This window comes from Embiotoca jacksoni, unplaced genomic scaffold (assembly GCF_022577435.1).
Source record: "Embiotoca jacksoni isolate LCO1_2020_lvr unplaced genomic scaffold, fEmbJac1.0.p SCAF_31, whole genome shotgun sequence".
NCBI classification, from domain to species: domain Eukaryota; kingdom Metazoa; phylum Chordata; class Actinopteri; family Embiotocidae; genus Embiotoca; species Embiotoca jacksoni.
In genome coordinates, this window is record NW_027185383.1 from 4,909,506 (window position 1) to 5,191,380 (window position 281,875).

Genomic DNA, 281,875 nt, shown 5'->3' on the forward strand with positions numbered 1-281,875 from the left:
CTTTCACCAGCTGTTCAGAAAAATGCCAAATACATAACAACCTGTAACAATTATTTGCAAAAATATTTTCATATTTTAATTAATGGCTGGCTTAATTGCTTTAGCAAATTTTTACAACATTTGTATTAATAACTCAGCTCATTTCTACTTGGTGCAATAATGATAAGAGTAATTATTGTAAATCAATGTGTCCTGCCTTATGGCTTTATTTGAATGACTACACAGTATTGTTGGCCAGCTTGTGGATTATTCACATCGACAGACCAGGAAGCAGCTCTTTTAGAGTCACATATTATTGTCAGTATTTATCACATATTATAGTCACTGTAATGAGTAACATCCTAGAGAGTGTAAGATCAGATTTTTTTTTACAAAGAAACTCATGTTTCTGACAGTGCTCCATTCATTTGTTCATTCCCTCGTGTTCAATTCAATTCAATTCAATTCAATTCAATTCAATTCAATTCAATTCAATTCAATTCAATTCAATTCAATTCAATTCAATTCAATTCAATTCAATTCAATTCAATTCAATTCAATTTCATTTATATAGCACCAAAGGTTATTTCATGGCACTTAACACATCAAAGTCCTTACAGAAGAACTTTACAATATTATACAGAGAAACCCAACAATTCAACAATTCCCACATAAGCTAGGAGGGGGAAAAAAACTCCTCTTTAAGGGAGAAAAACCTCCAACAGAGGGAAGGAAAAACTCCCTCTTAACAGGAAGAAACCTCTGACAGAACCAGGCTCAGAGGTGGGCGGAGCCATCTGCCTCGACCGGTTGGGGTGAGAGGAGAGCAGAGAGAGAAAAGGACAGCATAGAGATACAAGAGAAGAACTGTTGGTGGAGACGACAAGTGCAGAGCAGCGACATGCAGCTCCATGACAGGACATCTGGAAAAGAAAGAACAGAAACTATGCGAGCGAGGGAACTGAATGGAGACAACAAATAATAAGAAGAAACTATGGGAGAAAAAGATGGTGAGGTATGAGTCAGTTAAAGAGTAGGAGGAAAGAAAAGAAGCTCAGCGTGTAACGAGGTCCCCCAGCAGCCTCGGCCTATAACAGCAGAACTAAGGGTCGGTTCAGGTCTACCCGAGCCAGCTCTAACTAAATGCTTTATCAAAAAGGAACGTTTTGAGTCTAATCTTAAAGCTAGAGAGGGTTTCTGCCCCTCGAACACAAACTGGGAGCTAGTTGGTTCCACAGGAGAGGAGCCTGAAAACTGAAGGCTCTGCCTCCCATTCTACTTCTGTAAACTCTAGGAACCACAAGTAGACCAGCGTACTGAGAGAGAAGTGCTCTGCGAGGATTATATGGTTCCATAAGATCTCTAAGATATGATGGAGCCTGGTCCAGGCCTACAGTTGCTTTCAGGGCTGCTGTGCTTAACATCACATCAGTGATGGTGGCAGGAAGGGTCGGCCCGATTCTCTCCCTAATAGTGAGAATTTTATTGGTAAAGAAGATAATGAAGTTATTACTGCTGAAGGAATAAAGGGCTCAACAGAACTGTGACTCTTTGTCAGCCTGGCGACAGTGCTGAAAAGAAACCTGAGGTTGTTCTTGTTTTCCTCTATTAATGATGTGTAATATAAAGTCCCGGCCTTACGAAGAGCTTTCTTATATAATATTAGACTATCTTTCCAGGCCAGGTGAAATTCTTCTAAATTAGTAGAACGCCATTTCTTTTCCTGCTTTCTAGTCGCCTGCCCAGCAGAGCGTAATTGTGAGTTGTACCACAGAGACAACTTCCTCTGGTTCATTACTCTCTTCTTCAGAGGGGCGACATCATCTCGAGTTGTAGCAGAGATACTGGAGTGTTTTCTACCAGATGATATACTTGTGTGGGACTAAGATCAACGTAGATGCCTTTCACTGCTTTAACACACGGCATCGAAGAGGATAAGCATGGAACTGCTTCCTTAAACTTGGCCACGGCATCATCTGTCAGACATCTACTGTAGTGGGATTTATTCCCACATGTTGTGTAGTCCATTATTGTAACTTCAAATGTTAATAAGAAGTGGTCCAACAAAACGGGGTTTTGAGGAAATACAATTCAATTTTCAGTTTCCATGCCATACGACAGAACCAGATGGAGGGTGTGGTTACCACGGTGAGTGAGTTTATTTATATTCTGAGAAAAGCCTATAGAATCTAATAATGAGCTGAAAGCAGAACTAAGGCTGTCGTTGTCCGTGTCAACATGAATGTTAAAGTCTCCCACCATCATCACTTTATCTGAACTTGGCACTAAATCAGATAAAAAGTCAGAGAATTCATTCCTCTATTCATTCCTCCCATCTTCTTCTCCACTTGTGTTCATCTTATTAGCCTTTTCTCACACTAATTGATAGAAAATATAACATTTTGGCTAAAGTTTGGTCAAATTTGGTGACTTCAGTTGAGGTTAAAATGTTCACATTCATTACAAAGGCATGAATTGTACACTTACTCATATTGTCCACTAGGGGGAGACAGTGGATTTTGTGTCCCTCTCCTATGGTGATGAAGCTGATTAGTTCATCAGAGGTTTTCAAGAGAAGCTCAGCATCATCTCATCCCTGGTGATGGTTGAAAAACAAAGGCAGATGGCACTGGGCACTGAACATGCTAAAAGTTTCTTCATTATGAATTGCAGATGGAGGCGTAAGAGAAGCAAAATATGAGGTCATTAGAATTTTTAAAAGTGCTCTAAATGCAACCATTGGCCATCAGCCAACCTATTGTTGTGTGCTGTTATTAACTTAAATTACAGCGCAGAAAAGGGGTTTTGTTTCTGTAAAGAAAGCATTAAAATCTTAATGCCAATGATAATAGCAATGGCTGCGTTCCATTAAGGTACCAGCCAGCCGGTATGTTTATTAGCAAAGCCCTGAAATTGCCCAGAACATTTATTATATTAGTTGCATCTGTGTCATAATAAACCACATTTGCACATGTGTGTTTCAGTGTTTTTTTCCGAGAAGAGCTACAAACAAAACACAAAAAAGTGCACTGGCTTCTCAAATAACATCATTTAGGTGTACTTCTTTCCTAGAATTGTCATAGGGTATTTTTCTCTTTATAAAGGCTCAAATAGAGGAAGGAAAAATCAAGCCTAGCTTAAAAGTCTCTGTAAAGCTCACTAATTAATACAGTAAATATAGACTTTAGATAAAGCTATATAAGCTACACCTCCAAGCGCAGTCTACCATATAAATAACTGTAAAAACACAACTTGCAGTTTTTACACTTTGATTTTTGTATGCATAAAAAAAAAAAAAACAGGTGTAATGTCTTTCTGTATCAGTGAAGTTTAAAGGTGCTGCTGTCTTGGCAAGAAAGCAAATATGTGTAAAAACTAATCTTGAAATGTTTCCAAGAATTATTTTCAACATTGGCAGGTGTGTTAGTAGGAGAGACAGACCAGCAGGCCCAGGTCAGTGAGCGCCCCTCACCGAGGAGATACAGCGTTCACTGTGGCCAATCTCCGAGGCCAGCTCAGTGTGGGAATGACGCTATCCTTAGGATCACAGAAACACCATTATCAGTGAGCAGTGACATCACTCAGCCCTCCACAGCAGCAACGCAGCACCCGTCCACGTCCCCCTCCACACACACACACCACCGCCCGCCTTCTGCAGCACAGTCATTGTGTTCATCGGGCAGCCCATTGTCTGCGTTGGGACACGGTGGACAATGTCGCCAATCTCTGTCCAAGCCATGATCCAACACCAGCTATTGTAAACCCGTCTCTTTCCCACTTTACCAGACAAGATGGTGTTCCTGTGTGATGAGAGGAGGGGGGCGGGTGTCTGTTCTGCCTGGCACTGGGGAAGGGCATGTAAAGAGGGCACAGATTATTGATCGGTGGCACTAGTACAGTCGCCGATGAAGGCTTGGCGAAAAGACATGTGCACCAGCTACGTAAACATCATCATTACTTTTCCACTCCCCGTGAGGTTAACACTGTGGGAGTCCCTGCTTCCCTGATGTTCTGCCTCCAGTAGGGATGCTTCAGTTTTATCCCTGAAACCAACTTCAGCAGATGAAACATGCTGGAAGTTTTTCCTTCAAGATGGATTATTTTTAGTTAAAATGGACATAATCTGTTCTTCAGAATGACACAACAAAACCAAACAACTGTGGGATCTTCTAAACTAACTTTTGTAATACCAAAGTTGTCAGATGGGATGCAGATGGATGGACAGCAACGCAAGATACGAATTTCGAGCACAAAGTGAGTAAGCGTTTTCACAGATGTTGAGATGAAGGACAGGATGTTTCTCTTGTGGCCTAGTTGTGGGGAATAGAGTTAATTTTTAAAGTCTGATTCCTGTTTTAGTGTTCTGCACAATCTTTTCAGCTGTCAGCCTTCTTTTGGGCTGAATGAGCTGTGACCTGCCATGCCTGAGATGCAGACCTTCTACCACACGATGCATCGGCCCCCAAGCTTCTACCTGGACCCCATCCTCATGCAGCGCCGTGTCCTGGAAGATCAAGTGGAGCTGTGGTGGTTCAGAGACCCCCGGCGCTCCTTATTGTGCTACTGTGCCTCAGTTGCCCTCATACTGGGGTTGGGCCTCGGCGGCGTGGGCCTCCTCTCCACTACTACCAGCCTGTCCGGAGAGTGGCGTCTCGGGGTGGGCACCACCCTCTGCCTCCTGGCCCTCGCCGTCCTGCTCAAGCAGCTCTTCAGCTCCGCCATCCAGGACATGAACTGTGTGCATAGCTGGCGTCGGATCGACCAGCTGAAGAGCGGCGGGAGGGCTGACCCGGCGTTGATTTTAGCCGTGGGGCTGGCAGTGACGCTGTGCGGGACGGTGCTGCTCTGTGTGGCCACAATCGGCAGCCGAAGTCACGACAGCAGGGAGATGCTGGTGTCCGGTCTGGTGCTGATGGCTGCCGGGGCGGGCATGGCTCTGGCTGTGGTGGGCTACAGTGTGCTGGTGTACCTCAAAAGGAGAAAGGAGCAGAGGATAAGGAGGAGGAGGATGAGACTGATCACAGCGAGAAGAAGGCTGGGCAGTCAGGCTGTCCGTGTGTTCAGTGTCTCAGGGGGACAGATGAGTCAGGCTAGGAGAGAGACGTCCTCCAGCAGAACAAGCCTTATCTGAAAGGACTAAATGGGCAAAATTACTCGAAGAAGAAAAGCTTGCGAGTAGAATAATAGGATGAAATGTTTTTGAGCGGATATATGAGTTAAAGGAAAACAAAGAAGAGATAACCAAAGGGAGGACTTTTGGAGATTGTCGGTTGCTATTGTCATAAAACCGACTGGAGCTGAACATCATTAAAACAACACATTTGCATTATTTGTACCAGAAGAAAAGACTGCTGTCAACACTTAGTCTATGATTTGTTATGTGAACACTTCCCCCTCTCCACTGTTTGAATGCACAATTCTTTAAAATCTGTCTGGGTAGTTATGGTTTTAAATAAAGACTCAGTAAGTGGCCCATCAAATCAGAACATTATTGTGTTTTGTGAGCTCTGTTTCTGATTCAAAACCAAACACTGACAAAGTGTATTTCAGACGGAATGAATAAAGAATTTCAAAAGAAGGAATTTATTTATGAAGTGCATGTTCAAAAAAATCCTTTCACAAACATTTCTACTATGACAACTCTTTGTTGTTCATTCACAGCCTAAAACGAATCAACCAACCTTGTAAATAAAGGTGAACACATTACGTAATCAAGTGATTGGCATGTGCTATCACATTTTATAATACAGGCACCAAATTCAACCTCAGTAAATGTGCCATTTTTGTGTTTTGTTGTCCTTTACATATAGTCGGACACAATATATTCATTTTAAAAATATTATACATTTCAGCAGTGAATGGCGCAATTTCTACATGGCATAAAGGGAAAAAGTGAAGATTCTGACATCGACGATGTTTGATCAAATATAAAGCTACATAATATACATATACTTTTCCCTTAATCATGTTAGCCATTTGTCTAATGAAGACTTTGAATGGTCAAAATGTTTCCTGTCTAAATCCAGTGTGCAGATAAACTCCACTTTTCCTCCACTCAGTTTATCTACCATGTTCTTTCAGTTCTCCTTTTTATCAAACACTTACTGCACCATTTCAGCAGTTCCCAAGCTAAGGGTTGGGATCCCTCCAAGGGGTCACAAGATAAATCTTAGTGGTAATGAAATGAATATTTAGAACAGGAAAAAAAATACAAAAGTTTCATACTTTTCATGTAAATTTGATCTTTTGTTTAAAGTTCTGCATTTCATTTTAAGGGGTGACAAGCCAGAAAAGTTTGGAATCGCTGCTTTCCTGTCTCAAAATCTTCTTGTGAGGGTTTTTCTTTTTTGTTTGTTTACATTTTAATTGTAAACCAGCTATTTTTGATTAATTGTCCCTTTATCTAATCACGCTATGGTAAACTGAAGATCATCATCACTGTCTTCCACCACCTTCTCCTCCTCTTCCTCCCTTTCTCTATCTACCCTGTCCTTCTCGCTGGTCTGGATATAGTTATCCTCGATGAAGCCGTCATCGTCTTCGTCCAGCCCGCTCAGCGTCCCTCCTACCACTCCCATTCGACCTGGCACGTTGTTAGGGAAAGATATGTTCTCTTGGCCGTACTGGCTGACCCCGTCAGACTCCTGGAGCAGGGAGTGTCTGTAGCTGGCCAGAAAGCGATGGAAAAGGCGAAACTTGACGGTCATCACGATGAGGAGTGAGATGGTGAGGACTGTGCCCAGTGCCGCCGCCAGATAAGACCATTCCAGAGACTTTGGGGTGTCGTCTGGTGTGACTGTCTCTGACAAACAGCAGCAACACAGGACAGTTTTTAAATGTAGCTATAACAACAGAGAGGTCAACACCAGTACATTCAGAAGGTTTCCTGTAAATTAAGTGTCGTACAAAGTTCATCAAACACACCTGGTTGTAAAGAGTTAGTAAAAATTCCAGCTGCGTGTTTGTTTTGTCACTTACTGTCAATGTTCGTAATGTTGCCGAAATCTTCGTCCTCCATCAGAAGATGTCTCTGGGAGACTTCGTGTCCCTCAACATCAGCTATAGTCGCAGTGCGTGCATCTCTGATAAAAACTTCACAGAGTAAAAACACCACAAAGAAGCTGCAGCTCCTGTGACTCATCTCTCCGTCGACAAACTAAAGAAATAAAATGATGATGTGATTACATTTATAGAGATTCACGAAAAGAACATAATATCCTTCCAACCCTGCTCAGCGAGGAAAGACCATTCAGAGAATCACAGAGGGAAAGTTTTACTCAAGAACCAATTACTGTTGAATGTACCCTGAATATGATTTGATGTAATTGACTCAAAGCTTCAGAAGGTAGTTTTTTATAAGGCTATAAGGGATTTAGTTGTCTTGTTTTATTGCTATCTAAATTCGGAAGGGATGATCCAATTGCACCCAATTGGTTTTCACTATGAGATTGTCCATGTTGCTTTAGGACAAACTTTATATGAAAATATACGATCTAATCTTTAAAAGTATTGCTGATGAGATATCCTGAGACATGTAGTACAATGAGGTTGACATACTTCACATTTTTTATGCTCAAATACACTGTTAAACTCTTTAAAATGAAATAGAATATCAGAGGTTTAACATCTTAAAGATTAAAACATGTTAAGATACATGAAAATATAAAGTGAACAACTTTATCCAATATACATACAAAGTGTGTAGTACCTTTAATTTAATTAACACAGTTTAACAGAGGTTAGGGTAAAGTAGATAATGATCACCATTGTCATGCTCATCAACAATCCATTTATTCAGGGAGATTCAGGGATGATAAATATCACAGACAGTCCTTCTCTAACCAAAACTGTAAGGTCTCTCATTTCAAGTTACAAGTGTAAAAGTTAAAACATCTAATGGATCTGTAATTGATGAGTAAATAGGGGCCTTTATCACCTTTATCCACTCAATAAACATCTCTCTTGTAGCGTTGAGAAAGGAAATATTAACAAAGATTTGATGTAAATCACAAAACTATAACACAAACTGTGAAGTTCCTTCAGACACTGTCATATGACTTCAGGGAGTTGATCTGCCAAGTCTCGAGCAATGTTCACTGCCATAATCCTGAATTGCTTACTAATTAACTTTAAACTGACCACACATATGTTATATAGTTTATTACCTTTAATCCAATAGAACAAATGCATGTATATTCTGTTGTATGCTGTACATTGTCACTGTAGTTTATTCTTTCGAAATATAAAATGCGTTTATTTGTTGATGCAGGCCAGCGCACACCAGCTGTTTCACAGTACGCCACTGAAGTCATATGACTACAACATACTCAATGCTGTCACTCAGTAGTGTCACTTACACTGCCCAGGCACTGAGAATAACCATCTTTTCATATTACAGAAACTACAAACACACACACACACAAACAAAATATCTAAAAAGGCTTACCTGTACAAAATAGGAGCAGTGACGGAGGTGTATGTCTCCCAGTCCCGACTTGTATTTTTGTCTTCCTCTTCCGCACCTTTTGACAAAAGTAAAGACACTGCTGGGCAAGGGTTGCAGGACGTGCCATAGAGTCACTCCTCCTGCACCATGCCCTTAAGACAGACGTTAATCAGTAACGGCTAGGTTTGTCATTTGTCTTACATTTGTCAGGTCTTTGTAACTTTTCAGCCAGAAAATAAAATAAAAATATTTTTCATTTCAAATCTGAAATAATTTTTTTAATTCACTCTTTAAAAAAAGCAGCTGCCGTTAGAAGTATTTAGGAATTTTCTGACCATAAACAAAGAGAGCAAATGAGTAACCAGAACTGATGCATCTGTGCTGTCAGGCCAGATAGTGGCACTGTAATCACATACTGAAACAAAAGCCCTCCACGGTCATGCTCTGAGTGGAGGAGAGCATCCCTCATTTCACAGTCATTTCAATAAAAATATCTAATTTCAAGAAACGTTCTGCATTGAAAATATACTGAAAATATATTTTCACCCAGAACATAGACACTCTGAATGCTATAAAATATTAGTGGGTTATTACTACTGATGAATTATTTTGAAGGCAGCATTTTACTGCTGCAACTGGTTGAGTTGGAGCCAGTTGAAATTATGTCATATTTTCTGTTTCTGTTATGTAATTTAAAAGAGGGCATCATTATGTTGTATGTCCAATCTTAATCTACAAGTATATGGCCTGAATTGTTGTAAAGCACAAGAGTAAAGATCTACACACAGACTGTCAGGGGACCATCGGGGGTGGTCTGGTGGTGTGGTGGATTGTCAGGTCTCTAATTGGTGGTGCTGAGGGAAGGGCCCATTGAAAAGTAACTTGAAATGAGATGTCATTTATTAAGAAAGTATATTCAATGAGAGCTTTACACGCATGGGGGCAAGCAATGTGGTTTCAGAAGAAATTAAAATGTCTCTCTGGACACTTGATCATGAGATTAATTGGTCATCTCATTATAAATTGTCTATTTTTGATTACCAAGAGAAGCTCAGAGTGGTAAGAGATGACCAGAAACATCTTGAACAGGGACCTGGAGGTGTGAGCCTTTAGACTTTAAAAAAAATGTCAGCTTTGATACATATTCATACACAATTACCATGCTATCCTTTGAAAATATATATAAATGATTCACAGGCTAGAACAAACTCAACCGCAAAGAAGAAACACCAACTTCAAAGTGACAGATTCAAAGCAGTAATCTCTTAAATTGGCACTTTCTTACATGAGCTTTGATTGGGAAGTGCTTGCATGTCATTTGAATAGTTGGGGTGAATTTCTTTATTTCTTTATTTCTTCTTAGTCAGCTCCCTCCAACATTTTCCACTTTCATTTAGGTAGTCTATGAAACTCACTCTAGTGGAGATGGTGCATATATTATAAATTGTAGTTCAAGACAGTCTCAAACATGTTGAATATTTTATTTGGATCCTACACTTGGCTTAGAAAATTCCTAAAATCTCCTCCCCTTGACATTTCAAAATATAGATCTCAAAATAACTAAAGAAGAAAAAAATTAAAACATTAACAATGTATAATGTAAATTAAACTTTAATATGTGCATGGAACAATTACTTTTAAAACAGCCACCAATGAGCTTATGAAAATTAAAACTAGAAATTTGCCCATTTACAGCAAGCATGACATGAGGATAACCTTACAGTGTAATACAGGCTAACAAGAGAGCACAGGCTTATTTAAAAAAAAAAAAAAAAAAATAGATTTACTATATCCTAATTGAAAAATACAAATATGAAAGCAACACAGTTTTACCTGGGGCCCTTAAAAGAGGCTCTACCCAAAAGAAAGGCTAATAAAAACAAACTGTTATTACATGTGGCAGATCTAACATAATGAGACACCAGGGAAACATAAACTGACTGATCAGACCAATACACACACAAAGGGGAAGATTAAATAGAACCATAACCAAAACTTAATCCCCCCCAAGACCGAACATTTGGTCTTGTTTTAGGCTCCTAATTGGGTTCCACAGTTCACAGTCTTCTTTGTCAAACTAGGACTTGGCACACAGACATGTTAAATCAAAGACAAAGGAAAATAAAATTTTATGCAAAATTCATGTAATTCAACAAGCCAATAATGACAAAAAAAATTAAATAAATAGAGCTCACTTCATTTAAAATACACTGTGGTGCTAAAAATGTGTTAGTAAACAAATTCTGAACCAGAAAAGCCATGATTGGGTGTTATGTAACTGAAGTCATGACTGCAAAGAACATAACTAAACATGTAGTAATGATGTCGGCGAGAGTGCCAAACAATTAAAAATAAAAAAAAAATAAAAAAAATGTTGAGTTGGGTGATACCGGATGAATATTGTCATATACTCCTATTTGTGTGTTTCTCCTTTAGAGACTAAATGTATTGCTATTTTGAAAATAATAATAATAATAATCCCTGAAACAGAGACAGCATGGTTGTTATTGTTATCCCAAAAGGCCAGCTGGGAACACAAGAACCATCATTTGTAATAATTTGACTCTTTTCTCGTTTAATTAGCCTTGCAAGGGAAGTGTATAATTTACAAAAAAGTTGTTTATTCCCCAGTTTTCTATTTATGTAATAAGAATGATTGGACAATGAAGGCCATGATATCAATGCTTCTTCATTTGTGTATAACGTATGAATTATTTTTGCGACTACCCATCAAATTTAATCAATTCTTTATCAAATTAAAAGTCGAATTGATTTGCCGTGGCCAATTCTGCCGTGGTCCTCATAGTTCAACGCACTATAATTTAAGATTATAATTAATGCCTCGTAGTTGTTACAGTAACAGTTTACATCCATATCTGTCCAAACTATTTACAGTATAGTGAAAATGTTGGAAGAATCCTTACACATGTTCACATGTTTGGCCAAAAGAGTTCATTGACAGTAGACAATGCTTTCAAATATGGAAGCTGCTGCAGAGAAGTTATAAATTCTAAAACATGAATGATTCACATTTATCGTCAATCTGACAGCACAGAAGATCTACACAATCACCGTAGTTTAAAGGTGGACACTCAACATTAGTGTCACCAATTCAGCATCCAACTATGTGACTATAACTAATGTGAATCATGGTCACAATCTCGCCTTTCCGTTCTTGAGTTACGGTGTTAAATAATGGAAAGAAGAGAATTTTTGCATAACATTTTGATGTCACAGTGAAGTTGACCATTGAAAATATAATGTTATTAGAAATTTGAGTTAAAAAAAAAATAATAATTAGCGTATGAATTCTTGAGTTATGACTCACAGTAGATTCACAGTGACCTTTGACCATAAAACTCGAATCAGTTTATTCTTGAGTCCAAATGAATGTTTGTGCAACAAAGGTTTTTCTAACGTCATTACATTCACAGTAGGGGATTGATGTGAGATCACAGTGACATTTAAATTCTTAGCAGTTCCTCTTGTACGCAAACATAACATTTGTGCCAAATTCCCTCAGGGCGTTCATAAGACATCGCATTCATGAGAATGGGACAGACGGATTGGTTGGACAAAAGGTCAAAGAATCCTTGACCTCTGACCTTTGACCACTAACATCTTTTTCTGTTCATCCTTGGGGCCAAATGAACGTTTGTGCCAAATTGGAAGACCTTCCCTCAAGGTGTTCATTTGATATAGTGTTTACAAGAATGGTTAGACATTGAGGTCACAATGACCTTTGACCACCAGGTCTTATGGGGACCAAGTGAACATTTGTGCCAAATGTAAAGAAATTCCATCAAGGCGTTCTTGAGATATCACATTTGCAAGAATGGGACAGACGGATGAACAAATTATCCAAAAACACCGGCAATAGGACAACACACAAGCAGAGTAATAAAACATCTTTATACTTTGACAAATGTGCATCCCTTAGATGCAAGAAACCATTACTTATGCATGTATATTTTGTCTTCCTTTTATCCATGGACATTGGGTGGGCATCCCACTCCAAGTTATGATTCACAAATATAAAAAACTTAATCCAGAAAAAAATACACAGAGTACATTTTGTTCTCATCTATTCCCATTTAACAGTTAGTTCTCATCATCCTCTCTAACACATCGGCAGTGCTTATTAATAAATATCTGGGTGCTCTGAAAGAAGCAGATGCTAACACTCGACAAGTCAAGTTGTTCCCCATTTCTAGGAATACATTTCTCATCCGATGTGCAGATTATTGATGCCGTTGGACTGAGAAAGAAGAGCAAATTCCAACTCATTACATTCTTTCTCATTATGCTTGTTGCCAGAGCTGAGATAAATGTACATGGTGCTTATAAAATGATAATATGCTAAAACCATCATCGAGGGCTGTTGGATGATTTTGAATCTGAATTAAATCTCTTATGTGTGACCACAAAAAAAAGGCATTGAATAAGTCTGTCTCTTACAGCTATAAAATGATCAAAGCGGGTTTGTTTTCACTGTCTTCCCTCTCACTGAATCCTACTTCCATGTACATTTTCAGGGCTGCTCCTGCACGCTTTCCAAGACTGCGCAAAGAACAGATTAAGAACCCAAAGACAGTAACAAATCTCAACTGTCTAAGAGAGACCCTAAGTCTCATTGACCCATCTGATCTTTTTCTCTTAAGCTCTTAAACTGGCATTGTGGCTTTAAACATATGAAGAGAGCCAGAGAAAGGCTTCCTGGTCAGAGTTGCTCGGCTGGATGTGTTTAACACAACAAGCATCAGTTCGGCAGTGGACTTTCATTGCTATTATCAGTTTCCATGTGGAAATTCTTCTGTAGACAACGTCAAAAACCTTTTTACAGTGTAAATGATCTGAGCTGTGACTTCTTTGTTGCTTTTCCAGAACATGGCATCGGCACAGCGCAGTTCATTATTGGCAACATGACTGCATAATAATCAGGCTGTGGCTTTTGATTTAGATTTTATTGATGCTCTTTCAAGAACTGTGTGAATAAATCACAGTGTACATTCATGGAATGCATTTGAAAAACAGTGTCCTGAAACATATACAGACAACATATAAAAAATGTATTAAACCATTCATCTTGTTTTCCTCGTTCACCCTTTGAAATGTACATAAATGATCGATAACGGAGCTCATAAATGCTTTCAAGCAAAGAACACAATCTTTCTGACCTCTTTTGTTTGGACATTTACCTAAAAAGAACTGAAGTGTTAAACGTGTGTAAAACACACAGACAGCATAACAGAAACTTACAAACATTTAACAGCTATGCCAGCAACTGATTGATTGCAAAATTTCAAAAGGTAACTTCTACACACAAACATTATACATATTGTTAAACGTGGCCCTTTCTGTTGTAGTTCAGTGTTCATCTTTGGCAACATGTTGACTGAGACGAACTGACTGGAAAAAGAAATGCCACAGAATTAGAAACTGACAACAGTTTCCATAAATACACACAAGCAAAATTCAATCACAAACGCGTCATTTTGCATGAATTTAGAAATATTTATGCTACCATTCAGTTACAAAAAAGAAGGGCACTTGAAAGTACTGACTTTCCAGCAGAGAAAGAGTATATTGTGTTAGTGGGTCCACAGACATTTTTCTAAATGATGTAAATGAGATACAGTAATAGGAACTCTTCAGACAAAAGCTGGAAGGCTGTCATTCAGTGTCTATGCTATGTATTTAGAGATGGAATAATCTTGATCAAAATGTACTGTGTTTGTTGTTTTTCCTCCAGATACGTCGGGTCCCACCTTCCAAAGACATGGATGTTAGGTTAATTGGTGTGAATGTAAGCATGAATGGTTGTCTGTTTCTGTCTGTCTGTGTTGGTCCTGGTGACCTGTCCAGTGCGTACCCCGTCTTCACTTAAATTCAGCAGTTGCAAACTTAAGCAAACCACCGATGTGATCGTTTTTGGGTAGACAGTCTCCTCAGTCAAGCTTTTCATCCCAGGGAAACGGCTTTGTCAAAGCCGTTAGCATCAAAGAGATACACACAATGTGCCCTTTGCCTCAATGCTGTGACCAATCATTTTAAATAAGGAAGTCAGATGGCAGAGGGAAAAGTGACTATGGCTGTTCGGACTGCAGGCAAATTGGATTTATCTCTCAAATCAGATCTTTAGAACAGACTGTCCACAATGTTATTTGCAAGTGAGTGGATTAGATTTAGTGCATCCATACGTCACCAGCCTATCTGTATTGGTTACTGTGGTAATGAGTACATGTAGTTACGCTGGTGTTGTGGATTTCCAAAGTGGAAGCAAAGTGGCAATTTATTTAGGCGTCTGTCTGACTGTTGTTGTCGTTGTCCTCCATAGTGCCAAAATCGAGCCTCTCTGACAGCACTCTGCTCGTGGTAGAATAGACTCTGCTCACTGTGTCGCTCTGAATAAGACATTGTCACTGTGACTTGCATTGCAAGTGATGCCTGAAATCCAATCCAGGCTACCAGAGGGTCCGGACTGAGCATCTGTAGAAATCCAATTGGACCCAAAAAGCAAAAATCGCTCTACATGTTTTTTTGCTAAATAAAATCTAGATATGACAAAAAAAAACCTGATTTGGGCTGTCAGTCTGAACAAGTATAAAATCTGTGTTGGTAGAAGGTAACTGATGACTGGATGGATCAAACACACAACTTACACGTCCAACATGTACCATTCTGTGAGAAAGCAAAAGTCAATGTGGACTTAATTCAAAGTAAATACAGTCACATAAAGTATTAAATTTAGCGAGCATGTATTAAATTTAGTGGGCATGTATTAGCTGACTTGTATCAGCTGTTTGATTCACGCTTCACAATCATTGGCTCATTTACTAGGCTGTCAACATCCAGTGATTTTCACTCAGGTGCACAGCAACACCATTGTAACCTCCTCTGTTCCAGCTCCCACACCAACCTCCTTGGTGGTAATGGGTGTTATACCGCAGTTAGGAGGGGGTTGGGTCTTCAGCAGAATCCTCATTGGTCAAGCTTAGAGAAAAGTTGTGTTCATGGTTATAAGAAACCATCGTTGGCTGCTGGTTAGAGACAAAACGCAAACCACAATTGCCGGTGTCGGAGGAAAACACGGTCCAACCTAGCTTCCAGTCATCCTTTGGACGTTCAAACGAGGTTGCTTGTCAGGGAAATATAAATACAAGTCATTTTAATCATTTTGAAGAAATGTCACATGATGTATTTTTTTTTTTTTTTTGGTAAGGGAAGTCTCGTTACATTGTTGGTCCCTCCCAGGAATCCTTCAGTCCCTGAGTAAAATATAGCAGACACCTACAAACATCAGCTCTCAACTTCACAAGGGTGTGTCCCGACTTTACATGCCCAAAGCAGATTCTGTTGTTGTCTTTTCTCGCCACAAGCCACATCTTCAGCATCAATGCACATAAAACTGTACATCATGAATGTAAACTAGAACACCAGACTTGGCCCGCTGTAGCATGTGCCTTCATGATTCAGCAGTTTTTACTGATTGTTTGGCTCTCGTAAAGCCAATTATATGCGTTCACTTCCAAGATGATGGAGAAGAATTGGTTCCCATCTTGAGAAGGCCATGAAGAGTAGAGAAATTCAGTCCACGAAAAAACTCACAGTCAAGACATTTCATGTGGGCTTTGTAAGAGCAGTCGACAGCTCTCAGATGTATTTTTCCACCAGTCTTCAGTCTGACTTTATATTTATTCTACTCAGCCACAACAGCTCTACTGCACACCACATTATTCCAGTCACTGTTGCTCCTCCCACTCACAGCTGTCCACTGGCTGCCTTCAGACTCATTTGCCTTCTTGACCTGTGCACCGCAGGTCCTTTTTTTTTCGGCAATCATTTTCAAGTGGCTTACGAGGGACTTTCCACTTTGACGCCAGTGACCGCAGCTGTGAAACACCTCTGGAAAAGGCGCTCGGGGTCTGGCGGCTGATTATCGCAATCCAGCTTCCTGCTCATGAAGTGTTTTCTGAATCCCTGCGGACCAGACGCACAGGTCACTCTCACATCGCTGGGTCCCTCGCCGGCTTCTCCTGCTGAAAAGCACAGAGACAATTCGAGAAAATTTTAAAGAAAAGTTCAAAGAAAATGACCTACCATTACTTTACATCGCAAGAGATGATGTGTTTTCACTTTGTTTGTTAGAAAGATTACGGAAAAACTAGCAGCCCGAATTTCATGGTGTGTAACGCGATCCAAGGAAGGACCAATTCAATTTTGGAGCGGATTTGAATCACAACGCAGATCCACGATTTTGGCAATATAAATGCCATACACCTTGAAATCCAATAGACAATATCAACGTTCAACAGTGACAAAATATAGGCCATCCTCGATATCTGATGACTTCGTATCACAATCCACAGTTACAGGTACCAGTAATCATCTGGGACAGGAATGTACCTTCTCAAGCAGTTCTTATGGAGCACTCAGAGACAGTGGTTTCATAAGGGAGAACCAGAAGCCTGTGCAAATGTTAGATCACCACAACTGTAGTAATCAATACATTATTTTTGTTTTAACTTATTTACTATAGCATGAGTATGGAAAAGTGAACTCACACATATCATACATACTAATTATACTCTCTCATACATAAAAATATGAAGTGTTGGTATCTGTAGTTGACATCTAGCCCTATCTAATAGTTTTGAAAATATATCTACATATATTGTGGTTGTAGCTGTACATTTACATATCAGAGAAGAGTGCGAGATTTTCTCAGAAGTTAAAGGCTTTCAGAAATACAGTAAAACTAAATCATAGTCTCACCTGTATTTAGGAGAGCCTACACACACAAACACACACACACACACACACACACACACACACACACACACACACACACACACACACACACACACACACACACCAACCTGGAGCTCTGAGAGGTAGGCCGTTGTCAAGACGACTGGGTTTAGTGGCGATGAAGAGGTAGCAGAGGACACATACAGTGATGAGGAAGGCAAGGAGGACGACTGCTGCAATTGAGAGACCGATGAGAGCACCGATGCTGAAAGGAAAGGAAAGGAAAGGAAAGGAAAGGAAAGGAAAGGAAAGGAAAGGAAAGGAAAGGAAAGGAAAGGAAAGGAAAGGAAAATAAAGATGTTGCATGGAATTCTACAAGGAACTCCAGCAGCAGATTATTATTAAATTCGCTTTTTAAAATATCTTGTGGCCGTGCAAAATATAACAAGTGTGTAAAGTTCCGCTTTAATTTTTGAATAGTAGAATTAAGGCTGCAAAAAAAAAAAAAAAAAAAAAAAAAAAGAAAACTGCAGAAATATTTAACAGTAATTAGCCCATCTGATTATTCATAAATCACATAAAACACTTTCGCAACTTTAAATAAGTGACAAACATCAAAACTGAAATGGTGCTTACCTCAGCCACCACATGTATCTATACTCATAGGGGAAAAAACTGTTGGGATCATCACAGCAATACTTCACATCATTAAATCCGCAGCAGTAGACGGCAGCGGCAGCGTTTCCCGGTTTGGGGCAAGAGAAGTCGTTCACAAACACGCCGTCCGCGCTGTAGTAGCTGCCACATTCAGCGCTCATAATGCGGCGTGAAACACAAGGAGCAAGACGGAAACACACTTTTGATGAGTGGCTTAACGTGGAGATGAAGGTCCCCGCGCGAGAAGGGGTTTGCGCTCCGGTGTTAGACCAGTGGTGGAGTGCGTTTCTTCATCAGCTGCGTGTTTCCCGGTGAGTGAACACGTAAAGAGACTGAGGTGGACAACTTTGTCTGAAGAAATCTGCAGCGCTCTCTCTCTCTCTCTCTCTCTCTCTTTCTCTCTCTTTCTCTCTCTTTTTCTCTCTCTTTTCTCTCTCTCTCTCTCGTTCTCTCTCTCTCTCTCTTTTTCTCTTTCTCTCTCTCTCTCTCTCTCTCTCTCTCTCTCTCTCTCTCTCTCTCTTTTTCTCTTTCTCTCTCTCTCTCTCTCTCTCTCTCTCTCTTTCTCTCTTTTTCTCTCTCTTTTTCTCTCTCTCTCTTTCTCTCTCTCTCTCGCTCTTTCTCTCTCTCTCTCTCTCTCTTTCTCTCTCTCTCTCTCTTTTTCTCTCTCTTTCTCTCTCTCGCTCTCTTTTTCTCTCTCTCTCTTTCTCTCTCTCTCTCTCTCTTTTTCTCTCTCTCTCTTTCTCTCTCTCTCTCTTTCTCTCTCTCTCTCTTTTTCTCTCTCTTTCTCTCTCTCTCTCTCTTTTTTTCTTTCTCTCTCTTTTTCTCTCGCTTTCTCTCTCTCTCGCTTTCTCTCTTTCTCTCTCTTTTTCTCTCTCTTTTTCTCTCTCTCTCGTTCTCTCTCTCTCTCTCTTTTTCCTCTTTCTCTCTCTCTCTCTCTCTCTCTCTCTCTTTCTCTCTTTTTCTCTCTCTTTCTCTCTCTCTCTCGCTCTTTCTCTCTCTCTCTCTCTCTCTTTCTCTCTCTCTCTCTCTTTTTCTCTCTCTTTCTCTCTCTCGCTCTCTTTTTCTCTCTCTCTCTTTCTCTCTCTCTCTCTCTTTTTCTCTCTCTCTCTTTCTCTCTCTCTCTCTCTTTTCTCTCTCTCTCTCTCTCTCTCTCGCTCTCTCTCTCTCTCTGTTTTGCGCACACACGCAAGCGCGCACTTTACAATCTGTAGGTTACAACGGTGCATTGGCGCTGAGACGCAAGGCTGCACAGTGCATGACAAAACTCGATGTATGTATCTATGTTATATATTTATAGTCACGTTTTGACCGTTTTTATAGTGTTTCAACATGTAGTGTTAAATTAATTCACGTTTAAATGCTTCCTTCATGACAGCACAATAATATCTGTGTTACAGTCCACTGTGACCCAGTAGTGCTGCTCCTATTACAGTCAGCTACACGTGACTCATTTTTCCAAGTAGTGTTATTGTCCAGATCCTATTGATTCTACACTGTGGTAAACTGGACCTTGGGTGAAATAATAGTAATTATATTTAGTTAACATTGGAATAAAGGGAAGCAATTCACCCTCTAAACTGAAAATAAAGTATCTACATGGAGCCACTAGATCCCTCTGCAGCGGTGCAGGAACAAGCCGGTACAGAATATCAGCTCCCAGCTTTTAGTGAGCGTGAGGACAAATTATCACCAGTGCCGTGCCTGCATATGTCATATAATTTGTTGTTACATGTAACATGACTGTAAAGAAGTTATACAGGGAACTCTTACATGATCTCTGACATTTGGCTGACATGTCTGAGCGTACTTCTACAGATAATACTTCAACACTTTACAATACACTGAAATAAAATTGCATTTCAAACATTCTCCCTGCTCGTAAAACCATCTTGCTGTTGTCACTTTTGGGTAGTTAGACCTCTTCACAGGATTGCGTGTGTCTTGACATCAAAATATAGAAGAACAGCTGTACACGTATCAGCACAATACAGTGATGAATCATAGGAGAACTTCTCTAACAGATTGACTTTCCCATTCTCATCAATGCGATATCTCAGGGACGCCTCGAATTTCTTCAAATGTGGCACAAATGTTCACTTAAGAATTAACTGATTAGATTTAAAAATGGTAAAAGGTCTGTCAGGTCACAAAACACTCATGTGGCTATAACTCAAGAATTGATTCAGTAATTATGACAAAATTTCACTCTAAGTGTCAAATAGGATAACGATGAAAATGATGACATTTTATCAAAAGGTCAAAGGTCAACTTCACTGTGACATCAAAGTGTACTGCAAAACAATCATCTTCTTATTAGGTTGGAAATGTATTTCTGGAATAGAAAACAACTTAATTTGTCATTAGCATCTGCTTGTTTCAGAGCACCCAGAGATGTATTAATTGACACTGTTCATGTACTGAAGGGGGTGATGAGAACTTACTGTTAAATAGACAAGAACAATCTGGACAATGTTTGTCTGCATTAAGCAGTTGTTTGTCATAATGGCAGGAGTGGGAGGAGACCAATCAACTTTAATTCAAGCTTGCACCAAATGAGGTTGAGAGCAACTATCATGGATAAGAGGCAGGCAAAATATACATGCATAAGTACCGTTTTCTGTATTTGCAACTAAACGGCTGCACATCTGTCAAACTGGTGAAGGCATATTCTAACTTGTGTCAGCAACAGCCAATGCTGAAGCCATTGTGTTTTTAAGTGGTGATTTATCGTGAACATGATATATGTAAAAAACCTTGAGGGAACTTCTTCAAACTTTGAATGCGACATCACAAGAACGCCTTGAGGGATTTATTTTATTTTTTTTTTTTCAGATGTGGCATAAACATTCACTTTGATTCAAGGATGAACTGATTAGATTTTGATGGTCAAAAGTCACTGTGACCTCACAAAACACGTTTGTGGCTATGAATCAAGAATTTATATGCTAATTATGACGTAATGTCACACAAATGTATAATAGCTAAACACGGTCAGGTGAGGATACTTTATATCTAAAAGGTCAAACGTGAATTTCACTGTGACACCATAAGGTTCCGCAAAAGTCACTTCTGTCCATTATTCAACACTATATTTAGGAACAGAGGGGTAAAATGTGACAATATTTCACATTTGCTCAAACACTGAGATGGTGACACAAATCTTGGGGTCCACCTTAAAACCGTTGTCACTGTAGGCTCTAGATTTTTGCCATCGGATTGAGGATGAACGTGAAGCACCTTCTTTTCAGAATTTGCAGCTTCTTTGCAGGAACGTCCATATTTGAAGCATTGTCTACTGTTAATGAGCTTCTTTGGGCAAGCATGTGAGCACATACTGTATATCTCATATGAGCAAGGACAGACATGGATGTAAACTACAATGTCACTGGTTGGTGGAGGCATACAACCGCGAGGTGGTCCTTAAAAATTCTATCAGAATTAGTGAATGAGTGCACTAAGGAAGGGTTTTGTACAATCACCAATCGTTTGGTGACGTCATGTAATTTGCATCATAGCTCTATCAAACTACAACCTGAGCAGAGGTTTAATCAAGAGGGAGAAATTAATGGAGAGATCTGTGTAAGTGAGCAGCAGCATTGCCTTAAGAGATCGGAAGTTAAGTGACCTGAGTCACTGATGGTAGAAGAAGTACATTTTCATTTTCAGTCGGGTTTGCCTAATTTGCCACATAGCTGAATCACAAATTAGCTTAAAAATGGCATCAGCTAAAACTATATTAAGTGACCATGCACAGGCTACTTGTAGGCTTAAAGGCACTTTAAAAATGATGAGTAAATTATTCTCTTTCCAGGAATGAACTCGGTGCTGCCAAGAGAGTGTGAGTCTGGTGGTAGCACTCAATCCAACAAGCCTGTTACGAAAGATGGACACCTGCTCAGACAAACATCTGGCCGGTTTGACCAACAGCTCATGTTTAAAACACTCATGACCTCTGCCTGCTCATTGTGAGAACATTAAAATGACCTCTACAGGGACTGCTGCACCACTGTAGCACAAAAACCATGTGAGAGCGCAGCCTTGTTGAAGGTTATTCATAATCAGGTTTTATAACTGAGTTATAACTATTTACTATATCTCAGTTCCCTGTGATTTAGAGTCAAATTGTGAATCACTTAAAGCCCTGACATAGTAATGCATTTCTGTCATTTCCCATCTTCTATAATTGCCAGTTTCTGAAATCTAACTGGTAGTCACATCAAAATAAGTGGAAACTGGAAAAATTTAAAAGCTCCTATATATTTTCTACAATGGCCAGCACCTAATAACAGAGTGGAAAGCTCCAGCCAGAGAACATCATACAATGTAATTAAGCTCAGACTTTATGGAATATTGCTATATTATGAATTCATAATATATTTAATATTCCCTCAACAAACTCTGCTCTCATACAAACACCTTTAGAATCTTCTCCATCGATCCCATTAAATACTAATGTGTTGTTACACATCCATGTAGGTGACTTTGAATTTTTGTATCCATGAACAGACCACATGTCCCTGACACTCCTGTTGTACTCTGTTGTACCATTAAGGGGGGAACTTTTTGCTTCTTTATCTTTCCCGTTGGTGCAGGGAGTTTCAACTTGAACTTTGAAAAAGGTCTATGTCTTCAAATAATGAGAAATGCCTGATTGTTTTGTATTGATCAGTATTTTTTATATCAACGACAAAGAACTATTGTGAAAGGTACGTTGGCCCAGAGGGTCCAAACACAACAACAATTCACAAAACGCAACATTTTACAAAATGCAAAAATGTGGAGACACATTGAGTAACATGGAAAAGTGGCTAATGGTATGCTACTTCAGGTGCAGCTGTATACCAGGATGGAGGCCATCGTAGTACGACATGTTGGATTTACAAGTGAACACAAACCCGCATTACATCAGATTAAATGTTTTAGAATTTTGTGAAATGTCCGTTTGTTTTGACCCTCAGGGCCACCGTAGAAGGGGTTCCTCAACGAGACAGTTATCACCCAACTCTGCACTCCCCTTGGGTACCCTGTTGGCTTTTAGTGGATTTCAGGTCATTGCTTTAGTTTGTCCAGCACCACCAAACAGCAGGCAGGCAGAGTGTGACGAGCTGGGGAAGAACGTGGACAACTATAAACTGCTAAATGGACAAATATTTACTCCAGGATTTGGAGCAAAACAGAGCTAACATTGGACTTCCAGTTATTAGGCGGACAGAAACAAAACCCTAAAATGATGCTCAGTTGATTGCAGCAGTTACAGAGCTAACGCAAAGGGACAACATGCGAGTGCTCAGTTGATTTAGCTTTGATAAATAGCACTTGGGTAATTTTTTTTAAATGATCTTTAATGCAAACTGTGAATTCATCGATGTATTTGCCACAACCAGCCACCACTAGTGCTCTGTTGGCATGTCACCTAGATTAAATATATAGATTAAAAAAATCTGATCAAAGGTTTTTGGTCACCATGGTAATTTCTTTGAATATTTTAAGCTAACATTGTGGACCGTGTGGCAGAAAAAGACTGACAGGTTACAGAGCTTTAAACTCCTACTTCATGTAAAGATTGCTCAGATATGGCGGTTGCTTAGAAACTTGATGAGTAAGTCTACCACTCCCCCCCCGCTTTGCACATTCTCCTTACTGGCACGGCACCATATCACCCATACGTGAGGACCTGGATTTGTCTTGTTACACAAATGGTTATGGAGCCTTGACTTGACTCATTAAGTTGTGTTTCTCATCTACTTACTGTTATATGTTACGATTGTGTTAACATTATAAAAGACATTTGCACTTTTGACTTTTTTTTGTCATAAATTGTTTGGCAGTCCTCTCTTTAGTTTCTCTACAACTGGGTTCTCGCTTTTGTTTCCAGTCAGATATCTTTTTAATACATCAGGTCACAGTAAAATTGAAACCTGGAAATTAATTATCTTTTCAACAAAAAAAAAGGACTGGTCCCTGCTGATGGTTCTCATACTTTAGTGGATTCTGTTCAATGTCTCCGTGACGTCGAACAGACATAAAAGCTCCATGTAGTTGTCTTCTCTTATTCAGTTGACCCTCAAGCTCAGTATGACTCATTCACTCACTCAGTTTGAAATAGGTCTAACAGGGACTAATATAGGCGCATTCTTATTAAGCCTATTTTATGGCATTTATTTTCCATTTGAGAGGCCTGCATGAAGAGAAACTGTTAAATTTGTTGATCGTGTCTGACTATATGGTGAAGCCAGAGAGCAGAGCATCTGTGTGAATACATAAAATGACTCTCAGGGAAAAGAAATGTGTTTGTTATCGCACAAGCCACATAAGTTAGACATATGTGTATCTGGGACTTGAATGTAATATTCCTCAATTACTATCAGATCTGATAATGAATGAACAAAAACCTTGCCAGAATTTCCAGTTACTCGCTACTCGCACCTGCCAGCCTGGCTGTAAAAAGGTCAACAGAAACACTACGCCCACATAAAAAGTCTCATTGTTGCTCTGTTTTTGCTCGTATCTACCTAAACATAATATTTTTTTAATGAGACCTCTGGACTCCAGGATCAGTGACTTCGATGAGAGTGACAGGGCACAGGGGAACATGCTCTGGTGAGAGGAGTCCACACATGAAAGTTTGTATTTTCAGCCATCAGTTTGAGGAGGCAGAGGACCTCTCCAATCAATGTTTTATTGGTTGTGAGCATCAATCTCTCACGTACATCATTAGGCATCAGAGCATCAGAGATTTCCAACTTCCAAAAGGTTGGAAAGTGTGGAATTTAATTGAACTCTGATAGATTCAAAGGCTGAAATGAACACATACTACAAACAATTTTGCATGGAATAAATGAAAAAGAGGAGAATGCATTGATTAGGTCTGTTTTGAACAGGAACACCACCCTGATCCAGTTTCTCTCTTTCTGGCTTTGCTCATTGTGTCCTCTCACTGAGCCAATAAAAACAATCCGAGCGTCACAAAGCGGGCGTCAGAGGGAAAAGATGGATGTCACCAATATTATGAGCAAAACGAGCAAATAGTGAGCCAGAGGTTGTCAACCAGAATAATCTCCCACCAACAGACAGTGTTTTCCATCACAACATATCAAAACATAATAATACTGGAATAATCTGGATTTCTGAACATCAACAGGAAAAAGTGTCAGAGGGGCAGAGAAAGACCATTTGTAGGGGAAAAGATGGAGGTCAGATTATTGGACCCTTTCAATCAGTCGCTCCATTGCAGCAGCCACATTCGTTCTTGCTCTCGATTTAGCGAGCAAAGCGCCCGAATCTGCAAAATTTCGCCCTGAGATGATATGTAATGGAATATGCTCTGGCACACAGCGGATGACCTGTGGATGTTGAACACGTCTGCCTCGTCTAAATGAATGAGTAGCGCACCATCCCTGACTGCTCGTTCTAATCCCAGATTATCCCTGCCAGACCAATCCAGAAACAGGGAAAATTGGCAGAAGAAAGGGGATTATTTGATTTTGTGTGTGTGTGTGTGTGTGTGTGTGTGTGTGTGTGTGTGTGTGTGTGTGTGTGTGTGTGTGTGTGTGTGTGTGTGTCACGGACGCTCAGACACAAATAAAGATGCACATATTACAGTCACGAACACACATCTTCAGTGGAGTGTGTGTTTCAAATGGAAATCCATCCTCTCATTATTTGTTCATTTGTGAAAGGCAAGCGATCAGAGCGGTGCAATGACCCCAACCACCGACACCCCACCCCTCAATCCGACCTGCTCTCCATCCGCTTCCTCCTCCCCCTTCTGCTTCTCCCTCCCATCCATCTGCCCACCCCCCATTAGCCCCGCTGAAAACCATCGGTAAACATCCTCCATCACTGCACCCTGCCACATGACAGATTACTCTGACCACCTCTGTGGGCTGCATAGCAACAACCATCACCACAACAATGCAAGCATGAGCTGGAGCTTTGGCTCTAATTGGTGTTTTAGGTATGCCATTGCTTGCACTGTACAAAACTGTGGAATTTAACAACAGGATTTGCTCCTTTGGATGTAATGTACCTTAATACAATGTGTCAGCATTCACCTTGATGACAATCCCAGAGCTCGACCTTTCCTCCAAAAGCCTAAATTAGTCCAAGATATAATAACACCTCGACTGGTAGGAGTATGGTGGATAACAGTGTCTGAATACTAGCAGAAAATACCAGATGGGCAGAGTTAAAAAAAAAGAAGAAAGAGCTGCGTTTTAACAATCTCACAGCAACAGAGAGGAGACCGAACCAAAGAATCACCAGTCTGTGACATCCTGACATTTTCTATTCTGCATATTACATTCAGTACCCGACGGCAACATCAGTGAACGTGTTTCACTTGAAAAAATACAATTTCACACTTACTCCATTTCATACATTATACATTTATTCTTGTTGTTATTGTTTTACTGAAGCATGTTCAGTTTATACATCTGATTTAACACACTACAAATGTAAAAATAAAGACGCTATCTCCAAATCTTTGTCAAGCTCAACTCAGTTTCACACCATTTGAACTCGAGAAATCCCTTTCTTTTCAAACTGAACAGACTACTGAAAAGCTAGTTGAATTTGCAAAAAAATAAAGTCACCAAGCTGAAATTTAGACTGTCATTCTTAGCTTTTGAAAAGTTGCTTTGGAGATACAACATCAGACAGCCAACAGTCATTGATTTGGTTTCATAGACTTTGTACGGTGCTGGTAATTACTAAGAGCAGAGGATCCTACTGTATACTTGTACATGTGTTACTATGTTCCAGACCCAATTTTCCAAGTGACGTCACATCATGCGACATGGCTAAGCACAGGCAACATTTGTCTCTGAAATAATACAATTATTTCCAACAAATCTTCTCATAATTGCAATCTTATGTGTCGATGTAAAAACTATTGTCTGTAACAAATTAGAATTAACTTGGGCGAATTGGAGTGCAATTGTTTAATGCCTTTCAGCGTAAAAGTAACATTTATGAAATTACTGACTTAGAGTTTTGAAAATACTCATTTTTAATCAGAGATGAATGCCAGGAAAATATAAACTGCTTGTCTATTTCCCAGCACTTTTTTTTTTCTTTTTTTTCATTGTATTAACTACAGATTCTATATGTGTAGTTATTACAGAGATCACAAGAATTTTCACACATGTGGTCTTACATTTCTGGACAGTGTAATATAGTCTTTCTGCTGAGCTAAGCTGAAGGGGATCTTTTGGCAGATATAGAATATGATACTCAAAACAAGGTTTTCAATAGTGTGTGCAAGAGTAGCTCAAAAAGTTCGGAGACTGCTTCTGTTGTGCACCGTGATGTGGTTGTCAGTAAGTTGGCCAATTTAAAATGTCATTGCTTGATCAAAATCAGTCCAGGAGTTGCACAAATTTTGGTGAGCACCAGTCGGTGTGCATGGCAGTTTTCCATGCACCTAAAATTTGAGCAGAGAGCCTACATCACGCTTTAAGTCAATTTTTTGGGGAGGAACTGAAAGAAGTGGCAGAGAGTCACATTCGGTGAGTAGGAGAGGTGGAGAGAGACGATTGTGTTTTTGCATCTAAGAAATGTGCCCATTTTAAAACCTTCTGTGAGCAGGCACGTTGTCATGTTGGGGAACCCAACTGCCATGGCACCATAGTTTAGGTTGTTCCCACCGAATGTTTTCCAGCAGACGCCTGAAAACGTCACAGTTAAATTCTGTGTTGACAGTCTGACTCTGGTGGACAAATTTGCGGTGCACAACCTCGCGAATGTCAAAGAAAATCCACCCGGTCATACCCCTGACCTGATGCGCCTTTTTAAATGTTCACATTTTGGGCAGTGACTTTCTGCCCCTCTTGAAAGACGAATGTCGCTCATTGCTTCACTGCTGTGGGCTTTATGAAGCATTGAAGAAGTCTCCTATGTCAATTTTCAGAGTTTGACAGAAAAAGCGATGTGCGCTCTCTGCTCATGTCCGTAGAGAAATCACAGCGCGCACGCACCACGCTCACAAAAACGGGATTAACTCGGTTGCTGATTTTGATCAAGTGCCGAAACTAGCTATAAAGCAGACCGGCTTATTTTCCAATATGTTAAGCTATTTCTGTAAATAAAGATTTTAGTTTGAAGTGTCTTGCCTCTCTTTGGTTTGAAAAAATATGCAGTCCATGGGATTTTAAAATAAAGATATAAACATTTACGCATTCAAGGTGGATTTGTATTTGCTATAACAATGGCAAAGACCGAGCAGAGCATAGAATAAGACAATAAGGAGAAATGTTTTTTTTAACTGAGGTTCTCTCTGACAGGAATCTAAAAGATAACAAATGGGAAATCATTCAAATTCACCCATCAATATCCACCTCACTACCCTTTGTGCTTATTTGTGCCTTGCAAACGTGTCCATTTTGATTTTGCATGAGGTCCCCATGTCCCTTGGCTCATCACAGACTGATAAGAAAACTGTTGAAAAGTGTCTGCTGAAGTGACTTTATTTTCCACAGTCCTTTTCCAGCCTTTTTTCTGATTTATGACTAAAGTGGGCTGTGTAATATATTTTCTAAATGATGTTCTGTGCAGCCTTAGTGATGAACAGATTCTTCATGGAGGTGCCTGCTCACATCTGAGTCCGCATATTTGGCTGCAGTCAACGGCACATCCCAGAGCCCCATACAGTCACGGATTACACAGCAGCCTCACAACAGATGTGGCATCTGGGATTACAATTAGAGTAATATCACCCATAATGTGAAAGCTTGTTATGTTAACATAAAAGACCAGCCTTCAGTTTTCTCCATGTGGCACACGTGTGGTACTGTTAATAATAGAAATGAAACAAACTATTTGAATGGTGCAGGACTACAGTGTGATCAGGGTGATGGAGATCTGAACTCTTTGGTGGTGAAATCAATGAAACCAGTTTGCAGCTCTTTTGCTGCTTTTATTACATCCTGGAGAATCTTTTTTTTTTTTCTTGTCTTCAACAATATATTTCACAAGAGTAAAGGTTAATATCTGTAAAAAAAAAATAAAAAATAAAAAAAAGGTTTTAAATTCTCCACAGAAATAATTGAAATGTGTGATTGTATTGTTCTAGATCCACGCACTCGATTGCAAGGTGCCTGCATAGCTGTCATAAAACTCTAAATAAGAAGCCTGCTTTTGTCTTCCTCTTTCTGAGTCATCGCTTAGTCATTGCATAAACCACCCCTTTGAGAATGGAGTGATGAATCTACCACCATCACTTTAATGTACATGTAGCTCAGCAAATGGCCAATTGCAGGCAAGTCTGTGTTATAGAAAGCTTTTATCAGAGAAAAAAAACAGTAAACCACAAAACCACAGGTGTATTTAAAAGCCTTCATTCGTGTGAGCACAAAACAAAACACATAGTCAAGCGGGGAACAGCAGGTGTTCACTTTCTGAGAGACCAACATATATTTATTCTCCCTTTTTTCAGTTAGGTTTGCTGTGGGTTTTGCATGTGGAAGACTTCAAGTTCCTTAATCATTAACTCTGTATTACACTAAAGTGTATTACACCAAAGTGTGTTAGTGTCACGGTTTGCTACGGCAAACCACGTATGGTGCCTTAGATTTAGGCCACAAAAACCACGTGGTTAGGTTCAGGAAAACAGTGAGTTTGGGTTAAAATTTGTAATTTACTTATTTAGTTACTCAGCATATGTTACGCAAGTTAAATACGTTAAAGGGCGTAGATTTACTCTCAACATTGGTAGGGACACAGCATCAATGTTTGAAGGACAATGTTGCAGTGATATAAAAAAAAAATATGGGGATACCTCATTATAACATAAATATGTACCTCTGCACCCTCTGAATCCAAAGAAAAACATTTTAAATTTTGTTGAAAGTTCATGGATGGATGGAATTGCCGATAGCTAGTTTTCACCTCAGTAAAGCTAACCAGCATCATGACGTCATCAGGTTAGTTTTACTTTATTACCGTTTAACGTAGCGAGACCGCACGTAGCTTTTTGTCACATGATGTCTGAATGTAGAATAGTATTGTAGTATAATTAGTATTGAACTACAAACAGTCAGACACTTAAAACTTAAAAAAAAAACATTGACTTGCTTTCTTACTGACCCTAACCGGTGTCTCTGAGGTAAATATCCCGTGTCTATTTCATCCAACCAGCTCAACGTCCGTACAATGCAGACTTTGTTGCGCTCTGTACTTGTCACATGACCTTCTTCTTATGCCTCAGTCGTCACCACGCTGATGCTAAAGAGTACCTTTTGCACATCTGTGACGCCAACAGCTTTGACAACATGGGTTTTATTTGATGCCCTAAGAATAAGAAGAGGACGGTCATAAATGCGTGTACTTTTCGGGCCAAGGTGTGACAAAACGTGACACTGACAGGGTATTCCCTAGTGAACGATTGTATTACAGTCTTTGGAGTGAGACCAAGTTGTAAAAGTGACTTTATCTTCTAATCTTGTAACACAATTTGTGTATACACATTAAACAGAGCTATTAAATGCTATATAATAATAATTTGGCTGTTCACGAACAGTATAATAGATGCATCTGTCTTGGTAGGGAACAATCATTTTGCTTTTTATTCAGTCACTGACTCATTAGAGATTGAAAATGCACAACAAAGAGAACAGACATTGGTATTCAAAGCAGGATTTTCCGAATGAACAAAGAGGGGAAAAAAATCAAGGCAAAATAATGTATTATCTCCAGAAATACAAAACAGGAGAAAAGCAAAGAGAGAATTTCACCGAGCCATACCAAAGATTAAATCCTGTCTGACAGTGATTTGTATATTCATTAACTACAGCTGACACTGTCCTGCACTCGCAGAAGAACGCATATGAAGGTTGGTGTGTTCATCTGTATAATAGACCTCATCTGATCCAGTAACACAACGTAACTGTTATTCTCGGGTGCAATTTTGTATTCGCATGCTGTGTTCGTCTCCTTATTCCAAGAGGACTCCTCGGCAGGTTGAATAATTTCTTTGGTTGTGAATGAGGTCAAAGGGTTGTGAGCAGGTTGGTCTGAGGAATGCAGCCAATTAAAGGTAGAAGGGGGTGCAGCTGGTTCCTGGACTGTATCATCCCATCTCTCAATACAGCAGAACATGCTCTGCCAAATCCATGACCAACTTAGCTTTTTATAGGAATGCATTATTCATACAATTTATAGCAATGCAATTGCTTTTTGTGAATAGACGATCAATGAAATTGATGCAATGAGAAATCTAGCAATTACATCACAGAAATCCCTTTGACTTCAGCATTTTGGTGTCAGATTGTTTGCTGTGTTACTGGAAATTAATAAGTGGCTGATATCAGTTTTTTTTTTTTTTTTAACTAGAGCTAAATTAGCTACTGATCATTTATTTAAGTTAAGTGCCCATCAACAGCCTTCTATATAGAAAGGTGGTAAATAAACTGCAAACATCCTTCAGAACTAATTAGCTATTCACTGTTGGTTTATGCTAGCCAACCTAGGCTAGCAGCACTCAGTGGTGTTGCACTTTAATGCTTTTCTGCACTGGCCTCACTTTTGAGACCCAGAATCTACATCCACTTTTCCATACAGAGCATGCTTTAACTCCAGAGTTTGCACTGCACCTCATCTTCATTTATGTTTTGCAGGAGCGCCGCAGAACTTTTTGATGGCTGTAGTCGTCTTTATATGTTTCTCCTGTTCACGCCGTAGCTTCACATTTCACAACGCCACAAAGTTATACAGTGATCTTCTTCTCCCTGTGTTGTTTAATATCAGCTGGTGGACAAAATCCCCACCTTCTAGTGGGAGTAATGCAAAACAACTAGGCGCTGGTAAAAACAGGGGGAATAAGGAAGGACGAAAGTCGCATACATTAATCAATTGTTTATATTTGACTATTCGAAATTAAAAAATCATGACCTATCCCATGTTGCTTCATTATGATCACCATGGATACTTATTTCGTGTCAATCTAATATACACTGTCCCTCTGCGATGAAAACTCACTGGTGTGGCCAAATTAGCACTTGAAAAAACAATTCTCTAACAAAAGCACTATTTACCAGTTTTACTAACATTATCCAGCCGTATTATCCTTTTTTTTTTTTTTTTTTTATGTAAGTATACGAACTTAACCAGATCAGATCTTCAGCAGGAACAAAAGGTCCAGAAACAGACCTAGGCAGTTTTGATTCTTTCATAGGATTATCAAAAGTATACGATTGCCAGTCTTATCCTTGAAACATAAATTCACATTAGTAATACCAAAGTGATGGAGAAGAGGCTGATTATATCACTGATGCTGAATGTGCTGTCACTGTGATCACAGGTCTGTAGTCGCACAACTTTAAATTTCATCGTTACATCACTTCAGTACACTCAACTTGCAGCACTGAGGTTGTAATGTACTGCCGCCCACACAGTTTATACCAGCTGTAATGACCTCTGACAAAACTGTCTGCGAATGTTCTGATTTCTGTTGTTACACATGTACATCTCCTTGTCGTCACTATGTTCAATTATCGGTGCCATACCTCTGTGAAAGAGAAACACAGGACGACAACTGACCGTGGCTGTAAGGTCCTGATGTTGTTTTGCACGGCTCTTTACCTCATATCACTTGTGCAATTTGTACGTGTATTTTTTTTCTTCTTTTCTTTTTGGTGGCCTGGAACAATCCGCTGTCCAATTGTTCAGAGAGGTCTCTAATCCAGCCTTAGATCTGAGTTGTGCAGTGCAGCCTAATGGGATCGTAGTATTAACCCTGATGACAATACCACCAGCTGTCGCAGAGCCCCCTGTTGGCCACCAGTGGGAATGAGTCTGCAGGGGGAGAAGGAGGGTGGGGTGAGAGGGCGGAGGGGTTGACTGACAGGAAAAAGAGACAGACGCAGATTGACAGAGATAGTGAGTGTGTCTATGATGCTCTTAGTCTAATGTGAAACAACGAAGGAAGCAGGTCGGAGGAGAAACGCAGAAACTCCTGAAGTGCTTTATTTTTGGACGACTACCTCTTTAATTTTAATTAATTTTGCTTTTAATCTGCCATTAACCAAATCGCTTTTTTTAACTTTTTACTTTCTCAGTTGTTTTTTTGTCCAACAAGCCCTCCTTCTCTGTCATCAGTCTGTGTCCATTTATTTCACCCCACCTGCTGCATCCACACTCTGATATTTGCTCCTGTGTGGTGGCAGCTGCTGGATCTGCATTGGCTCTATATGGCTGAATAAGAGGTGGAAAGGGTGGGGGTTTGCTCTGGTGGTTTTATCTGAGGGGGTTGCGAAGTTGCAGTCAGGACCCGGACAAACAGGAGGAGGCGGCGGTGGAGGAGGATGGCGGTGGCACTGGATGAAGTGTGGGGACGGGTGAAGAACGTCTGCAAGCAGAACGGACTTCTCATCCTGTCTGTGCTGGCCGTGGTAATCGGCTGCCTGCTGGGCTTCTTCCTCAGAGGCAAGCAGCTCTCCGAGCAGGTCAGTTGATGGTTCTAATTGTGACCACCTGCCCCCCTCCCCCACTTCTAACACACACACTGCCCATTTGCCCTCCTGCCTCATCTTACCCCTCAGTGTGCCTCAGCGTGACCCCATGTGGATTCAAACACATAGAGATTACCCCACTCCCTGTTACCAGATCAACCTTTTTATCTCCGTGTGCTACACACCAACACACACACACGACTAACTTCATGACGGCACTGACTTAAATTCAGTCCCCTGGAGGCTTAGCCATATCCGCTTCATGCCGAACTCCAACCTTTGCTCTAAGCTGGCCATAATTCTAACTTCAATTTTAAAATCTCCAAATTAATTGTTAACTGTGTGGGGACTCGATTTTTTTTTTTTTCGTCCCCAGATGGCAGATAAGTCCCCAAAATGGGATAAATAAACAGAAAACACTCAACCACAAACAAATAGTCTGACCTTATAAATCAACGTCTATGTGCCCATCTTCCACCAAAACATAGGATTCATCACCACAGTCGGTCACATCAGAGCCATCAAGGTTAAAGAGATCCAATGCAATGAATACTGAATGTGCTTCAGACAGATGGATTGTGGGAAAATGACTGAAACACTGCAAAAGACAGCTAAAAAAAAGACAGCATCAGAAAGGATCCAGGGTTGGCTATTTTTGATGACGATGAGAATCATTAAAAAATCATTATCAGTCTGCTATAGCGGGCACATTGTGGTAAAAGACAACCCAAACAGCAGGGGAATAGGTTTTTTTCTGCCTTTTTGAATGCAAAACCATATCTCATTAGTGACTCAGATTGCCTATGGCCTGAGTGAATCCACAGGAAGGGATTGCTGGTGGAGAGATTAGTTGTCAATCAGTCATAGACACAGCTAGTCAACAGCATACCATTTGAGCTCACTTATGTAATTCTCAGAAGACTGAATGGAAAGTAAACACAAGCCAAACTGTTGTAAACTAACCTGAACCGGAAAGGTATCATCATAAAGGTCATAATGGGCCTTGCATAAAAAACGGAAATGTTATAAAATTGGATGATGAGGAGGTGGGTGTGTGTTTGCTTTTGTCATGATGATGTAAGTTGCTTGCCGTCGTTTGGGGATGCATGTGCGGTCAAACAAAGTTCTAGCGGGAGCCGGGGTAACTTCATTTGTGTGGTTTCCTGGTGATTTTTCTTCTCATCCATGTGTACGATAAACGCCAACCCTGCTCTTTAACGACAATAGCAGTCATCTATTTCATATTGAGCGAATGTGTCCTTTAAGAGGAGTCGATTTGTTGATCTTATCATTTGTCATTAGTATGATCTCAGGTTTGGTGTAAAAGCAAATTATGTCAGCTGATCTACATGCAGAGTTTAGGACCCTTAATTTGAAACAAATAGAAAAAATTAGACTCACACTGACATCAAGAGGGGTAGTTGATGAGCTAGATGATAGGTTTGTGTGGGGGGGGGGGAAATCACATAGGAACAGCATTAGTGTCTGGATGTATACTCATTGTGAAGCTATAGAAATTATATATGCTGACACTTTCTGATGTAAAAATAAACCGACAAAGAACCTGTTCAAGAAAAATAAAGAGAGGTCCATAAGCGAGGAAACGCCTACTTCACTCCTAAAATTGAAAAATCCCAATGTTTGAGTTCATCAGCAACTTACAGTGAAATGCTGGTGCAGTGAATTGCAAGCAAAATGGCTTTCATCCTCCCACAATCTGGTGAACATACTGTGAGCATGTATGTTCTCTTGGAGTCCAAGTGGAAATGTATTTTCTATACCTGCTACCTGACTGAAGTCGCAGCAGCCAATGGACTGGATCATCAAAGCGAACTGCCAAGATGTGTTATTACCCACAGTTCCCAGTTGCTGTTTTGTAGCTATAGGTGAGTGCAAGAGCAAGCTGTTGTGGGTGACATCAGCACAGAGAGGAGTGAACAGTGTAGAAGGTAGCAGAGGTTTGCAGCGATCACGACAAGAGCATTTAAAACTAGAAGATTACTTTTATGAAAATGGACAACACGTTAGTTATAATGGCAAGGAGGATTTATTTTGTTTTTGTAGTGTTCACAAAATAAATGTGGCTTTACCTACTCGAAATCTGAAAGAGTTCCGTGTCTTGTAGCAAATGGAATGTTTTTTGAATATGGAAAGCACAATAGTTTTTTTAAAGACATTTAAAGAGCAGCTCACTGAGATTACTGTTGGTTGCAGGTTTACAATGGTTATTTGTTCTTTACAATGCAATACTTCAGGCTTTTGTATGACATACGTTCAGTGGTTCCAAAAACCCCTGAATGTGGGTTATGACAATTTCAATATAATTTAAACAAAGGTAAAATAAAAACTAATGCTATTTTGGAGCCAGCCTGATTATTCTGACCTTGGATCTGTCCTTAAAATGATCTAATCACATCTCTGCTGTCCTCTCCTGAGAGAGTCACTGCTGCCCTTCACAACCACAAGCTCTGTAGTTAGAGGCCATTGCAGTCAATCTGACTATACTAGAACTATGGCACAGAATTACAGGGACTGAATTACAACTCTGTTTTAGGCTTTTAAATGTCATTGACGTACAATAATTCTCGAGTCTTTGTACAATTATTTTGTTTCCAACCTGAAGTCCTTGGAACAGGTGCTAGCTCAGAGGCCATTTTGTGACTTCAGCTCTCTGTACAGCTTGTTGTGCTGATCACAAATAGCTTATTAATCCTCAAACAAATAAACACCCAGCGCACTAAGTTCATCTCTCACCTCAATGAAAACACCTGATAACAACAGTCTAAGGTCATGCTATATAAGGCTGTCCTTAGCCACAGTAGATAAAAAGCAAAATGCTAACTGATGTTTATCTGGTAGCCTATAATCATTACCATGTTAGTTTATTTTAGCATGTCACCCATTGACATATATATGTCTATGCATGGTGACATGTCACTATGCTATCATTGTTTTCTTTTTGCATTAAAAAGCAAAACACAAATGGGACTTGTGTGTAAAACTGCTATTAAACAAGTAATTGGCTGTAAACCAAAGTAGTGGACAAATGTGATTTCAATATTATTATGCCAGATAAAGAGTCAAGGGATAATCAATCAACAGGCTTCATCCTCTGACAAAATTTCTTGACATGGACTTAAGCTGACAGTCGAGCTGACAGTGCCACACTTTCTATCAGGGATAAAAACAAATCCTGATCATATCTTTGACCAATTCAATGAATAAATAAACCAAAGGCTCCAACAGAAATAAAGCCGAGCCTGCGCACCAGTTCATGTACTCACTCTCCACACCATCCACCAAACACATCCTTCCAATTTGGCTGTTTATTTCCCATCTCACTTTGTGGTGCACCACAGTATTGCATCCTGCTAAGCCCATTGAGCCCCACCACCCCCCACCTGTTGAACCCTACTTGAGAAGAACATAATATTCATTCATCCCAACATCTATGAGCAAATGGAGACTAGTCTGCGAGGCGAGATGAGGTCAGAGCCTTTATTCCAAGGCCTACACATTCAAAACTGAAAAGCATAAAAAGTTACAAAATTGTGGTGAATTTATAGTGCAGATTAAAGGTTACAGAAAAGCAGTGACATTTAAATATTAATTTGAATTGGAGGTAATGGCCAAAAGAAAATTAAATTAAAATGTTGTCATTGAAAAGCAGGTCTGCACCTCATGCACCGACAGTATCAAACAGTGTAAGAGAAGTCAGAGGAGGATTGCTTCTTAAATGGCACAAATAATATTTTGTATTCACTTTCTAGCCTTGATGGATGTAAGTAAAAACAGGGTTCATTAATTGATAGTCTAATTATAAAAAAAAAAAAAATGACATGCCAGCTCCTGGATTTTATGTGTTTGCGCGCGCGCGCGTGTGTGTGTGTGTGTGTGTGTGTGTGTGTGTGTGTGTGTGTGTGTGTGTGTGTGTGTGTGTTTGTGTTTGTGTGTGTGTGTGTGTGTGTGTGTGCCAGCAGATGTCAGGGCTCAATGACAGCTGTGTCTGTCCTTTAAACACACAACACAAACTCTGTCTACTGTCTCCATACACTGTCCAACACCCCACCACCACCACCACCCACCCACCCACCCACCCGACCATACTACTACTACTACTACTACTACCACCCCCCCCCCCCACACACACACACACACACACACACACACATACACACACGCACACACACTCAGCCATTAGGCCTAAAAGCTCTCCCACTCCAAAACAAAAGCAAAAAGCTTTTATTACTCCATCCACTGCACAGATGTGTACTTAAATTTCCTTCATTTATTTCTAATTCGTCACCTCTGTCCTGTTGTGCTGTGAGCTTTTTTCCCATCATGTCTCACTGTCATCCATTTGACTGACTTGATTAGGTACTGTAGTCAGCTAACTGCTGCCATTGCTTAGAAAACCCTTGTTACACCTGATTGCTTTGATATCTTAAGAACTCAACACATTATCACCTTTAAAGTTGTCAAAGAAAGTTGCCTATTTACTCATACAGCAGAAAATTGTGATATATAACAAATGAAAAATATAGTTTTCCACTCCTATTATCTGTTTTGGTGTCCACCCAGTCCTGGGCAAATATCTGTCCACTATCTTAACAGTTAATTATCAACTTTGTCTGTCTGTTTTTTGTTGTAACGTATATCAAAGATTTTGCGCAAAAAACATTGCAACTTTGCTGCAAATAATGTTGACAACAGGGAACCGAACCGAATTGGGTTGGAGAAGGAAGACCGTTATAAAAAAAGCTAAAGAGTAGCCAAGGATAACTGCAGAGACAAGGGGTAATTATCTGCAGGGTCACTATGAACAACACTGTTCAAATTAAACACAGTCCTTTGATCCACTGGTAACATAAAAATATTACAGCTTTAAGTGGAGTTTGTGAAGTGAAGTAAGTGAAGTTTGCCTTGAAGGGATTGCTCCATGACATAGCTATAAATGTAACAAAGATCTGGAGTCAAGTTCAAGTAATCTTTTCTTGTAGCAACATATTTTTTTGTTGCCATACTTTGCTTTATTCCAATATTTTTCTGTGTCCATGGCACAGTTTTCAAACTAGATTACTTTCAGGTTTCCACCCATTTGATTTTGACTGGTATGCCTTCACATGTTAGTCTGAAAAGAAAAAATCCTGATCACTTGCATCAGGATCGCAAGCTCCTACCAGGTCTTTTTTATTCTTACTTTACTGAACCTTTTTTTTTTTTAGAGCTTGCTTATGAAAACATGGCATTAAAAAATTGGAAACATCATTTTCAGTATTGACAGTATGGATATAGTATAGTAACAACTTTCAGCTCATGATTGAACTCATGTAATTAAAAGGTAACAGATGTGACCAAACGAACAGAAGACTTGCTAATCAAACATTTAGGTTTAATGGCTTAAAACCCAAATTTTGTTGAAGAATTACTTGAAGAGAAAACAAAACTGACAACACTTTGCATCAATTCAATGCCCAATTGTTTCAGTGTTATTTATTCCTTGTATAAGAGCCAAAGAATCCACTGCCCCTTTGCTCCCTTTTTCTTTTCCTGTGACAACCTTCAGTGCAGCATTCAGACCTGCAACGCAATGTTTGAAGTCCATTAAAGTTTTCTATTCTGTAAGTTGCTAACAAAGGCAGTGGTCTCTCAAGGTCTGGTTTTGAAAAAAAACAAAACTTATTTTTGCAATATTTTCAATTTGTCTGGTAAAAATATTCATCATGATAATGTGAAAAAAAAAAAACATGTTTTTCTCTGCCGCTTGCAGGAGGTGAAATACTTCCAGTTTCCCGGAGAACTGCTAATGAGGATGCTGAAAATGTTAATTTTGCCCCTCGTCGTATCCAGGTAGGAGTAACACAACTCTGCACCACAACAACAAACAAAACACACACACGCCATGTGTACCGAAAGTTGACCTGGATAGAAGAGTCAATTTATTATTTGTGAGGCTCTTGGTGTTCAGTGCTGGAGAGTTTCCAACAAAGAATTAAAAAGGAGCTGCAGAAAACAAAGAGGTGTGCACTACAGTTTCATACCAAATACTACACAATATCGTGCTCAGATGAACTGCAGCAAATTAAACTGAAAAGTAAACAGAGGGAATATGCAGTTCTCCAGGCAAGTATCCTTGTCACTGCTTCATGTCCTTCTGACTCCAGAAATATAAAGTGGGTTTTTCTGTCATGTGCTGACAAATTATTTTACTTGGAGCGTCCTGTTGCCTCTGGCAGTGGCTAAGATTACTATGAAAATGTACCTCGCTAGTCTCACCTTGTTTTCTTAATAGATGAAATATAAAATCTGAAAATCCTCGGAGAAATTTGGATGTTCTGCTCAGAACGTTGGGACTGTATCAGAATGAGGCGTTTGATTTTTAGCTTGTAGTAACTACAGTGTTTGATTGCCTCTATGAGATTTTTCCTGCACCCAGTTACCTTTGTCAATATCAAGGATTAAAGAGTCATGTTCGTATAAGTAAAGCTGGTGATCTGTTATAGCTTCAGATGCATTCTTAGTGGGGCACCGCCTGCCAGGTTCTCCAGTTTGATTATTTTAGTCCCAAAGCTCTTAGTTGCCTGCATGAGGTCAGTGTTGTCCCCAATACACACACACACACACACACACACACACACACACACACAAACACAAACAAACACTCACACACACACACAAAAAACCTCCCAAAACAAATCATGCAAACGCACCGGTTACATGCAGGCTGCTTTGTGCAATAAGCTACTTACAATCTATGCAACAGCAAAGACTGGATGAGAAGTTAATCCTTCCTCTCTCTGTCTCTCTCTGTCTGTCTCGCTCTCTGTCTTTATCTCTGTCAGCGTTTATGTGCTCTTCTCTTGAATATTTTCTCCCTCTGTTTTTATTTTCTATGCTTTTTAAGGCAAAGGGCAGTGAGGTTATGTGTTATTTATATATGGTCATAATCGGTTCTCCCAGTTTCACCGATTCAAAACAGAGGATCACTCGAGTTCGCTGCCAAACCTGAGGCACGTGAGGCCGAGAGACGTTACCTACAACTAATCTGAAACGGTGCCCGCAGGCATGTGGCCAAACGCAGCCAAGTCCCACACGTCCACTTCGGCACACAGGAATACGTAACAGCTATCAGGGCAAATATCCACCACTCGAAGCATAGTCTCAGTCTGCTGGAGCTCCTGTTGAGTCTGCAGCGCCGCTGATTGTTCTCGGTGCCTGCTTGTGACTTGATGGAGGCCATGATGGATAATGAAGGTGGTATACATGGCATGCTGTTTCACAGCTGTTGGTCTTCGACTAATCATCATTGACCCACTCCCAGCCACTTAGATGTGATTTGCAGGCTATCTCCATGTCTTTACAACACCTTTGCTGACATGCATGGCAATCCAGCCACAGATGCAAATGCAGTCCTGGTGGGTGTCCTGCTTTTGGCTCTCCTCCTGCTCCTCTGCCATGCCCACTGACAGCAGCACAGAGAATCTAGACTGGGATGCAGAGACCGGCTGCTTGACACGGTGAATAGTACAGTACGGCTTATCTGGGGTTGAATATCCTCCCCAGCCCTATAGCCAGTCTGTCCCCATTTTTTCTCCTCCCAGCGCCATCTGCGCACCAGCCAAAGCGGAAACCAGATTATCCCATGAACGCGTCATGCAGAATCAATGGCCACCACCCTTACTGCCTCCTAATCTCCCATGTTTCTTTAATTTTGGAAAGGTCGTCATCCAAATCTTGTTGTAATAGAAACCAATTTTGACAAAATAAAGATAAAAATAAGTTTTGATTTGACTTATCCAAAGAGAGCATTTGCAGTTTAATAAAAGGCCAGGAAGCTTTGAGTAACCAAAGCTCAGGCTGAAAAAACTGAATCACATATAACCTGGAGGAATTTTTATTTTTTAAATGTGATGCTACTGTGGGTGTGTTATTGTCTGAAAATGTTTGTACAGTGCGTTGATATGGTAATTTAGCAGTGGGTGTGCTTCTCAGGCATTTTTTTTATTTTTATTTTTTTTGCATGCATGCATGCATGCATGCATTTTGGCATCAAGCTTTTATGCTATTCATATTATTTTTTTTTTTTTTTTTTTTAAGTGTATCTGAAAGATTTAGATCTATTTGGTTTTTCGTGGAGCACGGTGTATTTTTTCCAGTTTTGTTATTTTATTTCTGTATCCTGCTATGATTTATTTCATCCCTGGTTATTAGTTTTCAAACTGAAACTACCCAGCGTGTTAGGAAAAGGCTGTTTTAGTCATGTTTATTACAGTATGTGTGAATCAATATCTGGCCGTCACAGCATTCCTATCACAGCCTGATTTCAGTCCTCACACAGATTTGGTCAATTTCCCACTCCAGCTCGGTAGACAGATGTTCCCTGTGAATTTGTAATCTACAATTGGATGAGTGAAAAGAAATTTGATTGTAGCTTCAGAATCAAGTCTTTGCACCTTTTTCCTTCATTTTCAGAGTTACTCAGTGAATCACATTGTGATAATTACTGCAGACATCAGGCTGCGAAAATGATTTCATACGCTGACACTGCAAGGACACCAGAGGAGTTCATTTATAATCTTTCTTACTCATTTCTTTGAGTACTCTCTCTACACGACTGTTGAGGAACAATGTCTTATCATCTACTGAATGTCGGTGAGACCACTGTTATGAACTTCATTACAGAGTATTCAACACCGAAAAGCAAACATTTGAATCTTCTTAAAAGACAGGCTAATGCGCTAAACGATGTTTCCGATGCATAAATTTATGCATTTAGCTCTTCACTGCTAGGACAACATGTTGTTGAAGTGTGTATTCTCTTGAGAGTAAATGGCTGTCTGAAGCCTGGTTTGCACCAATTAAAACTGTGCAATTTCACAACCAATTTAATTCATTCTAATTGAATGGATGGGTTTTTAGAATTTGCAAGCAAGAGATAAGTAACTTTGAATCACAATTAAGCTCCAGTGAACTTTGACCTGCAAATTTAACCAACATCAGGTCATCTTAATGACAACAGATCTCTAAGGGACTGAAGGAAAGTCCAAAATGGAGGAAGCATGGAGCTTATTTGCTGCATTGCATCGCTTTTATTTATTCTCCTTATTGTCCTGATTGACAAAAGAGCAGTAGGGTGCAGACAGCAATCAGCAGTTCATTATGTCTTCTGAATAGAAATGCGTTTCCTTAGTGACTGAGACAAGATAACGTGTACAATAGAATATATTCTGCTATAGGGGGAAAAAATGCTCTCACAAGTTTGTATTTCTTTAACCCAACCACAACCATCTTGGGCAGCCCTAAATCAGGGGGTAGCATTGGCACCTTTGCAAAATAGTAAAGGTTTAGTGTGTCAGCAGCCGTAGCCCTATACAAAAACACTGCGTAATTTGTTTTTGAGTTTTCTTTGTTAAACATCCATTCTTGATCAAAATATTGTCACAACAGCTGATACCGTCTTGTTTTTTCGGCCTCATCCGCTCACTAATGTTATTAGACTTAGATGTTATTAGAGTTTTGTAGCGGTGCACTGAAAACAATTTGGAGTGACTTTTCCTTAGAAAAAGCTCGGTAACAATTTCCACACAGAAATCCTTTGTAATTTTTACTCAGTTAATACTCCAGTAAAATTTACTTACTATTAATATTTGTAAAATCAAAAGTCGTCAAATAGATTTTACTAGCAATTATCTTCCTTAGACTCAAATTTGACTCTCCCTTTGCGAGTAAATTTCACTCAGATTACCTTTGTATGTAATTACAAAACCTGAATAAAAAATACTTGGTCTTTCAGGTTCAAATAAGTATCTGTTCTTTACTTTATTTCAACAAGCTTAAGTAATATTTACATAATATTTCATCCACTCACTACTCTACAGCATTACTATAATATGGATTTGTTGCATTTTAAACATAGGTTACTTTTCACTCAATCAAATTATCATAACATAAGGCTTCTGAAAAATATTAAATAAAACATGTTTTTTAACAATAGCACCTTTATTATGCTTTACCCAACACTGGTGAAAGAGGTCGTTTCCCACAGTAGTCCAACAAATACAGTCAAGTTAAGTGCTGTCAATGCTCATTTAATAACTTTCATTAAAACATTTAGTCTGATTTAAAAACATTTTCAAAATGGACATGTGACATCTGTGGTGCATATGATGTCTAAAAGAGATAGTTTGAATTATTTTATGTGGGGTTGTATGACATACATATCAACAGTCAGAGTAGTAGCTGCAGTAGATGGCTGTAAATATTTGAAAGTTAGTGGGCCATTGACAGCTGTAGGATCCACTTTCATCCAATGAGGAAACAGGACCGGGTTGTGAGATCCAGATGAGTGACATTAGCCGGTACTGAGGATTCAACATCTGATACTTCAGCAGAACCCAGAGTTTGGAAAAGTGGAGAGTCATTACAAGCCTGAGTGTTGCCTTTTCTTGTACTTCAATGTAACTCAATGTGAAAAACTATCCAAGAAAAATATCCATGTCTTCATGTGACTGCCATCATCTCAAAATGATGCGAAGCTTTGCGGGGATACCCATCTCAACAGGAAGAAGCAACGTCTGAAATACAGAAATGAATCAGCTTGAAATAGATCCTTGTCACCAATAAGTGAAATATATTTATGTTACTAAGTACAACAGACCAAGATCATGCTTTCCATTCAAAACAACAAATCAACTGCAGATAAATATTAGACAGGAACCCTCATGCAAATAAGAGTGTGCTGGATATTTGTTAATCTGAAACAAATGACCCACGCCACATAATTTAGCCACTACATTTATCAGCAGCAAAGTATGCTGCAAAGAAGTCAAGTAAGGCATTTTGGCTAGCAGAAGATGCAAACAGCATGAATCTAACTCTTACCAGTTCTGTAAAATCAACACATCCTCTTCTGCAACCGAAAACCTGGTCACAAACGTAAGCAGCGCGTGTCTCGAAGCCACAGACTGCAGAGAAAAGATGGAAGCACTTATGCCAGCAAGATGACTAGCTAACTAGCAAACTAACCTGATAAACTTGTGCTGATGTGAAATATCAACTACTGAAACATGGACTTTAACTAACTGGCAAAGAACAATAAAAAGTAAAAAGAAAATTAATCACATAATTTACCCCCACGGCGCCACATTCATTAAATTTCTCCTCAAAGGAGCATAAAACCGTTGACGGTGGAAGTCTGCAGTCCTGCCAGGGTCCGGCTCATGTCTGTGAGGGAAAAGAGCGCCAACTCTCCCATGACATGACCGGCTGGGCACGCGCCGGATTCACTTGCTTTGCTTGAGTAAGCTTCACTTTCTTGTGTCAGGTTTTGCAGACAATGTGGGAGTTAAGTAAATATTGCCTTGTGTGAATAATTCAATTTACTTATGAAAAGGAGGATACATAACTACAAACAAACACCAAGTAACAGATTGAATAAAAGGTGACATTATGAAGTAAAAAGCACTTAAATAGTGATTTGTTATAGAATTGAGTTAGTTGAGGTAATAATTACAGGGCCAAAATAAATTTCAGTCAGTAACTTTTGTGCAAATGAACATTAATCAATCTGTCTTGCTCTTTCACTAGAAGTATGTGCTGCATAATAATTATGATTTGCCCCCATGCTTTTATAAGCACTCGGCTCTTCACATGTCCCAGCATGACTTCTTCCTGAGAATTGTTTGAGACTAAAGAAACCAAATTAAGAAGGTGTAAGTGTTTGGTAGAAATTATATTTGTTTTTAATAAGACATGCAGTTTTGGAACATTTCAATAAAGACAAATTAAGATAACCTACATAAAATTGATTGTGACATAAAAAACAACTGTCCAAGGTGGGAAGGTGGTATATATACATCTGTCCAAATCATTTAAATTGTGTGACGTAAAATAAAACAATCATTTCAAAACTGGAACAGTTTATGTGCCTGGTAGACCTGTCTTGAGATTAAATATGAGGCCTTGACTGCTTTGGCCCCAGTTGCTCCGGGGAAGGTAAAATCACGGCACACGTCAGACCGAGTGAACCGAGATGTAACAGATAACCTGTCAGCGGGCGGGTGGTTTTCATTACTCCTGCTGACACCACTGGTGGTGGTGCGAACTTGTTTTAGTCGAACATTTACATGTGGGGAGGTGAACCCTGGGAAGATTCCTGCAAAGGACCAATCAGAACTGAGGAGTCCTGCATTGTTGTATGATTCAAATCTTCATTAAAACTTGCTATTTTTACCATCTTGGTTCCTGGCTCAGAAGATGTTATTCTTGCTTCCCGTTGCCATGGAGATTTTAAAAATGCCACCATGCAGATACAGGTGGGGCAGGACAATGTTGCTTGAAATAGTCGACCAGTTGCAGGTTTATGAGTCAGCTTAGATAAAATACCAGAAGGAAGTCAACAGCTCAGCAGAGAGAAAATAGAGAGCTACTCAAGGATTTTGTGACTGACTCGTGCCACTCGCAAAGCTTTTGAAATCTAACAAATAATCAATCTGACACTGCCTCTTTCTGCTGTGACCAGGCCATGGCCCTGATCCGTGGAGAAAAGTAGATCCACAGATATAACCTCAAATGTATGCTGCATGGTGTTATTGGTTTGCCCAGCAGGTCAGGCAGTGGAGTCAGATGAACAAGAGATTTATAGACAATTGGTTTTCTTAATCTCAGCATACAGAGAGGCAGATAAACAACAGTGTCAAAGCAGAGCGATGAGGATTTCTCTTCCTGACTCACCCTGATTGCCATAAAAGAGTGAAATCAGGGAAACAAATGATTAAATCAGTGGTTTATTAAGTTCAATAGTTTCCACTGAGTTGCCCTGGCTTCACCTTGACTGGTGTTTCCTTCATACTTGTATCAACTTTCATTCAGTATGAGCGTCCGCAGGCTGACAAGCATGTTATTGAGAACTGAATAATGGGAGTCTTGATTAGATTTAACTTGACACAATTTATTGACACAACTTGACAGAAAGTGGATTTTCTTTTTCTATATGATTACTCAGTGAGCTGGTAAACCCTGTGACTATCTTCTCAAGGATGCTCTAATTCATGGACTGAAGGAATTGATGAGAAAAAAGACGTCAAAGTAAAAACCTTGAGGGAGACGTTATTATCGAGTTTACATAATTCATCTGTTGTGGCAGCTTGGTGGGAATGAATTTGATTTTGTACGAGCTGTTGAGAGCTGAATCTGTCATCAGTGTGTTCAGTAACGATCAGAGTTGCTGAAGCAAAGGCCGCCATGTCACAACTACATGCCGTGGATAACTCGTTTCCAAGGAGCCTCGGCCTTCTCTCTTTCATCTGGATGTGGGATTAGTGTAATGCTCTTGCTCAGCAAAGGTGGAGCGGGGAGGACCGTAAGCCCCATATGGTCCAAAAATCGTGTCGCAGATCTGCCGTACGTGTGCCGGAAACAAGGCGGCTACACATGGCAGGCGGCGCGCTGTAATCCCACCTTGCCTCAGATATCAGAGATGTTATATCAGATACTCGTGGTCGGTATCAAAAGTCCCATTAGACACAGCTCGCGTCCACGGGAAGTATTTTTCCTCTGATATCTCAAGGTTTTCGGCGCTCACCAGAAGAAAAAAAATAAGAAGAAATGCAGGGATGTGGTTTTATCTTATCTTGACTCCCTGTTTTTGTGGCTTTAATTTATTAAAACCATTCCCACTCCAAAAACCCCATTCAGTACATGATATGCTCTACATATTGCTGTTTACAGGCTGGTTTAGACTTGCACACAGTGACTGGTTTCCAACATAGGGATCAAGACCTACCAGCAGGTTTCAACAAAACCTCTAAGGGGTCCCATTAAAGGTGACTTCACTTTGATTTTGAATTTACTGGCTTTGACCTGTTATGCAGATACACTAGTAGACATGACTTGATTAAAAATGGCTGCTATAAATATCTTATTAAAATATCAATATCCATTTATAAATGAAATACATGAATATGTGTAAGAAGAAGGTGTAACACCTTGGTAATGAGACACCTTTTTATAGGCCATCAGTTGTGACTGAACCAGCTGATATTAATTAGGACTGACAAGGGGCCAGATTGCTTTCTAATTACTGATAGATTTCAGCTGTTGGCTTGGCTTGGCTTTCCATGCCATTTTGCACCTCCCTTTCTTCACGTGTTCAATACTTTTTCCCCCTGTGTCATTTCACATTATTACACAACTTAATTTCTGAACTTATTTGTTGTGGTTTCTTTGTAAATATGGATTATTTGGGTTGTTACCAACATCTGGTGAACATTTCATGTCAATAGCACCTCTGGAAATATAGTTACTGAGAAAAATGGTGACGTGTTCAATACTTATTTTACCCGCTGTATGTATCAAAAGAGAAAATAACAAACTGTTTTCCACCACCTTAGTTTGACATTCAACTCATGACGTGTTGATTTTTCTGGAGATCATTTAAACCCCCCGAGCAGCTCAGGGCGAACCCTTTGGTCATCACTTGCTGCACTTGCATTTGTTGTCAGATACAGCGCCGGCTACAAGGTTTATTCACAACAGCTGTGCAGCATTCTGCGATTGTGATTCCAGTCACATCATGACACTCCATTGAAAAACAGACAAAAGTGGATCACCTTCACGGTGAATTTCAAGAGCTGTTCTGTTTAACTAGTGCGGCTGGAACAACTCGCGTGTCAGTCCATTTGCTGCAGAATATACAGTACGTGGTGAGAATTCATATCGCGATGGCTGGATAATAAATTACATTTACTTTGGTTTCACAGTAACCGGCTCCATCATTATCTCATTTGCACCCGTTAACGCTGTGCATTCAGTCAAAGTCTTTTACCACACATGCAGCAATTTATTACTATAATTGCATTCGAATTGCATGTTGGTCTGAAGAGAAATTATGAAAAATAAATTATAAATGTTTGATTTACCTTTAAACAACATTTGTCTCCATTTGTTTCTGTCAAAAACACTAGAAATACCAGCATGAAGAAGATAAATTGGTACTTTTAAAATCTGCAAGTAAAATATGCGTATTGATACAGAAAAACAGTCTTCCTGGGAAGCCTTTGGGATTGTAAAGATCTGATTTTAAAGCAACAAATACAGATAGGTTCCTCACTCAGTTTAAAATTACAGATTTTAAATTGTGAAATGCATGAGCCAACATGCATAGGCAAGAAATCTGGGAAATCTGGGAAAATCAAAAGCCTCGTAGCAATAAAAAAGAAAGCCACAGGGGTTGTGAACCTCACTGTTTGCAGAGTACTGAGAGCAGGGTCAGCTGCATATCAGCATCTTTGCAGCAGGGAGCCATTCAGTGGGTCAGATACCTCCCAGCATCAGGCTTCACTTTATTTTTCATGTGTGGGAGTTAGCAATTATAGTAGTAGGCTGGAAAACCTGTGGTAAAATAAAAAAATATCCCTATGTAACAAATCACAAGTTACTGTTGTAAAAGACTGAACATTTTACAGAGCTGAATATCTTACTAGATAAATATAAAAAGGCTGGAAAAGGTTTGTTTTTGCAAGTTATTATTTACTTGTTTACTCACAGGCAGAGGAATAGCCGGTTTGTAGTGTCGGATAAATGGTGACACATTCAGAGCTATCCAGACAAGCTGCAGTCAGCAGCAGCTGTTAAGCAGCTTCAATGCTAAGTAACTGCACTTAAAGGAATAGTTCAACATTTTGAAACTACGCTTATAAACTTCCCTACTAATAAATGAGAAGATTTTGAAAAGAAACATATCAGTTGGTCATTTTTTTTAATTTTTTTTTATTTTGCCTATTAATTAATCATTTGGTAAATAGATGCTTAAATATTTACTCATTTTCAGGCAGCATTTGCCATTATCCTGCCAGCAAGATGTGTTAAGGTTCACAAGGAGAACCCAAATGCACATCAATGAGGCAGGAAGTTAAGGAAAAGAGAGAGATTTTACCCAAGAGGTGAGGCGGTCCAGTGGAAACACAGGATGAAAGCTGGAGCCAAAATCTCCTAAAAGACAAATAAAAATAACCAGTGGGGTAAAGAACAAGTCATGTATACTCAAACACAACTACCTGATGGGGAAACTTAAATATTTATTCATTTTACAGAAACTAAAGGCTCAATTATTTGTATCTAAACCACAGTAATGGGACTCATCTCTGGCACCTGATGTACCTCTACCATCATGCGTGTTCTCAACAGTATGTGGGCGTTGTCTAAGAGAGGCCATATTAAGAGGGGCCAGAGCCTAACAAGCAGGATTTTTAAGTTCACCAGGATGTTCTCTATTGATATACAGGATTCATGCTCAGTATTATTTGACATATTTTAAAAGACATGTCATATATGGCACTATCAATTCACTTTAAAAAAGAAAAAAAAGTTGCTCTAGAAGTAAGGTGGTCAGTTGCCTTTCAAGTGTTTCATAAAAGGTCTAATGTCATAGTGCCCAGAGCCAACTATTTAAGCAGAGCATTTGTATCAACGATACCATTTTCTTTGGTTATGGAAATATGATCAAATCATCAGCTGAATATGCTGCTGGAGAACACAAATCATAAACAGGCCAGGTTTCACCATCAGCTTTTTTATTCACTTGTCTGTGGACTAAGAACAAGAAATAACAAGTGTGAAAACAGCTAGCATGGCTTCTTTGTTCAAAGGGAAAACTATTCAGCCACAAGCACCTCAGTTGTCAGCAGCAGTAACTTCCTGGCTTTCTTATTGAGAATATAAATGAGAATGGGGGGTGGGGGGGGGGGGGGAGGTAATCACAGTGGGCATGTTTTCTAAATGTCAGACTCTTCTTCATTGCTAGACTGTGTTGTTTTCTTTTCCTCTTACAAATTTAAAGTTACAAACTGTTAGAAAAATTACTCAGAGGCTGGATTCAAAATCAAACACATCGGACATTCATTCTTGCAAGAAGGAGCAAATACATGTCCACTCAAAGAAGGATGTCCAGCATTGCTCAATGTCTCTCCTCCGTAGGGCAGCTTTTATACAGTGTGACAAACAGTTGGCAGTCACCCCCACTCCCTCTGTACATCTGTTTTTGTAGATCACAGATAGTACTGAGTGAGGTCGTAGGTCACAAGATCAGGACATATGGACGTCGTAAAATAAGGACATATGGACGTCGTAAATTAGACCATGCTGTGCACAGATAAATGGGTCCTTCCTGAGACAATAGGAACATGTTGTGCAACAGATAGACAAACATTCGACAAGTATGATGAGTTCATTATGTTTCCATCACAAACACACCTCCACTTGGTTCAATACGCTCAGGTGGTGTGGCTGCTAAACAGTCCAGTGTGACCAGCAGTTTACAGCAGCTAACGTTAGCTTATGTCAAACTTTATATTGCTGACTTTTCGTTACTTGTGATGACTTTTTACACCATGGTATTGCGTTTGCCATTATCCTCTAAGAGCCATATGTGTTGAGATTCATAAGAAGAAATGCACATCACTGAATCACTGAAGCAGGAAGTCCAGGAAAACAGAGCTTTACTCACAAGCCCTGGTTCACTAGAAATAAGGCAGTCCAGTGGAAACACGGGATGAAGGCTCCAGCCTAACAAAGTGTCCAAACAACAGAAATAACCAGGGGGACAAAGAACAAGTCATGTAGACTCTTGCGAACACCATCAAGCAACTGAGAGGTGAACAGGCAGGGCTGTATATACAGACACCTGGTGGACAAACAAGACACAGGTGGGGACACAGGTGGGAACAGAAATTGGCAGATAACTAAACAATGGCAGGAAATAAAGGACAAATGGACACGAAGGGTGGAGGATTCCAAAATAATACAGGAAGTGATGACACAGAGTCGAAAGGAGTAGAAACAAATTGTTGTCACATGTCAGCAAAAAGTGCACCGTCTTACTTTTATTTAGATTCACTCATCAATCAAAGGCTCTATTGCCAAGTCCATGTTTGTTTGGATGGTCTGAAAATATAAACCAGTGACTGTTTTGTGTTACGTTTGAAAAGTCGAGGCACATTTGAAAAGTGCCTCGATTACAATCCAACTCATTTAATTGCAAACTTGGCACCAATTCTATTATCACAGCTGAGTTTGAGCAATTCATTGTCAGTCCAAACCAAATGTGGCTTTTATTCTTATGCGAGTGTGTCAGTACTTTTGTATCTGTGAAAATATTTAATCCTTTGCTTTAATTAGGATATTTTTTTTTTTTTTTTTTTTTTTTTAATGAAATCATGCAGCAATTACAGTCAGAAAAGACCAATTTGAAGTCAACGACTGGGAAAATCAAAAGCTTTCCGATGAGTCAGCACACTCACTTCCTGATAAGTGGACGCTGCTGTCATACACACACACACACACACACACACACACACACACACACACACACACACACACACACACACACAAACAAACACACACACACACACACACACACACTACTTCACATTCTTGCAATCCCACTATTTTGTAAGAGTAGTCACAGACTGGCTGACAAAGTAGATTATATACTTCTCAAAGATGTAAACATTTACCTTGATAATCCCCTCCAGAAACTCACAGGAGATGTCGTACATGTAAGGAAAAGGAAGGGTGACAGTTTGAGTATCAGCACAGACAGTGACAAATCCAACCAGATTACACTTTGAGCACCATCTCTCCTCCTCTTCCTCCTGGCTTCATCCTCCACATGGTCCACCACTTCTCAGAAATGACTCCCATTTGAGACCAAACCAGATGTGATCAAGTGTACATTTTTATACACACTGAGCTGAATGACGGCTTGTCTTTTTTCTTTTCTTTTTAAATGCACCACAAAAGTCACCCTGTCAGTGCAGTGAAAATGAATTTCTGAACAGGAGGGCCATTCAAAGCTGCCCATTTAAATGCAAATTACTCTCTTCTGCTCATGATGTAAAGTTGTTTATCCGCCATCCTTCAAGATTTCTAACACAGAGAGGGGTTCAAAGCTTTGAAAGGTTAAAGTGGGATTATTTAGGTTTAATAGAAGTGAAAGAAGAGATCTAAAGATTGGAGAAAGATTTCCCTTTTCTCATGTCATATACAACACAGGTTGCAATATTTAACATTGCAGAGGCAGTAGCTTCTTTTCTGGGGGGGGGTTCTCTCATTCGAAACACGCTCGTTGAAGTTGGTGAATTTAAGCAATCGTTTCAAAGCTGTGCGATCAGACACTCTGTTGAATTTTTGATGAAAGTTTTGCTTGTACACGCACGTACAATATGTATTCAGGATGAATATTTTAGGGTTATTCTGTTGAATCTCAAAATCTTATTTTTCTCATAATAAACCTCTGAGGAAGTAATATTGTTTTATATATTTGGAAAGTGATTTTATTTCCAATATTGATGAAGATAAGAATTTTTAAAATTGCCTCCAACCTCTTATAATATAATAACCAAGTATCCTCTCTGAACCCGAGCCCCTCTCATTTTCTAACATTATCTTCAACCTCTCTGTCCCTTTGTGTGCCTCCCCATGCCTCCCTGTGCTTTCAGTTTGATGTCCGGTCTGGCCGCCCTTGACGCCAAGTGCTCCAGTCGCCTGGGCATCATGACCATTTCCTACTACCTCTGGACCACCTTCGTTGCCGTGGTAGTGGGCATCGTCATGGTGTACATCATCCACCCGGGCGGAGCCGCTCAGAAGGAGGACTCTGACGAAAGCAAGAAGCCAATGACCAGCTCTGCTGACGCTCTGCTGGATCTCATCCGGTAAGAGAGGCGGTCACATCTCCTCTGTTACATCCTCAGTGTTTGTCCGATCAAACTGCATCATCCTCATATGAAAGGACGGATCATTCACATGCAGCAATAGCTTTCCACACACAGATACAGGCATGCACATGACTTCTGTAACATGAACCGTGTTCTTATATCAGTATTTTAAAATATGAAATATGTTCAAATGTGCAGTTATTCCAGCTCTATGACTGAAAATAGTGTATATATTTTTCTTCGATAAATTCTACAACATTAAATTATTATGGTGCAATTTTAGCTGGATATAGTGTACATGTGTGGATGCTGTGTGAAAAGTGATGCAAAATTGAGGTAGAAGTGTGAAGAAAAAAATTCACCTTTAAGGGATAAAAACATTTTGGGAACCATTGTTATACTGTGTATGATATGATATCTTCATTTTTTTTGGGTTATAGTAAAAGTAATTTCATCTCAAATGTGTTGGAGATGTACAAAAAAAGAAAAACACATCATTGTTGAATGGCAGTGGTGCCCAAAAAATGCTGCAAGAAAAAATGGAGGAGTTGTAAAATGACTAATAAGAAAGAAAATTTGTTCAGCTGCTCAAAATTTTGTTAAGCGTTCAGATTTTTCTCAGGTTTTGTCTTTTTGTAAGATTCTTGACATCATTAGGACTCTAGAAACTGTTAAAAAATGTACCATCTGTTCAAGACTGATGTACAACTTCACATCAGCAGGTTAGACTTTCAATAAAGTCATATCAAATCAATTCAATAAAAAGAACAATCTAGAAAATAATCTATTATAAAATGGATTTACTTCAGAACCAATCCTTTTTAAATTGTTGCTAACGTGTTCGCTTTGGATTTCGCGGCTTTGCAAATGGAGAAAACAAAAACAAATACAGAGTATAGCACTAATGACTAATGACTGCTGAGCGTGCTGGTGAAGACTGAAGCAGTGGAAATGCCGCAGGTCCGAGTGTCAAGCCTAAAACCTTATGTGCCAATGGGTTATTGTACTAAGCTTATTAGTGGTGCTGAAGGATGCAGTCGTCACATTACAGGTAAACCAGGGTCAGGCCTGCAGTCAGAAACATGGCGGCGAGTCACGTTATCAGGTCAGTGGACTAAAGTGAGACCGGAGCTGCCGAGGTGTTGAGTCCATCACCAACGTATTTTTAATCTATGATGTTATTTAATCCAAAGAACTTGTCTAAAAACTACTAATTGTGTATTTTAATAGAAAAATAATTAACATTCAGCCATTTAAAAGTTAATTGTGTTTTCATCCCCTGTTGATTTTAGTATTGTTTTTATCAAACTCAAAATACATTAAACTGGGAAGAAACTTTCAATCAGACTGTAAAAAATTGTTTTTAATAAACTGGCCAAGCCCATGAAATCCAACTATGTACTGATCATGTGCAGTGGTGAAGCTCTGTCGTGCAGCCTCTCAGTGTGTGTGTGTGTGTGTGTGTGTGTGTGTGTGCGTGTGCGTGTGCGTGTGCGTGTGTGTGTGTGTTTTACAGAGCACAGCTGTGCTTTGGATTTATCTCGCAAAGCTTCTTTACAGCCTTTATCTATCATGCAGGCATACTATATCGGTACACCCACAAATGGGTCCCAACTGTCTGCGGCCATGTGTGTGTTTGTGCGCGTGATAAGTATGTATAATGAGCACACTCTGTATGGATATGTGCATACTTGGATTTATTAGGAGACCCCAGGGGTCAAAGGGCGTAAAGGACACGGGATAGACTGCTGAATGGCTAAGTGGTCAAATCCGTGCAGAACACTTGCTACAGTCGCGCTGTATTGTCCCTGGATATCTTTGCCATATGTTTGCAACGTCCCTCCCTTTAATGCACGAGCTGTAAAATACAATATGCCTTTTAATTTCTCTGCATCTCAGATGAACTTGTTTGACTTCTGATTGTGATTTGAGCTCTTTGTTGACGTGGGATTTACAACCAACGCTGCTGTTAATTCAATGTAGATTTTTTTTCATTCCAACAGTTTAAATCTCTTAACGTAAACTCAGTGGTTTGTACGGAGAGATATTGAAGCAACCAGAGGTGTGTATAGCGTGCACCTATTTACGCAACAGCATGACAACCAAAAGTGGGTTCCTGAACTGTTTAGTGTGATTTTTCGACAGTGGTGTATCTGTTTCCCTACCCTATCCATAACGGCATGTGCCATGTATGTGCTTATTTATTAATTATTTATTAACCCCAAGCACGTGTTTTTGCAAAGACTTCCTTTATATCACATGGCTCAAAGCATGCAGTAGTTTTTTTTGGTGTATTTCTGTGAGATCAGCCTTAAACTTCAAATATCATTTCAGTTTTAAAAAACTTACATCTCCAATCAGTCTACCCTGGTTTATAATAATAATGCTCCCATTTAATACGAGAATCATTGGACTGTGATCATTAAATTACAGTGATTATAGTCATTAAATTCATACAGATTATAGTGTGTGTCTCCACCCATCAAAAAATAAATGTATCCATTATGCTTAGTGGCAAGGGCTGCATGTGGTTGGAGCGTATCCCGTGTTACACTGGGTGAAGGTGATATATGCACTGTAGTCAAGCCTGTTACAGAACTGACATGAATAGACAAAATGCACATTCACACCTATGGGACAATCTATTAGTGGTAAAGCTTGGATGTGAATGAATTGTGGGAGGAAAGAAAAACTCCACATGAAACTGTAAAAACAAAAAACAAAACAGGGTTTATATATCTTTTACCTAATATATGGCATTTTATCTTACATCCTTTGAAACTAGCTTTCATCTTTACTTTTGTCTATAAACCTTTTCTCTGCAATCATTTCTACTCCAGATTCATTTCTCCGCCCTCTCCACTTATCGCTCTGCTTCCCTTATTCTTGCTCCTTTGTCCTCAGATTTCATCCTTCCCAGCTCCTCTGTAGCTGAGCACCGGAGTCCTCTCTGATGCAGTCATCCATGACTGCCATAGCTCTTATGCTTGTGCTCAGCTGAGAGTAGGCTTTTTAGTGTGTTTATCAAAGCATGTCACAGAATCTGGACAGCTTTTAAAGAGGGAAATAATTGTGAGGATTGTTTTTGATCGAGGCAGAGAAATATATTCACTAAAAACGCGGTAACAGAAAAAGAGTGTTTTCACAAAGAACACCAAGGAGAGTCCAGAATCTAGATAGAAGCAGTCATCCTTTGACTTTCAGAGATTGAATCAATACCAATAACACAAGGACGCGATGTACATGAAGAGAATCAAAACGGAAGAAGGGATTTTATTTTTTATAGATGCTAATATGGCTCCTTGCTGTATAATATTTAGCAAATACTGCTTCTATCATGTAGTTTTAAAACTAAGAAATACAGAGTAAAGTATCTTTCATTACATTGGATGATGTGTTAAATCAAGGTATTTAGTATCAGTTGTCTTCTTGTGACCTTGCACTAAATATATTTCTGTTTTTTTTGTTTTTTTAATGTATATAGCAGTGTTTTGACCGAGTTTTACTTTGAATATGCATATCTATATATTATTTTTACATCACATTGTATGGTCACATCTGCTATTCACTGAAGGAAATTAACAAATTCCCTTTAAATTCTCTACCACAGCAACATGTTTCCAGCCAACTTGGTTCAAGCCACGTTTCAACAGGTGAGCTGAAATGCTGAAGGCAAAGAGACATTGAAAAGTAAAGTATAGGAAACAATAATAAACAAATTTGGTTAAGATCAATACCGCTTCCATGTGCAGACAGGGTATCAGTTTCCACATCTAAATCCAATCTCACTGTTGAGGCAGCAGTATTTTTTTTGATGCTCTCTTTTACTTAGAAATTTCTGTTTCAGATTAATATCAAAATGATACATTCACACATATGAAAGTATATGTGTGGACTGTACCATCTATGTCGCGTTATCTTTTATTTTAATTGGAAAATAGTGCAGAAACAGATTTTAAAATGATTCGCAGTCTCACACGTTATCATACAACAATCTGCTACTTTGAACATCTTTGTTGGTGTCATAATATGCTTCATTTGTTGTTCAGTATCGAACCCAGAGAGTCGCAGAGCTCATCCCCAAACCCACGGTGGCTCAGCTCCTGGATGAGACCACCACGCGCAGGGTCTACATCTATGGCATCCAGGACGACAACGGCACCGACATGCAGAACTTCTCCCTGGATCTCACGCCGCCTCCTGACGTCATCGTGAAAACATCCCCTGGTACCAGCGAAGGCATGAACGTGCTGGGGATCGTCATCTTCTCTGCCACCATGGGTGAGTGTTTGGCCTGGATCCAGCACACTGCAACATGCACAATACCCATACATAAATACATATAATGGCATAATTTATGTCTTGGCACACCCATGTTTCTGCATTATTCAGTGTAAAATGTGTTGAACTCCCAAGAAATGAGCTGAGGACAAAGAAACGATTTCATTTCTTATAATTTGACACTGTTGAGAACATCATTGTATGGATGACAATTAAAATATTCATCCATATATGCATGAGGCATAATTGTTGTCTTTTTCCAGGAATAATGCTGGGAAGGATGGGACCCAATGGAAGCGCTTTGGTCAACTTCTGCCAGAGCCTGAATGAGGCAGTTCTGAAGATTGTCGCTATTGTCATTTGGTAAGAGCAGTAATGTTGAAAGTACACGGCACCAAAATAAAAGGAACCAAATGTGTGAGCGGTTTATATCATACTAGCAGGCTAACAATTGGTTGCCATGAAATTCTGGATGCACATTTGTGGTCTAAGGACGATGAATTCTCATTACTTTGGTGATCCCATGACTTTTCCTCTTGCGTCAGCTTGAGATTGACGTTTTGGGATTCAATGAAACATCTCAAAAACTCTTGAATAGATTATGAGGTAATTCGGTACAGCCATTAATGTTCCCCAGCTTTTCATTTAGTGGTAAAAAAATGTGTATGTCCATTGCTTTGTTTTATGGCCAAATACATACAAAACGAATGACATTCCCATCAGCGTCCACTGTACTTTGGGTTTTGGTGCTACATGGCGACTGTTAGTATGCAAACACACAACATTAAGATGATGAATGTGGTAAATACACCTGACAAAAAATTTAAAAAAATAGGCATCTTAAAATTGACATTGTGGGCATGTCAGCATGTTGACATTGGCACATAGTTCAAAGCACCACTGGACTCGACAACAAAGAGAGAAATGACATCTTTACAAAAGCTTAAGTTGTGGCTGTCATTCCCTGAACATTTATACTTACTTTCCTCCCCTCCTGCCTTCCATCGTTTGCAGGTATTTTCCTTTTGGCATTGTGTTCCTGGTTGCCGGGAAGATCTTAGAAATGGACGACCCGTCAGCCATGGGGAAGAAGCTGGGCTTTTATGCCATCACGGTGGTAATGGGCTTGGTGCTGCATGGTCTGTTCATCCTTCCAGCCATGTACTTCTTCATCACAAAGAAAAGCCCCATTGTTTACATCCGAGGCATTCTGCAGGCCCTGCTCATTTCTTTGGCCACCTCCTCCAGGTAAGTGGAAGATTGAAACGAATTGAAATGTCCACGGAAACACTACCTTGGATTTATGTTTATATATATTTATATTCATTCATAAAGGCATGGACTATGACGAATCAATCCACTTAATCAAGTTCCCCAAACAGTTATTATACACAGTCCTTACAGTGTCTCTGACGAAGCACATAAGTGAAATATAATGGTGATTTTCATCGATGAAAAGTTTCCATCAAGATGTTTACCGGAACGACGGCAGCAATCACTTGATGATAAAAAACTTCAATTTATGGTTCAACAAAAACAACGAGCAGCTAAGAGAGAGAGTCAAGGTCGGAGTAGAGTAGTGCTTTTAAGCTCTATTAAGTGTGTAAACAGAGCAGTTCGCGGAATTCATCTTGAGGGAAATGGATGTTTGTGGGGTTTCACTCTGACCTCAATGTTGATTTCTGTGTCAAGGCGAACTTTTATATTATCATTGCCAACATTTGGGCCTTTTTAAGGAATGCGCCTTGAACCTTCTGGGTGTGTTTACTCCTAATTTACAATCAGCATCTTAGTCCTGACCTTCTTGACCTTCTAGATTCCCTTTAAATGCTCAACTACTAATGAGAAATATTTACAGGATTTCCTCTGTGCAGCCTCAAAGGATGTTGTAACTATAAAACAAGTCAGTGTGTGTTACTAAAGAACGGAAAATGATCTTGTTTGTTGCATTCACCCTACCTAAATCTTTCTTATCAACATTATTGAGACATAAAAAGATTTTTATCATGTCAAAACTTCTGCACATATTTACATACATACCGGCTCCTGTGCAACTGTTTCATGGACTTTATATGAGTGTGTGCAGTTTAATATACTCATACATATTCTTATATGTGTCAATGAACCCTATACTGGCCCTTATATATGTCAATTCTTATATAAGAACTGACATATTGACAACGTCCACTTGTATACGTCAACAAAATCCAGACTGGTCTTTATCTCACCTAAAAATACAAACTATTTGTGTTTACAACTAGAATTACAAGTGAAAAACACAGCAGTCGCTTTTTGTTTTGATCCCAATATTATCAACTTTGACTTAATTTTTCACCAGAAAATAGCTGCTTGGAATAATTTACTGGCAGGTTTTAAAAAAGCACCTTTGTTGTTTGGTTGTAAACACATCTATCATTCACATGATTAGAGTTCTTGTATGAAGCGATTCCTGATATTACTACAATTGATTGCGCTGCTTGTCCGGGTGGAGGCTCACGACCTGTTTATATTTATCTTTCACCTTTTTGCTGCAGCTCTGCCACTCTGCCTATCACCTTTAAGTGCCTCCTCGAGAACAACCACATCGACAGACGCATCATCCGCTTCGTGCTGCCGGTCGGCGCCACCATCAACATGGACGGGACCGCGCTTTACGAGGCAGTGGCAGCCATCTTCATCGCCCAAGTTAATAATTATGAGCTTGACTTTGGGCAGATCATCACCATCAGGTAAGAAGCAAGCTCATAAAAAATGTACTTTTGATGGAATATTTGATGAACTAAAATGTCATGAGGTGAGGAAAGGTTTTAAAAAAACAGATATTAGCAGAGTCATGAAATCCTTGAGGCTCCTTAATCAAATATGAGTTGGGAGGGAAAACTGCTAAACCTTTTTTAATAGCAGTTTCTGTAATTTTATGGATTTTCTTGGATGACATGAATAAATGTAGGGCAGTAAAATTCTACACTTGAAGTTAAGGATGAATTATTCAGCCTGTGAAATTAGTTAAAGGCTGTAATGCCTTCTGTGGATCCAGAGAAGTTTTCTAAAGCCTTTAGCTTGTGTTTAGCGGAACATATTTTTAGCAGAAAGTCACGATACAAACAAGGGAGTTTAGTTTTCCCTTTTCTTGAGACAAAAGTTCAGGATCCTCTGCTGCACAGATTTTTAACATCCTCACCTTTAGGGAGGTATACTAAATCACTGGAATACCCAAGGCATAAATTAGCACTTATGGGCAATCACTTTCTTGCCAAGAGAACACTTTTTTATATATATATAGTTCATTTGCAGAAATTGCTGTGATAAAAATCTGTCTAGAGAGCTGTCAGAGATGCTCATTTTTAAAGAACAGTTAAACTTTTTAGAAACTACAAGGCCCACGAAAGTGTTAAATTTTGTTGGTTTAAAAAACCAAAGTGAGACAACTACACCATTTTACTCTGGTTTAGTTTGTAAACAGAGGAAATCTTTGCAAAATTGGATTCCTATTTATTGCCTCGCTGAGGGTCAGAGGTTACACCGTTGCCGCTCTCATGCTTGAACAGGGTGCAGTGAATTGCTTAGGTTAGCAGAAAAAGCAGAAAAAGCAGAAAAACAGTGCCTTGTCTAAAGTTACAAAAAAAATACATCTAAAGTTCTTATTTGTTTTAGCTTTATGGGGAATTATGGTGCTTTTTCAAGATCCTATTATTTGGTCCCAGTCTTAACATGAATCAAGCTAACTGGCTGTGATTTCCTTTAAAACCCAATACATCCATTAAGACTCAAATGTTACACTATTTCTTTAAAAAAAAATGATATTCACTTCAACAACTCTTTAGAGAGATATTTATCTCTCTAATATTACAAATCGGGGAAAAACACTCCAAAGTGTGACAATAATAGCAAATGGCTAGCAAAGAAATGGTCCCGCAGGCTCCCTCGTGGTGCTTTGAGTCCAACATGTGAATTAATCTAACGTCACACATTTAGTTTAATTCTGAATTAAGAAAAATATTATGGGATTTACTAGATACACATATATGTAAATGTCACACAGATTATGCCTCCTATGAGCTTCTTAGTGTGATCTGATTTCTGCTAAATCAGTCTGGAAGCCCCGGGGAAAGACAGACAGACAGACAGACAGACAGACAGACAGACAGACAGACAGACAGACAGAAGGACGGACAAAAATAACCTATAACTCCCCCCCCCCCCCCCCCCAAGAACTCATCATCATTTTCAACCACGGGTAAACTCAACCCTCTCCCCCTCTTCAGGTTGAGGAAAAACTCCTGCCCCTCCTTTGATTTGATGACATCTCACTTTGTAATAACATTAAGAGCAGACCTCTCGTCATGGCTGCAGTCTGTGCACATTTGCTCATAATCCCTTGGCGGTAAAACCCATATGACCTGTATTACTCATCTCCCTTGTCACGCCAGAATTATAATAATTTCTCCCTCTCTGCGCCCTGTTCCCGTGCCGTTTGGCTTCTGACCATGAAGCTGCCCCATCTGCACGCCAACCTCCCCGCGCAGCCCCGCAGAGAAAAAAAAACATGTCAGTTAAACATCGACTCGGTCATTCTCCCCGAATAACTAATTCTTCCCGGACGGTGCATCCTGGGGAAACTCAGTCATCCTCCATCATCTCCTGGACCTGGAGAGACTTCCGTTGGAAAAACTAGATCTGCTTTTTTTTTTTTTATCACCGTGAAACAGAAGCGTTAACACGTTGGCTCTCGGCTATGCTACTGGGGGGAATCTGGCTAGAAAAGAGTCCACTTAAGGGCCAGCGGGGTTTACTTCAATTCTTTCATTTTCCTTGCCACTCCTTGTCATCCCCATAGGATGGAAGAGAAGTGACAAAAGGTTTTATAAAATAATCCACCTATCTGGGGATGTTTTTAATTAGTGCGCCATGAGCAAAAGAAAACCTGTCAATCAGGTGGATTGTCGAGACTCTTGTGATTTTTTTTTTTTCATAAATTCATACCTACACAACTCTTTAAAAGACCCCCCCCCCCTCCCCCCAACAAAAATCTAATAATCAAATAAGATCACCTGTCTGCCAAGTAACCAGTTCAAGGCCTTGGTTGTGTGTTTTGTATATAAAATGTTAATTTGTGAAAGCTGTACCAACAATGCCACAGTAGATCAGCACTCTGAAATAGAGTGGGATAAAAGGATAGATATATAAATAGAGTGGGATAAAAGGATAGATATATAAATAGAGTGGGATAAAAGGATAGAGCACCATAAATGCTCTAAAGTATGAATACTTCATAACTGAATTTTCCACCACAGTCCCCACACTCAATTTATTCTTTCACCTCACAATTTCTACACCTCACCAATTGGCACTTTGAGTCCAGGGAGCTCATTTACACCTTTGCTCCCGTACGTCATGTGAAGATAAATGTTTGCTGCTCGTTTGTCTGTTCTCTCTCAGCATCACTGCCACCGCCGCCAGCATCGGTGCAGCAGGGATCCCACAGGCTGGACTTGTTACCATGGTGATCGTGCTGACCTCTGTGGGCCTACCCACCGATGACATCACTCTAATCATCGCTGTTGATTGGGCGTTGTAAGTAAACGTTCATCTAAACGCTGAAGGCGAAGTCAAAGACAACGGACCGGGAAATCATTGTGACATTTAGCTAGCTTCTCATTTACTCTAATTAACTGGTTGCCAGTCAAATAAACAGCAATACACGTAGAGCTAACTTCATGTCATTTCGATGCTCTTTGCACGAATCCCAGTGAGTCAAATAGCCTCCAACTCTGTGAAGGTTTTATGAATATGCAGTGATTGTGGACTTTTTTTTTTCCTCGAGCTTCGTCAACACTGTGGATGACGTTTGACTTTGTCATGCAGGGACCGATTCAGGACCATGGTGAACGTGATGGGTGACGCCCTGGCCACGGGGATCATGGCTCATATCTGCAGAAAAGATTTTGTCAAAGAGGGAGAGCAGGTGAGAGAAGTCCTATCACCGGACTCTGATGTTACAAAGCATGTATTTGTTGCCTTTTTAAGGTTTATCTAACCTGAATAGAGTGACATTCATCTTCAATCGAAAAAAGAAAGATAGAAAGGGGTATATGGATGAAAACCGACGGAAGATTTACTCCTTTTATGTATAGGTTAATCCTATAGGCTGTACAGCAGATTTAAAGGAACAGTTTGACATTTTAGGAAATAGCCTTATTTGCATTTTGCTGAGAAAACTGGCGGTCTCGTGTTTCTACATCAAGCTCGAGCCTTGAGGTAGCTTAATGTTACATTTAAAAAAAAAAATAAGACAGAGTGAGTGAGCTTAGATCTTAGGATCCCTCTGATCATGACGTTATCTCAACATATAGAGTGGAAGCAGCGGGAAACAGCTTCAATATCTTGGGCTCCTTGTGAAACCACAATAAACATGTGCATCTTATTCATTTTTAGTGGACTAGCCGTCAACACCTCCCTGTAGTCCTTCTGCTCATACAGGCTCACTGAATCCCTGTTCTTGCTCCATAATGCACAACCATGAGAGAGGAATGACTTCTCTCACCTAATTATTAGCACCGCAGTAGATAAGACATATTTCCTAAAATGTCATCATTTTTCTTTGATATGTCATATTTTTGAGTTCATTATAAATAGACTATCGTGAACATTACAGTTTAGCATAATAACGGGCCATTATATTACATCCACCTTAGATTTCGCTAATTGGATATGAGGCGTAGAATTATTCTGACAATGATGAGCACCAAAACAAGTGGCAGGACACTATTAATCTTCAGAGCGATTCATGTGTCATTGTGCAACTCGCTGTCACCCAAAAGCGTGTAATACACCCATCTGTCCAGTGGGCAATACCTCCATTCGTGTGAAAGTCATTTGTTTTCTTCATCCAACCACACGATACCTGGTACTTATTTGGACTCTTTGCAATTCGTTACGTGACCTCCTTTTTTGGAGGGGCAGCGGGGCAAAACGTGAAACTGACACGGTATCCTCTAGTGGACTGATGGGTGTATTACACACTTTATCGCGATAACAAGCTGCGTTGTGCAATTTTTATCACCTTTATCAATGTCACAGCTGTATTTAAGTGTATTTCCATGTGCCATAATTTAATCGCAGCACATATTTGCGATTTTAAAATCCGTTTCATGACACCCGCCTGAATAAGTGATTCTGAGTTACTTTTTTCTTTCGTGTGTCCCATTAGGTGCCTCTGATATGCGAGACTAAACCCATGATAAGCATCCAGCAGATGATGACCTATCAGAACCAGAAGAACGGCTGCTACCAGCCGCCTCCACCGGGCAGCAAGCAGGGCCACCTCTCCCCGGACGTGGCTCGCCTGATCCAGCTAGAGGAGGGGATTCGGCCGATAGAGAGGAAGAAGCACGCTCATCATCACAAGAGAGAGCACAGGGACAAGGAACACTGTTCCATTGACATGAACGGCCTGGAGACTAATGTATAGGAGCAGCCGCTCTGCCAGCAGCGACTGGTGCATCATCAGCTGCAGAGCCAGCAGGAGAGGAAGTGACTAAGTTCACACGCTTTCCCCCTCCGAGAAGGAGAGCGGTCCAGAGCCGATATACGCAGGAAAAAAAAGAAAAAAAAGAAAAAAGACTGTTTTCTACATAACCTAAATGATGACCCACATTTGATTGTGTATGTTTGTGTGTGTACATATTTATCAGAGATATATCATTTGCAAGCAGCAGTGACAGTGTGCTGCTCTGAGCGACGACCTAAAGCGAGAATGGATCGTGTGTGAGGATTCACTGACATCAGATCTGTGAGTCAGCCCATCTCAAAGGAGTGCAAATGGAGAACACAGTGTAATATCTGATATAACTAAAGGCACGTTCCTCTATGGACTGCAGACAAAACAACAAATATCAACTCATATATCTTTTTACTCATAACGATCTGATATGTTTGAAGCATTATTGGTTGGGGTTTTTGTATATTTCTTTTTTTTTTTTTTTTTTTGTCATTGTGTTCTTTATGATGAACCTCAGGCAAAAAAAAAAGTTGCCTGTTTGGAACATTTTTACAACAGATTCACCAACTCAATAAAGCACACAAACAAAGGGACAAAGTTGGATGAAGCAAATCAACAAATCACCCTTATTTCTATGCCCATATGCAACCGTTTAGATCACATTTAGGAAACTACTGATTTTGAGGTGAAGAAAAAAAGTAATTAGTTACAATTTCCCACATTTTATCAGCAACACCTTTCCTTACATTTGTCTTCTCTGCCTTGTATGTCCCGAGCCTAAGTGGGCCTCTCACCTGCAGTGCTGCATGGTCAAGGCAAAATGATGACCAAGGTCACAGTAAAAACAAAGACGAGGGTTTGCCCCCGTCTTGAAGTCATGACAAGTTGTCTTTGCACCCCTGCTGTATTTCCTCTTTGCCTTAAACGACCAAAGGAGAAGCATTCGGGGGCCCGACGCGTCACTTACGACCAACAGAGACATGACAACGCCAGCCGACAATCACAGGTCATACTCTGAACTCTGTCCATGTATATGTGAAATATGCTGTACATGTATGTATTTCCAAAAGTAAAAAAAAAAAAAGAAGAAAAATGTAGATTTTACAACCATGTCAGTATGTTTCAAGAGCTGCCATTCTGTATTTGTTTAAAGAAACATTTCAACAGTCCAAAATGTATTTAAAAAAAAAATTTACCAACTCTGTAAAATGAAAAAAAAAAAAAAGGAATGAAAAATATACAAATACTCAACACTGTTGGAGTTATTTGTGCAGTTTGGGGACGTGAGATTAGAATTGCACAAGTGAGAGGATTTAACACTTTCAGGAATCTGATAAGCTGCATCATTATGGGGGTTTATCACTGCCATAAGTCAGGAGCATGCTCTTCCAGTTTGAGCGTGATTTCTTGCTTTCACAATCAATTATTGTAATATTCCCTCTCAAAAGTCTCTCCTTTGGTCTGTTCTCTTTCAAAACTGTACGCTTGCACCCAGATGTCCTCTGCTCCAGTTAAACCCTCCTCCTTGTACACAGACTGCTTCCGTGCGCTCGCAAGACTTCTGCTCTTGAATCTCATTTTGCGCTCTCTGATTTTTGTGAAACAACCCTGCCAAATGTCCCCAAATAAGAGAAGGTCAGGAATGACATTAATCAATGATATAGTCACTGCTTCCTTGTAGGTGTGCTTGCTTTAAGTCTTACAGCGTCCCTTGTGGGCGGGTACTGTTAAGTGGATTCATCAATCCCGCCCTCGAGCGCCTTATAAATTAACCCTGCTTGTTTTCTTGTAGGACTTTTAGAGTTGATAGATGTAGCCGTGTTCGTATTTTTACTTTTAATATCTATATATAAGAGTAGCTTGATAGCAGATTGGCTTCCCATCAAGTTGCCAGAGGAGAAAATAACTTAAATAGGCCAACTCTTGAAGTGCTTTTCTTCTTTTTTTTCCAATGATAGGTTAGGATTATTACTCTAAGTTATGTTTTGGTTCACTAAAAACATTTGTTTTATCGCTTTGTTCGAAGCCACGAGACTCGAACTCCCGTGTTCAACAAGTCAAAAGGACTGTTTTTTTAAATGGAGTCTGGCGGCTTTTAACAGAGCAATACTACAGCTGTTTCTGATGAAATAAAAAGTTCTACCATTGTAGGAATCCTTTCCATAAAGTTGGCAGAAATATAATTACCCTCTGACCATGTCAACGGCAAAACAAGCAATTTTAATGGCGGACTTTTAGCGGGCGCTGTACCTTAGCTCTGAGTCTATAAAGTCTCATTGTACAGTGGTACCATTCCCCTGAAATGTCGGCTTTTATTACCTTATATAGTAAGCTGTTACCTGGTCAGGTAACTGTTACTTGCTGTCTAAAAGAAGACTCTTATGTCCTGCTGCCGGTCCCCTTTCTCTTATTATGAGACGTGACCTCCGTCTGTTCAGAGCTGGCTCGCTAACAGCGTAGCTCGGGCACAACCAAGTTTGCAATTGGGAGGGAAGAGTTAACAGGAGACAGATGAAAGGGGCCACAAAAGGAGAATATATTTAACTTATTTTCTACTGTCTATTGGGAAAGGGGCGGCAGATTAGTATTTTATAAAGAGGCCGTGGCCAGGGACAGGTAATCGCCCGTAAGGGACGCTGTAAGACTTGAAGCGAGCGCACCTGAAAAGTATTGACATTTAATTGTTGACGTCATATCTGGCATTTGCAAGCGAGCGGCAACTATTTGAGTCAGAGGGGAGACTTTTGAAAGAGATTACAATAATTGATTGTGGAAAGAAGAAATCCCGCTCTCAAACTGAGAGAGCACGCTCTTGACTTATGGCAGTGATATAGTCCCACATATCATCTCTCCTAAAACCACGGACAAACAAATGTCCTGTAGACAGCAGACATTTCAAAAGCAATTACTGGAGTTTTATGAGTTCCAGAGGTGTGACACTGATTGAGAATAGATCTCAAGGCTTCTCTTTCTGCTAATTATCTGGTAAAAAAAAATAATAATCACCGTTTTCATTAATCAGAGGTGCAAACAAACACCATCAAGTGTTTTATTTGCAATCACTTGTTGTCAGTGTGACACCAAATTCTCCTCATTGATTCGTATTATATTGACGCATGTCATCTGCCAACAGCAGAATTTTTTTTATTTTTTTTCTATTTTGGACGTTTTCCTATTACTTTGTCTGTATTTATGTATTATTATATGACATGATAATATAATGGTTCTATTACTTATTTCCTAACTTAAACTATATATTTCTTGCGTTATAGTATACCGCTGATAAACTTTAAGGATTTAAAAAAAGCAAAAAAAAGTACTATATGGCAGATGTAATGTCAACCTATATCTCTGATTGGCGATTCCTTTGCTGACCATATTGAGCTTCACTGGTGAATGTTACTTTGAACAATTGGTAAAAGTGGGAGTAAGTTACTTGATGTTTTGTTGCTCTCACTCACAAGACTACTTTCTAAAGTTTAATTCTTAGAAGTCTGATAAACGCTGGCCCAGGCTCAATGCAAGTAATGTGCACTTTTGGGCCAGGTCTGGCTTATTTAAATTCAGGTAAAATCACCATATTGACATGCACTAAGCAACCAAGGTTCACACTAAATAGGATTATATGCAACAGAAGGATTTATTGGGCTTTAGTGCACCTAAACTCTATCCTCTTCTGTCAAACTAAAAACCCACAAAAAACTATATTTATGATAATTTGTCTTCATGCTGCACCATTTTCATTCATGACAGTGTTTAAATGGGAGGAATTATTGTATGTCTAGTTGTCATGGCTGGATGAAGAACATACAGAGCATAGGATTTTCCTCACATATTATGAGGTGTATTTATTGTGCAGATGACATGTAATTTAAATCTTATTCAGTTGTATCTTGTATCTTGCAATAGGTTTTAGTGAATTTTTAACCATAAAACGTTGCTGCATTCAATGTAAAAGAAAAACTAACCACATGTTTATCGGCAAAGGACAACCTGTCTTTATTCTACCCAGTGCCGGTTCCAATAACACCACGTTACATAAAATTGAAGGTTACAAGCCTGTAGAATAGGTTTGTGAAGGTCTTGAAGCGTGCTCAAAGATGTAATTCCACTCAGTGCTCTGCTGATTTAAAGCAAAGACTCTGAGCAGGCGCACTAGGAGCAGCCTAGGAGCAAGAATGGGTGATAAGTCTAACGGAAACATCATCACCAAGGTTAACCTTGGAGAACAAATTAAAGGAATTCTGTGCAATTGTCAACCCGCTGACCGAGAAGTAACCGCCTGAAAGGCGCAGAGTGCAGAAGTACATAATAGAAAGCTTAACCTCCATTACGCTGTACAAAGGTGACCATGGCTACATAAAATACCACCGAGGTACGATATTCAACTTGAGAGAGAATCGATTTGTTTTTTTGGTAAATGAATTGTCAGTGAAGTGGGACTGTGTAGATACAGTCTTGTTCCACAACGTCGTGTATCACTATTGGAACACAGTGTGCAGGGCAGTAACCTCAGGACTCACAATATCATGAGAAAACTGAATAAATCTTAGTCCTTAAGAAATAATAATGTATGTGGCTTCTGACCAGGTGAGGGGTGCATGTTAATTTATGCAGAATGGCCATTTATTACATTAAAGGGACAGCTTTACTTGGCTTTGAATGTACATCAGCTAATGTCAGCATACGTGACCAAGGTTGGGTACACATACTACAATGTGTAGCGAGATTCATCACCGTGTCCGTTTGTGGACTTCATAACTGTCAGGTGATTATACACTAATAAAAACATTAGGAATATAATATTCAGTTTCTGCTAATAAATCCCTCTAAATCCTCCACACTGAACATTTCAAGAAAAGATTCAATTCAAGGTAGCCTTTGGAAATGAAGGGAAATTGACCGGGCTATTACCTTGGAATTGAATAGTGATCATTTATAAGATAATGCACATCTTCCATAGGACGGTCTAGCATTTTGTTCTCCAGAAGCTGCCATGTTCACTGCACTACAGCTTGATAAATTGCCCCTCCATTTAAAAAAGGACATTCTTTGGTCTTGCTCTGGTGGTACAATTGCTCGTAAAAATAAAAGGTCCGTCAATTTTCTTTAAAGGTTGCGAGTCAGAAAAATCAGCACTATACATACGTCCTCAATCGCTGTGCATAGTTATGGTTCTGTTAGATGTTTAGTGCAATTGTCTTTTTTATTGTATAAAAATGCTGTTCCACGCAGTCCACCTGTATAAGTGCTGTACAGTACTGATGGTCTGAAACAGTTATGGGCGGGTGGTGAGCTTTGGAGAGGAAGTTTTACACTGCATGCAGAGGATTGTTTTACTGAACGACCACCAGACCTTTGCATAATGAATGTGCCTCACTCAAACACCAATACAGTCCGTCCAATACAAACTTTACTTTCACTTTCTAGGAAAACTTTGAATCAAGGTTGTTTATTTTATTATTTGAGCTAAGCTTTCACAGATGACTTTCACAGCCTGATCAGCGCGATCAGCCCAGCACTTAACCTCAGCCCACCCCTCCACACTGCACCACACAGTACATCTCCTAAAGACCCATTAGCCCACTGCTTCTGGTCAGTCAGACAGGCCAGCTATGCCATTTGGCCTGCCAGCCACCTGGCAGAGGGACAGAACGGGGGGGGGGGGGGGGGGGGGGGGGGGCAATTAGGGATCGAGGACAGGGTCTGGCAGAAGGCACACAGGGGTGGGCGGAGGTTGGGGAGGCCCACAGGGAGAGGTCTGGATCAACTCTAAAATAAAGTGGACAAATGGAGGGAAATAAAGAGGGAAATAGGCTGAAAAAACAAGGACAGAAATAGAGAACAGTATGAATGTGTGGATAACTACAGTGTTTTCTGTAGGATGTGTGGTTAGGTTTTAGGCAAACAAAATTAGGACAGCCTTCTTTCAAACAATTTAATTTTTTTTTAGAGTCTCTAAATGTCAAATCAGAAGCCAACAATTTAGTTTGTTCTTTAACATGCACAGAAACACGAGAGTACTCACACAGCTTTGGACTTTTATTTAGGTATTTAATTGAAATAAATCTAGATTTTTGATTACACTGTTTTACTAAGAATATGATGGCATACAAAAAGTCTTTATTATTGGCTCTAGTACTTTCGTAGTATTTTATAAAAAAAAATGCTGAGTACAGAAAAATATATAGACACACAGCTCTGGAAAAAATTAAGAGACCAGTCCAAATGTTTCCTAAATCAGCATCTCTACGTGTATGGCAGCCGTTCCATTCCAGTGTCTGTTGATATATAGATATATATATCTCTATATATCTATATATCTCTATCTCTATATATCTATATCTCTCTCTATATATATATAGAGAGAGAGAGAGAGAGAGAGAGATGTATATATAGATATAGATATATATAGATATAGATATATATCTATATATATATCTACATATATATAGATATATATCTATCTATCTCTCTCTCTATATATATCTATATATAGATATATAGATATATATAGATATATATAGATATATAAATTTATATATATGTATATATATAGATATATATGTATATCTATATCTATATAGATGTGTGTGTGTGTGTGTGTGTATATATATATATATATATATATGTGTGTGTATATATATCTATATCTATATATATAGATATAGATATACATATATGTGTGTATATGTATGTAAAATTAAATGTTTCATTCATGTAGACATGAGTAGTGTGAACCACATTATTTTGATAATAAAATGGTTTCACAATGATAAAAAAGGAAATAGTCTTAGAGTTATTGACATTACTGGGCTATTTTTAAGGAAGAAAAACTCGGAGGTTGTTACTGTGAGTAAAGATTTTATTTAGAAAATTAGATTCTATTCAAAGTTAACTGGCAAAATGTTTAAAGTCAAAAAGATCTTAATTTCATAAACAAACAAGAGGCATATAGAGTTCTCTGATTAGATGATTAATAAAATGGTGCCGGATATTTTAAATTAGCCCCTCTAAAATCTAATTTCAGAATTCATAAGAGGCTGACGGAAACAGCAGCATTAATACAGAAGCGAGAAGTGCGCTTTGATATAAACGAAGCATCTGGCATTGAAACTGAAGGGATTGTCTCTCAACAACGAAGATATTATCAAAGTACTCAATGAACTCGTTGATTAGCAAATTCAATAGGCAACATTTTCTTTCTATAAACTTTAAACAAAGTTTGAACGAAGCAAAAAGCTACTTGAAGGTGTCACAGCTTGGCTTTGCCTGGTGAAATCTGGAGGTTCTGCAGCTTCATAGCCATCCCCATGTTCCCATTGATCTTCAGCTTCCCTTGGAAGAACGCCTGATGGGACAAGAGGTAAGAAAACATTTTTTATTTTTTTTTTAAGTCATTTTAACTTCATCAAATTTCACTTTTAACAATATTTTTGTCACTAAAAGATGCATCTCTGATCAACTGAAACAGAAAGTTAATGAAATATTTTTCTCTCAAACTTATTTTTATTTTCACGAAAACACTGAAATATTCATGACTTCATCCAAATTCAACGTCTTATCACTTGTTCATTTATTTGCCGTTTTACCCCTGCAGTGACTGTGTGCTTTTCTCCATATACACAGGTACTCGCAGAAATGCACTGCATGACAATGCTTATAATGAGGCCAGCACAATCTCTACAGTATATAACAGAAGTCAGTACAGTCCTGGGCAATATTACGTCAATGTCAATGTCAAATGATACAGTAGTGGCATTATCCGAAGTTAAACAGTAGGATATTTGCTTTTATATAAAATTAAAAACTAACAGTTTAGATTAACGATATTAAACCCACAAGCACCATAGCAGGAATTCCGTGCACATTTCATGACTGAGATTACTTTTTTTTTTTATGATTCGTGTCACCTTTTTGTCCACCTTTTTTTCTGATGGCAGACTGAACCCTCCTCATATTGAAGGATACCACCGTTTCCTGGAGAGAGGTTCTGCCACTCTTCAATAAGGCTTGTCAGCTACTCTTTGCCGGAGGGGCGGAGTTGCTCTAACTTTTTTTCTTTAAAATTCCCCAAAGATTTTCTGTTGGATTGAAGTCAGGCACCAGACTTGGCTGGGTCATATTCTTCACTTTTTTTTTGGCAGTGTACTTTGGATGATTATCATGCAGCCGAGCGTCTGGCGACTGGAAGTTATCTTGTCAGAGGGTATTTTGATATATCCACAGGCATTAATGGTACTTCCACAGATTTCATCTCCCCTGCATCTTTTGTACTCCTGCAATCCCATCATTACACGCCCACGTCTGTGCTTCACTGTCTGGGCTGCGCTTTCACTGTGGTCGACCTGACCAGGTTCAGGTCAAGCAAGATGGGCTTCAGCTGTCTGAGCCAAACAAATTTATTTTGGTCACATCTGACCAAATGCTACCAATTTCATCGTGTTTCTTTTCATGTCATTTAGTGAAGTTTAATTTTGCAGTTTCTCAGCAAAGGTTTCTGTGTTGTCCTCTTGTCCTTTGCACAGTCTGAACAGTCACAGAAACAGTTCAGCCTCTGGGCAATACATTAACACAACCCGTAGGTGGACGCTCTGGTGTTCAATGCCGTAACGCTGATTGGAAATCACAGGTGTACTCACTTTCCTTTTGTTTGAATGATCACAAGTTTTCTAATTTGTGTCAGTGGTCACAGGTATATATTTAATTTTGTTGCATTGAGTTTCTACTTTAAGGCCTATATTTTGAAAATATTCTTTCTAAAGTATTTGTTTTTGATTGTATAAAAGAAGAAATTCTCCACTTGTCAACTATAAAGAGTTGATTCAAGTTGGAATCGTTTTACATTTAAGTGATATTGCAGTATTACTCATGTGGACTGGCAGTCTGTTGCTTTAAGACAGGGGTCTCCAGCCCGTCGCTCGTGGGCTACCAGTTGCTCGTTACCCATTTCTGAGTAACTCGTTGAGGGTTCCAACAATATGCAGTGTTTCCAACACGTAGGCTTTATTTAGGCAAGGCGCCCAGATGTATTTACGGCTTTCCAAGTATATTTGGTGATCGATTTCAGCATTTTTATTTATTTTTTTTATTTATTTTTTTGAACCTGTCCGTGACAACGACGCTATCAACGTGATCGATTAACAAGTGGACAGTCTCCCTTTGCTCTCCTTCCACCTGTGTCTACTCTGCACCGTGTCAGTGCAGCAGAGGTTGAGCTCCGCCCTCAATGAAACACAAGAGCTCAGAGGACAGAAACGCGACCTGCGACACGCCTGTGAAATGCAGCAGAGACTCCCACACCGAGTTGAAAAGAAACGGCACAGCGAGGGCGCCAGGGCTGTAAAGCGAGTCTCACTGAGTGGGCGAGAGATCAAAGTTACACCGCTGATCAGCTGAATACTGCGACTTTTCAAATTAAAAGCATTCAGGAAAAAGTTTCCACATGCTGTTTATTTTAAGCTGCTTTAATATAAAATGTCTGTTGAGTGTCAATTTGTTGTTGTTTACATAAAAGAAGCGTAAGAGCTGGTTTGGGTGAAGCTCAGCTTTGTGAATAAATGTTACTGAACATGAGTAGATATTGGATACTTTCATTTTGGCAAAGTAGCTCCCAGAGGAAAAAAGGTTGGAGACCCCTGCTTTAAGAATAACTGTGAACGACACCTTGAAACAGTGCAAATTAATTCAAGACCATAAAAACAGATGGTAATCAGCCTGTTACAGGCAACAGACAACAAACAAGTCTTTTGTGTGCTAAACAACTAGACCTAGACCACCACAAAGAGAATCTTGAGCTGCTTCCAAATGCACTCAAACAGCAGTGCAGTCAAACAACAAATAGGAAAGCAACCTTAATGGCATTTAGGAGGAAATACATTTGCCCTGATGTTACAGAAAAAAAACTACAAGGACAGTGTTACTATGCTTTACAGTAAATATAGGAAATATTTGCCATTGATTTTCTGTTACATTTTGTTCATATGTAAAACAGTGACACAAATGAAATAAATTACACTTACCGTTTGAGGGTTCAACTTTCCTGTCATCAAATCCCGAAGATTCTCGTCACTCATGGACAATGTGCAGTCTGCCTTTTTCCCTTATAGAAAATATTGAAGATAAACTTATTCATTATGGCCAACAACAACAGAATCTCAAATCCATCACAACTAAAAATCGGACAAAAAACAACTGATGTTTGCTTAAATGAGAAGAAAACCAAATGTTACTTTTATATCGTTGCACATTGGAGAAATATTTTAACAATTATGACGAAGCTTGAAAAAGAAAACACTCCAGAATTCCCTCGGCTAATGCTGCATGCAGCACAGAAGGTCAATGCGTTTTCTTTCATTGACGTAACAATTCAGAGAGCTTTATGACTCATGCCGTTTATATTTTGAAATAAAATTGTCCCTGCTGTGTTCTGTTGCTTTTAAAGACAAACGTCTAAATGCTACCATCAGTCTGGTAAAAGGTTTCATATTTTAGACTTTGTTTTGTATTTGCAGTCTCTTGCATATTTGTGAGATTTTAAAGTACCAAAACCCATCTCAATATAGATTTACACCTCCTCCTTAAGCTTCTCTGGAGATCTACCAAAGACAGCCTGTTTTGTGTCCGTGGCTTTAAGAAGCATTGATTTTAATGAACCTCTCTCCTGATTGGCTGACTTCTTTCGAAGTGACACACGCCCGGGCCAACCAAAGCTTTTCTTCGGTCATGTAATTTGCTAGCTCCACGACAAAATAACCATTTGGTGTTTTCTTTCTGATGAAAGGTTGGGGTCATTGAGGGCGGACATATGACATGTTCATTATTTTGTGATAAACCTACGGAAGTCCAAACATATTATTCATAGGTACTGGGCTGTGCGCATTTCTCCGTGGACTGAGCGTTGCACTTTCACTGTATTTATATCAAATCTAACGCTGCTTTATAATCAAAAAAAGAAATGGAAATCTAAATTTATACAATAAGGGACCTTTAAAGCAGAATACAAAGGTTGCAGTCATTATAAAAACAGTTACAGTTCACCCAGAAAGTATTCACAGCACTTCACTTTTTTCCACATTTTGTTATGTTACAGCCTTATTCCAAAATGGATTAAATTCTTTTTTTTCCCTCAAAATTCTACACATAACATAACAAAATGTGGAAAAAGTGAAGTGCTGTGAATACTTTCCGGATGCACTGAACATTGTACTGTACAATAATACTGGAACAACAAGTTTGAGAATCATATGGTAAAAAAAAAAAGATCAGTTAAACATATTTATGCGTGTTGTGTTTTTCTTAGAGGCTTTAAAAGTCAACTGCAAAGTTACAGACTGAACTTTTCACTGTAAAAACTGTCTGGAGATTTCTGTTTGGTAACGCTCCACCGAGGAAATCCATTTTCCTTCCATAAGTGTCAGACACTGTTAAAAATTTGCAATACTACGGCCACTGTTGCCATGTTGCTCACAATTATTAGTCAGCTGCTTTAAAGATGTTTTTTTTTTTTAGCTAAATGAGAGCGAGAAGGTTCAGTGTGTTTACTTCTTGTTTTATGTGTATCGTGATCATCTATAGCATGCTAACATGAACGGTAACATTAGCACAAGAGGAGATGAGTCACATGATCAGAAACCTGACTTGGTAGTGGCAGGTGCACAGTAAGTACCATTAGCTCATAACAGACCAGTTTAGTCTCATTTTCCAAAGCACAAATGTAGTGCTGTGGTACCATAAAGGCAAAACAACAGCACCACGGATGCATTTAGAAAGCCATTTTAAGGTTTTAAACCTTAATGCTTTCCTTTCTTAGGATGTCCCTGAACATTCAGTGAGATGGAGAGGCAGCAGTGATTCAGAAATAATGACTTAGATGCAGCGAACATCACAGGAAACAGTGAGGTGACTCTAAATGTATGCATGTACGTTTGAGTGACGCAATCCGCTTCAATGCAGCTCTGAAATACAAAATCAGGCAGCCAAAGCAGTATCTTAACATCTGAACCAAAAAAAACTCATCTATCTGAGGGGATTCAACGTATTTCTCTTCTGAGCTTCCAAGAAAAAGAGAAAATCAAAAAAGTTGTTCTCTTACAGTTTGTACAGTCTGTTCAGAACATGGTTTACTTCCACAATACAGAGTACAAGATGCGTATCAGTAAGGAATGTGATACGCAGATGTGTGTTCAGTCTATTCCAGAGAGAAAAGCCACGTGAAATATTTTCTACAGTAAACATTCATACAATAAAAAGGCTTGTGTGGCTGAGAGTTGTGGAAATGGGCTGAGAGACTTATTGTGTGAAAATGAACTTCTATTTGTGTCTGGCTTTATTGGTCTGGGTTAAAAGCAGATTTCTGAGAATCCTGTATCTTGGTGAGTCCTGAGAACTTGAACAGAATATGTCACCAATAAAGCAAGATGCAGAAAAACAAGGCCATGGATGATCATTTAAAATGTAGTTTATAATCACATTGCTGACAGCAAAATATCAAACAAATATTTGCAGAGTTAAATAGCTCCGCTAAGATACATACCTGCGTCATTACTGACAGAGCCGCTGCCATTTTTCACATCCACAACCCAAGTCATCTCTTTCCCATCTGGGCCATCCTTCACTTTAAAAGCAAACACTCCACCAATCTTTTTGACAAGTTGCTCTCCTTCCTGCAAGGAGCCGACAGGGTATTTGAGTTAGTTTCCATGAAATAATTCTTGCCACGCAGCGGTTGTAGACAGGCAGTACCTGTCCACACTGCAAAATACATTCTAAAGCCATCCATTGTTTGGTGAGCAGCCTGACAACAACAATTTAAAATCAAAGTTTTGCAGTTGAAACTCACTCGCAGTACTAGAAGGATTCAAGAGGCAGCTGTGTTGTTACTAATATTAAAGTATGTATTCTTCATTATATAACTGCACAAACTAATACCGCAAGCTATACTATAAGGTGTAATTATACGTTGAGACCTATGGGCAGGCTAGCCACGCAGTTTATGTGTAAAACCGCAGACTGTAGATAAAAGTGGATCGAGGGTGCAAGTCTGATAAACGAGGCCAATGTGGAAGTGCCTGAAACTGCAGTAAAAAAAGGCTCCGACTCCGTACACTCCCGTTCAACTTCTCTCATGAAGTACAAAATCTGTAAATTATTTTGATGTCATTTGCGAAAATCCTTCCTTCTTATTAGTTTTCTGGCGGTCCATCTTAAAATAATTCCATCATTAATTTGATTTTGGACCTCAAAAAGTGGTATGTTGGGGTGGAGCGTATCTGTTTGATTGACAGGCCTGTGGTGCAGTCAGGTTTCTGCTATAGGTGGGCGGGCCAAGTGTCCTCGAAGATGGAGTCAGATTCACCTCTCACTCTTCCACAACTCGTCCAACTATGGTCACTTCTGGCTTCAGAAGCGAAGTTCACAAACCAGTAGGTGATGTCACGGTTGATGGCTAGTTGGTAGCAACTCCTCATTTTTTTTTTTTTTTTTTTAACCAGTTGCATTTCACCCCCTAAAAGTCGGTCTTATGGCATCTCAGTTCTGCTCGTGTTCACAAGCAGTAAAGTTAATATAAAGCTAACTATCATCTTCCCCAAACAAACCGAACCATCCTGATCAATAACTAACAGATACACCCTGTGGTGTCTCCTCAATATGCCTCTCTTGAGCGGGTGGGCGGGCGGACGGATAGATAGATAGATAGATAATTAATTAATTAATAATAATTAATCCCTCAGAGGGAAATTTCTACATTACAGCAGCATATACAGGGCAAAGCAATAAAAATGACAATAAAAAATTGAGGTAGTAAAAATATAAAATGTAATTTTTGTAAATGCACATTCTATGCAATAAAAACAGAATAATATTAAATTAAATAAACTAAACTAAACTAAACATTCAGGACTGAACAGAAACCAAATCAATAAGAATATATACATCATGTACATAATCCCACCATATTGCTTTAACAGACCACTCCAACACGCGTCATTACTGTGAGCTGGCTCTCCCCTGCAATAAGAACCGAGGTTTTAGCTCACAGATCAATGACTCAAAAGCACAAATGGCTTCAACGTGGTCTCTCTCAATAAATACTGATAGGTTCTTTTGAATTGAGCAGTGCATTGAACGACTGGCTGTCAGACATACAATACTGGGATATAGTCTGACGCAGTCAGGGAGACTGGGCGTAGTGCCTACCTTTCAAGAACTGTTTTAACACAAACCATGTCCACAGCTAACAGCCACAGTAATGTGCACAAATTGCAGTTACCACACAGTCTTTGCTGTTGCGTCAAAGACCCAATTATCAGCCTTGAACACAGCATACTTTCTGACAGACATCAGACCACAGGACCGATGATATTTTCAGCAACAGGTAGGAAACATTCAATTACATACTGTACAACAGATGTGCACGGTTACTGTGGAGGCTTCATTTTATTTCTTTAGGGCTGCCAATCCACCTCCAAACCATAGTATGTGTCATACCTGCCCTTCAAATCATGTTTACATCATTGTTACCATTTTGTTGTCCTAGTACATACTATGCCTTCATAAAACAACACTTTTCACAACAGTGTGTCCTTATACATATATATATATATATATATGAGTGTCAGTATGACTATACTGCTTTAGAAAAATGAAGACAGACCCCACTTATAAAATACATTTCAAAAGCTTAAGGTTACGCTTAAATTAACTAAACAGAAGAAAAGGGAACTGCATGCAAACTTTCTGCTTTCATAAGATCAAACACGACAGAGCCCCATTTAAGTGTGAGGGCATATTTATTCGTGACGGCATGCTGTTTTACCTGCTGTAGATGTTTCTCGATCTCTTTGAAGACAGGGTAAGCTTTAAAACCTTCCACACCGCTACCTGAGCTGGTGGAGACTGCATGTAGGTGGGAGCTGTAAGAAGCGGAGAAAAAAAAACAGTGTGATACAAAGCAACACAGTCTGAGAACAGAATTATTTTAGCTACCTGAGGTTCAGCTTGGAGTGAGGTACATGCATGAGTCTAAATGTATCACAAGGTGCATGTAATGTGACAAATGGGAACAGTGACAGAACACTGGAACGTATCAACAACATAAGGCCAAATAATGAAGAGAAAGAAAATCAACAATATTCAACTGTGGGTAACATAGGACACATAGCAATGTGGGTTTTAAAACAAGAGGACTGACAATGCTGCTTTGAGTTGTGTACAAACTGCAAATAATGCAAAGAATTCTCTGACTTTTTTCTAACTTGTTTTACAAGGATACAAAACAAGTATCCCTTCAGCACAAAGGACAGACCGACCAATTCAATAATGCACCTTATTACTCCTGTTTATTACTCAACTGCTTTTTGAGCCTGCTAACAGATTTCTTGTCAAATATAATACCACAGTAGAAAAGTAAAATCAAGTCTAAATGTATCTAAATCAGGGATCTCCAACTCACAAACTATCAGTAGCCTATGACCCGGTTCTGAGTAGATCACAGAGGGTTCAAACAATATACAGGGTTTCTCCACACATAGACTTTACTTGTGCAGGTATATTGACCAAGTTTGGCAATCAATTCCAGCATTAATTAATAATGTATTTCTCGATTAACCTGTCCAACAGAACGGTGGTATCAAAGAAATTGATTAACGAGTGAACAATCTCTCCTCTGCAAGGTGTCGGTGCAGCAGAGGTTGAACTCCGTCCTGAGTGAAACACAGAGATCAGAGGACAGAAACTGCAACCGGCACGTGCCCGCAAAACACAGCAGAGACTTCCATACTGAACAGGAGAGAAATGAATGCTCCTAAATTAGGTAAATAACACAAAAACAATATTTGTAGCTCCACCGCAACAGAGGGGCCGGAGCTGTAAAGTCTGTCACTGACTGAGTGATAGTTACACCGCAGTTCGGCCGAATGCAGCGACTTTTCTAGTTAAAATACCTCCCGTTTCACCATAGCCATATATTAGGTTTTGACCTAGACGTGCGTTTCTTTTAAGAGGGACAAGGGATCCCAATCGAAGGGGAAACACAGGATTTCCCTCTTAAATCTTATACTAGAAGACTTTATTTGACAATTTTCAAAGCAGTTTGGCCACACGAGGTTGCGTGCACCGCAGTGCATTTAGGGAACATCTGTGGAAGAGAAAACATTGAAGAAACACACACAGAAACAAGCACGCTCATACTGTTGAATTTAAGCTGTTGTGATACAAAATGTGTGTCGAGTATCAGTTTGCTATTGTTCACATAAAAGAAGCTTATTCAGCTGGTTTAGGTGGAGCTCAGCTATGTGAATCAATATGACTAAACATCAGATCTCGGACACTTAAAATTCTGTCAAAGTGGCTCTCGGAGGAAAAAAGGTTGGAGACCCCCGTCCTAAATGAACTCGCAACAAATCATCTGGAACTGTCTGGTCACCTTGCATCCTGTGGGAAACCCATCTTGTACAGTGCGACAACAACAGCTCCTCCTAAGCCAATATTGTGCTGCAAGGCCACCTTTGCCCCGGGGACCTGCCTCCTGCCAGCCTGCCCTCGGAGCTGCCAGCACAGCTCGGCACACTGGGCCAGACCTGCGAGAGCATAAGCGGGGAGAAACGGACAGAAGGTGAGGGTGACGCCGGTCACTGATTATGTGGGGTAGTCGCGTGGATATGCGAATCATGACTATATAAAACAAGTGGAAAAATGGACACGGCTGTTGTTATCATCGGGCTTTCCTTCTGTAAGCTCTGAATGATTGCGTTTTAACAGGAGGACTGATTCAGACTTTGAAATTCAGAGAAAAAAGCATCCACATTTTGAAAGGTATTAAACAGAGGAAAGATGCATTAGTCTAAAGTTTTGTCTTACACTTACCACAAAGAACAACAAGCATCGCAATTTTTTTTCGATTTGTAAGACACAGTTCTTTACGTATTAATTGAGCCTGCATCCACTGTTTCTTTGGCAGCTGTAAACATGACACTGACATGTTATTGTCTTTTGAGTTGATATGGTAACGTTGTCAGAAAAACATCTGGATTCCTGTTTCCAACCACCTGATAAAGTAGTCTTTTTCTGCGGCTTTCGACTGCATCGCTCTCCCTTCGTTAATGAAAATAATTCAACCATGAGATACGTTGGAAAACTGTGGAAAAGCTAGAAAGTGAACCTTGAGTTTAGAATATTTGATCACAACTGTTGGAAATACAATATGTTGCAAGGATTTGAATCCAGGATGTTACGGTTAACAGATGATACAAGAATATGATCTGTATTAATTATTAACTAATTAAAAAAAAACATGGAGGAGGGAGTCTTTGATTGAGTTGCCTTTGTGAATATCTCTGATGTAGTGTTGATGACTTGGAACAGATGTACTGAGTGAACTGTGAGGAATGTGTGTGTGGGATTGTTTGACTCTGATGGAAACTGATAGTTATGTGGTCGATATGCTTCAATATTATTCCCTTTTTTTTTTAACTCAATAAGCCAAGGTAATAATGAAGAACATCTTTCCTAACTCTAACATCTTAATGAACAAATATGCTAGACTTTTGAGGTAATCCATTTCTTTTCTAATGGACATTGATTTCCTATTTCTGTGTTTCATCAAAGTATATTTGTGCTGCTTTTGTTGAAAATTTGTTTTGTTTGCATGAACATACAGATATATTTAAAAAGTATTCAATATAAGAATAAGTATGGGTTACTTTTCGTGAAAAATAGCCATTAATGTGATACCTATCATTAATTAAAAGGTACTTAGATAACTGAATGCTAACAGAAAACTCCTCCTAAAAGCAATTTACAAAATATCATACGTTTGTTTGAAACAGTCCTCTGACAAAGTAGCTACATCTTGTTGCTGTAATTAAAGAAATATCTACAAAGAAATCAGGAGGGAACATTTAGTCCAGGCTGTTGTCTGCCCTGCATCTGGTTGAGATCAATACCTCTTTCTTTCTAATACAAGTGGGAATGATGTCTCTGATTATGGCTGCAGTCCAGACACCAGAGCATTTTGCAAAGGTGCAACACGATATTCAAACTGAGAGGGGTGACAAGATGACTCCTAATCTGACAACTCACCAGGGGCAGCGCCTACGCCAACGTTATAGCTGAGCATTTCATCCCATCTGCTTAATGAGCTTTTGTATTTTTCCATTATCCCAACAAGCTAAGGGACTTAAGGGTAAATACCTCTACATGGTGCATCTTTCCCATTCTGCAGCACTCTCCTAATCTTTTCTGTTGGGACTAGTTTGTGTGAGTGCAATTTTGTCTGAATGCCAATTGGAAAGTTTATTGCAGCATCCACGAGGCAGTTCATCAAATCAAAAGAGGGCATGTCACTTCACATGTATTATTTACCTGCAATGTAAAGGACCACTTGCCAACCGTAAATTCTTCAGAAGATTTCAAATGCTCTTTCACCGTTACAAAGGGTGATCCCAAGCCTCCGTAGCCTTTTAATTTCTGAATGATAAAGCCATGCACCGCTTCACTAAATACATCAAGCTATGAGTTGGTGACGTCACAGGGGTCCTCGATGTGATGTAAATACATTAAAAAAAAAAATAAGGCAATTGGTTTTCAATATCTGCTCTCAGGGTTTCTTGGGGGGAAGAGGTCAGAGCTTTTCAAGCACGATTAGGAGCAACACCAGAGATCAGATAGAGTTTAGCTGAGAGAGTGACCCAGGAGACAGAAGGAGCATTGATGGCATGAATTGGGAAAGTTAATGAAAAAAATAATCAGGGAGAGGAAGTGATGAGACTGGGACGTAAGAAGCAAGAAAGGCAGAGAGAGAGAAAAATAAATAAAGACAATAACAATAAAAAAAACTAAACTTTTACCAAATAAAGAAGAAAAATAGCTCAGTTTCCCCTTGTTATGTCTCGTTAGCGACTAAGCAGACATGACTATGAATATGTACATGTGCATGGAGAATATGATGCAGAGGCTGGGCGAGCCAGCTGCACTGTTTGCTCAGTGTCATCTCTCAACGGTTTAAAATGTGGACAGATTACAGGGGAGGCTTGCCAAAGTCACAGCAGGCTGCCTCCTTACATGCAGGCTTAGGATCACTTTTACAATCCAGCTGCCCATCAATATGAGACACATGCCACCTAGTGGCCCCTGTGGAAAGTGTTTGGAAAAGTTTTCATCCTTAAGAAGGTGGAGTTAGTGATATGTTTTTGTGTTTGTTCACTCTGCGTTGAGGGAAACCTTGTTTCCAGCTTCAGAAACAGAGATTGCTGCAACTTTGTGTCAGTTACTATGGTAACTTACTCTGTGCGGCTGCTTGCTGGTAGGATTTCCTCAACAAACCTAATAATTGTTTTGTTTTGTTAATTCCCAATGCAGAATAAAATCTTTACAAACTGTCAGCGTGTCAATCAGTTACAGTTAGAACTGTGAATAACTATTGCTCATGTTGTGATTGGCTGCAACAATGGAACATTTGTATCATGGTTATTATGTCTTATGGGAGTTTAGATAAACATTTCTGACAAAATTAAAGTGGTGAGGTAGTAAAAAAACGTTAAGATTTTAAAAATGGATTAAATACAATTTAAAAGTAAGCTTAGTCTTGAGTTCTTTTAAGAGCTATGTTTACATTTCCTACAAGGTGACATGCAGTCATTAACAGACACTTTTTCAACAGCAAATCAGCAAAATCATCTTTACTTGGTCAGACTATGTGGTGACAATTACATGTGTATAAATAAACGTATGTCTTTGAGCTTTACTTTTATACTCCGTTGCTGCCACTTGTGTTTTGTCATTGTCAGGTTACTGTTGAATAAATGTAGTTTAATATTTCCTGGATGACAGCACTTTACATCCAGTTAAGGAAATACGAGTCTGCTAAATGATGAATGAGTAGACGACACTGAATAAATGGAAGTGTAAACATATTGGCACTTTTATCCACTAACACTCTCTTTCACTGCTGCAGCAACGCTTTTTATAGATAAATATGCTTTGTCGCAGATTCATATTTCTACCGCCATTGGATTAAAATGGTAAATAAAGAGCCATTATTTAGCAGTTCTGGAAAGAGTTCTGTCTACCCAGAGGCTCCAGGGCATCTCTCTTAATATGAGCATACATTTTCATCTTGTATAATATATATTAACCCCCATTAATCTACTACATCAAAAAAACATTCACAGAAAAGGTTTTTGACCCTGATGTGACATTTTCACTCCAGCACTGCCAAGCGATTTGCATCCAGAGTTGGAGGTTCTGCGTACCTGTGGCCCCGAGAGGATGTCCTTTGGAGATGAGACCACCACTCGGGTTAACCACAAACTTGCCTCCATATGTGTTGTCGCCTCTGTCAATCAGCTCTCCAGCTTTACCTGCAGAGATAGAACAGAGTACACAGTGAAATGTATGGTACTTTAATGTACAATACTTTATTGTATAAAGCTGATCAAACATTATGAAAGACTTGTATTGTGGATATCAGAGATCTTGGGTTGAGACTTCACTTAATTTTTAGTAGATGTCATTTTGGATCTATGTGAATGATGTTTTTAGCCTCACACCCAAATAGCCTCGTAAATCAATTTTTTTTTAAAAACTGCACGTTCACAGAAAGAGAAAATCATATCCAAAAAAAGCAAATACATATGGTTAGTCTGAAGCACAAATTGATTTTGTTTTGAGTATGGACAGTAAACACAACATTGTCACACACGGTCCAGTCAGCTTAGTGGCCTGCCACTGATAACTCATTTCAGGGGAAACACAAATCTGAAGAGAGGACATTTCTAATTTAGGCCAAATTTGATGTCAAAGTATTTTCCTAAAAGTAGAAACCTACTGTTCAGGTAAGAGAAGGATGGTGGAGCCCATATCCATTCCTACTCTAAGGTTAGGTTTCATTCATACATTTTAAACACCAGTCCCAATACCTTGACTTTGACAGCGGTTTCTGAGTGATACATTTTTCTGCGACAATTTTATTATATCCATTTTAACAGAAAGAAAATTATATTGTACAAATCCAATCTTTAGTTTCCATGCAGTTTAAAGGTGGAGAGTTTAAGCCAGGTTTTTTTTTTCTGGAACTGCTATTTACAAATGTCTCCTAAAAGCCCCACATGCAGGCTTTTAGTGCGGATGTTGCCTAGGCATCAAATCTGTCAACAAGTGACAAGCCATTTTTCCGATACTTGGTGGTATTGAAGCATTTCAGTCGCTGCCATGAAGAAGTATCAAAGTTTGGTACCCAGCTCTATCCTGCTCTAATCCCCCAACAGCTTTAAAAGTTTTAAAATATCTGAAGAATGAAATAGGGTTTCAGGAGCTCCGGTCTCACCCTCTGAACACAACCCCAAGGCTTCATAAGTGATGAGCTCATTGGCCGAGAAGCAGTCGTGCAGCTCGACCACATCAACGTCACTTGGCCTCAGACCCGCAGCCTCAAAGACCTTTTTAGCCGCCAACCGAGACATGTCAAATCCCACCTGGATGGAAAAAGGGTTTTAATCCATGGCTGCTGTCAAATCATCAATTCAACTGTTACGACATGTATGAGCTCTGTGAATTTTCGGAAAAAAACATTTCCCTTTTTTTGTTTTTACCATCTTAATGCAGCTGTTTTCTTCAAATGTGGAGGCGAGGTCAGTCACCATCTGTTGGGCCACAATCTCCACTGCCTGGTTCTCCAGATGGTGTTCCCTAACAAAGGCCTCGCTGGCCAAAACAGCAGCTCCAGCACCATCTGATGTCGGGCTGATGAGACGAAGAGCAAGACAAACAGACATGGTTATGTCAGAATCTGGTGACTCAGAATCTGCACTACGACCAAGTAGAAATTAGTACTTGCAATCCTCTGCCCTGACATAGTTATATTCAAGACTTGATTAATTATCTCAAAAAGAAAAGACTCCATTTATTGATTCTTACCAGCACTGCAGAAGAGTGAGAAAGTCAAACACCTTCCTGGAGTTCATGACCTGATCCAAACTGTACTCCTCCTGGAACTGGGAGTAACTGCATGAAGGTACACAAACACACTTAGATAATAATAAACTCATTGTGAAGAAATAGACTGTTAACTGTGTTAACTGTGCATTACGGGTTGTTGGTGGAATGTTTGTGGTTTTTCCAGGCGATTTTGGCAAAGTGTTCTGGTTTTGTGCCTGTAAGAGGTATAAACATTGACACAAACATTTACAAAGAACGTCTACCATTAAAAAACTAAATGAGGATAATGTCACTTTAACCGTAGCTTTCATATTTTAGACCTGGTAAGTAACTACTCTATTCAGTACACACATACCATATTTCTCCATATGTTCCCTGCCAGCGTTACCAAACATCTGTGGTGCTGGCGGTGCTGCCACCATCCCGTAGCTGTTGATCATCACTTCCATGTGCTTGTCCATGGGATTGGTCCTGTCCATAAACTAAAAACAGGTGTGCTTTCAGAAAATGTTCACTTGGTTTTTCACTTTGTAAAAAAGAATGAGGCGCAGTTATTCAAAAACAACCTCGTGTTTAGCAGTTTGGAAACAAGTGTGTCAGAAAACAAGTGTGTCAGGAGAACAACCATCCAGCTTACAAAAACTACAGGATCTAGACGCAAAAAAAAATCAACACCTATAGACTGTATAGGTGTGCAATATACTGTATGTATTTATGTGACTTTTCTACACCTCAACATTCAGTGCAACAACATATTTGATTGATTTGATTTCTCTATATTATTCTTATTATTACTATAATATTCTTCTGAAATTTGTCTTGTACCTCAAGCAGTACACTGTTTCACATAGAGAAAAAAAAAAATATAGCACATATCATATATGTATAGATTTACTGTATATACCTTCGCAGACAAAGAACCCCTCTCCATCTTCTCAAACCCAAGAGCAAGCACACAATCGGCAACACCTGCAAAATAACGTGAAAAGTATAGATTAGGAAATATGCTGCAGAAGCTGATTAAGATCTGTCTATACATATTTCAGTACTTCTTTCTGTTGTGAAAACCTTACCTTACTGGAATCCAAATATATCAGCGTTAATTCAGTTTGACCACAGCAACCAAGTGTCTATTCTGGAGCAGACTGCTCCCTTTTAGAAACCTCCTTTTTTCAAATACTTTAAAGTTTTTGGTGGTTTGTCACTTTTAAGGCCTCCTGCCTTGACTCACCTCCCTGGACCAGCTGGCGTGCCATGAAGAGAGCGGTGGAGCCCGTGGAGCAGTTGTTGTTGACGTTCATGATGGGGATCCCGGTCAGACCCAGGCTGTGGTAAATGGCCCTCTGCCCACAGGTTGAGTCCCCTGAGACAGCGAGGTGGAGGATGAGATATTAATCCTCACTTATTTTACTTTCTATACCCAGAAATGTACATGGAAGAGATGCACAATTATTTATTTAGCACATACGAGGTCACATAAGAGCGCATATATGTGCATGGGAATGACTGACAAGTGACCAGTGACTGGAGGTCTTACCATAGACGTATCCTACACAGGCTTGTTCAATAGCTGAATATGGGATTCCTGCATCTGCTAGAGCCTTTTGACCTATAAAAGTACGTAGACACACAGTGATATAATTATTATATGTTACATACCAACACAGTGAAAATATTCAGATAGGATATCTTATGAGTGAACATCCATAAACTGTGCAGATAAGCACCTGCTTCCTTGGCCATATCAGGGTAGTCGTAGTTGTCTCGGGCTCCAGGTTTGTCAAACTGCAGCCAAATAGAAAAAACATACAGTCACTGAAAATCAGTGTTTACATAGAGTAACCTGTTTCTTAAAAAAAAAAAAAAAACTCATTTTACAACACTTCAAATCTTTTACATGATATACTTAAAACAGATTTAATGATATAAACAGATTTAAAATGACAGACAAGAAACAGACACAAAAGGCAGCCTGCACAGCATCAAATATTATTTTTCTGGGATTAAAAGCCCAACAGGAAGTGACAGCACTACTACAATATGAATGTGTCATAGGAGATATATTTGTGTGTATACAAATCAGTTCGCAGGTAAGACAGGGGCATGGGGGGAGGGGGGGGCTTGTACCGACACAAATTACAGCTTCTAAAAAAAAAGATGTGAATTATTTGTGAACAGGGCTGCAAATAATGTTTATTTCAATTATTGGTCAGAATGTCAATTATTTTCTCAAGTAATCTCCAATTAGTTGTGGGGTCTTTAAAATGTCCAAAAATTGTGAAAATTGTTAACCCAGTGTTTCCCAAAGCCCAAAAGTGAAGGCTAAAATGTTTTTTGTTTTTTTTGACCCAACCAACAATCTACAACCAAAACATATTCCCTTTGTAATCCCGGAGGACTAAAAGGAAAGTCAAACAATTACTCGATTATATATGTATATATATATATATATTGTTTTAAATGAACTAATTGTTGCTGCTCTATTTGTGAACCCTTATTTAAATACGTCAAACTAACATGAACTGAGCAGAGAGGTAAAGTTAGTGTCGCCGTGATGTGACTTCATCCAGAGGCGTGAAAACTATCCTCTACAAAGGGACAGACTCAGATAGTTAAACAGCTGTGTGTGTGTGTGTGTGTGTGTGTGTGTGTGTGTGTGTGTGTGTGTGTGTTGAAATCATTGAAGAAAACAGTGACTGCTGGTCTGCGTGAAGATCTTTGGCACAGTTTATAACTCCGTTGACCATGAACTATGGACTTTATATGTAGCCCCGGCAGGCATGGGGGTAGTGACCCAAAGCACGGGAATACATTGTGCCCACAGTTTCTGCTAAATAACTCACTAAAACAGACAGTTTTTCATGTATATAAACACAAGCTGCAACAAGTTTACTTTATAGTTTAAATTATATTATTATATTAGCTGGCTAATATATATATATATATATATATATATATATATATATATATATATATGTGTGTGTGTATTGCCAGCTGTGACACCGTTGAAACTTTCAGTGCAAGTCATGTGCACCAAGTCTGCCCCCCCCCTCCAACACCAAGGACTCTTAACGAGCCACCATTTACTTTATAAAATAGAAAAGATGAAGTTTTAAAGTGGAACATGTTGAATGAGCTGCTATGGTTGATTTAGCAACCGTGCTAGCTTTTAGGTCTGCACGGTGTATTTCACGCCCTAGAAGTGACAAAACACCGATATTTACCTTCGTCATGCCCACACCGATAACAAACACTCTGTTCTTCCCGGGCGCCATCGTGCTTCTCTTCTGCAGCCGCCGTCCACGCAGACAGACACGGACGGAGAACACAGGGAGGTCCGCCGAGCAGCACCGGCAGCAGCTCGGAACAAAGATCCTCTATGTTCCCGGACGATGTGTCACTCTGTGGCAAAACAACACCTCCGCTGTTGTGGGAGTGCCTCCCCTCTTCCGCAGTACAGCCATAATATCAAACCAGAGTGAAGTTCTTCCAACTAGTCGCGTGTGATAACTATATAATAATACAGCGTTTTATTGTGATCAGTTCTGACTGCAGTTAATTTAGTCAACAACAACAAAAAAATAGCCTGAAACAGCCTAGTTTTCTGTAACTGATCTGGATTGAAAGAAATTCCATTTATATTGACATACTGAAGGTATAAATATCAATGTATTTTGTTGAATAATTTAATTAACAAATGTATAATTTAATCATTACATTTAAGTGTGTATGTTTTTGTTTTTTTTATTGTATGAACTTTTCAACTTCTGTATTTTTTTGTTATTTTACCGCGATCATAAGTTTGTGTTATTTCAAACTTGTAATATCCTTTTCCAGTGACGCAGTGTTTTGCTTTAAGACAGCTCTGTGGACAAAATAAGATAAGTTGCTGACTTTGTAGTTGAGCTGAAGTCGGAGCAAGTTTAAACTGAGATGTTGACAAGCAATTGCTTGCGCTGAACAAGTTGTTCTTCAATAGGTCCACTTTGAGATTGTGCGATTCTGTGCTAGGTTATGTTTACAATAATACAACATATATGTATGCCATATCATATTAATTATATATAGGTCGTATTATCAACTATTAATCCTAAGGGGTAGATGAAAGGCTGTGTTTGTGAATGAGAGTGAAAGTACTGTGCCAAACCAAAAGGTCACAGGAGGGGGTCGGCAACCTGTGGGGTCACATACTGTTGTTCTTTGAGGCATAAACAGGAACAGACAGCTGTCTGGAGGACTCCAGGGTGTGAAGGAAGACAACCACCACCTCCACCAACCAACAAAGGACACATCAACACACATGACTTTTTGGTGTCTGGACTATAAGAAGACTGGGTCAGGGAAAGTCAGGAGGTCAGACTTCGTGAACTGACACATACTCTGTTGCGGTCAGGGAAACATAGTCTGGACCCAGAGCTCTGTAAACTGATTATTCTGTTGCTGTTAAATAAATATCTTGAAGCCTGACATATTCTCCTATTGCCTCATTAAAGAACACGCAGGACTGGGGGCTGACACATATTGGCTTTGTACTAGCAGGAGTCCGAGTCCAACAAGATACAAACAAGTTTGTACCACAAACAAAAGAATCTGTCAACAGAACTGATTGGAGACATTTCTACAGCTTAAGACCCTTGAAATAGGTACAAAGTAAGACGTCCTCAGATACTCACCATTTGTAAATAGTAGCCTTCATCAGTATCTTAGTACTTGCTATGAATTTCTAAAGTACTTACTTCATACTACATATTGCCGAGTGTTCAATTTATGCCGATGAGGGAGTAAAAGCAACAAAACAAAAAACAAAAATCACAACTCAAAATGTTCTCCATTCAATTTTATTGAGGCAATGAAAAAAAGCCTTGTCCATTGAGCATGTTGATCATTCCATGTGTGTGGTCAACCTGTCTTGTTTATCCACACCTTACTGTCCATCAGCAACCAAACAGAGCCATCTCAGGGTCTGAAGTGTCCTGGTTACCAGGAAACAGGCCTGGCGATGATTGGCTGTAGTGTTCATTCGCTCACCTCCGAGGCTCATCCCGTGGTGACGTCAGCATTTGATGAACTTGTGCGTGACCTCGTATATTCCCACCGACTCTTTGACTTTCTCGTCATAGTCCGTCCAGTCCTAAAATGTTCCAAAATGAGGGTCAACTTTGAATGGCACTGTCTGTCCCTGTAAACACTACTGGGATTAATCAATAGTCCTTCTCAGATACTTCGCAAATCACTGAAGCAGCCACATAAATACAGGAGATCCCTCACTCAGCACATGTGAACAACATCCCAAAGCGCAGGATTGACAGTTGAAATTCTGTTTTACGTTAAATATTGTACGAAGTTAACTTTTTACAGTGAGTAACAAGTCGTTCCTCCTGCACTCACTTTTTCTAGTAGGTTGATTTCAGGAAACTTTGTTCCGGACTCTGCTCCTTCTGCAGCGAAGCCAGCCTGAAGGAGGAAATCAGAAGTTATCTGGAGCTCAGAACATGGTACAGAAGTTGCATATATATATATATATATATATATATATATAAATATATATAAGTCACAAACGTCATAGTGGCAATCCACTGTGACGTCACCCATTGGTTTGTGAACCGCCTTGATAGAGCGTCCAGCCGAGCATTTTGGCTGTCGCCATCCTAGTTTTTTGGAACCAGGTGTGACCATATTAGAATGAGCTGGGGAGGAGCAAAGGGAAGGAGCAAAGGGAAGGAGCAAAGGGAAGGAGCAAAGGGAAGGAGCAAAGGGTGGATCTGACTGAGGACCTGCCCATCTATTCCGGCAATCTGGCTGCACCGAAGTTCTACATTGGCTTCACTTTTCAGACCAGGAGACTCCGTTTATTTTTTTTATATAAACTCTAAGGAAATGGGTGAAATGTGATTTTATAGAAATATCTGACATTTTGCTTAAAACATAAATGTTGCTCCAATAGTTGAAAAAAGGACAACAATACAGAGCTGTTCATAAGGTGTATTGCAATCTGAGAGTGCTGCCTGTTTATCCATAAAGTCTCAAAGTCACCTGCGGATGTTTGGATATAATGTTTTCACCTGATTTCACCTCATTTACCATTTACATGAACCTATGTTACATAGCTTCACTGTCTGAGACCTCTCGCTATAAACTTTAGCAACAGAATTTAAGAAACAGATGAGGCAGAACCCACACTGTGCAATTAATACCACACACACACAATATAAAATGAATGTTTAAACAAAGATTCTCACTTGTGGTTGGAAGTCGATGGGCTCCAGACCTCGACACTCAAACTGCACCATTGTCTTGAAGCGTTCGCTGTCCTCGGCCTTCAAGTGAGCCCAAATACAGAGAAACACCGTAAAATAAACCTGCTTCTCTTTGACAGGAGCTGCTTTTCATGATTAAGAAACAAAGAAAACAGAAAGCAAAAAGCATAGATTCATGCATTTATTACTCAAAATAAATTTCTATATTTATATTCCTATTATTTCCTAACACAATTTAGCCATTATATGATTAATTTAAATGATCAGTGTCTGCTGAAATGATAATGAAAAGAGGGTGATTTTGAATGGCAGCTTCGGAGCAACTGGAAACATGCGTGTCTGGCTTCATGTAAATAGATCGGACATGTTTGCTTACATTATAAGGGGTGATTGTGTCTCCCAGGATATCTGTAAGAAAAAAAAATTATATTTGATAAATTCAGTTATCACCTCAGAAAATGAAGTCAAAAGACTCATGTGGCATGTAACTATCTACCTATTGAATTGTCCCTGGCACAAAGTTTACACTTCTGCACCATGCTGGCGCTGCCTCTACCTCCTTTTAGAGGCACACTCTCCTACGAAAACAAAAACAAAACAGGTTAGACATTGTACATTTGAGCACTGTGCTATCCTATGCTAGTCTTTGCTTAAAATAATACTATATATATGTATGCCATATTATATTCCTTATATACAATCTCGTATTAATCAACTATTAATCCTCAGGCGTATGCAACAGGCTGTTTCTGTAGAGGTCAGCGAGACTGCTGAGGTCAGCGATACTGCTGGGGTCAGCGATACTGCTGGGGTCAGCATGCTGCTGTGCATAATAACGAGGCCACAGGCTGTAACGGTTGACTGTACGACAAATAGTTTCACCTCCCGTCTTTCTTATTTCTTCCAAGTCATAAAACAGGAATAAGTTACTGACCTGAGCAAAGGACACATCACCATACATGACTTTTTGGTTCCTGTACTATAAGAAGACCGGGTCAGGGAGAGTCCGGAGATCAGACTTCGTGAACTGACACATACTCTGTTGCGGTCAGGGAAACATAGTCTGGACCCAGAGCTTTGTAAACTGATTATTCTGCTGCTGTTAAATAAATATCTTGAAGCCTGACATCTTCTCCTATTGCCTCATTAAAGAACACGCAGGACTGGGGGCTGACACATATTGGCTTTGTACTAGCAGGAGCCCGAGTCCAACAGCACTTTAAAAAAAAAAAAAATGTTTTTAAAGGTTTGGCAAACTGCATGGACACAACGATGACTTATATCCTTACCACTTGGGTCACATACTGCCATTTATCTGGGACCTCGCCACAGTTTCCGCATTTCAGCTGATTTCAGAGGAAAAGAAAAAAAACAACCTATTATAACAGTGAGAGTGAGACAAAAGAGTGCAACATATCCATGCCAGAAATTTAAAAAAAATAAAAAATAAATACAGAATGCTATTTGATACAGTTCATCTTTAAAGACAGCAATTTAAACTGATCAAATCTTGAATACAGATATAAGGGTGAGAGAAAGATGAAAGCATGTAGAGGTAAGTTAGCACGCTGGCTTTGACAGCTGTCCTACCTTCAGAAACCAGCGGAAGTCGTCGCCCAGCGGCCTCACGTTGGTGATATTCTCCATGGTGGCTTTAAACTGAAGCCCGAATTTCTGCCGAGCAGAGGACAACATAAGAAGTTAAATGTGACACAGAAATAGGAAAACTGGAGCAATGTTTACTGCAGAAACACGGAGCAGTGATACTGACCACCATCTTGACGCTTCCACGCTGACGCGTTCAGGACCCCTCGGAAATTATAACATCAGGCTTCTTTTCTTTTTTTTTCGGTAAAGTTACGTGACAAAAGTAGTAGCTTGAATTATTTATCTTTTTTTTTTTTTTTTTTTTTTTAAGAGATTTTGCAGCACAGCTTTGTTTTAGCATTAATGTAGATGGAAATTAATATTGGAAAACGCATCAATATTTTCAACAGGTATTTTTCACTGCTGTCATAATAATAATAAAAGGCACAGGTGTAACTAAGAACATTAAAAGGGACTGAATTCAGAGGAGTTATTTTCAGTGTCCTGATCTAGCCCACTGTCATTCTTCTGGGACACGAGATTTTCCTTCTCTGTAAAGTCAAGATGCCTGCAGTTAGCAAATTGCTCAAATAAAACACAGCCAAAAGCATTTCTTGTCAGGCTGTTGACAATTAATGAGGCTATTTATTCCATTGTTTTAGTGTTCAGCTCGATCAGGCATACCCAAGTGTCATATGCTTCCTTTAAAGGCTGGTCCTGTCCATCAGCCTTTTAAGGAAACACAACTAGAGTAGCAGTCAGTTGCGCCCTTTAGTGGACACATTACAGGCAAACAAGCAGTTTCACTCCTGTTCTGTCCAAATAATAACACCTCAGACAGATACATCAGCTGCATCAGTTTATTGACCATTAAGCAACTGACGAGTTCATTCAATTAGAAATCACACCTGCAACCCCGAACCAACAATCATACAGTACAAATCATCCATTCAATTGCACTATACACAACGAACGCAGCACATCATACAAAACTGAGTCCGACACTTTTTAATTTGACCTTGATCTAATGGAAACTGGTTTCTAGCTTTGATACTTACTGTACACAGTTAACCTGAGGCAACTTTTATGGAGGCATAGTGGTGGGTCGTGGTGGTTAATGGCCACACACCTGGGACAACTGGTATTGCTGCAGCGTGGAACACCTCGATCGCACCTTTTTCTGGCATTGCAAAAAATCAATGGGTATTGTCAACCTGAGTATACGTGTCATCTGGTAATCAACCAGGCTGATTTAGCCATGCGAATGCTAGCAAATCATCTCCACTGGGGGAAGAGTGAGAGAAAAATATGAACACCTCGCTCAATATTCATCGTTCACAAGATAGGAATAGCTGTACGTAGTCATTACACTCCATCAGGCTGTTACTTGGAGGAATTTTGTTTTAAAACACTGGACTGGTGTTGATGCAGCGGTCACATTTTTTCTGCACGTGACACTCAAAACCTCACGTGTTCTCTTCTGACAGACATACAGAAACAATGTTGTGAACACTTTTGTGTGGTAAACTGACCTCTAGTGTAATAATACATCACACACACAATGAGGGAACACGGAGAACAATGGTAGGAAACATTCCCCAGATTGTCAGCACAAATACAGAGTGCAACCCTGGTTTGTCCATCTCCTCTTCATAATTCACATTTGGAACCCTTCCAAACATTTATTCGACCGCCTGGCCATTAGGGGTTCAAGTTTTATCAGACATAAAAAAAATATATATATCATAATAATAATAATAATAATTAAAAGGTTTGCCCTCCTTTATTCATTATCGGCATGAATTTCAATGTAGCAGCAGGGAATACATGAAAAAAAAAATTGCAATCTGGGAGGGAAAAAAAAAAAAATTAACAATTACATTAAACATAACTAATAACAAGAGTAGTCATTATAATAAAAGGCATTTCAATTCTCTTTTTTCCCCTCTCTCTCTCTCTCTTAAGTACAGTGATACCATTGGGCGTTATTTACAGCACAACCCCCCACACCCCTCTCCGCTCTGTGAAGAGAGGTGCGACGAGGTCAATGAGGCCGGCTGCTCGACTCGGACGTCCGCCGCTGCCGCGGGGTGCTGTGGCCGTTTATGCAGCCGTTGTGACGTTTGGGTCCACCGTTCAGAATGTCTTGGATGTGCTGTACTATCAAGTTGATGGCCACTGCAAGAAAGAAGAGATGGTTACTAAAGACGTGATTTTCAAATAGTCATTAAAAAGTCAGAAAAATCTAATCTTGTATTTGACTATCGTCTTATTATTTTGTTTTTACTGGTGCCTGGTGGTAATGTATTAGTACTGCCACAAGGTGGCGGTAAAACAAGGCTACCAGGCTCAGGTAAAACATACAACGCTGCGAGATTAGATGCTCCAGTAAAAACATGTTAAGAATCCTACAACTATCAAACCGTTCGGTGTAAATCTGCTTTTAAAAAAATAAAAAAATGTAAACGAGGTGCAATGAAAACTCTGCCAAGTAAAACTAGCAAATCAGAAACTGGCGTAACACGAGTCTCTCTTTCTGTGCGGGCGTGTATGTTCGAGTACAAGTCCAATAGTTTCCGGTGGATATTAAATTGTATTTTTGTTTGAAATGCCAGTCACTAATGGTTACACAAAGGATCAAAATAATTGCAGCACCAACAGGAAGTTTTTATTTCACACATTCTTCTTCCTTGTCAAAACCCAAGCCCCAAGGACAGGGATGGGCTTTGATGTAATTTTGGTGTATAACTACAGCCTGCTCGTTCATCGAGTGCCTCACAATGGCCCGAAAAACACATTTTCCCAACACCTGATCATCGGAAAAAGGAGTGACCGTAGAACAGTGAAACATTTTTTCTGAGAATCACGCCCGGCTGCAAAATTAGCAGAGTATGGTCTTACCAAGGTTATCTGCTCCTCGTGGAATAATCACATCTGCATACTTCTTAGTCTAGCAGAAATAAGAGATAAAGTCATGGTAACAGACAACATTTATGGCTCAATAGAGCCAGACTCGTACACAAGTGTGAATTGTTATTAACAAGGACCTCTTCAATTTGATAAAGGATTACTGCCAATATGTGTGGAGCAGAAATATTTACAGCTGAAAAATAAAACTCGTCAGTGCCCTCTGGTGGACATAGTACATAATAGCACCAGCGTTTCAGCCAATATTTATTAAATCTTCAGCCTGTTCTCTTCTGTTAATTTCTTGCTAGATATTAACCAAAATTCACATTTAAACTAAAATTGTGAGTTCATGTTGGCCATCCGCTGCACAACTGGCCACAATGAGTTAGGAACATCACTTACTGGTAAACAGAACTCCTCGAAGGCCGGTTTCACAAAAGTGATGTACTGAGCGAGCACTTGCTCCAGCTCCCGACCACGCTCACTGATGTCTCTTAGAACTGAAACAAAAAGCCATATGAAATAATATACAAAGACAAAAATGTATCAGAGTAAAAGCCCACACTAATCACTGCCATTGTCCTGCAGGGATAGTCGTCTTGGCAACAGTTAAATGAGTTAAACGGTCGCCCAATCCTCACTACATACCTCTACGCGAGAGGCGGGTGTCTGGATCCGTGTCGACAAACAGCTTCATCTGGAACAGATCTCTGATGTCCTGCGAGTAGAACATGAGGATGCCCTCGAACAGGACCACGTCAGCCGGATACACCGTGACAAACTCATCTTTCCTGAAACAACACAGAAAAGTGAGTTACTATGTTCAGACACAATTTTAAATTACTAACCCAATTAAGGTATTAACCGAAGGTTACAACCAGAAACCTGTTCAGGATTACTGGGAACAGCACATCAAATTTCTGTTGTGCAGAAACAAAAAAAATTGATGGGTGTTTAACTGTGCAGGAAATTAGGAGGCGCTCACCTGGAATGAGTAACAAAGTCATAAACGGGGATCTGGACAGTCTTGCCCTGCAGTATCTGTCTGAGTGTCTGCATGATCAGCTCGCTGTCGAAGGCATCTGAACCAGAAAACACAAAGTCTCACGCGTGACCTTCACATTGTTTAACCCCAGTTACACCAGCTTGGTGTGCACCCATCGACACGTGGGACCCCACACTGCACGTTTGGTAACGCAGGAATCCCTTTCATGTAACGGGTGTTAGGTTTGGTCTCCGAGCCTTCGAGCAGCTGCTTCTGAGGGAGACTTGCTGACTGGGGGGATTTTAAATCAGCTGAGAAAGGAAGCAGGAGCAAGAGGGGGGGGCAAAGTCACACTCCAAAAATGGAGTCTAGGCTTCTGCCAAATACCCTTTGGTATATTATCAACGTGGCAGCAAAGCTGCATAATCGGTCTGGCTGAACAGGAGCCAGATTTAAACATGCTGTAGTCATTACCACCTCAGCCTTTAATTTAATCTCTATCGTACCCATATCAGCCTCACCTGCCACTTACTACACAACAGGTTGCTTCTGTTTACATGCGCCATGATTTAGTTCACAACACAGTAAGTCTGGTAATTAAAACCACACACCAACTATTGCAAATTGAGTATTTGGGTCAAATACTTGGAAAGATATTGAGGTCTGCGATTTGGTTCGCAATTATGTGCCTGGTGCAAGCTGGCCGAGGGGCCAAATCCAACAGTGCTCACGTTCTGCGCCACCGACTGTGCAGAGTTTTCATACCTGGATGATCAAAGTTGAAGTGGCCCTTTTGTGCCTTGGCTTTCTGCTCCGGAGTTAGCACCTTGTAGAAGCTATCCTGGCTGAGGATGGCCACCTGCCGCTGGTGGTGGTCGATCTTGTTCTGCCCCAGCAGCTCCATGATCTTCTCGCATACCGACGACTGCAGAAAAAGACAAATTAACAACACTGGGGGAGGGGGGGGGAAACAAAACACATGGAAATAAAGAAATACCCAAAGGCCACAGAGTAAAATTTGTCCTTGTGTTGAACACGGAAATAGCATAGGTGGGTGATTTTCCCATCTTGTATGACGGTCACTGACAACCAAAGGTGAACCGCCCTGTGCCCAAACCCGTTTGTCCTCACTGACCTCCCCATCAAAAAGAAGCCGGTGCCCAACGCTGACTCGGCATTCCCCCGCCGCCTTTGTGCCCATAAAACAGCGCTACAATGAATTCGGACGCCCCCACTCGGGAGCTGGCGGGTTGTGTCGACCCCGTTCAAAACCCAGCAGTTTCACACAAGAGGACCGAGCTTTGAACGTCACGGAGACCCGGCCTGGTGACACTGACAAACCAGTCCACAGTAACATCTAATTGACACGTTAAAGCGATGACCCTGAGCTGGAAAAGTAATTCATTCATATTTAGATCATCTTTTTTTTTCTTTTTACAGACTCCTTGATGCTCTAGCCACATCACTAATGTACTGAAAATAATGACTGAGCAAACTGATGACTTTTTTGTTGTTGTTTCCATTACCGCCGGACCAAAGAAAGCCAGAGGAATTAGAAACTGGCCTTTAATCAATCAGCAGCGAGGCTGATGACTGTGCAAATCGATATGCATTGCCTTGCATCTACAATAAGTTGGGAAAATTACATCACGATGACACACCACGACCAGTCAGCTAATTAAAACTAGTCTGACGTCAATAAAAGCACCAGCGACCACTTTTTCTCTTCCTCTACTGTCCTTTACAGGATGGAAGCAAAAACACTGGCTTAGTGCCAAGGGTGATAAAATCTGTGACAAAGTCGGGAGGAGGGACTAACCGGAAGGAAATTAGACCAAAGGGAAGCGAGTTTTTATACCCTCAGCGCTTCACTTTCATATTCAGCGTCATACTGAAAACTAAAAATAACTCTTGAAGCCATGAAAAAAAAAAAAAAATCCGATATAATCGCCAATTTAATAGCATATTGGCAAAAGCAGGCTTGTTAGTTGAGATCTTCAATTTAAACCAGGTGTTTTGTTTTTGTTTTCTGCACCAATACAACCCATTCATAACAAAGAAATATAATGACGTCTTCGGAAAAACAGCCACGTCTGCGTCCTTTCTCCTGGACAGGAGGAGTCCGGGCCGACGTGCAAAAAAAAGGCTCGGTTGGTACTGCCCACGCTGCTGCTGCTGCTTGGGTTACGGTAAAAAAAAATAAAAAAAATAAAAAAATAAATAAATAAAAAATAAATAAATAAAAAGAGAGAGAGAGTCGAGAAGACTGTTATTGAATTTACCGGCGGTGTTGTTAAGACCAAACAAAATCAACCTGGCTAAAACACGGTTTCTTATATATATAATATATAATATATATGTTTTTTTCGGTCCCGTAGAACAAAGAGACGACACGTGGGTGAAGTCTGCCTGTATCCGTTATTCACTAAACATGTAGGTTGACGTTATTAACACGTTAGCGGTTATTCCAGGTCACTCATACAAACGCGACCCAAAAAAAAACAACGAGTATCGTTACTACTAAATAAAACACCGGCGTCGTGTTTTAACAGATATTCTCGGGCAGGAAGGAAATGTAGTCCTCAATGTTTACAACCAGCAGTATTAAAGAAAAGACAGCTGATTTATCTTGTGATGGAATTTACAGTTTGCCAGGCGGCTAGCTGTGCTAACATCAGCGACATCCACTTAACTTAGTCGTTTCTGCAAACTACTAATTACTTCACGTGAAAAGAAGAAGAAAGAAAGAAAGAAAAATAAACAAATAAGAAAGTTCACCAACAAGGAAAACCTGCAAAAGCAGTGCGAGCAAAAAAAAAAAGGGCTGGATGGTTAAACAGATGAGAGAGAGAGAGAGCTGTCAATCACGCCTCGAAGTCTCGTTCGCTGAAGCCACGCGGTCAACGGGCGGCCGAGATTTAAACTCTAAATATACACACGGGACTTCGCTAAACCCGACAAAAAAATAACGAGCCGGCCCAAAGAGTGCCGACCTTGCCGCTGGCGGTGCCTCCGGAGACACCGATGAGGAAAGGCTGTCGAATAATGGCGATGGTGTCGCCGCCGCGGTCCCTTAGATGTGTCTCGCTGTCCCCGGCCATACTTGCAATGTGCCGCACGAGCTGCTGTGCTGGAACATCGTTGTGACGGAGCTCCTCCCACAGCACCACCCTATATTATACACCACCGCAGTTTTTATTTATTTACGCATTTATTTATTTATTTTTAACACAAGTTCACACCAACAGACACCTAACTGGTATTTGATAACTTTTAGATCGGAGAATATTTTCTTAATTATCCTTTTTTTGTGTGTGTGTGTGTGATTGACAGTAAAATGATCCAATAGTCTGTTACGCTCTTATCAGCGACTGTCGCGTTTCCTTAGCCCCACCTCCTCAGAAAGAAATAGTGTAATGGTAACCAAACGTTATATGCTGCACAGTTAGATGAAGATTCATAATCACAAGAGCCACGTTTAATGTGAACAGTCTTGTAGGTAAGTGCAGAAGAAAATGTCGCTGGCTTGTAACTGTTTTTTTTTTTTTAGACTTGCCATAGTGAAGTGAAACTCCTTTTGACGTTTTCTAAAGAGACCGTGTTGCATGCGTTGCGCTGACCTGCAGCATTTTGTGTGTTTGACAGTTATTCGGTTAAACGTGGAGGGAGCAACGGGGCCAGTTTGAATATGCTCCGCAGGCTCGCTGCGTTCCCGTGGCGGGGGCCCGCGACGGGTGCTCCTCTCGTTGCGGCGCTGCGGTGCCTCTCCTCGGGCTCAGTGGAAGTCACGGTCCCGCTGAACTTCTGGGCCGGCAAGAGAAGGACAGGCCGAGAGACATGCGGCAAGGAAAGTGTTTACGAACCCGCAACAGGTCCGCCACAAAATTCTTATAATATCAAAAGAAAGTGTTTCACGTTGGACATTATTGGCTGTCTTAACTGGACTTTGGTCATTGGTCTGTGATGATGTCTGTCTGGTGATCTCTCGTGTAGAGGAAAACGATATCAGGTGTTTTAAAAGGTTACATTCACTTTCTGATTACTTTCTTGTCTTTCTACGAAATATATTCGGCATTTTACATATTCAAGAAAAGTGAACTGTTTTTTTAGCATTATACTCCTTCACATGCTCATTCATATCCACATAGTCACAGCTGACCACTTGTATGGCCCCTGGAGCAGCTTCAGGGGAGCAGAACCAAAGACATGGGACCACAGCCTGCCTGGTACCCCATGCATTCAAGATTTTAAGTCCCTGTGGCTCGGCACATTAACTCCATTGGTGCTGCCACAGAGCCTGTATGCAGCCCGCTGTTCTAGCACAATGTTGCCTCTCCTCTTATCACTATTGCCTGCATTAAAAATGACATTTTCAGCACTGCAATGTAAATGCCACGCTGACTTCAATATGCCATGGGCCTGTATCCTGTAGACTTTGACCTTAATTTATTTTATCAAAGCATGACACACACCGAAGAACAAACAAAACAAGATGGCCTTGCCAAAGAGAGGCTCTGCCGGTTGACTTGGCGGTTTGGATGTTTCACTTGGCAGGTCGTGTCTTGTGCCGTTTGGAGACGTGTGGTGCTGTGGAGGTCGATCAGGCTGTGAAAGCTGCCAAGTCGGCCTTTAGCCTCTGGAGCAAAATGTCGGGGATGGAGAGGGCGAGGATCATGATAAATGCTGCCCACTTGATTGAGGTGTGTACTCTGTATTTGTTTGTATGTTTTATGTTTGAGAATCTCTAAACTAATTTGTCACAGATTAAATCCCATCATGCATAATGAAGATGTCAAGAGACTTTTTTTTTTAAGTTGGAGGAACGTTTTGTCTCATGCCGAGTTGTTGCCAGTTTTGCTCAACCCACACTTAGATTGGCTCAGTCGAATGAATTAACACTTTGAAAAAAACACCCGAAGGTCCTCCTTTCAATCATCCTCCTCCCACAGTGAAACTCAGTATTAGATAACAGTTTCTAACTTCAATCATTATATTTCATGAAAAAAGCAACCATAAAGTTTTGCACATCCTCTGTTGCTCCCACACAAATACAACTTGCGGGGTTTGCTCTGGTTTTCCTGCACAGAGTAGGAGAGAGGAGATAGCTGAAATGGAGGTGGTCAACAATGGGAAGTCCATCACAGAGGCCCGTCTGGATGTGGACTCTGCCAGACTGTGTATTGAGTACTACGCAGGACTGGCCAGCACTCTGGCAGGTTCGTATAACGTTCACATATTTTCTCACACACTTAGCTGATGAGTGTCAAATAAAATAACCAATAAGGGGATGTCAGCAAATTTTACTTAATATTATGAACTAAGTGATCCCCTATGGCCTTTGTATGGTACACCATGAGTGCATTATAGGTTACATTATGTGTAAAAATTCAAATTGGTTTGGGCCTGTGGACCAATGATGAAGGGACATACAAATTAAAACAATTTTTTTTAATAAAGTCTAAGTCTAAGTCATACAACATGTTTCCTGTGTCTTTCTAACCTTGCATAGCTAGATCATTCTCCACTCTGTATGGCTGCATGTTTGTACACTTTAAACCAATCACAATCATCTTGGGTGGTGTTAAAACCAGGATGCAGCGACGCTGCCCTTGCAAAATAGTGTCTGGAGGGGGGACTTGTTATTATGGAACATTTGCCAAAAGGAAAACAAATTTATTAAATTTGTATTTATTTTATTTTGATATAGTGCCAAGTCACAACACAGGTTATTTCATGGCACTTAACACATTAAAGTCCGTACAGCAGAACTTTACAACATTATACAGAGAAACCCAACAATCCCACATAAAGTTGCTTTTTGTTGCGACTGGGATTTTGAATACAGTCGCTCAGATAGCAGGAGAGGAGAAGAATCTTACCCGAAATAGTCGACCAAAGGCAGGTTTATGAAAAAAAAAAATTGTCTTCCTCGTCGGACTCGTCTTTCTACAAAACTGTCAAAGGTAAAATACCACAAAAAAACCTGATCTGCTGATTATTTAACATACAGTGCATCCGGAAAGTATTCACAGCGCTTCACTTTTTCCACATTTTGTTATGTTACAGCCTTATTTCAAAATGGATTAAATTCATTTTTTTCCCTCAAAACTCTACACACAATACCCCATAATGACAACGTGAAATACATTTTTTTGAAATTTTTGCAAATCTATTAAAAATCAAAACCGAAAAAAATCACATGTACATAAGTATTCACAGCCTTTGCCATGATACTCAAAATTGAGCTCAGGTGCATCCTGTTTCCACTGATCATCCTTGAGATGTTTCTACAACTTGATTGGAGTCCACCTGGTAAATTCAGTTGATTGGACATGATTTGGAAAGACACACACCGTCTATATAAGGTCCCACAGTTGACAGTGCATGTCAGAGAACAAACCAAGCCATGAAGTCCAAAGAATTGTCTGTAGACCTCCGAGACAGGATTGTATCGAGGCACAGATCTGGGGAAGGGTACAGGAAAATTTCTGCAGCATTGAAGGTCCCAATGAGCACAGTGGCCTCCATCATCCGTAAATGGAAGAAGTTTGGAACCACCAGGACTCTTCCTAGAGTTGGCCGCCCGGCCAAACTGAGCGATCGGGGGAGAAGGGCCTTAGTCAGGGAGGTGACCAAGAAACTGATGGCCACTCTGACAGAGCTCCAACGTTGCTCTGTGAAGAGAGGAGAACCTTCCAGAAGGACAACCATCTCTGCAGCACTCCACCAAGCAGGCCTGTATGGTAGAGTGGACAGACGGAAGACACTCCTCAGTAAAAGGCACCTGAAGGATTGTCAGACCATGAGAAACTAAATTCTCTGGTCTGATGAAACAAATATTGAACTCTTTGGCCTGAATGCCAAGCGTCATGTTTGGAGGAAACCAGGCACCGCTCATCACCTGGCCAATACCATCTCTACGGTGGCAGCATCATGCTGTGGGGATGTTTTTCAGCGGCAGGAACTGGGAGACTAGTTAGGATGGAGGGAAAGATGAATGCAGCGATGTACAGAGACATCCTTGATGAAAACCTTCTCCAGAGCGCTCTGGACCTCAGACTGGGGCGAAGGTTCATCTTCCAACAGGACAATGACCCGAAGCACACAGCCAAGATAACAAAGGAGTGGCTTCAGGACAAGTCTGTGAATGTCTTTGAGAGGCCCAGCCAGAGCCCAGACTTGAACCCGATTGAACATCTCTGGAGAGATCTGAAAATGGCTGTGCACCGACGCTCCCCATCCAACCTGATGGAGCTTGAGAGGTCCTGCAAAGAAGAATGGGAGAAACTGCCCAAACATAGGTGTGCCAAGCTTGTAGAATCATACTCAAAAAGACTTGAGGCTGTAATTGCTGCCAAAGGTGCTTCAACAAAGTATTGAGCAAAGGCTGTGAATACTTATGTACGTGTTATATTTTCATTCTTTATTTTTAATAGATTTGCAAAAATTTCAAACAAACTATTTTCACTTTGTCATTATGGGGTATTGTGTGTAGAATTTTGAGGGAAAAAAATGAATTTAATCTATTTTGGAATAAGGCTGTAACATAACAAAATGTGTAAAAAGTGAAGCGCTGTGAATACTTTCCGGATGCACTGTATACTGCCATCATTTTGTAGAAAAAAAGCGTGCAAAATTTGAATGAAATCTATTTTGAAATCTTGACACCGTCACCCTTTCAACTATTAACGTATATTTTTTATTTATCCGTTTTTCATTGTTAAGGCCAGCATGTCCAGCTGCCTGGGGGATCCTTTGCCTACACCCGCCGGGAGCCTCTGGGAGTCTGTGTTGGTATCGGTGCTTGGAATTATCCTTTTCAGATAGCTGCCTGGAAGTCAGCTCCAGCTCTGGCCTGTGGTACGGGATTCTTCTACAGCTGTCAAAACAGCTTTTTCTCTCCATATCTAAGATTAAGAAGAACGTCTCACATACAAGTGTAAAGAATTCAATTAAGTTTATTAAGAAGTTAGACTGTGGGTCAAGGAAAAACTTGAAAACATTCTTGGGTTTGAAAAACCCCATTATGTCACAAGTGAACAGAAAACATTCTGATTGGATACAATAAATTCCAAATTTGGTACATATGATGGATGAACATTAAAAAAATTTAAAAAAAAGTTTATTTTTCTTAACGTACTTTTACATATTTTGTTATTCATACCAGATTCTTCCAGGTTTGGTTTTAAATGGCATGAACTGCTGTAACATCTAAACATATTGTGCAGTTGCAGTCAGTTTTAAATGTCCGGTTTACACATTTGCACACTAAATCCAGAAAAATGTAATGGCATTTCACCTGTAGGTGGCACTACAGTAAAATGATGGTCTTGCACTATATATCAAAGTCAATCACTGTAATTAATGGAGAATTCTATATAATATAAGGAAATGTGCAGACTGGACATCCTTTAAGTATAACCTATGACTTAAATGAGTCAAACAATCGAAGTCTTCATTTTTTCCCGTCCTCCCTCTAAAATAGGTAACTCCATGGTGTTTAAGCCCTCACCGGTGACACCAGTCACAGCGGTCCTGCTGGCAGAGATCTATGAAAAGGCCGGCGCTCCAGAGGGGCTGTACAACGTGGTGCAGGGCGGCCAGGAGACCGGCAGCTTACTGTGTCACCACCCCGATGTCGCTAAGGTGTCCTTCACCGGGAGTGTTGCCACGGGACAGAAGGTCGGTGTTTGGGACATTTCATTTCAGATGTGTCAATATGGTTTTATGGTTTGGAAAACTTTTAGTTCTGCCTTTTTTGTCCTACTCTGTGATATGACCGTGATGGGGGGAAAAAAAGGATTTGTCTCTTCCTCTTGTTTTTGCATTGTGGCTCCGGAAAGTCTCTCGTCAAGTAGGCTCCAAAACGTTTCCTTTGTTTTCTGTTTTTTTTGCAAGTGATTCTTTCTGCATCTAATTGACGACTCCCCTGTGTTGTTATCTTGTGACCTACAACCAACTCCGTATCACCATACGAAAGCAGATATAAAGGGAATGGGAGTGACTGTCAACTGTTTGTCACACTGTATGAAAGCTGCCCTAAGGAAAGCCCTGCCGGAGAGAAAGACGAGGACTGCGGAGGGTAGAGCCCGGCTGGGGCGAGCCCTGCAGAGGAGAGGACTGCTGGGGGAAACCAGGCTGGGTAGAGCCCGGCTGGGGCGAGGACTGTTGGGGAGGACTGTTGGGGGGAGCACTGCTGGACACCTCTCTTTGAGGGTGCATGTAGTTGCTCCTTCTTGCGAGAATAAAATGTCCGATGTGTTTGATTTTGAACCAAGCCTCTGAGTAATTTTTCTAACAGACCGGAATCACTGATGGATATTCATCTATGCGACTTTGACTCACAGATTATGGAGATGGCTTCTAAAGGGGTAAAACCGGTGACTTTGGAGCTGGGCGGGAAATCTCCTCTGCTCATCTTCCAGGACAGTGATCTGGAGAACGCTGTGAGAGGAGCTCTCATGGCCAACTTCCTGTCTCAAGGCCAGGTGTAGAGTGTTTGTGTTTGATATGCGTTCACTTTGTGACTTAAGGGAACTTTATTGGCAGTTAAATCAAAAACCACTTGTGTCGAGCTCGCAGCCTATTAATTAATGGGGGATTTTATTTGTATCACAGGTCTGCAGCAACGGCACACGGGTCTTCGTTCAGAGGAATGTTCTGCCTGAGTTTGTGGAGGAGGTGGTGAAGAGGACAAGAGCCATTGAAATAGGAGATCCTCTATTAGAGAGCACCAGGATGGGAGCGCTGGTCAGCCAGCCTCATCTGGATAAAGTCCTCTCCTTTGTTGATCAGGCAAAAAAAGAGGTAAGACTTGTCCAGATCATTTATCTTGCTTTGTCAATGTGTTTGTGTGCAGCAACTTTAATTTAGACTCTGGTGTTAATTATACTCTTACTAGGGAGCCACGGTGTTGTGTGGGGGGGAACCTTTTGTCCCGTCAGATGCCAAACTCAGAGGCGGATACTACATGACTCCATGTGTACTGGGTAACATACATTTTTTTTTTATGGATGAAATATTACTTTTCCTTTTTGTTAACATTTTTGGAGGTCCTGCAGATTATTTATTTAATTTCCAATTTAACCAGAACACCACAAAAATGTCTTAACTCAGAGGGGTCCAGTACAATATAAATACTGCATAGATTTATGATTCTTCGAGGCCTCACCGGTGTCCCAATGTTCTCGTCCTTTGTTTTTACCCCCTCGTAGGTGACTGCACAGATGAGATGACCTGCGTGAAGGAGGAGATCTTTGGTCCCGTCATGTCTGTGCTGTCCTTCGACACAGAGGAGGAGGTGCTACAGAGAGCCAACGACACCACGATGGGTCTGGCTGCAGGTGTTTTCACCAGGTCGGTTTGTGGGGGAAAATGTGCCCATTTTTTTTTTTTGCCTCACAACTTTCAGAAAAATCTACATTTTAAAGCAGCAAAATGAAGACTGGTTGAAGTATAAAGTAGAGAGAAATGTATGTCAGTAATGGCATGTGCACGTGGCAGCAGATTGCTTAGTAATCATTCTCAGTTATTTCAGTAAATTCCCCAACACATTACCACTTTAATGTGTTTAAAATGAACACACCTTCTGTAGGGACGTGCAGCGAGCCCATCGTGTGGTTGAACACCTCAAAGCTGGTTCCTGTTTCATCAACAACTACAACATTACTCCTGTGGAGGTGCCCTTCGGAGGCTTCAAAATGTCAGGTACAGTATATTAGGTTGTTCCCTGCTTTCGTTTCCTCACCATGAGTTATGCTATGAGTTATTTGAATGACACAGATCTACTTATAGTGGATATAACGAAAGGAAAATGTTATGTTATTGTCTGATGTGACCTCTGGAGAGTACAACTTTGTAAAAAAAACCACAAAAAAAACGTATTTAAATCCTTCCTAGTCGCAGTAAGTAAAGTGGAAGTCGCTTTCTGATCCTTACTTCACCAGGCATAGGGAGGGAGAACGGCCAGGTGACAGTTGAATACTACTCCCAGCTGAAGACTGTGTTTGTGGAGATGGGAGACGTGGACAGCCTCTTCTAGACCACACAGCCAGAGGGGGCTGTAACACCGAGCCGGAGGCTGGAACAGACGGTCTGGACGAGGACATCTCTTCCATCACTCAGGGAAAAGCAATCAAACACAAACCAGCCCCGATCAATGGGGCTCGAGGAAGCCGTCCTTTTTTGTGTATTTGTTTGTGTGAGTTGAAGGCAAATGTAACTCGGTGTACAGCAAACTGAGGCTGAGCTGAATAGTTAGATATTAGATTTAAAATCAAGCATTATTGTCTGAGCCAAACTGATCTCATCAAAAATTGAAGTTTTTAATATTTACTGAATCTTGATTGATTTCAGCCACGAGTGTAAATGGGCTTCATATTGTCATTCATGATTGCATAGCAGCAGCAGTTTTGTCACACGTTGAAGTTTTTTCCATTTATGTTGAGAATAATATTTCAAATGTATGTAACAAAACAATGTTTACAATCAAGCTTTATTTCTTCAACTATAGATATTAACCTATTTTTGTACACATACAGAATACTAAAAAATATATCACTTTTAAACATTGTATTGATGAAATTAATCTCAAATGTAAAAATGTTTATAATAAGAACTATGACAGCAACGGCCTGCCATGTGGGTAGATAGACTCATCAAAGGAACCCGTCTAACACATTGATAACATAAACAGTGTTTGAAAATATTACAATAAAACAAATAAGGTGTTCATATTTCTGTTTTGTTTGTGCACTTGTCTTCTTGCTTAAATTCTTCTTCTTCTCTTCCTCGCCAGATTCCTGCCACCTGCATTTCTCTAAGATAGACAGACTCAAAGTAAATCACATGCCCAGTTTGCATTGATGTAAAACACAACAAGCTCTAATATGTTATGATTTATATATTTGTTTCTGTATTCCTGTATCTAGTGTGACTACCTTTGCCACAGGTCTTTTTGGTTTCTTGAACTGTGCAGACTCTGTTTAAAGAAAAGCCAGCGATGTAAACCCTTTGTTCAGTTTTACATGTTATTAATAGTAGCAGTACACACAATAGTCTTACCATCTTCAGAGGGCAGGTCCTCCTCATCGCATATTTTCTTGCGAGGATCCTAAGAAGATTTAACAAGAAAAAGCTAGATTTAGTACTTTTTGAGAAAATGACAACAGCAAAGAAAGAGGGAATGCTTTTTTCTTTTAGTTGGACTCCTACGAAACTGAAATCCGTCACTTTAACGGTCTCTTTTCTGGACCCACCTTCATCACTTCCTTCTCCGGAGAATTGCGGCGAGAAACCGGCTTGGTCTCCCTCAAGTGGTTCCCTTGCTGCAGTTTCTCCACTCGGCCTTGCTCCGCTGACACGCGAACCCTCAAGGTGTGGAAGGCAGTCTGCACCTCGCCCACCTTGAAGTGCACCGCCATGCCTTCAAACCACAGGCTGTCACATTCGCCTTCCTTGAAGCCGGGTGGTTGGTAGTCAGCAGGGGTGACTTGAAAGGGAGAGCCGGATATTACCATCATGCAAACCTTTAAAACTGGATTCTGAATTGATTCTCTGATGTGTCTTACTGTCATCGTAGTAGTAGAGCTTCATGGTGAGGTAGACATTATCGGGGAGGGCACCCAGGTTCTGCATGAGCAGGTAGAGCTTCCTGATGAGCAGCACCGAGGCTCTCTTGGTGTCCTCCAGTGTCACCTGCATCTCCATGTTGTCGTTCCTGTATATCAACATCAGCTCTGTCAGCTGCTCTCGGCACTGTCAATATGTGACAAATGCAAACATAAAGCAGATCTATCCCAACCTGAGTATGTCCATCTCTGGTCCCTTCTCAGTGTATCTGAATTTAAACTGGTAGGACTCGATAATGCGCTGAAATGAGAAAAGTGTTTCTTAATGGTGATCACACAACACACTGGTAGTATGACAGGAATATGATTTTCTAGTATTATAAAACAACTTACATTAGGTTCATCTGGGTTGGTGTACACCTGGATTGGAACAATAACAATCTGTAGGTAATATAAGCCATATATTTGATATAAATGTTGCTGTCCTGGTTTAATTTACTCACCCCGATGAAGACAAAATGGAGCTGAAAAGACAACAACAGTTAACAATAGCAAAAGAAGCAACAGTATTGATCAAAAAGGCAGACCACATAAAATGTATAGTCAAGGATGTAGTAGACTTACATACTGCCTCTCTAGTGCCTCAAAGGAGCCCATCATCCTGAACAAAACAAGTGGGAAAAGGATAAAAAAAAAAAAAAAAACATCAGTCAGGGAAGGAAAGTACCTCCAGCCACCAAGTTCTGACTGATGCTGTACATTTTAATTTAGAAATGGGTCTGACTTGAGCTGTTGAGCTGCCATGGCTGTCTGATTCAATTATTACTGTGCAGGATGGCCCGGATGTTTTGTTTACCATTTCACAACTTTGCAGGCACCAGGGGTATTGCCGTTTTCACGCAAAACTTTGATGCACAAATCTGGAGAAATTACAAACAAAACAAACAAAAAAAAAAACAGCATTAATAATTCTCATTAGAGAGTAATAATTACAAGCAAGATTATATAAAAGTTTTTTGATTGTTTGTTTCGAGGTTTATACTGTTATTTCTCTGTTAATCATGGCTTTCCAATACACCTGGGATAACGTACGTTAAATTAAATCGCTTAAAGAAATGCAATTAAGTGAAAGCAGTTTCGTAATAACTTTTTTGTGAAGAGGTCTTTACATTTAATCCCCCCCCCCCCCCCACATCCGGGATGTTTGCGGTCATGTGTGCTCACCTTCCAGGTATCTGGATCTGTAGGCGTCCTCCGGGAAAATCCCCCTGAGATAGGTGATGGAGGACACGGCTACCGCCATCATCCTCTTGACGAAGACAAGGGACTCTTTCTTGGTCTTTAGGTCGTTCAGGAATAATCCTGCCCACTTAAAACATCAGTACAAAGACGATTACTGAACTCGTGTTACTCCATGGCCACACGATGGCGCAATTTTATCTTCGTTGAATGTCATCCAGCCGGTGAGAAATCACGACACCGACTCGTAAATACACAAAGAAGCAAACATATTGTTGTTGTTGTTGTTTTGCTGAAGGGTCGTGTGTACAAACCTCTGCAGTTTCCTCCTTGCTCTTCCTGATGGACATTTTTCCAGCGGCCATTTTTCAAGCTACCTCGGTATGCTGACAAAGTGAACAAACATTAATATTTAATCACAGCTGGGTCCCGATTCCGCTTCAAGTGATATCGACGACACTTTCTTCTGAAATAACAGTTATTTCAATATTTTTCTCCAGGTGCTCCTATTTAAACTATCATCAGCCAGGAACAGACGGACAGATGTGATGAACCACTTTCAGTTTTTCCCGCCGTAAACGCGTCTTCGATGACGTCACTCCGGACGCTGGTACATAAATAAATCGCATTAAAAAGGTATAAAGTCACTCTAAGTTATAAGATGAGCTTCAGTCAAAATTGCATTGACTAATTTTAGTAAAACCAGAATCTACTAACAAGACTATATATATATATATATATATAAGGGAAGAATAAATTAACAATAAAATGTTTATTTTCAAAATGTTTTCTGGTTGGAAAAGTGCGTTTTTTTTGTTTTTGTTTTTTATTTCCCAAAGTATCAAAGTATTGATGAACAGGTGTTTATTCAAGTCATTAAGAACACTGTTGACGAACTGCCAGAGATATCCACCAGCAGGCAGCTCTACATTTAACGTACTAGCAGATAAAAGCTCAGGTGTAATTCATGACCTTAAGGATATAAGTGTAAGCAAGTTCAGCGAGTCAATATAAGCACAACGTCGAGCCCCGATACTAAATGTGAACACAGCCATGATTTATCTCATCAAATACACCTGTGCAAATCAAAATGTCTGCATACAGAAAATGCCCTTAATTATATATTATTAAAGGTCTTTTTAAATTTCAGTGCAGTCCAGCTTTACCAGATGCTTGCATATTCTTGTTTGTTTGAATATGTATAATGTTCACTGAGGTTACTATAGATATAAAGGAAATCATTAGAGTATCCATATATGGTAATCTGTTATTTTTTAAAGTCTGTGAGGTGATGGACATCCTTAAAATATCCAACATGGGCTGCACTTGACAATACCATAAAAACAGCACTGTAAATATGAAGAAATTGTGTTCTTTGAAGTGAGTGTTTTTCTGTCTTTATTTAGACGAAAGAACATTTTGTTGTTCACTGTAAAAAAAAAACAACAACAACAAAAAAACATAAGCAGATTTGTTTCTGGCTCATTCCAATAAAGATGTTTGTTTAGGTCCGTTGTATCTAACAATAGTAAGGAATGACATAATACAACAAACAGACATTTAGCTCTGTAAGACAGAAAATACCGCACACATACATTACCGCAGCATAATTACACAACGACATACTGTGGTCAGAAGTGCACTATTCACTCCACAGAACACGCACACAGCGTGTTGACTACAAAAACTGTCTCTTAAACACTCCTCCGCACGCACAGCGGCCGACTTAAATATGGGAAATGTAATCATGAAATGAAATCTCCTACGGCTGGCAGCGGACTCTGGCCTCGGGTTTATTATTACTGCTTGGAGAAGAAATCTTTGCTTTTCTGGATGTCGGGTTTGATGGTGTCACTTCCTGGTTTCCAGCCGGCGGGGCAGACTGAAAAGATAAGTTTGTAATGAGTCCCGGCCGGTAGATGAAACAACAAAGATGTGCCACATGTACAGTTTAAATCCTGCACTGCTTTGGGCTTTAAACAGACAAATGTGACGGAGGTTCGGTTGTATGGTGTAAAATTTCTTTGTGCCAGACCTCAGCAGTGATAAGAGTACAAACCTTTAAATACAGCCAGTAGCAATTCTAGTCAATTTCAAGCAAGTCGAAACGGTAAACATTGAGTGTCACAGAACAGCAGTAACTTACCTTCTCCGTACTTGTCGGTGAACTGAAAGGCTTGCACCAAACGCAAGGTCTCGTCAACGGAGCGTCCGACTGGGAGGTCGTTGATGGTGATCTGTCGCAGGATGCCCTTGTCGTCAATGATGAACAGACCCCTGAAATGGAGAGAAAGAGCGGTTTATAGGTCTCCAAAGTCTTAGGCCCCGCCCCTCAGCAGCACGGTGACTGACAGCAGGAAAGGACATCTTCTCCCACTCGCAGCTTGAAGCATCTTTTAAAAAAGGTGCAGAAGCAACACGAACAATAGATTTAACGGTTCTAGTCCATATGAAAGCACGCCATGGAGGTGAACAGTAACTCCACATTTTTAAGCCCACCTGTAGGCGATGCCCTCATCCTCCTTCAGGACACCATAGTCTGTGGAGATGGTGCGCCGCGTGTCGGACACCAGGGGGATCTTCATGGGACCCAGGCCGCCCTGCTTGCGTGGCGTGTTGGTCCTTTGACAACGCAGAAACAAAATGTGAGGACTTTGTAAGAGTGATTCCACTCGATCGCCGGGGGTGTTTTTTAAAATATGAAGCTATGTAAATACCACGCGAAATGGGAGAAATGAGAGTCCACAGAGGCGGCGATGATCTCGCATCCGATCTTCTTGAATTCGTCGGCAGCGTCGCTAAAAGCGATGATCTCAGTCGGACACACGAAGGTGAAGTCCAGTGGATAGAAGAAAAAGACGACATACTTTCCTGTGCCACAGGAAAAAAAAAAACAATACGGCTATTGAATTTATCGCACCGCAGTCTAATTATTTATTTTCTTCAGAAGTGTAAATTAATGTCCACTCAATATGTTGTGGCATCACAGAACAATGAATCACAGAGGAGAGCATCATCAAAGCAGGTCCTGCACCCAGCAAAGGGGGAGGCAGACACAGGTTGTGGTGTACCTCTGAATTCTGACAGCTTCAGGTCGTTGAATTGTCCGTCTGGCATCACCGCTTTGGCTGTGAAGTCTGGAGCCAGCTTCCCGATTCTTGCGTTGCCTGCAGACATCTTCAGTCTGACTGGGTTACAGAAGGAGGAAGCTGTTGGTAAATTACACAACTTCTTCTCAAAACCAGACCTGTGCATTGTTTAGCGGCATATGTGAAGTCATTGATTAAAATGAACCCTTCCTCCTTTACACGACAGGGAAATCACATCTCTCTTATTGAGAACATCAACCTACAACCGTTTTGTTTCTAATGAATGAATTGTGCATTTAACTATAATTTTTATTATCAAGTAATCTGCCGATGGTTATCTTGAATATTCATATTAACCTTTTAGTCCTTAACAAGTGTGAAGATAGTCAAACATTTGCCATCAAGATTTTTCAGAGGCCACAGTGACAATGACGTTGTTTTATCTGGTCAAAACTCCAAACATATTAAATCTTTTGACACAAACAAAATCAGCAAATCTTCAACCTTGAGAGGTTGAAGGCAGCAGTAAATGTTCAGGATGTTTGTTTGTGCAGAGAACTGTTTTTAAAATCATACAAATAATTCACAGCCATTTTTTTCCATATCTGTTCTTATTGCCGTTTGTTTTTATTTACCATTTTTTTAAAGTATATAATGTGGCAACATATCTTTATCAGATATTTAGTGTCTTGTTCTACAGATTTGCAATTCTGCTTTTAAATGTTATTGTTATTTTTAATCCATTATTGATTATGCTGCTGTAGCAGAACGAGTTCCTTTGAGGGATCAACAAAGTATGTCTAGGTATTTATCAATAGTTTCAACCCTAAAAGTAACACCATTAGAGTTGTGACAAATCATAATCCGAGTGACTTTCATTCATCTTAGAGTGCTGTAAATATTAGTACACCACGTGAGAGTACATAATACACTGAATGAGTTTAGTTAAAATCAAAACTGAATACCATACACAGATATCCGATGTTGGATACACAACCGGGTGTAATTGAGGCACATACAAAACAAAGCAAATCAAAGCCAACGAAACCCAGTAACTATTTTCACTTCTCCTCTCGGTTCAAAGGCGTTTCCGCATATGGATGTCACTATTTTACAACGTGTCTTCCTTAATATAAACCCCCGGTACATTTTCAGGAATTTGCCCACCTCGGTTCATTTGTAAAGGTAAAGTTATTACTCTTGCGTGCGTTTGGGATTTCACTAGCAAACGGTGCCATCAGCTGAAGTATAAAAAAAAACAAAAAAAAAAAAAAACGTCGAGATTTGTTTGTAGACTTGACTTAAAAATAACCAAAGTTATGGTCCTTTCCTTCAATGGAAACAAAGAAAACTTTCGAAAATGCATTATCATTCTGCAGAAGAAAAAAAAACAAAACACACTTGTTGAATTGTAAATTCACTTACGCAACTGAAAACTTCAATGCGTAAATAAACTGGACAACTGAACGCGTTGAAGAACAAAAACTTAATTAAAAAAAAAAGTGACACATAAAAAGAAAAACATAATTTAATGTTTAAATTAACGTACCTCAGTTTTGACCACAGCACAGAGCAGACACTGGAGAGGAGGAGTGCAAGGGCTGACAGGGTCGATTGGGGGAATTTATACCCTGGCTCGCATCTCGCGATAACATCGTACTGAACGTGAACAAAGCTCACTTGAGCCCAGTCCCTCAGTCTCAACCTGCAACTACACAGCATGACTTTGCAGTTTTCCTTATCATTTTCAGGGAATGCTTATGCTCTTGTGTAACCACATCAAAGCCGGCGAAAGAGGAGGAAGACGGAAGAACAGGATTCCAGGAAATACGTCACTTCTTTTTGAAAGCAGTACCTGTTTAATATCAGAGGGACGTCTTTTACATCAGCATGTGATTCATCATAAATCACTGCAGCCTTTTTTTTTTGATGCAGAACACTAAATTATTTATCTCAAACTTGAAAAAGAGAAGGTCCCTGATGGTTTGCACTTCCCTAAACCAGGTTACAACCAGGCAGGGGTCACAGAGTTGTGAGTTTTCATCACATGACTCAACCTCTGCAAGGGTGTGGAGCCAAGTCATTGTCATCATGAACAAGCATTAAATAAGATCTTCATATTGCTCCATGCTGCAGCCTCTTATTGGCTAATGATTTACTAATTAACTTTCAAAATAAAGCAACTGCCACAACATGTTTTTATTATATATTTCAATTGGTTTACACCGTGTATGTTTCCACCATGTTCCAGATGACGGCAATCTTGCATATGTATGTTTTGTACTGCCAGGACTTAGGCTCTCAGACACAGCACTGAAGAAGACAAAACATTGTCTTAAAATGGGCTCATATTCTAGATTAATATTTTTGTACAATATATCAGTTAATTACAAATAAAATACTTAAAGAGGTAGCCAAAACAGTTTAAAACGTACATACTTTTTGAATTGTTGAATAGATATTATAGAACAAGTTCAGTAAACTTGTTTTATACTGAGTATACTGATCATATGATATTGAGACCACCATTTTCTAGAAGTTCCTTAAGCTGCTTGAATGGCACATCGTTCACTTTTTTCCAGCATGTTATTGCAACATCTTGGGTTTATCCAGTGGATTTATGAAGGTATTTTTCTTTCTCATTTCCTCATCACTGGCTATATTTACTTAATGACTGAACTGAGGAACACCACACATTGTCTCGTCTTTTTCACTCTGGTAGAAGTTTTTGGAATAAAAAAAGGAAGTTAATTGAGTCCAGGGAGTCTGTTGCAGATCAGTAATTTGTAAAGTATATTTTAATTGTGCTGTTCTTAATAAAATATCCCGTGTCTCCTCATGATTTATTTGGCCTGGAGTTTATTATCTTGTGGACTGCTTGTGTTATACAGCATATAAAGCCGTCCTGTTAAATGATTGGCTGCATGATCTGAGGTCACTCCCAGAGGTGCTATTATATTTATATTATATATAATAATATATATTATATTGACTCAACAGGACAGTTGTTAAGACTCAGCAGAGTCATATGTACTACCAATAGCTGAGTCCGATTTACTCCCAAACCTATTATAATGTACAACAAACCTTGTGTGTGACAAAAGGAGATATTACACTGGAAGGGAAATAAAGCTGGTTTCAAATGCAAATTACTAAAGGCCACAGTTTTTTTTAGCTGCAAAAGCTTTATGTCCACTTATTCAAAGGCAGACTTACTTATCTTATCTGTAAACTTTAAAGCTTCTTATTGCCAGTTTCTCAGCAGTTCATGGCCAAAACTTGACTAATTCAGTGGTTCCAACATCAACTATACAACAAATAAAGTCCAGGAAATCATTCTCAACATACATTTTTCTGTTTTTTTTTTTTAGATACTCTCAGTTCTCCTCAGTCTTTCTAATCTGGGCAGACGGAGGCTGTTGTTGTTCAATCAGACCCTCCATCCTGCCTATTTTCTCTGCTGCCGCCGAGCAATGTCTTTGCACGCTGTTGCCATGGCAGTGCGTCAAGGGCCAGATAAGAGGGGACACACACACAATAACCTCCCGTTAGAAACACCGCGGTGGGCTTGTGATCAAACACTGTCCTGCGTTCATCTCCTGTCTCATAATATGCCCATAATTAGTGCATCCACTCCACCACTGAATCTGAAGCAGCCTGATGTTTGAAGGGTACTCATGGATGGATCTATCATCCTGGTTGCATTCAGCGCTGCATAATAACAAAACAGTTGTCACACGTGATGGTGGATTAAGAAATAGCTTGAATATAGAGATACTTTAAATCAATATTGGTAAATGAATGAACAATAAATCTTTAAATACAGTATTGTCTGTACCACACCTCACTTCTTAAGGGGTTTGTTTTCTTAAAATATGCTCCTCTAATGCTCTAATAGATAATATGAAGTACCTGAATGAACGCGGGTGTGTGGTGTGGTATAGATTTCATTGGAGGCCATGATGTAATGATGACAGTGTGAGGGGGATTGAGCTAAATTGTCTCTCAGTGGGAGGTTGATTGTGTGCCAGGTCCAGGCTTGTCTTGAGGAGGCAGCTCCACAGTAGAGTCAGCAGGAGAAGCTCAGAGGGGAGCTGGACAATCCCTGTTCCTCACAGCAGGACATGACAGCAGTTTATAATGCACTTATACAGACATCCATTGGAAACGTACACACACACACACACACACCACCACCACCTCACTTTTATTAGGTAGCTTTTATCAGTTACTCTTTGCTGAACAACTTTAATCAACAGTAATGAATATATATTGTGAAATAATCCAATACATTCTATAAATTTCTGTTTCTGACAGTTTGAGCAGAAACCTGCTGGAGGTCATTTTGTAGGGCTCTGGCAGCACTCCTCCTGCTCCTCCTTGCACAAAGGAGCAGATAGCGGTCCTGCTGCTGGGTTGTTGTCCTCCTACGGCCCCCTCCACGTCTCCTGGTGGACCGGCCCGTCTCCCGGTATCTCCTCCGTGCTCTTGACACTGTGCTGACAGACACAGCAAACCTTCCTGCCACAGCGTGCATTGATGTACCATCCTGGATGAGCTGCACTACCTGAGCAACTTCTGTGGGTTGTAGACACCGCCTCATGCTACCTATATAGATAGCTAGATAGATAGATAGATAGATAGATAGATAGATAGATAGATAGATAGATAGATAGATAGATAGATAGATAGATAGATACTTTATTAATCCCCAAGGGGAAATTCTTTTGTTACAGCAGCATTTATAGATACAGGAAAGAAATAAAATAACAGTAAAAAAATATTAAATATAAAAATGCACAGTATATATAATAAAATAGAATAAAATAAAAATAATTAAATTAACACTAACTAAACAATAGTGCAAAGTTTAATCTAGTGGTGAAGGCACTGGCAAAATGCAAAAGTGACCAAAAATCATCCAGAAAGGATGAAGACAGAGAAATGGTCTGTGGTCACCACCTGCAGAACCGTTCCTTTATAAGGTTGTCTTGATAATTGTCTTTCATTTCCACCTGTTGTTTGTTCCATTTGCACAACAGCAGGTGAAATTGATTCACAATCAGTGTTGCTTCCTAACTGGACAGGTTGATTTCCCAGAAGTGTGACTGACTTGGAGTTACATTGTGTTGTTTAAGTGTTCCCTTTATCTTTTTGAGCAGTATATATATATATATATATATATATATAAATTTCCAGTGTCATAATGAAAGCTACATAACAGGTTCAGTGTCATAATGAAACCTGGCATATAAAATAAAATGACCATGGGGGACCTTAGGACCTTAGTAGGATTTTCAAATTAATGGAAATTTATAGAATGTATTGGATTATTTCACAATATATATTCATATAGGTAGTAGTGGTAGCATTACTAGTATATAGCACTACCAATAATAGTACTATGTAAAATAGTTGTAGTAATAGGGTCATAAACTTTTTGTGTATTTCAGTATTTAGGTGTTGTTTCCCCACCAGGTAAACAGTACTGTTAATAATAGTAGCAACAATTGTTGTCGCTGTATTGGGAGTAATAGTAGTAGAATTATTATTTGTAGTGGTATTAACAGTATAGTAGCTGCAACCGAAGTTGTAGTCGTGTAGTCATGCAGTCGTCTGGCGGTGCTCTGTACCTTTAAGGATTCTCCCGCGCTGGTCTATAAATACGGAACTCGACCGGAAAAGGAAGAACATTTCGCGCCAAATTGAAACAACAGAGCAGCCAGGCGGAGCAGCGACAGAGACGAGCTGAGGCACACACTCCACCTGATCCAACTTTTACCTGCTCTGTCGTTATTTTACTTTGTCCGAGGTATGTACTTACTTCTCCTAACCCTCGTGTTTCGGGACTTGCGCCGCAGACGCGCGTCTTGAACGCGGCGAGCCGCTCGGTGTTTTGGTCCGCGGAGCCGAGCTGACCGATTTGTTTTGTCTCCGTCCGGTGCAGCGAACATGGAGGAGGCCCACCAACTCCTCGGCACCGGCAAGAGGCACCTGGTGATGGGGAAGGTGGTGGAGGCGGTGAGCGCCCTGCAGGAGTCCTGCGCCATGCTGTGAGTGGACCGTCGGTCCGGAGAGGACGCGCAGCTGCGGCTAACGAGCTCAATAAATGAAACCGCGGATTTTAACACTGAGGAATAAACACGTGTTACGTAACAGATGATAGCCAGGAAAACTGTTAAAGGACTAGTATAAATACATTAATGGCGAAAGGGAGTAAGCGGCAGCTCGGGCACGCTCATTTTCAGGTGTGCAGAAGAGTTGAATTAAATCGGTAACTTGAGGAGAATTTGAAGGTGGTTTAAGCAAATCAACAAAGATTGCGTTAACTCGCCCTGAAGGAGCACCAACAAGGAGCACGTGTTTCCATGCGCACTGGTGATAATCCGAATGATCTTTCTTTTTTTTGTTTTTATTTCAGAGCTTCAAAGTATGGCGACACAGCAGAGGAGTGTGGAGAGGCTTTCTTCTGGTGTGGTAAAGCGCTGCTGGATTTGGCACGGTATGATTTATGAATACCAGTTTTACTCCTGACCCACTTCAGCCTCGAGTCAATAGTGCCGAGCGGTCCATTCATTTGTGTTCCTCATTGTGGATCTAACTGTGGGGAATAAGTCGGACTCAAGTCCTGCTGTTGTTGTAGGATGGAGAACTCGGTCCTGGTTAATGCTCTGGAAGGAGTACCCGAGGAGGATGAGGAGGAGGACGAAGAGGACAAATCCAAGGACTCCAATGTTGAGTGCACAGAAAACCTAGACGGTGAGGACACGGTGTCGTATTTCTCCAACTGGTCCGTTCCATCTTTTTACTCGGGCTTGTTTTTGTGTTGCTGGACTACGAATCAAATCGAACTATTCTGCTTACAGAGAAGACGAGAGATGAGCTGAGGGTTCAGGTGTACGATGCCATGGCGGAGAAGACTGTCGAAGATGCGGCGAAGACTGTCGAAGATGAGGAGAAGACTGTCGAAGATGAGGAGAAGACTGTCGAAGATGAGGAGAAGACTGTCAAAGATGAGGAGAAGACTGTCGAAGATGAGGAGAAGACTGTCGAAGATGAGGAGAAGACTGTCGAAGATGAGGAGAAGGTGGAAGGGAAGCAGAGCGAGGATGCGGAGAAGTCGGAGACTGCCGTGGAGGAGCAGAAAACTGTGAAGGTCGAGGCTGAAGAGGAAATGAACGACCAAGATGATGGAAGCAAACCTGAAGAGGAGAAGGACGACGAAGAGACTGACAAGGAAACGAGTGAGAATGAAACAGAATCTGCTGAGAAGGAAGAGGAAGCAGCAGGTGACGTTTCCTTCTTCACTCTCTATCCTTTATCTGCAGACATTAATCATAAATGTCTCTTGTTATCCTGTTGGTCTAAACTCGTACAATTTGCCTCTTTAGATGTAGAAATGGCGGGTGATGCTGAGACGCAAGGAGATCAGACTGCTGAGAAGGTAGTGATCTTTCAGATTTAAAAGCACATCAAAATGACATCAGCTGGAGGTGTGGTGTATGCATGAGGCTTTAAATGTGTGTTTCAGGACAGTGAGGAGGAGGAGGAGGAGGAGGAGGAAGAGGAGGATGTGGGGAACCTGCAGCTGGCCTGGGAGATGCTGGAAGTGGCCAAAGTTATTTACAAAAGGTACTGGAAATGCTGACTGTGGACTATTGACTGTTTGGATCTGGGCTGTAACTCCTTTCTTTTTCTTCTCCTAACAAGGAAAGACACCAAGGAGGATCAGCTGATGGCAGCTCAGGCTCACCTCAAGCTGGGTGAAGTTTCTGCTGAATCAGGTATCGACAAGTTGTGAGACAAACCTGCAGTTTTACACATTGTCTTGCTCTCGAAGGTCCTGAGGTCGGAACAGGAATCTGCTCTCTGCATGGCGTCGCGTACCACATCGGTCTCTTTGTCGTGGCTCTATTGTTTGGCAAAATATTAATTGGCAAAACTTTTAGCACACAATTATACAAGTAATCGAATTGTTAATTCTGCAAAAAAAACGGACTCTCCTTCTTCCACTGGGGGGCAGCCTGAATCAGTGTTGAACACGCTGGCGTCGCTTCACATGATTATTCACTTGCGGATGCGTCTTGGTCAGTATTTTCTCTTGCTCCCTTCACCGTCTGTTCAGCTGCTAAACGCTCCACCGAGTTCACCGCGTCGTTCTCGGCAGCGGCTACAAACCGTGCCGAGAGCGCACCGCAGGCCGGGAAGCTAAACGGTCACCCGAAACCTCCCCGGAAAACCCGTTTCCCCACCTCCTGATCGTCCTTTCATTTTAATTTTTTTTTTTTTTTTTCCTCGTTCGTCGTCAGACGTTGAGTCGCTTCTTCTCTCTTTCTCAGGAAATTACACGCAAGCGCTGGAGGACTTCAAAGAGTGTCTGAAGCTGCAGATGAATCACCTGGAATCAGACAGCCGCCTGCTGGCCGAGACCAACTACCATCTCGGTCTGACCTACAGCCTCAACTTTCAATACGCTCAGGCCATCGAGGCGCTCGACCGCTCCATCGCCGTCATCAAGAGCAGGCTGGGTACGAGGGCCGACTGCTACGGGGACCTTACGCTCTGATAGCTGGGTTGTTTTTGTTTTGTTTTAATGTTGAGATTCCTTTTCTTTGACACTTTCACAGAGTAGCATCACTAAAACTTTTGACCTTTTCAGACAAACTGCAGGAGATGCTGGGCAAAGCCGAGGGTCCCGAGGCTCTGCCCGATGAGAGGCAGGAGATGGAGGAGCTTAATGCTCTGCTGCCGGAGATCCAGGACAAGGTGGAGGACGCCACTGAAGGCCTGAAAATAACCAACACTGCCGTTGACGCTGTGAAGGAGGCGCTGGTGAGTTTGGAACGAGGACGTTTTGCATAACAAGTCGCTGTTCTGTACATCTCCTCTTAACCTGTTTTTGAGTTGACAATCAGGTTGGTGAACATCTTAAAAAAAGAAAGAAAAAAGGAGCATACAACCTTGTGACACCTGCTTGGCGGTGTCTTGAGCTAAAATACTTTTTACTATATTTTTTTTTCTTCCTCATATCCATCACCCAATATAGTTGTACCATGTGGTATTGCTTTAAAAGCCGTCTGTAGCCGCCTGGTTCAGCTCCGTACTGTGACACAAAAGCACCAGAATGAGAGATCAACTAATGCAAGCTCTCTGACTGCTGCCCTCCGTTTGCATTTCATACACGGTTCGGCCTCAAACTACATTTTCACCTCGTTTCCCTCAATGCCAACAGGTGGTTCCTGAGAAGGGGCGCCACCCTCAGGTTGAGAACCCTTGCCCTACTGATGTCGGTGGCATCCTATTGTTATGTAGAGGACCCATATAATTCACAAAAATCTCTCCCACGTCAATAAAACTGGGAATGGCGGTTCATCTCCAGGCTTCACCTACAGATACCTTCGGTTCACACCAAGCTCAGTGTCTCTGGTGTTTATTCTCCGTTATGCCTCCCAACTCACACCTCCTTCTTAAAGGTCAATACATAGGATTTTTTTGGTCTTCCTCAGGATGAGTTCAGGCAGGTTGAAGATTCTTTTTTTTTTTTTGTGAACGGTCATCTGTGAGCTTCATCTATAAACTCGTGTTGTTTCAGGACAACGCCGCCTCTTCCTCTGCGTTCTTTGGTTCTACCTCACGCGATGACTCTTCATCCATTGCAGCAGTAGGTTGACCATTTTTATGGTGTACATATTCAACATACAAAGGGCTTGGTAATTATTTTTTAACATTTCTTGTCTTTTGTTTTGTTCTCCAAGCAGAATAAAGACTCATCAGGCAGCAGCACGAGTTCCACCAGTGAAGAGACCTCTGCGGCGCCGGTCTCGGACATCTCCCACCTGGTCAGAAAGAAGGTGAGGGAGTCGGGGTCTGAAACTCGGAGAGGAAGAAGCACAGATCTGTTGAGAGTTCACATACCTGCGGTGTCATTTGTATAAATCTGTGTGCCGTGTCTTAGAGGAAACCAGAAGACAGTCCAGTGGAGGAGGAAAGCGTCGTGAAGAAGGTGAAGCAGGACGAAGGTCAACCGGATGCTGTGAAGGAGCCTTAGACTAACGGAGTTCACAAAGCCAACAGCGATTCTAGCGGACACTCTCAAAAAAAAGAAAAGAAAGTGAACAGGTGAGATATAATGTTTGCTGCACAAACCTGACCACAGCACTGTTTAATGGTCACCGGTCTGGACGTATTGATGGAACGGATGTTTTGACGTCTTCTCTTTCAGTCAGTGAAGCTGCAGGTTTTTGCCTCCATCCAAGAAGAGATTCACCAACACACTGACCTCGTTCTCTTGACAAGCTCTTCCACTTGTTCACTGTTGTAAATATGCACATCTTTTTCTGTGTCGTTTTCTTACCGTTTGTTCACGTGTAACCTATAAAATTGAATAAAGACTGTTGGATACATATTTCGTTTGATTCGACGTTGTTTCCGAAGCAAAGCCCTGCTTGCATGGAAAACCTGAAGTGACCCCGTGTGGTTTTATATCTTTTAGATGAGCGTCTTTGTTTGCAGTTGGACATAAATGTCTGCGGTCACAAACATTGTGTATAATTAATGTCGGTTCCACAGAACGGTCTTAAGAGCTGTATTTCCAGTTTTAACCACATGCTCCAAAAAGAGTACAGGATTACATTTGGGGTTCAGAAATACTCTGTAAAAGTTAATTTCCCACGTTAACCTGGTCGTCCTACGAGCTTCAGAGCAGCTGGTTTAACGTGTAACGGAAAGGGGAGACTCATTGTTTTACCTTGACACTATTAAAACCTAACGGCCTTTTAAACTGAAATGACCTGTTTGGATTAGTTGTGTAAGGAGGACGGTAAAACATAATTTTACATTAACAATTGAAATTTAACAGTCTTGTGTAAATTGAAATGACCTGATTGGATTAGTCCTCTAACCAGAGAGCACCTAACTTGGCATTCACCTGATTGACTGACTGATTCTCTGTAACGTGTAGTGCCGTCTCGGCTGCACAGAACAGGATCTTGAAACGAACATATAAATGGAGAGAAGCTTGATCTCGGTTATAGATGGCACGCTGCTTTTCTTAGTATGAAAAGTCTAATTTTTTGCTTCGATTTTTTTACTCTTGCCTGAGTCTCTACTCTCTGAATTATATCTGGGCAGGACATGAGTGAATAATTAAACCTAAAATAACGAGACCAATGTTTTGTGGCTCAAAGCCTGGTTGAAAAGTTGTACATGTAAATGTGTGGGACACTGGAAAAAGTATTTTAGAAGTTTTGTAATCCTAACTGTAGGTCATTCGGAGACAGAAAATACAAACGGTGCCTTTTCTCTTAACGGCGTCCCCTAGTTTTTTTTTGTTATTGGGAAACTTGATCAGACCCGTCACTAGTTATTTGACTTCACTCTTAATGGCGTTGCACACAGAACGGTCTCGGTTTTTGTTCTTCTAAAGCGCTGTACAGTTTTAACCGAGAAGCGACCTTATCAAATAATGAGAAACCCAAATGTTCACGGCAGACATCTTGACCCGTCAGAGAAGGAACGGTTCAGGTGCAGCTAATCAAGAGTAATCATGGCTCATGGTCATCGAGACGTCCAGTGTCAGGAGCCGGAATTGAGCACGTCTAGAAACTCCCGACATGACTAGAAATACAGCTATTGTTAACACATTTCTACTGCTCGGACAAGTCAACATATTCTAAATGGAAAACTGAAAAATGTCAGATAAGCACTCTTTATAAGTCTGAATGAAATTGTGGTGATAGCTGAAAATCTGTATGATTAAATTCTCCTTTAAAACATGTCATTTGTCTGTTTGTTTAAAAAGTAAAGTGCTTATGCAGAGACTTTGTATGATCATAATCATGTGAACATGGCTTTATTCCACATTATTATGTCAAAGTTTTCAAGGACACAAAATGTAAAAAAAAAAAAAAAGCAGCTTTCATGACTAAATTGAAGCTAAAAATGCAGTCCTTTTAGAACAATTAAATACTCAAGAACCAGTAACATTAAGAGATTTAAAATATGTAATTAAAAGCTGTGTTTCTTGTTTTTGTCAGGGTAAGACATAACTGCTGTTATCTTGCCGCTCAGACTTTGCCGAGAAAGCAGATTGTCATCTTTTGGACTTTTAAAAACTGGTCTACAAAAAAAAAATGTAAAATGACGTAAAACACCACAGTAGCCAGATTCATATTGAAACATATCAGCTTATCAGGAACCAATTTTTATTAATATCATTAATAATGTGTCATCAGCATCATCAATGAAATGAGTTAGTCTGTTTAAAGCAGAATCAAGTGTGCATTCATTGCCCTTCTTTTCTTGATGAACACTTCAGTTCCACAAAGCGAGGAAGAAAAAGGAAGGGGGGATTTAAAAGAGGGCAGGGACTGCAGTGAAGGAGGAAACGCAGGGAAAACAACGTCTGGCGGAGCAGGAATCTCCCCCTTCACTGGGATATGATTGGTTTTCCCTTGTGCAATAACGACAACAACAAAAAAAAAAAAAAAAAGGAGAGAAAAAAAAAAAAATCAAAAATCAAAAAAAGAAACTTCAAAATGGTGCTCTAAAAACAAAGATGAGAGGAAGAGGGGGATTGCTTGCTGGGATGTGGTGTTGGCTGTTGTGTTGTTGTTTATTTTATTTTTTTGTTCCATAAAGCCACGTTAGGATTTGATGCAGTCGTCGTCATCAGAGGTCTGGCTGCTGCTACTGGTTTCGGACTCGGAGCCCTCCTCGACATGCGCCTCCGCCACACTCCTCCAGGGGGTGAAGTGGAGGGTGACACCCCGCGTCCTCGGGAGAACCCCGTTCCTCTGCATGCCGTTCCTCTTCAGCTGCTCGGAGGACACGGACATTCAGAGCGTCACTGAGGTGCAGGTGACCATTTTCTCATCACGTACACCAACATATTAAGTGATTGCTGCACCTCGTTTGACTTAAAAAGGAGAAAAAACAAACAAAAAAAATCTCACCTGTTCAGTTTTAGTCTGGAACTCTCTCAGCTCGTCCTCCGTCAGAGGCAGGAAGTTGTCATCATTTTCTGGATACTCCTGCCAGCCCATGGCCTTCAGCAACCTACGTCAGGACAGTCATGTTCTTAGTTGACTGTGTGTGTGTGCGTGTGTGTGTGTGTCTGTCTGTGCGTGTGTGTGTGTGTGTGTGTGTGTGTGTGTGTTATGGCTGGGCGATATGGACCCAAAATCATATCTTAGTATTTTTAGGCTGAATACACGATACAAATCCGTCAGTATTTTCTGCTGTGGGCTAAATGTTCAATTGCAAGCGGAAGCCACATGAGACATCAAAAGCACTTTTATTAAGACAGAGTGTTATCAAAATAAAATACAAACAGAAGAGAATTGATGTAATATAAATATCCGAAAGTAAAAACCAAAAAAAAAAAAAAGGCCTATTTTTGAGAACGGTCTTTCAGTTGTTTTCTGTCACAACAACAACAGACTGATGTGCTGCTGTAAGCATGTTGTCTCCTTTCTGGTTGCTGGTGTTCCTGTTACTCGTACCGGTTTTGTTGCTCAACTCACTTCATTTACTGTATTCTTCATTTACATTTAAACCTGCACCAGTTCTGTTCAGGCACTCACAGCGGTCTCCTTCCGTCAGCGATTTTCTTGCTCATCCCACAGTTGTTTACAATCTATTCAGATGTGCTAGTTCCTTTACTTTAACAGTCAGCGATAGTCTCTCTCTCTCTCTCTCTCTCTCTCTCCATGTTTAGTTATTTCTGTGACTCCTTTAGTGATAATGATACAGGAGGCGAAGCTCTGTAAATTGGAAGTGCAAGTTTTTATCTGCAGGCCGTCACTCTGCTAAACGGTAAACATCGTCAACGCCACACCCAGCCGCATCAGCACCATTTGCACTGTGTGTGTGTGTGTGTGTGTGTGTGTGTGTGTGTGTGATATATTTTTTTGCACACAGAGTGGAGCTGCAACCGGAGTCAAATTCCTTGTATGTGTAAACATACCCGGCCAATAAACTGATTCGGACAAAATCCTAATTGTTAGCTGCGACTGTCAGCCAGCCACCGGTAGCCAGAGCACCCGGTCTCCCCCATGGCAGCTCTGAGGGAGTCTGGGTGACAGTCTGAAGGGAGCGTAGCCGTGAGCAGAAGCCCACAATTCATCACCGACCAGCTCAGCAGGGCTGCAAGTAGAGAACTGGCACATCGGGTGGCTGATGGAGGCCAGTCACGGATATATCTGTATTGGCGTGTACGTCAGCCGATATGCACCAATGTGCAAACTCATTTTATAGAACAGAATGCAGAAAAGACGCTTTTGGCAAATTAGAAACTGCTCTTTGTTTTTTTGAGGGAAGCTTAGTGATTCAGTGCACTTGTGCGAGTGTCGACGATAAACTAAAATATTCTGCCATCATTATCACAAGTGTTTGACGAACGCGTTTGAGGGACCATTAGAAAAACGGTCTACTTTATGTAAAGAATATCTGTTGGTCAGTCGGGCTCTTGAGTGCGAGAGAGAAGCGCCGGCACAGCTTTACCGGTTATGGAACGCAAAATCAAACTTCAGCAACATAAACCGTCTCATCCTATAGCTCCTTCAAAAAATGAGAAATATCACTTAAAATGTCAATATTCTGTCTGTCTGTCTGTATGTATGTCTGTATGTCTGTATGTGGAAGGCTGTTAGCAGTGTCCTACCTGTGCTCTGCCTCCAGGGAGCTGGACAGGTGTTCGGTGTCTGAGTCACTGAGGGAGTAGGACAGACCATTCTCGTGGCAGACTTCCTCGCTGTAAGCTTTGGGCTCCGGGGTGCTGCTTTCACCCTGTGAAAATTCACACCGCGGCAGAATACGCGGTCGAAAAGATGAGAAAAATACGACAACAAATCCAAAGTATCATGTTTGAAAAGCATCTCCAACTGCCCAGTGTGACGATGAAAAGTTTACGGCTCTCGTTGTGCGTTTGGCAGCAGCAACACATTCGCTGAAAATGAAATTACCTGAAACAAATGTGGAAAATAAGCCAAACTGCTGCCCACCTCTCCTGATGTTCCCGGGCTGCTGCTCGTCGTCAGCTCTCCGGTTCCCTCGTCCTTCAGAGCTCGCAGGAACTCGCTCTTGCGGTCCGGACCGCGGCGCATCAGCTTCAGCCTCGACGGAGCAATATCTATGGGAGGAGTCGTGCTGGAAGGGTGCTGCATTTCAGAAGAAGTTACGAAAAGGAGAGAAAAAAAAAGTTACGTCTGTCTTCTGGTGAAACCATAATGTAAAAGTAGGTCAACAATGATCAGACATTTAACTATCTGAAAACTGGGGGACGAGAAATAATCTGCCAGATTGAAAAGCAGAGCTAAACGTTTGCCAATTTCAGACATTTGAAAATTCAGTCAGACACCACGCTAATAAATCATTTTAAACAAGATGTACTCACACAAGTGTTGGGCCAGCTACATATGTCACACATGCAGTCACAGTAGCAGAACAACAAGTCTGAGCAAATTTATAACCCCAGGTTTTAGCCAGGACATGAGGTGATCGGTCTTTGTCTGCCGTCCTCACCTCTTTCGGGGTGTTGTGCTGCGGTGCACTGACTGGGGTGCTGGGTTTGGCTGCAGAGACGGGGCTGGTGAAGACTGAATCTCGGCCCGGCATGTGAAGGCCAGACTTTGTGATCTCTCTACCGCCGGATTTCCACTGGGTGCTCTGCAACAGAGGACACGTGTCCGTTACAAAAACACGACCGGCGCCAACCAATGCGAGGCTCGTTGTCCACTTCGTGCACGTTTGCTCGATAAGCGTACTCTGCGCCTCGGCCGAAAGTATTCAAGCGGGCGGTCGAAGTAACTCGACACGTCGCCGCCGGGTCTTACTTTGGTGGGGGCCACAGCGGGCTTTGGGACCAGGTTCTTGTAGACGCTGGAGCCTGTGATGGGAGCTTTGCTGCCGTTGGTGGGCAGAGCGGCAGCCGTGGCGAACCCCGCAGAGAAGGCTGTGCTGGGGTCCTCCTTGGAAATCTTCTTGATAACCAGCATTTTGGACACCATCGGTTTGCCGCTAGGGGGATTTTCTGGAACGTAATCGGGACAATGAGGGGTGAAACATTAGAGGTGGAGCGGAGGAGTGCTTAAATGCTGAACCAACTTTTGTTTATTCAAGAAGTGAAATCCAGTCTGGCCTCTTACCCCACACTCCAGCATGGGGAGCGACTGCTCGCATCTGAGTCCCAGGCTTTCCAGTTGTTTCAGGGTTGAGGGAAGGCTAAAGGGACAAACACAGAGCGCCTGCATTAAATATCTCCGCTTTCAAATTCTGTAATTTCATGTTTACGTCCAAGAATCTGAGCATGTTGTTGCTGACCAGATTTTAGCTGAGCAGGCAGCTGAAGGGGAACTAATGATGGATAATACTCATGATATTATTTCGTTTTAATCATAAGGTTAATAGTGGGAGCAAATGGAGAAAATTGAAAATGTCAAGTGAAACATTTTCTGGTTGTAGTTTTGATTCTATCCAGTGTGAACAATAACCACCAGTCTTCTCATAATATAGTTGAATTTATAGCCGACTGAACCTTTACGCAAAAACTCAGATAGCTTTGCCATAAATTCAAGGTATTTTATCTTTTGACAGAGCTTTGTCAGTCAAGACGAGGTCGACGGCATGCTCTGGAACAAAAAGGTTATCTACTCACAAAGTCCTCCTCCACAAACTTCAGCTTGTCGTCCTTGCTGTCTTTGCGTTCCTCGTTGGGGAACTTGTCCTGGTACGAGGTGCCCTTGCGGGGATGGAAGTTGCCATTGCGTTGCCGGTGCCCCCCCTGCCTGTCCCTGTCGCCTCCTCCCCGTTTGGGGTGGCGTCCCTGGTGGTGGTGGCTGTCCTGGCCACCCCGCGGAGCTCCGTGCCAGTTGGGTGTTTCCTTCCAACACGAGCCCCCCGCCAGCCCGCCGTGCCCGCCTTTGGCCACCCCCGAGTCCACCGAGTCATGCCTCAGAAGCAGAGAGGGCTGCTGCCATCCATCACCTCCAGGGAGAACAAACACAAGAGCGTACGTGAGAATAATTATGGTGCAACAACAGCCGAATACCACCGAAATACGGCTTCGTCAGGGAGGGTTCCCTCATGACCTTTAGAAATGTCATCTGAATGCTTTGAATCGTTGTCGGTGTGCGTCCGTGACTCAGTGACCTCTGATGACTGCACATACTTTTGGGAACAACCAATTATAGTTTGGTTTTTTTTTTAATTAGAGGAGCTGGTGTTCTAGTTAAGGAATGCTTTGCTGAAGACTTTTTGAGCATGAATGGCATCGTTTTACTTTACGACCACATTCATGTACAGATGTACTGCTGCACATTTGGCAAGGCCAGTATTATGCTAATGAAGTCATTTTAAAAAGTAAAAATGGATGCTTGCAGACTACAGGAAGCATAACCAAAAAAAAAAAAAAAAAAAGGAGGGATAACAAAGAAGTAGAGCCCGACGGATATATCGATCTACGGACTGAAATGTGGACATAACAGAGGAGGTTATTTCACAGTGCAACGATTAACTTTATACTCCAAAATTACATCAGTGAGCTCAAACAGCGAACTTTATTGGTAATGTAGTAATTATAAATAACTACAAACTAAAAAAAAACATCACAACGAGAACAATATCTGAATTAAACCAAGCATCTTTTTACATTTTTTTTTTTGCGTTATGTTCTATAAAAGCAGTTTTCATGTCAGACAACCTTGTCGCTCTTTGATAAGCCAACATCAGGCAACAAATCTGTTGGGCTCTACAAAAAAAAAAAAAATAAAAAAGACACTCCTGGAACTTTCTACTGGGTGGAAAAAAATTGTTCACTCACGGGAATAACGTTACAAAAACCGAGATGAAACGCATCCAGATACAAAAATGTGAAATTCCACAAAACAGCAACTCTGTGAATCTTTGGCGCCAACTTCACAAAAGAGATTAACAAGCATGTTAAAACTGGCATCACACCACATGTATTCTCAGTTCACACCAACAACCGCACGACTATAACACACAAATGCTGATCTCTCGATGAGAGAAACCAAAATTAGTACATCTTCTGGAGAGAAAGGACAGATGTGGCTTCATACACCTTTTCCTTACCGACATTTTAACTCGTCACTGAAGGTTTAACACGGGTGTATTAATGATGGCTTTATTCCACTTCGGGGGAGGTCCTGCTTTTGTGTATGCTGGTTCACTGTCATGGCTTACGGGGGACGCTTAATGGAACTCGGCATTCATTTAGAACACCTGTACTTTACCTATTACGGCGAGTCGAAACGTCTGCTGTGATAAAGGTCGTCATGACATGTAGAATAAAGCAAACACCACAACTACCTCCAACACATGTCATCGGTTACGTCTCTATCCACAACAAGGACCTGGATTACATCCTCTCTCAGTACTCACACAATGCAAGTCCAGCAGATGCAAAAAATTGCAAGTCTTTTCACTTTCAAGCTGAGAGCTTAATATAAAAAAGGACCTAAATTACCATTTCAATAAGTCTTAAAACTGGACTTTTTCCATCCCTCACACGACCCCCCCCCCCCGGTCAGTGTGTGCAGTTTAGAATCAATCAACTGATATAGTCGCAAGCAGACTTTAAATTAAAGTTTAATTTAAAGCCCCTCCGACGGTCCACTCATGCAGGTGTTTCCAATTATTCTGTCTGATGAGACCTTCTCTTGCGGCTGTATTGATATGAACAAACTGCACTTGATTGACATCTCTCTGTTGGTTTTGTTGCATCTCTTAGGGTGGAACAAATAAGTCTTCAATCTCGTCAATCCAAATAGCTTGGTGACATTTCACAGCTCCCTTCAACTTCCACCTGACGACACGTCTCTTTACTCAGAGTAATTTACAGAAACGTGTGCAGGGCCAACAATGTTCCCTTCAGCAATTCTTTTATAGTGCGAGAAGATTCAGTGGCGTCTTTCTATTTGCTCATAAGGCCCTGTAATAACAACCACAAGATTAGAAAAAAAGAAAAAAGAAAAGAAGCAAAGAGGGTAAGTTGTGCTCACTGTTACCTGCTGGAGCACGCAGGGAGCCGTTGTTGAAGAAACCATCAGAGGAGTTGTGGCGGCGGCGGCTCACAGCAGTTCTGCTGTCTCTGTGGTGGTGGGGCTCACCTTGTTTGTCAAGGTTGGCAGCAGGGGACTGGAGTGGGACAGAAAGGAGACAACGTTTGTCAATGTTAGGCCTCGTTCAGACGGCCAGCCCAAACCAGTTTTTGGTCAAATCCAGATTGATTTTTCAAAGTCTGGACAGCAAAAAAACACGTGAAACGGGATTTTTGCAAATGGGATCCGACCCACACTTTGAAGTGGTTTGAAACGGGATTCTCATCGGATTTCTACAGATGCGTCTCGGTCTGAACGCTCTTCTGGCACAGATCGGATTTCTTGCGTTACTTGCAACACGACACACAATGACGACGTCATTTACAGAGTGATAGAGCAAAGAATCTATTCTACCACGATCACTGAGTGGAGATTTGTGCACTATGGAGGTCAATGAGAACTATCCAGGCAAAGTTGGAGGCAATTTATCAAGAAGCATCTTGCGGCATGAAGGAAAGGGCTTTACAGAAGTCGTTGCTTTGCAGTTCGAAAGAAAAAGAACAATTCTAAAAACTAGGTACCAGGAAATTACATTTCACCATACTTCCACATTGAAAAGCTGTATTACCAGTGTAGATAGCGCAAGTCGTTACCACAGTAACAAATGCAGATGGGTTGGTGATGTGTGGACACACCAAAAACCGATCCCCTCACTTGCAAATAACAGTGCGGACAGTTGGTCCTAAATATCTGATTTGAGAAAAAAATTAAATAAAATCTTATAACAACCTTAATTACTACACAGATAGGGTGGACAATGACAAACAAACTTGTGGTCAGGGTAAACTGAAAACTAACCCAGAAAAGTACAAATCAGAAACAGAATTACTATTGGACATCTTTATTGTCCCTGCATAGAAACTTAGATTAACATAATTCCTCTCCATACTTTAGTCTCTCTCCTCCTTCCTCAGAGAACTTATCTCTCAGCCAAAATGCCTCCGCAGTCGTCTATTCTTAGGGAACAAAAAAGACATCACGGAAACTACAGCAATCATAAAAACACAGTGCAGATCCTTTTTAGTTATAAATCCTGAAGTTACTGCACTGACGTATTTGTATCTTTAATAATGTAGACTGCCAGTGCTCAGGTCTGAATCACATCCTCGTCATCAGCGGAGGATCAAACATTAAATCAGATTGTGTTCCTTTTCCTGCGAGCATCACCGAAGAATTTTTATAACTTCAAAGACGAAGAAAAAAAAAGCTACAGAAAGAATAGAAACTGTAACTCTAACCCTGCCAAATCGAAGCAGGCTAATCCCCGAAGACAAATGACACCGAGGTGAAGTCTTGTGTCAGCAGGACAGTGACTGTGCACTTGTTTCTGTCTTGACTCTTTGATTTCACAGACAGGCCAATCAGCTGGGCAGCTTCCCGACTCACAGATTACACCGAGCTCTGGGAGCTCAGACACACAGACCACTCACAATATTTAATCTTAACTAAAAGCTGTCGACGTAGCTCGGTTTCAGACCTCTGAATTGGATCCACGTCACAGACTATGTCCGTCAAATGAAATACTCCCTGGTGCTGCTTATTTGTACGGCCTTTGTAAGTGGACATAAAGCTGATCACATTACCACCCTGTGTCTGACAGTTTGAGGTAATGTACTGCTACTCGTGAAAAAAACTGAAAACACAAGGAAAACGCCAACTTCATTTCCTTAGCCCGTGTGCTCTTCAGGCTGTTAGCCACGGCCTGCTGAATAGAGAACAACAGCTAGGTTCAACAGTCAGTCTTTGATAAATCGTAATTGACTCACATATTTATCTTGAGTTGACACAGCTTCCCCTTTGTTCCAGTGGTTAGTGGCCATAATACTGATAATACGGTTTGAAATGTGGCGATACAGGAAAACAAGGGAACGAGTCGAAATAGGTCTTACTCATGGTGTCGGGACACCACATCATACATTACAAGATTTTAACTTAACCATCACAGCTAATTAAGCATCAGTTTCTATTTGGGAAAAAAAAAGTTTTTTGCATAAGTCACTCGACTTCAGGGCTAAAAACTGGCCTTTCAGTCTAAATATCAGAACTGATCGTGTATATATGATGGCTGACGTTTGAGAGAAGCAGCATTAAAACAACGTTATGGCTTTACAATCGGTTCAGTATAAATTAATCTATATCTATTGCTACCCTGACCACATAAGAACCAGTCCCTCCAGGAACGTGACTCTTGATTCTGCACCAAGTCATAACAAATTCAAGCCATCACCACCCAAAAAATTTTTTTCCCATCATTTCCACAATCCATCGCAGCCTTTTAGAAAAGTCCATACAAATTTACAAATGTATGAATGCAAAGAATTGCAGAAAAGAAAATATACCATGTAGTGACTGCACTGTTTGTCCCTGAAGGGGACTCGATCACACACACACACACACACACACACACACACACACACACACACACACACACACTTAGGTGTACAGACACATTCAGTAAAGGGTGTTTGAGCAGCGACTGTCTGAGATATACTTTCAAGGTCTCACACACACACACCTTGGCAGGCTGGGGTGTGGAGAAGTTAAGCCAGGCAGGGACAAAGTCATGCTGCGCCATTTAGGTCCAGTGTTTCCGGTCAGTGGATCGAGGCATCAAACCTCATGGCCAGGATCTAACAAAAGGAAACGGACAACAGCAAATACATTTTTTTAATATTCAGATTCTGTCAGCAAAGACATTTTTTAATATTCAGATTCTGTCAGTTAAAGCTCAGAAACATCGATCTTTGATTTCATGTCATCTCTTTCAAGTGCTTTGTCTCCCATCAGTTATTTAGAAATTCACTGCGTTAAGGTCTCCCACAAGACGAGCCAAAAAGAGTCCTATTCTTAGCAGAAAACAACAAAGTTTGACTTGCTGCAGCTGCGCCTATGAAGTTGATATCTAGTTGACAGCTCGGATGGAAAAATATGTTGTGCAGTATAATAAAAGTATTATTTTGCAATGTGTGTCTGTAATAGATTTTAGACGGCTCACAAATGTCCACAGTACAGCAGTGAATTTCATGGCTATTGAATACAGCCCTGCACGTTTGCCCCAGGCCAGTCAGTGAGGTGAAGCTTCAACATTACCCCAGAGTCTGTGGCTCTGAAGTCCTCTGCCTCCTCTCGCTGTCCGGCTGGGCTCGGTTCCTCAGGCCTGTTGGCACTGATCACAGTGTGTGCACTGACAGATGGGGAGCGGCACGCTGACAACCCCCTCTCCACCTCCGCCAGGACAGCGCAGCCCCTTTCCCCAGAGGCAGATCCCTTCGTCCAGGGTGAAACACTTGGAGATGAGAGGTCAAAGAGGTTGCAGGAATGATCTGGAATGGCGATCCAGAGAACTGGCCAAGCAGGTTGTAGTTTTTTTTGAAGCAGAAGCGCGGAGGTCTATGAAGGACAGATTTTCTCTCTCGAACCAGAATCCAGGCGGTTCTTGTGCCGGTCACGTCTTTGATGAATTCTACCGTTTCCAGTCCAGGGAACTTTTTTCCAGGCAGATTAAATCCTTCAATTTATTTGAACCATTTGCTCTTATTGTCATGAGTAAGACCCAAAATCTGATTGAGCTTAATGCTGATTGGCAAAATAAATTGATCTGAAAGGTGATTTGTCCCAACGGTGAGGAAGAGTCAGGCTGTCGTGTTACTAATGTGAGGAAACAGTCTGTGAACGCTGTCTGCCCTGAAACATGGACAGCAGTTTGTATAGCAGTTCCACTTTGACACCAGATGGGGGAAGAGACAGGGGTTGTCCTGCCACACTGTGGGCCAGTATGTTTTTCTGTCGACTCACCTTTTACCGAATCATTTTAGGATCTACTAAAACGCATGCAGAAAAGAAAAATGAATTCAGAGACAGTCTGTTATTGGCATCGGAGGTCACTGAAAACCACTGCTCACCTCATTAAACTGGTGAAAAGACTGTCTTAGTTTGAAGAAAAGAATGCTCAAAGGTTCAAAGTCACATGACAATGAAGGAAGTAAAGCCCTATGTTACATTGCCGTCCTTTTCAGTTTTGGTTAGTGAAATAGCGATGCTGCTGGATGATGCATTATAATGCTGCTTCTTTCTTTGTATGTTTTACCATCGCATAAATAAGATGCCCATTTAATTATTTGCAGTTTTCTGGCTGAAGCAGATGTAGTATGGAGCTCTGATTTCATAAATATGCAACATCTAAAAGTGAGGAGATCTGCGCGGGGCGTAAAGCAACAACTAATCTTGTAGAAAAAAAAAAAAAAAAATCCTCAAGAGAGCTCCATCAGCTTCTTTTTCTCAGGGAAAAAAAATTAAGGTTGAAAAACATCACGTATTCAAAATCTCTCAGGTGGATCTCTTTTCCCTTTTGGATGTAAATTTTATCACACTGGACGTTTCAGTGCAGTTTTCGGTTTTCTTGCTGATGGTTCTCGGGTATTTGGAAAGGAACAGACTGGGCCTGCAATAAACAAAATCTGCATTAGGCTTAATTCACACAACACACAATACTTACACTCACTTGCCAGACCTAAAAAAAAATTGGGTGGGTCAAACATTGCTCAAAACATTGGAAAACACCATCAAATTAAACAGCCTTGCAAACTACTTCTACAAAAATACCACGGTGGATTTAACGTCTCTCTAAAGTCGATTTATTGCAGACAAATTCAACTTAAACTAAGTTTTTCTTCAAATCCCATCAGCTTTGTTACTGTAAATAGCTAAAGTGAAAGCCAGGCATGATGAAATATACTCCTCCTTCACTGGATACCTTTATTAAACCCCAAAATATCTTCCAAATCAAGAGACACCCAACACCTACAAGGAGACCGCTTTTAACACTTGAAATGCCTTTTGGAGGAGGTACGAGAGAAAAATCATGACTCGGTGCTCTTTTTTTTAGAAAATGTTGTCTGCTTTTGTAAGTGAAATATTTAAACCGGTGTGTAAAAAAACAACAACATGAACAGTATCTTCCTCAACACTTCTGGATCTAACCAGGCTCAACACCGTCTGTAATATAGTACGAAACAACGTGAGGTTACAATCCCCTAAAAAAGCAGATTCTTCAGTCCACGCACGCCTCGTCCAAACAACACGTTATAATAATAATAATAATAATAATAATAATAATAATAATAATAATAACAATAATAATAAAAGACCAAAACAAAAATGAACTCCAGAGTTCACGTATCCCCACCGAACTATTTATTACGTAACAGCTGGATATCAACGAGTTCGCCACGGACGCGAGTTTCCTTTGCACGTTTACTTCACTGTGAAACAAAAACACGAATGACTGCAGCACGTCTGCGGACAAACTACTACTAAAAAAACACAAAAAACAAAAACGAGTCCCGATAATAACAACATGGATACGCGCAGGAAGGGAAACCCGTCCGGCACGCCGGACCGGACCGGACCGACCCAGCGCGGGTAACGTTTTCAACCGAGGCTAACCGGCTGAAGAATGAAACGTGACGAATGAGTCCAAGAGACGCGGAGAGACCCGCCGCGGTGTTTCTCCAACTCGTCGACATTGAGCCACTAAACTACCGTTGTTGTCAAATCTTGTCCCAACTCCGCCGCGGTTAGCCTCGAGCGATTGTTAGCTGGTAGCTGGCTGTCGCTTAGCTCGTTAAGTAGCCCGAGAAAACAGTTTGGCGTTTTGGGGGTGAATCGGCGCGGTTAGGGGGGGGGGCTCGGCCGAGTAAAAACGCGATCAACGCGTTCGCGGTGCTCAAAACGGGCCTATTTGCGCGGCCGTCGCGGACATACAATAGGAGGTAAACAGACCTGGCTTCGTTGGATCAACACGGTTTCAAAATGGCGACCCTTAGCAGCGGCGGCACACATTCATCAGCTTGCTAAGTGCTAAAGCGAGCTAACTTTGCAGGTCTTTCGCGGCGGATCCCGCGGATTGAGACAGCCGTTCAAATATTCGTACGAACTCCGCGCATACTTACGAGAGTACACCTTCTCGCGACGATAAGCCTCCTTTTTTAAAAAAAAAAAACCAGGGCCGCCGATGTTTGTTTGTGTTGTCGGTCCGTGTCGCTGCGCTGAAGGGATTCGAACAGCCTCAAAACGGGCTGCGTTCAAGACCCGTCGTGATTATGCAACTCCGAGAGGTTCGAGAGGGTTTTTAAATCCGAAGTTGTGGGGGTAGAGGGGGGTAAAAACACCGCAGCTTTTGCGAAATAAAATTCTTGTCACAGCTGAAATCACAGCGCAATATTTTTGTTGGTAGTTTTTTTGTTTTTTTTAAATGTTCTCTAAACACTGTGCGGCTAAATACGTAAAGTGGGATTCTGACACCTTGAATGCGACTTAATACCTCCGTGCCACCGCCAGCCAAACCAGTCGATGTCAGAACCCGTCTCGATCAACTCGAGGAAATTAGGACAGGCATTTAATCGAGTGCCGACAATTCTGGCAGCGAGGAAACGACCTCCAGTTTAGCTTGTTGACGTCAACTTTGTTTCTGTTTACTGTGTAATTGTGCCTGCAGTGACCTGGGCGAACCGCCGGATGACAAAAAGTTAAAGGGTAACGTTTAGGTAGCCGCAACATCTTTGGTTTAAAGGCTGTTACAGCAGGATAGCTTTGTATTGCATCAGGTTGAGAAAGTCGATGGTACAGGTTGTGTGCTAGCTGATGATGACACCCACGTTTGTTTGGCTTGGTGTAGATATAACGCCAGAGTGCACGTGCTATGAGGGGTGTTTTAATACTTTTGTTAATTAATGACGCGTCTTTTGCAGATTGAAAATGATTCAATTTGCATCTGGAAGACGGATCATGTTTGGGGTAAGAAACAAAACAAAACAAAGTTCACTGTTTAATTCAATGGTGCTGTATGTGTCAGCAGCATATAACAATAAATCGTGATATTAATGCTTTTCTGTGATTTTTTTTTTTATTTTTTTTTTTTTTTTTATTGTCTCAGGTTCCAGCATGGAGATGTCTTCAGCAGATGACCAGAGCACCAAACTACACCACTAAAGCTCAGCTGCTGCTTCATCCTCAAGTCTCCTCCGTGTTCATACCACCCAGGTCAACTTCCACCAACAGACTCCTGAGCATCAGGCCCGTGAGCTCGCACGGAGGGGAGAGCAAGGAGGGTTTCAGCTTGAGGGCCCTCGCCAAGGCTCCCAAACCGGCTCTGTACCTCGGCTTCTCCGGGCTCCTCCCCTTCCTGTCTGCCCCTCTCCTGATGGCTGCCACACAGTCCTTCTACCCTGAAGTGGCATATGCTCAGATGGTGTACGGGGCCTCCATAGTGTCCTTCCTCGGAGGAGCCCGCTGGGGGTTCGCCCTACCTGCCGGCAGTCCTGCTCAGCCAGACTGGATGAACTTGGGCAACAGCGTGGTGCCGTCGCTGTTGGCCTGGCTGGCGCTGCTCTGCAGGGACAATATTGCTGAAGGAGCCCTTGTTGTTCTCATGGGACTGGGTCTGTCTCTGCATTACGACCTGACCCTGCTGCCCGGATACCCTGCCTGGTTCAAAGCCATGCGAACTGTCCTCACTCTGGTTGCCACCTTTTCACTGGTAGCGACACTGGCTCTTAAGAAATTCTGTGCTGAGAAGAAGCTCAAAGAGATTCAGAAGTAATTTAAGAGGACAGTTTGTACTTTGAGCCACTTGGACTTAATACAAATGTAAAATCAAGGGAACATGTGCAGAAAGTTCTTGCTGTACTAAAACTGAGGCTTTTCCCTCGGTTTCTGGCAGGCCTTGATGCCGTGGTGGGCAGTGATCGGACTCAAAACTCTGCATGTTCACATTATTTTGAGGTTGAGTTAAATGGTAGAGGAAACCCTGAATTCACAGAACCAATTTCGTGACTTGTATAATACTTTTAATATATTTTTGGACAAATTTGACATTTACAAATGTGTCATGTTTAGAAAATAAATAACAACAGTTTTGTAAGTTGCAAAATGGACGCAGAAATTTCTCATTAAGATATCCAAATGTAGCTAAGAAAAGACTTTGAGGTCAGTGAAACATTTATTAGAAAACACTTGTAGAATCACGTTCTTCACTGTGATGAGTGAAGAAAAATGTTCTCTTCCCAAATTATGTGTTTAAACAGATTACTCAAATATGGCAATTTTACATATGCAAGTTTGAGCCAGTTGATGAACACTGGTATAATTTGCATACTTTTAATTGTTGTCCAGCTGAAGAAATGCTCTTAGTTATTACATAGTTCTTATATTTTCAAATGTAAACCACCTCCAAATGTCTTCATCATACAGTCATGTAAAGATGTTACATCTTCTTGCATCACAACCTCTAACGGCGACATTTTGACCGTTTGACAGGCAGAAACGACTTCTAACATCCCATTATTCCCAAAGTTAAAATGGATTTTACTGGTAAACTTCAGTGTAAATCCACGAGCAGTGACTTTCTGTGGCCCAGCTGGAGGGAAGCAAGGCCAGATTTTCTGTTGTCTTGGAGGTGTGCCACATCAATACCAAACAACCTTGCAGCAGCAAACTTCAGCCAAACAAGACAAAAGCAGAGCCTAATAAAAAGGGCATTGGAGATTAGATGACAACAGAGGAGCCACAAATCAGCTGAGATGTCCCAATGTAATTGGCGTTGCCACTTTAGTTTGCTTATACAGAACATCTTTTCTACTGCGGAGGTAGACACATATACTTTATGTACAAACTCAGTGGAGAGTCCTTTATACTCTAATGTTTAGGCAAAGACTGCTATTGAACTTGCCTGATGTGTCACTACAAACCCTCGTTGCATCACTCAGTACGTCATGGAGGCGTTTTAAAAAAAAAAATTGAGTTGCAGTCTTGCCATCTTATATGTTGGGGAGTGGATGTAGGTTAATATTAATCCAGACACACACATAACTGTTGTGAAGTTTATTAAGACTGAAAAGTAACCAGTAAAGGTTGTTGTAGTGTAACATTATATTGTTTGAAAACGGATAACGGAATATGTTAGAAAATACAGTAATCATGCCACGACTCCAGTCAGATTGAAAACATGATGTGCTTCATCATCCAAAGAGGAAACATGATAAATTACCGTGAAGTCGGTAAACACATGAAGTGTCTCCGAATCAGCCGGTTGTGTACCTCAACATTAAACAGTTGAAATGTAAGGAGGAAAATCGAGTCCTTTCATTGATGAGTGAAATGTTAAACCGGACTTAACTTGCCTGATAAATAGTGACAAAGAGGCACGAGTATTTACACTAACATATACACAAAAATCCTCCAGTGGAAACAGAGGGACCACCGGGCCACGGTGGCAACAGTTCAAGTTTACAGATATCACAAACCACCCAACTTAAAACACTCAGAAGTCTCATTTGGTTTCATTGTCAACCAGGCTCAAGTGGTTTGATAAAAGTAGTAAATGCATGCACCTCAAACTTTTCTTTGAGGAAAATAAAACATCACAACCTACAACAGTACTCTCAGTCCCCACAGGACTCCAAACACTTATCAAAAAAAAACACTTTCTGGTTCATCAAAAATAGATCTCTTCCACTGTGTAAAATGATCCTCCTCATCATCAGGATAGCTTTGTCTTCAAATATAAATAAGTAAGGAAAATATGTGTTGCCACTAATGTTTTTGTAAAATAATTTAGTGAGTTGAAAGCAGTGAAACACACGAGTCACGTGTCAGTGTTAGCAGTTTTCAGCATAGGTGCGCTGTCATAGTCCTGTATTCATTAGATGACAAATAAAAAGGAGACACATCCATGTATAAATAACATATGATCATGTGAAACCCTACTTGAGGCAGAAACACAATTTTCCGTGTGTTTCTTAAGGTGCAGCTTCTCTTTAGTTTTTTGGGATGATTCAAGTGCCGACGTTGGCGTTCACAGTTTGATTGTTCCTGGCCGTCAGAGCACAGCCAGCCCGCCGTCGCAGCGGCTGGTGATCATGTTGCCGACCTCGGTCCAGGTATCCAGGTGAGGGTCGTAGATCTCCACGGAATCCACCGTCACCGGTGCGGAGAAGTCTCGGCTGGCCGCCCGTCCCCCAACTGCATACAGAAGCCCGTTCACTGCCGACACCGACACGCCTGCACGAGCGGTCGACATCGGGGCCACCTCCACCCATTTCTCCTGTACAGAGACATTTACAGATGTGGGAGAATGTTAAGAGTCCATTCGTTATGGATGTAGGACGACTCCGGGGACATAGATTTGTAAAATCAAAAATACAACTGGATAGATGTTGATAAAAGTACTGAAAAGCTGTCTCATTGGCAGCACGTACAGCATATGGAAAAAAAAAAAAAAGCTGGCCATTTAAATACCATTTGAGATGTGAGGAGTAGCTATTTCAGTGGCGTATAGTTTACAGACACCGGATCAAATTATATTAATCATCCTATACATTTCCAGTATAGCTTTTCAACAACCTTTTTAGGATTGTTAAAAACACCAGTGTCTTTTAGTGTCACTTTACCTCTTCAGGACAGTACTTCTCCACCGTCTCCAGTGCACCCAGCGCCTCATTCCAGCCGCCCACAGCGTAAATGCAGTTATTTAGGCAGGCGACGCCCACATAGGCTCGACGGGTGACCATAACGGGCAGCGCGCTCCATCGACGGGAGATGGGGTCGTACACCTCTGCAGAGCGCAGCTCCATTCCTTCGTCACTGATCCCTCCAATGACGTAAATGAATCCTGGAAATAGACGGCTGCATTTAGGTCAAAGCTGCTTCACCGAGTATGAAAGACTTAATGTACAACGAGATCAGAAGCATCTACGGTTACATTCAGCGTTTCTCTGTTACATAACAATACCGAACAATTTTCTGAAACTAAAAAAGGGAGGAGCACACCTTGGAGCTCGGAGCAGCCAAAGTAGTAGCGGGGAACTGCCATGCTGCCGATGACCTCCCATTTGTTGTCCTCTGGGTCGTATCGCTCCATGGTCTTCCCGATCTCAGAGCCGATCCAACCGCCTACAGGAACACAGCAGGTGACAGGAGTGACATTTGTTCTTCCCAAGAGGCTGGTTACGAATGACTCTTTTAATCACACTTACTAAATAATTTAGTGTTATTTCACAGTCGTATTGCAAAACATTATCTTCTGCATGATAACCCTGTTATAATCTAATCATTTCTTTAATAACATTTTCTCCGTGTTGCCTCACTGCATGTAAAACTGCACAATCGGCTTGTGGTGTTTTTCGGTCAAACAGGAATAAATCGTGGTATTTACCAAGTGCATAGAGAGCACCATGGCAGGGGCAGACGCCAACCCCGCAGCGAGGAAAATTCAGAGACGCCACAGCCGCCCACTGCTTGGTAACAGGATCATATCTCTCTGTGCAGTCGAAAATCATTGAGTCTTTCTCCCCTAGTAAAAACAGAAAAAAGAAAGGTCATTTCGCTGCCAGGCGGATAATCATTCAAAACGGAGCCCAGTTCAGACTCTCCCTCACCTCCCACCACATAGATCATGCCCTCCAGGACTGCGACTCCCAGCCCACTGCGGGCCTGATGCAGGGACGACACGGTGGTCCAGTACTGGTTGAAGGTGTCGAAGCGTTCCACGCAGCTCAACGCCCGGCTGTCACTCCAGCGGCCGCCCTGCAGCCGAGTGTAGCCTCCTGACACGAGGAAGCAGGACGGTCAGTCTCATGACATCTGTTATTTAACCCCATGAGATTTGTTTGCCTTGACATGTCATATTGTAAAACTTCACAGTCTCAAACTTAAAACCCTGCAGTCACTGTCGTCATTTAAATGACATGCCACTTCAATAATATAAAATAAGATATGTGATACAGTACCGATGGCATACAGGTATTTTCTTGCTTTTCTTCTCGGTCTCATCTTGGCTGGTTGTAGCTGACTGTACATCTTGTTTTCTTTGGGAGATTTTGTCACTTCAGTGTACTCCTTCAGCAGAGTCTGCAGTGCCACCCGCAGGCTGAAGTCGGTAATACCTTTTTAGAGCGGAAAAGGGTAAAAACAAAAAAAGGTTCAGTTAGGGTTTGTTTTCAAGATATTCTTTACCGTTTTTTGCATTTTACAACAACATATCGAATCTGAAATATAAAAAGTGCAAAATGTAAAAGTGGAATGCAAATGTTCATATTTTCCTCACCTTCTATGTACTTGAACAGTCTCTGTGGGGAAAGCAGAGGGAAGCGGACCGGCTCCAACACCTCCACTACGTGTTTTTTCCTCTTTGCCACATCTTGGATAACCCAGTCCATGGCTGCAGTGAATACCTGGTACTCATCCTCAATCCTCAGCTCCTCACTTCTGAGCAGCCGCACCAGCTGATCCTTCGACAGGCCCCTGAACTCATCGGTGACGCACACCTGAAAAGGAAATAGTTGATGGGAACAATTTGTAAACATTAAACTTGGAAATTATAATACGAGTTAAAGCACTTTTAGAAGCATAAATGATGCAAATACAGTGATGATGAGATGCTGATGGTGTTTGACTTTATGGAGATTATATCTACTTTCAACCAGCCATAAAAACAGGAGCTTTTAACAGCAGCACCAGATTCTTGACAAACATATTCAACGTGAAAAATGAATCTTCTGTGTGCAGACCTCCAGAAAGTGAACGTGGATGTAGTTTTCAGTAAATTCCAGCATCTCCAAACAGGCAATCTGCTCCAGGAACTGAAAGATGCCCACACAGTTGGACGGGTCCATGTGGCCCTTGAGAAACTCCCCACAGATAGACACCACCTCGTTCAGCTGCAGCATGTCCGCTGCCACCATCAGCTCCTGGACATTCTCCACGGTCACGCTGATCACTCCTGATGGGAAGGAAGGACACGTTTCCATCCGCGTTAGTACAAAACTACACCGGTTTTAAGGAACGCGACGACGGGGAATATCAGGACTGACGCTGACCCGTGTATATGAAGTCCAGCAAAACCTCAAAGACTTCGGTGTCCACTCCCAGGATCTGCACCTCGTCTTTGTCCGCCTCCCTCATCCCGCCAGAAAACAAGGCGGAGAAGTACGGGCTGCTGGCGGCGAGCACGAGTCGGTGCACCCTGAAGACCTGGCCCCCCACTTTCAGCCCCACATCGCAGAAGTCGGTGCGCAGTCGCATCTTGTTCATCTGTGCCAGGATGAGTCTGGCGTAGCGGTCTGAGGCCAGCAGAGCCTGCTCAGACCCCTGGGTTGCCATGGCAGCCGCGGCATCACCACCACCACCACCACCACCACCACCAGCGGGTGTTGACACAGAGATGGAGGACATGGCAGCTGAGGCAGGTCTGCGTTACCATGGAGGCCACAGCACACACGAGCCCTCCTCTCCGATGAGCGTCAGCATAAAAACGGGCCTGAAAAACACAAGAGGCACGAAACACCCCCCAAAAAAACAACAACAATGGATCTCAAGTCAACTGTCGGGCGACCAAACAACTTTTGCTTTACCAGCAAAATAATAAACAACATACGCTTTAAAAGCTGCCCTTCTTCGTTGTCACCAAAAGCATTGGAGAATAAGTCACGTGTCCATTTCGCTGTTTCTATATGAGCGTTAAAAACACCCGCTGTTAGCCGAGCATGCTAGCTTCAGTTATAATATTCAACAGGAAGATGGCGAGCTGGAAAAAAAGACAGCTTCTCTACTCGACTACTCGTGACTGCCAGCTCACTGAGAATTACGGACATGAATACGAACAAAAAGAAAAAGAAGCAACAGTTCTTGTTGGTTTTTTTTAGTTGCGACTTACCCGTAAAGTTTACCGACAAGGATTCAGGAGGCAACTTCCGTCGCCCTGCAGTCTGTCTGTCAATCCTTGTTTCCGGATCGACTGCACTGGGCTGATCCTCCTCCTTCTTCTTCTTTGAACTTTTAATGGTAGTTGGCAAACTGGCATCGAGGCGCATTACTGCCACCTACTGGACTGGATTGTCGGGCAAGTAGCTTGGCGAGAAAAAATAAATAAAACAACACAAAACAACAAACAAAACAAAAAAATAACCCCTAAATTCTCCTTGTTATTCCTGTTCCTCTTAATTAACTTAAAGACTGTAACTATCGTAATGTCTTTCTGGACTGGGTCTGACTCTCCAGGCATTACTAATAAATCCACGAACCCTCTTTTCTCTGAGTAGTCATAACTCTTATTGCTAAATTACAGAAAAGTGTGCTTTGTGTCTTAATTTTTGGTGTATTTATTATTGTTTCTTTTCTAACTGTTATTATTATATGTTTAAATATATTTAGTTATTGTGGGGGTCAGTTCAGCCAATTGGATTCAGCCCCAATTTCCCTGCAGGTTTTATTTATTTTTACAGATACAACGCCAGGTGGCGGTGTTGCCTTTAAACAAGCTGCTAAATGAAAGGAAGTCCTTGACAACAGGCCCCAGAAACCCATCATGTAAAATTATCATGGTATTCTTACCATGTTTTGCCCCCCAGCAGCAGAATGGTAATTTTAGATTGAGCTCTCCTCCAATGTTGGCCGTAACCTCTTCCTCGGTAGACTTGCAGCTTGCAACCTATCCTGCTCTTAGACAGTTTTACTGTGGTAGCCTGGTCCGGTTTTGTTTTAATCAGTAGCTTGGGATCAAATTAGTTTAAATATTATGTTGGAAACCTGTGTTTACCTACAAGGACTATACAGCACTGCCTGGGCCCTTTCAGACGTGTCTGGTGAAAAAAAACGCCTCTGAGCTACACTGAAACGTTCAAGATCATCTGTCACACACACACACACCTGAAATACAAGTCGGGTAACATCTGTCACTTGACTTGTATTTCCAGCTATTTTCTATGTGTCACTCAACCAGCCAGTGGTGCACAAGGAAATGTGACGTGACATCATCTGCGTTGACCAATTAAAAACTCAAAAGGCTGTCAGGTGCCAGTCTGACCATCTTGTGGCTGCACACACACCTGGCTGGGTTTCCCTCCTGTTGCCAAGTAGCCTCCCCGATGCATTTCCAGTATGTCTGGTTTCTCTAAAGGACGTCAAGCACGATCATGATCTCAGCTGAACAATTAGCTTATTGGATAATGGACTCTTAGTAAGCCAAAATAAAGACAAAGCTCACCTTCTGGCCTGAGTGAGTTAAAAAAAGAAAGAAAAGAGAAACAACTCTGTTTAATGTTTTCTCTCTTTGCAGGATGGAATTGAAGTTCAGTGTTAAAACTAGAAATTAAAGTATTAGAAGAAATTCTACATTCAACTTTTTCATTTTTTTTTTTTTTTTTTTACCAGATATCTTTTCACGAGTTAACTTTAATCTACTCCCACCTGTAATTTCTGCCATCTAATGTTTTTTTTTTGTTTTTTGTTTTTGCAGGAGCACGATTACTCCCACGAGCCTAAGTTATGTGTTAATGACGTTACTTATTTGTAACAGTCCTGAGGTGATCTGTGCTGTTTTGCAATTCAAGAGCCTCATTAGTGTTTCATTGAAGTGTGACAACAACCTCCATCCTCAATCAGCAGACGGTACATACGTGTTCTCTACAAGTTCAACACGATAAGATGCCCGTTAAGAGGTCGATGAACATTTCAGTCAGAAGTTCAGATTCTTCTTTTTGATGCCTTTACTTGGCACAAAAAGAGGCTTCTGCTAAAAACACAATATTCACCTTAATAAGTGAATTTTTTATTTTTTTTTACACTTTTATGTGTTTAATTTGTTTCATGAAAGTGTTTCTTTTGCTTCCCCCTTTGTTCATGATGCTGCTGCCAGGGGAGGTGTCCCTTGTTAGACAGGTTTTAAGTTTTTAATAAGTAGGTGAGGTGCTCAAATGAACATGGATGTGGTGACACAGACTTCTTTCTGCTGCTGTGTGATTATGCCTCTTCTTTTTTTTTTTTCTTCTTCTTCTTCTTTTTTGTTAGTCTTGGCTGAAGTCGCTCATTTTTTTTCTGCTATAGGGAATGTTCTTGCATGTCATGAACATCATCATTATTTTTTTACTGATCATTATGTCTCTCCCGTTGTGGTGAGTGTTTGCCTTGCTCCCCAGAATTTTCCCATGTAGTGTTGAGGGGGAGGAAGAGGGAAAAAAAAAATAAAAAGTGAAGAGTGTGAGGGGGTCATCGTATGGAAAGTGGTCACCATAATTACCGTGCTGTTTTAAGTGCAGGGTATGTCTGACTTTTTCACCGGGGCTCCGGCTAGACATTTTGACCAGGAAAGAAAAACATTATGAGATGAAACTGACAGATGATGTGGGAGTAGAGGTCAGATTTTACTGATTGGATTTAAACCTTAGCAGATAACACAAAACAAGTGTTTTATATCATGTTGCCTGTCTGCAATACTTCTGAATGGCAGGCTGCTGTTCTGACCTTCTGACCTGTGTGACCCCTCTTTATCCAACCCACCGTGTTCATGCACGCTTTCAGACCGAGCTGCGTCTGATTTGAACCCTAATGCTCGTGTGCCGTCTGCACCGGAGCTGGTGTCACATTAATTTGCCGGCCACGTGCCCACTGATACTTTTTTTTTAATCTATTTGAGAGCTGAAGTCCCACAATGAGATTGTCCTGAGAGCTCGAGGGACGCTGAGGTGCTTCATTTAATACAGCTGAAATCACTGGTGAGGATTTTTATTTATTTATTTTTTTTCTACTTTGAGATCGAGGTCCACATAATACTAGCTGTGTCACCGAATTAGGGGGGAAATCGTGCAAACTGTTGTGGTGTCTGCATCCTTCTCTACCTGTTTTAAAGAGGTGCGATCATCTTTCATCCCTGCCTAATCTTCAATCTGAGCCCCCTACCCTGATCGATGTCCCCAGAGGCCACTGACGTAACACAACAATGCAAAGAAATTATCGGGGTTTTTTTTTGCAGGTTTCGACGCATCAAAAAGTATTCAGAAATACAGGTTAATTCAGATAATGATCACACCTTATTCCAAACTGATTGGATTCATAATTGATAATATTATGTCATTTTCTCTTCTGATTATATTTGAGGACACAGATCATAAAGGAAGAGACCTCTGGGGCAGGATTAAACTGGGTCAGCGAGAGGCCATATGGTTTAGCAATCCAATCCAAGAATTATTAATTTTTCTATGAATTTAAATCCAACCTTTTTTCCCTTTGAGAGCTACTTTTGCTCTAACGGGCAGATCGTGATCTACTTTTGGAGAACCCTCTACTTTATGTTTAGATTTACTGTAAGAAATTTAAAAAATAAATAAATAAATAAAAAAAGCTTTAAAAGGGTAGTAAAGTTACGATGAAGTATAAACTTTTGTATTGTCTTGTTTGATGTACGTCATTGACCAGAATTCCTCCAGGTAGGAGGTAGGAAGTACATTTCTCTATTAGTTTTCTTTTCCACAACAACAACAACAACAACAACAACAACAACAACTCAGTGGATCCACCTGTGAACCTAAAACAGATCCATTAACACAGACACACACTCAACTGAGCCTACACGATAGACAAACTGGCTTTTATTTGTGGTGATTTCACAGGAATCGTAGCTTTGGTGTGTTTAATGGCTCAGTCTCTTGCCTACATGCTGGTTGGCAGGCAACAGGATCTCTTGCCCTCAGCCTATAAGCCAGCTATAATGTGAGCGAGTAAAAAAAAAACACAGAGGAGGAAAAAAAAAAATCCCTCATCGATTCTGCCTCCAACATAGCAACTGGTTGCTGATTGGCTGACGCGCGGCACTTTCTCGGACTCTCATTGGCTGAGCGGAGAGCGTGAAGCTGTGGAGTCGGACGGAGACAGAGGGGAGGAGAGACGCGATTGGCTGCTGCAAACTGAAAGCGAAAAACCTCTTTTTCTGAAAGCCTGCGAGACAGTTGATAGTGTGTGTGTGTGTGTGTGTGCGTGTGTGCGTGTGTGTGTGTGTGTGTGTTTTAGGCGTGACTCCAAAGGTAGTTCGTCCTGCACACTCACTTCCTTCAGTCAGGACTTATTTAAATTGAGAATTAGACAGCAAAATGAGTGGTGGGACTGAGGTCGGAGAAAGTAAAGAAAAGGAGAAGAGCTCCATATGTATGAGTGAGAGAAAAAAAAATAAAAAATGTGAAGGCTGGGCCTGTGCATGGAGCTAAAGGAAGCAGAAGTCAGGAGTGAACGGTAAACTGCTATAAAAGCAAATAGCTTTGGGACTCAGCCAGGTGGGAGTGTGCTCCAAGTTAAAGGAAATGTAGGAAAGGCCCAAGTTGACCTTTCCAGCCTTCGTTTTCGATACCATCCTGCACACGAGTGAGAGAAATGCACCGTCGGAGTTTCCCGCACCTCCTCCTTTCCTGCGCCGTCTGCCCACTCTCCCCCGTCTCCGGTACACTCATGCGGCCCGAGGGTGACTCAGCTTTTGGGTACACTCTGTCCCATCTATCCACCCATCTACGCTGCGTCTGGTCAATCCGAGCTCGGGCACGCGGTGCCGCCTGTCCACCCGCCGCTCTCCGTGCTGACACAGGTAAGAGGGAGTAATCCGTGGCCTGGAACTGAGGCTCTCCTCGCAGTACATCCCTGCCCTCTGCCCCTCATTAATCTCTACCTAACACAGACCTTACGTGATGGTCGGAAGAGGCCACCTGTCGCTCTGGGTATGGAGAGCCAGTGGTGCGGCCGTCCGGTGTCACGCTCTTATCCTCAGGGTGGTTTTTTTTTTTAAGATGATGCTAAAGTTTGTCAATTTGGACCACACATGTCATTATCAGATAATGGTGCAGGAGTTGTTTGCAAAAACTTTGGCGGGCAAAACCCAAGCTGCCAAAATACCAAACTGCATCCCTTTCATCGGATGACTGAAGTTGCGTTTCAAAGCGGTGCGTGGTCCCATTGAAGTAGGTCCGAAACATTTCTTTCTAGTGACTCAACGGCGGCCAGACTGTGTCGGGAAAGAGTGCGCGTATATCCTGCTATTGTCTTTATCGCTTCCTTTCGCTTCCATCCGTCGACGGCGTGTCCTCGAGTGCCCTCGCACCTCTGCTGACCCGAGGATAAGCTCATCGGATGACAATGGATCCACCAGAGACAGACGGTGAACCTCAGATAAATAAGTTATCTCATGCGATGTCATTTCATGCATTTTGGTGGGTCAGTTTTCATGCAAACTGTAACATTACTTAGAAAAAAAAATACCAAAATTGTGACAATTTTTTTTTTTTTTCTAAAATGACTAGAAACACTGCTTTGGTTGATCAAGATCAGCAAACAGACTTAGAAGGAAGGAAACAAAACAAAACAAAAAAAAAGCAAAGGATTACGCAAGTTGACAAAACTCTCATCAGTTTATTGTCTTTCAGCAAGAAAAAGGTCAGGATCTCACATTGCTTAGCTTCACCCGAGGAGTCCAATCTCCCCGGTGGAGTTATATTTTCTTGAGAGGTTTCTTCCACCTCCTTCAACGAACCGACCTCGGCAATACATTTTACGGTTTCGCTGTACAGAGTATCTATTGTCCTCAAACTTGAAAAATGTGCCAAGTTCAACATGGATTCCTTTTCCTCTTAAGCTATGTAGGCTGCATGTCACGAAAAACATTCATAGCTCGAGCAATGCCACAGTTCAAGTAATGGAGGCAGGATACTTCCGGGCCTCTGGCAGTTCACACAAACATCGGAGGCCACATCATACCAAACACCACCAAGGAGAGTGCATTTTTTTTTGTGGCAAATGTCAACCTCTCATAACAGCATTACCTTCACCACTACCACCACCACCACCACCACCACCACCACCGTCATCATACATTGCAACAATAGAAATACTGTTGGATTGCACTTTCTTCAAGCTTTCATCTTGTGGCATGTTTATAGAAAAAATATATATAGAATACAAAAAGCTTATAGTTCTTTGAGTAACAGAATATAACATACAGTACTTCAGATTATGTTTTGATCAGCACATCAGCAGGTGTACATAAATTGCCCTACCCTTGCCCAAATGCAATTACCGGACTAAACAGGGATGTAGTCTTGCTCACTATTAAGTGCTTTGGTCAATGGGTATAACATCGAGTATGCTTGTACTATGGTATTCTACAGGATGTTAATGCTACATAGCTATCCGCTGTATATGAATGTTAAGAAAGGGGCAAATAGTCAAGATGCACCACGACTTTTCACATATTCACACGTGGTATTTTACCCCAAAAAAAGGTTTGGTCCACCAAACCGATGCGATGAAATCAGCCTGTTTACAGCACCATGTTCCCCCCCTCCCCCCTCCCTCCCTCCCTCCCCCCCTCACAAATGCACCAAGTAGTAATAACCCAATATATATCTAACATATTGGTCAAATTTTCACAACTGAATACATTTTCAGTTGTTGAAAATGGACATCTCAAGCAACATCAACTGTGGTTGTAAAACTCGAACGAAAGGTGCAGCACCGGATGTCAGTGAGCAAATTTCAAGGTTGTCAACATCCCAAGCGAAAAGGTGTCCATCAAACAAACGAAGTACAAAAATGTGTTTAAAAGCTTAAACGGTCTCTTTGAAAAACAAAAAAAACAAAAAACAACAACAACAACAACAACAAAAAAAGTTCAAGCTGACATTCAAGTTCCGGTCCCACTTCAAATCTGTGAAATTCCCATTCACAAAAAAAAACAAAAAAAAAAAAACAACAACCGATGGAATCACTGTAGTGCAAAACCTTTTTACACAACGCAACCTCGATGCAGTCGTCCTCGCAGGATACAGTAAACATGTCCTTCATAGTCTCTCTATCCGCTGGGTTTTACATCTCCGGGGCGGCGGGCGGGAGCCCCGACGTGTGTTTTGGAGTCTGTAACAGTTTGTGTTCGTCTGCGTGTTGGGAAGGCGATGCCGCGGCTGTGGCGTGTACCGGGTGCGACAGCCGGACGTCCAGGGCGTCGTTGTGTTGCGCTAAGGAGTGCAGGCGGTAGTGCAGGACGAGGTCTTTCAGGGAGCAGTGGACGTCGTAGGGCTCGGCGAAGCCGTACCCGTGCGGCGTGCTGTAGACCATGCAATGCTTGACTTCTTCGTTCACTCTGTAAATAAAGGACACGGCGATGAGCGTCGGACAAGCGGGCAACCGTGCGAGAAAGCCGCTCGCTTTCCTTTCGATCCCGACGTTTCCACTTACACAACGGAGCAGGCGTAGCATCCCTGTTTGCTGCTCTCGCGGATCAGGAACGTCCCGGGAGCTTTCCCTTGCAGCATCTCCTCGGCCTGCGTTCGACTCAGCTCGCCGACAAACCAGCTCGTCTCATCCTGATGTGGCAAATTCTTCTCGTCTCCCTTCAACACGTACGTGCTGAGAAAAACAAACAAAACGACGACGACACAAAAAGCAGCGTTACAACGACCTCTGCGACACGGACTACCTCAATTCCAGTTTGAAGGTTGTGTGGAGACGCACTCGTCCAGGCTGTCACTGTGTATCCCCAGCCAGTCGTTTATGCGTTTCTGCCGTACGCCTTTGTGATTAAGCCAGCTGCAATGAGAGGTGCAGAAGGATTTTTTTTATTTTATTTATTTCAACATTACAATAATTACACATCACGGAGCAGCCGCTGTCCGTTTCTACCCACAGTGACGATATTCAGACGCCTTCTTACTTGAGGTACTGGTCTCTGATGTTGCGCAGCTGAATGAGGTCCGGCCGCAAGCTGTTCATCTTCCTGTCCGTCTCCCTGTAGTCCTCCACCTGCGTTCTCAAGTCTTCCTCCAGGTGGATTTTGCTGTCGTAGATCTCCCCGAGACGGCACTTCAGCTTCTCGTAGTTTATCAGAAAGCTAATGACAAAAAAAAAAAAAAAAAAAAGTAAAAGGTCACCGGCCCGAGCGGAGTTCGAGGAATATGGGGCGACGCAGGAGGCCAGATTTAAAACGACGTTTGAGGGCATTTCTGTTGAGAGCGTCGTGAAGTACCTCTCCAGGTCTTTGTCAGCTTCCTCTGAAATACTGTTCCTCTCAAACTCCTCTCCGTAGCGCTCCTGCTCGCGACACTGCTCCTCGAAGATCAGCATCGTCTCGTTGAAGGCCTCTATCGCCGTACGCTTCATCTGGATCTCCTGCAGCCCAGAGAAGAGATCCCGTCAGAAAAGACTTATTCAATGTAAATTCTACCGTTTAAAAAAAAAAAAAAAAAAAAAACGAACTGAAAGTTTGATGGTGAGAAATAAAAATCTTTTTTTTTTTTTAACCTGTGAGGTCTTTGTGAAGGCTTCGTAAAGGCGATCAAACTCCTTTGATTTCTCTTGGTACTGACAGTGGACTTCCTTGAACTTTCTCCCAGCGACGTCGACAGTGTCCTCTTTCACCTTAAGTCAAATATTACACTTCATTAAATGTGTGCAATCTCTTGTCCTCAGAATAAAAAAACAAAAACAAATACATCTCTTTTTTTTTTCTAGTGTCTGACTCATGGTGATTTACATTTTTTTTTAAAAATAAAAACGAATAAAATGCAGTAATAGTACCTGCTGGAAGCGGGACAAAGGATGGGTGAGCATCAGGTCCAGCGTGGCGTTATATTCCACCAGCGGATGGTGCTGATAGTGCCAAATGAGCTCCACGACCGACGTGAACGTGAGCGGGTCCGAGAAGCCGTACTTCCCGTCGCGGTGGTAGATTTTGATCAGCTTGTTGTGGCCGTCTTTCCTGAGAGAGCGGGGGAAACGCGCAAAATTAGATGCGTGTAAAGCATCATGTAAATCACTCGGTGATGATGTTTCTGTTTGGGATAATGACCGTCTTTCTCTCCGGCTTACCTTAATGTCAGCGTAAAGTCTCCCTGCAGCTTTGTGGATGCGTCACGCACCAGAAAGGAGCCGTCGGGCGTGTCTCGGAGCTTCTCGTTCACCTCATCCCTGAGGGGACGATCGGTTAGCGCTCGTTAACCGACGCGTCAGAAAGGACGGCAAGTTTGCCAGAAGACTGCGAATGTTACGATTATTTACCTCGTTATGTCTCCCCAGTACCATTCGGCGTCCTGTAGCGAATACGCAGGTGGCGAAAGGCAGTTGTTGTTGTTGTTCATCCTGGAAGACGCTGGCTTTGTTGACCTGGGAGGGAGAGCTACGAGAAAAAGATGATGATGAAATGAAATGAAATGCAACCATCTGATGACAGTTTCTAAGAAAGAGAATTACTGGGAACTGTGAAGCTGTAATCGGTCACAAAACTCTAGTAAAGTTTTGTCAAGAAAAACTTCAATATTATGAACCCACCAGCACACACACACACACACACACACACACACGCGCACACACACACACACACACACGCGCACACACACACACACACACACACACACACACGGGCGCACACACACGGGCGCACACACACACACACACACGCACACACGAGCACACACACACGCGCGCGCACACACACACACACACACACACACACACACACACACACACACACACTTTGTCACACCCTTGCTTAAAGGAGCCTGTCAAGATCTGAGGACAAGCCCAGGCATGTTTCCAAGAGACACCAACTGCCAAATCATTACTAAGATCTTAAGTGTGGTCAGCACAAAAAAAAAAAAAAAGAAAGTAAAATGTGGTCCACATTTCTAACTTTGAAATGTTTTTTTTTTTTTTAAACTTCCAAATATTGAAAAACTAATCATTAATAGTTTTACAGTTTTCTGCAACTCTTGCAAAGTGAATTCACGTCCAAAGTCTGAAGTTTGTCTTTGGCACTGTCCCGAATTGCATGACTGGCATTAAACAGACCATAAATGATATTTTGAGCCTCTTGGACCACCCCTCCCATCTTATGACCATTGCAAGCTCACAGATCATACGTTTTCCATCAACGTTATAGGAGAAAAAAAAAAAATACAAAATCTGACTCTGGCCGAGAGACTAAGCGTTTTCCTAAAAATGAAAAAAGGAGGGCAAACCGCATCAAGAGGAGGTGAAGGGCGATATATTTCACTGCAGGAACAAAAGTGTCTTTCATGAGGCAGTTAGGGAGAATACAAGAGCACCCTCAGAGAGGAGAAAATGTGGCTTTCTCCCAGCCATCCGCTCTCCTCTTTTTTTTTTTTCTTTCTGACCTTAAAATAAACAAAAGGCAGGTGCAGGAGTACGGTGGCAGGCTACAAAACTAAATGCTCCTGAACTCGGCAAAATGAAATGTGCAGCACACCTTTTCCTCTTCCAGCCTCCTGCCAAAAAAAACCAAAAAAAAAAAACCCTTCACTGGTTTCCAAAACCCACATGCTTCTACTAGTACAGGGACGCAATTTAAGAATGAAATAATAAATTATGTCAAATTAGTAGCCTGAAACACACATAAAACACATAATGGGTAGGTTAAGCATTAATAACCACACACAGGAGTTATATAAAGCATCAGGACCTTATAGGAACAATACAGGCTTATCTGTAGTGTTCCCATGGTGGGTCAGCACTATTTTATTTTCAGTTCATACTTTCGATTGCACCTTAATGACTGTACTGGAAACTGCTCTTTAAGTAATAACTGTATGAGGTAGGGCTGGTCAATATATTGATATCATGACATCAGACTAAATTTTGCCTTACATTTTTGATGTCATAATATGGAATACGTGTTGTCTGTCTGCTCCTAAAGGCTGCATTGTAGTGAAGTGACTTTATAACTATTCTATAATTTGCCTTTACCATTTAGTCACTGCGTCCTTAATACTGTTGATTATTTGTTAAAATAGCCATTTTGTAAATATTCCCTGAAAGTGCGAAATAATTGTGTACAATACTGGTGCAATCGATATTGAGGTATTTGGACAAAAATATCGTGATACTTAATTTGACGCTGTGGTGCAATTTTAATTCGAAGACGAATTAATTCAGTGCAGCTTCGTAACTGTGAATATTTGATGGGACTCAAAAAAAAAAAAAAAAAAAAAAAAAAAAAAAGCGAGCAGTGTTGCCAGAATAAAAAAAATTAAAAAAAAACCTAAAAAAACGTAGCAGTCAAATGATAAAAAACCCGAATCCAAAATGCTCTCTGGTGCTGAGTTTTCTGGAGTTCAGTCATGAGACGGGCTGTCTCGTCTGCGTGCCTGTAGCCTACTTTCAGGGCTATAGCGCACAAATTAACCACGGCTGGCTGCAGAGGAGAACAAAGCGGTCGTTTCATGCGGTGCGCTCATTAACGCACCCGCAACTATATTCCCTTCAAAATGCAGTCTTTGCACGGTTCCGCGCGTTGATTAAGTCTTCTTTTGGCGTAAGATGAGATGCAGGAAGGCTGTGCGTTCCTGTCCAAGTTTGCCATATGTGCTGGGACAAAAGAAAAGAGGCAAGCCACTGCTGCTGCTGCTGTTGCTGCGCCTGGTCCTCCGAAAGGTATTACGTAATTGGCAAGTGAATTGCGCTATGCATGCCTGGGCAATGCCACTGGGGGAGCGCAGCACCGAGGACCTGGCCATTATAACGTTTCACTAACTCATGCACCGCATTTGATCAGATGTCAGCTCTACTAAAGGCATTACACAAGTTGATGTTGTAGCAAACAGAAGAAAGCACAGGAGAAATCAAACGTTTTCCGACCTCCCTCCGCAGATTAGACAATGGCTGCCTTTAACCCTAACTTACCTGGTGGTGCTTGATCCATTTCGATGTAGAATAAACCTTCGGGAGGATAAACCATTCCTGTTTTTACAATAGTAGTCCAGGTGTCGTCTTCTTTTTTTTTTTTAAATGCACGTTTCTTTTTGCCGCAGATGGGCCTAATTTTTTTTTTTTAGTGTACTTCACTGCAGATGCCACGTCCCACACAGACCAAAGAAAAACTCCGTAGATTCCGAGTCCATAACCATCCCGCAGTCCAAATGTATTGTCTCCACATAGCCTGACGAACTGGGGACTTTTTTTTTTTTCTTGGCTGTAACGCTTGTCAGTCCGTGACCGTCTTGCTGTGCGGCGGCGCTCTACTTTACTTCATCTCGGAAGTGCAGCGACTTTAAAGGGCTGGTTGTGTCATCATCTTGGCACGGTTCATCCTGCTCCTACAGCAGGGGGGGGGGTCCGTTCCTTGAAGGAGTCATTGTCACGTAAAACACACGCCGTTAATGTAATTTTATACAGTAATTTCAAAGCAAGACTTTTATATGATAATCGCCCGAAGTCTATTTTGTCCGGTTAAATTCCATTTACAGGGACTTAGCGTATCCCACATTAGCAACCCCCCCCCAAAATTAAAACGGTACAGTCCAGACCGTTTCATTCAGCTCTCCTCGAGCTTCGCTGTAACAGCTGAAAGAATCCTTGCACGGCATGAATGGGAAAGAAGTTTGAATCATTAAATGAACAGGATTTAACACCTACCAATTATGTCTCTATGTTTTAAACAATTAGAAATCAAATCATGTGCGACTGGTGAATGAATATATTGTAATAAAATGACACCATGTTTTATGTCAAACTGTCTTCAACTATTTGGCATCCAGGGAGCACTATAGGCTTCCTTGTTGGCAAGTGCATGTTGTATTCTGGTTGAGCTTGTCAAGCTCGTTGAGCAGCAAAAAAAATGGCATCTTGGCTGACACTGGTGATTATTGCTGCAATGAGATCATCCTTTGGAAGACATGCTAGCAGGTGAGTTAACACATGCACATACATCCGTGAATGTAGGCCCGAAAGAATGGGTTATTTTACCATGAGACATTTCTTGCTTCATATGCTAAAAATGGCCAGAGTATTAATTCACATTACTATCTTCTTATGTCTTCGAGTTGAATGAATACATGCATTGTTGCTTGCTCGTGACACAGGATGACATTGTGCTGTAAATTTAAACAACCAAGGCCTCTTCCACCAGCTGACATTAGCTGCTGCAGATCGAGAGAGAGTGAAACAAGGCCTGCTTGGTCAGAGGTCTGTCTCTGTTGGTGTCCAGGCGTTTATGGCCGGTCCCCTTTTGACCCAAGCACAGAGAGTCAGGGGAGGTAATTGCCTCCAGAATTCCTTTTTCCCATCAGTAAGACGATTCTTTCCTGTGTCCAGTCACTGCCCATGAAACGTCCTAAACTAACTGAGGAGATTATTATGGCAAGAGATCGCAACCGTGCCTCAGACACGACTGGATGCAGGCTCAGTGTGTGATTTAAGGAAAAACACATTTTTAGAAAATAACAGTTTATAATTTGCATGTTGTATGCAAATGTTGTCTAACCTCCCAAATAGTAGTTATGGGAAATTGTCAAGTCTCTTTTAGGAATTAGATCTGCCATTTGACGGGTATGTAATGTATGTGTATTTATGAGTTATATATGTTGTCATGAGTGTTTGCTCGTGTGCCTTTCGTGCTTTAAGAAGCCTTGAAGCCTGTCACGGCACGTCACTTGGCTGCTACCCAACCCCCTCCCTCCTACCCCCGGTGTCAGAAGAGCACAGAATTTGCCCCTTTAACTTCGGGGTCTGACCTCTGTGACACATTTCACTACCACCACCCTCCTCTTGAAAGAGACCAGCATCAAGGCTCCAGATATGTCAGTGGGGGACAGTGAGGCATATGAGCACGACGAGCTCCAGTCTCTGTGCTTTGTGTTGGGGATATGTTGCTTTCCTGATCAGCAATAGAAAAAGTTTAAATATACTTTGTGATATGCTGCTTTTTTTTCCCTGCGTGTTCCCAGATTTGTGTGGTGTGCGTGTAGCGGTCAGGGATAAACCTTTAGGCTCTGCACCCCAGATCCAGGCAGTCCTGATGGGATCAGTGAAGGCTAATCGTAAGATTAACTAGATAGGCTGATACTGCAAGCCTGCCAGCTGCCTGCTAGTTGATGTGACTCATCTTGATATCCACCACCACTGCAATATGCCACTGGACTGTGGTAGTGCTGGGAAACTCAGCACGAGTTTTAAATTAATAGACAGATGTGTCTCTGTGCTAAATGCAGATAACAGTTAAACTCTTAATTCGGTTACGCTGATCTGACAAGCAACTTCAAGAATCAGTAAGGGAGGACCGTAATAAGCAAGAAATAGTGAGGAAAGTAGGTGCCAAGTCTATGCCTTGTAGTTTGGAAATCATGTGCAATGAAGAGAAATACAAATAAATAAGAGCTCGTGGAGATTGGCAGATGTGATAGGTTTGGTGATGCAGAGATTATTAGGTCAGTGTGGTTGTGTTTTGTAGGTGAACTCTGTGGTGAAATTATGGAACAAGCGTTAATCCCCATATTTAAGAGTGTTAAATGTGTATATGATAGGCCTCATGCTGTCACTTCACTTCACTTAAATCAAATAGCCGATATTTGACTTGGAAATAATCCCTGGATTTTTAGACATTAATGCTTGTTTACACTAACCATGTCGAGGAACATAATTCACCAGTTGTTTTCATTTTTCCTGTACAGTACAATGTAGAACACGTTTTATCTGGTTTTGTGTTGTTGTCCATCTAAAAAAAACAACCTCACAAACACAATATGGAGGAACCATATCAGGGTATAGTTCAGTTCACCAGTCCCTCAAATCTTCTACACTGTAGTGTGCTACTATTCACGGCCATTGAAGGGATGCATAATGTTCTTGGCAGGGCGTTCGACGTTCACCATGGAGAAACTGTGGGGTTTCCCTGATCGGCAGCCAGAACCAGCACACAAAGCACGCAGGAGTCCTGCCAGAGGCAACTCGGCTGTGGGCAGAGTGTAGGGCGGCTATGGTCTGGACCCCAGGACCCTGCCATTGTGGAAATGTAAGTGGGGACAGTGTCTGAACGGCTTGAGTTGGAACAGAAAACCTTGGATGACCAAAACTATGAGCTTCAAATAGCTGGGCCCTGGGAAACATAGCTTGTTCTTTTAAGGAGGTCAAAGAGAAGCCAAAAAGAGGAAAAAAAGAAAACAGAAAACCAATGTTTGACGGAGGGAATGTCAAGTTGAAGCTACTGTTACTATAGACATCAGCAAAACGGACATACCGTTTTTCCGAACGCTCCGGTGTCTGTCTGCCTGTCAGGTCTAGCCCTCTATGGTTCTCTGCCCTCTGTATTAGCACCCGGTGGTCATACTCAGCACTCATCATGTGTCACTCCATCCTGTCAGAGCCTAATCTCACTAACAGAGGTGACAACTGAGGTACTCGTGGCATGCCCCCCCATAACGTCTACCAGCTGAGTGTCTGAGTTATGCCGAGGATGATGATCCTGTGGTATCAGCAGCCCCCGTTTCTCCAGAGGCTTTCTCCTCTTCTCTGCTCATACAAAGTGCCATATAAAGGCCTGACCATGAAGTGTGTAGCAGAAAATATCCACTATATACTGTCGGTTTGTTTTTGTCTTATTATGGATAAAAGTCTAAAGTGGGAAAAAAAACAACCTCTGGGACTTTTCTTGTTGTGCAGGAATGAAGTTCAGCACAGTAATGTTCCTGTAGCGGAAGCAAGCAACTATGTCCATGAGTAAGAATTTGAAGTTACATCAGTACCCTTGTAACACACTTTTTTGTGGTACGTGCACATTTGTGATTTCACCAAGGACCTGAAACTTGAGCAGAAAACATTTGTCAAATTTCGTATCAAATTCGGAAAATCGACAACAAAGACCCTTGAAATGCTTCAGAAAACCTACAGCAATGAAGCAATGAGCCGGGTAAGGTGTTTCGATTGGCATTCGTGTCACTGTGAATTTGTTCCTCATGGTTAGACTGTAAACACTGAGTTCCTTTGGGATGTTTTGAGGCATCTGAGGGAAAATATTCGGTATAAAAGACCTGAACTGTGGCACAATGGCCGGGTAGGCACAATGGCCTACCCGGCCATTGTGCCACAGTTCAGGTATGACACTTCTCGCTGAATTTGACACCCTGCAATTTTCTGTTCTCCAAAAAGAAGATCAAGCTGACATGTCACTTTGTTTTGACAGTGTTGAGGAGATGCAGCATGAATCCCAGATCATGCATGATGTGCTGGCCGAATGGGACTTCTAGGGAGCGTTTCAAGTGTGGCAGGAGTATTGGGAGTGTTGTATTGAAGCATATGGGGACGACTTCGAAGGCAACTGAAATCAGGTACGTTTTATGGTTGTTATCGGCGTATTCTGTGAACTTTCTGATCGTACCACGTAATAGAGCTGCAACCAAAGATTATTTTCATTGTTGAATTATCTCTTGACCAACTTTCCTCTATAAAGTGTTATAGGTTTCAGAAATAATGAACAATGGGCGTTACAAATTCCCTGAACCATTAGTGGCATTTTAAAATTGCTGGTTTTGTCTGACAAACAGTCCAAACCCTCCAGATATTAAATTTGGAATGATACAATACGGAAAAAAGTAAATACTAAAACTCCCATAGTTTGTAAAAACAAAAGGCCGCATTCATGTTGATGCAGTGAAACCAAATAGGATGACAAACAGACAAAGTCATGTTGCAGTCAGCACACCTGCACGTTGAAATCAGCACAACTTCTGCGTTGCGTCTTGTCAACTCTAACGCTTTAAAGAGAGGAGTCATGTGTGTCAGTGAGCAAAGGATTCATGGCTGGGAGCTCACAGAAGTTAAGCTCTCGCTCTCACGCACACATACACACACACTCACACACACACACACACACACACACACACACACACACACACACACACACACACACACACACACACACACACACAAATGCACCCACACAATCCCATGCTTTCATGCAAAGTAAAATTGAGAAGCCGAGACCTCTTTCAAGCTCCTGGACATCCCCCCCCCCCCTATATAAAAGGACACTACTCTACTCGGCTACACAGCCATCACATCAGCACTATAACTCTATTAGGCACAGCTCCAGGACACACTAAGCAACCCATGGCCCACAATGGCATCATTGTCAGTGGGGATTGCAGCCATTGTCGTCAATGCTACAGGATTTATTCCCCTCCTCCCATATTGTGACCTTGACCTTTGACCCCGCCTGCCATCTCACTTGCTCTGGGACTGGGAGCTTGTGAGGTGTTATGATCTTCCAGGTCTTAGTTACTGCTTTATAATGACCCAAGCCTGCTAAGTGGCTTCTTTCCACAGCACCAGGGTGATGATTCAGGTTACTGTCAGCAAGGAGAGAAGAGAGGGAGGGAGGGAGGGAGGGAAAGGGGGGTCAGAGTAAGGAGTTGTGGTTTGGACTGATTGACCCTTAGAAAAGGTCAGTTGGAAGGCATGAGAGGATAGGAGCTGCCTAAATGGCTCTTTTCTCCCCTTTTTCTCCCCCTGGCGAGGGCAGAGGATCTGTATAGTTATTTATGAGTGTGTGGGAGAGCAAGTGGGGCTGCAGCGAAACCCATGCAGCCCTCTTTGTTGTTGCGAGGGCTGGGCTGGGCTGAGGTGCCTGTCATTGGTTCTGTCATATATACATGCACATGCAAGCGCTCGCACACTATTAGGAACCCCTCCCAGAGCAGAGGACAGGACACTGTTGCGAGGCAGATTTGGAAAATGAGGTGTGCTTCACACAATAGCTGTCAGCAGTTTGATAGATGCCTCTCAGGCATTTATACCCCACAGAACTTCAGGAATTGGAGGCCACTGAGGTGATTCTGCAACAAAGTTGGCAGGCATGTTTGTATGATATTGTTATTGCTCAAGAAGTCAAGCTATCATCTGATTTGATTTATTTTGCAAATTGCATAGTTAAATTCTAAGAATATTTAATTTGACTGCTTCAATTTAGTGCTTCTATTAGAAACACACGTTACTAATGCTTTAAAAAAAAAAAAAAAACATTTACGTTAAATACTGTGCAAAAACATCAATAAACCAGTTACAAGTATTTAGATGATGAGTTTATTATTCCACTGTATTCTGATGCATGCACAACCTCAACCTCGAGATATTTCTCACATGATGTTACATACATGATGCGTCAGTCACATATACCACCATGAGTCCGATATTCTCGAGAATAAATGAGCTTTGCCTTCCCAGAATTGCATAAAGTGTTCACACCACTGCAGCGCTCTGCCAGTGCAACACACACCACTTTTTTTTTTTCCTGACAAAGTTAAATTAAGCTTGAATTTCACGCTGAAGTCAAATGGTCATGATGTCATGGTTTGAGGACAGAATGACTCGGTTTGTCTGTTGACTGAGAAGGCCTATTCTTGCGTGTTTGGGTGGGAGCGTAGCATATAATTGCAGAGCGGGATAGCATGAGGGGATGGGGGAGGGAGAGAGTTAGCACGCAACATGAGTTTTGGTCCACAGTTGCTGGTGTGGGTGCCAAACTTGTCCAGAGGGCTGCTGTGTGTGTGTCTGTGCGAGGCTCGCTCTGCTCTGCCTCGAGGCTCGCAGCGTTCCAAGACACATCTTTCATTTGCACACGCTGAATAGCTTAGGGGAGCCCGAGGCAGTTTGGACTCGGGACGGGTCTGGCTTTTTGGACTTTTTAGGGGATGTTGGGTAGCTGCCTAGCTGTGTGAGTGTGCGCACACGTAGGAGATTTTTTTTTTTTTTCTGGACGTGCAACATTCTTCCAAGTGTCCCTTTTCAGTAAAAACCAGTGCATTGTTTAGTTGTCAAGTTAGTTGTTAGGGAGCAACCAAACCGCTGTACACGTGTTGCAGCCATTGGAGGATTACACTGATCCAAAAATCTGACAGTAAAAGAAGAGAATGGAAAGCTTTGTCGGCCTTTTCATATCCTCTCAGTGGGAGGTAGAAAGCCAAGACCTCCAGACGTGGGCTAGTGCTGGTGGGTGTTAATGGGGGGGTGTGAGCGCTCAACTGCCAACCAGATGGACAAACCAAGCCCTGTGTATTTAGGGAGATCATATGGGATAACCTTGCAAAGACAGATTGACATTTTGCTGACAAAACAAACCACCCCTGTCCGGCACGCAAGGCTCCCCCTTCCCTTTATGCCCCCCCACACACAGACTCGCATGAACGTTCATACAAATACGTTAAGTGATATTTGCTTACATAGGTCTTAAGGAAGTTATTTCAGCATGTGCTAAGCTTTCGATGAGGAGCCACAACAATAAGAGGATAGGACAGAAGAATCTAGGCTTACACAACTCCTGCACAAACAATAGCGGCATCGGTGACCTGTATAAATGACACAGCCTTGAGCCGCAAGGAGAGCAAGTAAACTCCTTTTCTATGTCATGCGTTGGGATTTAACTTGGTGTTTTAAGGCCATAGGTTGGCATGTAATTCCGGGAAGGTTGAGAATGTCATCACCTGTTTGACTTTACCTGGTGCCGTGATTTTCTCAGGGAGAATTAAACTACTTCTGAAAAGATCAAGTGTCAGCAACAGACTAAAGTAGGTCTGTGCAACTGTTTGAATCATGTTAAATCTATTCTATGGTGTTATCAGAGTTATCAACCGTTATTAGATTTCAGCACGTATTTTGTCCTCCTTTTGGTCCAGTCGTAATATTCCAGTCACTTTGGGAAATAATTTCTCGAGAACAAAACATTCTCTGACGTGAAAGAACACAATAAATGCGTCTGAAATGATTAGGAGTCCCGATAGTGGAATCCGTTCCACATGATTTATGGCACATAAACTTCCCTACTCATACACGCAACACAAATTTATACCGATCTGGGTATAGGAGAGTCTGCATGCGCAAGAGATGAGTGTGCTGTAAAACTGCTGACTGCACAGGCTGAAATTGTCATGGCCACCCAAGAAAATGATGCTAAGCGCCATTTACCTTATCTGATTCTTGTGACCTCAGGAGCGTTTTTTTTTGTCTTCTGCAGAATAAAGTCAAACTCATACTAGCTTTACTGGCATGGTCACAGTTAAATACAGTAGTGTCAAAGCAGGTTGTTCAACACTTATAGTGCAATTATATTAAAAATGCAAATTATAGGCTGTATGTCACATTATATACACAATGCAACACTATATACAATGCCATCACTTTACTAGAATAGTTTAATGGCAGACTAATCAGACAGATCATTACCTGAATGGGGGAGGACATAATGATGCTGTAAAGTAGGATAGTTGGTTGTAATGGTAAAGGATAACAACCACAGAAAAAAACATAAAATTCTCAATAAAAAGAGAGGACTCTTGCTTTTTATTGGAGTCTGGTACATTTTAATAGAAAGTAAATTGAGTCTGGTTTTCTAACTCTTTCTAGCAAACAAGCAATTTAATTTGTATAGCACATTTCATACACAGGGGCAAGTCAGTGTACTACTCATAGAAAAAAGCAAAAGAAGGAATATATATATATATATAAAAGGTACAATGAATATGATTAAAAACAGTCCAGGGTCAATAAGATAAGTAATTTAAAAAAGAGTTATTAAGAGTAAGAGTTTTGTAAAAGAAAATATAAAAGTGCATATAATAGAAAAAAACCCTCCTAAAAATATATTTTGAAATACCATAAAGCATAGACTGCCAGTAGATTAAAGTAATAAGCCTGAGACATCACTACCCTTGCCAGGACTGACAAGAGGTCTTGCAGTCCACTTTGTGTGTTTATGTCCCACCACAATGGTATGTGGTACATACAGTATCTAGGACACCAAAATGGCCCTTTAATTGTTATTTCGAACCATCATCGGGTCAAAATGTCATCGTAAACATGTTAGCATGCTGACATTAGCTCGAGCTAATGCCTAAGCCGAGCTTTACAGAGCTGCTGGTGAAAAATACAATAAGACTGCATAGTTTTTAGACAGCTTTCTAAAGAGAGTAGTAATCAACTGTTTTCATACGTTGAGTCATACGCATCTCTGTATAAAAATGGATGTAGTCTCTGGGACTGTAAAGTGAAGCCTAAGTGTCCTAAAGTGCAGTACCACTGAGGGGTGGCTTCAACAAACCTCTGGCTCCATAGACTCCCATTTAAAAAGCATCAACTTCTCATGAAATACAATGTGAATATATTTTTTTACACAACTCAATCTCAAAATGTAGTCCTTCTGATTAGTGTTCTGGTGGTCCTTCTGAAAATACTTCCATCATTAATTAGATATTAGACCTCAAAGAGAGGTATGTATTGGGACATGCCTGATTTGATTGACATACCTCTGGGGGGCAGTCAGGTTTCTGGTATAGTTGGGCGATGCGTAGCGGCCTCAGGTTCTTAGTAAGATCCACCGCTAGCTCCTCCCCAACTCGTCCAAGTATGCTTACTTCTGGCTCTGAAATCCCAAGATGACGACGGTCGACATGCCTTGAATCTGTTCAAGGCTTCAAAACGGCAGTTCACAGACCAATGGGTGATGCCACGTTGGGTTGCGATTGACCGTACTTCTTGTGACATGTCCTTTTGATTTTTATGTGTAAAATTGGTGATTTGCTCCTGTAAAAACTAGAACTGGGCCACCATGTCAGCACCTACAGCATTGGACAAGCATGTTGATGCAAAAAGATCTGTTAATGGTCTTTAGTAGCTTAATTAATTACTTAGATAACTTGTAATCTGGTGGTCGCTATCGGCAGCTCAGGTTGACCCACTCTTCCTGTAAAGCCTCCTGAAGTCAAGACAAAGATGTGCTTAGTAAACGGATTCCATCCTGTTTGGTCACCTAAAGAGGATGGAGAGGCCACTTGAAGGTCAAAGAACTCTTAAGATCATATGACCACTTCGACAAATGTCACAGAGGGTTAGTTTTTATCAACAATGGAAATGTCAAACGGTAAATGGGTCACTAACAAGTCAGCGTCTTTGGCTTCAACTGAGTGGAGTAATAGGATGTTCTGGGTGAAGCAGAGACAGTCGGATAAACAAACAGAGTGTCAAGCGGGGAGGCAAACACACAGTTGTGACAAAGGAATCCTCAACATCACATGGTCATGGAGATAGTTTATGTTGCATGTCTAACCTCTTCTCAGTTTGATTACACTCATCGTGCTCAAATTTATGTTACCCACAGAGATTCTTCCCCGTGCTATTTTTGTGAAGGCTGTTGCTTGGGCTCGTCTTGCCCTCTCTACATCCAGCTCACACACACACACACACACACACACACACACACACACACACACACACACACACACACACACACACACACACACACACACACACACACACACACACACACACACCCTCTCCCTTTCTCTGCCGTTTCCCTCCCTACCGCTCTAGCCACATTTCCATGGCCTCTCATTCCCGGGTGCTCTGCGAACTAAGTAAATGAATAACACAATCCGGAAATAGTGTTCCAGCCGGAGATGGTGGGAAGGAAAATCCCTCGACTGGTGCTGGCAGGAGGGTGGAAGAGAGAGGGAAGTAGTGCTGCAGCCATTCACACTTCAGACAAAGCTTGTTCCTTTCACAAAACTCCTTCTTTAACCCCAAATCTTGGCTCTTTATTAATATGTTTTTGCTGTTAAAGTGTTCAGTAAGGGAACAAAAACACAGTCCCACCGAGTCTTCCTCAGGCGCTGAAACGGCACATATGCACCAAGAATACAGGCCACGCTTCACGACATGGCAGGAGAGGTTAACTTATCTTTAGCTCAAGTGGTCAAAGATCAGCATGCAAAAGAGGCAGATGTCTCTGAGGAGGCGGGTGTGGAGGGAGTGGAGCAAAAGGTGCTGGGTAAATGTTGTCAGGGTCTGCCTGGAGTTTGAGAGCGGGCTGAAGACAGGAGTTGTGCCAGCAGGTTAAAAGCAGGGTCAGCGCTATAACCAGGGTGTTATCTGGATACCTCTCCACAGCTGCCAGTCACATTCAGGCAGCAGTGTGACCAATGACCTGTCAGTGGCGGTGACAGCAGGAATTGGACGGTCCAGTTGCTGCAGTCATACATGCCCTGGAAATGTTGCGTCTCTGCTGCGTAGTGGCCCTCTTGGTCAGGGCGGTGAAATGTTTCGCCTTCGTTTGTCGGAGGATGTGGTTAAATCTCAGCCAGGAGTTCAGTTCAGATCAGTTTATTTAAATGCAATATTATTTTTAAAAATCAAACGTGCTTTAGTAAAGGAAGAAATACTCTCTAGAGGCCCTGTCGCATATCTTTAATTGTGTTTAACTCGGTGCCTGCTCGGTTGCTGGTTAAATGGCCAACAAATGCCTCACTCACTTTTTTACGAGGGGAGGATAGTCTGCGTGAGTATGTCTCACTATAACAGTCAGTAACATGAGATGGGGAACCACACAACCGCTAAATCAGTAAAATGGGAACCCGGAGTCACTGTAATTTGGGAGAGAGCTGGTTAACCACTCCTCATAATGGATGGTGTTTCTGTTTAGCCTAAGGCGTTGGAGCTGAGGTCATATGCAAACAAGGCAGATCCCGAGCCTCAGCTTTTCTACATGTATTTGATCTGGTTCATAAAATATGTTCTTAACAGGCTCTTTAATTGAAGTGTATTAAAAATCTAATATTTTACACAATTTAAAGGCTGAAACTATCTCACCACACCCTTAATCTACTTTATGCAGAGCAAACATGCCAATTGGCCATCACAGACTGCTTCTTTTCTTATAATAAAAAGGAAGAATGTATTACTGACAGTTTTCCCTGAGGGTTACTTGTTTGTCAACCAGTTTGTACCAAACATGCCACATAGTATGAGACTTTATTTGTGGGAGAAAAAAAATGATAACTGCATTAATTATAATTACATTAGAACTTGTCCACAGGCGCAACAATAGAGTCACCGTTTGATTCAAACTTGGCAGAACTGGTAGAATTGATTTGGTTTTGCCATTCACAGGGAAACCTATCACATTGCCAAGTAAAACACACACTTAAACACAACATGCATAACAAATAATAAAAAACTTGGAGTACATCCAGTGATCTCCACCATTCAATTCCATCATCAGTGGTTAAAACAATTTTACTAGTTTTAAATGCAAGACTCTGCATCGTTGGCTGACTCATGAGCATTTCACAGTCAACAGTTCACCCTTAATTACTTTTATATGCAGAATTATGTTGTTATACGAAAAATATTTATAGAAAGTCACCTTAGATACCGGCCATAATCCCACGCCACCTTTTGCCTGCTTAACAAAGTAGTTCAACTCTGGAACTGCCAGAGCTTGAATAAAAATAACACTTCTCTTCAAACGCCTGACAAGTTCAACTTTTTTCTTGTATTTGTTGACTGGTAAGCAAATGTCACATAACTCTATGACCATCTTTTTTTTAATATTAGGATTTTGTATTAATGATATGACTTCACCTCTTGCACTTAATTGGCTTGTGTGAACATCACTTCCGTGCTTGCAGCCACTTTTCCCCCTCATCTTAGTCATAGACACATGCACTGTCGTTCACACCCATCTACAACCACACATACTCAAATATATTGATTGTCATCCTACATTGAGTTTCTATTTTGATACTCAAATAAATCTATATTTACCAGGCTGAAATACCAAACTGTAGCAGGTTCCTGATTCTCCAAAGTTGGATTTTTTTTTTTTTTTTTTTTTTTTTTTTTTTTTTTTAGTGTTTCATATCCTTGTAAATATAACAACTTTGTGTTTTGGGCTACAGGTCAGATAAAGCATGAAAAGACATTTGAAAACAATCATTCACTCCAACTTTTGGAATGTAATCTCCACTTTACTTCATGTTGAAGTTTTTGTGAACGTCCCTTTAAAGGATTACATCATCCCCTTTTGCTCCTGTTTTTCCTCCCCATCACCACGTTTCTCTGTGCTCAGCCTTTTCTGCCCAGAGACAATTGGTTCATTCACCGGTGTATAACACTGCCACCTCCTGATCCGCAGCACCGTGGCCGTCTTGCGAGGCTGGAACACCTCTCGGTGGCATGTTTATAGTCTGTGGTTATATTTGACATCACATATCTGTGTTTTGCTCGCAGCGCGCAGACTCCAAACTGCAGCTGCAGACTTCACTATCACATGACATTCAGCCAAATTTTCATCAGTGGTAGGAAAATGTAGAAGAGCGTCAAGTGCCTTATGGTCATAATTAACCCAGTCTGGGCTGCCTGCACACTGTCAACGTGTGCTGTGCATCCACGGTCCTCTCCTGCCATCCAGTGGCACAAATCCAGACGGAAACTCTTCTTGTCATCCATTAGTCTTTAATGGGGTACAGTTTTGCTCAAACCCTCAGCTTGTTTGTGCATACGGACTTTATATTTTGGATCGTTTTCTCCAGGTCACGAGAACAATGTGCCGTTACAGTAGTTCTTTGTGTTGCCGAGCGGCTCAGCTGACCTCCACGAGCCTGCAGCTTTAAGAGACGGTCATGACAGCGCTGCACAGCTTCCATGTAATGTCTCTTTGTTTTCTGCTCCATTAAAAACTTGAGCTGGAGGGGAAGAATTTTTGAACACTGAGAGAGAGTTTGTCTCAGTTTATCTGAAAGGCCTTTCTCTCTGCTTGTTTGTTTAGAGGTTGAAAACGATCAGTAGGAAGTTACATTCGTCTCAGATATTGCACCCATTCGGTCCACTTTAAGAAGAGTGGAGGGAAACGAGTGAGATTCAGCGACTGCAGGGAAAGTTGTTCAGTCATCTAATAACACCCAGCTCTATTCTGCTCAGTATTTAATCTGTGTCGCAGCGTGTAATATATTATTTGAAAGCCTGTTTGTTTTTGTATAACTGAGAAACTGACCAGACAAAAGAGAGCTGGCAGCACCCACAAACGTTTAATTATTGTTTGTTATTGTTATTAGTGTGAAGAAACAGTTGCAGTGTTCGCTGGGATGGAGACAGCTTGGTGTTTGTGTCAAGATATAAATTGGCTGCAACTAAAGATTATTTTCATCATTAGTTAATTTGTCTAGTGTTCTCTCTCATAATTAGTCTAAAATAAAATTTCAACAATGCTGATTTCCCACAGCCAAGTATAATGTATTTTTAAAATGAATTTGACCACGTTTACCATGAATGTTTGGCACTTTTGCTTTAAAATATGACCTCATCATTTGTTGAAATAGTTGGCAATTAGATTTCTCTTAATCACCTATTTGTTTGCATAGTTAATCACAGTTCCTCAACAGTCTCATTAGAACTAATGTTGAACCTTCTTTTCCAATACATTGCTATAATTAACTGATTTCGAGGGGTCATTGGGAATGATTATAATTGCAGTTTTTATGTCTCATTTAAATCATATCTGTCATAAATAGAGGAGGCAAAGACAGTTTCTGTTGTTTTGCCTTCTAACATTATATATGACACATTATAGGAGAAGTAGGGCTCAGATAATTTTTGTCAAGCAGTAGTAAAATGTTGTCTTTAAAGGCCGACTGAACAGGTGGTTCATGAAAAGTATTCCGACCTGATCAGGGAGGAAGAGATGTGACACATACATTTCTCATGGCATATTCAGGAAGCCATTCATAGTGTTGCTGCATGAAATGACGTGTAATTAGTCGCGTAAGAAATGAAAACAGTGAGTGAGAAACTTGAAACCCGGCGCACATTTTCACCTCCGCACAGCTGGCAGGTCATGATGTGAAGTGGGTGTTTATATTGGATTGTCTCACACACACACACACACACACACACACTAGAACACCACTATTAGTGATAATCAGGTACATTTGGTCTGATGATATGTAATTTAAATATATTTATCCGTATCAAATAATTTAACAGTAAATCAAATGTTTCAAATTTCTCTGAAATATCCTGAAAAAAAACTAATTAAAAAGGTCCTCCTAGCACTATAAATAAAATGTAAAGCTATCTCTGTCAACAGACTACTTTTACCTTCATAATGTTATTCACAGAGCAGCTGATAATACCATTCGATGCTCACTGTTTAGGGAGCACTTTGCACTTCTTTTTCTTTTTACAACATCTCTTTGAGCTGATGGTCCTGCTGGGAGGTACACCGTGGGTTCAGGTAGATATTTGACTGTCCTTGCAGTGGGAGATAAATGCTTCATGGCTTTAAATGTGTCTCACAGCTCACACTTATGTAGTTGGCTGCTAACACCTCTAAACTTATGTTATTTGTGAGGGTTATGTACAGCAATGTAAAAATGTAGTTTAATAGTTCACTGTAAAGACTATTTTGTGGCAGCACTGAAAATGAATGTTGTAATATTTCAGTGGAGCTCAGCGTAGCCTGATTTTATTTGTAGAGAGTTTCCTCATTGTTGTGTTTCTACTGTAATATTTGAGGTCTTCCTCCCTTTTCCTTCCTCCTGCTGCTGACTGACAACCCGAAACCTGATAGAAATCCTCCCTCAGATCCTCAGGTTCTTGCCTTTACTGTTAATATGTTAGACCTGGATGTGAACTAAGCTGGGAAAATGAAGCAACAGCTCTCCCACTCCTTGCGTCTTGGCGCCGCCCTACTGTGTCAGTGGGTAGAAGCTTTCAGGCATTACTGATCAGAGTAATACTCTGGTCAGGTGCACATGCTGGCTCAGCAGCAGGGAAGCATGTCTCTTGTCAGCCACCAGCAGGGACTCAACATCTTCCACAGTCACAGTCAGAACAAACAGGTTTTAAAAAAACAATCTGAAAAATATGTGCTTTAATTGTAAAGTGAGCTGAGGGTATTTTGCTGCCTGCTAATGCATTAATTAATTAGTTAATTAAGATTGAACGAGAACATCATGTGAAAGTCTTACTGCTGTTAGCAACCACTACATCTCAGTGAGTACTTTACATTTAACATCACAGCCTCCCTCATATGTACACATATAATTTTTTGTAATCTTTATTTGACTTTTTCTACCTTTTATATGTATATATTTTTGATATTTGTTATATTTTTCATTCTTTTCTTTAGCTTAAACAGAACGAATGGAGACTTGACATGTATTTGTTCTACCTGTTTATGCTGCATATAAATATATAAAACTCTTGAGTCTTGAACCAGACAGACATCAAACAAACTTGAGGAGGAAAGAGTTCCCTTTAAGACTGTAAAATGTTCTCTATATGCTTCTGTTTCTAACTTCCTCCCCAGCACGACCAGGCCTCCCATACTAAACAACTTTATGATGATCTTTATAAAAGAAAAGCTGATGTCTTTTACTTCTAAATGGAAGAACTTGAGTTCAATTAAGCAATCTTTTTTTAAAATTCAGAATTGACCATCTTTGGTATTGTTTTGTTGACTAGTTGGGGTTCGTAAAAGCCAAATGAGTAAAAGACCACGGAGTACAGTAATAAAGCAAGTAAACCAAACAGTGTTAGTCACAGAATAAACATAACACTCAACTGATTAATACATGTGGTCATAATGGCATACACCACATTCCCATGTCAAGATTCAGAAAAGCTAATATTTGTATGTGTGTTGCATCACACAGTACACTACTTTGTATCACCACAAATCCTCCCAAGCTGCCTCTTGCCTTTGTTACATGCCAGCAGATTTAGAGTTTGTGAGTAATGAAGTAGGATCTGTGGTGACTGACCAGGCCCTCCTGTTCTCTAGTGGAAACTCTCCAAGCAGGACTCAGAGCGGTGTCAGTGTTATTTAACCAGATCAACAGGAACGACAGCAGCAACATGACCGATTCTGGTCTGTCAGCCCCGGAGGAGTTACGTTGCTTTGACTCCCAGAGGATGGACAACAGTGACCACACAGGGACGCAATCAGTCTCTGATGCAAAGATACAGCGCGGGCAGACATTGAATGGATGTGGTGTTTGTGCATTTGTGGTGAACTCGTCTTAAAGATGTGGTGCACGAATGCCAACGTGTCGACCCACTTCCCCTTTATCAGTGTGGTGTTTGTCTCTGGATGAAGCTCCACATACAGAATTCCGTTTCTGCCTAATGTGAATATAGTGATGAGGACAAGTTGTTATTTTGGAGACTGCTTGAAATATAGCCAGAGTGAGTGACTTCCTTCAGTAGGTGGCGGTATCGAGCCACACAGAGTGAAAGGATTTACAATAATCCTGTCAGTGAACTGCAGTTAGGCTTCTGTGAAGGCCATCATGCCATGCCATGCGTTTCATTACATTGAGTGTAATCTATTTGTCCTGTGCATGGGATAGTATCACTATAACCTAACCTACCTGTCTATGTCGGCTCATCTTTACACTATTTTTTTTTGCATCACAGCTATTTTATTTTCTCAGAAATATCACCACAGTTTTCATTCACCCCCGTGTATCGGAGACGTCGTATCCAACGGTAACGTCAGGCTGACTGTCCTCGTGTACTCCTCTGTCCAGCTCTCCTGTGCTAATCCCGGCTGCTGCGACCTTCGACCTCTGCGTGGCATCTTATGTAAGGAGGTGGTTGAGAGAAGCACACCGGAGCAGCCCGGTCTGCAGCGCCAGGTTAGGTAAGCTCATTAACAGTTACTCCAGGGTATTCAAGCCAACAACAACCACAAATAAACCTCAGTGGTTTAACCAGAGACAGCAGATAAAGATTTTGGTTTCTGCTCCTGCTTTTCTCAATATTTTAAGTTTGGGACTTTTTATTTCACACCGGTTGTCTCCCTGACTTTGAAACCAATATTTAGTTACACAAACAGAATGAAGTTGTCTGCACAGTGTTTGTGTTTACATCTGATTAAACTCTAGGAATCTCTTTATAGTCTCTTAATATGGGAGAAGAGAGCAGAGGGAGAGAATACACATTTGTATATCTGTTTTAAAATTACACGACCTACACACACACACACACACACACACACACACACACACACACACATTACCCTGTTTGTCCTTGCTCTCTCAGTGCTGTGAGTCACTCTGCTCCAGTTGTCCAGTATACACAGCAATTAAAGCAGCTGAATAATCAAACCACTGCTTCTCACTCAACCATCTCGGTGTTCCCGTTCATCTGTAACCCGCCTGCAGCCTGTAGTAGTAGGAATAGTTTGTCCTTTGCCAATCTCTCTCCCTTCCGGGCTGAAACATGGGGTCCTTCCTCCTACTGAGCTTAATTGCAGCTGACAGTGTGTACTCTGCAGTGGTGTCCTCCAGTGGGACACGTCTTTAACAATAGAAACAATCGTGCAGCTGTGTGCAGTCGATATATTCCTCTTTTGTTTCTGGGGTGCAAGAGAGGGGAAAAAAACATCTTCAGAGTTTCTCCACAGATCAGAATCCATCCTACTAAAATTGGACAAATGATGTCCTCCTGGCATCCTAAATTGTTCTTTGGTCTAACTGCAGCCTTTGACAGTACAGACCACATTTCTCCAATCCACCGGCGGAAGCTCAAGTGTCTCACTGGTTCTTCTTTGGATCTTTCATGCAAACTCCCCTGGTTATTCTTGCTCCTCTTCATCCCCTTGGTTTGATCTTCAATCGTCTTTTCCCATCTTTTTGCTTTATTTATTTAAATTATTCTGAAATACAACATCTCTCCCCCTTATGTCTTTGACATTCAATTCAAACTTCTTTTAAAAGTCCCTTAAGACATAGGAAATATCTCCTTTTGTGGAAAGTAGGTTTAAAAAAGCACAGTTTGCCTTATTTCCAAGAGCTAGAGCATTACCTGTTCCATGTCTATAGAGAGTCTGTTTGGGTCCACTAGAAGTGTTTATTAGTCCAATTTAACCTGCAGAGGTTTCTGTACACTTGTGTCGTGTGCGTGGCTTCCAAAGAAAAAATAAAGTCCTGAAGACTCAAAAGGATCCATTCGCGGTGCCTCAAAAAGAAAAAATGAGACTGGGACTGATGACTACATTAACAAATGATCACTTGGATTAATGATATCTGAGGAAATAATAATAATGGGAATATGTTTACTAAAAAATAAATTTTCTTAAAAACAGCTTGAGGACAAAGGGAGTCAATTTAAAGTCAGGGTCGTCTCACTTTATTTCTGTATAACATGATATATTTATGTCCGAAAAACAATCAGTCCCACCTGAAAAATGCCCCAGTTATGATTTATTATTAATTTAACCCTCAAAAACCTGACTAACCTGCTCAGGACTGTGCGAGGGTGGTTTGATCTGATTTAATTGACAGTCGCACGGCAACAGCAGAAAACAAAAACATGATTGGTCCATTGAAGTACTCTATGACATCACCATTTCCCAGCTGAGCCAAATCCTCTGCTAATGAGTCAAAAGCTGAACTTCATTTAGTGCCAAAATACAAGTCAGTTACTTTATAATTCAGTACCACACGGGCTTTTCTGTTCAGAAATGCCTCCTATAAAATATCCTTGATATTTGTATAAAGAAGCACTACATGGTCTCAATCCAGCTGACAATAAGTGTTGCTGAACTCCTGTCTTTAACAAACCCAAGGCCATTTTATCAGGGCTTTTATTTGTGGCACATTCAGGGAGAACATCACATGGTTCAGTAACTGACCGAAAACCAAGAGACTCCTGTGTCCTCTCTTATTACATCTTTTTTAAGTCTATTCATGATTTCTCAGATCAGGTTATTCTTTTCCTCTGCAGATTTAGCAAATGTCATCCCTGCTTTTTATCTCTTACAGACTTGACTATTGCAGCAGACGGTATTCTGGTGTCAGCAGGTGAAATGTCCAAAGACAGTTAAACACTGCTGCCGGGCTTTTAATTTGTACTAAGAGAAGCCAGCACACTACACTACGCTGATCCCTGCTGCCCTTCACTGGTTACCTGTGAGTTTGATTGATTTCAAGATTAACTGCTTGTTTTTAAAGCCTGAAATGGTCTGGCTTCTGCCTGTATCTTGGATCTGACGACTAGGTAGGTAGGTAGGTATTTACTTTATTAATCCCCGAGGGGAAATTTTTTTATTATGAGTATGACTGAGTATGACTATGAGCCTGAACGCTTGAGACCTTCCATGAGGACCCTACTAATGTTTCCAAAATCTCAACTTGTCACTAACGGCAGGCAGGTGATCTCTATATTTGTTTTAAAATCTCCTCCTAACCTGTTTAATACCACCTGTCATGATTGTTAAAGCAGGTTTCTGGAAGGTCTAAAATGATCGTTTCTGGTTTTGGGGAAGAAATTTCACTTCCTACTTGAACCTCTGGAACAAGATGTCTTCCTCAGACTTTTACAAAAGTAAGTAACTTTCATATTTCTTATATATGGTCTTTTAAGGGTCAACTACTAATTTTTTGGGATTATACTCCTGCAAATATTTTTCTCAAAAGGTGTACATTTCTTAAGGATCACTATCTGACCTAATATTTCACTCCAACTAACATAAAATCAAAAAGGGCAACAGGTTTGTGTTAGGGAGTCCTAAGTAGTAAAATGCATGTGTTTCTCCTGCATATTTCAATGATTGTACAAACTTAAACATAAATATGAACGATTAATAATAATAAAAAAGAAACTCAATAACAGTAAATTTAGTAGAACTCTGATTTCAATACAAGTATTTTACCAAACAGTGTGTTACATGTTCGGAGGCTTTGCATGGTATGCAGCCCATGTAGTTGACTGTCTGCTCAAGGCAGGCCGGGAGGTGCTAAGGCGTTAGGGGACAGCAGCCATGTGACCGTGGTTGCAGGGATTGGTTTAGTGCAGATGTGACATCAGCAAGCCTCCCACTCTCTCCCTCCCTCCTCCCCTCTCTCTCCCGGTGTCTCTCTACCTCTCTCTGCCGCTCTCTCTCTGTGGCTGTCCGTGTTTTTTTTCCTCTCCTCTTCCTTTCCTCAGCATCCCCCCTCTCAGAGATGGCGTGTGTCGGTGCAGCTCGGGCGTTTGGGGCCTAACGCACGCACACCGAGAGGACCCCGCTTCCTTCGCACCGTATTCCTCGGGTATCTCTCGTCGCTGTGGTCCGCTGCCGTTTGAGCTCTCCAACCGCACCCCGCCTCCCTGTGCGGGTGTCTGGGAGTTGGGCCCCCCTCGGGGGTGGAGGAAATCAACATCGTTCTTCGCCGGGGAGCCGCACAGAATTAGCTATGCCCTGCCCAGGCATCTTTTGATTTTTCTCCATTTCTGTCCACCTGCACACCGGAGCGCAACGTAGGATGAAAATCTGCCACCATGATGCAAGGTAAATCATCTGTGCACTCCTGCTCCTCTTTAAATTTTCCACGTCTTTGCTCCTCCGCGTCCTCCTCCTGCCCTCTTGTGTCCTGCTGGGCCATTAAAGCCCCTGAATCGCGAGATGTGATCTGTCATGCTGTGTGGACCTCTGGAACAACATGACCAGTGTGACTGTGTGTGTGTGTGTGTGTGTGTGTGTGTGTGTGTGTGTGTGTGTGACAGATTTATAGAAATGCAGCTGTGATGATTGGGAACGTGTGTGAGATGTGTAAAGGAAGACCTGACATTCACAGCAGCTTAGTGATGTCCTTGTGTTTGTGTGTGTTTTAACATGTGACTGTGCACCTCTTTGCATCTGTGTGTGTGTGTGTGTGTGTGAGTGTGAGTGAGAGAGCATGCTCAGGTTAAAGCTCTCTTTAGGTCTACGTCCTTTTAATGTATATTTAAGGAAAGATGTGAGCAAATCCAGGAAGCTGCACTCATTCACACCTCTGCTGTTGTTGAAAAAGGCCAATAGGAACAGTGTTATTTAAGCCACAAAGCATTAAGTGCCTGCATAACATGAACTGCAGGCTGCTGTATTAAAGTTATAAGGTAAAGTCGATTACAAACTATGATGGAGGATCTAAATCATAGATATAACCCTGCCTGACAGATGCTGGGCCTTTACCATCCATTTATGCCGACGTGGTAATGGAAGGTGGCTATTATTAGCAAAGGGCCTGCAGTCAGCCTGCCATCATATTGTACTCAGTTCACAAGCTTGAGGAAACCCACACATGTCACACACTCTTCGTGGCCTTTGTTAGCTACACGTGCATTGCTGATTATACAGTCTAGGCAGTCAGATGTAGTTTAGTGACATTCAGTGTTATTTGGGCTTAAACGTGGCTGCACTGACAGCCTTCTTGTTGATGAGGCATGTGGGTTTGTCATCTCTGGGACAAATAATTGCAGCATCTCAGAAATATGGTTTATAACCTGAAACTGCTTTGACAACAACACAATTATCTCTGTTCAAATTACCCATTTATGAACTCGAAGTTGATACTCTCAGGGCCGTATGGTTAGTTTGACATATTTCATCCACTTTATATTACTGTTGGTCCTTTTTCCCCGAGCGTGGCACAAGGTATTAGATTGATAGTGAGAAGGCCAGGACTGTATAAAAATCCCCTTGCCAAAACCTTGAGACCTCCTTGAGAACAGGGTATCCATCGCTGGTAACATTCAGAAAGAGGAAAGAGCGTACAAGGCATCATCTGAAAAGTCAAGTGAGAGGGCGCGTGGGGAGGCAGGGCATCCTAGAAAGGGCAGAAGTCTGATGTAAACCAGTGTAATTCACTGGTATCAATAGGTGATGGTGATGTGCTCTGTGTTTGTTTGCCAACTCCTAGTACAATGTTAAAGTAGCTCTGCCTTTGCAAACTATAAAATAAGAAATATTGATCAAAGGTTAAAAGATGGAGTTAAAATGAGGTTTAACTGTAGCTCGGTGTCCTACAGAAAGCCTGTTCCAAGCTTTGGTCAGATACTTTCTTCTTTATTTGAAATCTTCTCTCCATCACTGGCAGCTGACACACAGTGTTGTTAAGCTGGCATCATTGCTATGGTCGAGGTAGGCGTGCAAAGAACCACCAGAGTAAAATTCACACCTATGAGCAACAGGCAACCTAGCACAGATAATTAATTGACAGTTTGTTTTAGGAATTTAAAAATCTTTTGGGACACATTCCTCTGAAGCAGTGAGAGAAGCTGTTGTTTGATTTGTTTTGATGTTTACTGGAAACTCCTTTGTCGTAGATTTGAGAGTCAGCTGCTGGAGGAAGTGACCTAATAGAGCTATGGATGTAAAACATCATTCTTTACCTTTTTAAAATTAATAGTTTTTCGAAGAAAAAGTCTTCCCGAGCTCTCATCGGCAGATGCAGTTTTTCTGTAATTAACCTTGTCAGCTGATGAAGGCCACCAGATGCAGCGGAAAGCATCGTCAGTTTGTAGATTTCTCCTTGAGCTTTCAGCCCCATCGTCTACTAATGAAGTGTGAGATGCAGCTGAAGGAATTCTATGCAGATGAAAGCTAACAGAGGTGACTGAAACCTCTGGATGAAATGTTGCAAGTGGACCTTTTGTTTTTTTTAAGGTTAGATGCCATGAAAAGGAGGACAGAATTGTAGCACATTTATACTGTACACACACACACACACACACACACACACACACACACACACACACACACACACACACACACACACACACACACACACACACACACACACACACAAGTACCTGGCGAATGGGAAGGTGTCATTTTTTTGTGTGAAGTTAATTGGATTTAAAACGTTCCTGTTTGATGACATTGATCTCATGTCTTAGATATTTCAGTGTTTCAGAAATCAATAGAATGAACAATAGAAACAAGACGTTTTATAGTTATAGTTAGTTTTAGCGTGTTAAAATAACAATCTCAAAGATTTTTATTTAATTAAAGCGATTATCACTGGACGAGGTAAAACATTTTCTAGTATTACAAACTGAACTAGCTGGGTGTCAGTGGTCACATTCATGGGTCAAATCACAAGCTGCACACAGTTAGTGGCTCGTTTTCCATCATCCAGCATTAGCTGTTCCACCACAGAGGGTCGGCAGAGCTCTCCCAACAGCCACAGCCCTGTACATCGCTCTTCAAATCACTCTTCCACTGGCTGATGTCATACAGGTGCCACTGTTTGGATCTTTTGGGAAAGATCAATCGGTGCCACCAGAACGACACAGAGATCGTTGCCATTGTAAATTTAAGATGAACGTTATACCACAGTGAAATGTCTTTAGACAAGGGGCTGCCGAGAAGTTTGGAAATCGATCTAAACAACTGTTAAACCAACATGTCTTGTATTCATCTTCTAAAAGCATGATAGCGTGCACCAGAAGCCCATATTTTGAAAGTGGACTGGACTAAAGTAAAGATTGGTGCATCACATCATGCCACACTGAAAAATGCTTAGCAGCAGTATTGTAAATGACATTATTTATAGTAGGCGGGGTAAAGTGTGAAGTCACCTCCAGTAGGTCAAGCAGAGGATTAGCAGAAATGCATTTAAAAACCGTGTTTCTTGAAGTGACATGAAGAAGACCCTGGCTCGACTATATTTACAGCTAAAATCATTAATTACTTTGATCCCTCTGTTTAACGAGGAAGGCTCTCCTCAGGCAAACTTTGTAAATGGGTTACAAAAACAACAATCCTGCTCCAATGCACAATGTGATCTGCATCACTATGCAATCAGTCAGTCTGACCGGACTGCTTGTGTTCGCTCGGTGTGTCATACAGTTGTAGTTGCATATCTGAGTCGGTATTAACTCTTTATGTTTTACTCCTTATCACAAAAGACACATGCAGGTTTGGACTACAGTAGTGAAGCGCTATCTCCACTGGTTAAAAGCCACGATGCAGGAATAGTGTTTGCTGTTGAGCAGTGCAGCTCGCTACTAATTCATCACGGGCCCTGACATGTCCTTCAGTAGGAGGAGAGCTTCCTCCCAGCTGAATGGCACTGAGCACCAGTACACTGGCTGCACGTTTGTAGTCTTCAATTAGTCTTATCAGGGTGTCAATGTGAGGGCGATGATTCAACAAATCAATATATATTTCTAGATTTTCAAGTAAGTTTTTCCAACTTGTACTCTGGATAAGACCATACGAGATTCAGTAATATGTTTATCAGAAGAGAAATTATCAGTGCAAAATGTCTGATTAGGGCATATGGGCCAGTTTAAAACACAGCATACGGATTATAAAAAGAGATGATGGGAAAAGCGTTACATGAACTGGCTCAGCTGCCTCTGAGAAGCACAAAATGTTCATCCACCCAACTGTCCATCACACGTGTCCCTGTTGCTCCTGCTTGGATTTGAGCATCAACTGTGCTCACGTCTCCTCTAAAACACTGTTATGCAAACCTGTCAGTTGTCTATTTTGGGCAAAACAAGTTCCACCACACAGCCAATACACGCACACACACAAAAGTCCCTCTGTGATTTATTTTGCCTGAAGTGAATTTGTGCTGTGATTTTCTTGCAATGTGGTTTATCAAACTGTCTTTTCTTTAATCAAAGGTAGCATTATACAGGAACACTACATGGAATCAAATCAAACATACCTTTGACTTGAGAGAAGCAGGTCAATAGGCTTCATTAAATTGAAGTCCAAAGAGAGGTCCACTGCTCTGTGTTCATTTTCAGTATTCAAAATCAGATGCTAATTATTTATTTTTAGCTAGTAAAGCAACATGTTTTTCTAAATGGCGTTGCTGCGTTCAAATGGGGTCGTATTTACCGTGTACATGAGAAGAGTCCATATGAACGGCCTCCTCTTCAGGTATTCACGACGTCGGTTCTCAGAATTTTCTCCAGTTCACGAGTTGTGACGTGTTTGCTGATGTTTACGGAAATGGCAGAAGCCAAGGAAGTACATTTTTTGTTAGATGTTAAATTGTAATTTTAGTCATGTAGAGTTTGTTTTCATAACTTGGAAAATAGTCTATGTCTGAGGAAATCTTAATCTTCCCAACGGCCTCATCTTTTCCCTCTGTGCCTTTGCATTTCCTCTATAACCGTATCCTGCTCTTGCAACCACGAGCTCTGGAGGTCCATTTGAATGCAGCACAAGACATGAAGGGAAATATCTCAATATTTTGTTGTTGGAAGAATTGCGAAGACATTTCTCCCAGACATTCATGGTTCCCAGAGAATGTGTCCGGCCAGCTTTGGTGCTCCTCTGACTTTTTGTTCAGTGCAGCAAACTGGCCAAAGGTTTTATCCAGTGGAATGTCACCCAGCTATTTATTTGTTTATTTATTTTTATTTATATATATATATATACATCACTGCTGACTAATACAGGAAAAGCTTTAGGTTTTCCACACGTTGCATTGTGCCTTTTTGTTTGGTTTCTCAGTCATCCTAACTTCAACTCTGCACGTTGCCAGCCGTCAGTGCCGCAGGGGTCTTGGCATTCAGCTTGGCTGACGGGATGCTGTAGTAGATCTCTCCTCGCTCTCCCTTGAATCTCGCTAATGAAGTGGACACATTGATCAACCTTTGCTTGTGTTTCTCCTCCACTTTACATAGTCAGGGAGGGGACACTTAGGGGGATTACATCATTACGCCGCTTCATCCAGATGTCTGGGACTTTGTTCCAAATTTATACGTTAATTTATATCGGTTTATTGGGCGTACTGTATTTCCTGTGTATCTAGTAGGATAGGTTCATTCTCAGGTTACTACACACCAGCCTATCACTCTGTATCCCTGTGTTATTTGCTTTTAAGTGCATTTTAATGACGAGACCGTTAACTTTATATTCGGCTCTAAAACTTTAAATGAATTCTTCATGATGTTGTTGTTGTTCTTCTCCCGCTCTGTCTACATCAGGACTGAAAAACCGAACCAGGAAAGCCCTCGGCTTACGAAAGAAAGACAGGGACACAGACGCAACGTGAGTTTGCCCAGACACTCGCTGGTAACACAATGATGGTGCAGGGACTTAAAAAAAATACACAACTCTGGAAACAGCTTGAGAATGTGGATAAAGAGGGCTGCCTATCAAACCAGTATACTGTTATGGTACTGGCCATAGTTCTTGTGGAAGTTACAATTAGACAATTATTTAATATTTTATTGTTTGAAATTGATATAAGGTTTAAAAAGACATTTATTTATATCATATCTCAGAATAATTTAAAAAACATAATTTTGGAATGGGTACCAAAATGCCAGTGTTGTAGTCCATTGCCCTGGGATCAAACGATTTAAAACAAGCCTCAGTCCCAGTTTTGAGACCACAGATGGAAAGAAGTAAATTATACTGACTAGGATAGACGTGTATACACTGCGCACTTACTTTTTCCTTCTCTTTACTTAAAGCAGGAGCTCACCTGACAAGGAAGGAACCGGAAGTGGAAAGAAGGGAAGTGTAAGTAAATTTTTGACCCCAGTGAAACTGTTTTGTCTTTTCTTTTTCCTGTTCTTTTCAGCTTTTCTGACAGTTTCTGTTTAACAGCAGTGTGGTGACTTGATAACGGGAAGGTTTAGAGTTTGTAATGGATTCATAGTGTGTTGCAGGCAGCTACGACAGCCTTTAAGGGATCATTCTTAACTCCGGCGCTCTTTGTTACTACCATTTCATCTGATTATAATTGCAATAAATTAACAATAATATTACTATTCATGGGAGTAATGGCAAGTTATAATTGACCAACTCACCTTTTAGGAATTTCTTTTATTTCTTCATTATTTCTTTTTGTAAATTAGAAATTTGCACTTTCCAATTTAAAACTTTCTTTACCTTATAAGATTACCCTCTTTTTATGATGGCATTTCCATTTTTGATGCTAGAAAAAAGCCAACGGGGCTCCCAATGGTTTCTATGGGGAGATTGACTGGGACAGATATGTAAGTATCAACAGCCTACGGCTTGTTTTTCTTGTCCTCATTCCTTTTCATGTTTTTTGACCGAGCAGAGACTCCGGCATAAAACGCTCGCCGCGCTGTTGCAATCAGTGTCGTGTGACGTGAGGTTTAAAATTACGGAGTAAACGGGGCGAATAGAGTGATAGCTGCGTATTCTGTGAGTCAGCAGGAGCTCGAGCCAGGAAGCTGAACGTCTCGGCCAAGACATCTGTGAAATCTAATCTACATTTACATGCAGTGCTGAGGAGGTTAGCGGTGCCACTGTTACAGTGCATGACGGGCTAAAAATGATCGTCACCTCTCTCCTCTCTCTTCTGCAGGCCTCTCCCGCCGTGGATGAGGAGGGCTTCAGCCTCCGGCCCGGTGAGGAGGGTGATGATATCCTTTCAGTGAGAAGAGGGAAGCGGCAGTCTTGGGACTGTTGCCTGCAAAACTATTGACCTGTTTGGCTGAGTGACTCATTGGTTGAGTGCTTCTCAGCATTAAATAGGCCAAATCAATAGTCCCTGCATGTGTATGTCAATGCAGTAGGAAAACTAAAGAATGGAGCAGGAGGGCAGCCAGAAAGAGCCACATTACATTTGGACTGGCTTTCTAGTTGTCACCATAGATGCTATATAGAAATGGACGTTGATCTGAAAAGTGAAGCCAATGTAGAAGTGTAATACCACTGAGGGCCACTAGGGGCTGGATCCGACAAACCTCCAAAAGCGTAAACCTTTCGACTCGTCATGACGGTGTCATTTGCTGATGTCACTACTCCAAGAGAGGTATGTTAGGGGGCGTGTCTGTTTGATTGACATGCCTGGGGTGCAGTCAGGTTTCCGGTGGAGGTGGGCGGGGCATAGTATCCTCTGGTTCTCAGTCAGATCCACCCCTAACTCCTCCCCAGCTCGTCCAAACATGAGCTGCGTTCTGAATTGTATGGTTTTTTTTTTTACTTTCAGTACATACTGCAGCGACCCGTACAAAGTATGTACTGTTGCAGTATGCATACTATTGGAATACACTACTTTTCCCTAAAAAATGCACCTTTAACTTTGACCCACCCTCACAATCCGTAGCGCAACATGTGAAGTAAAAAAAAAAAAAAAAAAAGGATGCAATTTGGAACGAGTCTCAGTCTATGTGATGTATCTAATGTATAGTGGGTCAGAACAGCCAGAGTAGCATGCTGGCCTGCTTACTGAAAAATACGACCGTATGCAGTAGGACATCCCGGTATTTTTTGCATATTGCATCCCACATACTGTGTATTGGGACATTCTAAGTGTTTTAATGGAATACTAAATGGTATGGCAGTATGGGTATTAGAACACAGATGGTCACTTTTGGTTCCAAAAAAACAAGATGGCGGCGGCCAAAATGCCAGACTCCAAGCTTCAACACGACGGTTCATCAAACGACGGGTGACGTCACAGTGGGTTACCTCAGGACAGCCACAGTTCCTATTAACCTCTAACAATCAGTTCAGTGGTATTTTATGTTGTTGCTCCCGCAGGTGTCAGCAGGGATATGAATTGGATTCATAGAGAGCGGGTGCGATGAAGACTTCCCCTGAGCAGCTGAGAGCAAGCAGGAGTGTCAGTTACAGCAGGTGTAATACTGTAAACTGGGACACAGCAGGCGGAGACACACAGCGGATGTCTCACTCTTTTTGCTGCAGCGTTGTTCTAACTCTAAATGCTGCAGACGGTCGTATCAATCTCCGTCTTTTGTATAATTTTATTGTACTTAATTCCACTTTGCCCTTGACAAGTGTTCACCAGCTTCCAAAGAAAGGCAGTTTTTCTCCTCCAGCGACTCGGAGGACGACGAGGACAGCAAGAAAAAGTTCAAAATCAAGATCAAGCCGCTGGTGTCGGACAGCGCCAAGTGTGTCCCTCCGTCTATGGATGAGCTAAAAGCCTCGGTGGGAGGCCTGGCGCTCTCTCCATCTCTGGTGAGCCCTGCTGATCAGCACTCTTGTTCTGCTGCACGAGTCTGAAGGATACCCTCACTAAATACACACACATGCTGTACAGTTATTTGTTTTATTTTTATCACTGTCTCACATCTGTTTAACTGTCTTTGTCTTTTCTTCTCACTTATCTGCTGTCCTCCTTGTAGAAGAGAAGTCCGGTAAGTCTGTCATGCACTCTCACACGTGTGTCACCACCAAGGCAGATTGCATGGCATGTGCTCACTTGGTGGAAATGCTTGGTAAAGTCCTATAAATTGTGTCCCCCTTTTTCCTGCATGCGATTTCTTCCCTTGTATGTTTAGATCTTGAGAAAACTTCCCTTTTTTTTTTTTTTCATTCTGTTTTTTTTCGTGTTTAGCTTTACTTAAACCTGTCGGGCAAAGCGCTCTGTTACATAATGCAAAGTAAACATAACACGCATCCAGCTGCCGACCTATTGATCACAGCAGAGCTTACATGCCAAGTGGCCGGCTATATTCTGCGCGTGTTGGTCATAGCTGACGCTCGTATTGTCTACATGGTGGTGTTATGGCTGGTGTTGCATTATCGAAGCTTTGCGGTTAAAGTAAAGAGATGCGGTGTGTGCAGTTTTAGTCGGTGTCCATTTGACTGATTTGTCACCCACTCTCTGACCCAGGTCTGTTCTCTCTTCCTTTTTGCTGGTCTCAGAGACGCAGTCCGGTGAGTTTCTCACTCCACCTGCTGGCTGTTTCAGAGCTGACAGCCTGAAAAACAGCTCTCTCAACTCTGCTGCCTGACCTGTTTTTAAAATTGTGCAGTGCAGGAAGCAAAATAAGAATAATCCAGCTCAGTTAACTGGGATTTAGTGTAGCAATTTAAACTCTTTATTTTCTGAAACAAGTGTATATATTTTTGATGCAAATCAACTTTACCTTATTTAATATATAAGATTTGTATGGGAAAGTACCGAGTTAAAACATCTCCATTTTCTCTGTAAAGTCACTTGATCTCAGAATTTTTTTTTTTTTTTACATCTTACATCAAGAGTTTCAAATTGGACATTTGTTTATGTTGTACACTTTCACAGAATATGATCAATATACTTAATTTGATCTTTTGTCTGGATCCCATTTTTTTACAGGGGCAGATAAAAAGGAATTTATCCTGTAAGTACACATCTATATGGAAATAGCTTTTTAAAATCTGTGTATCAGTGTTTTGATCTACTTTATTAAATGCTAACACTCTCAAAGCAACACTGCTAACATTATAAAGCTAAGCATTTGAAATATTTGCTCTGTTTGCCATCTTGTTTTTGTGTGTTACAACTGCAGCAGAGCACCAGTTGAGTTTTTGTTATGTTTTTCACAGGTGAGGAGATCGCCAGACCGAGACGCTCCACCCCCACACCGAGTCCTGCCCCGGAAACGCCAAGGTCTGTCATTCTTTTAGCAATATGGGATAAATGAAATATCCCTTCTATTAAGGCTGCATGTTCTTGTGTGAGGGTGGATCAAAAAGTTCTGATACTGTCACTGTAGCGCAAACCTGTTGTGCGGCTAAGCTCAGCATATTGACGTGAGCGGAGCAGGAGGAAGCAATAACCTTGGTGATTAAGTATACTAAGTTTTGTTGCTTCATCAACATCAGCACCCGAGTTACACACATTTTTGTGACTACTGGGAAAAGTGCATCTGCGATTTCACCTGAACCCTCAGCAGAGATCGCACATCAAAGTTTGAGTCAAAATTTTTCTTTGGAACAAAGAGATGTCACAGGAGCCAAATCAAGCGAGTTGGAGCGGTTGGAAGTGACGATATAGTTGTTGCAGTCGATAAACTCTGCTGTTTTCAACGTGCTGTGAGTGGGCGTATTGTTAGAGAATCCAAGTGCCACGACACCACAATTCAGGTTATTTGCACTGAATGTTTTCCTCCAGAGGCCTCAGAACTTTATTGTAGGCTTTGGTGTTGACAGTCTGACCTTGTAGGTCGAATTCACAACCCAGTGACTGTCAAGGACCTGGTTGCACTTTTGACCTGACATGTCTTTTGTGGCCTTGGACAGTGACGTTCTGCCCCTCTTGAAACACAAATGCCACTCAAAACACCTCTCCAGGCTCATTTCTTCATTACTGTAGATTTTCTGAGGCATCCCTGTTGCTCAGGTGCAGATGTTGATCAAGCGACAAAACTTGGAATACTTACTCACACACGTTATAGCTTCCGCATGCTCTGTGCACATCATGGTGCCGTGCTCAATTTAAACACGACAGGAAGTTTTTCATTCACACTCATACAGCTGCAAATGTGATATATATGTGCCTCAAACAACGTTGTGCATTATTTATGATCACTGTGTGTGTCTCCTTGCAGTGACAGGCTGTCGCAGAACGTTCCTGCCTTCTTTGGGCTGCCTTCAGAGAGCAAATATGCCAGATATGATGGTCTGTCCTCTCTCCGTAGGACATGACTTCACTTAAATTGACACACTTAATCAACAAAGGTGAATCTGATTGTTTCTTTTTCTTCATCCAGCGGTCCCTGCTGATTTTTGGGGAGATTCCAGACCGCGCTCAGAGTCGCAGCTGAGCAGAAGTTTCCCAACAGGAGGTGAGCGGACACGAGTGAACTATTTTATCTTTGTTGCACTAGTAGACACATACTATGTTTGCAGTAGTGCTGAACTGTTACCCCTTGTTTTAGCTCCTCCTCCGCTTCCTCCAAAAAACATTCCATCAAGAAGTCATTACGGCTATCCATTGGACTCTGCTGGTAAGTTTGTCTTTATAAAAATCATTGTATATCAACTATACAGTAAAAATCCAATGAGAGCTGTGATGTCAGTGCTCCACCTCACTCTTTGCAGCTGATCTACCCAATGGGAGGGCAGCGCGCAGCTCCGCCCCCATCTACCTGAACGTCCTCTCCCCCGCCTCCTACCGAGGCTCCCCGGCCCCCGACCTGGACGACGTGTTCGGCCCCATGGACAGCCCCCGGATGAGTGAGGACATTGTATCCCCCAGATGGGTCATTTTTAGTGACGACAGACCGCCGCCGCCCGACGAACCCGCTCCCCCTCCGCCACCGGACTCTCCTGCTCCGGACACGCCCTCGTCCACCCCCCTCCACCCCTTGCCTCTCTCCCGGACCCCCGCCTAACGAACCCCCGCCTTCACCTCCACCGTTCTCCCCCGGGTCTCCTCCTCCGTTCACGCCACCAGACTCGCCGCCCTCCATCGTGCTCGGTCCTCCTCCTCCAGATGAACCGGCCCCTCCCCTGCCCCCTGACTTCTCCCCCTCTAATTCCCCTCCTTTATGCCTCGATGAGGAGGCCATTGACGAGGAGGTGCTGCAGTTCGCGGAGTACTGCTCCTCCCCGGCCCCCATCAGCCCCGTGCCTCCTCTGCCAGCGGAGCGGAGGTCCCCTCGAGGCACTTCTCCCCTGGTCCTGGTGGGCGTGGGGGGGAAGAGGACTCCAGAGGGTGCGTACCTGAGAGATGATATACCCGACTTCGTGGGCTCTCCCAGAGAACTGACACCGAGCTTCAGGGGCACGCCGCCTCCTCTCCCTCCAACCACCTACAGGTCTATCATGTCTTCCCCGGGGCCCTACTCAGGCAGCAGTGAGTACTCTGGTGTCTTTGAAAACGGTTACAGTTGCCACTTTGGGGTGATAAGTATGATTGAAGGGTCAAATTCTTTCTTCTTTAAATTTGGTTTGTTTGGAAAAAAAAAATTAGAGTGATGTTGCCAGCAGTGCCACCAAAAAAAACAACCAAAAAACACGTCGAGATTCAAAGTGTAGGAAAATAAAGATGATTTTACTTACTGTTTATTTATTACAATAACAAAACAATTAAAGGAAAACATTCATCATTACCTTTTCATGCCACCGCCAGAGGCCATTTGGCCGTGTTCTGCAACAGCTGCAGCTTCCTCAGACGCCTTAATTTGAAAAATCTTTACCGATGAGTGTGGAAAGCATCCAGTATTTCATACTTATTTTTTGGACCCTTTTGAGTGTATCAATGCAGGTACTTGTAGTGCACTGCATGTTTCCAGACTTGTCAGTGAGAACGCACTCATTCACTCAGAATAGTGAGTGTTAGTATTTAAGTACACCATTTGGAACACAGAATATGTTTTCAGGTTGTCCATCCGTCCCATTCTTGTGAACGAGATAAAACAAGGACACCTTAAGGGAATTTCTTCACATTTGGCACAAACGTTCACTTGGTCCAAAAGCTGAACTGATTAGATTTTGTCATTTAAAGATTAAAAGTCAAGGTCACTGTTACCAATTCTGGTGAACGTGATATCTTAGACATAAAATGTGTTTTGCCAATTTTGAATAGATCGAATTAGTATTGTGACTGTAAAATAACAGTCCTTATTTTTAAAACTACCCATTTTTCTTTGATGTAGCATTTAACAATTTTAGCAGCAGATCCTGTTCCTCCAGAAACTCTGAAATGGGGACAGACACGGGTAGATACTGTGTTTCAGGGCACCATGTTGAGAGTACAATATGTTTACGTACAATTATACAAATGTATTTTAACGGCAGTTTATAGTTTTTATAATTTCAATGGCAGTTGCCTAAAAGGTTTAGATAGTTTTCTTTTACATTTACAGTATACATTTTGTATCAACAGATATACGTTGTACAAGAATTAAGTTTGCATGAATCAGAAGCACAACATTGGATTTCATCCCAGAACCAGACAGATAATGTCCACTCTTGTTTCTTTTTGCTTCTAAAAAAGCATGAAAAGTGAAGAGTAATATCACAGTTCATCACACAGATAAACACAGCTTTGCTGTGGTCATAAAAGTGAACAGCCCAAAGCAAAGTGGCTGCTAATGTTGGAGTTACTGTTGAATAAAAGTCTCTGTGATCTGAAGGCCGTGCTAACCACAGATACTGATATGTACCACAGGCCCCTCATCTCCAGCTCGTCCTACCACGCCTCAGTCTCGAGGCAGCCCCGTCCCTCCACCTCCTCCTCCTCGTCCGTCCTCGAGACCAAAGCTGCCGCCGGGGAAACCAATCACAGACCTGGTAGATGTCAAAAGTCCTTCCTTTTCTCCGACTGTCTGTTGTTTTTTATCTCTCCTTGGATGTGACATTTTGTTTAAATGTTCAAATAAGGCAAAACTAATTATTAATTCAGTGTTAAGGTTAAAATAAACCCATCTTCCTTTTGTCTCCTTCACTTGTGTGCTGTGTTTTCACTCTAATCACGGTTTGTCTTGTTGTTTTCTGTCTCCAGAATCGGCCGTTCAGTCCGCCGGTTTCGGGCAGCCCCCCTCCTTTCGCCCCGCTGGCCCGAGCGGAGAGCTCTTCCTCTATCTCCTCCGTTACCTCTCACAGTGCAGCATCCACTCCCACCTTAGGAAGGGACCTCAACATGTCCACCACAGGTATACGTCCATCAAGTCCACAGTCTCCCCTTTAGTGTTAAACCGCACATCTCTGTCTTAGTCGACACGTTGTCTGTCTCCTCATCGTCGTGTCCTTGCCTCACTGTCTTGTCCCTCTCCATGATTCTCTCCTCCTCATGTCTCTGCTCGCTCAGAGGCCTCACAGCCTCTGGTATGGTTTGACCACGGCAGGTTTTATTTAGCTTTTGAAGGTGAGTTGAGCCACAATGCTGCTGTAGTGCCACTAGTGCATGGATCAGAAACACCTGTTTATTTACCTGCTGTGTTCACAAGAGTATTGCTGCCCATCACATCCCACGTCCTTCTCACTCACTTAGAATCCAGAATCCAGCTTTGCTTCTCTTTTTTTTATCCCATCCTGTCCTCTGTGTACAACCTGAGACTTGACTTTTAAGCCAACAGGGTATAACTGAGGAGAAGTGGCTCACATGGGGAGGTTTTTAAAGTATCTTTTGTGTTTATGTTTGCTTCAGGATGCTCCAGAGGACCCAGTCCACTCACCATGGGGCCCCAGGATACTCTGCCAGTGGCAGCTGCCTTCACAGAAACCATCAATGCCTACTTCAAAGGCGCTGACCCCAGCAAGTAGGCCTCCATTACAAATATTGATTGATGCTATGATGCAAACCTGATGGAACAGAGTCAGTTTTTATTTCCAAGTAGCTTGTTGAAGAACTTGTACTACTGCTAATATAGTCAGACAGAGGAAACTATTTTAAAGCTACAGGGAAAATACAATCTTTTGCATCTAAAGTTTAAATGAACCTGTGAGTGTGTGTTTTTCTTCAGTTTCCTTTCACTCTGTCCCAGATGTGTTGTGAAGATCACCGGGGAGATGGTGCTGTCCTTCCCCGCTGGCATAACCAGACATTTTGCGAGCCACCCAACTCAACCCATCCTCACCTTTAGCATCAGCAACTACAACCGACTGGAGCAGGTCCTCCCTAACCCACAGCTGCTGTGCTGGTAAGAATAAAAGTACAGGAAAACACGTACAATAGAGCTGCAACCCTTTGTTTTTGTGATACATACAAAAGTGTCATGGTTCATGTTGCTTGATGCTGAGATTGCCTGAATCCAAAGATTTCTCTCATCCTTTAGTGATTCCACAACAGACAGTGTAGACACCAAGGAGTTCTGGGTAAATATGCCAAACTTGATGAGCCATCTGAAGAAAGTGGCCGAACAGAAGCCTCAGGCGACGTACTACAATGTGGATATGATCAAATATCAGGTATCAAATATCCGTGTGTCAAGATATCCAGTATGTGTTAATCTGTCGTCTCCATTTAACTGTCTTCATCATCTTTTCCCTTCAGGTGTCGGCAGACGGGATCCAGTCCACTCCTCTGAACCTGGCTGTGAGTTGGCGAGGCGACGCCACCAACACAGACCTGAGAATAGACTACAAATACAACACCGAGGCCATGGCCGCCCCCGTGCCGCTGCACAACATCCAGTTCTTGGTTCCTGTGGACGGAGTCATAGCCAGACTACAGGCCATGATCCCACCTGCCACCTGGTGAGGACTCTTTACTCTTTAAGCCTGGTTCTACCTGGTCATACAGACCAGGGAAAGGGAACTGATGACTTGAACCTTATGGTGTGTTAAATTTATAACTTTCTGAAAGTTAGTTGTCATGGCAACAGCAAATGTGGGTTTTAGAGAACTATCCCAGCTCGTGGTTGGAAATGGGAAGTAAACAGCAGTTTCGTGCATCCAAATCTGCTTTAATATATCTGCAGTCTTGTAGACTACACGACACACCTCTAGTAATAACTAACCCTCACCCCTCCCCCTCCTAATCCCAACCCTAACCCTGACCCCCCCCCCTAACCCTAAACAAAGAGAGTGTGCCATGCAGTGGGCGTGTTGTGTTGCACTGTGTCCGCAGATTGACCTACTTGCACCATCCATCAAACCCACCTCCTGCAAGGAAAAACTCAAATTATACTAACACACATTATAAAGATGTCATCTGAACTGCATCATTTGTCTGGGACACCAGATTGTTGTAATTTATAGGACTACTAGAGGTCACCTAACTTCAAAAAGTATCTCTGGGTTGTAACAAGACGATTGTTCTTTGGAGGAGGACAGTCTCATTATTTACCACCAGTTTTAGGAGCTGCCTATATTGTACTCAGTTTGCATTAAATTGTGGAAAATATATACAGCTGCTGTATCAATGGCCAGTGCATATTAGATTTATGAACATATTTATTTGGTTTTGAGCTTCAGTGCACTCTGTGTGAACTATATTTCCTGCAGCTAACTGCACATCAACATCAACATGTTCTCTGTACATTTTCTCATAAAGGAATCCAGAGCAGCAGACGATACAGTGGAAACTACTAAGCCTGTCTCACAGGTCTGAAAATGGAGGCAAGTATTCGTTTTTCTCATGTTCATAGTTTAAAACTAATATCAATAACTTTATGTTTTGAGTCTTAAGTTTTTTAATATTTTTGAGAGTTCTGTCTTTATGCTACAAACTAAAAGGACATCATCTCTGTGTTGTGCAGGAGTAGGGGCACTCCTGGGCCGGTTCCAGATGATACAAGGTCCCTGTAAACCCTCACAGCTGGCGGTCCAGTTCACCAGCGAGGGAAGCACTCTGTCAGGGTGCGACATCCAGCTGGTCGGGACCGGCTACCGGCTATCATTGGTCAAGAAGAGATTTGCTGCAGGTCAGTTTGAGTGTCTGAAATGGTAGTCGACTGTCTTCATATTTAAACAAAAGTCCTTTTTGCTTTATTAACCTAAATAAACCGAAGTTTCACAGCTGAACTTCTCTCTCTAACATGTCCTGCTTTGTTTCACAGGGAAATATTTGGCGGATAATTAATGGACCTGTTTCTGAACAAAACCAAGAAAATCAATGGCTTTTGACTGTGAAGACTATGGATCCATCCCATGTTTAGTGCATTTGAAGATGTACCTTTAGCAACCGTTAGAATTAATGGATGAGATTTAACAGGATTACAGATCATAACATACAGATACGACTTTTAACACCATATTCAGTAGACTGACAGCTGCTGAGTTTATGCAAGTAAATACAAATCATTAGTTTGTGCACTTGGGGACACTTACGAACTTACATGGATTAAAATATAGGGAACCCCTGATTCTTTGTTCTTGTTGACTTTAAAAATAATTGTGGATTTCATATGGTGATCCAGCCTTATTCATTTGAGTTTGTTTTGTCGAACTGGTTGTCTCTGCAAATGCACTGTAAAAGATAATGTGAATAGATTCTATAATATGAAAACAATCTTAAATGAGGTGGAAAAGAATGGAAACGTGTAGTATAGGTTTGCTTTAAGTTGTAGGTTAAATGGTGATATCTGATTAACACTGCCATCTCAAATCAGATTTTTATGTGACGCTTTTTATTGCTGTCTTAGAAGTTATTCCTCTGTTCAGACAGCTTTGGAAACATCCCCTCTTATCACTCTTGTGATTAAAGGTGATTGGTCAGTGCGAAATGACCTGCAGCACTGGATGAGCATCAACACATTGAATCTGAAGCTGCTTTTTCGTATGGAATTATATATGAGCCTCAGTCCTGAGCACTTGATAGGACATTTTGGGTGTGGGAAAATATTTTCTGCTGGCATGCAAGTTGTATTTTCTCAAACAATTACTATCGTACACAAGACAATGTAATTTAAGCAAACAAAAAGATCTATTCTGTGCTCAATAAATCGATTTGCTTCCTTGCTACTATTGTCAGAAGTGCACACGACTCCAGATGAATGCTCGTGTTGCTCATTATCTGCTGGATGTGTTGATAGGCAACTTGGTTTGGTGATGAAGTCATTTTATAGGTGATACATGTTCCCATATTTTGACCTTTAGTGGACAAAAAAAAAGATACAACCGTTTTTAAAAGATTAATCAAACATGGTATGTAGCCAAAACAGTTGGTTGTGCTGTGCGCTGGCTCACCATTTTCCAGCGCTCCCCTTCATAGCAATCAATAATTCTACTACCAATCTGATTGGAGGCCAAACAGCCAATCAGAAATTACTCTCTGCAATTTCCCAGCTGGCTGAAATTGTGCCATAGAGATGTCATTATTGTGTACTTATGTGGCTAATAGCAAACACGGATGTATTTGTTGGGCACAAAAGCGAGTGAGTGAATAATTTTTCAACAAAAATACCATTTATGTGCTGCAGAAAAACTTCCTCTGTGCTCAGGACTGATGCAGATACACAATGCCATACGCCTTTAACACTGCTGACAACATTTTGCCCTCACCGGGTCAACAGAGCCGATACTGGCAGTAAATCAGTTATAGCAGTTTTAATCTGGTGAAGAACAAAAGCATTACATTACCACTATGGGCAAGTGCAATGTTGAGATACATCAAAGTTATCACATGACAGGACTTAGTTGCTATTTGTGGTGGTGTCTTATGGGTAAAATTGCATTAGGATAAGGTGGTACGAGTGTGAATAACAGAAGCTGCTACTTTCACAGGAACAGTTTGGCTGATGTCTTTTAGACATGATATTTGAAAGGCCCTTAAGATGTTAAAACACACACAGAGTCAGATGTGAGAGTGCCATACGTTGAGGGAAAGGACCTTTAAGTTTCCCAAGAAACATTGAAGGACCTGGGCTGACGATTGTAGGAGTTGTCTTTGATGCTGCTTAAAAACAATTGCTTTGACCATAATCTTTGATAGAGGTCTTTGGGACGATTACTGGGGACGTCACAGAGTAATGAAAGGTCTATCAAGAAGATGGCACTGTTTATGTCCCTGTGTTATTTCCCTCTTTTTCCACCATGTTGAATAAATGTTTTATCATTTTCTAATAGCAATATTAAAAAAAAAAAAAACTTATGTGTAAAAAGTGTACATAAAAAAAGCTATGTTTCAAATATTTCTCTGGGCATATGGATGTGTCTGTGACTGTCTCTTGGTTTATTGATGTCAGCACTCATAATGCATTCGGTTCTACGTATCGACACATAACACTCTCTTCATCTCGTGTTTTACATGCGGGTTTCTCGTACAAAAAAAAAAAAGTGTTACTGTTGATGAATAACTCCAAACGGTGCCGCATGAAATCTGCATTTTGTCCATCACCAGTCTTATCAATGCAATACCAAGTTATCCATTTCAATAAGGTCATGATGCGTGTGTTATTGTGTATGTGTGCTCTGAGAGGAGACTTTTTGCCTTTCACTTAAGGCTCCGCTCTATGTTTTTGCTGTTGATGCACCTTCTGAAACTCATTGTCAATAAATCTGGCATGTGTTCATTGATATAACCCATTCCATGCATCTAATATAGGTGTTTCTCCTGTGTTTGACCTGCGCACAAAACACACCTTGAATTCTGTTCATGAAACAATGCATCGCTTCATGCCACATGTAACATGTTCATATGTGTTTGAACATCACATTTTAGAGAATGTTTTAATGTGTTGACTCACAGTTTGGGCCCGGGGTAACATTTCATATAGAAAAAAGAGACGTGGTTCTTTCAGTTGAGTAAGAGCGTTTCACTTTTTTTTTTCTCCAGTTAACGATGCTTATGATTTTCTTTGCCTTATTTTTGAACACACACTAATATTCCAATATCAGAGGTTTTCTGTAAGTTTATTTTTTCTACAACTTGTTGGCTGTATTCTTTCACTGCATTAGAATCAGAATATGCAAACATTTCATGTAAATTTACCATCCAAAGATTTTCAAAGTAAATATATGAAAAAAAAATCAATATAATGTAATACCTGTTTTACTTGGTAATAAAGAAGAGGAAATATGAGACATTCATCTCCCTCTCATTTGTTCAAAGATATAACAGTACCCTTTGTGCACATGAGCCACATTTTGAATTTGACATCTTCCTATGTAAATAACTCCATTGGGTTTTCACTGTTTTATTCTGTATACTTTTATTATTTGCCATGCTTTACTTTAAAGTTTCACACGACTTCAAATAGAAGTCTTCAGACTTCAGACAATTATGGGGACAAAATATTAGTGAATGAGAAACAATCTCACCATGAGGTTTACTTGGTCAACTTTTTTTTAAATCAGTGCTGGCCTAAAAGCTGATGTTTAATGTTCTTGAGGTGCTCTGAAAAAACAAGTAAAGGCAATATGTGCAATTCCATGAAAATATGGAAAACTTCATGCTGATGAAAATTGTGTAATATGACTGAAAGCTCTGCAGCTGCAATTAATATAGACCTTGATGTGAGATTGTTTCTCAACTGCTGTTTCTGTGGTCAAGAATGAATCCTGAACGTCATGTAGTTTAAAAAAAAAAAAAAAAAAAAAGGAGCTATCCAGCATATCTTACAGCTTTTAACAGCAGATGGAGTAATGATGTAGAAAAATTAAATGAAACAGAGATGACATCTGAGCTATCTCCATGACAATCTGCTAAACATTGTTGAAGACTGGAGATGTTGTCAAAACTCGAATATAGTAAATGGTCTTTGGTTTAAGAGGATTTTTTTTCCCATCAAACTACAAAGAATTCACTCGAGGGGACTCATCACTGTTGCTTACTGTTATTATAATGAGGAAATATATATATATATATATATATATATATATATATATATATATATATATATAAACGTATTTAGGCTCTTCATAGGATAATAACTTCTAACTTTTTATTAAAAAAAAAAAAGTACCCATATGGTAAACACTTTTGTACCCACACCTTTGACATGGAAGACCCGTCCCTTCAAATGATCCTGGAACATTTACTACAAATTAATCATCTTGTAGTTATGGAGCATTTAAATTCACCTCACGAGATTTCAGTAGGAAGCTCTCGCGTGATGAAGGCTGAAATCCCTCCCACCAACTGACCGGGAAGTTGATGGTTGCCACGACAACGCCAGGCTCCGCTCTACTGAAGACGCCCTAAAAGCGGTAAAAACGTTGTTAAATTTAGCTCTAATATCTTCTTATGACCCATTTTGGCACTCAAAACTCTACTTTTTATTTTCTTCAGTAAGCCACTACTCGGCATCCAGTGAGAACTAATACAAAAAAAAAAAAAAAAGATCGCTTTCCTACCGAGACAACACTTTCAGGTTAACGTAGCTTGCAAAAAAACGTGTATTCTTCCTTTAAAGTGTGTCGTATTTTCACTGCAAAAGTATTTCGAGTTAGTTTTTGTTATCAAGACATAACTTACAGTACTGTGAAGAAGTTTCAGGCGCTTTTTGCTTCAGGTTTTACTGTTAACTTCGTTTGTGTGGGGGTAAACAATACTTAACACTCGTCATGGCAGTATTTTCTGCTGCATCTCAAAGTATTATAAACGACTATATATATATCTATATATACTTCTATTTTGAACAAATATAATATGTTTAGGGTTTTGAGCAAGCTCGAGAGAGAGAGAGAGAGGAGAAGCTGTCATGTCTGACATCCTTAAAGACAAATTGTCAAGAAAGGAGAAGAGGATTGGCAGGATGTCTATAGAAGGAAGCCATGGATCCAGAGGCACAATTGGAAAGACTAAGGAGTGAGTAGACTATGTAAATAATACCAGCCGATACCCACCTTTTATAAGGCATCTTATTTATTACTTGGACTAGGTTATGACTCATATTCAGAAAGTATTCCTGATAAAACATGTTTGAGAAGTTTTTGCCGAGCCCTTTTTAAATCAGTGATTACGTGGAGGTCAGTCAATCGCATCGTGCCCCTCTCCGGCCGCGTCCCTCATCCCGATCGTGTCTTTCAGCTCTGTGTGTGCTATGTTATGCATAGAAGAAGCAGGACACCACGATGACCACGCTCAGATGGGTGTAAAAATGGAGAACAGCTACCAGATGGGTGAGATAACATTCACCTTCATGAAAACACTCCGCATCACCACCGACTACAAATACAACAGCTTAATTCAAAACTTGGGTTCATTTAGTGCATCAAAAATCTCATACTAATATAATTTTATTTGGTTTTGAATAATTTCAGTACATCAAACTTACTACAGTAGTGATTTTTTTTTAGGTGAACGTTTTCCCTCAAAACACTAAAGCTAAATATATGTTATTGTGGGATGGGACCGAGGGCAGAAACATTTAAAAATAGCACATATTTTGATGTAGCTTTAAGCACTTAAAGAAATCTCAGTTTTTCAATTGATACATCATAATGTTTTACTAACATAAGCATCACACCAGAAACAAGTTTCATTCATTATGGAATTGTTGTTTTTGTTCTTTGGACCACAGGACCTGGCAAACGCTTCCCTGTCCCTGCTGTTACCGACATACTGAACGAGGTACTCACCAGCTTCCTCAAAGAGAAGAAAAGTAACATAAGGTCTCAGAAAATGTCAAGCGAAATAACTGAGGTAATTCAAAATAAAAGCATCTCTTTCTGCATTTATGCTACTCTCTCCAAATACATTTGAATTGATTCTTCCCAGGAAATAAAGGACCGGGTGAAGGAACTCATGATCCCCCGATATAAAATTGTCGTCCTGGTTTACGTCGGCCAGTTCACCGGGCAGAGCATGCAGATCAGCAGCCGCTGTCAGTGGGACGCAGCTAACGACACCTTCGCCTATTCCTCCTTCAAGAACAACTCTCTGTTTAGTGTGGCCTCTGTCTACGCTGTTTACGCTGAGTGAACATTAGACATGAACTGCCCTCTTATCATAACAGGACTCATTTCACGGATGTATTTCTGCTGTTTCTTCATCTCTGCTGTATATTTTGCAAGACATAAAGTGAAACAAGATTGTTTTAAACAAAATTCATGATGTTTTTTTTTTTTTTATTGTTTACTGAAATCACATCATCCTAACCTAACAATGTTTTGAAGATTATATTTTCAACTGTGAGAGACTGATGATGACCTCCTTGAGATGTTGTCCTCTAGCAGAGCACGGAGAGGTCGCTCGTTCGACACCCTTGTTCACAACACACTGATATTAACGCCTGGTTTTGGTCCCGCCGACGACGTTCCATCACTCTCATCTTTTGGAAGTCTGGCTCTCTGTCGACTGCCAACACATATCAGCGTTTGTTAGCTTAGACTTGTGATATTAACACCAAAGTTATAAAGGCACATTCAAGTGACTACTGACCCCCCGGCAAAGTTTCCTCTCCGCCCATCTGTCGTCTCCACCTGGATCCTCCACAGGTGAACACCACGGCCCGCACAAACGCTCGACCACACAGCCTCAGTGTCTTTGTGTTGCCCTGTGTCCGAACCTGTGCTGCACACAACATGCACAGCAGCATGACAAGCACAAGTAGGGGTCTCATGTTGTTTCATCTCGGAACACATCTGTCCGGATCAACCCTTATATGGAGAGTCTTCCAGTGAGTCACTCGGGTAATACCTGTGTAAATGCCGTGCATTATCTTCTGTAACCATCAGGTGCTTTTAACAACAGATGTCAGTCTGGTAAATCAGAATATGTGTGGGAATCTAGGCCATCGTGACGGTCATTGATCGACTACATTTTCGTGAATGTTAAAGAGGAAAAGATTGCTCTTTTATGTCTCAACTACAGGGCTTTTATTGCCATGGATGTTGCAAAGTGTTGCCTAATGGGCCGCTTGAAATGTCTGCCCTACAACAAACTGAGGCAATTGCTGTCTACGTAGCAACAGAGTGTTGTGTGTGGAAACTATCATGAACATAAATCAGTGATTCACAGAGAAGGCAGTTGCATTTACGAGTAAACTTGTTGTCAAATTGAACTGTCATGGAATAGGTTTGTCCTCAAAGTAGTCATTATCCATTCATAGATATCGAAGGTGGGACTCAGCATAGCAAAATAGTGTCATTTTTATCTTTTATTTCATCTGGTACTTAAAACAGCTGATTATAAAGCTGATCATAAAATTGGTTTGTTTTGTATGGCATTTGGTGGCCAGAAATCCCTAAACTTGTATATGTCACATTCAAGTGATTCTACTAATTACATTTTTGCTTTTCATCCTTGTGTTAGAGGACCTGTAAACAAACAGAGACCTTGCTTTTAGTATGTAATAGAGGCCAGAGGCCAATTCTGAATCATTAGTGCTATTTACATTGTACTGCATTTCGGCAACTTAAACCAAAAATAAAAAGTTTAAATTTGTTTCACAATACTCTTTACAAATAGGCCTAAAGCTCAAATTTTGGAGCACATGAATACATTGGATTTGTATAATTTTTTTTTTTGTATGTAAGGACAAACTTAAAATATATCTAAAGTTATATAGTGTGTGTGTGTGTGTGTGTGTGTAGTATGTATATGTATGTGTAAAGCTTGATGATTGTTTTTCGTGGACCGCTGTTTATCATAACGCACGTCGTTATATCGCTCCGTGTCGCTCCGCGCTTCGGAAGGCGGCGGTGCCGCTGCACTGCGCGCAGGTGGGCGGGGCTCTACATCCGGGAATTACCGCTGACCCCCCGCGTGACCCCGTAGAATCGCAAACATGGCGGAGGTAAGAAAGTGAAATAAATATTCGGGAAAAATAAATTTCACACCGCGGGGGGATAGTCCTCGTCCGGTCCAACGCGTACGTCCTTCGCGCGTCGTGGCGTTAACGCACGACACGAAGAACCAGCTTGTTTCGCCTCGCTGGACGACAGCCGTTTCTTTGACTCAAGCATGTTTTAGTAAACTTCGGATGCGGCTAACGTTAGCTTCGCGTTAGCCCCCCCGACCGAAGGGAGCCGCGGCGACGGTACTTCGCGGTTTTGTTTGAGGAGGACTTCAACTCTGCCCGACGACGTTTTGAATCACATGTTTGTTGTTTCCCCCCCCCTGTTCCGTTTTGTGGGATTAATTTGCGGGCTGTTGATACCGAGGCTCAACTTGGTCACGTCAGCGTCAAAATATAAATATATATATAAATAAAGGGGAATGAACTGGCTTTGCAACTTGTGTTGTAAGTCAGCGACTTGAGATTAAAAGCTGGTTTTAAAACCTCGGGCGCGCTTTTTCCCCTCCTCTCGAAACCTCCACGTTCACATCTCTGTCTGTCTGTCTGTCTGCCGGGGTGATGTGAATATGTCGAGTTGTGTCCGAGCGACGAGCTGTTTCTGATTGTACGTCTGATGAGGTATTTTGCCCCCGAAGGCTCAACTTTTGTGTTTTCTGTTCCTCCTTTTCTTGCTCCGCCAGCCCTCCCTCGGGAATTCGAGCCCAGGTGAGTCCGTCGGAAAAGTTTGAGCCTTTTCTGTTGAGTTGGGTGAACGGATGAGATTTGAAATCTGTTGTCCACATTTAAATATACTACAGAAGTCAATTTTGACTCTTAAATGGAAAAAAAAAAAAAAAAAAAAATACATGGATCTTAAATGTTCAAAACACAGGATTTTGACTCATTTGACTTTTTTTTTTTTTTTACTACTTCAATTAATCATTCATTGAAAGACCTCTGTAATAAGAAATTACTTCATTAACAACAAAACAAACAAAAAAAAGATTCGTATTAAACGTTTTCTGGTGGTTTCTTTACACCTGCGTTGTTCAGAAAGAATGATAAAATATATATTTTAATTATGATTATTTTAGAAACTGCTTTTTCAAAGTCAAAAGGGAGCACAAACTTAATGCTTTACATTAAAGAGCAGAGTCCCTGGCACTGACTAACTGATCATCAATAAATAATAATAATAATAAAAAAAAAAGAAAGTAGTGAATAGATAGAGGATTTCTGCATCAGTGTGATGAGGTACTTTGATTATTGGATTTGCCAAAACAGACAGTCCCATCTGGACATTTTATCATCACAAGATTTTTTTGATATTTGATCAAATTTATGATGCGACATATATCGCTCTTGTCAATGTAAATTTACATACCACTCACTCCTGAGTATGTCTGTCATCTATGTATAGATTCAAGCAAAAAAAAAATACTGACTGCATCTCGATATAATTTGTTCATAACAACTTAAACATCATTTATTTCAGTCATATTGTCATTCTTAATTCGCAGTATCTCTTTTTGTGGTCACTTTTCTAGGAGGTTCTGCAGGTTCCGTTGACCATGATTTCGACCCATCCGCTGACATGCTTGTCCATGACTTTGACGATGAACGCACCCTGGAGGAAGAGGAAATGTTAGAGGCGTCGGATGAGACAAATGCCAATGAGATTGAAGATCTTGCAAGGGTTGGTGTCAGGCTTTTTCCTCATAGTTGATTTCTTGCCCCCCATTCTATTATTTGTATTGAAGGATTACTGTGAATGTAAATATGACATAAACAACTGGACTCTGCATCAACTTCTTGTAAGTTTCCTTCTTTTTTAAAGTTTAAAAAAACAAACAATATAAATGTTCTTCTAATAGGAGGGAGAGATGCCCATTCATGAGCTGCTGAGTCTCTACGGTTATGGGGGCAGATCGCCAGCAGATGAGGATGAAGAGGAGGAGGAAGAACCTGAGGAAGAGGAGGAGGATGAGGACGACGACGAGGAAGAGGACCTTGACAATGATGAAAGCAGCAGAAGCACTGGCGAGTTGAAAAGAAATGAGGTATGTTGGCATTTTATAGGTGTCTTGACAGCGAAATGGATTCTATATACTTAATATGCTTTATTGTTGTGACCGCTCCATAATTTTAGCTGCGGTTGGGCAAATGTGTTTTCATATTGTCGTTGCCAGCCTGGGATGTAAAGGAATGTGTATCATCCTAAACCGAATGAGGTTTCTTCAGTACAGTCTATTTCTGTCTACGTACTTGTTGTCTTGGAACAGAAAGTCAGTGACAGTTCCAGCAAAATGTATTCACACAACATTGACCAAAAAAAAAAGAGGAAAGCTTTGTCTTAATCATAATTTCTTTGTGCAGTTCTGAGTTAAATATTGCAACGCTGGCTTTAATAGTTATTTATTACTTTATACTAGAGAGTATGCAAGTCAGATTTTCTCTTCCAGACAATATTTCATTTTAGTACCTTTACTGTTACAGTAAGAATTATGGCCAATAAGCCACTTTTGATTATTATAATTTTTGGAATAAGTTACATTAAAAGTTATTTTATGCATTTGTTTTCTCAGCTGAACTGAAAGTGTACCAAACTGTGACCCTAATTCTGAGGTGAATATTGTGTACAGTTACACCACTATTACCAGCAACTACTGATAGACAGTCTGATCTTCTTGGGCGGTGGATGTTAACACATCTGACCTCACTGCCCAGCTTCTGTCATTAACCTGTGTTTTGGTTCATTTTGATCAGTTATCATAAAGTTGGTTTTCCACAACGAAGATTTCTCCGCAGAGTCACGTGCAGCAAAATCTAATTGAAACTTTTTGTGTGTTTTCAGAGTGAGGATGTTAAGACCTCGTCGGGACAGGGGGCTGAAGCCCAGACACCGTCTGAGGGTCGCACACGCTCAGTCAGGTCACTTGGCACAGCAGAACTTATTCGTCCCCAGAAGCTCAAGTATTTTGAAAGTATGTGCTCTCCTTTCGTCTTTCTCATCTTCTCTCTCGTTCCAACTTTACTTTGTGTCTTATTTTCTATATCAGAAAACACTGCGGACTTAGCAGGCTAAGTAGATATCACATTGTGTCTCAGGTAATAATGATGCAGAGGAGGAGTCGGATGAAGATGAGGACTATGTTCCATCTGAAGACTGGAAAAAGGTATGTAAATACTCCCATTTTTCAGACACCTGTGCTGTCAGATCACAGCTGAATTGATACGACAGTGTCAAACATTTGTCAGACCAAAAACGGCTCGTTCGAAACGCTGAATGCCATGATGAGAAGGATTTCCATACACACTACCTCTTATTTACCACTTTTATGTTAAACCTTTAGAACTTTAGAAATGCACAACTGTCATATTTTACTGCCACTATTATGGCTTTCAAAATGATGCTGTGACCACTGCAGGAATACTGCACTGAACCTGTCGAGTAAATATCATAAATATTGTAACAAAATATATTCACACAAATCTAAATCAGTACATACATTTCTTTCTTCTTTTTTTTTTTTAATGGTGTAAAGAGAATTAAGCGAGTGAGCTGCTCTCCATGTTGTCGTGCAACCAGGCTTTTATATTTGTCACAATTTAATAAGTAATTGTCCGCCAGCCTACACTCAGTCTAAACATTGGTTTTTTTTCCCCAACAGGAGATTATGGTGGGTTCCATGTATCAGGCAGAAACCCCTGTCGGCTTGTGTAAATATAAAGACAATGAGAAAGGTAAGAAGGTTGTTTGATGTCTCTGCTCACGCTGCGAGTCCTTTTTGGGGGGGTCCAGATCAGCTGATGACAATGTAGTGGATACAAGGCCGATGTCTTATTGCTCTTTCTTTCTCAACCGGCCCTTTTAGTTTATGAAAATGACGACCAGTTGTTGTGGAACCCCGAGTGCCTGCCTGAAGGCAAAGTGGTGGAGTTCCTGACGGAGGCCTCGAGGCGGACGGGAGAGGAGAAGGGAGTGGACGCAATCCCAGAGGGATCCCATATCAAAGACAATGAACAGGTGAGAGGTTGGAATACGTCACGCGCAGCTCGATCGCGGTGTGTTGCAGTTTACACGGCTCATCGCAACTTGTTTGTTTCTTTTCTCGCAGGCGTTGTATGAACTGGTGAAATGTGACTTTGACACAGAGGAAGCTTTAAGAAGACTTAGGTTTAATGTAAAAGCAGCCAGAGGTAAGCAGAGCGTCGCTCACATGTTCTGGACCGTTTGACCACTCTGGTGTTCTGTACTCGGGTTTTTAAAGTATTTTCCAACAATGATTTTGATGCAACATTAACTCTGATGTTCTGTGTAACAGAGGAGCTGTCTGTTTGGACTGAAGAGGAATGTAGAAATTTTGAACAAGGACTAAAAGCTTATGGCAAAGACTTTCATTTAATACAGGCCAACAAGGTAAGAGACGTGCTTAGATGGCTTTAATACCCACAACATTCATTTAATGTGTGTTAATGTGTTTATTGTTTATTCATTTCAACCTTGTTGCTTTTGAGACAAATCAAATTTGTTTGTTCCTAAATTATGAAAATGTCTGTCGATCTTTTGACTTTTGTCAAAAGTCCCAAACTGTAATTTGATTTGTCTCCCTGTTGAATTTGTGCTGACACGATCTCTTCAGATGATGGTAATAATGGTCATTTCATGTCTGCTGAATTAAATCTTTCAGGTGAGAACTAGGTCTGTAGGAGAATGTGTGGCCTTTTATTACATGTGGAAGAAGTCTGAGCGTTATGATTTCTTTGCACAGCAAACCAGACTTGGGAAAAGGAAATACAACCTTCATCCCGGTGTCACGTAAGTCAAATTAGTAATGGAAGAAACTATTCATGTCTCATGTTGATGTATCTGGTCACATCTGTTGTTTCTGATAAGTCAATACAAGTTTATACAAGACCAGTGGGTCCTTCTTTGCTGACTCACATCAGGCTTTGCTTGAACTTGCAGATCTTAAATTAGTCAAAAATAGAAAGATTTTCTGTGGAGAAAACAAAAGTTTATCACAGGTCACATTGGGATAGATTTACATTTAGAAAACATGAGCTACTGTAAGTGTGGATGGTTGATTAATGGATGAAAAAGGGCCTGAAGTAATATTACTCGGTATCCCGTGTAGATTTCCCTGAAATGTGCCGTCTTGTTTGCTCATACTTGTTTGCTCATACTGATGTCGTAGCCATGGCGATGATAAGAAACTACAAGCTTAGTTTTGATATCCATCAGTTCTTTGTCTGTTGACACACTCCAGTAACCAGTTCATTTATATTGTGCATGAGGAAACACGAGGAGGGCTACAGTGTCAAAGCAAGATGGCCACACAGGAGGATCCCTGACAATACACACAGCTCACAAAATATTTAGTCAATTCATGTCTACAAATACCTCTTACACTTACAGCATGATGTTGATAGATACATTAGCACAAGAAAAGGCACACACTTACACTAAGATATGTTAACAGTATCCGGTCTGCAGGTTAAATTGGCCCGCTGTCGGGCTGGTGGGAAAAACGCTACACGCGTTTAAAATGTCCGCCGCTTTGCGACCCGCACAGGTCTTCATCAGGAACACTGTCTATCGATCAATGCAACCTGGTACACCTGAAACGGTCAAATAGTGATGAATTAAGTAAGAAGTAAATGATATACGTTATGTTTTTCACTGTAATTTACAGGTGTAGTCGTATAACAGTAATATTCTGCAGGCTGGAACAGTAAAGAAGGAAGTGTATGTTAGTCGAGCTAAAGAAATGTAACACAAAGATATGAACACTGTCTGGATTGTCTTATTGTAGGAGCTCAAGTCTGTTAAACCTGTTTTATGGAAACTGAACAAATTTGAATATTTAAAGTTTTCTAAAAATGGTCAATAGGAAAACATCCTGGATGTGGCGACATATTTTTGCCACAGCGCCTCAAACTGCGGTCACGGACCACATGTGCTGAAACAAGGGGCTTGTTTGAAGCGGCATGGAGAGTTGAACTGACGTGAAACGGTGTGTGTGCCGCTGTGTGTTATCAGAGACTACATGGACAGATTACTGGACGAGACGGAGAGCGCGACGTCCAGCAGGGCGGCGTCTCCTCCGCCCACCACCTCCAGCAGCAGCGCCAGCCACTCGGAGAGGGAGGACAGCAGCAGTCAGAACGGTGAGAGCATGAATGCAAAGTACAAAGGAGTGCGCGCGTGTGGCTACTAGAGATTATTTACATTTTTAAAGCTAAACAAAGACGAAAATATTTTTGAGTTGACCAAATCTCGAATTTCACAAAAGTAAAAAACAAAATACACAAAAAAACCCATGTTTGATTTGCATGGAACAACACTTGAAAATCGAAAAAGGAAAAACTCATTCCATGTGACCTTTAACGGGTCACTACACCCAAATAATAATCAAAAAAACGACTTGAGAAAACACTTATAGCATATTTGGTTGAGTTCTTTAGTTTTTAGTAGATATCTGTTTGTGGTGATCACATGATTAATATTTAATAAATACGGCAGCAACATCTTCCCATAAATGCTGCTCTTTTGTGTGTGTGTGTGTGTGTGTGTGTGTGTGTGTGTGTGTGTGTGTGTGTGGCAGTCCCACAGTTCTGTTTTGAGTTATTACTAAAAATTACGAACATCACAAATGACATAACTCACGTCATGTATTCAGACAATAGGCAGAAATCTGAGAAATGAATATCCGACACCTGATCAGATAGATCCAAAAGCATGTGAATGACTCGATGAAACTACAAGTTTTGTCATTTGTGTTTCATTTATATCGGAGCGCTCACGTTTCGCCTTTCTTCGACAGGTATTGCGAGCCACACTTCAAACCACCCGGCGGACGGTGCCCAGCTGGCCCCGGCCGGTCAAGTCAAGCCTGAGGGGGTTCAGTCCAACGGCCCGTCCCACCCGTCGGCGGAAGCTCCGCCTCTGGGTTCGGACAACAACTCCAACGGCTGCGGCCAACCCGCCGCGCCCAGCCACGACAGAAACGGCTCTCTGGAGCCGCCGCTCGACCACAGAGACGCGGCGACGGCACACGAGCGGCCGGCCAAGAGGTGCAGGACGGAGGCCGAGGCTTTGGACCAAAGTGAGGTGGAACCGGCCAGAACGCAGGAGAACTGAAGGCTCCGCAGTCGAGCGCGTTGGACACTGATCCGAGGTGGAATATTTATCACTACTTCCCCAACAGAGGGGATGAAACCCTGTCGACCCGTGAGCGCCGTTTCTCCTGACAACAAAGACTCACGTTAAGAAGGTCATTCAAATCACACCTTGAAGATCACGGCCGACCAAACTGCAGCTGGTCCTCCAGGAAGGGGCAGTAGTCGCCCCGATCCCCCCCGTCCCCGTCCCTCCTCCACCTCATCCTCGGACTGACCGCCTGCAGAGCTCCTCCCAAAGTACCACAGCAAGATCATATCGCACACAGCATCTCCTACCCATCAGCTTCTTATCCCCTTTTCGGAGACAGACTGACACAATTTTGCCAAGAAATTCCTTTTTTTCTACTTGTACTTTAAGAAAATAAATCACCTGCGATATTTTTTTACACAAGAGATATTTATATTTTTTTGACAAAAAAAAAAAAAAAAATCAAAAAAAAAAAAAAAAAATCAAATGATGGGCAGCAGCTTTTCCAGCCATTTCTTCGCTCTAACGGATTTCCAGAAACGGGACGCGCTTTAAACGATTATGCGCTTACGTAGGCAAAAACAAGAGGAGTCGGCCGGTGCCGTGGCGACGCTCGCTTTAGTTGCACTTTGATTGTACGTTTCTCATCTCTGTTGGTGAGGAGCGGTGTCAGAACCCAGCGGAGACATACATCGTCACTCCCTCACTCCTTTCCTCTTATCGCGGCCGTTTGTTCGATCCGGAGAAATAAACCAGCGGGGTGGCTCCCCCTGCAGGTTTGTTTGTGTAGAGCAGCTGACATCAGTGATGTCATGTATTATATAACTCATCATGTAGAAGATCTCTGTATTTTTGGATTTTCATAGTCGGTGCTTTGCTCAACACTTTGTTTTTACTAGACAGAATGTTTGTGACTTTTAATGTAAAGTTTGTATAGATTTCTTACCTTGAGCAGTTGTTATTATTATTATTTTTTTATAACTGTCTGTCCATCTCCGTATTTTCTGGTCTTCCCTGTAGGCTGTGCTTTTTGTCGGGAAGCTGTTCGCCTTTGTTTCTCCTGAGATGGATGTAATTAAAACAGTAGCCATTCCTCCTTCCCTCTGTGTTTTGGCAGGACTTCCCATTCCTGTGCGACTCTGCCCGAGCTCAAAGTCTGTCGCAGAAAAGCCCAACATTGTGGTTGCGTGAGCTGCTTGCCTTCGGTTTAAAAAAAAAACAACAACTCCCAACTTATTCAGAGTTCCAACCGATAAATCTCGTCGTCCCGCAGTAAAACTACACAGCAGTGGAAATCCAGCAGACCTGACTCACAGGAAGACCTTAACTTGTTTTGGTACAGTAGCTCTTCAGCTTGATGCTTAAATGTTTTACTTTGTACTCCAGCTTTGAACTTACATTCAGAAATTAAAGATAAGTTTGTCTCAAATAATGTTCTTTTACTTTTTTTTTTTTTTTTTTTTTTGACAATTATGTCTTTTTCTTTCTCTGTAAATGATGACATGAATAAAAATGAAGTGTATTCCAAGACTGCCTATGAATGGAATAACATTGGCTATATTTAATAAATGTATTAATGAATTTAAGTTGTCGTGTTGTGAGTTGTAAAGTTGAATACAGAAAGAGTAAGTAATTGGCAGATTAGCTTTTTTGATTCTATTTAAATAGATGCAACATGTGAGTTAAGGGTCACTGAATTGAAAAATAACTCAAAATTGAAAGGTCTGATTATTGATTATAAATATATAAAAATAATGATAACATTTGATTTAATCAGTGAAACAATTATACAAAAAAAGTGAAGGCACTTAATCTTTATTAAAGACAGAAAAGCTGATAATATGCATGAAAATAACTTTTCATAACTGCAGCTAAACTTTGATAACAAATACAGAAAATCCAAAGGAAATGTTCTTTAAATGATTGGTCCCTCCAGGACTTCACAGGATTATTTTTTGTGATTGTTACAATCAAAACTACTCAATTTTGCGGGAGTTTTCCCTCAAACATTGCAGTGGATTTTGTGAAATTTTATATAATTTCGTTGTAGTAAAATTGCGGGAATTTGCAAAAATTGCAAGTCAAGGAAAAGTATTGCAAATTTTTGAACGTTTTAAATGACTTCCTAATAAAGAGTCAGATGTAATCATTTCCTATCATAAGTATACCGCCCATCACACAAATAGCTGGAAATATTTGAGTTAATTTCTTTTGTATTTTCTGAACTTAAAAAAAACTTTGAGCTCAAAGTTACAAAAAAAAAAAAAAAATACCAAAAGTGATGTCGTTTAAAAAAAAAAAAAAGACAAAAAACTGATTATAGAATTCAGTTCTGTCAAGATAAGCGTTTTAAACTTAAGTAATTCAACACCTGAACAAAGTGCAATGTCTTACAATTATAAGGGATGTATGTAACGTTTTAACGCATTACATATAAGACTGATGCAGTGCAATGGTCGGTGGCCTAATTCTTAAGGTTAGACCACATTTCCCATAAACCCCGTCACATCCAGTTTTTGCTGTTTTTTTTCTCCAAGCAACTGACATGTGGTTTGTTTTGATGATGAGATGTTGAGCAGCTCTACTGACAGTAAATGGAGTTATTTCTGTCTATAAACCGAAGTCTTACTTTTTGCCCTAATAGAGCTCCTGTTGAAAACTTTTAATGTCAAGAAATTTTGCAAAATTGCAAGCTCCCGCAACAGCAGGATGTGTCCACATACAGTACACCGACAGCATGATGTGTGCTGGATGTAGATCTTCAGTGCCGGGGTGGGACTCCATGATTTACGCCTTCTCTGTTAAATTTGACGCAAACAATTTCAGTTTGTGAGGATATTACATATTATTACAAACTAATTCAAGCACTGTAAAGACCAAACCTGGTGTAATAATTCACATGACTTGAAGTGTTCTTACTTGTGTACTCTTGTGTGAAGGTGATGTAGGAGTACACCAGGCTGCCGGCGATGCTGTGGGAAACAAAGACGACGAACTGTGACGCCAGACAGATAAATCTCACCTCCACAACTCAACATTTGAACTGGGGTGTGTGTGTGTGTGTGTGTGTGCATATGTGTGTTTGTGTGTGTGTGTATGTGTGTTTGTGTGTGTGTGTGTATATATGTGTTTGTGTGTGTGTATATGTGTGTATGTGTGTTTGTGTGTATGTGTGTGTTTGTGTATGTGTGTGTATATGTGTGTGTGTGTGCGTGTGTGTGTGTGTGTGTGTGTGCGCGTGCGTGCGTGTGTGTGTGTGTTGTACCTGATGTTTAGGCCGATAAAGTTAGTCCAGGTGAAGATGTAGTCTCCACCAAACACCATACCGATGTACGTCACCAAAATATTCTGGAGGATATAGAAGGGGGGAAAAAATAAATAAAAGTCTTTACCCGCATGTGCATTCATAAACACATCAACCAAGAGAAGGCGGGGCTGACGTGAAATGACTTACCTTAATGCAACCTACGATGGAGGTGGTGAGCGCTGAGTTGTGCTGTGTGCACACCATGATGGAGTACATTAAAACAAAGCTGCAGGACACAGGCAGAGTTACATCAGACCACTACTGTGGGATATTAATGATTAAAACACGGTGGGAACGGGGGGAAGGTACATTACCCCATGACACAGGAGAGCACAAACTGCAGCACAAACAGGTGATCAGCCCAGCCGTGATACTCCCACCCCTGCGCGCGCACACACACACACACACACACACACACACACACACACACACACACACACACACACACACACACACACATAATAAAAGAGGTACAAATATTATACTTAGTCATTTGTTTATCAAGGAAAATGATATAATATGACATATCTGTGAGGGGCAAAAGTATATGAACCTTTAGGTTTTGTTTTTTTTTCCCCATTAGTGGGATGAGTGTGGTGTCACCGTGTTTTACACACATTTTAAGTCCATTTCCACCAATCCAGTCAGAACGGCCGTTCAGAAATGGAACAAATTCAAGACCATTGTTGCCCTCCCAAGGAGTGTTCAACCAATAAAGATCATTTGAAGTTGTGTACTAGTCCGTCCAGTCGCCGAGGAACCCGCGATAACTTCAAAACAACTACATGCTTCTCACACCGTCTGACGTTGATGTTCACGAGTCCGACATCAGGAGAATACTGAACAATAGAAGGTGCGCCCTGATCAAAGATCACATGGACAAGCCAGAAGGTTATTGGAAAAATGTTTGGCGGACGGATGAGACCGAAATAGAACCTTTCTGCTTTAAATGAGAAGCATTCTGTTTGGAGAAAGGAAACACTGGATTCCAGCACAAGAACCTTATCCCATCTGTGAAGCACGGCGGTGGTGGTATCATAACCCTCCAATGTCTCGGAGTTGAAGCTGTTCTGTACTGAGGAACGGGCTAAAATCGCTCTGAGCCGATGTGCACCAGTTACTGGAAGTGATTCATTACATAATGCTGGTTCACCCTGAAAGCAAAGGTTCACATACTTTTGCCACAGATATGTAATATTGGATCATTTTCCTCAATGAACAAATGACCCGAGTCTAACATTGTTGACTCGTTTGTTTAATTAGGTTCTCTTTGTATACCTTTCGGACTTTTTGTTAATACTTTTTGCAGAAATATAGTTCGGAAACGTACCATTTGTAAGTCCCCCGAGAAGTAGGCGTACGCCACCGTGGGGGAAATCATAATCAAAGCGTTGTAATAAAGAAGCCCGTATTTGCCCAGCTCCTGTGGGAACAGCAGAAGATTACGTTCTTTGCGTGTCCAACGAGTCCCCACAACGATCCGCTGCTCCGCTCACCTTGGAGTCAAGTTTCTGCTTCACGTACGCCCCGTTGGCTGCCGTCAGGACGTTATTCAGCATTATGAATACGTATCCTTCAAGGTCAAAGGCCAAGTCAGCGCTAAGAAAACAAACAAACACAATCAAAGAAGGAGATGTACATACTTCAGCCTGAACTCAGTGTGCGTGTGTGTGTGCGTGTCCGTCCTCACCTGGCAGCAACTAGAGCACCAGAGATCATAGTGAACACCGTCATCTTAATGGATACCGAGAAGGTCTTCCTGTGAGGAGAGGAAACCGGCTTGCAGGGATTCAAAATCAATCGTTTCGCGTGCGGTTGTTGCGGTTCGACTGTGCAGAGGACTCACTTCAGCAGGAGACCCTCGAACACCATGGTGAGAAAAATACTGAACCTCCTCAGGACTGTAAACATCGGCAAACTGAGAGAGGGGGAAGACAATCCGTTACGTTTGGCGATTCATATCGAGGAAACCGTTTCAATGTGATTCAATAAAAAAAAATAAAAAAAATAAAAGCTCTCACTTGAGTCTCTGTGTCCCAAACAGTCCCGATATCTGATTCCCGACATACAACAGAGGCAGCGGGAACATCTGGAAAGACACACACACACACACACACACACGAGATGTTCACATCTCACTGTAGTTTTTAATCTTTAATATAAAAACTGCTTCACAATCTGTGTGATTTCAGTCGCAACCATCCAGTCGTCAGTCCTCACCTTGCGTGGAATTGACAAATCTACATCTGGAAAGGATATGACGCCCAACATCTTCCCGGTCCTCAGTACTACAATTGTAGCCAGCATCTGCATTTTTTTTTTTTTTTTTTTTTAAATTGAAGCACGGGGACACAGTGCATCAGGCTCTTTTAATCATTAAACAGGAAGCGGGTTGAGGTTCAACTTAAAGAGACGCTTACTTGGCCGATTCCAACACATGTCGACGATGGAAATCTGTAAAACATGTCCACAAATGACTCAACGGTTGACATTTCATTAAAGCACACGAGGAAGAGGAGTTGACACTTTAAAAAAAAAAAAAAAAAAAAAAAAAAAAAATTTAGACAAAAGAAACATCTAACAATGAAATCATCTGTATTTTGGCACGTGAACTCGATGCAAAACAAAACCAGAGATGGAAAGTGATTTAGTACAGTCACAAAATGACTGCACGATGTTGAAGTACAAGTACCCATACAACAATATAAAAAGTAGAAGTCCACAAGTATCATCAGCGAAATATAGATTAGTCCTTATATTCTTATTTTATATACAATATACATGTTTTTGATGATTAGAAGCAAAACTGTGCAACTTTTTCTGATGGCAGTCACACCGTGAACAAACAGCATTATCTACACATTTAAACAAGTAGGATTTTAGTAGAAACCTCGTGAAAGTACTCGGCTAAATAAAGGACACGTGTGTACATTGTGTGAATCGGAAGTTTTAATTTGTGATATAAAAGTGACGTGGCGACCGACCGACGCGCCTAACTCGCACTTTGCACCTTTTACCTGTAGCCGGTGAGGACGCTTTTGTTGACTACGACGATGAGGAAGGAGCTGACTCCGTAAAACCCCGCCGCCAGCAGCTTCGCCAACACCGCCTTGGTGTCTGCGGACGTCTGTCCCCCGGCGGACCAGTTTCTGTGGCCGCAGGACTCAAGTCGACGTTTACGGGGCGCCGCCATCATTTGTTATTGTGACGAGAGTTCAGAGGAAATGCCTTACGACGAGTCGAGCTGCGCATGCGCACAACAACGGCCTGTCGTCAAAGACGGAAATAGAAAGAAGTGAACCATCTCGATAAATTCTTAATTCTCAGAAATATTTTAGTAGCGTCTAATTCTACATATAAAAAAAAAAGCAGGTATATCTCCATATAACTACCTGATAACACTTTTAAAGGCCCCTAACACCTGTGATAAGTTGTACTTTACAATTAAAATATTTGTTGGGAGAGGTACTTCCAGGTTGTTATACTGTTAAGTTTTCAATTTTTCAAAAGGCCCCAACACTGTACAAACATTTAACATTTCAAAAGAGAGTTTGCTCTAAAAACTCACTAATAAACTAGCTTAAAAAAAAAAAGACTTGAAACTGTGGTGGCACCAAACAAGTGTCATTACATAGTTGTGCAACCAGCTCAAAGCAATGAATTACAAACCACCTCTACGACCCACCTTCAATGCCCTTTACAAAAGCTACAGGGAGACCTAACTTCATGTTATATATTGGAGGTTGTAGTTTGTGGTATAGTTAACTTCGTAAGAAGCTAAATTATATTTAAAAGCGAGGATAGACTAAGCTCTCAAAACAGCTTTCAGGAAAAATGCAGTCCAATTTTTAAAAGGTACCTCAAACTACAGTTATCAAATCCTCAATGCAGAGCAGGGTTTGTTAGTTCTGCGTATTTCAGGAGTTTCTATCACTCTGAAGTCTACGGGATGAAGTGGGACTAATGTAATCAAACACAGACGCGTTACGCTTCCGGCAATAAAGAGTCAGCAGCAGATTTGTATACACCTTTAAAATCACAGCATTGATCTGAGACAACCCAACAGCCATGGACAGAATACATGTAACACCTCTAAAGCAATTTATTAGAACAGGGATGTTTGCAGAGAGAGTTTCATCGTCATGTGGCTCAGTCCTACAAGAAAACTGCTCCAGCCGTCTGTATCAGTGCATCGCCAGCAAGTCTTTGCAGAGCACAACATGTAAAGCTTTTAAAATTCACTCCATCATGTCTTCAGTGTAACATTCCTCCCTCCCCTCCCCTCCCTCCCCCCTACCCCACCCTGTACCCAAAGTGAAATATACCCACTTTATTAAAAGGAAAATGCTCACTGGGAACGCTGACACAGGTGGCTGAAAGCACCATTAGCTTACATTACATTCTGTAGCTCGTGATTGTTCCACGATGACAGCGGACATTTCTTTCAGACAAAAATTATGCACTGGTGCTCCTGCACTGATAAAATAATGAAAGAAATACAAACAGCAAAAGTGGTCTAAAGAAAGGGAATGAAAAACAATCTTCAGAGGACTGGTGCTGATAAAAACCAAGCGTTTTGAGATCTGAAAGATAGTACAGATACTCGAAGAGAAAGATATGTCCATGGTCTATCTATTATCCTCACCTACGATTCAACAATCACTTCTCAAAAGACAGTATGAACTACTTCATGTGAGAACTTGCGGCCTACTGTTTGAGAGTGGCAGAGGAATACTTAAAAATCGAAGTAACTAGCTGTCAAATTCACACATTCAATCTCCCACTCTGCACGCACACATGTACACACACGCACACACACACACACACGCGCGCACACACACACGTATCCTTAACAAAAAAATACAATATTTGCTTAGTGGTCCTGAAGTTACAAGTAATACAGTCTGTAAGAGGACCAGCCTAAAGATACATTGGGCCCTGGGACACCCTGAAAACACAGGTAGCACATCTGGATCAGGGGGTACAAAGCATTACTAACCACTGGTCCACCAAGGAAAAAAAAAAAAAAAAAAGGCAAGCTATGAAAATAAAAAAAGAAAACTTTCACTGCACGACAAGCAGAAAAAATACCAAGCTTATGAAGTCACTTTGCCTGGTTACCCATCTGGATTTTGAGCCTCGCAAAGGGATGGGTAGTCAGAATCCAAGTAATTACACTTTAAAATGTATGTTAAGCCATACTTCAGACATCTAGCACACGTTTCCTATGTAGTGTAGTGCTACCACATCAGTGTGTATTACTGGGGGGGGGGGGGGAACTCCAGTAGAAAGTCTTTTCTAAAGATGACCTCATAATACTGAGCTGAAGTCACGAGAAAAAAAAAAAAAAAAAAAGCACAAAAGCTTTGAGGAGTGGGGGAAGAGATACACACACTTCAACTTAATTGCAGAAATGCATAAATTCAAGCAGCACAAAAAAATATCAATGAAGTATGCATAATCTCTGAAAAAAAAAAAAAAAAAAAAAAGGAAAAAAGTATGAAAACATCCCTGCTTTCATGTTCCTAAATACAAAACTTCAGTGTAACAAGAGGTCCTTTTTCCACCTTTTTTTTTTTTTTGTCTTTTGTTCTCCTTTAAAACAGGTAAAATTTGAGTCCTCTGGTGGTGTGTGGAATGGGGATGACAGTCTTTTTTTTTGTCGTTATTTTTTTTTTTTCCTCTCTGTTTTCTTATATACTTGAAGATGTGGTAAGCATGCAAGCCTCGTAGAGGAGGGGCCCCCGGAAGGGCTGATGGGTGGGCTGGTGGTGGAAAAGGAGCCTTTAGGCCAGGGCTGGGAAGGCCTCAGGATCATCCACGTTGGGGACTGACGCGCCACTAACCTGGTGGGAGCAAACACACGAGAACCAGCACAAGGTTAAAAAAAAGACTTGTATTTATTAAAGCTGCTGTAATCAGTAGTTCTGCATTAACAAGTAATCAAGTTACAGCTTCTTACAGCCCGACTGATATGTATATAATACGGTGTCCAATTTATGAAAATTAAGAGTCAACTCTAGTGTTTTGTTGTTCAACAATTGATGGAAAAAAAAACAAGGATTTGTCTCTTCCTCTTGTTTTGCATTGTGGTTCCGGAAAGTCTCTTTTCAAGAAGGCTCCGAAAAGTTTCCTTTGTTTTCTGTCTTATTTGCAAATGATTCCTTTTTGTTTTACTTTCCTCATCTAATTGACGACTCCCCGGTGTCCTTACCTTGTGACCTACAATCAACTCAGTATCACCATACGAAAGCAGATACGAAGGGAATGGGAGTGACTGTCAACTGTTTGTCAACTGTATAAAAGCTGCCCTAAGGAAAGCCCTGCCGGAGAGAAAGACGAGGACTGCGGAGGGAAAAGAGGACTGCGGAGGGTAGAGCCCGGCTGGGGCGAGGACTGTTGGGGAGGACTGCTGGGGGGGAACACTGCTGCACACCTCTCTTTGAGGGTGCATGTAGTTGCTCCTTCTTGCAAGAATAAAATGTCCCATGTGTTTGATTTTGAACCAAGTGAGTAATTTTTCCAACATAATTAATTCAAAAGACTGAATCTCAGGATCTAAGTGCATAGTTTATGTTGATTTGTTTGTCTTTTATCTCATTTGTTTATGGGTTTAGTCCATAGTGCAACAATATATTTATTTATCCCTTTTTTTTTTTTTTTTATATTTTTAAGTAATGTACATCACAAATACACGTTTCGGTGCGTTTGTCAAAGCGACCACACACCTCTCGGCCGTGTGTAATATTTAGTGTCTTTCAGCTCATTGTGTTGGTTTTATCACCCAAGCCCCATCGCTCTTCTCGCTCCCATAGCGGTTTTCAGTCAAAAGATTTTGACCCACTCTCTACATTAGATGAATGAAAACAAAGTTGACAGAAAGTTGGCAGTTAGCTGTATGTATTTTTTCATACTAGTGCCGAGACGGTACCCAGGTTTGTGGCCATAATACTAGTTTCTTCTGTACCTTTAGATTAATACGCTTTGCACGTCCGTCCAGACAGCCCCCCTTCTCCAGCTCTGGTTTTCTACACATAAGGAGCCATGTAACAACTTTGTCTACATTAAACAGTCTGAAATTGGCACGTAGCCGATTCAAATGTAGTTGAAACGCAATTTACCACGAAAGAGTTGTAATGTTAATTGTTAATAAAAAAAAAAAAATCACTGTTCTTTGCATTTTTGAAAAGAAACATGTAATTGATGCTTCCCTGACAGCTCAATACTCTAATCAAAACACCATCACTGACATGAGGTCAGTCGGTGAGGTTTGCATGGTGGATCATGTGGTCACTGGTCTGTTATTTCAGGGCCTCAGTGGTTCCACAGCAGTTTTTTTTCCCCAAGTCAGTGGTTTTACAGGCTGCTCAGAGTCGGGGGGGCTAAATCTTTTGTGAGGGACACTGAACCTTTGTTGGCGGCGGCGACAACGGCTTTTGTCGTTACCTTTTCGGACCGTCCTCCCCCGCGTGCCGTCCTGGTGGCTCCCCCGCCGCGGCCCCCTCTGCCTCCACGTGCGCCCCCACGCCCGCGGCCGGGGCGGCCCAGGTCTCCAAAGTTGATCTCCAGCTGGGACGTGATGTCGTTGGCTGGTTTGCGGAAATGGTGATCGGCAGACTCGTCAGCAGTGCCCGGCTGAAGACAACAGAGGATGAAGAGTAGGTTGACGATGAACTGTTCTTCGACCAGATCTTAAGTATCATAATAAAGTCTTCCTTTAGTCCGCAGTGCTCGGCACAGCGTCCTCAGATTCATAAAAATCTTATTATTCTCAATGTTGCTCAGTGTTGGAACACCTTGAACAGATGGTTTCATACAGATTGTTAACACTGAATCTTTTTGTGGACTGTGTGCATCAAAGTCCAGTGTGAGAAATGCAGGCACCTTTGGGTAGAGAGTTGGTGATTCTGCTTCCGGCTCTGGGGGGTCAATCAAAGCACCGACAGGCCTCTGGAAATTGAACACAAGGAACATCAGCAGGAGGTTATTTTTAGATGCGGAAGTTACCTCGGCAAAAACCCAACGCTAATTTTACACAGGGATGACAACAAAGCGAGTCTGTGATCATTTTCTATTTAAACACACATTTTAAGGGAAATGAAAGACAACAAAGGCTCCATGCTGTTAGTTTTTAACGCAACTCTTTCATTTTAAAAAGACGAGAGGATTCAGAACTTCGTCTACATCAGCTGTGACCAGCTGATTTAAGATTATCAGTCTGCTAGTTCATAGTTCCTGTTGTCTTGGCACTTAGTTCTGTGCCTCAAAAACTGAAATAATAACAAATGTGTTCATTGTGTAAAACCTTTACCTGACATCAAAACCATTTTCGTGATTGGTCCGAGAAGTAAGTGATGTTTCTTTGATGGCGTTTAAATATCTGAGCATAAGGTGGTGTCGACAACAGTGATGGTAAAAATGGAGACAGAACATCTGAGCTGCCGGCGGTGGAGAAATATATATATATATATATATATTTTTTTTTACATCACCACACTTACATCTTCACTCTTGGACTTGTGCAGCACGTATCCCTTCTTCCATTGGCTGTCGGCGCCCTCGTTGGGCTTGCGGATGTTGAACTCCACCTTGGTGCGCTCCTTGTCCTGCATGGCCTTCCACTCGTCCAGGGTCATCTCTTTGGGGCCTTCGTTCTTCACCTCTTCGACCTCGTTCTCTCTGGAACGCCGGCACACAACAATGTAGGAACTTGACAAACTCAAACTGCCAATCCTCTTACCTCCATACATGCTCTCTAATCCTGTGGCCAAAGGGTCAGTGAGTGGTCACTTCATCCCATTTGCGCTACAGCTTTGTGACGGAAACGTGCATGCCGCTATAATACCGTTTGTGACACTGACTAACTGTCCAAATCCAGAGTAAAAGACTGCAGTACATCAGACAGTAAATGGATTCTCACTTGTTCTCAGAGCCGGCGGGAGCGTTTTCCTCTCCCTCTGGGGTCGTCTCAGGGGCGGGGGTCTGTTCAGCCTCACTGGGAACAAACACACACAGACACCTTTAACTGCCTGCAGCAAAAACACGATCACAAACGCACTCTATAGTTTGTGCTGGAACCGTTTAAACTCATGTTACTACACATTTCACGAGAAGAATCTAAAGTTAAAAGTGAGTTTTTGAACGCCACACCTGCGGCATCCTGTGACACAAACCGTCACGACTGGTGATGTTTGTTTATAATAACAATAATAGATCCACATTCGGACAGCACGCGGTCAGTTAGAGCTGTAGTCCAGGTCTTTTACATATAAACGTCCATTACATTCAAGCCCTGGCTTAATGAGTTCACACAATGCTGATTAAACCAGATAGATCTATCTGTATTTTACAGTATACACCATATATACAGTGCATTTCACAGTACATACGGTGTCTGGAGAGACAACTGTGTGCTGACTGTGTGATGAATGCATACTGAGCAATGCTCTATGGGCACAGCACCAGAAACTCACTGAGCTGGCTAACTTCGGGTTGAGACCTACGCTACCTTGTATGGGAATAAAATCTTTAAAATTGTGTGTCTCTTCTAAATATCATATCGTGTCAATGTACTGAAAGGATCAAATTCTGATGGTGAAACGAGTCATTTTGCGGCGGTTGCGACGCCTTCCAAAACAAACAAACAAACAACGTATCCATCATTTTGCAGCCGCAGCAGTAGCGACGGAGAACGTCTGCACGTGTCCGCAGGGTTTTTGTAATTACTCTCATCGACAGAAGGGGAAGACAAAAGGTCTGCACAGCAGCTTCAAATCACATCAGATGTGCATCGTTATCCAAGCGATGTGTCTGTTTGTGAGAAAACTCACCTCACTTCCTCCTTCACATTTCCCCAGTTGTGTGAGCCGCTGCCGCTGCGCTTCTCCTCACTCTTCTGATTGCTGGAGAAAAAAACAACAGAACGGGGAAACATTCTCATCGGTGATGTATGTGGTCTAAAAATGCTCTCAGCTCCCAACGAAGGGTATTTCTAACGTCATCAACAACCCATGGCTTCGCGCGTGTAGTCAAAACCGTAATCCGACACGGAAAAGAGAATGAAGGAGCTTCTACTTTGCAAAAGATGATATTTGGTTCGGACTTTTGACTAAATGAAAAACATCTGCGGAGACTTTTTAGGTCAGGCAGATTTACGCGGGGGCTGTTAACCACGCCGCGGTATTCAGGCACCCGTGAGCAGTCACAGAGGTGGAGAAGGAAAAGACGTGAATCGGTGAGTGATCTCTCTGCATATGGACTCGGCGGGCCGCTGAGGTCTCAGTTCAGGACTGACTCACGATTTGTCACTGCCGCTGTGTCTGTCGAAGTCTCGTTTCCCACGCGAGTCGAAGCCGTCTCCTCGGCCCATGCCCATGCCCCGTCCTCTTCCACCACGTCCACCCCGGCCGCCACCACGCCCTCTCGGGGGCCTGTCTCCAGAAGGCCTGATGGACACGGACACACAATACAAAAAATTACAAAAAAGAAACTGTGAAACCCTGATCTCCCCAGAGGTCATCAGTACTTAATGATTTTACCAGCTTCTAAAACCAGCCATTTACCAACGACTGTGACGCTGAGCTTTAATGAGCTAAGATTATATCATTAGCTGCAAACACTTCCTCCCTGCATGCGCCCCCACACACCGATCCTGTGATCACACTAGCCGGCCGTGGGCCCTTCATTTTGTGTTTAAATACCCTCGTCGTCATTCACCGTCACCACTCACTTGTCTGCGGAGAACTCTCCGCCTCCGTCAGGCTTGTCCTCAGCGGGCTTCTCAAAGCGGCGCTCCCGAGGAGGTCTCCGGTCCGGCCTCTTGTCTCCGGGTCGCCCCTCACCCAGAGCGCCCTGGTGCTGGGACCCAGACTGGCCCTGCTGGTCCGGTCTTCTGCCCACCCGCCGGATACCTGGCGAGTCACAGGAGGGGGGGGGGGGGGTCAAAACAATACTCACGTCCAGCAGTGCCAACACTTTCAGTTCGGTGCCATGTGCGTGTAGGAACATGCAAACTTTTGCTTTGAAGGGTAATCCGCTGCACTGAAACTGTTGAGGTCTCTGCGCATCGCCTCAGTTCCCCTTCACACAAATTAAAATGTTGTTTTTTTTAGGACCACTCAGCTTACAGAGTATCCATCCAGGAGATGTGTGAAGGAGCACTCCCGTCTCGTTTTCCCGGATCACAGGTGAACATCTTCGCGCCGCCTCCACCTGCTAGCAGAGCTGCGCAGCCGGTGCGTGAGCATCCTCACCCGGCAGACAGTAACCCAACACTGCACCTTCCTCTCGGATGCTGCTGGAAACCATTTCTGCGACACAGACTCGGCAGTTTGCACGGGACCGTGCAGGTGGTTTCATCCGAGCGCGCAGGTGGACCCCCCCCCTCCTCCACCCTCTCCACCCCCTCCACGTCTGCTGCAGGCGTGCGGGTTGCCTTCAGTCTTGCCAGGCATCATTAGTCTGTCCTCTAATAACAACAGGACAGGGTCCATGTTGACCTCACGCTGTGTCGCTCAGACCAGCAGCAGCTAATGTGGCTAACAGAAGCCGCACATGACAGTTTCTACGAAAAGCAGAAAATAAAACGCGCAGTGCACAAAAAAAAAAACAACAACCCCCCAAAAAAACCCGGAGAGCAGCAGCTGTTTTTTTTTTTTTACCTTCTTTCTTCAGGGGTACTGGCGCCTGGGACTCCTCCTTTTTGTCCAGCAGCGGGTTTTTCCTGTCCTTCTGTGACTCCTTCTTCGGCTGCTTGGCGGCTTGAGCCGCGGTCTTGGTGGAGCCAGCGGCGGCCCCCTCCTTCTTCTTGTTTTCGGCGGCTTTCAGGATCTCGAACGGGTCCGACTCGTCGTCCAATAACTGGTCGAACCGGTTGGTTACGACGCAGCCGAAGCCTTCTTGCAGATGTCCGGGCATGATGGCGCCCCTTCAACGGGATTCACCTCCGATTCTACGAGGCTTGATGCGACCGATTCGCTGGATGCTGCCACAAGATGGCTGGGAGAGCTGCCCCTTCTCTTCCGGTGCGAGCACCACCATCCGGGACACCGCGCCGCGCGCACCAATCTGAACACGCGGTGGCTGCGATGTTATTATTTACATTATGTAACGATGCGCTTTCGTGTCCTCCTTCAATAATCCGGGTTTTAATTTCTGAGAGGACGTTGCACGCAAGAGAAGCTGCCAGTTTTATCAAATTAAACTGCAGAGAAACAAAAACTCTTTTATGATATAATAACTAAACAGCTGTGTTAAAAAAAAAAAAAAAAAAAAGGTCAAAGAGAGGATAGTTAAATAAATATTCCATGGTTTACCTAAATAAATACAGACATATCTAGAATTAAACGAAATAAGTGAATTTTCTCAGATTAAATACCCAGCATGTATTTTAAACTCTACACAGATATAACTGTTGCTATTAAAAACTCAGTGGCAATTTCTGTGCAGCTGAGAGTTTATGCTGATGCTGCAGGCAACAATGTACAACTGTATTTCACAGTTGCTGCTTACATGAAATCATGAATATATCTATTAGTCTTAGACAAAATAAATGAATCTTTAGATAACAATTAATAATTACATGCATTACATGAAATCTACCCTGGTGTGTATTTTCCCATCTTGATTTCTATAATTGAACAAGAATAGATGTTTAATTATTCGTGATTGTCCAGGAACCAATCAGACAACAGAGGAGGCAGAGAGACAGATCAGATAAGCGGCTGTGGATGTCTGTTAGGATCAAATCAATAAACAATTTAGGAAGCAAAACACATCTGATATCAATCTGAAGCAGATTAATTTCAAATGTAAAACCACGATAGTAAAACCAGGCTGGACATAAGAACTCTCGGTAGAAGGATGTGTAGTCTTTCATACATCCCTCATGCAAAAATCATCTGACACCCGATTTATTTATTCATACTGTTTGACCCATAACAAACCCCAGTCGCTGTTTCGTTTATTTAAACAAGACCAGCCATCCATGATTTATGATTTGTTGTGAAACGATCCGCAGATCACAGACAGATGGTGGCAGCGCTGGTGGTTAGTCAAGAAACCAGATCATAAACAGAGCTAATTAACTTTGTGTGGTAGGAAACATGATGCAGCTATCAGGTGAAAACAACGTGGGCGCTCGTATCTATATTACGAGAACGCAACAGCAGCAGATGAGATGATTGCTGGGTACTGATCATGTGAACTCAATGAACCTGACATTACTGTTTGTGTGTTGGACAAATTACTCAAGAGGCTTGGTTCAAAATCAAACACATTGGACATTTATTCTTGCAAGAAGGAGCAACTACATGCACCCTCAAAGAGAGGTGTCCAGCAGTGCTCCCCCCAGCAGTCCTCTGCAGCAGGGCTCCAACAGTCCTCCTCAACAGTCCTCACCCCAGCCGGGCTCTACCCAGCCTGGTTTCCCCCATCAGTCCTCTCCTCCGCAGTCCTCTTCAGCAGGGCTTTCCTTAGGGCAGCATTTATACAGTTGACAAACAGTTGACCGTCACTCCCATTCCCTTTATATCTGCTTTCGTATGGTAATACAGAGTTGGTTGTAGGTCACAAGATAACAACACAGGGGAGTCGTCAATTAGATGCAGAAAGAATTACTTACAAATTACAAATAAGACAGAAAACAAAGGAAACGTTTTGAAGCCTACTTGACAAAGAGACTTTCCAGAGCCACAATGCAAACAAGATGAAGGGACAAATCTTTTTTTTTCCATCATTGTGAAATGGAAAAAAAAAGATAATTGTAATTTTATTTTGAAAAAGTGTGACTGGATCAGCTCTGGACAAAAGCAATCTTAACTATTTTACCAGCCTTTGAGTAAATAACATACACATTTCTAATATGAAAATGGCACATTAAGTAACGGGAACAGGTTTGTGGAGTTTAAAGTAGTTCATCACAAAAAGGCCTTTTACAAATATAAATTAGACCGCTCAGTGATGTGGGTCAGGTACATAATATATGATTGGTTCCCTTTTTGTGTTTTCTACATGTGACACTGACATAAGTGCACAAACAGGACAATTACAGACTATAAAAATGACAATTTGCAGAAGTAATTTTGGAGCTGTGAATCTGGCAGCCAATGTGCTGGGACATTCAATATGTCCCTTGTATTGTAAACATACAATATTACTTGATATAAATCATTTTCAAAAATAAAGGAATAAAGTGTTCTTGGTAAATGAAATGTGTACAAACAGATGAAAAGTTACATTGAAAGTACAAAAGCAGAAGCAATAAAGTTCATTTAAAATAAGATAATTGATCACCGTGAGATCAATGCTGAATCAATAATTAGTTTCACTGTAACACGCTGCTGCTTTTAATATGATAGGGTTACCAAGTGAAGTAGCCACACTGCTGTAGACATGATGACGAACATAAATCAACGCTGTGACCTTGCCTGAGGTAGAAGTCGCACGGTTGTTTCATTCTCATGAAACACACACTGTTCGATGGTCCCACTGGCACGACTGTAATGAATGGGAGCAGTGATGATGGTTCAAACTGCACAATTATAATTCCTTCCATTATGAAACACTCCCTTCTACTCTATCTCGCCGAGGTACTGTCGATGAGCTTCGTTATCAGCGTTCTTCTTGCTCAGTTTTCTCCTGACTACTTTCTCTAGTTCAAGAAGTTTAGAAAAGAGGACCTCGGACCTTTCGTCATCAATGTCCATCTGAAACGCAAATACAAAGAAGATCTGAATTAATTCCATGTAAATAAAGCATCGTATGTAAATAAGATCTATCCAGTTGAAAACCTTTCCACGCTTTGCTGTTAGAGACTGTATCACAGGCTTGAGCCGTTTCTCTGTGGCTCCAACGGTCTCCAGTTACTCACTTGTCGAGGCTGAGTGTAGTTTGTTCCCAGTCCTGATGTTAAACTGTGATACTTTGCTCTTGGATCCAGAGACTCCGGCTTTTGAAGGAACAGCCAGTGCTGTGAATGATCGCAGTAGGAATCCATGTTTATAGTGCATTAACAATAGAAATATTGGCTGTTTTTAAGGGTTTTTATACAGTAAATACCAGCATACCAGTGCCTCTGCTCCATTGTATGGTGTGAGTGTGAAAGTGTTGGTGAAAATCCTAATCTGTTGAACAGGAGACAGTTCACGTGTGATTTAAATCATGTTTAACACAGAATTTAAGAATAAATAAAAAATAATTGAGCATTAAAAATATCAATAAACAACCACTTACCAACCACATGATGGGCATAATGAGAGTCCAGAAGAAGGAGGGGAGGATGCCGTAGGTCAAATTAGTCATCACCAGTCCTGGACATATTACAGAGGAGAACAGCCCCTGTCACAAAGAGAAGAAAGCTGGTTAAAGGACTGCAATCTTTGGACTTCAAGGTTAGCAGCGGTAGTTATTGCTGTATCAGAAATCTGCAGACTGTGTGACAGTCAAACCTGGCTGTTCTTGTGTCTGTTGAGTGCCAGGCTCAGCATATCCGAGGCGTACTTTGAGGAGCTGTAGGGCTCCGTCCCATTTCTGTGCTGCATGTCTTCGATGCTGAAGGCGGAGCGGCGGGCGTTACTCGAGGAGGTCCACACGACCCTGGAGGTGTGTCCTGCATCACACAGCAGAGGCTCTAGCTCCCTGATCTGGAAAGCAGAGACATGAAAATCAGGTCTGCAGGACAACTAGAGAGAGAGACATGACTGGTGACATACATGGATAACTGTCAGCTGGAAAAGGGATTATAATATAATATGATGGATGGGAGAAAAGCTCATAACAGCTACCTCATTATATTCAAGAGCTATCATAGCTCATAAATCAAGATGCCTCATCTTTCAATGGCTTTGAATTGAGGGAAAAGCAAACTATTTACTTTATACTTTTTTTCTTCTTTATACATGATTTTGTCATGTGTATAACTCCAGAGAAAAAGTCTAAAAACGGATTTGTGAATGAGAACTTTGTTCTAACTAGCTCCACCTGCAGCAGCTACAACAGTTACATGCTGTTTACACTCTGATGCTTTAGTATTAATAACTAATGATGTCATATATTATAATATACCAGTGAGAGGGACCAAACCAGGACTTTCTCTACATTTTGCTGCTAATTTTGCTGTTTTGCATTTTGCTGTACTTTTAAGTTGGATTTTTCATGCAGATCTTTCATTTGTACTGAAGTATTCTTACATTACTGTATCAGTACTTTTACTTCAGTAAAGAATCTAAAACCTTCTTCCACCCCCGAACATTGAAAATGACCAAATTAAGAGGTTTGTTTTCATTTGTTTAGATTTAAAGCTACATATAAGTGTTTACCAGGAAAAAGTGACCAAAGAGGTTCGTCGCAAAAACTTCCTGCAGACCGTCTGAGTTGAGGCGGTCCTGCTGAGTTAAGAGACCCTCTGCTGTCGCAAACATGTTGATGACATTCCTGCAGTAGGGCGACATACAGAACAGCAAGGACAATCAAGAGATAAGTTACACTGTTATACAGCCATTCAGCTTTAAGACAATAGCAAACAAAACAAAGTGATTCCTGTGCAGGTTTTGGAGGATTACCTGGAAAACAGACCCATGAAAAAAGCTCTGACATCCACTTGTGGATTGGGCATAATCCCTGCGTTTAGATATAGAAAGTCTATTCTGCTGTACCTGTGAAAACACACAGATGCACATTAAAGAGAAAAAACAAACAGTGAAGAGAACAATCATCATCATCATCATGAGGTCAGTACCTCACAGGTCTCTCACCTGGCCTTGACCTCCTCAGCGGCAGTGAGCACTGACTGCACAGAGCCCACGTCGAGGTGCAGTACGTCCACATGCGAGTCAGTGTGAGACGTCAGGAGGACGGTGCGGGCAGCCTCGGCCCGCTGCATGTTTCTGCAGGCCAGACACAGTCGAAGCTGGCTGTCCTCGGTGAGCAGCCTGTCACACAAAGCCAGGCCGATGCCGCTGCACAGAGACAGAGACAGAGACAGAGAGATTACCTAAAGCAATTTGTAATTACAGAACAAGCTCAGAGGAACGATACTGGATAAGAAGTAATGAAGGCAGATTGGAAACATTTTTATTTTATTTATTTGTTTTTTTGGTTGAAAGTGGTTTTTCATGTCTTGTTAATTAAAACTTAGAAACCCATGTCTAACTCAGGCGTTGATTTTGATCAAGCGACCAAACTTGGAGTATTTACTCACGAAGGGTATAGTTTCTTTGTGCTCCGTGCACATCACGTGCTGCACGCTGTTTGATCCAGCCTCGTATTTTCTCCAGAATATTTGATTGATCCTTGTAATCGAACGCCAATGCTCCTTTTAAAATAACTACAATCCTTTCACCTCCCACACATTTTTGGCCTTTCTGTACTGTAAATGAATGTTACCCGTCAGCTGAAGTACATTGATACCTACAGTACCACACAACAGTTTGGACACACCCATTTATTCAAGGGTTTTCTTTATTTTTCATAATGATCAACAGTGTAGACCAATATTGAAGACATAACATCTAAAATAATTCATATGGATTTATGTAGTAAGAAAAAAAGTGTTGGAAATAGCGGCAAGTAAGAGGCACATCTCACCATCAACTGTTTGGAAGTGACTGTGCAAATCAGTCCTTCATGGTCACACAAGGAATGGACATTATATCTGTGGAGATTTGGATTTTGGTCTGATGAGTGGCTTCCACCCCACTCTGCAGTAAAACATCCTCCCATCTGGAAGTTAGTGGGGAAATCAATTATATTTGAGCAGGACAAGGAGCACAAAACACATGTCCAGGCTCTGAAAAGCTGTTTGAGCAAGATGCTGAATCAGATGACCTGTTCTCCACACTCACCCAACCGAGATGGTTTGGGGATAGTTGGACTGCAGAGTGAAGGAAAAGCAGCCAACAGAGGCTCAGCATATGTGGGAACTCCCTCAAGACAGTTGGAAAAGGTCCAGGTGACGACCTCATGAAGCTGGCTGACAGAATGACGACTCAAAGCTGTTATCGAAGCAAAAAGAGGCTCCAATAAAGAATCTAAAATTATATATTTGATCTTTGTTTACATTTTATTTTACTTACAACATAAACTCATGTTATTTCCTAGTTTTGATATGTTCAGCGTTTATATACACCATGAATAAGAGTAAAACGAAAGCCAAACCCTTTAATGAATGGGCACATATTTTTAGCTGCACTCTACACCCAAATAATGTTAATTTACTTTACCTTTAGTATGTTTAGCCTACTGCTTTTACTTTTTTTCTGCATTGTATTGCGATATGATTCATATACATATATGTTTGGTTTGTACGACTGACACGGTTTAATAATTACATTTAAAAATAAATTGTTTAACATGAATACAGCATTGTCATCAAATTAGAGATTTAAAAGCAGCTAATCTCTCTTTAGAAGCAGGAAACTCTCTCTGTTGTTGAAGCTACAATGTTTCTCCAGCCAACACACACGGACTCACATCTCGGTGTTTATCAGCGGTGTTACTCTGTAGCAACGCAAGTCTTTATTAATAATCATGACGCAGTTTCAGTGGACTCACCTGTTAGCGCCGGTTACGATGACAACTTTCTCCATGTCTGACTGAAGTTGCAGCGGCTGAAGAGTAAAACGAGACCAGAACTAAAGTCTCAGACCAGTTGCGTGCCCTCAGTCCACCAACGTACAGCCCATCGTCCGATTCCCTTGAAAACACTCAGCCTATATGAACAAGCAGACGCGTGGTGTCATTGGATGTCAGCAATCAGCTGGCCAATCCGCTTCCAGTACGGTGAGCGAAGAGGTCCAAACAGGTAAAAGAGCGCAACGGTTGAAAGAGCCCTTTAACAAACATGCATTAAAACCTCAGTCCCTGAAGACAGCGACAACAACTGTGGCAAACACAATCAAATATTCATTTGTCTTTATTGAAAGGGATCTTCGGTTATGAAAACTATTAAAACATGTTTGTTCTTTGCTACTCATCAACTCCATACAGTCAATTTATTTCTGCAAAGGGACATAAACATGTTTATAAAACATGTGAGTGAGCTTCTGCATAGTTAAACACATTCTCATCCAGAAAACAGTCCTTATCATATCATATGTTCATAGTAAAAAAACCAAGGTGAAAATAGAAATGTTGAGAAAAGGTCACTCAACAATACTGACATTCTCTAATAAATGTACAATATAATTAGATGCATGGAAAATAAATGATAGAAAAATATTTACAATAGTTTTAATCTACGATTACCATGGAGTAGTCTATAAATAGCATAAAAATTTAAAGGAAATCAATAAATACACAGAAGTGTGAATACACTGTATGTACAGTGCATGATATCTGCAATATAAGGCTCTGTTCAAGTGTATACGTTCATACTTTAGTATTTACAGCACCGTTGTGACAAACCAACATTGACATAATGATAAACATTTGATGTCTGCGACTCAAAATGAATCCACACTGAAGGATCACACGAGGCAGTGGATGGCAGACAGATACCATATATCCCATCTGCTATGGCAGGCTCTCCATCAGCTGAGTGTGTATGTCCTGGAAGCTCGGCCTTTGCTTGGCGTTTCTCCTCCAGCAGCTTAGCATTAGATTATTGTAGACTCTCTCGGGACAACAGGAAGGCTTTGGCAGGTATACCTTAGAGCATGAGATAAAATATTCACAACATTTTGTTTGAGTTGAATACTGAAAACAAGAACCCATTCAGACACTATCCAGGAGGGTTGTAACCTAAACCTGTGTGACGCTCACCTGCTTGCCCTGGTCCCTGAAGAACTCGCCTGTGTTTTCAATGACCTGCTCGTCAGAGAGCTGCGAGTAGGGCTGCTCCTTACACAGAGTCAGAATTTCCCATAGAGTCACCCCGAACGCCCACACGTCGCTGGCCATGGTGAATTTACCCTGAGAGGACAGACAATAGACAACTTAAATCCAAACACAAGCTGGTATGCTGGCTTGTACACATGGAATAATTATAGCTGCAATATAGAAGTGATATCATGTGGACTTACAGTACATAGTATTTTTCAACGTAGCCTCATTGACATTATATTCTTTTTGAAATCATTCAGTAAAATGCCACAGTAAATAACGATAAATACAATAATGAATAATAATAAATGAAATGCTTTCTTTCCCTCAGAGAAAAGGGATTAATGGACTGATGGGGTAATCATGTTTTCTCATCGATTTGTCCCACGTCCTCAGATCACTCACTAGCAGGATGCTCTCCCATGACATCCAGCGAATGGGCAAGACGGCTCGGCCCTGGATCCGGTAGTAGTCCCCTCTGTACAGGTTGCGACTCATGCCGAAATCAGCAATCTTTATGGTGTAGTTCTTCCCCACCAGGCAGTTACGGGTCGCCAGATCACGGTGGACAAAGTTGAGAGAGGACAAGTACTTCATACCAGATGCAATCTGCATCGCCATGCCAATCAGCTTTGTGTAACTGAGAAAGAAAATACAGGCTGTTGGTGTAGTGTCAACATGAATAATGATGAATAATTAGCTTTATATGTCATTCCCCTGAAAGTCATTACAATTTGATGTCAGGATAGGAGCCTACCTGACCATACTCTCCCCCTCTTTCTCTTCGTCCTCTGACTTGTCTTCATCAGCAGCCTCCTTTAGTCTCAGATTGCACAAGAACTGGTTCAGGTCTCCATTTTCCATGTACTCAGTGATCATGCACAGAGGGTCTGTATCCACGCACACCGCCAGCAGACGGACAATGTTGGGGTCCCTCAGACGAGACATGATTCGGATCTCCTTCAGGAAGTCATTCCTGCAGCACAGCGGAGGACAAACATAATTGGTTGACACCCGAACGAATAGCTGGAGACACAGTTCCCACCTCTATACCAGATGTTTTTACCTTGCATTCTTGTTAGCATCTTCCCGCAGTGTTTTAACAGCCACGAGCAGAGGGGACTCATTGTTTCCCTCTATGGACAAATCCTCATCCAAAAAGTCCTGCATGCCCTCGGCCTCGCACAAGTGCACCTGTTTAGAAAAGCACTTCGTCAGCCCATCATCCACTTGGCACCATTTGAATCCATCTGTTTAGCTCTGTTTAATACCACTAAGTGTTGACTATTTGTCAGTGTGTCATGTATAGTCATGGCATTTCACAATCTGGTGCTTTTTACCACACAGAGAGCTCTGTCATTGAATTTTACAAACGATAGCTATAAAGTTAAGCCAATATAATTACGGCAAAGAGAGAACAAGCCCGGGATACAGAGCCAACAAACATGAGAGCTAAAAAAGTGAGTATACTTCTCCAAACTGGCCCTCTCCCAGTTTCTCCTTGAAGGTGAGCTTCTGTCTGGGGAACTCTCTCATGGACGAGTCGGTGCCAGCAAAGAGATTCATGTTGACAGCTGTGATGGAGCTGCTGTCTGAAGACTCCTGCAGACTGATGATATCTGCCTCTGCATAGTGGGGAGCACCGTCTGAGCCAAAAGCTGCAAGGGCTCTGCAGGAGTTGCTCGGTTCTGATACGTGGAAGAGACGCACACATTACAGGACCTGTAGCTTTAGATATGCAGTTGTTGTTCTTTTGTCATCTTACCAAGGTGTTCGGTGGACTGAGCAAACTCAGGCAGCTTCCGGATGAGGCGTGAAGGCTCCTGGTAGTCAGCGCAGAGGGGGAAGATCCTCTCATAGGTGGAGTTGGTGGTGGAGTCGCTCTCGTTGGACAGAGACGAGTGGTGGAAGGAGAAGGCCTGCGTCTGGACGGCAAGACGAGCTGTGAGTTCGTCGTCCAATATGCGGCGAGACGCCTGGAGATGTGAGAGAGCAGTGTTGTAATCTGACGTGAAGTGTGGTGTATGTGTAATAATCAGCTACAACATGAATGCCTTACACCGTTGTGGAACGACATCATTGTCATCATGAGGAGGAGGATGGAGGAAAAGGAGACTCTCCAAAACTTGAATCCATGCGTTTTTTTTTTTTTTTATCTTTGAGGTATTTTGTGGTCATATATACAGGCAAAAATAAAGTTTCTCCCTGACACGCTATGTCCATAGCAATTCACTGATCACAGTAAAACACATAATGCTGCATTTAAACAGTGAGTTGACTTCTTTGACGATATATCAAAAGTGTGTCATGACAGACATGACAGAATTGTTTTCCCTGGATCACCACACCTGAGACATTTACCACATGCTGCTGATAACATTGCCCATCTGCTTGAGGTCCATTTCAGCTCATAAAACTCATCCTCTAAAAACAACTGAATTACCACCTCACGGTTGTATGCCTCTGCGATCCAGTCAATTTGCAGTTTATGTCCACGTCTGTTCAGACTCATAATATATATGTAGTGGGCTACTTTAAAGGAATATGGCCAATAAAGCTGATTCTGTAGCCGTGACAGTAGACAGCCATGTTTCAAATGTGGAAATCAGCGATTCAGTATCTGAAACGTGTAATATGTTCACAATCTCCACTTCTGTTCTTGAGTTGTGGCGTTGACAGATGATGGACAGAAAACAATTTTTTAGGAACATCATGATGTCACAGCAAAGGTGACCTTTGACCTTTTGGATAAAAAAAGTTTCCTTGTATGCTGTTTTTTTTGTCCTGCAGCTGCACCCAACTTAAATTCAATTTGAACACTGTCCACCTTATTTGGCAGTAACTGAGACTGAACCACTCAAATTCAGATACGAATGTGGGTTTCTATTTCATTATAATAACATACTGTCAAGACATCAAATGAATTAAAACAAAAAACAAAAAAAAACAACTGTCTCTTCTCACCTTCTCAAGCATCTTTTGCCAGACTTGCCGCCACAGGATGATAACTATGATGGCCAATAGGATGGCTATAATAGCCACCAAACAGCCAATCAGGATCCTCGTATTGCTGTCATCCACTTTATGAGTTGGATCATCTCCTGACAAAACAGATTAGAGTTGGGAGCTGACGTAGATTTAATGTAATCCACCATAGTTTGTGTCATTATTACAGTATATTCCAAAAATAATTACATTATTTTTGTATAATCCCCTTCATGATTCATCAGAGCTACAGGAAGCAGCCTGCTGTTTCTTTTAACAAGTGTAAGTCATTTCTGATACTCTCAGCAGCAGGGGGCAGTGTTTAACCAGAAAACAGTGCACTTACTTGCACCTTTAAACTTAACGAAATCATCTCATCATAGTCTCATGTATGACAAAGCTTTAATGACTGATCTGCTAAGTACATAACCATTTAAAATTTTATTTTGTAGTTGAATACGATAATGCTAGGCCCATGTTTTTGTTTAGCAGCAAATAATTTCTCAGAAGCCGTACTCAACGTTAATAGTCTGCAGTCTCTGCTGCAAGCATTGTTCTCCACCACCTGACTGTCACTTAAATTACAGCAACAACATGAAGAAAAAAACAATTGTTCAGAGGTTTGTCTGCTGACCTGGCAGTGTGTTTGTGGGGTGTCCATGTTTGCGAGGAGCGAGTGATGTGTTGTACACTGCTGAGCCTGAGAGTGGAAGACATAAAGGAAAGATAAAGCTGAAGGTCATATGGTGAAATCAGATGAGCAAACATGCAGGCATTACAGTACAGAATTTAATTTTCTGAAGACACTCCCACACCTGATCCTTTTTTTCTTTTTTTTTTTACCTGACTGGAAGGCCACCTCACTGAACAACATCCAAAGGTCGCTGAAGTGGAAACGACATTTGATGGCACTGGCTGTGCGATCCCCGAGAGACACACTGACAAAACGGGCGCTTTGGCTCACAAGGTCAACAGACGGCCTGAAGGTCACTGGGTCAGCCTCCCAGTCTGATCCGGATCGGAAATAACACGTGACCTGTCTGAACATCCTCACCCCACGGCTGAACATGTTGCTGCAGTGAACCTGTGGAGGTGGAGGAGGGATGTAAGAAGTCTCGATTGAAGAACTAAAAAGTCTTGCAAATGGTTCATTATGATGTTGCAATCTCTAAGGAACATGCATTTTAGTTTTTTCATTAAAAAGTGTTGAAAAGAGTCAGAACCTGGAGGGGAAGATTATGCAGGAGCAGGTGTAGTGATGACTAATCTGTCTGAAAAACATTCATCCTCCATCTCTGATCTCTGGCCACAGCATACTTATCCATGACAAATAGACTAATTATGCAGAAAATGTTCACACTGCAACGCTCATCTACATCTATTTCTTTTTTTTTCTTTCTAATTTTATGCCCCAATAAAAACGTGCAGCAAGTATAGATGATGGGTGCTTGGCCAGCGTGGCACAGCTCAGCTCCATCCAGCATATTGTTGGCTCAGCACTTTTAAAAATATTCCACTGTTTAACTCTTCAGCTGTTTTAAATGAAATTCCCCCAAAGTGTTCCCATCTTACCTTCATGGACGTGAAGTTTCTGACGTGATCAAACTCAAAGATCATCTCCACGTAACCTTTGGGGAAGCTCTTGTTGCTCCACCCCACGTAGTCGTATCCAGGCCACATGCCGTAGATGTGGCTGTGGAGGAAGTCGTCCAGACCCCAGGTGCCATCCGTCAGCTGGCCGAGGCCCTTTGTCAGTCTGGAGGAGGGATTTATGGATGAGTTGAGGACAGGTACACTAAAGCATTTAAAATTTTATGTGTAAATTTATGACTGTGATTGGAGCTCAAAGAAAAACATCATGTCCTGCGTAAGTTATGAAGGAAATTACTGCTAACATATGAGGTAAGCATTTTTGTTTTATTCAGACCTTTCAGCTAATGCTCCATCATACACAGAGTCATTAAAGAAGACGTCCAGGCCTCTGTAGATCATTTGGTGTCCATCTGGAATGCTATAAGACATCAGGCCATCTGAAATGGGTCCAAATGAGATGTTGTAATATGTAAAATCTTTTGCTAAAAACAAACACTTTTGTGATTATTTCAATAAGAAGATACTAGTGCAGCTAGATGAAGATGTTCCACTCTGTATAATGGGGAAGAATGACTAACCCAGCCATTCACAGCCATAGAGCTCCACTCTCATACACACGATCATGGAGTGGTCGGTCACAGGCATGAAGCGAACAAAACGAGTGATGATGGGAGGCTCCAGATCCTTCAGGACCACATCATATGCGTTCCTGTTACCCTCGATGACCTGGCAGAGGCGAGGCAGATGAGGAAGTTTAGACTGTGAGTGAAATGTGTCATGAATGAAGACCAAACCACATAAATATACACGGTGTTAATGCTTCAACTCCTTGAACAAAACATCTGCTTTTCTATTTTATTCTATTCTATTCTTCTATTTCTATTCTTACAGCTCAAATGTCAACTGATACAAATCTGTGACAAATTGATACACTTCAGCTAATGCCAGCACCAATGATAATTTTACTGTTTATTAATTTCAGTACACATTTCCCAATAACTGTGTTACTATCTGCTGTACTTTCTCTTGCCATCTGTCACCAACAGTGGAGGAAGTGTTCACATCCTTTACTTAATTGAAAGTCGCAATACTGTGAAAAAAAATACTCCTTTACAGTTAAAAGTTTAGAAGAAATAAATCACGACTTGGTGAAGCTGTTAACACCTCGTAGACATCTGAAATGTGACTCCGACTACACAGATTTTTGTAAGACATCAGAAGCAGAAAAGATTAAAAAACGCTCGTTTAATCTTAATGTTCTTTAGAAGCTTGGTTTATTACCCATTGTGTCAAATCCCTATCTTAAAAGAAACTAGAGTTGAAAAATAAATGTAGTGGAGTGGAAGTATAAAGCAGCGGAAAATGTAATTACCAAGTATAAGTAAATCAAATGTGTACTCAAGTACAGTTCTTGAGTAAATGTACTCAATGTAGCTGCGATGTGTGGGTGAACAAGTGTGCACACAGGCGCACACACGGACCAGTTGTTGCTGTTCCTGAGGTTATGTAACCACTGTTACTATGGTGTCAAGTTTACATACAATAGTCAATTATGTATATTTTTCTCACTTTAATTTAATAAAGTTAATATAATCCTATTAGTTCCAATGCTTGTTCTTGATTACTCATCTAAAGTAAGATTTCAGTCACAACAGGTTTATGCAAATCTTTCAGAATAAAAAGCTCTCTGAGGAAATGAGGGGTTTCTGTCTACTGAAATGCTAAAGGGCTTTGAATTTGAAACAGATACAGGAAGTGTGGAGCTTGTATTAACACAATGCATTAGGATTAATAGGGCAAACGGTAGCAGATCAAAACGAGGCTTGGAGTTGACATCATAAATCAATCAATACACTTTAGGTGTCAATACAAGAACTTTGACCATTTCATTTGTTTTTATTGGCTCCCTTGCATGACACATGATTTAGATATAAATAGATCGTTATGAATTTAAAAACTGTAAAATAATTTCAACAGGATCAAGAGAACTGTGAACATGAGAAACATCAGAGTGAAAACACAGTAATATCTATACATGCTTACCTGCCTTCCCTTCCTATCATGCCAGCCCACCCAGTTGCTGCCATCACGGCTGTACTTTATCCTGTATCGCTGGGCAAACTCGTTACCCATGCCGTCGGCATGGCGACCCTGGGTGCCCACCAGTGTGATGAAGTGCACTGAACGCAGGTCCACCTGGAGATACTCTTTGAGGCCGTCCGCCTCTGACATGATGTCAGGACACCAGGCGCCATCGCCGTCGCCGTTGTCAAAGTCAAGTCTGAGGATGAGCAAACATAAGAGAGGAGACAGTGAAGAAAAGGAAGGGCACAGCATTCAGATAAGCGAACATAAAGAGGAAGAGGAGGGAAGAAAAGACATAAAAAATGGAAAGAAATGTTGAAAGACATGAATAGAGGAAGAAGAGGTTAGTTTGTGAACTTATGTGCTACAGCATGCATGATTTTTCCTGTTATGAATTCATGCTTGCATGAGAACATCTTTAACTACTATGTGCTGTCACTGGACATATTGTAATAAGCACTGTAATTATACAACAGGCATCATCGCACTCAATCTTCATCGCAAGATGGACTTTACTCAGCTATTGCGACATTTTAAAGTCAGCAATTCAATGGCAGCAAAGGCAAATCTGTCTGCTGATGAAATCAATTGGATTTGGTAAAAATCTCCTGAAGAGGTGCTACCGTAAATAGACCTGTGGGTTGGATAGTTTTCTCTTTTATTTGTGCTGTTTGCAACACCAAGTTTAAATCAATAGAAGAAGAATTTGGTATGAATGGCCTCCATGGTTGAAACTAAGAAGTTTGACATTAAACGAAACAGATCTTTTCAAATTATCACTGAAGACTATTCTAAACTACTTATCGGAAAAAACAGCTTGGATGCTGTCTAATGCAACCCAGTATCAAAGCAAAGTGTGAAATAGACAGGCCCGTCCACAACAGCAAAAACTGAGATAGTCACCCTTTGGGCTGTCTTGGTGTAAAAGTTACACTTTTTGTTTGGCACGTTTTGTGCCATGCAGGACAATGAGGTTCGAATCCAGGAGGTGACATTATTCTGAAAGTTTTTTTTGTTTCCTAACACCAACCATGTGTTTTTGCAAAAAGTTACATTTTCCTGTAAATCAGATGGACCAAAGCATGCAGTAGGTTTCCTTTTCGTCCACTACAGGAAAACATATAACTTTTTCACGCCTAGACAGCCCAAAGCGTGGCTATCTCATGTTTTGCTTTAGTGGAGGGGCGTGTTTATTTCATGCTTTGCCTAAAAATATACTTTATGTATGTTTCCCCAAATCAAATTAAATAAAACTGAGCTGTAAGAATACAAATGTAGAGTCAAGCATGCCTTCCAAATCGTGCAGCAGTGGACTCAGACCACTGACTGGAAGCAGAGATGTCCTCATCCTGAATCTGCCCACCGGTCATACCGAGAGGATAGCGACACATTTCTACAAACACACAAAGCATCAATGATACACATGTATCTCACGTTATAAATATGTTTTTTGTACAGTGTGATATATGCCATATGTTTCTTTTTTATGTATTTGCAGGACTTGAGGAGTTGAGTGTTAAGTGGTCAGGGTTATGCCTTCCTCCCCCCCCGGTCTCCTTCCTGTAGCCCTGTAAGGCCTCTAAAGCCAAACAGAGGCATCACTGTGTAGGTGCCAGTCTAAGCAGAAGGAGAAGGGAGTGGCCGCGGAGCTGCCCGCTCTTAATTTTTCACCTGTTTTCATAGTTTTCTACCAGTGACACGTGAGAGAAACTTCTGAGTTTTAAAGGCCCTGGCATCTTCTGGGCACCAGCTCCTCTTCTCTCATGTGATAAATAAGTGTGACACCAACAGAGGAAATGTTATCTTGTGTTAATACAAGTCAGTGACCATCCTTTCCATCAGCCGTGTGACTGTTTCTTGTGTAATTATTATGTATTATTCACGATTCCACTGAAATCCCTCACATGGACTGAGAGGTAGCGGATGGACAAATATGCCTTTGACTATGAAAATATTCGAAGTGGGAAAGTCAAATGAGTGCATGTGTGTGTGTTGGTTTCTCTGTGTGTGTGTTACCTCCAAATACGCCTACAAATTTTCTAACTTTTTTTTTCTTTCCGCAAATGCCCCCCTGCTTGTGAAAGGTCTGCTTGTTCGGAGAATATTTGCTCTCTTGACCATTAGGTAAACCACACACACACACACACACACACACACACACACACACACACGCACACACACACACACACACACACACACACACACATTCTTGAATTCTAAGCCCACCCACCTAAACCTGCTTCCCCCTCCATCCTGTCAACATGCTCGTCCCTCAGGAATGGGAAGAAGTTATTTTAAGTTTGAATATAACATATCTATACTTCTGGCTCATACACTTCTTTGATCACACATTAAAAACTCAACCTAAATCTATCCTCAGTCTGTCGCTGACTGTCTGATTGGCTCGTGCAGTGAGCAGGGAGAACAGTCCACTGTGTCTACGTCGCCCTTCGTTCAGATAATGAGCCCCGACCTGTCAGATCAATGGTAGAAATGTAAAGATAAATGTCTACCTGGGTTGACTTGAGATCTCACAGTGACAGCCAGCAGGATAAAGACGACATGGTGTGTGATCAGTTTAACCTCCATGACCTTCAAGTCTTCTCAAGGAGCCACACACCTGAAAGAAGGTTGTGGATCAGTAGTTGAGATTAGTGGTACAATTTAGCATAAACATTAAGGTAATCCAATGTAAAATACTGTATTAGTTTCCAATATCATGTCAGTAAATTTTCCTTAACAATGTCTGTGTTTTATTTTTAATTTGTCCCATACACAAGAAATATGTATAGAAAAATGCATGGTGACATGCTCTGAAGGCTCTTCTGAAAGAGTGGTGTGCAGTTAATAATTAAATTGAGGGTAAATATAACAGTTAGAAAAGAAGAAAAAAAAAAAAGAGCATTGCAATTCAATGATAAAGAAGTGTGTGACATTTCCATTTCAGGGCAGGATGTTCTTCTTGAAGTCCTTCTAGAATAAATACACACACACAGTCCTGCCTGTAACCCAGAGTTCTGCTGTCTTCCACCACAACACCTCTTAGCTGCATTTCATTTACCCTGTAAAAACCTTTTTGTATACGGTCCGTGGTAAAAGCCCTGGAGGTCTCGGTGACTTATATCTCTGACACACTGTGTTAACTCAGACCACTTTTCACAAAGTGCTCTTGCTGCCATTGATGTGGTGCATTCTTCAAAAAATGTAGGGGTACAGTTTAGCTCTGTTCCAGTGTGATGTACAGTTATTAAAAGTGCATTGCTATTTGTTTTCTACCACATAAAAACACAAACATAAAAGACCAACATTAATATACAGGATCACACTCTTAGATGCATATTTCACACAAGTTTTCTTCTCTGTTGAAGTGTTATGATGATCAATGACTTATTTCTTCCGTTGAGTGAGCTGCTTTTCTGTAAATACGTGGATGACTGATTCAGATGTGATCAATGTCTCATTCTTCTTGTACATAAAAAAGTTAAAGTTGTATATTTGTCTTCATGATGTCACTCCCTGAGCTGAGCTAAGGCAAACTTCCCTTAAAGGCAGCGTGGAGATCAGGATTAATGGGCTCACAATGAAAGAAAAATATTAATTTGACTTACTTTTTTAAGTTCCTCTTTTCTTCTTATGAAACCATCTGTCTCGGGGAATATTCCACATCTGCTGTGATATGATGCATTCAGCGCTGCGAGCTGCTGACCTCTTCCTCTGAAGGACCTTATGGGAATGGAAAAGAAGGAGCGAGAGAGAGAGGGAGAGAGGAAACGAAGGCTGATGTAAGAGTCCTTCTGGCTGCAGGAAAGAAACAGAGAAAATAACATGCTTTGGGATTTTGAGGTGAGGCCAAAATCCCAGAATTCCACCTGATCCACAAATGGTTTCAATTATGGCCCACAGAGGCAGCTGAGAGCTGCAGTAGCTATCTGGCAGCTTGAACTGAAGAGCTACTGACAAAAACAGACTGGAGTTCATTTTCCTGCAGAGAAAAACCTGCTAATTACTGAAGCAGGCATGATGTTTTAGAAAAAAAACAAACACTGGATACAAACAGAATGAGTCAAGGCTGGGACACAGTAGCAGAAAGGCAACAGAAGCTGGTTTAGTGGGTACAAATCAATATAAGAATAGAAATACCTCATTATGTGTAAAATTATGTTATCATAATTCTTATATTGATTTTGTTCCATTAAAGAAAAGCTTATAATACAAACATTTTACATAATGTTAATGTTTTCCATTTTCATTCAGTTAAGAAACCAACATTGGCTTGAATTTAACACAGAGTGAAACAAATGAAAGTTTTCATCAGGAGTTTTTGTGAAAAAATAACAGCAGATGTAAATTTGATGGCAAGAGAAAGGAAGCAGGAAAGAAAAGAGACTTTTTCGGCTGTAGACTCAAAGCCACCAATTTTCCTTTACTACTACTTAATAGTTCTTGTTTTCTTTGAAGCCACAAGACTTTTAAGGGTTTGCAGTACATCTGGGATCTCTGATTTCAAACGGCTAATGAAGAACAGTAACAGTGTGTAAGCCGATAGGGGACTAAATGACAATGATAATGGACACTGGCTTTATGATTTGATACATACAGTAGGTACCATATTTGTTTTTTGCACAGATGGAAAGGATTGGCATTTCATTTTCAAAGTCATACCTGTCTAGTGACATGTAAATGTAAATCCAACAAGGGCGCTGTTTCGCTAATAGCATTTAAATATTGTACACTGTACAGCAGGTTAAGCTGCTGAAAATTTAATTGTCATACCACTTTCACCTTTTTTCAAATGGTTAGAAAATTGCATTTTAAATGTAATGTTGAGACTTAAATTTAGCCTGCATCAATGCAAAATCAGATTACATTGTTGATATTGCATTTGAATTTACAAATTTGAATGAACATTTTAATATTGTAGTGTGTGACTTTGGAAATTAGCCGTCAAAAAGCCATTTGCATTAATTTTCAAATCTGATAATAAAACATCCATGTATTATGTAAAAATGAAAATTGGATTATTGCCTTTTCATTTTTATATAACACAGATATGTAAACATTTTTAATGGGAATGTGGAATTACATTTTTATCTTCCAGTTTACATTATGATTTGAATACAGTCCCTTATGGGACTCCATATGTCGTGTTTATGTAAAGTTTCGAAAGATAGCTCGTGTTTACTCACAGGAATCTTTTGTCATGTTGTGAAACATGTTGACTTACCTGCTGAGAGTGAGATGAGAAGCTCAATATCATGTCTATCTGCACCATATGAAAGAAGAGAAACAGCCAGCTGTCACTGTGGTAGTCTTTATGTTAATTAACTATGGTGAGTTTAGCAAACACTGTTTGTTTACGACAGCTGAGCAGAGCTGTCTCTTTCCCCTGTTTAAAGTCCCTCTGCTGAGCAAACCAGCTAATGGACGTACCTTCACATTCAACAGTGGTATCAGTAAGTATATTTTGTTGCCGTATGACACAGTTGTTTGATGTTTTTACTATTTACGGTCTTTATGCTAAGCTGAGCTAACTGGTTGCTGGCTCCAGCTGGTATGTTAAACTGTTCCTCTAATAATGAGTGATTCGTGAGAAATGATTCTGCCATCATTAAATATGAAGGTCTCTCAGTATGAAAGTATGACTGCCTCAGGTACCCATGGATGAATGACACAGAAACTGGTGGCTCACGTCTGTAGGAGAGCACAAATATCACCCCGACGATGGTAATTTCACAGGAATAATGACTAATGACTAATATAATAATGTAGTGTAAAAGCAGGTGTATTAATGCTGGCCCGTTAGAACAAACCTGAGAGTCATGGTAAAGGTTAGATATATTATAGGTGTGTGTGTACATATATCTATATAGATATAGATATAATATATATGTGCATGTATGTATATTATAATTTTTTATTGGCTTTTAGCGAGTACTAAATTGTGAGCTGAGCGTGTCAGGGGTCAGGGGGTCATATCGTAAGGCTGTGAACTTTCCGAGTATAGAAGCTTTTCATATGTCAGCTTAAAACTGTGGGGAAAGAGAGCAGGAGACTGACATGCAGTTAAGACCAGGCTGGCAGGGAATTCAACTGCTGACTGCATGTGTACCCATGCGGTGTGCACCATGACCACTTGATGGTTGTCCCCTTAGTAAACATTTTTGACCACCCGGTGTCACTAGAGATGATCACAAAACTCAAGTCATCTTAATTCTCTGCAGCTCATTATTGTCGGTACAAAATTAATGAAAACCTGCCAATCCATTGATGTGACGCTGTCATCTTTACATACTTAAACAGAACAAACCAAGGGATAAATGGAACCTTGCACTTACAGTTTTCTGTGTGTTTTATGAATTCATTTTACCAAGCAGAGCAAAAAGAAATATACTGATATAGATTCAAGAGGGGGCGAACAAAATGGCACTACAGACCATTTTTCTTTATAATTAACCAAACAAAAGTAGAGGCCAACTCCTGGAGGCCGCCCACTATGTGTGTCAGCAGCAGCTGCATCATGGAGCTGGAGGGCGTTGTGGCTGGATGTGGGTGGGTAATGGCTGATATTATTCATATTTTCCAACTTATCTGCTTACATCAAGCTGCTGCAGTCTGCAGACACAGCACGCTTAATGGGAGCTGACCCTGTTTAATGACCACAGCCGGTGGATCCTCTAACGAAAACAGAGAGCCACCGTCCTCACAAAAGACCTTCTGCGTCTCATTTTCTCAAGCGGTTATAAATGCTAACGAGGAAAATATTTTTGAAAAGGGCAGCACAGGAAGTGGTGCTGCTCATTGTTAGAAATCGAGACATATTTAAATTAGCCCTGCACATATTTCAGACATTTTTAAGTCACACCAAATGGACTGGACATAGCATGACACCAGATGACATTTGAGAAGGGGCATTTAATTCCACAGGGAGAGACATCCAAGTAAGTGCACTTTTATTTTTAGTACACTTTCTGTGAACAGACATAACCTTGGACAAAACTGAGGGGGATTGACAGAGAGAAAAAGAGAGGAGGAAATAGGTGACAAGCTTCAAGGAACAGAGGTGGAAGGTGATGGCAGGAGGGAAAAGGGAAAGAAGAAGGCCAGGAAAAGATGAATTGATTTTGTAAAGAGCTCAAAAACACATTCCCAATTGAGTGATTCAACGAGTTGGCTCACAGTCAGCGTGGTGGAGCTGGTGCGACAGCTGGCCAGAAGAATATGAAAGAGTCTCCTATACACCTCCTTCTTTCCCTGAAATCGTACTTCAAAACAATTCCTTTGAAGGGTGGAGCAACAATGACATAGCAGTTTATGACTGCCGCACTACGGCATTAATAAACAATACTCACAGTACGTGGTGACTACATTTTTAAGCAGCAGAGACGAGACTGTAGCAGCACCTGCTCAACGAGATGTTCCTCTCTGAGACGTGGAACCATCTCATCAGAAAATGTTCTTCGATAATATAAAACAGGATGAAGAATAGTTCAACTGAAATCATGCAATGCATAAGTTATTCAAATTACATACAAAGTTTTGACAAGAGAAAAAAAGCCATACTATGAGAGATACATGCTCATTTTTAAACCCATGTGTAGTTACAGATTACAGGTAAGTGTCATAGCAAGTGCAACAAAGGTTTGAATTCCCACACTCAATGTGTTAGCACATCCAGACAGACATGGCAAAGACGTCTTTTCTTTCTAGATGTTCGTCAGAAAACAGCACAAAATGACTGTGCTCACAGCCAATGTGTCACAAATCCATAAACACAGACATATCCACAGTGTAAAAAGCCCAGCGAGCTCAGAGTCAGGGAGTCAAATGTATGTAAGGAACAACAACCATCAGACACACAACGCGGTATGTAGCACACACACTAAGAGACAGCGGAGAGTTTCAGAGACAGAGCCTGAAACACCACAGTGTTTATACCATCTGACAGCCAGGGGTTTGAGTGAAGCTGCACTGGGCCAAATCTTTGTCTAGAAGTGCACCTGTCGCCATGAAGCTGGGAAACAAAGGTGTGTTTGAGTTTTCTGAATTACAGTAAGTCATGTCCGATGTACGTATCTAGTGTGAAACTCATTAAAATGTATAAGATTTATAAAATTATTAAGGTGGTATCTGATACTTAGATTTATAATCGAATATCTGCAAAATAGTGACGTTCCCATCAGCCTTGGTTGAAATTTCTGTTCTGTGCTGATAAGCATGATGACACTAAATCAAGGTGAGCGTGGAAAATATTGTGGGTTATAGTTCAACGATCTAAGCGCACGGTCTAAAGCTCATGGCTGAGGTGCATTTAGCGTGCTTTCAAATTCACTTATAGTTTAATGGCAGAAAATCTGAGAGTAAAGTAAGGCGCATGGTTCAGAGCGGAGTTACTCTCGCTCAACTAAACATAGCTGTGTTGTGGGTGTTACATGAATTAAACCAAGTACAGTGTCATCTCCCATTCCCTTTAAAAGGTCATGTGCACCTGCCTGATTTGATAAGTAGTAGGAAAGAACGCTTCTCTGCAGAGGAAACAGATCTATTCGTGCACAAGCAGACTGATGTGCAAAATAATAATCATTTTTAATCTTTTACATATTCATGCCCTGCTTCATATTCCTGTGCGCCCATCCATCAATGTAGGCGTACAATATTATCTTAATAATGTGCCCCTTAAAAAAACATAAAAATAGTTTGTCATTGACTTAAGATCAGGTTTTTTGTTGGTCATTCGCTTTCAGTTTTCTTAAGATACCAACGGGCCAATAATGCGCCTGACCACATCCCATTTTAAGACCAATAACACGCTTGTGAAGTGGGTGCAAGTACATTTAAACCACGTAGGCGCCGGATGAGAAAATGCCAGCTGCATTGGTCTGAAACTGGAAAAGATGCTGGCCTTGCGCTTGCTGCTGATTTGTGCCATGTGTAGGATAAAGCTGTGTGTGCATGTAAGCATTTAGTTTTGCTTCTCAGAGCCACTAGCATGGGTGTAGACTCTAATTTGTTAGACATCAACAATTTTACAAAAATAAGCTTCATTTGTAAACAATATGTTTAATGAGTGTTCTGTAGGCTTTTACTGTCAGTTCCACTATATCACTGTTCAGTGTGAGCATATGTCATTGAACATGCGCTTGCTAATTATTCATGTAATCATTAATGGTCTTATCAAGTCATCTTTCATCTAAAATGAAAATGTATCAATTTAATTATACTTTCATCATTTCTGTTCATATTTTTGGATTTTATGAGTCATATATGTAGGACATGTTCTTAGAGTAAAAGAAGGGGCAAAGCAAAACTTTACAAAATGTAAAACTTTTGCCAGCATGGGTATGAGTGAGCGCCACAGGGGATTTATACCTGCAGATGATGCATTTTTCTATCATAATACATAACTTCGGTATAATGTTGTCCTTCAGATTCTGAATTTCACCTGTTTCCCGTTGGGGTGGTGCATAAGGGCAAAGTTGCCCGGTGCAGCTTTCAGAGCACCACTAAACAGCCATCTCATCGCCTAAGCAGTCCGCCAGACTGTCTGCATTCAGCACATTTAAGAGTCGAGCGCCGCTGTCAGCCCCCATCCCCTCCCCCTGCCCCCAGCTGTCCCGGTCATCGCTCTCATCCGTGTTTGATTCGTACTCGGATCCGATCCCGGACTCCCTGAAACGAAGTAGCTCCAGGGCACCAAGGACCTGCTCGCCCAGCGGCGAGCCTTCATCCGGGGCGCCGTCACTGGGAGTCTCCCCCGGATCCAGGCCCTGCTCCTGGCTGTCGGGCCCGCGGGGGGAGAAGCGGAAGCACTCCAGCCGGACTCCGCTCCCGCGGAGCCCCAGAGGGATGGTGTCGGGGCCCGTGGTGCCAGGAGAGCCGGGTCCAGGCAGGGCGGGGATCCAAGCACTGTCTCCAATCTGGAGCTGGGACTGAGCTGCTAATGGGCCTGTAGATGAAGAAGAAGGCGTGAGGGGTTCAGGGGACACGCTGGGGGGCTTGGCGCGGAAAGTGATCTCCAGAAGACTGTCCTGGGAGCCCACTAAGGACGAGTAACAGAGACATGAGCAGAAAGAATAAGAGACAGATATATAGGAAGAAACAAAACAATTTATTTTATATCATTTAAACAAAAATACAAGACATACAGAATAAAAAGAGCAAAACAGATGAGATAGAGTGGGATGACGTCTGTGCTGAAAGGATTTGATAATTCATGACTATATGGGAGCGTGTTGCCAGTGGCACTGGCTTAATGCAGGGAGGGGAGAACAGAGAGCAGTATTGAATCCTCTGAGAGGGCTGCCATGGGATAATTAATTGCATGCCAGAAGTGGATGAGAAAAAAGAGCCATGAGAACAGGATGGAAGAAAGGAAAGGCAGGAAATAAACTGATTTGAGAAAAGAGATGTAGGGAAAAGGAGGCTTTTATGACAGGAATTATCAGGGGAGAAAACATCGGAGCAGAGTAAGATTAAAGGCAGTGACACAAACTAAAATATGCACTATAAAGGAGGAAGGAAGCGGAGTGTTCAGTCAAGAATAAAAGCTGATGTCTACTCACTAGATGTTAACTGGCCGGCGGCTTTGAGCTCTAGCTCCTGGATCTGTTTGACCAGCAGTGAAATATGTTGCAGCAGGTCTGTGTTCTGCTGCAGCAGCCTCTGCACTCTGGCCTGGGCTTCAGCCCGCGCACACGCCTCCACCGACAGCTGCTCCTGGAGCACATGCACCTGAACACACCGCCACAAACACAAACATCATTGAGATCACACATAAACAGGTTGCCAGCAGGAACAAGTGTGTGCAAACCTCCGGAAAAAAATTATTCACATCAAATTTTGAGTCAGAAAGAAGCAGCAGGGAGCCAAATCTGGTGAGGAGGTGTGGTAGGGAGCGACGATTATGTTGTTGCACGCGAGAAATCTGTCTGTTTTCAACGCGTTGTAAGCGGGCGCACTGTCATGTTGGAGAATTCAAGTGCCATCGTGCCACAGTTTAGGTCGTTTGCAATGAATGTTTTCTTTTGGATGTCTCGAAATGTCATAGTAATACTCTGTGTTGACAGTCTGACCCGGCGGGACAAATTCATGTTGCACAACCCCGCGAATGTCAAAGAAAACCCACACGGTTGTGCTCCTAACCTGACGCGCCTTCTTCAGTCATCAACAGGAAAATTCTGCCCCTCTGTAACGCAAATGCCCCTCAAAACACCGCCTGGCTCATTGTTTCATGACCGTGGATTTTCGGAAGCATTTTAAGGGTCTGTGTTGCTGATTTCCCAAGTTTTAAACAAAATTGTACGTGTGCTCTCTCCTCAAGTTTCAGGTACCAATGGTCACAAAAACCTGAGTAATTCAGGTGATGATGCTGATCCAGCAATGTAGCTTGAAATACTTATGAAAGGTACTTTTTCCTCCTTATCGCCATGCATTGCTCTGCTGCGCTACATCACAAACAACAGGAGCAGACTCAGAACTTTTTGATCCACGCTCGTATACAGTTTGTCTCTTTTGGATGTGTAATTGGAGTTGTAGTTCTGACTGTTAATTTTGAAGGCTTTGCACTTAAATTGAGCAAATCGAAAATACTGTGTGCAACCAATCCTGCCATAGGAGTTTCACCATAAACAGAAGAGAAGAAAAGGAAAATAAAAAGTCTTAGATGGTGTTTCAAAGAACAAAAAATATGATCAGGACCTGAGCTGAAGCTGCCAGCGCTTGCTGCTCCTGCTGCTGCAGCTGTTTCTGAAGGAGCTGGACCTGGTGCTCAGCAGAGCGGGGCGCCTCGGCTGCAGACTGACCCGACACAGAGGCTCCGAGGATGGGAGAGCTCAGCAGAAGAGAGGGGTCATCAGATACCTACAGCGGAGACAACGGTAAATCAGGCACTACTGAATCTCACAACATATAAAAGTCACAGTAAAGTTGGATATTTCTTCATGGATTTTAAAGCACTTTGTTCAGTCCAGTTCGAATATTTGTCATTACAATTTTTTTTTTTTTTTAAAGCTTGGCACACAATTGTAGACTAGTTTCACCAACCTACACCTTAGTCTACACCTTCTGACCAAGTAAATCCACTAAAAAACACATCTAATGATCCACTCAATAAGTCCAACTGCGGGTGGATGGATTGCTGCCAAACAACAAAAATCTCATATATTTCCATATTAAATAAAGTAAACATAAGAGTACATATGTCTGTGGATGAGCTGCACAGTCGACAGAATTAGATATAAAGTACTGGGTAGTATAACCAACAATCCTAAATGATGGAGGAATAGTGGAAAGAAAAACATCAGAAAGCCTGTATGTGTCAAAACATGTCTACAGAAGTGGTTTATAAGCTGACAGACTCTCTCTGCCTGTCTGAGCTCCTCGTGGAGGGAAATGCAAAGAGAAGCTGCGCTGGCGGCGATGAGTCCTCCTGTTTTCATCCTGACGGAAAAATCCACGCACGCATTCTTAGATATCGTCAGCGCTTGATGTTCAGGCGCTTCTAGAAGGAGTTTTGTGGCAAACTCTTAAAATGTAGGCATGTGGTGGGCCTGACGTTTCACAGCTCCGTGCTACTGAAGTGGAGGTTGGAAGAGTGGAGTGTGGTTAGTTTCTGAGGAGGAGGAGGGAGAGAGAGATGAATGCAATATCTACCATGTCAAGTGACATAAATAAAGAAAATATCAAAGTGGCAACTGTATCTCTTAAGAAATGAAGATCAATAAACTTTGTGGTTGCTCTTTTGATGGAGAATTTGGTATTGCTGGCTGCTTCTGTGATAGACCTCTAGTTGAATTAGTGTAAAGAGAAGAACTCGGTCTTTGAATTTTAAGGCCTGAAACTGAAACATGACATTCGCTGATGTTTTAGACCTTCAAAGCATTCCTGCTGCCACTGTACAAGTTAAGGATAGAAATCTTTTTAAGTTTTCAGTCAGAAAAAACACCCACACTACGATTACTGTTGGAGCAACATTTAGTATTCACGTTTCAGATGATGTGATGAATTTAAGTCCAATATTCAACCTCATTTTAGCTCAGGTTTGCTGTTCACCAACTAGTGAGACAAAAATGTGATTTCTTAAGCTGGTAAAGATGTTGGATTTTGGACAGCTGTTGGTAGCTGCCAGTTTTTAGTGCTTTTTTAAAAAAATTTTTTTTTTACTGTAAACTAACCTGGCTCCACCAGACTATGGCTCACAGCTTCAGTTTTCTTCAGTCTCAGCCACTCTGAAGGGCAGATCAGTCAGTGACTAGTGCGGGTGGGTAAGTACGATGTCAGAGACGAGCGTTATTAGTTGTAGCAGTGGTAGAGGTTTATTTCAGTTAAACCTACAGTGCAGAACTTGTATCACCCCCTTATGGCAGTACATGTAATAGCTACATAGCCTAATACAAATATTTTACAAATACCAGCTTGCCCAAGAGCATAATACAACATCTGTGTCTGCTCAGTCCGTCTCTTCTTTGAGCACTCTTCAACCAGGTAAAGCTACACCACTGACTACCTGTGTTTGTGTTTGTCATTTCGTTGACATTGACCCTTCGTCTGAATGCTGAAGTTCTTTAGGAACATCCACTCCAAAAAACCTTTGGACACCTTATTGTTTTTTCTGCCACACTTTAAGCTGCTGCAGCCTGTTCTTTACTGTCACTGCTGTTGCATCTGTTTCCCCCCTTCAGCTCTGAAAAACAATATTGCCAGGTGACGTAAAATGCATCTCTACTGGTGCCAGCACTGAAATCTGTCAATCAGATAATACATTTAAAAGCTCAGTATACTGAAATAAAGAGAGACTTATCGGTTGGTAAAATGCTTAATCAGCATTGTGAGCTTATTTTCATGTAAAAGTCCTGCACTCTAGCTTTAAAGAGCCACTTTGAGAATCCACAACACCAGCAAGATAAATCATACTGTATTACATCAAAGAAATATCCTATAGGGATATACAAACAACAAACAGAATAGCATCATTTAATGTAATTGAGAAGTTGGGGCTTTAATGTTGATTCAATAAGTGAATCTATAAATAGATCTATAGATTGAATGTACGGGCTGCCGCTGGGCTGCATGACTCACAATTATGTTACAGTGGGATGAGCAGCCATGAAGGACACGACTTATATGCCTTATCCGAGAAGGGAGATCAATACGGTGGGTTCTCTCATCATTGATACTTGACTGCGAAGGACACTTGACCTTCAAATTACCCAAAGGAGTGAAAAAAAGTGCACGTGAAACCTGACCGTATGAAATGCTGCTGTTTCATTGTGGCAGAAGAAATAATGAAAATATCAACCTCATTTCTTTGGGAGATAAGCATATAATTAAATGCAATAACCAGCCAATTCAAACCCATTAACACCTCGCCAGATCAACACCGGTTTTCTCTCTCGAGTAATAAAGCTGATGGTGCCTCAGAGACCTGGTGGGAAAATGAGCAGACAAACAGCTTGTTCGACAGCGCAGGATTAGCAGAGCAGCACTACAAAACCTTGCTGTGATTTCATCAATAAACCATGTCGTCCAGTCAATATTAAAGCGCCTCATGAAGCATTTCTTTCAGGCGGTCGCTCACTATACTGTTCATCCCTCAGAGCTGGTTTCTGATCTTCATTTGAGTTTTAGGAGGACAAACTTTTTTGGAATTGGAAGCCTCTCAAAAGTTATTGATTAACATGACATTTCTGCCTTTAAGATATATTTTTTTACATATGCTCTGTCAGAATATGTCCTGTTTATCCTCTTCTATAAAAATTAAGATTATGTCAAGGCAACAGGAACAAAGATAATCTAACAACTGATTATGTGTGACTACTGTATTAAGTTTAAGTTGTTTAAGGAGGTTTTTTTTTTTTAAAGCTTTAACTAAGACTTGATTAACTGATTAGTTCTTGAAATATCCTTGCAAATTATTCTGAAGGTTGATTTAATTTTTTACTTTCAGATTTAAAAAACAAATTTGTGTCAAAATTTGTGTGGCGAACACATCCTAACCTTTAGTCCCAAGTATAAGTAAATCTTTAAAAACACTGTGCGTTACCCACAATGCAACATGATACCATTTTTCATTAGAGGGTTTCTATCTGATAAAAACCCATGTCTTTCAAACTCCACAACCCCAGTTTGTAAAGCAGACTTGCTCGGATAAGTGTGTATTCTCAATGCCTGAGTTGCGACATCACAATGACGTCATTAGGGTCATTTTCCAAAACTTTGGAAAGATCCATCCAGAGCCACTGAAGTATTATACAGTAGAACTATACCAGTACTTATCATGACATTGCCTTTACCCGCCATGTGTATATTGCATCTTGTGTATAACTTTGCATTAATTTCTGAAGATGTGCGTAACTAACGCTCCATACAGATGCAGGATGCGCGAGGCAGCCATCACGCGCACGCAAACGCATACTTTAAAGCACAAATGTCTACAGCCTGTGAGTCAAATATTCACTGTTTGTTTCTCATATTGATCTTTTTTTTTTTTTTTTTCTAGAGTTTTATGTTTGTTTATTTTTAGCTTGTGGACAGCACAAAACATGCAGGGTGCAAAGACTTTGGTAAATTGTGAAGGGCATTTATCATAATTTTCAGACACTTTCTGAATCGAATTGATTAACGTAGAAAATAAATGGCATTTTATTAATAGTGAAAAACATTTTTTTGCAGCCCTTTATTTTTTTTTGCTTCTGTGTCATGCAGAGCGGTGCAATAAGCATCCATAAATCATTCTTAACAGAGCTCCCATCATCTCTGCAAGGTTTCTACAGCCTCCTGTATTGTGGTGCGGAACAAAATAACAGTTCTTTGTGTGAGCAGCACTGAAATGAGGAAGGACAACTTCGATACTCTACCTTCCCGTCATTACAGAGGGCCTCGTCCTTTTTGCTCTTCTCCAGGTCTGATGAAGAGACGCACTCAATGCTCTCCTCTGTAGTGGCTTCAAGGTCCGTCTCCTCCGACAACGTGAACCTCTTCTTTGCTACAGAGAGACCAGATGCATGGGAGGGATTTTTCATGCTTTGTGCTTTATAGTTTACAACATATCTGGAGGCAGAAGCAGCAGTCGCATCAGCGGGCCAAAAGAAAACTGGCAGAGGCCCACACAAGAAAAGCCTTTTATCAGCGGCTCGCACAACTCACCAAAAATATTTTTTAAGCTTCAGTGTTGCAAAAACTGGTGGAGGATAATGACATGTTTTCTCTGAGAGGTGTGCTTAGTTGCCACTGTTTGTTTCTGCAGGCACTTCAAAGTTTTTTTGTTTGTGTGAAATGAGAGGGTAAAAGAGGAGAGAGGAGAGAAGGAGACCTGGGAGTTTGTGTGAGATTTAGACTTATAATGTGAGTGTGACAGAAGGAGGATCAGAAGGGGAGAGACAGTGGGAAGGAGATTGGTTTTGTAGATGCAGTTTTGTGTGTGTGTGTGTGTGTGTGTGTGTGTGTGTGTGTGTGTGTGTGTGCAGGTTTGAGTCACCTGGCACTGCCGCCGGCTCGTCCGCCTTCCCCTCCCCGTCCTCCTGTTCATCGCTTTTCTGCTGCTGGGTCAGCTGGTGACACACATCAAATGCCTGACCCACCGTCCGCACAATCCTCATGGCCTGAGACTGTGACGGAGCAGAAAGGTGTGTGTGTGTGTGTGTGTGTGTGTGTGTGTGTGTGTGTGTGTGTGTGTGTGTGTGTGTGTGTGTGTGTGTGTGTGTGTGTGTTGACGGTTTTGAAAGCAGGGGCAGAGAGAAGCAGCAGCATGAGCACAGCAAGGGAGGAGGCCAAAAAAAAAAAAGATGAAGGTACACAGCAGGGGAGAAAATGAGGCGCCAGAGGAGTTGCAGGAGAAGAAAAGTGGAGAGAAAGAGTGACAGCATGAGCATGTGTGCAAAGGTAGCGAGAAAAACGATGAAAAATAGAATCAGGGGGAGAATGGATGGTATGAATGGGAGGTGACAACAGAGGGAAACAGAAGCACAGATGGAGATTAAAAGCTGAAGATACTGCGAGCACTTTAGCTGCTTGTCCTTGCCTTCTTCTCTGTATACATTCTGCTGTCACAGGGATGCATTGGTCTATTTCAGAAGCAGGAAACTCTGATGGCAGAAGGAGCGAAGATAAAGTTTGTTACTGTAGGAGGTTCGGTAGATGCGTCAGCTTGGTATCATCAATCAGGGAAAGTTTCATTTGGATTAACGTGAAAATTTGTCACTTAAGTCGCATACGTGTTTCATATATTCATCCTGTTTTCTCAGAAGAAACATTTTCAGTAAAGGTTTGAATCCTGTTTGTGTGCAAAGATTTAAGGTATGATATGCTCCTTTGATGAGTCACATGCAGCCCTGATACACTAATGAAGGGTGAGAGACTGACTCATATACAGCAGGTACAGTGGATATAAAAAAAAAAACATCAGTGATGTTGTAGGAATAATTTGACATTTTGGGAAATATAATGATTTGCTTTGGGTGATATTTTTAGCCCGTAAAACCCACTTTTTCAAAGAAACAGCCTGACGAAGCTCACAGCTGGTTGGAGCTTCATATTCACAGACATGCGGGTGTGCGAGCTGACAGGATGAAGCGTGTAAGTGCATCTCCCAAAGAGTCTAACTATTCCTCCAAATTACACAAAAGCCTACAATCTACAAGGGTAACATTTCACTGTTTCTGAGTTGTCAGTTCGTCTGTATCAGTCCCGTTAACGTGATATCTCAGGAACGCCTGGAGGCAATTTCTTTAAACTTGGCACCAACTTTCACTTTGATTCAAGGATGAAAACTTAGAGTTTGGTGATTAAAGGTCGAAGGTCACTGTGTCCTCATAAAACATGTTTATGGCCATACTCAGGATTTAAGGCACTAATTAGGACAAAAGTTCACCCAAATGTCTAATAGAATAAAATGCAAAGAAACTTTTCTGGCCATTATTCAACACTATAACTCAGGAACAGAAGGAGAGGCTGTGACCATATTTAACATTTGGTTGGATACCAAATTGGTGACACTTATCTTGGGTGTTCACCCTGAAACTGTGCTGATTGTATATTCTGTGATGTCGGACTGAAGATGTGTAAAGCATCTATATTTTCTATCTTTGCGGCAAAATCCATATTTGGAGCATTGTCTGCTGTCATTCAGCTTTATTGGCCAAATGTGAATTATGAAGTAAGAATTACTTCAAAGTCTTCAGTACATATATGATATGAGTAGGGGTAGATATGAACGTAAACTGCAACTTGACTGGTGTATTTGACATTTTGTTTATTGTCCTATGTGATCGTAAAATGAATATCTCCGTGATTTGGGCTGTTGGTCAAAAAAAAAAAAATGTTTTGAAGATGTTACATTAGGATTTAGGAACATTAGGAATTGTAACGATTTTTTTATATTTTATATGCCAATTCATTAACTAAGAATGTAATGGGCAGATTGTTCAACAATTAAATTATACTTGTTGACACTCTTGTGTGCTATTTCAGTGAGGTTCAATACTGTTCTTACCTAAGTTAAATATTACATTTTGTTCTTGCATAAATGTGAATTGAACACACAGGCTTGAAAATTCAGTGTGGCCTTTGAGACAGCAGCACTTCCCTCATCAATTTCAAGGTTTTTCTTCTTTTTTTTCATCCTAAATCTGCTGGAATTAAACTTCATCCACCATGTCTGTCCTCAGTCTCACTAAAGGTGATGTTTTCCATATTGAACATCGGCAGAAGCTGCATCGAAATAAATGTATTGCCGTCTGCCTCCTCTGGAGGATTATTGTGCTTCAAGGCATTCAGTCAATATGTCAAGGTAACTCAATCTTGAATGTAGTTCAATCAAGAGAAATAGCTAAATAAAACAACAACAATAACATGAAGGAATGCAGTGGGGAAATTGATTATATTGCTCCATCAGTGCAGAATTTAATTTTGTTTTTAAGTTGTCGAGTTAAACTGCCAGGCCTCCCAGGGCCGAGCACAAAAGGCTGGGTCGACACACCAAGCTATGTGCTGTGCTGCAACATGCCATGATGAAAATAAATCAAATCTCCTCTTATCAGCTGGTCCATCTCCTCCTACTCAGCACACATGCTTGGTCTGCAACACCCTGATAAGGCTCCGCAGCCACAGGGGAGGCAGAGAGGCACCACTGGCTGTGTCCCTGACAATGTGGTGGGTGTTCGGTTCAGCTCTGGTGAAAATGTCTTTAAGTACAAAGTGAAAAAAAACCTTTTCTCTTCCCTTAGTATTCAGCTTCACTCAGTCACTGTCTGTCTGGTATCCATGGTGAAGGGACAGGAGTCAACCATGCTGATGCTCTGCCTTTGACATGGAGGAAAAATCAGCTTTGCTTGATATGCAGATACGTGGAGAAGAACATGTTTTTCATTTTTAGACGAGGAGGTATGACTATCACCTGAAATGGCCAGGTGTGTGTGGTCCAACAGGTCAATACATCACTGAGGCAACAGGCATCAATATTACAACCATGAGCTGCACAGCTGAAAATGAAACACACTGACAGACTTGCAGTATTCATATTTGTTTGCAGTCCACTTAAAGGATAACGCCACAGAAAATCTGTGCTGATGTTAAAGTCAACAAAATCCATGATGAGACGCAAACCAACAATGTGTTTGTCCGTCTCTGAATAGCTACTTCCAAACGTCCTATTGTTCAGCTTCGAGCACATTCAGTCCCACTCAAGGCAAACATTTTAAAGCAACAGACATTTTGGAAAAACATTCGCGGTGAAAGAGAAAAGGAAGATGAGAAGCTTGACAGAACACTCCCGTCTCTTTGTTAAATGTGAGTCCACAGCCGGCGGCCTGTCAACTTAGCACTGCACAAAGAATGGGAACAGGGCAAAGCAGCTGCCTGCAGCGTGAACCAAAACCCTCCCACAAGCAGCTCTGAAGTGCTTTGATTAACACATTGTGTCTTGTTTAATCCAAAAGAAACCTGAAGTGAAACCTCACAGTGGTGAGGGCTGATTAAACAAACAGGTGATGTCAGGCTGATTTGTTTACCTTTAAACTCTGATTCACACCTCTGACAATCATGGAGGTGTTCCAGATTCTGGCCTGGTCTGCCCCAGTGCTCTGAGTTTACAGACGTAATCAAAATAATACCGACTGGATCAGAGTCTCCCTAGAAGTTCAAGTTGTAAATATCATCCATATTTAATATTTATGACTTGAGATCCCGTAGTGTGAAAGGAACAACGAGGGGATACAGAGCAGAAACCTGCAATAGCCAATGAGAGCGAGCTGAAGCTTCACAAGATCAGAGCACAGAAACATTAATAAGAAACAGCTTCTTCATGGCAGTAAAAGATCAGAGAAAGTTAAAAAAAAAATGTCTACATTCCTAATGATCACAAGTTTCACTCTGTGTGCAAACAACAGTAACTGTAGCTTGTAGTAGTAACTTGCACTAGGCCACGTTTGAGACTAACAATTAAATTTTATTTGGAACTCACCTCCAGCTCGCACCGCAAAATGTATAAGACAAGCTGATTCTGTCCTCTTAGTCATGGTGTCATTCACAGTTTTGTTCTCCTATTTTGTTTTTAGGTGCAAAACATAGCACACACCTGTGCAAAGAACTGATCAATGGCACGCTGATGACAAAATGACATTTGATCACGCAAGTTTTTGTGTGATCTCAAGTCCCTGCAATCACTAGTCTGAATCGATTGGTGTGTCTGTTCTCATGATTGTAATATTAAGAATGAGTTAAATCTGCCATTATATCTGTGATCTCCCATGTTTTTAATACAGGTTATGATTTGAAAATCCTGTAGTGTGCACCAGGCAACAAGCTTGCTGAGTCCTCTTGTAGTTTTGTGCCTCACAGTTGCTGCTTCATGTTTAGAATACAGATATAAAAGTGGTATTGATTTTTACATCTGACTTTCAGCAAGAAAATCAACAAGTGTCCCAAAATGTCAGAATATTAGCTCACAAATACATCACCTTTTTAAAAAGATGAATAATTTACAACCCTGTCTCCTGGAGATTACAGTAGATCCCTGTCAATCTAATTATCAACAGCATATGCATTGAAAGAATAACTGTGAACAGATTACATGGTAAACATTATGAGGAAACATTTTTGGAAAGTTGCGGATAAATACATTCTGAATTTATCAGTAAAATATTCACTGTCAACACAAAATGTCTGCTCTTGCAGTACAATATTAACTTGTAGTGTCACCAGCATCACTCAACTTTTTTTATGGTTGTGTTGAGGCACTCACAGCACTTGGTTAAGGTTAGAGAAAGGTCATGTTCTGCTTTTATACATAAAAGTTCACTGTGACTTGACGCACAACGCTTTTATTTGCATTTAATCCAAAGTGTGTTTGTTGTCTGAGTCTGAACCCCCACCTGCTGACTCTGATGCAGTTCATAAAATGGGACGAGTCACTCGTTAAAAAACAAGATGTTGTCTTTGTAAACCAGCCAGCGACTACACAGCAAACGTAATAAAACTGAGAAAGCAATTTAGTTATACAGCAATGTCATATCGAGGAGAAAAAGCTGGTAATTTCCAAAATTATCTACTGGAACAAATGTAACTCAAATAGGAGCAGTCAGTGCTTCAATTAGTATTTACAGTCTTAAGTGTGATCAGTTCAAAATAAACTACAGTCTATGTTCATCCTAATGGAGGAAGATGTCACCCAGTGCAAAAGTTTTGCCTGTTCGAGATCAATTCATCTTTAGTTTATCAGAAGTTAAACTCACCTTCCTCTTCGACTTGAACACGTTGCACCGGAAGATGTTGCTCTGCCCGTCTCTCGCTATGTAACTGAAAATCTTTAAGTCTTGAGCATCATGGGAGACGTAAAAGATCCTGTGGAGACAAAATGATCCACACAATCAGACCAGTGGGGTTTTTGATTAGGATAATTAGGAGTTTGATTAAGTTGATTGGCTTCAGCATCATTATTTTTGATTGAATATAATAAAGCGGGCCCACCTGTAAATCGGATCCTGTGTCACCAAGATGGTGTTCTCATCCCACGACCAGCCTTTTCTCTGTTGCAGCGTAAAGACACATGGGTTCACAGTAAAAACAAACAATTCAAGGTGTAATATCCCAAAAACTGACCTTTTTCTTTTTGCGCAGGATCACTTTGACAAAATCTGTCGACACAACGATGTTCACTTTCTTTTTCTTGATGTTCTTCAGCTTGAATTCATACTGTGCAGAAGGAATGAATAATGTAAAATTAACATCCAAAGTTGGCAACACATTTTTTTTTTATCCAAAAATAAATCTAATTACTATGCTACATGGTGTGACTGGCTTTAAATACCAGATAATACTGCTGAGATGGATCTCTTCACACAAGATAAATTATGTATTGGAGAAGAGATAAGAAACCATGTAGACACGGGGGATATTTTTGCCGATCTTCTTCTCAGGGGAAATCTGAGATTGAGTAAACATTGAGAAACTGTCAGTTTCTGTTTCTCTGAGCTGTTTAAGCTTTCAAAGGCAGACTTCCCAGAGGGAGGCAGGCATGTGCGGGACACTTTCATCCCTCTGCATGATTAATACCGGAGTCTGTAGCCTCTGCCTCCACTGCAGGATCCGGCTCCAAATATCAGGGCTCGCGGAAGATCTAAGAACAACTGGGATTTATACGCAATAACTCGTCTGGCTTTCAAAACTTTAAAAGTCCAACATCAGATGATTAATTGATCAAATGAAGGTCTGTAAAATCACCCGTCTTTTTCGGCAGAGGAACTGTCACCCGCTCTGCACGACAGACTTGGATATTCTCTGTTATCTTTTCTTTGGTTTGCATAAAAATAACAACCCAGAGCTGTCTTTTGTTGTCAGCAGGACTGGAGCTGTCTTCTCACTCTTTTATTGACATTTCAGAATAAAAGAAATCAGGGAACATTATTATTACCAACCCTGGTGGCACTGGTGGAAAAAAAAATCCACAGCAGATTGTCTATATATATGTTTGTGTTGTGTGTCCTTGTCATATGCTCGCATGCAGCTAATCTGTCTTGTTGTTGTGTGGGAGTTTTCTTCCACATGCAGACTGGATTGTATCTGCTCAGGTGAAGGACACAGATCTCCTCTGTGTGTGTGTGTGTGTGTGTGTGTGTGTGTGTGTGTGTGTGTGTGTGTCCTATCCAGGCTAGCGCGGCCCCACATAAACTGGGACAAGAGGACCATCCATCACGGAACACGCTCCTGTCAGAGGGCAATGAAGTGGAACACAGGGGGTATTCATGCCACATTTTCATGCACATCAGCCTAATACTAACTCCGACTAACGTTGCCCCCGAGCAAAGTAACGCTACAGGTTGTGCCAGCTCACCTCCGGTGTTATCTGACAGGAGTTTTAAGAAAAGTTAGTTGAATATATAGAGTCTGTCTCCCTCCAAAAGCAGGGGCTCTTAATTACTGAGCAATCACGTGGCTCACAAACAACCCGACTCTTTTACAAACATGCTTTTATGTTTTCAGTTTTAATCTCCCCCATATTTACCATTATGTTCCTTATCATATTTGTATTATTTGTCTCTAAATGCATTGTCTCTTCTTTTATGTTGTGCTTCAAAGCCAGAAAAGCAGTTTGTAATCTCTGCTTTTCCATAAAACAAATACAAGTATTCAATAAACATTTGTTTGTTTAAGAACAGATGAAAAAAGGTACAATGCACGCCTTTAGCTAGCCAGGTCTTTAGATTAACTTGTGCATTGTGCAGGTTTCTTTTTCTGTGTTTAAACTGCTGTGTTAACCAGTGTCACTGATGCGGATGATCAGGATTAAGTCTTCCCTGGGTGTCACTGGGGATGTGGTCGACCTCCGAGTGACACAATAAACATGGTTGTAAGATTAGATTCAACAGATGACAAGCAGCTAAATCCTCCTCCTCCACCCTCTGCGTAACACTGCAGTGACGGGTAATGACGAGGCAGCGCAGTGTTTCCTGTGGCCTTGTCTGGTCTAAATGAAACGGAGGCTCTGAGGAATGCTGGCTTTTTCTAATAGTTCCACACACACAGTAAACCTGTTTGCCGCATCTCCCCTCAGCCAGAAAAATCCAAGCTGCCGTATGAATCCTATCGTGATTTAAAGTGCTCCTGACAGCCCACTGAATCTGCCCAGTGTGTAGTTTTACACGGACAGGTGATTTAAAGAAGATCAACTGAGCGTCGTGCACAAGGTGAAGCATAAAACACAGGAGAGAGGGACGTTCAATGTGCACACAACGACATCAGTCGCTGTTAATGTGTTGAAGCAGCGAATGTAACAGGGGGTCAAGTTCAGTGTCTGGTTCGGGGGAAGTCACACATTTGATGGTCTTACTCTGATTCTCCTCATTGCAGCGACTATCTCCATTCGGCTGCCCGGACGACCCACCTCGAGACTGCCAATGTACTGTGAAGTGTAAGAGACAGGTTTAAATATCAGCTGTTTGAAGGGATGAAGAGTCGACTACTATTTATGTGGGGAGTCCTGGCCTGGCACATTGTTTGTTTTTGACTGTACCAGCTTTGACGGCTTTTTTGTACATGATCTTTCTTTGAGCAGCTTCTTACACTCTTGATGTACACCTGAGTGGCCAGAATGTATTCACAATCAGCAAACATGGATGATTTTAGCTGCTCAGATTGGAGACTTTGCTGCCTTCCCTTGTTTTACGTTATATTAAATTGAATGTTTGCAATAGGACCATTGGTCAGACAAAATTAGACATCAATTACATTGGGAGCTAGTAAATTGGGATTGGGATTAATGGGGTTTTATAGAGCAAACTATTACACAGTCATAACTGACAATTACTTGAAAATTATTGCTCCCTGCAGCCTTATTACCCTCAGACTTATTTTACTGTCAGAAGTGTAAAACTTAAACTAACAAACATTTTAAAACTGTCATACAGTTACAGTGTTGTCAAAATGGAAATAAAGGCTGTCAGCATTCATTGCATATTGGTATCAATTAAAGCAACACTTTACCCACGTAACATCATAATATGTAATATGCAAGATATGTAAAAGTCACTCAAATTCAAAATGTATTTATTGTAATCTCTGAACACACAAACTAATGTATACAATTATGAAAACAAATGATATTTGTTAGAGGCTGTATCACCAGTAACCCTCAGTGTTTGACAGAGGTCTTCAAATCCTTCCAGTCACCCACAACATCCAAGCTACTATCTGTTCCAGAGGGTCCTTACCTTTGCCTCGAAACAGACCCCATGCTTAAACACCTCCTCGTTGTGCATGGGGATCCTCAAATCCTGCGCGTCATCCACTAAATTGTAGCCCGTTACTCCTGGCATCGCTTCAATGATCGCTCACTTGCTCGACACTTGTTTTACGGCAGCGCGAGAGACCTGCAGATCTGCGCATCTCCTCCGGCGCTTTTCTCTCCGCACTCTCATCGGAGAGACGCGTCACTCCGGAGGTCATGCGGGTTGAGCCGCCTCTGGTCGCCACCGATTGATTGGTTGATGGGCTCAATTAACGCACAGATCGGCGATCGGCGAGTGCACCTGCTGACACGTTTACTCAGGTCTGGTCGGAGGCACAGAAGCAGTGGCGCGCTGCCGCCGCCGGGGTCCCGATGACGCACGGATCTCAACACATGGCTGTTTTTTCCTCGAAGCAACGCGGAGTCAAAACCTGACCTTATTTACCGGAGTGAGCCATCAATATTGAGAAGCGGTGGGTGCTTATTAACCATCAAATAAGATGAAAGATGTGAGAGAGGAAGAGGGACTCTCCTTGTGTGGGCTCTATCAACAGCTGCAGTTGCTGTTTGGTTGTGACATCTAGTGGCATCACAGTGAACAAACACATGAATCCCCATCACAGTATTTTAGATTCCAGGAGCCCCCAGGGGTCCTTGAAGGGCTCTTTGTTCCCTCCTGTAAAATGAGAATACATATTACCAGTAATTTCACAGAAACAGATCCACCTACAGAAATAGACAACAAATGAGTCGGCCTAGTTTTAATAGCAAAAGAAAAAAGTGGAAGAAAGAAACATCAGCGATCCTGTAATTAGTTAACACAATGGCCAACACATTTCAACCTGTTGGAGCTCCATGACATCATAATGAGCTGTTAGATCTCCAAGTGCTGACATGGTGACAGCTTTGACCTTTATTTTCCCGGTAGCCACTCACAACAACCCTCCCCTTTGTAAGGAGCGAAATGATCATGAATCAGAGTGACAGTTTAGTGTAGAAAAAGATTTGAGTTTTTGTATCAGTACTGTGTAGACTTTACTTAATCTGCAGTTTCAGACAGCACACTTAGGTTTAATGAAGCACACCATACATTGCCTGGCTTTAGTCACAAAAGTGTGGCCCTTTTTTCTTTTGGACTTCTGTCCCTCTTTAAAGACAGTTTGGAAACAAATTAGACTGATATTGTTTCATATTTTGATTTATGCTTTAACACAGTTTTGATCACAAAAGGGGGCAACAGAAACAGGCTGTATACACATTATTATTATTATTTTAAAACACTTAGAATTGATATTTTTGTCATTAATGAATCAAATCAGTGTCAAAACAATGTGCCAATGTGAACAGGGGTGCTCGTACCAGTTATATGAAAAACCATCTGAATCTGCAGCTCTTCAGCTTTATAGACATTAACAGCTAAAATGATGGATATTCTGGAGTTGGTCGAGAAAAGAAAAAAAAAAGAGTCACAAAAGTAAACACTGGACTCGGCAGTGGGTTTTCAGACATTACTAAAAATAGCTATTTGTTGCTGTGGAAAATGAGATTAATGACGGTAGTGAGTGAGCCAAAATAGTGAAACCGAAACAAAGAGCTGAAAGTAGCTAAACGCTCCATAGATCTGGGAGGAACTGCAGAATGAGTTAGTAATTCTTTATCACTATTAGCAACGTCTTTTACATACCAAAATCCACTTGATTCAATGTTTAGACCAAATTATTGTTTATAGCAGCTTTAATCTAAACAAAGTCTGTCCACAGAAATTAGTTTTGGAAATCTGAAGTGAAACCTGCCTCTTTCCTTTGCCTACATCTATCTGTATATACTGTATTTCGCCCGTCTCTGATCAGACGTCAATCCTGCCGTCTGTCCAGCAGGGGGAAACAGAGCTCTTTACATTCGTCAGGATGAAACACCTGTGACAGCAAAAGCCCAAGATGAAAAGCCAAAGTCAAACATTTACTTTATATGTCAAGCATGCTCCTTTTTACTCTCCATGACCTTCTTTATCTTTTTGTGCAGCTTCTCTTTCATTGACCTGTGTCAGGAACCACTCAGGGTGATTGTTGTACAATCTGTCTCAGCGTAAGGCGCAAAAAGAGTCTGGTCCAAATGAGCACAATGGTCTGCTACTTCACAAAATCACCCCTCCATACACGCACACGCACATGCACATGCACACGCACACCTCATTTCCACAGACTTACACTTTAGATTTTTGGGCAATATAAGTGTCCAGTCACTATTTTCTGGGGACTGAGTGTCCTCTGAAATCACACTTGAAGAGAGCAGAAATGCTGCATCAGGTCTTCAAATCCTCTCATTTAAAGTATTTGAGGTCTGTGCATCCACTTACTGCAGCTCGAATGATGTCTCTGCACATACTGTGTTTTCTAAGCTGCTGTGGTGGCTGGCTGCATGGCTGTCACGTGTTTACATTTCACTTTTCGTGCTGCACGACTACAGACAACAAAGCTTCTTGTGTTCAGGTGAGTTTTATTGCAGCACGAGTAAGAACGGACTAGTGTGCGTCAGAGGCAATGTTTTTTTTTTTTAATCTCTTTCTCACTTTATGGTGTGAGAAAGGAGCTGTGTGTTTTTTTTTCAAGCTGTGTATTTGTACAGGAGTTACTGTAGACAAATACAATGAGTCCTCATGCTGTAGACATTTTTCTGTCCTTTACTCCGTATTTAATCAACCTTGGAAGTGACCACGTCTCAATTTTTTTTCATTTTCTCTCAGCACTTTTTCTCTTCTATTGCCATTTTTACTGAAAACATTTTGTTTAAAAAAGACGAGAAGTTTACAACCACACTTAGTCTCTGTGAGGCTGTAGTCAGTCGGCACTCAATTGACTGAAACCATGGCTGGATATGCCTCCTGAAGGGGCCTGGGAAAAAAATATATATTTTGGGCCCCTTTGTGGTAGTGTCACTATTTTCCTAAAAACTGATCATCAGCAAAAATCTAACTTGAAAAGAAAATATGAAACAGCACCTACTAAAAACCAACTTCTGAATCAGTGTCACTGCACTTAGTGACATAAACGTCCTTTTTATGCTTCAGTGCTGGCGACAGCTGTGGCCCCGTGACATTATGTTTTACGGTTACCTGTGAACATGATATCTTCTGGGAGTTTTGGAGGAATTTCTTCAAACTTGGAATAAATGTTCACCTGGTCCCAATCATGAACTGATTACATTTTGGGTTTCAAAGGTCAAAGGTCAAGGTCACTGTAACTTAACATCCGTTACATTTTTGTGAGGCAATTCCTTTAGACTTGCCACAAACTTTCACTTGGATTTGAGGATGAACTGATTAGATTTTGATGAACTAAGGTCAAAGGTCACTGTGACATTACAACACATATTTGTGGCCAATTATGACAATATTAACGCAAATGTTTAATAGAACAAAGTGATGACGTGATGAAACTTTATATCCAAAAGGTCAGAGGTCAACTTCCCTGTGATGTCATCATTTTTACCATAACTCCAGACCAGAAGGTAAGATTGTGACTATATTTCACATTTGGTCAGATAAACCTGTGATTGTATAGATATTTATTGCTGTTGAATTGAAGATGTGTGTGAAGAACCTTGTAGAATTTGTAGCTTCTCTGCAGCAACATCTTTATTTGAAGCATTGTCCACTGTCAATCAACTTCATTGGCCAAACATGTGAACACATATAAGGATTCCTTCAAAGTTGTCACTATATATATCATAAGAGTCTGGAGAGACATGGATGTAAACTGTAACTTGACTGCTTGGTCGGGGCACTGCGAGTCAATATTTCTAGTTTCCCCTTTCACTGGACAATGTATTATAATCCGTCACATTGCCAAACAGGAATCAGGTTTTCTGTTGATACGCGACCAAGTGCACACTGACATGAGATCAGCTGCTTTTGAACATTCATTGCTCTTCATAGGTCAATAAACACGCAGCCTACTGTGCATGTCAAAGCGGCCGAGAACAAAGCTGACCTTCTCACAAATCCAGCTACCTTACCTTGTCTCTGTGGAAGCCACTTAATTATCGCTGCACACATTTCCTATTATTTCTGTGGATGTGGTCGACCGTAATGTGACTGTACATCACCATACTTCCTGTGTCTTCCTGGTGCTGCACAAGAAAACCGGCTTGAAGGATTGTATATGCAGCACTGAACCTCATAACTTCCAGCTGAGTATATAAAAAAACTGACAAGCATGTCATAGTAATAAAAAAACAACAACCTGCTGATGCAATCAGGGTTCATACAAACTGCTTATTCATCTTTTCAGCCAGCTGTTTTGGCTCATTTCTTTCTCAGAATTCTTAATGATGAACTTTGACCTCTAAATTGGACTGACACGTCCTGTGTCTGTGCATGCGACTTCCTAAACTTGGTAGGGCTTTCCTTTACTGGGTGAACGACGACAAACACAAGTAAGTGACAGGACACATGATAACACTTTACACGTGTACAAAGGTGTTGTGTTACAGGTGGGAGCCATTAAAGGAGTAGATGATATGATGGAAAATATCCTTAAGGGAGATGAAAAGACTGATACCACTCTCATGTTTGTAAGATAAACATGAAGCTACAGCTTTTATAGATGAAACAAATGAGATACACAGTATAAGGTGGTGATTAGTGGGAAACTTTTGATAGAGCCAGGCTATTTGTTTCCAGTCTGAATGCGAAGCTAAGCTAACATGCTGCTGCCTGTAACCTCATATTTAATGGACAATATGGTATCAGTCTTCTCATAGTTAAGAAAAAAAAAGCAAAACATTTACTTTTCTGAGCATGTTGGCCTTGAGATTTAGCACATATTTACTTTGTGGTTTTCTCACTGAAATCATCTGCTTTAAAAGGGGAACTTTGATCCCAGCTATATCACTCAGTTATTTATTAAACATAATAATAGAGGTTTTAACAGTTAATAATGCTCACATTATTAAGTCAAATCTTATTGGGAAATGCACTTAACTTATGGACATTAAAGAAATAATAAACAAAATAGACACATAAATGGTGGGAAATACTGATTCAGAACTAAACAGTGTTGTTCAGTGTAAGATTTACTCTGCTTTTAAGTTGCAATTAATTTGAAGGAAATTTGTCGATGTCATTGGGATTGTGGGAAAGAAAATGGGTCAGTCTCAAACATTTAAGCCTCCTGCTGTGAAATGTGTTCTAAGAGGCAGATAATTGGCTCATTTCCTTGGAAAGGCGGAGTTTAAATGCACCATGAGGGTGTTTCCTGTAAGCTTCATATTCTCAAATAAATTGGATAGACATTGCATGTGGTTAAGTCACAGAAATTACCACAGAGGGGCTCTGTTGTCGGTCAAGCTCTCAGATAACGGACACTTAAACCAACATGGGCATATTTTGAGTGTGTTTTGCCTCTGTCTTTTTTCGTTGTGGTCTAAAACTGCTTTTTAATTTGTCTTTGTTGTTATAGTCTGTCTTATTTTCATGTCTTGGACTGTAGGAAACCCGAGCTCACAGGAGAAAAAGCTACAACACCAAAACATCACACACACACTCCACTAACAAACTCCACTAAGTTACATCTACAACATTTTTTTTCTGGAAACTTCAGCTAATAGCAAACACGTGTGCTTTTACCTCACAGAGGTGAGTCATCATTATTGACTGTATGTGCTTGGACTCCCTGCCGACTTAATATACAGTGGGTACGGAAAGTATTCAGACCCCTTTAAATTTTTCACTCTTTGTTTCATTGCAGCCATTTGCTAAAATCAAAAAAGTTCATTTTATTTCTCATTAATGTACACTCAGCACCCCATCTTGACAGAAAAAAACAGAAATGTAGAAATTTGTGCAAATTTATTAAAAAAGAAAAACTGAAATATCACATGGTCATAAGTATTCAGACCCTTTGCTCAGTATTGAGTAGAAGCACCCTTTTGAGCGAGTACAGCCATGAGTCTTCTTGGGAATGATGCAACAAGCTTTTCACACCTGGATTTGGGGATCCTCTGCCATTCTTCCTTGCAGATCCTCTCCAGTTCTGTCAGGTTGGATGGTGAATGTTGGTGGACAGCCATTTTCAGGTCTCTCCAGAGATGCTCAATTGGGTTTAGGTCAGGGCTCTGGCTGGGCCAGTCAAGAATGGTCACAGAGTTGTTCCGAAGCCACTCCTTTGTTATTTTAGCTGTGTGCTTAGGGTCATTGTCTTGTTGGAAGGTGAACCTTCGGCCCAGTCTGAGGTCCAGAGCACTCTGGAAGAGGTTTTCTTCCAGGATATCTCTGTACTTGGCCGCATTCATCTTTCCTTCAATTGCAACCAGTCGTCCTGTCCCTGCAGCTGAAAAACACCCCCATAGCATGATGCTGCCACCACCATGTTTCACTGTTGGGATTGTATTGGGCAGGTGATGAGCAGTGCCTGGTTTTCTCCACACATACCGCTTAGAATTAACGCCAAAAAGTTCAATCTTGGTCTCATCAGACCAGAGAATCTTATTTCTCATAGTCTGGGAGTCCTTCATGTGTTTTTTGGCAAACTCTATGCGGGCTTTCATATGTCTTGCACTGAGGAGAGGCTTCCGTCGGGCCACTCTGCCATAAAGCCCCGACTGGTGGAGGGCTGCAGTGATAGTTGACTTTGTGGAACTTTCTCCCATCTCCCTACTGCATCTCTGGAGCTCAGCCACAGTGATCTTTGGGTTCTTCTTTACCTCTCTCACCAAGGCTCTTCTCCCACGATTGCTCAGTTTGGCTGGACGGCCAGGTCTAGGAAGAGTTCTGGTCGTCCCAAACTTCTTCCATTTAAGGATTATGGAGGCCACTGTGCTCTTAGGAACCTTGAGTGCTGCAGAAATTATTTTGTAACCTTGGCCAGATCTGTGCCTTGCCACAATTCTGTCTCTGAGCTCCTTGGACAGTTCCTTCGACCTCATGATTCTCATTTGCTCTGACATGCACTGTGAGCTGTAAGGTCTTATATAGACAGGTGTGTGCCTTTCCTAATCAAGTCCAATCAGTTTAATTAAACACAGCTGGACTCCAATGAAGGAGTAGAACCATCTCAAGGAGGATCAGAAGAAATGGACAGCATATGAGTTAAATATGAGTGTCACAGCAAAGGGTCTGAATACTTATGACCATGTGATATTTCAGTTTTTCTTTTTTAATAAATTTGCACAAATTTCTACATTTCTGTTTTTTTTCTGTCAACATGGGGTGCTGAGTGTACATTAATGAGAAATAAAATGAACTTTTTTGATTTTAGCAAATGGCTGCAATGAAACAAAGAGTGAAAAATTTAAAGGGGTCTGAATACTTTCCATACCCACTGTACATCATCTAGTGAAATAATGCAGAACAGATGTTGAAATAGGAGTTATAGTCTTATATTTCATTGTTTTAATATGACCTACAATTCAACTGTTAAGTGTTTATGGTGATTTCTACACAACTGGACACAGAGGAGTTTATTTGTAGCTGCCTATTTTCTTCCTGCTTTGCAAACCAAATTGAATGAAAATGACTTTAAGCTCTTCTGGTATAATTATTTTAGAGTGAACGTTGGGATGGGGACCACTCAGCTGTGCTGGGTCTGTTGCTTTGGTAACCTGGTAGCCATGACTGCGTCTCTTTGTTTTTACATCACTCCACCGGGTTCAAGCTTTGCCGGCGATGCTATTAATCAACACTCACACAGCAAATATGCTTTAAAATGCGTGCACTGACTCATTTCCACCACTTAAGTAGGTACTGAACCAGATCCACCGTTTAACAGAGCTCCACCTCTTTTGTTCTGAATTATGTTTCCACCTTCCTGACATTGAAAGCTGTCCACTTAAACTGATCCATGCTTTGGAAACACGCGTATAAAAAAAAACCTTCCTGGTTTAGCCTCTCCCATGCTAGTTCATCCAGGTGTGGGGTCTGTCTGTGTTTACAGTGTAAAACTTAATGATCCTGTATATTTAGTACAGCTTATTGAAATAAAATCTTGATCTATTCTATCTTTTCCTTTCCATTGTTTTATTTGCATAGTGTAAAAACACTGTGGTTATTTCTGGTTTGCCAGCATGAAACAACTATTCTAAAAATGAAAACAATGAACTTGTGATTAAAGCTTTGTAACATTACAACAAAGTCAACGCCCTGTCTGTCACAGAAATTAGTTGGGCAATTGGTCAGCAATTAGTTAATGAGAAATCAAATTTCAGTGCCTGTCTGGCTCCCAGGCTATTAGATTTAAATAGTTTTTGTATCTTGAATTGAATGGAGGTTTAATTAGAAGGTGATGAACAATACTTCTGTGCTGTATCTGTTTTTCTTTAGGGTGTTTGTTTAGGTCTTTATTTTGATTGTGACCAGTAGTGAACGGGAAATGAAGCGGGAGAGAGAGAGAAAGGAGGATGACATGCAACAATAGTCCGCTACTGTATTCGACTCAGCAATGTTGTGATAACTAACAGCAGTTTCATTAAAGGGGAAAAAAGATTTATATCATCAGTTTTGTGCAAAATGGTAACCTTTGATATCAGTCTGTGAAAAGGTTCCCTGAGCTTCTCCTCAGTCTGAGTTAAAGGTGTGTATCTGTGACTAGTTAGTTCTAGTGTGGAAACCAATATGAAACTTACACCTCTGTAATGTGCAACCTGAGGCCTACATTGCACAAACACTCAGGAAGTGCTTTTTAAAAGGAAAAATGTGTGCCCATTTTTTTCCATGAGAGAGGAGGCGTAGATGCATTAGAGTAAAAGGCTGCCTTGTTCATCACAACACAACAATAATTTTATGGAAAGGGAAACTCCTTCCTTCAGATCTTGTCAGCTGTGTCCAACATTATTTTCTGTGTTAATTTAAATGATCGTCAAAAGCTTCCAGCAGTTTTTCAGCTTTATAGTTTGGTTTGGCATGTTGGTTTTCATTTTTCCCAGAAGAAACTCCAGCAGCTAAAGTCAGGCTGGTAAAGTTGGGTTCCAATTCTGGAGATTTCCATGATGTTGATTTACCTTTAGCGGTACAATATTAAATTTAAGTCCTGTTTTGTAATACTACTTTGTATGTTAGGAGGCGATAGTAAGTCACTGTACTGTCCTCAGTTTTGTGTATTATTGCCCTGCCATATATTATAGTTGACTTTTCTTTAATAACGGATGGCAGTAAAGTGGTATGGAACAAGTAGTAAAAAACTTCAATCAGTAAAGCAGAGTTCACGTTTTAGTTTGTTTATCCCTGTTTTTAGCAGGACTATATAGCAAGACAACAACCACAGCAAAACCATATATTGACAGCATTTAGAATGTTTTATTGTGCGATTTGTGTTGTCATTGGCTGCACTAAAGATCCATTTTGAATTGTCCAATGTGCCAAGTTATTTTGCCACATTGAATATCCTCAGTTTGGTAGACAGCTCGATGACGAGCTAATTGAGCAAGTCACAAATACCTATAAAGTCTTTAAAGCTGCTAAGATTAGCCCCACTGTGGCCAACATCTGAGATGCTTACACATCAGTGGCTAATTACAATCAAAAAATATTTGAGGAATGAGACACTCTCTGACTGGTTTAATTGAATATGATTCAGCTATAAATTATTTTGTCAACACATCTGTTTGTAGTTAAACACGTCACACATAAATGCACTGCTTGATGCCTCAGTATACACATTTAACACACTGTATTCAATTAGAACATAGAGGCAGAATCTTAAACTTTAGGATTTTTCATTTTTGTGCATTTTTTTCAGTGATCCAAGTTGTTGTTGGAGTGAAGCAGATGTTAACCAACATTTTTTCTTAATCTTCTCTGCTCCTGTTTTGATTATTTGTTTGGTTTTAACTCAAAAGTTCAAAATTTCCACATTTTTCACACCACACCCTTAAGATCAAAGAATTTCGCAAAGAAAGTCTAGACAAGTTTGTCCACCCACCTTCAGCCGCACCTGATCAGGTCTCCACTTGCTTTTTTTCTGTGTAATCTGGCATTTCCTGGCTTAAATCATCTGCCCAAACAGAATGCTGTACACAAAGTTAAAATCATTCTTAGAGTTGTTAATATGTAGGTAAGATCAGCTGGTAAAGCAAAGGGTAAGAGTTAAAAGTAATGTCCACCTGTGAGGTAAAGACGGTTTCAGTTTGCCGAGCCACGAAAACAAATCAGTGTTCCTTCACTTCATCTTCATTACTGAAGTGGCCTCTTTACTTCTCACTTCTTCTGACAGAGAGAAATAGGGATGCAGCGCAGAGATAGCCTCTGTCATTTTCCATGTGAGTCAGAGTAGTGTCAATGACTTCACCCTCGCCTCTTTAGCGGCCCAGTATTTGAACAGGACTCGTCTGTTGCGGTGGGAGAGCGTATGATGGGGAGAGCGGCGAGGAGGCGGCGGTGATGATGGATGGCAGGAGAATGAAGGGAAGGGGCTGATTTATAAGAAGGCTTCTGTGACTCACAGGCAGAGCGACTGACTGCTAAGGTTGTCAACAAACCTGCATGTGGAGGTGTGCAGTAGGCGGCTACTGTCTCCATGGTGACAGGTCCTCACACTCGGATGCTTCTCGGCAGAATTAAAAAAATGTTTTCATGACACACGTACCCACGCAACCTTTACTCCAAACCTTCACTATGAATCAAACCTTAATAAAAATGCTGGCCTAAATCTAATAACCTTAAGAGAATAGTTCAAAATTTGGGGAAATTTGCTCATTTTCTTCCTGGCTAAGGGTCAGATGAGGAATTTGATAGCAAATTGTTAATATGTCCTTTATACATCATCTGTGATCTTAAATTTGACTTGAGTCTGGTGATTGATTAAATCATTTGTTTAATATAATCTTTACCCTTCTAAATCCTCACTTTTGACCTCTCTCCAAGTGTTGCAAACAGAAATGTTATATTGATAAAAGCACAAGAAGTGACACACATTCCCAGACATGCACTCTCTCTTCATATCTTCCACTGACTGTGACCTCAGAGACAAAGGATCCTGTCACCTACCTGTGATGTGGAACTGCTGAGGCCACAGCTCAGTTTGCAACTATAACAGAGCACATGAACAAGTCTTTTTTTTCCTATCATGAGTAACAACATCCACCTTCTTCAGAGTAAAATTTTCCATGGAACAAAACACTAATCTTCTGTCTCAGAGAATGTTTTATTCAATGCATTTACTTTTACATACAGTACTTCAGATAAAACAACAACATAGAAAATACAAACCAGTTTTCAGCAACCTGTTGCACATTAAATATTCACTTAATAACAATTTATTTTAAATAAATAAAGAATAAATAAACATTAATGCTACGAAGCAGCATCTCTCTCAGTGGTAGTTTTGTTGTGTGATAACAACTCCTTCATGGCTGTCTGTATTTTTTAATTTAATGCCACTGTGGCCTTCTTGTGTGTTCCTTTCGAACGCAGACTTTGCCCACAGCTCAGTCTGTGTCCGTTTCTTCTCACAGCCTCACATGTCCTTTAGCTTCCAGCTCGGGCGCCAGCCTGTGTGGAAACTCTGGAGATCTCGTTGGTCTCTAAAATAACTCCAAAACCCGGCAGGAAACTCGCCAGACTTGAGGTACTTGTTCCGTCTGAACCTTTCCAGTCTTCGCTGTGCGTCGGTAAGCTTTAAGTCCCTTTGAGGAGTTGTTTTAAGTCTGTTAGCCTGTCTTGGTCTTTCTGGTGAGCTCCAGGTATGTAGAGGATTTGAGGAAGCGTGGGTAGCAGTCTTTGTCCATCAGGGTGTATATTTTGGCCTGGGCTAGGTTGAAACAAGACACACTGGGCTGCTCCATGTTCTCCTTGGTGATTGCTTTGGTCAGATGGTCGAGATTTACCTGCAGGGTAACAAAATAAACAGACCGTTTATTATCAACATTTCACAGCAAGATAAGCAAAAGCAGCAGCCTGACGGCGCATCTTAATGTGTCTATTTTCAGTTATTTGACATTTACTTCTCTTGGCGCGTCGGAGCCGATGAACTCATCGTAGATTTTCTTTGCTTTGGCGACCAGTTTGGAAGATTTAGTTGACCTGTAATCTTCACACGCCAAGTAGAAGGCGATGTTTTCCTCACTGAACTCTGACACCAGGAACGCTCTGAACAGGCACAGTCCATCTGCAGACACGAGAGAGAGGAGAGTTAACATCTGAAGGTCCTTTTTAAAACCCCTGGAATGATCAAAGCATTTGTATTAAGAGTGGTCTGGAGGAGGGAACTTACTTTGGCTGGACAAGAGTTTCTCAAATGACTCCTTCCATTTCAGGGGCTCATTCACATTTAACCTGCAGCAAGAGAAGAAAATAATCAGGAGAAGATCTAAAAGACAACAAGGTCCACTTTAACTTTATTTTAATGCTTTGAAAGAGAAGCTGAATGAATGTCTTACCTGACTTTGTCATTTTTCTTTGCCTGTCCAGGGATGCTGTGATCTGACTTCTGGAGCAAACTTCCAAACAACGCTTTCAGCTCCTTTGCCCTGTAAAAATAAAAAAAGGAAAATGTTTTAAACAGACAGCTTGAGAGTAAGTAAACCCACCATACTCTACAAGTGCACAAAACTACAAACTCCTGTTAAAAAAAGATAAAAGTGTCACGCAGCTCACCTCTCCAGGCAGGTGATAGGCAGCGAGTCGAGTCCTCTACACATGATGAAATGTTTTCCTGCTCTTTGCTGGATAGAGCCAAAGGTTTTTACGAGTGTTTGTAAAGTATCTCACAGAGCTTTCAGTGAATGAGCTCTAAGCCGATCTGCTGCTTGTGTGTGAGAGAGTGGCTTTTTATAGTGTAGTCCACTGTGACATCACGCCTCTCAGCCAATGAAATGAGATGTGTGGGATGATGAGGAGACTCCTAGACGCTGACTTTCCTCCAGACTACTTCCTCATTACTGAGAAACATGTGTGACTGAATTACTTCACAACTCTTAAACATCTTTGGAGTTGATCAGGGTGTGTGTGAATATACATACATGTGTGTGATCTTACAAGGAGCACTTGGCATTTTCACAAGGACAAAAAAAAAATCCCCATAAGTGAGAACATTTTGAAAATCCTTACTTTTAATAAAAGTTATGTTGTTGGGGACAAAAAGTGATAAGTCTAAACAGGTTACTTGTCAGTGATTTCCAAAATCCCCCAAATGACTGATTTACAAGATCTAGTCTGTAATCATGTCCTTTACTCAAGTAGAAGTAGCCATAACATGTAAAGATAGTTAATAAAGACAGCCTTGTTATCAACTTTGTTGTAATATATTTTTCATGTAATTCAAGAGTTTTGTTTTTGTCAATTAGAAGCAGAAGAACCTTTTCTGTTCTTTAGATTTTATTAATTTGAGAAGTTAAGTAAAAGTGCAGAATTTTATATTATAAATATAAGATATACTTTAATCCTTCATGATGAATGTAACAGTGATCAAATTATTATATTGTTCTATCATTAGACTACTGTTACAGATGTTTTAAGATAAAATAAACATTTCAATGTTAAATGGATGAGGGTGATTCTCATGTTAACCAGTTTTTTATTACTAAATCTGTTAAGTAGTTCATTACATCATATGTTGGAAGTGTATTATATGGCAAAATAACAAGTTACCATTAATGAATACATTCGAGTAAAAAAAACCAACAGTATTTACCAGTGATATGTGATGAATGATGTGAAGAATAATTTTTCGTGGGTAAAACAAACTGAGTGTCGGAGAAGAAGGGAACGAAACTCACAGCAGCATTATTTCCTGTTGGATTCAGAGCTGCTTAATGGCCTCCATAGTTTGTTTTGACTCACACTGTGAGCAAAGGGTTCCTAGAGCTGACAGCCAGTTAAACTATCTTTTGTTATTTCACAACTGATTTTTCTTGGTGCTCTTTTCCCTGAGCTATTCTCAGTGGTTGGAAGTGGGTGGAAAAACAGTTTGTCAAGTAGTCAGTGCAGCAATATTTGAGTTAAATGGCAGTTGTGGGGTTGTTATCTTGTAATATTAATCAAATATGAAAGTTTGGCTTGCACTTTCTTTGCTTTGGCACGTTTGACAGGATTTGAAAAGTTTGTGCTTATTCTCCCAAAAAGAAACACATGGATGCTTTGTGTTTTTCACAATAACTTCTACAAAATAATAAAATATATATTAAATAGATCAAAAGAGTATATTTTTCACACCTATAGCGAGGGCAAAACGTCACACTGACACAGCATCCTTTAGTGGACTGACGGGTGTATTACCTGCGTTGGCGTGAAACCAGGCTAAAATAAATTGCACAGAAATCAACGCAATAAAGTACAAGCTCTTTATTTTTGTTCCCAGCCTACACA

At 41.2% G+C, this 281,875-nt stretch overlaps 24 protein-coding genes and 1 long non-coding RNA gene across 38 annotated transcripts; 9 read left to right on the forward strand and 16 right to left on the reverse strand.

Annotated features, from left to right (window-relative positions):
• Positions 1–3,660: 3,660 nt before the first annotated feature.
• Positions 3,661–5,525, forward strand: tmem125b (transmembrane protein 125b). Of its 2 annotated transcripts, none has more exons than XM_069164499.1 (2): positions 3,661–4,233; positions 4,339–5,525. In XM_069164499.1, exon 2 carries the CDS (start codon positions 4,400–4,402, stop codon positions 5,108–5,110), a length of 711 nt encoding a protein of 236 aa, XP_069020600.1. In that variant the 5' UTR covers positions 3,661–4,233; positions 4,339–4,399; the 3' UTR covers positions 5,111–5,525. The 2 variants fall into 2 exon arrangements, with proteins under 2 accessions (XP_069020600.1, XP_069020601.1); XM_069164500.1 differs by having other exon boundaries at positions 4,360–5,525.
• Positions 5,526–6,335: 810 nt separating this feature from the next.
• On the reverse strand, positions 6,336–7,085 carry LOC138207445 (type III endosome membrane protein TEMP-like). The gene is made up of 2 exons (XM_069164662.1): positions 6,958–7,085; positions 6,336–6,781 (listed from the first exon to the last, which is right to left on the reverse strand). Exons 1-2 carry the CDS (start codon positions 6,995–6,997, stop codon positions 6,387–6,389), a joined length of 435 nt encoding a protein of 144 aa, XP_069020763.1. The 5' UTR covers positions 6,998–7,085; the 3' UTR covers positions 6,336–6,386.
• A 6,301-nt stretch (positions 7,086–13,386) lies between these two features.
• Positions 13,387–18,134, reverse strand: LOC138207333 (protein shisa-like-2A). The gene is made up of 3 exons (XM_069164490.1): positions 17,813–18,134; positions 17,305–17,441; positions 13,387–16,464 (listed from the first exon to the last, which is right to left on the reverse strand). Exons 1-3 carry the CDS (start codon positions 17,992–17,994, stop codon positions 16,280–16,282), a joined length of 504 nt encoding a protein of 167 aa, XP_069020591.1. The 5' UTR covers positions 17,995–18,134; the 3' UTR covers positions 13,387–16,279.
• A 14,998-nt stretch (positions 18,135–33,132) lies between these two features.
• Positions 33,133–64,756, forward strand: slc1a7a (solute carrier family 1 member 7a). The gene is made up of 11 exons (XM_069164467.1): positions 33,133–33,273; positions 39,050–39,129; positions 52,776–52,991; positions 56,605–56,647; positions 57,044–57,275; positions 57,539–57,638; positions 58,290–58,523; positions 59,810–60,004; positions 62,715–62,849; positions 63,141–63,240; positions 64,486–64,756. The coding sequence occupies exons 1-11, from the start codon at positions 33,133–33,135 to the stop codon at positions 64,744–64,746; spliced, it is 1,737 nt and encodes a 578-aa protein (XP_069020568.1). The 3' UTR covers positions 64,747–64,756.
• Positions 64,757–71,627: 6,871 nt separating this feature from the next.
• scp2a (sterol carrier protein 2a) lies at positions 71,628–90,078 on the reverse strand. The gene is made up of 16 exons (XM_069164523.1): positions 89,937–90,078; positions 88,440–88,497; positions 88,250–88,321; positions 87,944–88,075; positions 87,617–87,681; positions 87,068–87,194; positions 86,864–86,927; positions 86,692–86,778; positions 86,367–86,517; positions 86,102–86,249; positions 85,029–85,136; positions 81,203–81,356; positions 79,595–79,691; positions 77,312–77,441; positions 74,799–74,878; positions 71,628–72,127 (listed from the first exon to the last, which is right to left on the reverse strand). Exons 1-16 carry the CDS (start codon positions 89,985–89,987, stop codon positions 72,032–72,034), a joined length of 1,620 nt encoding a protein of 539 aa, XP_069020624.1. The 5' UTR covers positions 89,988–90,078; the 3' UTR covers positions 71,628–72,031.
• A 1,456-nt stretch (positions 90,079–91,534) lies between these two features.
• On the reverse strand, positions 91,535–94,795 carry czib (CXXC motif containing zinc binding protein). Its single transcript, XM_069164466.1, has 8 exons — positions 94,741–94,795; positions 94,560–94,643; positions 94,259–94,315; positions 93,466–93,547; positions 93,346–93,377; positions 92,952–93,029; positions 92,101–92,166; positions 91,535–91,843 (listed from the first exon to the last, which is right to left on the reverse strand). Exons 1-8 carry the CDS (start codon positions 94,744–94,746, stop codon positions 91,766–91,768), a joined length of 483 nt encoding a protein of 160 aa, XP_069020567.1. The 5' UTR covers positions 94,747–94,795; the 3' UTR covers positions 91,535–91,765.
• Positions 94,796–95,402: 607 nt separating this feature from the next.
• Positions 95,403–101,570, reverse strand: uck2b (uridine-cytidine kinase 2b). 2 transcript variants are annotated; one of them, XM_069164568.1, is made up of 7 exons: positions 101,445–101,570; positions 99,217–99,376; positions 98,452–98,548; positions 98,115–98,257; positions 97,869–97,966; positions 97,458–97,506; positions 95,403–96,734 (listed from the first exon to the last, which is right to left on the reverse strand). In XM_069164568.1, the coding sequence occupies exons 1-7, from the start codon at positions 101,550–101,552 to the stop codon at positions 96,601–96,603; spliced, it is 789 nt and encodes a 262-aa protein (XP_069020669.1). In that variant the 5' UTR covers positions 101,553–101,570; the 3' UTR covers positions 95,403–96,600. The 2 variants fall into 2 exon arrangements, with proteins under 2 accessions (XP_069020669.1, XP_069020668.1); XM_069164567.1 differs by having other exon boundaries at positions 99,217–100,629; positions 101,445–101,504.
• Positions 101,571–101,860: 290 nt separating this feature from the next.
• aldh9a1b (aldehyde dehydrogenase 9 family, member A1b) lies at positions 101,861–110,190 on the forward strand. The gene is made up of 12 exons (XM_069164571.1): positions 101,861–101,950; positions 102,097–102,323; positions 103,006–103,151; positions 103,538–103,667; positions 106,177–106,311; positions 106,937–107,133; positions 107,799–107,939; positions 108,070–108,258; positions 108,353–108,440; positions 108,666–108,807; positions 109,046–109,158; positions 109,398–110,190. Exons 2-12 carry the CDS (start codon positions 102,140–102,142, stop codon positions 109,490–109,492), a joined length of 1,560 nt encoding a protein of 519 aa, XP_069020672.1. The 5' UTR covers positions 101,861–101,950; positions 102,097–102,139; the 3' UTR covers positions 109,493–110,190.
• On the reverse strand, positions 110,181–112,643 carry zte38 (zebrafish testis-expressed 38). The gene is made up of 12 exons (XM_069164572.1): positions 112,574–112,643; positions 112,245–112,389; positions 111,877–111,940; positions 111,645–111,681; positions 111,524–111,544; positions 111,414–111,440; positions 111,254–111,321; positions 111,021–111,169; positions 110,709–110,941; positions 110,515–110,563; positions 110,391–110,431; positions 110,181–110,269 (listed from the first exon to the last, which is right to left on the reverse strand). Exons 1-12 carry the CDS (start codon positions 112,622–112,624, stop codon positions 110,219–110,221), a joined length of 936 nt encoding a protein of 311 aa, XP_069020673.1. The 5' UTR covers positions 112,625–112,643; the 3' UTR covers positions 110,181–110,218.
• Positions 112,644–113,640: 997 nt separating this feature from the next.
• Positions 113,641–116,976, reverse strand: prdx1 (peroxiredoxin 1). 3 transcript variants are annotated; one of them, XM_069164619.1, is made up of 6 exons: positions 116,898–116,976; positions 115,331–115,447; positions 114,977–115,130; positions 114,759–114,881; positions 114,406–114,536; positions 113,641–114,141 (listed from the first exon to the last, which is right to left on the reverse strand). In XM_069164619.1, the coding sequence occupies exons 2-6, from the start codon at positions 115,434–115,436 to the stop codon at positions 114,059–114,061; spliced, it is 597 nt and encodes a 198-aa protein (XP_069020720.1). In that variant the 5' UTR covers positions 115,437–115,447; positions 116,898–116,976; the 3' UTR covers positions 113,641–114,058. The 3 variants fall into 3 exon arrangements, with proteins under 3 accessions (XP_069020720.1, XP_069020719.1, XP_069020721.1); XM_069164618.1 differs by having other exon boundaries at positions 115,331–115,468; positions 116,898–116,958; XM_069164620.1 differs by having other exon boundaries at positions 115,331–115,443; positions 116,898–116,947.
• Positions 116,977–121,059: 4,083 nt separating this feature from the next.
• Positions 121,060–125,741, forward strand: LOC138207336 (histone-binding protein N1/N2-like). 2 transcript variants are annotated; one of them, XM_069164492.1, is made up of 14 exons: positions 121,060–121,160; positions 121,296–121,401; positions 121,770–121,850; positions 121,992–122,107; positions 122,215–122,637; positions 122,740–122,792; positions 122,880–122,980; positions 123,059–123,132; positions 123,688–123,876; positions 124,008–124,180; positions 124,941–125,009; positions 125,104–125,199; positions 125,304–125,467; positions 125,571–125,741. In XM_069164492.1, the coding sequence occupies exons 2-13, from the start codon at positions 121,301–121,303 to the stop codon at positions 125,394–125,396; spliced, it is 1,569 nt and encodes a 522-aa protein (XP_069020593.1). In that variant the 5' UTR covers positions 121,060–121,160; positions 121,296–121,300; the 3' UTR covers positions 125,397–125,467; positions 125,571–125,741. The 2 variants fall into 2 exon arrangements, with proteins under 2 accessions (XP_069020593.1, XP_069020594.1); XM_069164493.1 differs by having other exon boundaries at positions 125,107–125,199.
• Positions 125,742–127,513: 1,772 nt separating this feature from the next.
• Positions 127,514–140,505, reverse strand: gpbp1l1 (GC-rich promoter binding protein 1-like 1). Its single transcript, XM_069164674.1, has 12 exons — positions 140,418–140,505; positions 137,557–138,907; positions 136,982–137,096; positions 134,374–134,503; positions 132,003–132,331; positions 131,494–131,569; positions 131,182–131,378; positions 130,871–131,014; positions 130,351–130,506; positions 130,011–130,135; positions 128,302–128,404; positions 127,514–128,163 (listed from the first exon to the last, which is right to left on the reverse strand). The coding sequence occupies exons 3-12, from the start codon at positions 137,039–137,041 to the stop codon at positions 127,993–127,995; spliced, it is 1,491 nt and encodes a 496-aa protein (XP_069020775.1). The 5' UTR covers positions 137,042–137,096; positions 137,557–138,907; positions 140,418–140,505; the 3' UTR covers positions 127,514–127,992.
• On the forward strand, positions 139,704–143,249 carry LOC138207455 (transmembrane protein 69-like). Of its 4 annotated transcripts, none has more exons than XM_069164675.1 (3): positions 139,704–139,887; positions 141,216–141,261; positions 141,401–143,249. In XM_069164675.1, exons 1-3 carry the CDS (start codon positions 139,823–139,825, stop codon positions 142,064–142,066), a joined length of 777 nt encoding a protein of 258 aa, XP_069020776.1. In that variant the 5' UTR covers positions 139,704–139,822; the 3' UTR covers positions 142,067–143,249. The 4 variants fall into 4 exon arrangements, with proteins under 4 accessions (XP_069020776.1, XP_069020779.1, XP_069020778.1 ...); XM_069164678.1 differs by lacking the exon at positions 139,704–139,887 and adding an exon at positions 140,509–140,582; XM_069164677.1 differs by lacking the exon at positions 139,704–139,887 and adding an exon at positions 140,775–141,011.
• An 82-nt stretch (positions 143,250–143,331) lies between these two features.
• On the reverse strand, positions 143,332–148,259 carry ipp (intracisternal A particle-promoted polypeptide). 2 transcript variants are annotated; one of them, XM_069164672.1, is made up of 10 exons: positions 148,178–148,259; positions 147,342–147,781; positions 147,033–147,244; positions 146,570–146,789; positions 146,253–146,408; positions 145,902–146,069; positions 145,679–145,816; positions 145,294–145,416; positions 144,915–145,135; positions 143,332–144,568 (listed from the first exon to the last, which is right to left on the reverse strand). In XM_069164672.1, exons 2-10 carry the CDS (start codon positions 147,694–147,696, stop codon positions 144,344–144,346), a joined length of 1,818 nt encoding a protein of 605 aa, XP_069020773.1. In that variant the 5' UTR covers positions 147,697–147,781; positions 148,178–148,259; the 3' UTR covers positions 143,332–144,343. The 2 variants fall into 2 exon arrangements, with proteins under 2 accessions (XP_069020773.1, XP_069020774.1); XM_069164673.1 differs by lacking the exon at positions 148,178–148,259 and adding an exon at positions 147,899–148,148.
• A 6,379-nt stretch (positions 148,260–154,638) lies between these two features.
• On the reverse strand, positions 154,639–160,304 carry LOC138207343 (phosphatidylinositol 3-kinase regulatory subunit gamma-like). The gene is made up of 10 exons (XM_069164504.1): positions 159,967–160,304; positions 157,327–157,444; positions 157,138–157,236; positions 156,847–157,027; positions 156,571–156,687; positions 156,296–156,438; positions 155,984–156,160; positions 155,785–155,859; positions 155,509–155,679; positions 154,639–155,413 (listed from the first exon to the last, which is right to left on the reverse strand). The coding sequence occupies exons 1-10, from the start codon at positions 160,019–160,021 to the stop codon at positions 155,140–155,142; spliced, it is 1,410 nt and encodes a 469-aa protein (XP_069020605.1). The 5' UTR covers positions 160,022–160,304; the 3' UTR covers positions 154,639–155,139.
• Positions 160,305–160,824: 520 nt separating this feature from the next.
• LOC138207301 (uncharacterized) lies at positions 160,825–177,491 on the forward strand. Its single transcript, XR_011179018.1, has 3 exons — positions 160,825–160,968; positions 164,240–164,384; positions 177,414–177,491. It is a non-coding gene; the product is annotated as an uncharacterized lncRNA (long non-coding RNA).
• Positions 177,492–180,753: 3,262 nt separating this feature from the next.
• LOC138207298 (SH3-containing GRB2-like protein 3-interacting protein 1) lies at positions 180,754–200,783 on the forward strand. The gene is given in 24 exon segments (XM_069164430.1): positions 180,754–181,159; positions 186,586–186,649; positions 187,081–187,126; positions 187,549–187,605; positions 187,944–188,001; positions 189,390–189,565; positions 189,733–189,744; positions 190,256–190,267; positions 190,689–190,713; positions 190,919–190,982; positions 191,923–191,993; positions 192,085–192,159; positions 192,253–192,321; positions 192,416–192,669; positions 192,671–193,172; positions 194,490–194,611; positions 194,823–194,973; positions 195,468–195,579; positions 195,805–195,960; positions 196,096–196,228; positions 196,314–196,516; positions 197,316–197,380; positions 197,521–197,685; positions 197,821–200,783. Coding segments are annotated over 24 exon segments (2,625 nt in total). The 5' UTR covers positions 180,754–181,149; the 3' UTR covers positions 197,844–200,783.
• Positions 200,784–201,865: 1,082 nt separating this feature from the next.
• LOC138207345 (dynein light chain Tctex-type 5-A-like) lies at positions 201,866–203,752 on the forward strand. 2 transcript variants are annotated; one of them, XM_069164506.1, is made up of 5 exons: positions 201,866–201,910; positions 202,361–202,511; positions 202,734–202,825; positions 203,227–203,348; positions 203,424–203,752. In XM_069164506.1, the coding sequence occupies exons 2-5, from the start codon at positions 202,405–202,407 to the stop codon at positions 203,625–203,627; spliced, it is 525 nt and encodes a 174-aa protein (XP_069020607.1). In that variant the 5' UTR covers positions 201,866–201,910; positions 202,361–202,404; the 3' UTR covers positions 203,628–203,752. The 2 variants fall into 2 exon arrangements, with proteins under 2 accessions (XP_069020607.1, XP_069020608.1); XM_069164507.1 differs by lacking the exon at positions 201,866–201,910 and having other exon boundaries at positions 202,377–202,511; positions 202,760–202,825.
• Positions 203,753–205,409: 1,657 nt separating this feature from the next.
• On the forward strand, positions 205,410–214,159 carry mier1b (mesoderm induction early response 1b, transcriptional regulator). 2 transcript variants are annotated; one of them, XM_069164451.1, is made up of 13 exons: positions 205,410–205,443; positions 206,127–206,151; positions 206,973–207,121; positions 207,300–207,485; positions 208,280–208,409; positions 208,534–208,601; positions 209,097–209,169; positions 209,301–209,452; positions 209,544–209,625; positions 209,751–209,845; positions 210,117–210,244; positions 211,469–211,596; positions 212,253–214,159. In XM_069164451.1, the coding sequence occupies exons 1-13, from the start codon at positions 205,435–205,437 to the stop codon at positions 212,567–212,569; spliced, it is 1,542 nt and encodes a 513-aa protein (XP_069020552.1). In that variant the 5' UTR covers positions 205,410–205,434; the 3' UTR covers positions 212,570–214,159. The 2 variants fall into 2 exon arrangements, with proteins under 2 accessions (XP_069020552.1, XP_069020553.1); XM_069164452.1 differs by having other exon boundaries at positions 210,198–210,244.
• On the reverse strand, positions 213,025–218,965 carry LOC138207311 (nucleotide sugar transporter SLC35D2-like). 2 transcript variants are annotated; one of them, XM_069164454.1, is made up of 13 exons: positions 218,903–218,949; positions 218,306–218,339; positions 218,106–218,192; positions 217,907–217,974; positions 217,732–217,803; positions 217,576–217,644; positions 217,382–217,484; positions 217,216–217,308; positions 216,200–216,267; positions 216,033–216,111; positions 215,844–215,926; positions 215,498–215,550; positions 213,025–215,376 (listed from the first exon to the last, which is right to left on the reverse strand). In XM_069164454.1, the coding sequence occupies exons 3-13, from the start codon at positions 218,190–218,192 to the stop codon at positions 215,366–215,368; spliced, it is 786 nt and encodes a 261-aa protein (XP_069020555.1). In that variant the 5' UTR covers positions 218,306–218,339; positions 218,903–218,949; the 3' UTR covers positions 213,025–215,365. The 2 variants fall into 2 exon arrangements, with proteins under 2 accessions (XP_069020555.1, XP_069020554.1); XM_069164453.1 differs by having other exon boundaries at positions 218,106–218,339; positions 218,903–218,965.
• A 933-nt stretch (positions 218,966–219,898) lies between these two features.
• LOC138207287 (SERPINE1 mRNA-binding protein 1-like) lies at positions 219,899–227,945 on the reverse strand. The gene is made up of 9 exons (XM_069164409.1): positions 227,546–227,945; positions 226,615–226,795; positions 226,184–226,330; positions 225,716–225,787; positions 224,806–224,880; positions 224,387–224,564; positions 223,770–223,835; positions 223,332–223,520; positions 219,899–221,731 (listed from the first exon to the last, which is right to left on the reverse strand). Exons 1-9 carry the CDS (start codon positions 227,799–227,801, stop codon positions 221,672–221,674), a joined length of 1,224 nt encoding a protein of 407 aa, XP_069020510.1. The 5' UTR covers positions 227,802–227,945; the 3' UTR covers positions 219,899–221,671.
• Positions 227,946–229,145: 1,200 nt separating this feature from the next.
• LOC138207288 (3-keto-steroid reductase/17-beta-hydroxysteroid dehydrogenase 7-like) lies at positions 229,146–234,577 on the reverse strand. Its single transcript, XM_069164410.1, has 9 exons — positions 234,435–234,577; positions 232,637–232,840; positions 232,445–232,537; positions 232,202–232,316; positions 231,332–231,526; positions 231,117–231,221; positions 230,951–231,007; positions 230,755–230,853; positions 229,146–230,590 (listed from the first exon to the last, which is right to left on the reverse strand). The coding sequence occupies exons 1-9, from the start codon at positions 234,467–234,469 to the stop codon at positions 230,456–230,458; spliced, it is 1,038 nt and encodes a 345-aa protein (XP_069020511.1). The 5' UTR covers positions 234,470–234,577; the 3' UTR covers positions 229,146–230,455.
• A 222-nt stretch (positions 234,578–234,799) lies between these two features.
• Positions 234,800–246,063, reverse strand: ddr2b (discoidin domain receptor tyrosine kinase 2b). The gene is made up of 17 exons (XM_069164487.1): positions 245,975–246,063; positions 244,880–244,986; positions 243,657–243,759; positions 242,325–242,562; positions 240,860–241,007; positions 240,616–240,718; positions 240,261–240,444; positions 239,532–239,772; positions 239,323–239,388; positions 238,668–238,804; positions 237,469–237,679; positions 237,174–237,391; positions 236,770–236,897; positions 236,461–236,679; positions 236,109–236,343; positions 235,644–235,793; positions 234,800–235,529 (listed from the first exon to the last, which is right to left on the reverse strand). Exons 2-17 carry the CDS (start codon positions 244,953–244,955, stop codon positions 235,395–235,397), a joined length of 2,592 nt encoding a protein of 863 aa, XP_069020588.1. The 5' UTR covers positions 244,956–244,986; positions 245,975–246,063; the 3' UTR covers positions 234,800–235,394.
• A 4,995-nt stretch (positions 246,064–251,058) lies between these two features.
• LOC138207282 (carboxyl-terminal PDZ ligand of neuronal nitric oxide synthase protein-like) lies at positions 251,059–268,103 on the reverse strand. Of its 2 annotated transcripts, none has more exons than XM_069164401.1 (10): positions 267,563–268,103; positions 266,683–266,754; positions 264,456–264,548; positions 264,324–264,382; positions 264,089–264,197; positions 258,838–258,967; positions 258,218–258,345; positions 254,061–254,222; positions 252,926–253,094; positions 251,059–252,309 (listed from the first exon to the last, which is right to left on the reverse strand). In XM_069164401.1, the coding sequence occupies exons 1-10, from the start codon at positions 267,665–267,667 to the stop codon at positions 251,867–251,869; spliced, it is 1,470 nt and encodes a 489-aa protein (XP_069020502.1). In that variant the 5' UTR covers positions 267,668–268,103; the 3' UTR covers positions 251,059–251,866. The 2 variants fall into 2 exon arrangements, with proteins under 2 accessions (XP_069020502.1, XP_069020501.1); XM_069164400.1 differs by having other exon boundaries at positions 251,059–252,402; positions 267,563–268,101.
• Positions 268,104–278,708: 10,605 nt separating this feature from the next.
• Positions 278,709–280,294, reverse strand: rgs5b (regulator of G protein signaling 5b). Its single transcript, XM_069164489.1, has 5 exons — positions 280,166–280,294; positions 279,949–280,038; positions 279,783–279,844; positions 279,514–279,677; positions 278,709–279,396 (listed from the first exon to the last, which is right to left on the reverse strand). Exons 1-5 carry the CDS (start codon positions 280,207–280,209, stop codon positions 279,220–279,222), a joined length of 537 nt encoding a protein of 178 aa, XP_069020590.1. The 5' UTR covers positions 280,210–280,294; the 3' UTR covers positions 278,709–279,219.
• Positions 280,295–281,875: the final 1,581 nt, after the last annotated feature.

Coding starts and splice junctions, on each gene's coding strand:
- tmem125b (XM_069164499.1), top strand. CDS start 4,400: ATGCCTGAGATGCAGACCTTCTACCACACGATGCATCGGCCCCCAAGC.
- LOC138207445 (XM_069164662.1), bottom strand. CDS start 6,997: ATGGAGGACGAAGATTTCGGCAACATTACGAACATTGACA. Junction 6,782..6,957: donor CAACATTACGAACATTGACA/GTAAGTGACAAA, acceptor GCTGTTTGTCAG/AGACAGTCACACCAGACGAC.
- LOC138207333 (XM_069164490.1), bottom strand. CDS start 17,994: ATGAGCGCTGAATGTGGCAGCTACTACAGCGCGGACGGCGTGTTTGTG. Junction 17,442..17,812: donor AGATACATGTGGTGGCTGAG/GTAAGCACCATT, acceptor CTTTCCTTTCAG/CATCGGTGCTCTCATCGGTC. Junction 16,465..17,304: donor CCTACCTCTCAGAGCTCCAG/GTTGGTGTGTGT, acceptor TGTGCTTTTCAG/CAGGAGAAGCCGGCGAGGGA.
- slc1a7a (XM_069164467.1), top strand. CDS start 33,133: ATGGCGGTGGCACTGGATGAAGTGTGGGGACGGGTGAAGAACGTCTGC. Junction 39,130..52,775: donor TTGCCCCTCGTCGTATCCAG/GTAGGAGTAACA, acceptor CTGTGCTTTCAG/TTTGATGTCCGGTCTGGCCG. Junction 57,276..57,538: donor CATCTTCTCTGCCACCATGG/GTGAGTGTTTGG, acceptor GTCTTTTTCCAG/GAATAATGCTGGGAAGGATG.
- scp2a (XM_069164523.1), bottom strand. CDS start 89,987: ATGGCGCCCGGGAAGAACAGAGTGTTTGTTATCGGTGTGGGCATGACG. Junction 88,076..88,249: donor CTGTGTAGGATACGTCTATG/GTAAGACCTCCA, acceptor TCGCTGTCTCAG/GGGACTCAACCTGTGGGCAG. Junction 81,357..85,028: donor ACATCCTCTCGGGGCCACAG/GTACGCAGAACC, acceptor ATGCTCTCGCAG/GTCTGGCCCAGTGTGCCGAG.
- czib (XM_069164466.1), bottom strand. Junction 93,548..94,258: donor GGCAGTATGTGACCCAAGTG/GTAAGGATATAA, acceptor TTGTTTTCGTAG/GAGAGTGTGCCTCTAAAAGG. Junction 93,030..93,345: donor ACACAATCACCCCTTATAAT/GTAAGCAAACAT, acceptor GCTCACTTGAAG/GCCGAGGACAGCGAACGCTT.
- uck2b (XM_069164567.1), bottom strand. CDS start 99,652: ATGGGCACAAAGGCGGCGGGGGAATGCCGAGTCAGCGTTGGGCACCGG. Junction 98,549..99,216: donor CTTCAACTTTGATCATCCAG/GTATGAAAACTC, acceptor TTTCTGGTTCAG/ATGCCTTCGACAGCGAGCTG. Junction 98,258..98,451: donor GACTTTGTTACTCATTCCAG/GTGAGCGCCTCC, acceptor GTGTTGTTTCAG/GAAAGATGAGTTTGTCACGG.
- aldh9a1b (XM_069164571.1), top strand. CDS start 102,140: ATGCTCCGCAGGCTCGCTGCGTTCCCGTGGCGGGGGCCCGCGACGGGT. Junction 102,324..103,005: donor TGTTTACGAACCCGCAACAG/GTCCGCCACAAA, acceptor TTCACTTGGCAG/GTCGTGTCTTGTGCCGTTTG. Junction 108,441..108,665: donor CATGACTCCATGTGTACTGG/GTAACATACATT, acceptor ACCCCCTCGTAG/GTGACTGCACAGATGAGATG.
- zte38 (XM_069164572.1), bottom strand. CDS start 112,624: ATGGCCGCTGGAAAAATGTCCATCAGGAAGAGCAAGGAGGAAACTGCA. Junction 112,390..112,573: donor GCAAGGAGGAAACTGCAGAG/GTTTGTACACAC, acceptor TGATGTTTTAAG/TGGGCAGGATTATTCCTGAA. Junction 111,170..111,253: donor CCAGAGATGGACATACTCAG/GTTGGGATAGAT, acceptor GTTGATATACAG/GAACGACAACATGGAGATGC.
- prdx1 (XM_069164619.1), bottom strand. CDS start 115,436: ATGTCTGCAGGCAACGCAAGAATCGGGAAGCTGGCTCCAGACTTCACA. Junction 115,131..115,330: donor GAAGCTGTCAGAATTCAGAG/GTACACCACAAC, acceptor CCTGTGGCACAG/GAAAGTATGTCGTCTTTTTC. Junction 114,142..114,405: donor CACCGACAAGTACGGAGAAG/GTAAGTTACTGC, acceptor TTATCTTTTCAG/TCTGCCCCGCCGGCTGGAAA.
- LOC138207336 (XM_069164492.1), top strand. CDS start 121,301: ATGGAGGAGGCCCACCAACTCCTCGGCACCGGCAAGAGGCACCTGGTG. Junction 122,638..122,739: donor GAAGGAAGAGGAAGCAGCAG/GTGACGTTTCCT, acceptor TTGCCTCTTTAG/ATGTAGAAATGGCGGGTGAT. Junction 122,793..122,879: donor GAGATCAGACTGCTGAGAAG/GTAGTGATCTTT, acceptor TGTGTGTTTCAG/GACAGTGAGGAGGAGGAGGA.
- gpbp1l1 (XM_069164674.1), bottom strand. CDS start 137,041: ATGGCGCAGCATGACTTTGTCCCTGCCTGGCTTAACTTCTCCACACCC. Junction 132,332..134,373: donor CTCCCTGCGTGCTCCAGCAG/GTAACAGTGAGC, acceptor TTCTCCCTGGAG/GTGATGGATGGCAGCAGCCC. Junction 131,015..131,181: donor CCGCTGTGGCCCCCACCAAA/GTAAGACCCGGC, acceptor CCTCTGTTGCAG/AGCACCCAGTGGAAATCCGG.
- LOC138207455 (XM_069164675.1), top strand. CDS start 139,823: ATGGATACGCGCAGGAAGGGAAACCCGTCCGGCACGCCGGACCGGACC. Junction 139,888..141,215: donor ACCGGACCGACCCAGCGCGG/GTAACGTTTTCA, acceptor CGTCTTTTGCAG/ATTGAAAATGATTCAATTTG. Junction 141,262..141,400: donor GAAGACGGATCATGTTTGGG/GTAAGAAACAAA, acceptor TTATTGTCTCAG/GTTCCAGCATGGAGATGTCT.
- ipp (XM_069164672.1), bottom strand. CDS start 147,696: ATGTCCTCCATCTCTGTGTCAACACCCGCTGGTGGTGGTGGTGGTGGT. Junction 147,245..147,341: donor GCTGGACTTCATATACACGG/GTCAGCGTCAGT, acceptor CCTTCCCATCAG/GAGTGATCAGCGTGACCGTG. Junction 145,817..145,901: donor CATGATCTATGTGGTGGGAG/GTGAGGGAGAGT, acceptor TGTTTTTACTAG/GGGAGAAAGACTCAATGATT.
- LOC138207343 (XM_069164504.1), bottom strand. CDS start 160,021: ATGGTTTATCCTCCCGAAGGTTTATTCTACATCGAAATGGATCAAGCA. Junction 157,028..157,137: donor GACTTTACGCTGACATTAAG/GTAAGCCGGAGA, acceptor CCGCTCTCTCAG/GAAAGACGGCCACAACAAGC. Junction 155,680..155,784: donor CACAGTGACAGCCTGGACGA/GTGCGTCTCCAC, acceptor TGTTTTTCTCAG/CACGTACGTGTTGAAGGGAG.
- LOC138207345 (XM_069164506.1), top strand. CDS start 202,405: ATGTCTGACATCCTTAAAGACAAATTGTCAAGAAAGGAGAAGAGGATT. Junction 202,512..202,733: donor ACAATTGGAAAGACTAAGGA/GTGAGTAGACTA, acceptor CGTGTCTTTCAG/CTCTGTGTGTGCTATGTTAT. Junction 202,826..203,226: donor GGAGAACAGCTACCAGATGG/GTGAGATAACAT, acceptor TTTGGACCACAG/GACCTGGCAAACGCTTCCCT.
- mier1b (XM_069164451.1), top strand. Junction 207,122..207,299: donor AGATTGAAGATCTTGCAAGG/GTTGGTGTCAGG, acceptor TTCTTCTAATAG/GAGGGAGAGATGCCCATTCA. Junction 208,602..209,096: donor CATCTGAAGACTGGAAAAAG/GTATGTAAATAC, acceptor TTTCCCCAACAG/GAGATTATGGTGGGTTCCAT.
- LOC138207311 (XM_069164453.1), bottom strand. CDS start 218,198: ATGCAGATGCTGGCTACAATTGTAGTACTGAGGACCGGGAAGATGTTG. Junction 217,645..217,731: donor TTCGAGGGTCTCCTGCTGAA/GTGAGTCCTCTG, acceptor CTCTCCTCACAG/GAAGACCTTCTCGGTATCCA. Junction 217,485..217,575: donor GGTGCTCTAGTTGCTGCCAG/GTGAGGACGGAC, acceptor TTGTTTTCTTAG/CGCTGACTTGGCCTTTGACC.
- LOC138207287 (XM_069164409.1), bottom strand. CDS start 227,801: ATGCCCGGACATCTGCAAGAAGGCTTCGGCTGCGTCGTAACCAACCGG. Junction 226,796..227,545: donor AGTACCCCTGAAGAAAGAAG/GTAAAAAAAAAA, acceptor GTGACTCGCCAG/GTATCCGGCGGGTGGGCAGA. Junction 224,565..224,805: donor CCCGCCGGCTCTGAGAACAA/GTGAGAATCCAT, acceptor CCGGCGTTCCAG/AGAGAACGAGGTCGAAGAGG.
- LOC138207288 (XM_069164410.1), bottom strand. CDS start 234,469: ATGGAGAAAGTTGTCATCGTAACCGGCGCTAACAG. Junction 232,841..234,434: donor ATCGTAACCGGCGCTAACAG/GTGAGTCCACTG, acceptor GTCTCTGTGCAG/CGGCATCGGCCTGGCTTTGT. Junction 231,527..232,201: donor TCTTTGGTCACTTTTTCCTG/GTAAACACTTAT, acceptor TCTGCTTTCCAG/ATCAGGGAGCTAGAGCCTCT.
- ddr2b (XM_069164487.1), bottom strand. CDS start 244,955: ATGGAGGTTAAACTGATCACACACCATGTCGTCTTTATCCTGCTGGCT. Junction 242,563..243,656: donor ACTGCTGCACGATTTGGAAG/GCATGCTTGACT, acceptor GCTCATCCTCAG/ACTTGACTTTGACAACGGCG. Junction 236,898..237,173: donor GAGAGGGCCAGTTTGGAGAA/GTATACTCACTT, acceptor TTTTCTAAACAG/GTGCACTTGTGCGAGGCCGA.
- LOC138207282 (XM_069164400.1), bottom strand. CDS start 267,667: ATGCCAGGAGTAACGGGCTACAATTTAGTGGATGACGCGCAGGATTTG. Junction 258,968..264,088: donor TGTTCAAGTCGAAGAGGAAG/GTGAGTTTAACT, acceptor GCTCCGTCACAG/TCTCAGGCCATGAGGATTGT. Junction 252,403..252,925: donor CGCCGGCCAGTTAACATCTA/GTGAGTAGACAT, acceptor ACTCGTCCTTAG/TGGGCTCCCAGGACAGTCTT.
- rgs5b (XM_069164489.1), bottom strand. CDS start 280,209: ATGTGTAGAGGACTCGACTCGCTGCCTATCACCTGCCTGGAGAG. Junction 280,039..280,165: donor CCTATCACCTGCCTGGAGAG/GTGAGCTGCGTG, acceptor TTATTTTTACAG/GGCAAAGGAGCTGAAAGCGT. Junction 279,678..279,782: donor GAAACTCTTGTCCAGCCAAA/GTAAGTTCCCTC, acceptor TCGTGTCTGCAG/ATGGACTGTGCCTGTTCAGA.